General features: G+C 44.1%; 1 protein-coding gene and 1 long non-coding RNA gene across 3 annotated transcripts; one reads left to right on the plus strand and one right to left on the minus strand.

Annotated features, from left to right (window-relative positions):
• Positions 1-41,293: 41,293 nt before the first annotated feature.
• On the minus strand, positions 41,294-205,896 carry LOC146857591 (uncharacterized). 2 transcript variants are annotated; one of them, XM_085648140.1, is made up of 10 exons: positions 205,757-205,896; positions 155,899-156,037; positions 155,560-155,790; positions 144,538-144,644; positions 132,092-132,265; positions 72,283-72,399; positions 63,666-63,731; positions 62,487-62,526; positions 56,553-56,692; positions 41,294-42,392 (listed from the first exon to the last, which is right to left on the minus strand). In XM_085648140.1, exons 3-10 carry the CDS (start codon positions 155,738-155,740, stop codon positions 41,667-41,669), a joined length of 1,551 nt encoding a protein of 516 aa, XP_085504266.1. In that variant the 5' UTR covers positions 155,741-155,790; positions 155,899-156,037; positions 205,757-205,896; the 3' UTR covers positions 41,294-41,666. The 2 variants fall into 2 exon arrangements, with proteins under 2 accessions (XP_085504266.1, XP_085504267.1); XM_085648141.1 differs by lacking the exon at positions 205,757-205,896 and adding an exon at positions 177,162-177,255.
• Positions 205,897-215,870: 9,974 nt separating this feature from the next.
• Positions 215,871-262,617, plus strand: LOC146857592 (uncharacterized). The gene is made up of 3 exons (XR_014979593.1): positions 215,871-215,919; positions 259,444-259,815; positions 261,687-262,617. It is a non-coding gene; the product is annotated as an uncharacterized LOC146857592 (long non-coding RNA).
• The last annotated feature ends 25,741 nt before the right edge of the window (positions 262,618-288,358 follow it).

The following is a 288,358-nucleotide window of genomic DNA, read 5'->3' on the forward strand; positions in this document are numbered from 1 at the left end:
GCCTCTATCTTAGTCTAGAGGGTCTGCACCTTAACCACGCCCACAAGGTATCCCAAGTACAGCAAAGACCCCTGCTCTATCTCGCAAATGACTGGCCTTCATAGTGCATTGTGCAGAGCCTGAAGCACTTCTCACAGGTGAAAGAGGTGGTCCTTCCAGTTGCTACTGAAGATAGCTACGTTATCCAAGTAAGCAGCACTGAAGGCCTCCTTACAAGCCAAAACCTGGTTCACCAGCCTCTAGAAGGTGGCAGGAGCATTTTTCAGTCCACAAGGCATCACTTTAAACTGAAAGTGGCCCTCTGAGGTAGAAAAGGCTGACGTCTCCTTAGCCCTTTCAGTTAGGGTAATCTGCTAGTATCCTGACATTAAGTCAAAGGTATTCAGGAACTTGCCAACCCTTAACCTATCAATGAGCTCATCAGATTTGGGAGATGGGGTGAGCATCAGTCTTGGTGACTGTAGTACATATAGAACTGGAGTTCTGGGGGGCAGGGGGCGCCCAGTGGGACAGCTTTTGGTACCAGCACCACTGGGCTGGACCAGGGGCTAGTGGAGTGCTCAATCACCCCCAAGTCCAAAATCTTAGAGACTTCCTCCTTGATGCTAGCCCTCACTTTGTTAGACAGCCTGTACATTTTGTTTTTGACAGAGAGGCTGTCTCGTGTATGAATGTCATGGGTGCACAAATGTGTAATCCCAGGAGTGAGGGAAAACAGAGAGGCAAACTGTCCCAACAATTGGCAACAGTCCCAATGCTCTTCTGGGGTCTGGGTAGGAGAGAGTGTAAGACCCTCCAGTGACCCATCTTTCTCTTTTGACGATAGGAGGTCAGGGAGATGTTCATTTTCCTATTCCGCCCCATCATCTATCACCAGTGGCATGGTGACCTCAGACCTCTTGAAGTGTGGCTTGAGACTGTTGATATGAAGGACGCTTAGAGGGTGTCTGGGGGTCTTGAGGTCCACAAAGTAGGTGGCTTCCCCCTTCCTTTCAACTGTCTCATAAGGTCCAGTCCAATGGTCCTGAAGGGCCCTGGGCTTCATTGGCTCCATCATATACACTTTCTGCCAAGGATGGAATTCCAGAGGGGTAGCCGTCTGGTCATACCACTGCTTCATCACCTCCTGGCTAGCCTCCAAGTTCTCAGAAGCCTTTCTCTAGAACTTGAACTTGGCTATCTGGTTCTGGAGAGCTAGCATGTAGCTCCCACCTGATGGGGATGTTTTTTGGGAGTTTGCTCCCATCCCTCCTTAACCAGACTGAGAGGTCCCCCAAAGAGGGTGCCCACACAGAATCTCATAGGGGCTAAATACAACCCCCTTGTGTGGTACCTCCCTGTAGGCATAGAGCAGACATGGTAAGAGGACATCCCACTTCCACCCCATGGCCTCAGGTAGGCCCATAATCATGCCCTTCAGGGTCTTGTTGAATCTTTCAACAAGCCAATTGGTTTGTGGATGGTAGGGTGTGGAAAACTTGCAAGTAACTACACACTCCTTCAACATTGACTGCATATATGCAGACATACAGTTGGTGCCCCTTTCAGACACCACTTCCTGGGGGAAACTCACTTTGGTGCCCTGCCTTCATGCTGGCTTCAGTGACAATGCAGGATTGTTAGGTCTGGCCTATTGTGAGGAGGCAGGACACAGCCTATTCAGGTGCACGTGGGACTGTGCTCAGCTTGGCCCCCCATCCTCTTAGTGATGGCCCATTGAGGCACACCTAATCCCTCTATTGTGTGGCTGTCTGGGAGGAATTCCCAAAATCTGTCAACTACACCCATTCATGTGAAAACAGGCTGCAGGCACAATGGAGTAAGGACAGGAAAATGCTACCTTTCTAAAAGGGGCATTTTCAAAATTTAAATAAAGAATCCGACTTTACCATTAAAGAGGGTTTATCATTACAATTCCCAAGGTACCAAACTTGACATATCTACCGCCTCTCAATTAGTACTTATAGCTTCTTAAATGTAATAAGAATCCCATATGTTATCCTATGGGAGGAGTGGGTTTCACCATCGTGAAAAACAAATGTTGGAGTTTTTCACTACCAGGACATGTAAAACTTAAAAGTACATCTCCATCCTTTTAATTACACAGCACCGTGCCCTATTGGCTACCAAGGGCCTACCTTAGGTGTGACTTATATGCAATAAAAGGGGAGTTTATGGCTTGGCAAGGGGGTTTAAGCGCTAATGTGACATGGCAATGTGACACTGCATTCCGGCTGCAGTGGCAGGCCTGCTACAAGTTTAAGGGTGCTACTTAGGTGGATGGCACAATAACTGCTGCAGGCCCACTGGTAGCATTTAATTTATAGGCCCTGGGAGTATAGTTCACCACTCTACAAGGGACTTACAAGTAAATTAAATATGCCTATCAATCCATTTTAGGGGAGTGAGCCGAAGCACATTAGCACTGTTTAGAAGTAGTAAAGTGCAGAGAGTTCTAAGGCCAACAAACAGAAATCCAGCAAAAATTGGAGGCAAAATGTTTGGGGGAAGTCCACCCTAAGGTTGACAGGTATAACACCTGCAAAGTTTGATGCTTCCATGTTGATGGCGCCTCTGTTGCAGTCTTCCCAGATTACACCATTACAGTCTACCAGCAATGGACCTTGTTCGTGGCTGTGAAGAGGGGACTTTGGGAGGTCGGCCTAAGGGGCATGTTTTTGTTCCCCACCCAGCTCAATGTAATAGAGGATGACTGTACCTTTTTCAATGACACAACCAGCAATGGGGACTGGCTGGAGAAGCACAAAGCGGGAGCCGATGCTGGAGATTGGAGCAGGCTGCCGAATCTGAAATGGCGCAAAAAGAGGAGGAAAGCAGGGGGAAGTATGAGGTGGCCCTACCGGACCCAGGCAGAAGCACTAGAAATGGCTAACTCATTGGCAGCTCTGGAACGCTCCTCCTTCAGCCATTGCGTGACACACTTCACTTCTGATGGGGTGGATGTGGAAGCGTTCTGGCACCTGTATGGAGCCAGACCACTGATTACACCCAGGAGAGATGTTGTGCCTAGACAAGCGAGGTGCTCTGCTGCAGCTGAACAGCACTAGGGGTCACTAAGAGGCAGTAGGCAAGGAATGGAGGGACACTGTGCCTTGTCTTGACTCTCTGCTATGTTGTGCTATGATAGACCCAGAAGATTGGACTGACATATCCTACTCTTACACTTCAGAGCGGGCCTGGAGGTGGGGCCGCTCCCCCACACTGCCCATCGGTTACTACCCCCCTAGACCAAACCCTTCTGCCGAAATGGCACAGGGGACTGTTTTGTGTTTTTTTTTTTTTATAAATCTTTTTATTAAAGCAACAACAAGCCACATCTTTACAGGATACATATCAAATAGTCTCAAGTCTCAAACCAATTGATAAGTTGGTAATGATCTTCGTATAATCGTTGACAACCTCTAAATTCTCCCTCCTGCCATATTCTCCCCTTTTGCGCTATATCGTCTCCTGCTCCTGGTCCTGTCGGGTGATTGGACTACACAGCATTCCTTGATACTCATTCCATTTCCCCCAAATCTTTGTCCATATTTGTGGGCATCCCCTACTCTCAGACAGCCCTTTCAGTCTGCATACACCAGTCAAAATCCATTTTCCAGTGATTCAAAGTCGGGACACCTATTGCTCTCCACTTCCTAGCAATATTATGTTTTGCAATCATGAATCCTAGTGTAACCCACAGGCGCTCAGCATTTGTAAGGTCCAGGTCTTTCCAGATATTCAACAGACACCACCTCAAAGATTTGTTCTCCTCTAGTTTATAAACTTCCTCCATGGTTTTTAGTATTGCTGTCCAGTACTGTTGGAGTGGTGGGCACTCCCACAGCAGGTGGAAGAAGGTGCCCTCCTGTGAACACCCCTTAGGGCTTAGCGGTGAGGTAAGCGTTCCCATTTTCACCTGGATGGTAAATGCATAGTAGGTTCTATGTAGGATCTTGAGCTGTATTAGTCTGAAGCACAAGCGTATGGCCACCTCCCTGGGAGAGGCCATAGCCTCCACCCATTCCTCATCCTCCAGAGCACCTAAGTCTTCCTCCAATCGGCTCAGAAGAGCCTTGAGGGGGTCTGGAAAATTGTTAATGAGTTTGCAGTATACCAGTGAAGTCGTTTTTAGGTCTCGCCTGAGACAGCGCTTTAGCGCTGCTCTGGCGAGACTTATAGTAAGCGACTTTTGGAAGTGGAAACGAGTGCATTTCAGGCCGCCAACTACAGTGCATGTGCTCCGGGCGCGCGCACCATTTGGCAGCCTGAAAGCATTCGTTTTCTTTCAGTTTCGCGGCCGCTCGTCCGCTTTGATGTTTGATCGCGATTGCGATCACTTTCAGTTTCGCGCCGCTTGTTCTTGTTTTCACACTTACCGTCTGTATGGTGGAGCCAACAACATAATGATTAAAATGCGCACCCCGTGTTCGCACATTGTCAAAGCTGGCGGTTTTTGCCTTTAAAGGGGCACTGCTGTGTTTTGACTTCTGAAAAGGTTTACAAATCTCCTTTAAAAGCATACGTCGTTTGTTTGTTGTGCGTCTTCCACTTTATAAAACAAACCTATTCTAGTTAGTATCCTTCCCATTCTAATTCTTCTCGCTAGTGCTAATATCTCAACATATACTTCACGCTTTGTCTTCTTATGGTCACACAAAAACAGTTCCATAATTCTGACATCTTACTCTGTTGTCAGGGCTACTGTGCAAGAGCGCCATCTACTGGACACAGACATATTTTAGGAGCTCTTCATTTGTGCAAAACCGAACTTGAGTTGGGACTAGTTTACTTAAAAATTTCACCGGGCATATGTGAATTCGTTTTGGTAACTCTTATAATGAAAACATTTTAGCATGTTTGAGGCTACATCGACTTTCTCTGTTTCTTAATAATACAACATACGTGGAATTACTTTGCTTCGTGATTTTGAAAGCAAGGTATTCGTAAACCATTGCTTTTTCCGTTCACTCTGGTGCAAGAATCTATATGTAGGGCAGACTTTACTAACATTTAGCATATGCAATTGGCACTTAAACATAGCCACCATACTTCTGTAGATTATATTTTAAATGACCAAAACATTCATGGATGCAGCTTTTTTCTTTGTAAATAGTGACAAAAATGATTACAATCGCGCCAGGCGGGTACTCGCAAGCATCCGTGCTATTTCTCAATACACTGTCCCTTCAACTCAGGCTGTGGAAATTGTCAACTTAGAAAGATATGGAAATGAAAACATTTTATGCTTTCACTCTGCTGCTCGGCTCTTTCTTTGTGCATCTCCTGTCTTCCCCGTCATAAAGTTGGTACTAAACATAAATTTGTAGACCAGCCGGCAGGCTTTTAGTCACAGCCTTTGGTTTATGGTGCAATAAGACTGGAAATTGTCGTTTTCGTGTTTTGGACATTATTTGCCACGAAACAGCAATACTAAGGGGGTAAGGCTGGTGACAGGGTTAGAGTTGAACATATTTGGCTCAAAACGGCAGAAGCTTTGGTTTTCCAGTTACTAGTATTGTATTTTACCATCTACCGTGCAGTTAATGGTGCATTTATTTCTACTAGTCACTCTCAATTATTTGTCGGCTCTAGTCACCTGACCTGGGTGAAAGGGCTGCACGTGCTCTTCTCCTGGGAAAAGAGGCTGGACTCACTCTGAGAGCCCTGGTAATAGTAAACGAACGATCTGTGTTGTTGCTGAGGACTCCCTGCTCTGTTCTGCTTGTCTTGAGGAATGTGCTTCCTTGAGATAAGCACAAGTTTTATGGGGTCCCTTTGCTCGACGGAAGAATTCCTTGTCTTTGCTTTTGAAGTGTAGTGGGGGCGGGGGGGTTTATGACCCCTCTATCCCTTTGCTTAGCAAACTTTTTGCAGGCATGAGCTGCATCTGATGTCGCGTTAGAAGTTCTAGAGCCCAGATATTTACTCTTTGCGATAAACAAACAAGCATTTGCAATGCAATAGGTCTCGCATTTATACGAGTTTGAGCTATTGGCATTGTAAATGACAATGCTTTTTATTTAAGTTTGGTTTTTTTAAAACATAAATAAAAGGCACTGTCATTTACAATGCCAATAGCTCAAACTCGTATAAATGCGAGACCTATTGCATTGCAAATGCTTGTTGTATTTAAGTAATCGTCCAGCAGTCTATCCTCAAGTGGGGATGCCTCTGGCAGCACTGTCCCCCTGGGTATCGTCGCCCTCAGTGCATGGGTAATTTGGAGATACCTTAAGGTTTCAGATTGTGGCATCTGGGATTCTTTCTGTAGGCCTGAGAAGTTCTTGATGTCCCCTCCAAAGATGACCCACCCTAGAGACGGCGATCGTGTCCCATCTATCAAAACCTGCTTGGTGTGTCAACAGATCCAGCCTCTTCGATTCCCACAGAGGAGTCATCAAAGTGATTCTGTTGCGCCAGCCTAGCGCCCTATTTCCCTCCTGCCAAACTAGGATTGTAGGGGAATGCGGGGCGCGGAGCGAACCTATAGCGCATCCCCCATATATTGCTCTAACATATCCACCTGGTAGCCTATTGTATCGGTCCATCCGATATGCGGGCTCATTTAGGGGCTTGTGTACCCAGTGGTTGATTACTGTGAGTTGGGTTGCCAAGTAGTAGCTTCGGAGGGAAGGGAGTGCTATTCCTCCATCGTAACAACCCCTGGTCAGCTTAGCTAGTGAGAGCCTCGCCCCCGTCCCACAAATACTGTTGTACTGCTGCATCTATTTGCTGAAAATAACGTGGGGGTACAGGATAGGGCGTGTTATGAAGCACATAGAGAAACCTGGGCAGTGCCATCATTTTAAAGAGTGCCGCTCTACCCAGGAGGAAGGGGATACCAATGGGGATGATGGACGGAGCGTTTGTGCAAATCAAACACTCACCCCCAGCCAACTGATCTGGGTTTAATCCATCATCATTCTTTAGCTCACTCCACCACCCCAGTTCAGAAATGGCCATATGCAAATCAGTCTGACCCTGTGCCTCATGGGAAGAGTCCAGCCCGAACTGCCAAGCCATGTCTTCCCTGGACCGGAAACAAGCATCCTGGGACCGGTTTCGGGTTCATAACCCTCATCAGCCAGGCTATCTTGAATCCAGTGGCAAAGTGAGCAAGGGACCCACGTCTGGGCTTAACCTGCCAACTTAGGGCGAACAAAGCGATATCAAAAGGGATGATGGACGGAGCGTTTGAGCAAATCAAACACTCACCCCCAGTCAACTGACCTGGGTTTAATCCATCATTATTCTTTAGCTCACTCCACCACCCCAGTTCAGACATGGCCATATGCAAATCAGTCTGACCCTGTGCCTCATGGGAACAGTCCAGCCCGAACTGCCAAGCCATGTCTTCCCTGGACCGGAAACAAGCATCCTGGGACCGGTTTCGGGTTCATAACCCTCATCAGCCAGGCTATCTTGAATCCAGTGGCAAAGTGAGCAAGGGACCCACATCTGGGCATACCCTGCCAATTTAGGGTGAACAAAGCGATACCAAAGGGGATGATGGACGGAGCGTTTGAGCGAGTGGGACGGGTATGCTCAGACATGAGTCCTGTGCTCTGCATGCCACTGGAATCAAGCTATCCTGGCTGAAGAGGGGTGAAACTCCGAAACTGGTCCTAGGATGCTTGGTTCCAGTCCAGGGAGGACCTGGCTTGGCAGTTCGGGCTAGACTGTTCCCATGAGGCACAGGGTCAAGACTGATTTGCATATGGCTGAGTTCACACTGGAATGGCATGGTGAGCAAAAAAACGATGGATTTAGGCCCAGATCTCTGTACTGGGGTGAATGTATGACATTGTTCTGCATTCTGTCCATCAACTGTTGTTTTTGCATTTGTCACCCCGAGTGGGATGGGTATGCTCAGACATGAGTCCCGTGATCTCCATGCCACTGGAATCAAGCTATTCTGGCTGAAGAGGGGTGAAACCCCGAAACCGGTCCTAGGATGCTTGGTTCCAGTCCAGGGAGGACCTGGCTTGGCAGTTCGGGCTGGACTGTTCCCATGAGGCACAGGGTCAAGGCTGATTTGCATATGGCTGGGTTCAAACTGGAATGGCATGGTGAGCAAAAAACGATGGATTTAGGCCCAGATCTCTGTACTGGGGAGAATGTATGACATTGTTCTGCATTCTGTCCATCAACTGTTGTTTTTGCTCTACCCAGGAGGGACAGCGGCAACGAGCGTCAGTGTTAATATCACCCTTCAGTAGGTTTCATGGAGGAGTCGAGATTTGTTCATGAAAACTCGTAGGGTCTCTAGTAATGTATATTCCCAAGTACCGGAACCCATTTGTTTCTATCCAGTGTTGGCACCCCCTAGGGAGTGTGGGGTGGCTCTCTGCTAGGACGTATATCACGGATTTCACTCAGTTGATTGTGCATCCCGAGTACTTGCGGAACAGGTTAAATATATGTAGGCTTTCCTGTTTTCAGTTTCTATTTTTGGTGAATTCTGGTGGTGTTTTTTCAGTGTTTTCCAGTGATTTCAAAACCTCAAAAAAACAGTGCTTTTCAGTGGTTACTCATTTTCGCCCCATAAAAAACAACTGAAACGGTGTTTTACCGTTGTTTATGGAATGCTTTGCTTTTATTATTGTACTGGTAGGCCAGACATGGACCAGTACAGTTGGCTAGAGTTCTCCGTTCCCCATCGCCATTTGAAAACATCTAGCCTGGACAAGAAGTGCAAAGAAGTTATAGGAGCCCATTATACTCCAGGGGGAAACATCCTTTACCATGCAACCATTACAACGCGGTATGGTTACATCGTGGTTTTAACAACGCAAGTCGTTACACCGACTTGCACTGGAGGGCGCTGTAGGCTAAGGAATAGTGTGAATTACTATTCCAACACCTTCCCTACTGTACGTAGACTGGAGTTGGAATAGTAATTCACACTATTCCTATGTCCAGCGCCCTCCAACGCAAGTCGATGTAACGACTTGCGTTGTTAAAACCGCGATGTAACATACCGCGTTGTAATGGTACGCGTTGTTACATCATACATCCTACTCCAGGGCAGTTTGCAAATGAGGATGCAAAGTGGGTACCGACTGCTTTGCAATCTGCTCTTCAATTTGAAATGTTTATGACATATAAATGAATCACATCACAACATATATATTTGTAGAGAGTGAAAAACCTCCAGCCTCATGAATATTAATGATGCATGTCACATTTTGTACATCTTATTGAATTTTCTTCGAATGTACGACAGAGGCCTAAGATAGACAGCAGGCCTCCGTGCCTGTATTGGCAGTCCCAGCATGTCATCATGTTTAAAGCATCCCTTGTCCTTAAAGGAACAGGCGCTGTTTTTATTTTATTTTTAGGTCTCGCCTGACCCAGCGCATGCGCTGGTCTGGCGAGACTTATTGAGAGGGCTCCAAAAAGTGCTACCAGGCCGGCCTAGAGGTACAGTGCATGTGCGCGGGAGCGCGCGCCCCGCTTTACCGCTATTACTTTCACTTTCGCGGCCGCACGGCCGCTTTGATGTTTGATCGTGATCCCGATCGCGATCACTTTTCCTAACATGACGCCTTCCCTCCCCCTGGTGAACCATTGAATTCTGTCCTCCTCCTAGGCTGCCCGCTACAGTCCTCCTCTAATCACTTTTATAGTATTGACGTTCATGAACCCAACTTTATTAAACGTACTTCATTCCAGCTGAGTTACCGTTTCTGATGCCAACGAATACGAAGTGCGAGTTTTTTTAATATTTACTTGTGGAATGTCAAGCCTGCGATTAGGAATTCTCTTTAGATCCAACTTTAAAGGCAAGTGCTGTTCGGTTTCAGTCAATTATTTAATTTACTACACGCTATATTAATAATGCAGGTTTATAAACTTATGTGGCACTCGTTAATTGGAAGACTTCATTTTTCACACTCCTACACTCTACCATTGTTTCAAAATCTTTCTTCATTTCCCCATTGTAGACTCCTTTCAGCAGTTTCCCTACACTTTTTCACTGATGATGCTCTCTTCAGCCGTGTTTAAGTGCCTTACTACGTTCCTTTCCTTTTTGTTCACTTTTTACTTGTTGGTCAGATTTATATCAACTCCAAGAGTCAAATCTCTTTTCTAGGTGTCTTACTTAAAACTATGCAGCTGGGATTCCTAAAATATACCAAAAGGAAGGGTATCAAGCATAAACCAACAAACAGATTCACCCACGTGAAGGCCAGCCTACTAGACGTCCTGCTGAAAGGAAAGACTATATAGAACCAAAGCCAAGTCAACACAACTCGCTGGAAGCAATCAGGCAGGAACCATCATGAAGTCCCAACCCAAATCCCAGAACAGCATCCCTACCATCTCGCACCCATCCAAGCAACACACATGCCCTCCCTCATATCTCTGCTTCAGCAAATGGATTGGCTACACAGGTTCATAAAGGCATGTACAAAGCTTTCTGTAGAACTCAATATTATCTCTTGGAAGGTTCCATGTAGATTGCCACCATGTCGTTTGTAGTTTGAACCCAGCCATATGCAAATCAGTCTCCAAACTAGAATGGCGTGATGAGCAAAAGAACAATGGATTAAATCCATATTTTTTCAACTGGTGGTGAATGTCTGCATTGTTCAGCACTCCGTCCATCATTTGTTCCTTTTGACATTGTACGGCTGATGCAGTTTTTGGAACGGGCGGGTCATTTCAACATTAATACACTGGTATCAATCCGGATTCATGCCAGACTGGAGTACTCTTCTTAATCATAGACAGCTTTTCGATTGTATGGAATATACCAAAGACACTTTGGTGCCAATCGCAGTTCTATCATTGGATACTGCTCAGGTGTTTGGCCCAGATTTTGACAAGTGTGCGCTCCGGCCCTAATTTAATGAACTGGGTGTGTTTGCTTTAAGATGAACCTTACTTGTTGGCCAGTTCGGGCCACGTCGTAGTGTATTTTTCGCTACACCCTCCATTGTCTGTCACCCTTGTTTTTTTCTCCCACCTACAGCCCTCCAACCAACCCAAACGCTCCCCTCAGTCTTGCCTCCCGTTCTGGCTGCAATAAAAAAAAAAAACATCATGACGTGGCCAGAGCTGCTGTGCAACATGGCTAAAAGACATTGACAAAACCAATTACTCTCTTGTAGGCAAGACCTTTTAGCTTTGCCAGTATTTGTTATTGAGTTGGCAATGATGGGTTAGACTGTTTGTAAGGCCAGTAAATTTAGTGGAATGTTACACGGAGCTTTAGATAGCATCCTGTTGTAATCTCAACACTGTTATTGCGCCCACCCCTTCTCTATCTCTGTGTTCTTCCATTCTCCCCTCTCTAGCGCAGGGTTTGGTCCCCAACAGACGCTCACCCCTTTAACTGCTATTTCTCAAGAGTACGCTCCTTTTTTTTACTTTACCAATGCTCCAGCCAGGGCCAAAGCTGTCACTGGTGCAGCAGGTGCAGTGGCACCTGGCCCGTGGAATGAGAGAGATCTACTGCTCCCCAGTTATGGCTGCTAACCCCCAACCAAGGAACAGGGGCAATTTTCCTTAGTTGCACTGGCCATTCGTTTTTAGGTCTCGCGTCTAGCGATGCTGTGCGTAGCCCTGCTCGCGCAGCAAGAGTCTTTTTGTCCGGGGTTCCAAAACGGTGCCTGGAATTACACACGCTTGTGCGTGTGCTTTTCCTTTTGGCTTCCGTGATTGGCCTTTGCGTGCGTGTGTTTCTGAAAGATGGCACGCCCATGGCCTATTGATGTCTATTACGTGCACCAAAGGCCATTTGGTTTCAATTATCGTGCTCAGACACGGACGCAATAATCGAAAACACGTTTCGCAGTGGCGCGCGCGCACACCACTCGCGGGCGTTTTTTTTGGGTGTTTTTTTTTTACAATAGCGATCGCTTTCGTGATTGCTTTCAGTGTCGCTTGTCCTGTAAAGTAAGGGAGCAACATTTTTTCCCCACAGGACTACTTATGCGTATTTGGGATAGAGATTTTATTCCCTCCAGATCCAGTTAGCTTTGTTTAAAAAGTATGAAGACGTGTCAAGTCTTATAGCATTACAAGTGATGCATGCAGCATGTGTACAGTTTACTTAAGAGAAATCCTTTTGCCTGGGGACCTACTAATTGCCTAGGAAGGCTGAAGTCAGGCGTTCGAGTAGGCCTTCTCATTGAATGCAAGAGTCAACAGGCATTGGGCGTGTGATGCAGGTTTGCTGGAAGCAGGACATCCTTTACATTTTATGTTGGTGTTAAGAGTTTAAAGCTGAATTCACTGAAGGCCAGGATGAGCTAAGCTAAAGAAGTAGTCTATACTATTGAGTGACGTAGCGGCTGCCTCTAAGAGACTGGGCTCCCCCTGCTGGTGGTGTGGTTGTGCCACCCACTAGGAACTTGACTTACCTTCCAAACTGCGTCGGACTGAAGCCCTCTGTCTTTGACCGGAATTGTAAGTGAACTTTAATCCCTCAGCCTACTTCCAAAAAAGTCCTCCGAAATGTCACTACTTCCTTGGATATCAGTGTCTGGTGAGGTCCTTCATTAGAAACAAAAACTTAACATTTGATAAAAACAAAATGAGAAAGGTCGCTGTAGATTATGAAGAATGTTCCAGATAATTCCCCAGCTATGCTTTTTTTAATGGCGTTCGAACAAATGTATCGGTTTTAAAATCATTTAAACTCCATTTTATGCCTGGTAAGGGATAAATTTTATCCGCCTGCTTCCGGTTTGGCCGCACACGAGACTCGAGAGGCGAATGCAGTTAGTTAAATGTTGTTTCCTGTATCTAATTAATGCAATCTTTAAAGTCATTCCTTCAAGTGTGTGTGTGTGTGTGTGTGTGTGTGTATGTGTGTGTGTGTGTGTGTATCTGTGTATCTGTCTGTCTCGTTCGTTCTCCATTCTCCCCCATTCTTTCATAACCTTTCCTGATGGCCCCTATTAGGTTAGTGGAATGTGATGTCCTACCATAGGCAGTTGCGCTTCCTGTACGTCGTTCATGACATATAGCACACACAAGTGCCCCAATGCGCACTCTTGCACGCTCCAGTTATTTTAATGGCGCGTGGAACACACGTTTCAATATCTGTTCAGTGAACATGCTTTCCTTAGTGTAATATGGCTGTATAATAATAAGTTCAATTCAAAAACTTTATTCGATCATAAATTAATGATCATAAAAGTACATACATACATAGATATAAAAACATGAGGTTTCAGCAAATTTTAAATTAATCACATGTCATAAAACGGTGCTTTTCCTCATACATATCGATTTTAAAATATATACAGCAGTAAAATAGCAAATGTCCTGTGAGTTAAGCCCAAATAAAAGCCCCATGGCTGAAACAATATTAAATACTTTATATTTTTTAAAAAGTGGTTTCAGGTATATTTTTCGAAGATGGAGATAAAGAGGGCATAGCAGTAAAAAATGCTCCGTACTTTGTTTAGTAGTCCCATCACACGGACAGGGGGCAGTAGTATATATCTTCATTTCAGGATATGCAACAAGCAAATGAACAGTCCCCATCCGAAGTCTTGTTAACACAAATTGGTGGGAACGAATATTAACCATATTGAGGTATCCTGGGGGCCCCATTTCTTCCTTGTTATATTTGTCATAAAAAACATGTGTGGAGAACTGGACAGTAGCTGCGATACGCTTCATCCTGCTAACCCTCAGAAATTCATGTTTAATCTCAGTCTTCGTGATGTCTAAAACACAGGAAGGGTTATCACAAACCCTAAAATTAAAAAGGTCATCTAACGTTCGAATGATATAGTTAAGCCACGGGATACGGGAACATTTATCCAGGTTTAGACAATCAGAGATTATCTTTCTAGTAAAACCAGTCTGTTCCTTCGACCAGATAGATCTCCATACTAACAGGGGTCTTAATCTAATCAGGTCTGATAGATGTTCTAAGCCAGACTCTTGATGGATCAACTTTGTTGAAGAAGAAGATGGCAGACAAAGAAGTTTTTTAATAAATTTGTTCTCCTCTACCTGGAGCATGTTATTGTTACAGTGGCCCCACACTCCTGATCCGTATAGAGCCAGAGCAACACATTTATGTCGGTATAGGTATAACATGTCGAATATCCGTCTTGAGCCTAGCTTGGATGCAAACCTAAATAGGCCAAAAGAGCACTTAGCCATCTTGGCTCTAACATTTGTCATTTCAGAGGTCCACATCCCCCCACTATTAAAAGTGATACCCAAATAACAAAATTTATCCACCACTGTTATGGTTTGATCTATAACTGTGAAGGGCCTTAAGTTCTTAATTTTCTTCCCACAGGGCATTATAAAAGTTTTTGAATTATTAATTTTTAATTTCCTCCCCTTGATAAAATCTGCAAATTTATTCATTAGTTTTTGCAGCCCTAAAGGGGTTTGAGAGAGCAGAACCGCGTCATCCGCGTAGAGCAGAATTGGGATGGGCAAGCCGCCTGCAGTCGGTACATCTGCACTTATGGAGCGAAGTTCCGTCTCAATCGCATTAATAAAAAGGGAGAAAAGAAGAGGTGCAAGAACACATCCCTGCCTGATACCTGATCCTATTTTAACACTAGGGGTACACTCCCCCGATTGCCCATATCGTATTTTTGCTGTCAGATTCCTGTACAATTGGGCCAGGAAATAAATAATATCTTGAGGTGCCCCCATATCCAACAAGGTTGACCACAGAAGACCATGGTCAACCAAGTCGAAGGCACTGGATAAATCGGCAAAACAAAGAAACAACGAGCCTTGTTTGGCTCGTGTATATTTACATATAATGAGATCTAGATTAATGCACTGTTCTATAGTGCCCAACCCCTTGCGAAATCCATACTGTGAATCCGCAAGGATCCCGTTGTCTTCTACCCATTCTTCCAGACGACTTAATAATACTCTACTCATTATTTTTAGGGAAGCAGTAAGAAGGGAGATCGGGCGATAATTTTTTGCCTCGCCCCTATCCCCTTTTTTATATACCGGAATAATGATTGATTCCCCCCAGGTCTGTGGAGCCGCAATCGTCGCAGCTGCATTGAAAACCTTTGTTAACAATGGGCTCCAAATGGAGATCTCAGCTTTATAAAGGTCAACGGGTACCCCATCCGGGCCCGGTGCCTTTCCCCCCTTGCTAGCCCGAATGGCTGCATCTACCTCTAAGATTGTAATATTAAGAGGTATGGGGGTTAATGCCATACTTTCATTATCCCCCCCTTCAGCTAATCCTTCGGGGTTGAAAATACTAGTGAAGTGAGACACCCATTGTTCCTCAGATACCTGGGCTGACATTACCGGGACATCTTCGTTTTGAAGGAAGGGGCTATTTACCGTGGACCAAAAAAGCTTGGTATCCTTAAGGTCCACTGCTTTAGTCAGGTTGTTCCAAGCCTCTTCCCTTAATTCCTGTTTCCTATCCCTCAGATGAATTGTATATTCCCTTCTGAGGGTATTAACTGCTTCCTTATCTCTCGGTTTTCCCTTGAGAGCAGCTTTAAGTCTTTGTAAAGATTTGGTACATTCTCTGTTAAACCATCCCCCATTACTCCTAGGGCCCTTTTTTATTCTTCCAGTTAAAATTTCAGCAACATTTTTATTAATAGTGTCGAAACTAACTAGAATGTCAACATTATTCTTTCCAGGTTCAAGACAGCATTCCACCTCTTCTATACAGGCTGACACGATAGTACAAAGTAGATGTTCCTCGTTTTGCCTACCCCATTTAATTCTAGGGCCATTGGGTCTGTGTGGGACTATATCTGTCACTACACCATGTACCATCATTTCTTTGACCCCCCACAAAGAAAGAAACATTGTTAAACAATTATGATCACTAAGTGACGGATCTACTATTACAGGTAAGGAACACTTGGCTACAATACTGGTAGAGACAATGAGGTAATCGATAATCGTGGCACAGTTCCTACCAATAAAGGTTGGTACCGAATTACCCTCACTGTCACCCCTAGGTGTCATAATACATAAATCCATTTTTAACAAAAACGAATTAAGAGAATCCCCATAAACCGAGTGCATAAAGTGGGTCTGTTCATCCCCCCCATCATCCTCATACCCACACACCCTATCGCCAGCAAGTGGACACATGTAGATGTTAAGATCACCACCCCACAAAATGTCAAAGTGCACGTCATTACACCCATATAGGCTTTCCACCTCAGCTTCAAGTTCATCAACCGTGTCAGTATTTAAGTGGTTAAAGGCATTGTTGTAGTGATTTATAACTAAAACATTTCGCCCATTCCTATTTTGTAACCACAGCAACTGAGAGTGTTGACCGACTATCCGGTGTATTTTTACTCGAACCGGTAGACTCACAGAAAGCAGTATTACCATTCCTCCTTTGGCTCTCCCCATGTTGGATGGTTGGGCATGGCAATTATAGGCAACATACCCATCAAGATAGACATCTTCGGCCGCCCAAGTCTCCTGGAGACACAGAATATCAAACTGGGTTATAAATTCTAACCATCCAAGACGTTCTACCTTGTTATTCCATCCCGCTATATTCCAGCTCGCCATCTTATAACCCCGTTCCATTAAACTATCAGCCTCGGTGGATAAAGGGGGCAAGATGTGAACATGGGTTAAATCCCCTGGCACGTGATCTACAATTGGTAAGATTTGACTACTGCTTCCGTTAGCCGGGGAAAGAGCCTTGAGGTTGCAGTCAAACTGGGCAAAATTACTTGTGCAACCCCCAGTACTACATATAACGTTGTATCCAATGGGTGTATCAATATCTATTAGACCTTTTTCCCCCGTTCGTCTGCCCATATCTCCCCCGCTATCCCCACCAAAATCCCTCTCCCCCTTCCCTATGACTCGATGGCATCAATCGCAATCTTCCAGTCCACTAAACACCTCAAACCTGTTGGTGGTATCTAGGGGTGTAAAAGGTTTGAGCTGTTCCATTCTCCTATGTATTAGAGGGTTATATCTTGGGCCTATAATATTCCACCCATACAGATCTACTGCTGGTGGAGGTTGCCTCTCACTAAACATAGGTCCATTATTGTAGATGGGTGGGCAATATGGGTTTGGTTGCAATTGCCTCGATAAAAATGGGGGGGGAGCTCGCTGTGAATGATGATTTGGTGGAAACACCACTGAGCGAGGGTAAAAATAGGTTAGAGGGCGGGGGGTAATAGGTTTGCTATCGTGGTCTGTCGGCCAATTAAGTATAAAGTGGACGGCATTCCGATCTCTAAAATTAATGACCACTATATCTCCCTCAATATCCTTGGGTCTTCCTCCCAACCAGGGAAGGCGGCGGACATGAATAATTTCTCCATTTATATTATTTGTAATAGGTCTATGTAGACTTAGCCAGTGTGATATTTTATTTCTCAACTGGGTAAAGCTCTCCCGTTTATCTTTCTCCAGCTCCGGCACCCCAGTAAGAACTACCACTAGGGGTACTGCTTCTGGCGGAAGTTCTGGAAGAGGACCCTTGTTAAGTTTATCTCGGGCCAGTTGCTCGTTACCTCTCTCTCTATTTATATTCCCTACGGCTTGGCCAGAGTTATTCCGCTGTCCGTTGGACATTTCAGCCTGTTCTGATATAGATTTACTATTAGGTCCAACAGGGATATTCCCTGATACACTTCCACTCATACAAGTTGAGGGTTGAGGCTGAGTAATAATCTGTTCAGGGGTAGTTAATGTTATTGTAGCGGATGTCCCTGATGAAGAAGGTACCGTTGGGGCTTGTATAGGGAGAATAAACGGTACTTTGTTGGGTACGAGCTTTTTCTCCAGTTCTTGTTCTATATTCCCAAGTCTGTCTTCTAGTTTATCAAGTCTTTCTATGATAGCCAGGGAATAGGTCCTCATTATGGACTCTATGCTCCCAATCAGGACCCTGTCTGGAGATGCCTGTATCTTTCCCATCGCAGGGGGGCTATCGATAATAGGAATAACAGGGTCGGTAAACGTAGTTACACATGTATGCGTTGGAGAAATTCCTTTCCTTCCTTCGTCTAGTACTTTAACCAATCCTCCTTTGGTACTAACACCCTTTTTCGTACCAAAGTCTGCATGATTAAATTTCCTCTTGGAAAGGTTACTTTTACGCCGTTTAGCCGGAGGGGGGCCATGAATTTTAACTTGCGTAACTTTTTTGACCCTACTGTTGACTACTTTTATATGTGTAGGAATTGGGGTAATTTGCGCTTTAGTTATCACAGCTGGATTAATGATACCGGGAGTAGTAACTGTGTCTACCTGATTGCTATTTGTGCCCAAGAGTTCAGGTTCCCTCGTAGATGTACCTTCTCTAAATATTAGAGGGATACTATCCTGTGAGGTAGTGCAAATATCGCCCTTGGAGCTCATTAGCACCGGTGACAGCGGCAATGGTCTGTTCTTTAAGCTTTCAATCGACCGCCGTCGTTCAGTTCGTAGTTCTTCAAGGGTAGGGGTAATAGAAGGATCGAGTAGGGATTTCTTAAAATACCTGTCTAATGTTCCGTCTACCAAGCCCACCGACTTCACATGGCCAGGTAACTCCAATGTTGGGATTTCAATGGACATGATGTACGTACGATGAGCCCCACAAACAAACACTTACACGATTAGTCTATGTTGAACGATGGTCGGGCAGAGGTTCTTGCCCAGTCCAGTCTCCTCGTGTCTATGAGGGTCTTAGAGGGTCCGCCCTTAGTCCGGGCTTTGTCCCGGGCGATGTCCCGCACACGCGTCCCGCTAACGCGTGAAGTCCTCCGGTCTTAAATTAGTCGGGAATAGAGGGGGCGGGGTCACGGGAAGAGGCTGCAGGTGTGCTCAATACAACCCGCACAGCCTGCTGGACCTCGCAGTCCCGTCCTCCTCCCCCACACTCCCTCTGGCGATTCACTAGGTCCACAGGGGCTCCCCGCTTCCAGGTTCAATAAAATCAATGCCCGGCAGGGCTCCGCACAGCTTCTGGCAAGGGCTTGGATCAGGCAAGTACTCCTTCGGCGAGTGGCACCCGCGTAGCGGGGGCCGCGAGCTGTTTTCTCCGGTCAGCAAGGGGCGGGGTCACGGGAAGAGGCTGCAGGTGTGCTCAATACAACCCGCACAGCCTGCTGGACCTCGCAGTCCCGTCCTCCTCCCCCACACTCCCTCTGGCGATTCACTAGGTCCACAGGGGCTCCCCGCTTCCAGGTTCAATAAAATCAATGCCCGGCAGGGCTCCGCACAGCTTCTGGCAAGGGCTTGGATCAGGCAAGTACTCCTTCGGCGAGTGGCACCCGCGTAGCGGGGGCCGCGAGCTGTTTTCTCCGGTCAGCAAGGGGCGGGGTCACGGGAAGAGGCTGCAGGTGTGCTCAATACAACCCGCACAGCCTGCTGGACCTCGCAGTCCCGTCCTCCTCCCCCACACTCCCTCTGGCGATTCACTAGGTCCACAGGGGCTCCCCGCTTCCAGGTTCAATAAAATCAATGCCCGGCAGGGCTCCGCACAGCTTCTGGCAAGGGCTTGGATCAGGCAAGTACTCCTTCGGCGAGTGGCACCCGCGTAGCGGGGGCCGCGAGCTGTTTTCTCCGGTCAGCAAGGGGCGGGGTCACGGGAAGAGGCTGCAGGTGTGCTCAATACAACCCGCACAGCCTGCTGGACCTCGCAGTCCCGTCCTCCTCCCCCACACTCCCTCTGGCGATTCACTAGGTCCACAGGGGCTCCCCGCTTCCAGGTTCAATAAAATCAATGCCCGGCAGGGCTCCGCACAGCTTCTGGCAAGGGCTTGGATCAGGCAAGTACTCCTTCGGCGAGTGGCACCCGCGTAGCGGGGGCCGCGAGCTGTTTTCTCCGGTCAGCAAGGGGCGGGGTCACGGGAAGAGGCTGCAGGTGTGCTCAATACAACCCGCACAGCCTGCTGGACCTCGCAGTCCCGTCCTCCTCCCCCACACTCCCTCTGGCGATTCACTAGGTCCACAGGGGCTCCCCGCTTCCAGGTTCAATAAAATCAATGCCCGGCAGGGCTCCGCACAGCTTCTGGCAAGGGCTTGGATCAGGCAAGTACTCCTTCGGCGAGTGGCACCCGCGTAGCGGGGGCCGCGAGCTGTTTTCTCCGGTCAGCAAGGGGCGGGGTCACGGGAAGAGGCTGCAGGTGTGCTCAATACAACCCGCACAGCCTGCTGGACCTCGCAGTCCCGTCCTCCTCCCCCACACTCCCTCTGGCGATTCACTAGGTCCACAGGGGCTCCCCGCTTCCAGGTTCAATAAAATCAATGCCCGGCAGGGCTCCGCACAGCTTCTGGCAAGGGCTTGGATCAGGCAAGTACTCCTTCGGCGAGTGGCACCCGCGTAGCGGGGGCCGCGAGCTGTTTTCTCCGGTCAGCAAGGGGCGGGGTCACGGGAAGAGGCTGCAGGTGTGCTCAATACAACCCGCACAGCCTGCTGGACCTCGCAGTCCCGTCCTCCTCCCCCACACTCCCTCTGGCGATTCACTAGGTCCACAGGGGCTCCCCGCTTCCAGGTTCAATAAAATCAATGCCCGGCAGGGCTCCGCACAGCTTCTGGCAAGGGCTTGGATCAGGCAAGTACTCCTTCGGCGAGTGGCACCCGCGTAGCGGGGGCCGCGAGCTGTTTTCTCCGGTCAGCAAGGGGCGGGGTCACGGGAAGAGGCTGCAGGTGTGCTCAATACAACCCGCACAGCCTGCTGGACCTCGCAGTCCCGTCCTCCTCCCCCACACTCCCTCTGGCGATTCACTAGGTCCACAGGGGCTCCCCGCTTCCAGGTTCAATAAAATCAATGCCCGGCAGGGCTCCGCACAGCTTCTGGCAAGGGCTTGGATCAGGCAAGTACTCCTTCGGCGAGTGGCACCCCCCCCCCGGCAATAATAAGTTATTCTATGTAAAAAAGAAAACCTTGAAAAAAATCCAGTTTAAGGCGGATCCATACGTGCCTGAACCGCAAGAAAAGATTACATTCCCCAGATATGATGAGCAGCTCAATCATAATGTGCTTACAGTGCACTGCTTAGACCCCCATAGACAATATCCAGAGCGACCTGGTGACTAGAACCAGAAAGCTCTTCTGTTTGCTAGTGATAATCACTTATGACCAGTGCAGGGCAGTGCCATTACAGATGCTACAGCTGGTTCAATAACAAAACAAGCATTGGCATAGCCAATAGGTCTCGCTTTTAGGACCTTATAAGTGTTTGGTCATGCAGCACATTATTCTGAGTGGTTCAATCATAGCATAATTCCAGAATATGTTTTAGGTTATATCAAGCCCAAATTGCATTTATTAAAAAATCGAGCATTTGCAACGCAATAGGTCTCGCATTTGTGAGAGTTTGAGCTTTTGGCATTGAAAATGACGATGCCTTTTATGTATGTTTAAAAACTTGCAAGCGGTCGTAAACACGCACTTTTCTAATTATAGTCGTTGCTTAGGAGAACCAAGGCTGGCAGTAACTGCGCCTCGTTTACTGACAGACTTGCTTGTCATAAGCAAGGACTACAAGTACAAAGTGCTTATTTACGCACCACTTTCAGGATTTCAAAACACATAAATAAAAGGTATTGCCATCTACAATGCCAATAGCTCAAACTCTCGCAAATGCGAGACCTATTGCATTGCAAATGCTTTTTTGTAATTGACATGCTGGCAAGACACTGGAGAGTGGTCCCCTGGACCACTGTAAACTCACCCTGAAACTACGCGATTCCTAAAGGAGAAACTGTCACGTTTGGGTCAGTAACAGTCAAAGGTTTTGCAGCACAGTTGCGTCACAGACCTCTGATACCCCCCACTGTGACCATCAAACAGGAGGGGGTGGAGTATTCTATTTGTGCTTCGCCCTGAATCACGGAAGATGTTCTGTGAGTCAGAACTAGTTTTCCGATGTATAAACTATGTTTCCACAAATCACAAAGCCTGTATTTCTGCAATCTGCAGACTTTTTGACATGTTTTTATGTGACTCATATGTATTAAAATCACGAGCAACATCTGCAGATAATATAGGACATGTCAGGATCCCGCCTCAACCACTTCTCCCAACGTTATCAATGTGTCCCTCACTATTCCAGTTCCATGACCTATGCTATCAAAGTGCATAGAAACATGACACAAAACAAAACACAAACAATGTTTAACGTTACTCCTCCTTTTATCTGCAACCTGTTGTGTTCTTACCAGCTAAAAATCCAGGAAATGTGTGGGCTCTTGGAGTTCATTAAAAGTGGAGGGATTTCTCAACAAATGTGTTGTCAATTAAGTCGCTAAAATGTAGCACTCAAAACAGGTCTTAAGCATCCGAAATGCTCTATGCTCACGTCGTAAAGAAGAATACGCACCCCTATATAGAGAGCAAAAACAATGCCACAAAGTCGGGATGCAGCAGCGGTGTAAATTTGATCAGCGCGCGACGCTCCGTTCTCCACAATTCCAGTGCCAGGTATATTTGTAATAGAGGAGCGCGCGAGCAGACAGGCGCATCACCTGTTGGGGCCCTTCCTGCTCACGGGCTGTCCAGCAGAAGCAGCGGCAGCCGGCTTGTCCGGTCAGTAACCACTCAGTAGTGGGGCGGCATTTCACGGAGCATGGACCTGCGCTTCTGTGAGGCGCTGTACTTCAGGGAGCTGCACGGGCTAGAGTAATAGCGCGTCACCGCTGCTTATACTCTGCATGACGCAGATCTGGGGGGCTTTAAGCTTCTGTCGGGACTGCAGGGGCAACCGCCAGAAGACATGGAGGAAAATGAACGCCAGACGCCCGATCATCTCGACAGCAGGCGGATGACGGGTGAGTAACCGAGCCGAGTGACTACGGGGGTCACACGGACACGGCAGCTCCTGTAACCCAAGGCAGTGAACGACATTTGTATTCGTATATTTTGCGTGTAAAACGTGTCAACTAACACGTATGTACTGCACCAAGCAATGTACAGTATATTTGGAAAGTTGTTTGCTTCTTGGCAGCTCATTACGTGCATGGTTTGTTGATGCTACTTTTAGTGACACCAGGAACATGATACCAGAGGCACAACTAGAGCCAAATTTCGGGGGGGGGGGGGGGGCTGAGCAAAAATTTCGGGGGGGGGGGGGCTGAGCAAAAATTTCGGGGGGGACTGAACTAAGCAATAGGCAGAGTGGAGCTGCAGGGGCTCTTAGAAGGGGTGAAACAACAGCAAGGCCTCATTAACATGCAAATGGTCTTTTAAAGACCTGTGAAGTGCTCGGGTGCGGCTGCTTTTTTGCCCGGGAAGGTGTCTCATCCCGGGCTGCCACACACGACGGGGGGGGGGGGGGCTGAAGCCCTGTGAGTCCAATGGGTGTTGCGCGCCTGCATGATACCCTGGGAGTCACGCACTGAGGCGCCATCATATCCAATGGCATCTGCAGCTATAATGTCTGGCCGCAGTGCACTGACGGCAAACTACGCTTTTACGACGGTAAATGACGTTACCTTGTTTACTTTGAGCACGCGCTGTAATAAGAAAATGACTAGTGCTGTGAGGATGCCAGACTTTGTTTACTGTGGCGAAAACTACAGAAGGCATGCAACAAGTGGATGAACTATCAGTGTGTGCGTGTTCCATTCACGAGTATTCCCTCTTAGGCTGCCCTCGACGAGTTAGCTGTCTACTGGGCCCTCTAAGTGGGCTACTATTTCATCTTAACAACCTACCCGGTTTCTGCGCTCAGCCCCGCCCACAGGGGCTCTGAGAAGAGGCGAAAGAACAACAAAGCCTCGTTATCTAAATGGTCTTTTTAAAGACCTGTGAAGTACTTGGGTGCGGCCGCAGTCAGAGAGACGGCAGTCCACAACAGCTCCTCTCCCCCGTCAACTATGAAAATCAGTGACACTCGGTTTAAACCGGGTCAGCTGATTTTCATCCGGTAGTGTACTGTCGGTGAGATTCGGTTTAAACCGAATTCCGGACAGCCTAAATATATGCAACATCCTATGGATCGTGACACTCGGGTTCGCTACGTACATAAGGATGTCATCTGCGTAGAGGGAAATGTTATCTTCCCACTCTGACGTCCACAGTAGTCCACGAATCATAGAGTCTCCCCGAATCCACGTCACCAAGGTCTCTAGGACCAGAGCAAACAACAGGGGGGGCAGCGGGCATCCTTGCCTCGTTCCCCTCCGGAGCTCAAACACTCTGGATACGTTCCCCTTTCACCGAGACCTGTGGCAAGGGCTTTGCATATAGGAGTTTAACCCATTTTAGATATTTCGGCCCAATGCGCAGCCTCTCCAGTACTGCATAAAAAAATTGCCACTCCGCTGTGTCGAATGCCATGCGGGCGTCTAGCGACACCACTAACGCGTCTTTATTTGAGACTATTAGACGGATTGCAGTTGCCACTCCGACCTGGGGAGAGAGAGTTGAGACTAGTTGTTGTTGCTATGTTTTCACTAGTACAGCCTGATTTTCACAGTGCCATAAGAGTCTTTGCCCAGACACGCATTTAGCTGGCGGAAGGAGGACAATGGGGGACACAAACTCCGGCTCACAGGGGTATTGTCCATTGAACCCCCACATTAAGACACAAAGGAGACAAGGGGGGGGGGGGATCAGATACACTTTCCTGACATGGAATGTGTGGGGAATGGGCTTGCCCAGTAAAGGCACAAGATACAAGGCTTTTATTTTTTATGCGGGACGTAGATGTGGTCCTCTTGCAGGAAAAGCATCTTCTGGACATGGAGATGTCCAAGTTGCGGAGACGGTGGCGGGGCTTGGCCTTTGCTACTGGATAGTCCTTATTTACCAGGGAAGCCCTGATATGGGGGCGACGGGGATACCATTTCAGCCACTAGGAGTCAACATAGATACAATGGGCAGGTATGTGCTGGTGCATGAGAGACTTGACAGCCTGCAACTGACCATAGGGAGTATATATGCCCCGAACGTGGGCCAACTCAGTTCTTTGAAACCAAGGCCCAGTGCTGACCCTCAATGTACACAGCCCAATGATACTGGGAGGAAACTATAATTGTGTGCTGGACATAGATCTGGACAGGTCTACACCGCCGCTGGCAGACTCACCTAGTGTGCAGATAGCCAAAGATCTCTGGGACTGGCTGCACCACTGGGGCTTAGTGGACAGCTGGTGGCAACAAAGCCCACATAGGAGAGAGTACTCCTAAATACTCAGCAGTGCATGCATTGTATGTCCGCATACACCGACTGGCATGCTCTTCAGGCACAGATGAACACAGTGTGCACGTGGAATACTTAAGTCGCATGATTTCTGATCACAACCCACTACTCATGGGTGCTTTATCGGGTATACAGTTGCCTCCCTACTTTTGTTTAGACACTAGTAAGTAGCCCACCCAAAAGCCGACCTAGCCCCAGAAGCCCAGCATCTTTAATAAGCATTACAAATTCAACTAATGGTTCGGGTGCTTTGCAGAGCCAAGTCTGCAGGCACATAATCTCGCAGTTTCTCAACATTTCTTTAAATACATTTTGGATTAAAAGCTTCCTATAAACCCCTATATTCCAAGACAGGGCTGCCAGGCTGCACGAAGTCCCTAATCCCTAATCCATATCACTCATGTACCCCCTTCCACTATCATCAAGTCTTAATACTGAGTCAGATAGGCACTCAAAGCGATTTCTTAGCTATTAACCCTTGTTTCCACTTGCTAGGTCACTCGTAGGCCACCTTCCCTTAAGTTAATAAGTGTTCTGCTACGTTGTAACCTCTGAGAGCAAAGTCTTAATTGGGTTGAATTTAAACCAGCATGTTTTGTCAGGGCACTATGGCCTCTCCCATCATCCATCCCTATCTCGCCCATATGTACCAATGTTATACCTTCTTTCCGTAGCTCTTCCTCCGCCCTCACTAAGATCAGTTTTACACATTTTGAGCAGAAGAGAACCTTAATTGCTTTTCTTCCCTCCCAGTTTATTATAAACCCTATTTGCTTTATGTCCCTTGAAGCAATATCACGCAAGTTTGGATATTTAGCCAATCCTTGCAGAAGGTGAGAATAATTCAAGGGCTTAAGTTTCCTCCATGGTTTTCTGCCTGCAACTCTTTGCTGAGGTTCTAGGTAAACCCATAATCTGTCCCCTCTGTTGTGCGCTTCACATTCTGGTCTGTCTTCCTTTGACAACCCCTCGCTTTTGTTGACCCTGACCAATGATGAGCACCCACTCTTCCCAGGTTGTTCTTGACTGGCTTCCCTCCAACAACTTGCTCCGGAAGCCTCACTCTTTCGCCTGCATTTCCCCTTTACTGGTTGGGGGATCCCTTACCCTATCTTTAGAGGGACTTTGGGGTGGCACAGTGTTTGGCCTTAACCGGCTATCCCCCTTCCCTAAAACCTTTGTTCCACTTAAGGTACCTTAAGCCCTCTTCCTTCCACCACTTTCACACTTACTTCAGGAGTGAACCCTTAGGGCCAAGGGCAATTCTTTCCTCCCTTTACTATTTTTAACACCTTTATTTCCGACAGCCTTCTTTACCTTGCAAATTATTCTTACTTGAGGTAAACTGCCCCTGATACGCCCCGTTTTATTACCAACATGGGTCATTTCGATATGTATGCTGTTGGAAGGCTGGCTGCTTTGGCGGAAGCTGCCTCTCCAACTTCAGACGTTCATACCTCCTGACCCTTATTCTCCATCATAGGTCTAAGGTAGGCATGCAATTATTGATTTATTTTAACTCTCCAGCAGTGACAAGTAGCGGGCTCCTTTAAGCTTTACCCATCCCGTTGTTTACCATCAATGATTCTAACATTGCATGTAGTATTTTCTGCATTAAGATTAAGAACATCACCTCTCACATAGATGAGGAGGGAGTTGCTGGGATATTGGAACCCAAAGAGGTCTGTGAGGAAGGGGGGAGGGTGGGCTCTGCCGAGAGTTGACCCTCCTATCTACATCATCCAAAGGCCTATTCACCCCTCTCCCACTATCACCCTCCCTCAAACCTGCTTCTTCCTGGGATAGGCCCTCACTGTCCACAGTGACACATTTAAGCACAAAAGCAGATAGGCGAGGTGATGAAGATAACCTCGGATGAGGTAAAATCCGCCCCCCAGTCTCTTTGTCCAGCTCCCGCCCCATAGCGTGGTCCATGTCCGGTACTGATTCCAACAAATTTGCATACCTTATTAAATTCCCCCCACTCACAACCATATCTTAAGTGAGTAAAGTTGGAAACAATGGGTACTTGTCCGCCTTTCAAGGTACTTCCCTACAAACTCCTTTATTGACTGTCCCAAGGGCGTTGCACGTGCTGCCTCCGTGGGTCTCGCAGGGCTACCAGTGGGTCTTCCTCCCCTGGTATAGTAATAATCGGGTTTCCATCTGAGGGACCGTTGGCAGTACTCCCTGCAGAGTCACTATGTCGGGGCTCCTGGGGCGGGAGTTTTTTGTTGTATCACCTCCCTGACCTCTCTTATGGGCACTGTCACTTCAGGCTTTCACTTTACTCTACGGCATTTCCCCTCGAGCAGTGTCCGTAGCAGCATAAAACAATACCAATGCAGGTCCTTAAGGTCCTTCCCCTTCTCGCTCAGGTCCTGCCTCCGCTGCTGCCATCTCTACCAAGCAGTTATCAAGTCTTGCTTTACTGAGTTCCAGAAAGTTCTGAGAACGTCTTCTGTCCTAAACAGGGACTTGATTTCATACCTTAGACGGTAGACCCCGGCCTCCGCAGGGTAGGCACAAAGTGCAAACACGCCAGATATCAGCTGCGGGCCCCTAGAGCTCCCGGCGGAGCACCTAGTACGAACCACCGGGGTGCCCCCCCGGCCCGGGCCTGCCCTTCAGCTATTGAATGGGGAATGGCTAGGAGTCCAGTGGGGGTTGTGGTTGTCGTAATACCTAGGGGCGTAACACAGGCCCCTGCAGACCCACAGTGTGGGGGCCCCCCAAGCTCCAGGGGGCCCCCTCCACACAGTACTCTGGCTGGAGAGCTCCTGATAGAGCCCGGAAGGGGCCCCTCCATGTACCTTGCAGGGGGACCCCCTCAAGTTTCATTACCCCACTGGTAATACCTCTAAGTGGCTAGCAGGTAGAGTGGTAAACCCACTGTGGCTTTGGATCCTAGACTGCTATACCGCTATAAGGGCTTCGACTGTGGGAATTTTTCAGAAATACCCCAGCTTTTCTCCGTCGTTCTTGTTTCCTCGTACAACGTGTGCTCCGGGGTTTACTGTGTCTGCTGAGCCCAGCGAGCACGCGAGCAGGCGGGCACGAGCACGGCAGCGGGACATCGCAGGAGGGTCTCTGCTGCGTTCCTGTTATGGAAGGGAGCGGGAGAGAACAAGCATTTACAATGCAATAGGTCTCACAATTGCGGGATTTTGAGCTATTGGCATTGTAAATGGCAAGGCCTTCTATAATAATAAAAGGCATTGTCATTTACGATACCAGTAGGTCAAACTTTGGCAAAAGCGAGACCTATTGTATTGCAAAGCGTGGTGTCCGTGAAGCAGGTGCCATGCTCACCAATAAAGTTTTGTAAAAATTATTTGAAACTGAGGTCAGTGTCCCTAAAGTGGGTGCGGCACTCAGCATGCACGTTTATTTTTAAACAAATAAAAGATAAAAGAAAGCGCCTCTCAAAATGAATAACTGTCACCAGGAAGCCTGAGGTGATCATATGAATTAAAGCCTTGACTGGCTCCTAAGGAACCTTTAGATCTGCCAATTAACTAACTGCACACATTTACATTTCTTTCTGGTAACAGGACACCCTAGAGAGAAGGCTCGTTTCTTCTTTAGTTGTCTGTTTTCTCTCTCTTCGCAGTGCAGAGGACCGCTGTTACCCTTTCAGCCAGAGGTAAACAAACGTTGTCTTGTTTTCCAACAAAAAGTATGGGAACTGTTTTGGCAGCATTTTAAAAGCTTAGGAATGTTGTTGCCAATAGACCCTTTCCACTTCAACCTTTGTGAGTGGCTACAGCTCGTCGTCAACTTCTATTTGCACCCATTTGCCATCATTTTGCATACTTAACAGCATCACTACCTCGAGCATGTTGCCATATGGATTACTGGGCCTTCTCCAATTACTCCCAGCCCCTTTTTATGCACAAGCACAATGCATCCCACTGCCCCTCTGGATACCTCCAAGAATCAAAAGGGCCTGTGTTACGTGCTGGTGGAAATGCAGGGTTGAAGTGTATCAGAGTGCACGGAGAGGGAAACGTTGTCCATCCTCGTCACTAAATCCCATACTCGAAGGGTTGTAACAACTTATCCAATGACCTCTGGTACGGTAGATTTACTGAACATTATTGCGGTTAAATGTTCCTATATAAACCTGGACGTCACTGCTGATTAGGAAAATCTGCAATAGAGGGAGTATGCCTATCTTCAAATTACCTCAGATTAATCGGTTTCTGTCATTCTCTTTATCCAAACCCATTGTCCTCCGTGCCCATGCCTATTAAATCTCATCATCAGTTGGCAGTATCATGACTTAAACGCCATTTCAGTGCTTCTGTTGCTTCAAAGTTATGTTTCCTTCCCTCTTTCTGTCTCCTATGTCTATACTTAGAATCTGTAACTGAAGTAATCATGTAATCTGTAACTTGTTGATCATCATGTAAAGCGCTCTGATACCTCCGGGTCTAGCCAGCGCTATATAAAACTTTGCAAATAAATAAATAAATACCTGCCTACATATTTTAGTCCCCACACCAATGGGAGTACCTATAACATAAACCATTCAGGTAAATCTAAACCTCTAGTATAACAAAAACTTAGAAACATAACACTGTACTTCTAAAGTAAATTATAATCATCAGCTAATAACAAATATATTTCCACGCCTATGCATCGCACCTCCTAGTACATCACACTGCTAGGCAAGACAGGAAAAAAGCACACATCTGATCACTCTTTGGTGGCAACATAGGCATACAATAAAACACTGTTAACAACGCGCTCTTCCCAATGTAGCCTGTTACCTGTCAGAGAAGGCGTTCCACAACTGAGTCTGAAGCGCTATTTAAATGCTACAATAAAATCAGTGCTTGAAATGGAAAACCAGAAGCACCGGTACTCACTGTCCCAGGGTACCTGTTTGCTACTGAGAAGTACTGCTTCTCTCCAATTAAAAGTACAGCAGCCTTGCTATGAAGTGCAGGTACTTAGCAACTGTTCATTCAAAGCACTGACTATCAATACATCTACTGAAAACAACAGCACACACAAATTCCCATGTCTGGACCACGTTCCTTACCCTCTTCGTCCTCTGGTTCCGAAACCCCCCAGTCCCGACCTGATGGAGAGCCGCCCACTTCGTCCTCGCCTCCGGACCCCGTGCTGAAGTAGATGCGCTGTGCCAGGCGAGTTAGGTTCTGGGACATGTTCAGTGGCTGCACGTAGGTCTTGGATCCATCCAGACCCACCTCCTGCACCTGCTTTTCGCAGGCAGACTCAATGCTGATCCGCACAGCGGGCATGGACCCTGGGCCCGACATGATCCCAAAAGTGGTGTGTACTAACGGGGTCAAGAAGAAAACTGCACGAGGACCACGAAACACGGAGCTGTGCAGATGAAGCCCAGTACGGATGCCCCGCCAGGACAAAACTCTCACGCTGGTTTTAATTCCGAGTAGTTCACTGTTAACTTGCACAGTATTTCAGAAGGCGAGGCTGAAGCGAGGAGAGGCTCCCCGAGCGGCCATTACGAGCATGCAAGACAAAAAAAAAATATTAAAAAAGAAGGGTGAATCCGCAGCGTGCGAGGAAGCCCTTCCCCCCAGCCTCAGTAAAAAAATAAAATAAACAGAGCGCAGTGCCCCTGAAGTGGACGCCGCGAAAATATAAATACATAAAGTGAGCGCGATGTCCCTCGCGGGCACCGCGCTCATTAAAGTAATTTTAAAAAAACATACAAATCCTTATCAGACAAACGTAACACAATGCTAAACGCACAACCCACATGCCAGTAATGGTAAACAAAAAAGTGCAGAGCCAGTAATTATAAAACAGACTGTCTCACGCCGCCAGTAAAAGATCCAGTCTGGGTGGGCGGGGCTAAAAGAGGACAGGGCGGTAACCAGGAGGGACTAAAAAGCCTCAGTTACAATCAAAAGACACCATTTACCATAACGAATGACGCAAAAGAATCAAAATAACAGGCAAAGTCAAAACACCACTTCTGAAAGTGTATTGATTACAAGAAGCCCTCGCAGAGTAAGCAACGCATGCGCTGCAATGCTAGGCGAGACTTAAAAATGAGCAAATGCGAGGCATGTTTAACCATGCATGTCTGCAAAAATAGAAGAAAGAAAGGAAGTCACCCTGCGACAGAGCCCTATGAGTGGAGCATGTCTCACGTTCAAATTGCCTATTTTCTTAGTACACCACCAATGTCAAAATGAAAAGCATGTAAACTGCCATTGAGACACTGCGCAGGCTTCAAAATAAGAAAAGAGGAGGAGGCATTGTACATTGTCTCTAGGGTACTTTATTGCTAAATGCCTAGTTATTGACCCACGTTCTTCCACATGTTAAGGTCAGCTTAAAGTCACGTCTACTCTGCATAACCAAAAACGAGGAAAGCTTTACACAAAACCCCATTTCACAGCTGAAAACTTGGCACATCTACTTCACTGATCAGACACCTACAACTATGTTAATACTACTGTAAACTATTTCCAAGGAGCATTAAAGAAGGACTCTGTAAAGATGGGGGAACATAGTGCAGCAATGAAAAGGCGCTGCCACCTGCTCTGACCAATTAAACAGGTGAGATGAACATTGGTTTGCAAACCTCAAGGCCTGGCTTAGATTTGAGTGCCTATAATCTATGAGTTTTTTCACTCTTGGCAGTCGTTGAACATTTTTCTTAAGTGGAAGCCAATGCACGGCTTTCATGTTACATGAATTACAATCAAATTTACACTTCGCATTTTAAGCTAGGGGCTAACAAACATTACATGTTGCCATAATCAAAGATGCTTGGGTTAAGCATTTATCAATGTGTTACGGAAAGCAGTTCCACTAAAGGTAGAACATCTCTCAACAACTTTAAGTGCTAAAACAGGTGTTAAAACAATATAGGCACTTGTGTTTCTAACACAGTTCCAAGTTTGTTACTCCTCTTCAGAAGGCAACGGGCACTGTCCCATCAATGAAGGCTCGAGACAAGCATCCCAATCACATAGAGGTGAGGAGTCATTGTTGAACAACCACAGTTTTACTGGAATTTACTTTTAGAGAGTTGTCAGGCATTCAATATCCGATCACTTATTAACAGGAACTAAGCAAAGGAAACTCACTGATGCTGTATGCACCCATCATATTTCCAGTAAAACTAAATACTATTTAGATATCATCAACATCGATGTAAAACATGCTTTATGAAGTCAATGTAAAAAGGTCTACTATCATAAAAAAACAAAGGGAGATAGGACTGGCCCCTGGTGGACAGACACCTAAAAAATTAAGGATTCATTTTCAATAGTGGGAAAGCAACTTTTTGAGCTCTATCAAATAGGAATGCATTTAGCCAATCCTGGATGGTATCTCTAATTATGGCTTGAGTATGCCTCGTAGACCAGGAAGCTGTGGTTGATGGTGTTGAATGTTGCAGACAGGTGTAACAAAGTTTGCACCCTCAGCCATCATATTCATGCCTTTATGACATCCATCATTGAGAAAACCACCAAGGCATTACTTATGCCAGGGTGGAATCTCATTAGATAAGTGTCTAACAAATTGTTGTCTTCAAAAAAACCTTGTATTTGCAAGGCTACTACATTCCCCATGTGCTGAGCAGTAAATAGAAGTAAAGCGATTAGTCAGAACTTGCTCAGATCCTTGCCTCACCTGCTTATCTTGGCAAATGATGCATCCCACAGAGTCTTCACCCTCACAATGCTTTTCCATCTTAATTAGATCAAAGCGGTATCACAGTAGGACCTTTCTCTTGCCTCTACTGCCATTTCACCAACACCCCATCGAACCATGCCACGCTAACCCCAGATGCTGATACTCCACCAGACCAACACAACTGCCTCCTGATGAATGCCAGATCACTTTGCAAACACACCACCGAATTCTGAGACACCATCACCACCATCGCCCCCAATGTGACATTCATCACAGAAACCTGGCTCACCCCCACCTCTGCCCCAGACATCGCCACGGCAACCCCCAGTGGCTACAAGGTAAACACAGAGACTGCACTAACAGACATGATGGAGGCATCACCATAGTACACAAGGAATCAATCACCTGCACAATCACCAATGATAACACCATGCTGACTATGGAACACATGAATTTTCAGCTCCATATCAAAAACAAAACCACCAAATGCACACTCGAATGCAGACTGCCAGAACCACGAACAGGCATCAGCGACGCCATTGCCGAATTCATCACCCGCTCGCCTTCAAATCCGAACACAATGTCTTTCTGGGAGACCTCAACTTCCACCTGGACAACACCAACACCACCGACGTCCTGGAAAGACTAGACAACAACCAGCTCACATAGATTGTCACTGACCCTACACACAGAGCAGGACATGCTGGACCCCATTTTCACGTCCAGCCGCAGAATCAGATATAGCCATAACCTTAGAACTCACCTGAACGGACCACTCCATCATGCACTTCACCCTCACAGGTCTGCCACACACCATCCCCAATCAATAACACACCCTACCGCAGCTGGATCAATGTAACTCAGCAGCAATTGACTGATGTCCAACGTCACAACCAACCTGGACCAGACAGTAGAGAATTTCAACGCCTGTGTCACAAGGGCTGGCAACATAGTCGCCCCCATCAAACCAGCCACAACACACAGACCCATCAAGCAAGTCAACTGGTACAAGTGAGAAGTTAGCACATCTAGTCACAGGTGTAAACAACAGGAAAGAATATGGTGAACCAGCAAGAACACCACTAACCGAGCTTCCTACAAATCAGCCCACAACCATTACCACCACCAGCTCAAAGCTGGTGCCAGATTGAAGCCAGGGACTCTCCACCATCGTCAGAGTTCACCTGCTCTTCAGCCACTGAAAACTCAATCCCTCCCTCACAACTCTGCAACTCACTCGCCAACCACTTCCACAACAAGATAGCAACCATCTACAAAAACTTGGATCCCCAACCCTCTGACCTCTTCTGCAACCCAACAACCACAACGACCAACCACCCACTCACTGCTTGAAAAAAGCTTAGAACACCAACAACTATCACCCTGATGAACTCCATCCACTCAGGATCACCCACCAACCCGTGCCACTACCGACTCTTCAACCTTAGAAGCAACCAGATCAGCCACCAGCTCACCACCTTCCTCAATGAGTCCATATCGACAGCCACCTTTCCCAACGCATGTAAACAGGTCGATGTCAGACCCCTCCTCAAGAAACCTTCGGCAGACACCAAAGAACTCCAGAACTACTGTCTCATCTCCCTCCTACCATTTCCCACCAAAGTCCTGGAGAAGTGCATCAACTTCCAACTCACAGAACATCTGGAAACAAACGAACTGCGGGACCCTTCCCAATTGTGTTTCAGAGCCAACCACAGCACAGAGACAGCGCTGTTCGCAGCAACCTACAACATCCGAGCCCTACTTGACAGAGGAGAATCAGCCACCCTCATCCTCCATCTCTCTGAACCTTTCGACCCAGTCTCCCACCATACACTCATGGATCAACAATGCTAGATTGGAATCACATGATGCGCTTAGATGGATGGGGTCTTTCCTCACGGGACGCACCCAGAACGTCTGCATCCCTCCCTTCACCCTTATAACCCAAGTACACCATCTGCGGAGTACCCCAAGGCTCATCCCTCAGCCCTACCTTTTTCAACATCTAATTGACATCATTTGCAGACATCGTCAGATCTCACATCAACATTATCTCCTACGCAGACGATTCCCAACTCGCCCTCTCACTCTTAGCGAACCACACCCTGACGAAGACTAACTTCCACAACTGCATGAAGAACGTCGCGACATGGATGAAAGACAACTATCTTAAACTCAAAATAGACAAAACAGAATTTCTGATCTTCGGCAGACACATCGCACTGTGGAACGACTTCTAGTGGCCAGTGGAGCTTGGACCTACCCACACACCACAAGACCATGTCCGCAACCTCGGCATCATACTGGACAGCGAACTCTCCATGAAATGTCAGGTCAACGCCGTCACCTCAGCCTGCTTCCACATGATTTGCATGCTCCGCAAAATATTCATATGACTCCCCACCAGCATAAGGAAAACTGGCGCAGGTCCTCCTCTTCAGCCATCTCGACTACGGCAACGCATGCTATGCCAGCACCACCACCGAACTCATGTAAAGACCCAGATAATCCAGAATGCAGCAGCCAGACTGATCCTCAACCTGCCCAAGAGGACACACATTACCCAGCACCTGAATGACCTCCACTGGCTCCCCATTCAGAAGAGATGCCAGTTCAATCTCATCACTCACGCCTACAAAGCCCTCCACAACCAAGGACCGAACTAAATGAACCACTGTCTGATCTTCCACCAGCCGACCAGAAACCTCCACTTTGCACACCTTGCACTCGCTAAGGCACCATGTATCCACCGCAGCCGCTCTAGAGGACGCCCCATTTCTCCCACCACGTCGCCAAAGCCTGGAACACCCTCCCCCACCCCCTTCACCTCCACACTCAACCTCGCTGAACCACTTCAGGAAGTGACTCGAGACCTGGCTCTATAACTGATACCTATGGCACAGCGCCGGGATAACCCTGGGGTGATTAGCCACACCATACAAATACTACTTGATTGATGGATAGCACAATAGATACACATGTTAAGCAAAACAGTACCTGAAGTCTGTTAAGAGACTAGTCCAAGAATTCCAGGGCAGACTCAGACATTTAATGTGTACCTATTTCATAAAAGAATCCGTGTTGGCTTAAGTATAGCATGCTGCAGTTTACAAATACAAAATCAATGACTATTGCATGGTTTCCGTGCCACAAAATATACATAACAAGAGCGAGTACTTTGTTTACCTTACATATGATCCTTTGGAGTCTCTCACTTACAGAAATGCAGAGGTGAACCTTCAGGGTTTTTAAAAGAACGCTCACTCACCAACCTAGCTAGTGACATGCTTCCTCAGTGAGTTCCCACCCTGGAAGACGAATGCCTTCAAAGTTTGCTTCGGCACCTGATTAGAGCAGAGTTGGTTGTTTTCTTTGAGTGAAGTGAAGAGGTGTATATGTCTTAAAATTGACTCAAGTTCACCTACCAAAAAGGTATTTTAATCTTGGTAATCTTGGGCAAGTTTAAAATCAGTGTTTCGGTACCACTGAGATAGCAATGGTCTCATGCACCCCTTAATATGGTCAACATTTTTCACCCATTTATGCTAAGTGCCCAAATGGATCAATATGGCTTTCATCAGGACCATGTAGTTAAACGCATGTGCACTAAGACAGGCGTAAGGGAGCTTAGTTTCAAACTCACTGATTTTTTCAAATCACCTTTTCTGCAAATTATCTGTAACACAATATTAAAAAGGAGAGACATTGTGGTTAGACAAACATATTTTATGGAGCACAGGCAGTACCAAAGCGAGGCGCAAATTAGGTCATGTACTTTGTTCCATACATGCTGGAACCTCCAGCAACAATTAGCATTTATTCACTGAATTCCAATCATGCCAAGGTTCAGTGTAAGCACCTTCCCACAGTGTACATAATGGCTATGTGACCTATTTAAACATTGTACAAAAATGGCGAAGAATCTGAAACAAAACCTACTTGTTGAGTAGCACTACTCAAATGGATCGCTTCGAGGGGGTGGGCCCCGCAGTCACACTCCAAAAAAACAATATATACATACAGTGTTGGTTATTTATCAGATCCAGTCTTGTAATCAGACAATGATTACCAGTGAGCCCTCATCCCCCCTCACATACTTCGTCAAGGTGTCTCACCCTCTCATACACCTAATGATCCTCCTAAAAAGGTCTGAATGTTAATCTGGACCTGAGAGTTGAGGCTTTTAAATACCATGCATCTCTGACCTGCTCTGTATCCGGGGAGTGTCCGTGATAGGATAATTGCCTATCTTGTTTATACGTGCCTCTATTGTGATTGGGTTTGTTCGCGAATGGGTGGATGGTTCCAGGATTCACTCTAAAGTAGAGAAGACCCAATGTTGTGATTGGCACATGCCTCAAGAATGGCTACATCCAAGAGCCATTAATTAGAGAAGCTTGTTGAAATCGGAAGAGAAGTCTGTGCCTGTTAATCAATTGTAGTGAAGAGGATAATAATTTGCAAGATTCAAAGTTAAAGTGTGCTTCAAGCAACATGTGTTGTTTTAATTGTTCATTCCAACAATACAATCAAGCAAAGAACAGCCGACACGTGTTTCGCCCAGTTGGCCAGCTGGCTGAGGGCTTTTTGAAGGCTGATATTAACAAAACAAAGTGTTTTTGTGTGTGACAGAGGTAGTACCAGGGTGCAAGTCATATACAAATAATTATAGATTATGTTCAAAGTGAACAGAAACAGAGATTATAAACCATAAAACATCAGAAAAGAAAATCAGTTGGGTGAGAATAGAAGTCAACAAGACAAAGTTGCAAAAGAAAGAGAAGGAAGAGAAAAAGAAGGAAAAGAAAATGGAAGAAATAGAGAAAATAAAGCAACATATTAGCAATATGAGACCTCAAACACAAATGTCAGCAGGTTTAGTAAGAAATAGAAATTATTCTACAACATGAATGTTAGATTGACTGTTGAAGACATACATAGGTATTTTACCAAACCTATAGGCCACAAGTTCATGATTAGGAAGACAGCCCTAAATATTTAATATCATCAATATTTTAGCCCAGTCTAATACTGGAAACATATTTCTCATGCAGTGATGTCACGGCAACAAAGGGGGGGAAGAGCCCCAGGTAGAAGCAACCAACTGGATTATTCTGTTTCAAGGTTAAGGGAAGGTTCTCATGTGATGTAACTGTGTAAGGAGAGATAGTACTTACCAAGGGAATCTAGTTGTGGTCCTATAATCTGAATAGGGATAGAAATAAGTAAACCTGGGTGGATAACTACCCTCCGCCAGCGTAGTTTTATCTACTCCGCGTTCCGTTGCGAACGCGGAGTTTAGGCAAAAATATGACTACGTGGCAGAGCGCAGTTAGCTGGCCCCTCCCAAATTAATTAAAAGTAATAAAAAAAGGCACTTACCTGCTGTGGCTGCCTCCTCCTCGCCATGGCCGCTCTCCTTCCTCCTCCTCCTCGCCGTCCTTCTTCTCTGATAACCTCTGCATTGAAAATCTTGCGAGTTCGCATGTACAAGCGCTAGTAGTCTATGGCAGCTAAAAGAGATATACATGAATGTTTCAATATCTTCTGTAGACAGCCCTGTTAAATCGAATTATGGCCAGTGGCCTAACTCTGCCAAAACGGTCGAGCTCCGATAGCTACGAGAGTGAAGCCCACAGTGATGGGGTTAATGCAACCAAGGTAAGAGAATCTAAGGGTCTAAAATGTACTTACTGGGAAAATGCGGAAACTAGGTGGTCTCTGCCGTCCCAAGAACGTTATGGTTTCAACACGCGTACCACGTCTGGTTAAGTATTTTCTAACCGGACATGACTCGGCGTCTGGGGTCATCGGTGTATTGTTATCGGAAAGGATATAAAAATGTTACTGGGTAGGGAACCTTTAGGAGACGGGCCTCGGCAGAACCGAACTGTGGAATTGGTAAAGTAAATGAATCAGCAATAGATATAAATTAATGTAGAATAAGTCTGGTTGGAAAACGTAAAACGGGGGGAGAAACAGAATCGAGCGATGTTGTCAAATCGACATCAGACAAAGTAAGATAAATAGAAGAGCTACTATGATAGATAATATGGTCCCATGTCAAACAAGGATTATGTTATAGATGAAAAGCTAAAAATAACTGAGAATAAGAACCAACACGAAAGGAATGATATTCTTCATGGCAGCAGTTTTTTTTAGCCCAAAGCAAAATAGGTTAGCATGGCGGTGGGGAACCTCGCAGTTCACTTGTAAGTGACAAAAGGAAAATAATAAGATGGGAAAGTTAATCATTTGACTCATTCACCTTAGGGGTTCAATTTAGCTTGGGAAAGGTCTGTTGATACTTAGCTTGTCTCCATGGTATCTTGAGTTCTTGTTGGACAAATAGGGCAACTTATAAAGTTGTTGGGCTATTGGCCATAAGTAGATTTAACGGGGCTGTCCGCGGATATTTAAACATTCATGTATATCCCTTTTAGCTGCCATAGACTACTAGCGCTCTAGTTTCTGAGACTTTTTTGCAATTGTACTAGTTTACTGCAGTCTAACCGTGTACACTATTGCACCATGGCACTGGCTATTTATTTAGTTTATTTGATTTATTTGTTCGTCAATGGTCACTCCTCTTCCCCGGACTCTGCTTGTTGCCATTAGATGTTTACAGTCCTGTGTCAGCGACCATACCAAAACGTATGTATGCTGTATCTTACTAGCTGTTGATTTTAAGACACACTATACTATTGATAGGCCCTGGGTACTGTCCAATTTATACGTTAGCAAGTTTATACGTTCAGGCCCTAACTGACTGGAGATTTCTTATACTGTGCTTTATTTCTATCTCTATTTAGATTATAGGACCACAACTAGATTCCCTTGGTAAGAACTACTTTTTCCATACACATTTACATCACATGAGAGCCTTCCTTCAACCTTGAAACAGAATAATCAAGTTGGTTGCGTCTACCTGGGGCTCTCCCCACCCCTTTTGTTGCCGTAACATCACTGCATGAAAAATATGTTTCCAATATCAGACTGGGCTAAAGTATTGATGATATTAAGGACTTAAGCTGTCTTCCTCATCATGAACTTGTGGCCTATAGGTTCGGTAAGATGCCTATGTATGTCTCCAACAGTCAATCTAACATTCATGTTGTAGAATAATTGCCATTTCTTACAAAATCTGTTGACATTTGTGTTTGAGATGGCATATTGCTAATATCTTGATTTATTTTCTCTATTTCTTTCATTTTCTTTTCCTTCTTTTTCTCTTCCTTCTCTTTCTTTTACAACTTTTGTCTTGTCGACTTCTGTTCTCACCCAACTAATCTTCTTTTCTGATGTCTTATGGTTTATAATCCCCGTTCCAATTCACTTTGAACATAATCTATAATTATTTTTATATGGGTCACTTGCACCCTGGTTCTACCTCTGTCACACATAAAAACACTTTGTTTTGTTAATATCAGCCTTGATAAAGCCCTCGGTCGGCTGGTCAAGTGGGCGAAACACGTGTCGGCTGTTCTTTGCTTAAGTGTATTGTTGGAATGAACAATTGAAACAACACATATTGCTTGAAGCACAGTTGAACTTTGAATCTTGGAAATTATTATCCCATTCACTACAATTAACAGGCACAGACGTCTCTTATGATTTCAACAAGCTCTATTGTGATTGGGCCTCTGGCGGAGGTCTTGCTTTTAGCTGCACATATCGCAGCTGTGCTGAGTTTAATGGCCCTCATGAGGGGTGTGCAGATTCCGACTGGGCACCAAGGCCTTGTCATCACTTATGGCCCGTTTCATTGGAGGCCCCAATGTGCAGTTCCTTCTTAGCCTCAAGAACTGGCCGTATAGAAATTGAGTGAGGATTCTTTTAAAAACCCTGACGGTCCCCCCTGCATTTCTGTAAGTGAGAGACTCCAAAGGGTCATATATTAGGTAAACAAAGTACTTGCTCTTGTTGTTTGATAGATTAAGTCAAGGGAAGACGAGTTAGTATTTTTTCCCTCTCGCTTTTTCCTGTTTATGACAAAATGTACATAGCCACAACTTAAAGCTATCAGGAATGATATAGGGGAAATCATATGTGAAGAACACTTTGCTACCGGAATCATCGCAGCTCTCACCAGCTTTCAATGCCTTGGATAACTTGGAACAAGCTCACTGCCTTTACACTGTAGCCAGTTTCAGACCTTTGCCAAAAAAGTATCATCTCAAATTTAGACAATTGCTGTTAGCAGATAAGAGTGCCATCAATTAAGAGATTTTTCTATTACTCCGCTACCTCACTGTCGATTCTCGAGGTGCACGGAAAGCACCTCCCTACCAAAGAAGCCTGGTACTGATTGTAGAAAGCACTGCTTCTGTCTGCAAGACTGTTCATATTCTCCTTCTGTTTGGAAAGTCCTTGAAAACGGTTTTATTCTAACCCTTTATTCAGGCCATGCTTCACGTATCTCCTAACACAGTGCTTTGAGAACAGCTGTGCACTGTGCACCCTTCCAAATCCTTAAATAAATGTTAATGTCAGACTGTATAAGTTTGTTCTAAAGGTTCGAGAATTTGAAACATAAACAAAGGTAGTATCATGTTTAATATTTCTTTTAGTTAATACATTATTACTTTGTGCTTAATTACTGCATAAGATGTCATTTGTAGCTGGTCACTAAAGCTATGACAAAATGATAATTTCAAATATACATAAAAAACAACAGATGTTAATGTGATTTGTACTGGCTTCATTACTGAAACATTCTTCATAAATCCGGGCATGACTAGATTCTTCCAAATGTGAATATCATAGCATCCTTTCATATTCTTACAACAGTGCTTTTTCTCACAGTTTATTAAGTGCTTTAGAAGAATAATTAAAACATTCCAGTGATCTTTGTACAAATAACAACAAAGGGCAGAAGCATCAATAATGTACTGTTACACAGCTGCCTGTTTAATTTCTGTGGAAAATATATGACCAACTTAAGTTGGCCATGTCTATTCCTTCACCTAAGTTGGGCGTGCTGTAATCTGAAAAAAACTTTGAAAAACTATCATTGTGTTGGTCAGCACCAAGAATTTCAGAGAAGGAATCATTTTCAATAGGAGTAAATCCTTGGAATCCACCAATATCATGCTCAGTGTCTTCTGGTTCAGATGTTATAGGAATAGTGTCAGGAAAGCCAACACTAATATATCCTAGACTCTCATCATTTGGAGACTTAAGCAAACTAAAATCTAACACACCATCTTCCAGTTTTGGAGGAGTTAAGCCAGGCAGCAAAGAAAGCAGCATAGAAGTTGGTGAAAGTACTGTTGCTGCATCTTTGCATGGTGTGGATGTTGACACACCCTCCGGGATGGCCATCTTGGTGGGCGTTTTAGAAGGAGAGATGAAAACATTTACATGACTTGATTGATTATTTTGGCTTGAATTCATAAGATTCATTAAATCCAAATTGGTTTCTGAATCTGGGCAGCCAGTGTGGAGCTGGTGGCACGATTGGGGTTTCCTAATACTTCTGTATCCATGTCTTCGGCCCCTGTATCCCTTCCAACGTTTTGCAACAATCCTTTGTGGCTCAGTGACTTTCCAAGTAGTGGCTTTCAAAACAGAAGTTTCTTTGACTGGGCGACCAAACCCTTCTGGGTAAATATGATTTTGGAGCAGGAACGGAAGCTACAAGAAAAACAATAGCAATTCAATATTAAATATCAAATATAATTCTTACATAGAATACTTGCATGCCCTCATTCCCATATCTTGAACTATTTCTATATTTTGTAGATGTGTTCTTGAAATATTTCAAGAGGATTATAAATACACATTCTATAATCAATATAAGAGACTCTTAAATTAAGTTATAATACCCACTGTTTTGACAACAAGGATGTGAGTGGCTCAACTATGTGTGTTGTTCATCTCAGAATAGAGATTACTGAAATATAAAGCATGCACACTCATTACAACAATAGTGTCAAATAAAATAAAACAGAACAAATTTCCATATAATAAAAATAATACTGTGACCAATCAATATTTGAAAAAATTGAGTACCCTAATTACAGTTTAGACAGGAAGACCACGTCACTCCAACTGAGTACCAGAGTGAGGAAGAACAGCAAGAAATGTACAGAGATTTACAGAGAGTTCAATGAGACAGAAAGATCTAGTGGTAAAAGTTACATCCTGGGAGTGAAAGGTGGAAGTGGAGGAAAGTGAAGAAGTCCGAAAAATTCAAAAGGCTCCTCAGGAAAAGAGCAAACCTTCACTGGAAAAAGCTTGTACTGAATGACAGCGTGAAGGTAATGTGATCGATGGACCTTAAGTGCATCGTTTGAATTAGATATGGAAATGGATAGTAAGAGGATCTGAATTGGATTTCCTGACCTTCTAAATACATTTAGGTCCCCAAGAGCACAGCAAACTATGACAGTGAGGCCTGAGTGTTAGCCACCAACTTCAAAAGAAGAAGTTTGTAAATTTTAGAAATGTTCCCTGAAGTTGATGAGTGTTGAAAACTGGTTTTCACCCAGTGTCTAATTTGGGCGTGATGTAAGTGTTTAGCTAGCTCACTAAATGGATATCTTGTTTACATTGTGTAAAGGAGTAAACAGTAGCCCTCTGTAACTTATTGATGATGAACCTACAGCCCATCATTTGTCAAAGGGGCTTCTATAGGAAGCTGAACTAAAATCAGAATTAGAATAGATTGGCAAATAACGACGGAAAGATAGAGAGACCTAGCCTCACTGCAACATTGTCCCAAACCATTAGCCCAGTCTTCACTGGTGTGCCAAGGTGTATATATAGGGTGAGGCATAGCCCCTTTCTCAACCAGATGACATGCCACAGTTGCCTCCCCATAATTGCCTTTTCTAGGTGCACTTACAGTTGCATGGCTCTGTTTTGGACTAGTCAATACCTACTCACAATTGAGCTGCACAATAGTATTTTTTTTTTTTTTTTTTTAAACAAACTTTATTGTGATTTTCATATGCAGGTATTACAAATTACACCTCACAGTGCACAGGAGCTGCACAATAGTAAGCAGAGAAATCGGACAATGCTGCCCCTACCCTCAGTTTGGTGCGCTGTAGCAGTTTCATTGTGATACTTGCCTTTGCACCCTTCACCGCGAAGTGGGAAATACTATGCTACAGTGCATTAATGAAATATGTTTCCACTCTCACCAGAAGTCCCTGAAATAGATACAACACCCTTGGAGGAACATTCATCTTGACATGAATTCTTCCTAAACAGGAGAAAAGCGAGAGGCCACCTCACTAAATCTTCATGGATTTTTAGAATGGCCGGAGGGGTAATTAGCCTCAACCAAATGCTGTACATTCAGTTCACGTTTTTTGTGCTGGAAGGCTGTCACAGTTACCCATCACTATCTTAAGAACATTGAGGCCTACACACGTCTTTCAGTCACCAAGTCAAAGGTTTTTTGGCCATCAAGGGATACCAATAATGCAAGAACCTTCTTCCTGTGGGCCTTTTTGACCAGGTGGACAATATTCTGACTGTTATTGTTGTCCTGCCTCTCCTTGACAAATCCTGATTGATTAGGATGGATCAAATCAAAAAACAATCTTCTAACACTGGTCACTTGAACTTTCTTAAAAATCTAGATGTCCACGTTCAGACTTTAGGAAGCACAGCTCCCTAGGGCATCTCAGAAATGGAGTGACCTTTTCAGTTGTTGCAGAGTGATTAGACAAACAGGTCGATTTGGTGGTCACATAAGGACCCAAGACCTTATCAAATTTACTCATAAAGGTATTTGGTGTTTGCTATACTTTATGTCATAGATGGCTGGGCGCACTTTGTCTCCAGTAATGGGAGTATCTAAAGCATCGTCTTGTTCTCAGGGATTTTGGCCCAGGGTGCCCATCTACTATATTTCCTTTGAGCATCCCGTGAATAGTATTCATCGAAATAGAGTACCTTATAAAATTTCCTAAATATCTTGTTTTGGTGAATAAGTGAGCACCCGAGTATGAGCAGAATCCTGGATAGTGGCCCTCTCAACCTTCCCTCTCAGCTGACTGGCCTGGTGTGTCCCACTTATGACTCATTTCATAAGACTTTTGTTTGATGTATAGTAAGTTGAGTTCCATTCTTCTAGTGGATATTGCTCTTAATTTGCCCATAAGTGTTGTAATTTCCCTCAACAGCTGGAGAGATGGCTTCTGGCGATATTTTGTGTGTCTCTTTAATGTCCATTTTTTGTCTACGTGTCTCCAGTGCACATAGCCTTTGCAGCTTTGCCATTATTGAAATGAATTTGCCCATAAGAACTGGCTTAGAGGTGTCCCAGAAAAAGTGGAGAAGACACCCTTTGATAATTGAGGTCAAAGTATTCAGAAATATGTGATGCTATTTCCAGTCATGAAATTGGATTCCTCATGAGTGAAAGTTAAAGTGCCATCTGCTCCTGCAACTTGGAGTAGCTCCTATGTCCATTTCAAATGTGACTGGGGTGTTATCAGATAGATATATCATGCCAATTTTGTATTTGTGTACTAGAGGTAGTGGGGATACATGAAAGATCAATGCGAAGAAGTCTAAATTCTCGCCTTCCCATAGAATTCTCAGCAGCTATCCGTCAAGCCAGGTGCTGCAAGCACACTTTTCAGTTTCTTAGTTAGCACACTGGTGACACCTCCACTCTACCCTAGATCTATCCAATTTCCTATCCCATGCCCTTTAAAAGCGCCCTGTGTGGATAATGTCCTCCTCTGCAAAACTGGTGGGTTGGTCCATAAATTACAAACGAAAGGCGTCCTGGACGACATTAGGGGAGTAGATCATCACCAGTGTCACCTGGTGGCCCCCAGGAAACCTTTAATAACATGAAGTTTCCTTCCTGATCTTTGGAGTCTCCGATATCATAAAGGAGAGAGGAATATAGCTACCCCAATGTGCTTCGAGTTTCTTTAGGAGTATTCTCTCTCTAGGCATATTCAATGCCTCATTCTCAACTGGTCCCTACAGTTCTGGCCAGTCTCCTATAAGCAAAGGGAGTCAGGATGTTGCTGAAGTAGGTACGTCCACACAGACAACCTTTTTAACTGACTTTAGCCATGGATTAAAGGCAAACAGACGAAACAGTTTTTTAGCCCAGAGTTAGGCAATGGTCCACTTCCCACCACAGTACACAGGAATGGCAAAACAGACCAGACAGAGTCCTGCCAGCTGCCCTTAATAGCAATTCTGACGTGGGCACCCCCTCTATTTCTATTCCCTCCTCAAAAAGCCAACCCCAACTTGTAGAACTTGAAAAACAATCAACATCAATATGTGTCAAAACCGAATAACCTATAACCAACCAAAGACGTAATCGACCTCTCAAAAATGAGTCACTAAATACTTAGATTTGGCTGCTTTACAGTGGGGCAGACTTAGACATGGATAAAGAAATGATATAACATCTCCCCCACTCAATAATTAGTTCCAGATGGATGGGTGGAATAAAAACACAGGTACCACTTGTCTGTCCCAGGCCCTCTTTACTTTAAACCCTCCCTCCTCACCCCCCAACCATGTGCAGGGTAGTCAGAAAGAGCATGATAGAGCCTCCTGGAACATTCTGATTAGGTGTAAAGAAAACAAAACCTCAAGCAAGGATATTGACAATTCCCTCCCAGAACTCCATCTCCACAGAGTTATCATCTAGGTTATTCATGTGGCTCTAAAAGCTGCTTATCCTTTGCCTTGTCAGAGCTCTTATCTCTTTGTTTGGCTTCATGCTGCCTTTGAGATCTAGTTATATACCAGGGAGCCTTATCGTGCAGTGCCTCCTGTAGAAAGGAAGCAGCTACCTCTTGATCAGTGAAGTGGTAAGTTTTGTAGATTTCGCAAAGGTCATCCCATAGGGAAAAGCCCACTTACAGCAAATTCCTTGCTTTTTTTAGATGGTCTAAAAGAGTTTCACTTCTGTAATATGGCCATGGAAACATCCTGAAATAGCTGGGATGAGGTCCCTTCAAATGAAATATGTTTGGCCTGCGTAGTCCTTAAAACAGTTTCCTTTTTGAAAAAAGTAACAGAATTGTAAAAAGTTTTCTCGGAAACAGTGGTCATGAGCTATCTTCCTCAGGCCACCCGTGTGGACTTTGTCCAACCAAACCGCTTCATGACCATACTGTGAGAAAGTGCCATCTTTCTTGCATGGTATGCCCCCACTTTTTGCTAAATTGCTGAATGTACTTAGATTGAGTGTACCCTGGGTTCCTGCCAATCAGGTGCCCAGGGCCTATGTTCCTTCCTTAAACCACACAAACTCCAAATTGGCAAACCCTAGCCACATGTCAGCCCCTAGTAAATGGTACCCTAGGTACCCAGGGCCTTGTGACCAGGGAAGGCCTCTAAGGGCTGCAGCACTCATTGTGCCACCCTCAGAGGCCCTGTACCCTTACACACACACTGCCCTTGCAGGCTGAGTGTCTGGGTGCAGGACAAAACAAAGAGTCGACATGGCACACATCACTGTGTACCAGGCCCATCACCTACACTGCCAAGGCATATGTCAGCCACCCCTCTAGCTGGGTGCATTACGCCTATGGTGTGGGCACAGGAGCAGGAGCCCTGTGCCCCTACAGTACCCGGGTCCATTCCTGGGCACTGTAAGTGCAGTGCTGTCATTTAAGAATACATGGTGCTGAGAGCTTGTCAAACACGAGCTCCACAGCACCATATTGGCAACACTGAAGCCTGGGAAGTTTGGTATCAAACTTCTCAGCACATTGAACCCACACTGATACCAGTGTAGGATTTAATGTACTAAGCACCCCAGAGGGCATCTTAGAAGATGCCCCCTTACAGCTAACTTACAATCCACGTCTGCTCTGAGGCTGCCCAGGCTGCCACACAGCAGACACGTTGCTGGACCCCTGGGTGGGAGAGCCCCTGCTCTCCCGGGTCTGCAACAATGCACATCCTGGGTGAGGTGAGAAATCTCCTCCCCCAGGATGAGCAAAGGGAAGCTTCAAAGGCATGCCGCCATTTGGAGTTTCCCCAGGCCACTGCAACCCCCCACTCTGGCGGGAAGCTTGGCCGGAAACCCCATACAAGGACAGGGGATGTGCCAGCCTGCCCACCCCACCCCTCAGGTGGGGGAGGCGAGGTGAAGCACATCTCCGGGCTCTCGCCATCTTGAAGATGGGAGGCCCTACCCTATCAGGATTAGGCTACTGCCCCCCTCCCACAGGAGAGAGGCAGGATAGGGGGTGTACCCACCCCAGGACAAGGACCCATTGGTCCCTGGCCTTCACCTACCTGTAACGCCCCTAAATCTAGTATTTAGGGGCACCCTGAACCTTCCTTCCTGAGATTCCAGATAGAAAACGACAAGAAGAGCAAGAAGAACAAAGACCTGCCCTGCAGCTGCTAAAAAGAGAAGAAGACACCAACTGCTTTGGCCCCAGCCCTACCGGCCTGTCGACTCTCGAACCTGCACCAGCGCGGCATCCCACGTGGTCAGCAACCTCACCAACCCCGGAGGACCTGGCTACCTTTTAGCTCTAAGCCCCTGGGACTCCCACGAGTAGAGGCTCTACTCAAGAAACCTATTTGCTATCCCTGGCACCAGCCCGGGACCGCGGACCCAACACACTCTGCACCAGCCAAGCCTGGCCAGTGCCGGAGTGGACAAAGACCCAGAGGACGACCCCACGGCGACTGTGACCCAGAGTCCGGCACCCAAGGACCCCCCTCGACATCCCGGAAGAAGCCTGCAGCCTCAGAACCAAGTGCCACCCCAGCCGCGATCAACCAGAGGGTAAGATTCCCGACGTCAAAAGGCACCCCTGCACCCGGCGCCCTGCGACCCCCTGTGCCCAATCCCGGGGTACCCACCTAACCTACAACTACCCAACTTACCTCTCGAAGTGGTGGTGGCACCTGAAACATCCTCGTCCCCGAGCCTGCAGCCTCTTTCCAAACCGGAACATTCCCATTGATTTCCATTGAGCGCCCTAAGGCTCAAAAGCACCCTGCACCCAGCCGCCCGAGTGGCCCTGGCAGTGCCCTCTCTACACTAACCTACTTCCCCACTTGCCCTGAGTAAGTGACCAGGAGCCCAGCTCCCACAGCCGCGTGGCTTGCCAGACAGCAGCCACCAACCAAGGCCCCCCTATCCCTCATAGGATAACATTGGGCCCAACTCTCTCTGCACCCGGCCGTCCTGAAACCGCTGAGGGTGAACCAACTGTACCTACCTGACACTGGGGGACCCCTGAGTCCATGCCCGGAATTTCAACACTACCAGTCGAGTACTTACCCTTAAACCGCTAACTTCGTTTTCCTCATAGGGTAACATTGACTGACTTTTTCTTCAAAAATCTTCTAAGTGTGAACTTTTCAAAACTGCAAAAATTCACCAAAAATCAGCCAAGTGACAAAAACTAATTTACTCACCTGCTCCTAGGTGAGCTCCCAGTGCTGGATCTTGGTGCCCAGCCCTGACTCTGAAAAGTGTTCACAACTATACTTACCTCTAACTCATTTTTCTCCCATAGGAAATCATTGTCTGCTTTTCTGTGAAATTTCTTCTAAGTGTCTACTTTTGCAAACTTGAAATATTCTTTTAAAATCGTACCATTTCTGCAAACGAAATTACTTACCTGCTTTTGATAAGGACCCCAGTCCTGGGTCTAGGCACCCAGTCCTGGATTACTAAAGTAACGATAAAGTACTCTACCTGCAATTTGAATTTCTTGCCATAGAGATCCATTGAATGTTTTCTGTGAAATATTTTCTAAGTGCTAACTTTTGAAATAGCTAAATATTATTTAAAAATCATTACAGTTATTAAGTCGACTTTCATCACTTGATTCTGAATACTGACCCCAGGCTGGTTCTAGGAGCCAGACCTGGAATTCCAAAAGTAATCTGAAAAGTAATTTATTACAAATAACCTGAATTTACCATTGAGCTCAATGCATTGTTATGTTTAGGAAATAGGATTGTTTATTGCAACCAACTGTGACTGTTTACACAAATTTATTGCCTAAGACAAAAGTATTTATATTCAACCTCTCATTCTGAAAAAGTATATTTTTACCCCCTTTGTGGTTCTAAAAATAAAACAAGCATATATTTTATATATATAAACCATTGGCCTAGAGTTCAGTTATTGAGTGTGTGAAACGATTTGCTGACTGAGTGTGTACAATAAATGCTTTACACTGTCCTCTGGTACTGCCTTACTGCTCGACCAAGCTACCACTTTTGAGAGTAAGGTCATACCTAACTTTGACCTCTATCAGCCTCTGGGGGACTGTGGACTCTGTACACCCTGTACCTATTAGGGAACAGTATATTCACACAAAGGCCTCAAGGTCCGGCAACTCCATACATTCCACCAGACACTTACTCTGATATTTACTTTTCATAAGAAGTTTCTAAATTCCTTACATCTTCCTCAGGGCGCCCTGGTCTGGTTCTTGCGAACTCACTGACCTATATACCTGCTCCAACTTGGCTTCTATTTCCAGCACCATCTGCCCCAGGGAGCCAACATCTTTTTGTACGTTTTACAGCTTGGGGGCCAAGTTACCATGGAGTGCTTGTTGGCCATTATTCAGGTCTCGGTTTATTTCGGTTTTAAGCTCCTTTTTAAAGTTCACCAATCCCTTCATCAGGTTTATTTTGGTGAGGAACATGGGTAACATTTGCGAGACAGCTCACACTAAGACCCTTTTTCGACATACTGTGCTTTGTGGGACTCATTATGAGCCTAGCAGATCTGTCTGTATATATTTGTTAGGTGGGATTATTGGCAAAAGCACCATCCTGTATGAACCAGACCCATGCGTGGGACCAGGTCAAAGCACCAGTGGCAGCTAGTACTAATCCCAGGCCAGCACCATCACTCTCGTCTAGGAACAGCCTCCGCTTTCCCATGGGGTGTCAGTGTCCATATGTTTGAGTGTTCTATACTTAAATCATGTGGGCCGTACATATGCTGTAGAAGTTTTTCTTTAGAGCAGTCCCCCTCAGTGAATGGTCTCCTGACCCACAACAAGGAAGAGTCACTCTTCTAGTGTGAAACCCAAAGACACCCACTTCCCTGGTGTCAAGATGCTACAAAAATGCCTCTGGATATGGCCGCTGCCTTCAATTTACATATATGGAAAGCTTATGGGCCTTGCTCCAGACTCCTCAATTATCATGGACTCACATCCATGTGCCTCACCTTTCCTCCTGCACTCCACGTGACATACCACAGTACAGCTGGCCGGGTGCATGGGGGCCAGAGAACAATTCTCCTCTCCAGGTCGACAACACCCCGGATGGACAACATGGCCACAACTCTACAGTGTGTCAGCAGGGGCCATCTTGGAGTTAGAATTTCTGTCCCTGGGTTCACTACTCACTCAGGTCTCCAGGGTTGTTGGATCAGAGTATGTTCTCATTTCCCCAGATCTCTCCTCTATACTAGTCACTTTCTTGCCATCAGTATTCCATTGTTGGCAGGATGCCTAATAGCTGTCGACAGGCTGCCATATCACAGGAGTGCAAGCGGAGCAGGCTACCAGCGCAACTCAGTAGCAACGTAGCATCTTGTATCTCCCGCGTGTCTACTTTGGATTCTTGCCATTGTAGTGAATGTGTGTCTGTCCCCAATACATGTAATTCAAGACAAAAGGTTTTGCCTGATTTTAAGATGGCACTTTGGGAAGCCAATTTATAATTTCAAAAAGTAATTACAAGACAAAAACCCAAATCCCAGTTCCTCAGTTACAATAGTGAACCAGTGGATCCAAAGGGAGTACCAGCACTGACTTAAGACTGGCCCTACAACAAGCAGTGGGTGCTAGCACACTTTAAGAACCAGTTTCCCCAGTTTAAACTTTGACCTTAGAAGATCAAGTGAAGAAGTGAATGGTCTCCTATAGGAAAGTGTTCAATACCCACGGCATGCCACAAACATACCCAATCTTAGGACTATCATTAACTGGGAAACGGAACTGTGACTTCTGACCATTTATTTGGCACCCTACTTTCATCCATTTTATATGGATGAAAGTTCCATTTTAATTTTTAGGTAGTGGGTTTTAGGGTGTACAAAACTTATTGAGTGTGCACCTCAGCTGGAACCCACTGATTTGTCCCATCCCACTGAGGTGTTCCACCCCCTTAAATAAAGGCTCACTAAGAAATGTAGACCAAGGCTGCTCTTTGATAGGTTACATTTCAACATTTTGCCTACCACATTTGTTCAAGGGATTGTGGACTAGGAACAAAGCTGTGGTAAAAAAACACTATGATTTGATTTTTTTTATTAAAGCAAAAATCTCAAGAACCTCATAAATAGGAGCTCATGCTCTTTTAATTGCAGAATGTAAGAAACTGGGTGATTGGTTGAGACGAGTGGAAGCTCCATTCAAGCAACAGCCAAAATCCTAGTCAGGGTGAACCACAAAATTCACAAAATTAACCTGTGCTTAACCCAGGCTTAATGCCAGGCTTAACGTAGAGGCAATGTTTAAAGTATTTATGCAGAACCCAAACAGTAATAAAGTGCAAACACACAACAAGAAAAATCCCAAACCAATTTCGAAAAAGAAAGTAAGTTTTAATAAATAAAATGATACCAGAATGACCAAAATTCAATTAGTAGTACCAGAGACATTAATTTTTAACGGTTTTAGTAAAAATAGCACCAAGTACCAGAAAGCACCACTCGTGGTGATCTGGTCGCACTAGACTGAGAGAAAATCCCAAGTTTAGCTCTACTGCAATAGAGCGCTAGTCGCATTCAGGGACCAATAGGTCCAGCTGAAGAGTTACCTTCTGAAGTCTGGTGCGAAGAGCTCCATTCGCATTAAAGGCAGCTGTGAGGAGAAGGCTTTCTGCAGAAGGAGCAGGTCAAGCCTCGCAGACGCTCGTTACAGTAGTGTGAAGAGCTGGCGCTTCGCCGTTGTTACTGAAGCTTCACGTTGGTTGATTACTGTGGACACTCTGAGCGAAGTGCAGGTCTTGCGTTGCCCATCATCATCGATGGTCGCCGTTGGCACGAAGAGCAGGTCTACTGGAGCTTCGCATTTGTGGACATCACTGGCGGTCAATTCTCAGCAAAAAAAGGTAACTATGTGGTCATGAGGATCCCAAACTTCATGATTTTTACTTTTTCACTGATGCCAGCCAAGGGTCCAGGACCCTGGGGGACAACTCTTTAGGATCAGGACTCACTCCAGCAGTGGCCAGCAGCAGGGCTCAGTCAGGTTCAGTTGGTGCTGGTCAACTGGGCAGTTGCAGGGAGCCCTCTGGAAGCCTGCTGTGTCCCTGTACCTCACAAAGGAGGTCATTCAACTGACCCTTGGAGTCACTATGGGTAGCCTAGGAATCAAGGCATTGAGTTCCAATATTCCTTCTTCAGACAGCAAGCCAGTCCTTTCAACAGCAGGGCAGTCCTTCTTCTGAATCTTCCACAGGTCCAGGTGTGTTCTGAAGAGTTGTTCTGAAGTTCCTGTTTTTATACCTGTGGTTTTGGTCAGATCTCCCCCTTCCTTTGGGTTTTGCTTCAAACTGCCTATGATTACACAAATAAGGGTTGTGGGGTCCCTTTGTGTGTGCTGCAGGCAGAGCCCTTTGAAGTATAATCAAGGTAGTGGACAGCTCCTCCATCCTGCCAGGAAGACCCACTCCCCTCACAGCTTTCATTGCTCCCATGTCTGGAAGCAATACACAACCCTTCAACAGCAGAGACATTCACTGCCATGTGACGTAGAACATGGGCAGAAAAGCACAGTTGGTTAGGAAAAGAAAATGCCAACTTACTAAAACTGCAAAAATAACAATTGATGGACAGAATGCAGAACAATGTCATACATTCACCCCAGTACAGAGATCTGGGCCTAAATCTGTTGCTTTTATGCTCACCATGCCATTCCAGTTTGTACCCAGCCATACGCAAATCAGTCTTGACCCTGCGCCCAATGGGAACAGTCCAGCCCAAACTGCCAGGCCAGGTCCTCCATAGAATGGAAACAAGCATCCTAGGACCGGTTTCGGGCTTTCAGCCCTCATCAGCCAGGATAGCTTGACTCCAGTGGCATGGAGAGCACACGACCCACGTCTGGGCATACCCGTCCCACTCGAGGTGACAAATGCAAAAATAACAATTGATGGACAGAATGCAGAACAATGTCATACATTCACCCCAGTACAGAGATCTGGGCCTAAATCCATCGTTTTTCTGCTCACCATGCCATTCCAGTTTGGACCCAGCCATATGCAAATCAGTCTTGATCCTGCGCCCAATAGGAACAGTCTAACCCGAACTGCCAGGCCAGGTCCTCCCTAGCCTGGCTGATGAAGGGTAATACCCAGAAACCGGTCTCAGGATGCTTGTTTCGGTCCAGGGAGGACTTGGCTTGGCAGTTCGGTCTGGACTGTTCCCATGAGGCACAGGGTCAAGACTGGTCTGCATATGGCTGGGTCTAAACTAGGGTGGCATTGTGAGAAAAAGAAGGATGGATTTAACCCAGATCTCTTGACTGGGGGTCAATGTATGATTTATTCAGCATTCCGTCCATCATTTGTTTGCGTTGCACTTTTCACCCTAAGTGGGATGGGTATGCCCAGACATGGGTCCCTTGCTCACTGTGCCACTGGATTCAAGCTAGCCTGGCTGATGAAGGGTAACACCCAGAAACCGGTCCCAGGATGCTTGTTTTCGGTCCAGGGAGGATCTGGCTTGGCAGTTCGGTCTGGACTTTTCCCATGAGGCACAGGGTCAAGACTGATTTGCAAATGGCTGGGTCTAAACTGGGGTGGCATGGTGAGCAAAAGAAGGATGGATTTAACCCAGATCTCTTGACTGGGGATGAATGTAATATTTATTCAGCATTCCGTCCATCATTTGTTTGCGTAACTTACTAAAACTGGCATTTTCAAACTTGTAACTTAAAATTAGACTTCATTGTTAAAAAGGATTTTAAATTACAAATAATTTGAGGGCATATCTCTATCTGCTCCCAATCTGAGGTTATGTAAAAGGTGGTTCCCACGGGGGAAGTGTGGCCCTTGAATTCCACTGCAATAAAGGCAGAACCAAAATAGAAAAACACCTCCAGGAGTGGGTATACAATTATGCGTTTAGTGCATGTATTTCCGTATAACCTCAGTCATGGATGGATATATACATTGATGCATAACAATTATTATGCATTACTCATATCTTAAAGATAAGGTGCTCCTAAAAAGTGAAGGCGCAGTGAGAGTGATTATTGGTGAAAAAAGTGCATATATGCTATGTACAGAGATATATACATGTGGCTGATAGGGATAGTAGAGTGTTTAGGGTCAATATTCGGCAAGAAAGTATTGATATCCACCATCAAATTAAAAGTCCACATATGTTGTTTCATCGACAATTCGACCTATGAGTTTAAATGTTTAGGGTCATCATCAAGATGTAAAATATACTGAAAGCACAAAAATCGGGTGTAGTGCTGGATGTCTGTGGCATCAGCAAATGAGCTCCTTCTTAGAATATGTGCGGGGCCCTTCGATAGTTAACTTGTAGATTTCAAATGCAAAACTTGGATGGCTGAGTCATCCAAAATTATGTGTCTTTAGGCCTGGGTGGTAAATTCCGTTCCGCTCACGGAAATTGGGTAATTGCACGTTCTGCGGAAAACGCGGAAATGACCAAAATTCTGCGTTACGCGGCTTTGCAGAATTTTTTGCTTGTTCGCGTTCCCAAAGTGCGTGTTCGCGAGATATTTCCCCCCGAAAACGCAAACGCGATCGCGAACAGGAAAAAAAGTATCACGAGCAAGCAATTCCACGTGTTTCGCGGAATTTCTGCGTGTTCGCGGAGATTTTTTACCGTTTCGCGGAGCTTTGCGGAGCACGACTACACAAATTCCGCCCACCTCAATTCATCACACTTCCATGGCAGCTATTATTGTTTGATAAAGCTGGTCCGGCCCAGTTCCAATTCCAAGAACTGGACCCATACGGGTTCAGCAAAGGAAGGCAGAGGAAAGTTAAAATATGGGGTGACCCTTCAGAAAGACCCAGTTTCAACCCAGAGCCTTGTGGCATAAGTGCTATAAAACAATTTGAGGTTCTACCTGGACACAAGAGAGTTACAGAATAGTATGTTATTGTGTAGCATTTGTTATTTTATCATCTGTTAGTTTCTAAATTAAATTACAAAACAAATTAACATTCTTTTTTAAATATAGTCTATATGGATACGGAGTATATTATGTTGTTACTGTGCAACATCGTATCAGTTTCAAACTGCAGCAAACTGTCTTTTCTGTGCATCTCCCTAGAATGTTCACCTTTTTATGGGTTTATTTTGCTGGTATTGGTTTTCTGTGCACTATACACAGCCATTCGTTGTCACATACAAATGTTTTTGCACCCAATTTATTTAATTATTTAACTCTGCAGTAAAGTCATGGCAAATTGGAGCAAGAAATGCGCTAATGGCATGCAAGTTAAACTGAAGCAATGCTAGTTTTAGCCCAGGGTAATGTGTACAAATAAATAATTATCTGGATACTTCAAATACAGGAGCACGTAAGGTTGTAGCAGATTACGGTCCAACCCATGCAAAGGAAAACACATGTGGGGCTTAAACTTACACATGGAAGTGCAGCAGTGTGCCCTATGCATGCAAGAATTCCCATATGCATTTCTTACTGCGTAGCTCTTAGGTATGCTACTGTTTGCGATAACAGTTTCTGATTGGTCTACGAAGTGGTTCCTGGGCTGACGTAAACTGCAGATAAGCTGCAATACATCTATGTAACCAGAAGGTGCAGAAGTAATCTGCGTCAGGGACCATAAGTGCATATGTATTACCTTTGGGGCAATCAGAGCGGGTTTGGCCTTTTTCAATTGTGAGGATGGCTGAGCATTAGCTGGTGCAAGGGGCGGACCAACGAGCACTGGAATCAGGAGAGCTGCAGACCCCCTGGGAAGGATTGGTTTTATTCTTTTCTCTGAAAATAAAGAGAAAAATATTACACTGTGAATAGGTATCAGCTGATATTATGAATGTTTTTACGCAAACGAAACATTGTCTACGTTTTTAAAGCACCAAAATAATGTTGAGGTATGTCAATTTGTGGAATGCCACACGAACCTCAAGGTTGCTTCAGTAAATTCGCGAACCAACCAAAGTGCCACGCTAAATAAACCTCACCTGACATGTTTGGAGTGTGAAACACAAAGAGATAAAAAATAAACGAGAACGTTGTTTTCCAAAGTCAAACTATGCAGAATCTAAACTGACTCACAACCTCAAACATATCAGGGAAAAGCGTTTTATAACTGAATTCACGCACTTTTGTAGAAAAAATGCAAGATAGGAATACGTGCTAGGTACCTACGCTTCGAGATTATACTAAAAAAGTAGCCCCAATTCACCAGTGGCGGCTGATACAAGTAATAAGTGGCGAGGCAGAGGGTACGGGTGAGCAGGGAGGGTGTGTGCGGTGGAGAGGGCATGGGGGTTAATACTAGATAGAAAATCGACGTACCTTACGCTGCCAGCTGCCTAGGTGCTCCTCTGCTCCCAGCACAGGCTCCCAGAGTCACCACCCAATCCCAACGGTGTTCTCAAGCTAAGTATACCAAGCATGAGAGCAGTGTGGGGATTGGTCTGAGTAGCTGCGTTGATGCTCGGTCAGGGACAGGAAGCCTGGGCAGCACAGCTATGTGGAAGGGCCTCCCACCCCGTGAAGGAAGATGCAGGAGACGGGCGGAAGGCTTAAGTTACTTTATTTGTGGAGGGAGAGTGCAGGGCCGGATGCTTGCACCCGTGCTGTAATCGGGGCTAATGGCCGCCGCACTTCCCGTCATGCCCTGGCTGCGTGACGTGGTGGTAGCAACTAGACTGCTACACCACATATCTCCCCCCTTCAACAACACCAACAAAGATACCAACAATATATGTTCACTTTTCAAACACTGACTGTGCCCCGTGGGGCCTAAGATAACGTGCCATGTTACATCATGTATATGGGTAAGGGGGTAGGAAGGAAGGGCGGGGGGGGAACAAGGAGGGTTAAAACATTGCAAATAGAACCAGATTTACATATCGAAATCTCTGTATCTCGTAGGTAACACAATCGCTCTGCGTGTGCGTGTGAGAGGTGCTTGTGTCATCTGTGCCTCACTTGTGTGTGTTCTGGGTTCCTCAGTACTTTCCTCCCGGGCCCTGTTGTGCATGCTGGGAGTGCCTTGTGTGGTATCTGAGTCACCGGTGTCGTGGCTCTCGTGGAACGCGCTGCCTCGTGTGACTTCTGAGTTACTCTGCCCATTTGTGTGGTCCGCCGCACTGTTGCTGTTCCTTGTCGTGTCGTTGCTAGGCGTGCTTGTACTTGGTCCGTCCTCATCATCGCTCAGGTGCCACTCTGCTTGTCTGGTGCGCGCCAATGGTTTTGCTTTGCTCCAGCTGATCACTTTGTTGCATTTTGCCATCCTACTGTGTGACCATATCTTGCCATCACTTAGCAGGGCGGAGCACCCGTATGTTTCTCTGACCTGTAAAGGCTCACTGAACTTGCTGTCTCCTTTCCTGTGTAATTGGCTAAGCTTCACCCTGACCCATTCCCCTTTTTCCAAGAAGACAGGGTGTACTCCATGTTTCCTGTTGTAATTTTCTGTGTAGATCGCCTGAGCCTTCTCCAAGTTGCTTCTGACCATTGCTGGGGACCATTTGCTTTGCAACGTGAGGTTCATCCACACAGAGTTATCCCGCATGAATGGTTCCCGGCCTCGGAGGATCTTGAAGGGGCTGTAGCCAGTCATGGTGGGTGTAATGCGGTAGGCCCAAACGTTGTGCTTGATTTCTGTCTCCCAATTTTTTCCCGCACTGATGGCTGCTTGCACGGATCCCATGATTACACAGTTAAATCGTTCCGCTAGGCCGTTTCCTGCGGGGTTGTAGACTGGGGTGTGTCTGGTTGTGATTCTGTTTCGTTTTGTGAAAGCCTTCCACTTGTCGGACGTGAATTGCGGCCCATTGTCGCATGTGACGTTTTTCGGGATCCCTTCTCGTAAGAATGTGGTGGTGAGGAATGCGATGACTTTATCTGTATCCACTTTTTCCGCATATCTCTAATTCTGGCCACTTGGAGTATCGGTCAATGAGAACAATGGCGTACTTGGGCACTCCCCAAGAATCCAGGATGGGGCCCAGAATGTCGACGGACAGCTCCTCCCAGGGGTTGTGGGGAGTGGAGAACTTTCCCAGAGGTGGTCCGAGTAAGGTCTGTGATTTGTCTGCATTCCTGCACTGCTCACATGCCCTCACATACCTCTCCACTTGGTTGTCGATTGCGGGCCACCAGTAGGATTGTTTGACTCGTCTCTTCGATTTTACGATTCCTAAGTGGCCTTCATGCAGAATATTGAGGAGGCGATCTAGCAACTGTTGGGGAGGGATTACTTTGGTCCCTCGTAGTAAGAAGGTGGCATCATCACTAAGGGAGAGCTCATCTCTCACTTCCCAGTATTTCCTGAGATCGCTGCTGATGTGTCTATTCTCTGGCCACCCCTGTGTGACATATGTCTTTACTCTCACCAGTTGGGGATTTGCTTCATATGCCGCCTTCCATTCATGTGCGCTGATGACCTCCTCCTGGTCCGTCGTGAACGCTATGGCATAGTCATCCCATTCTGTGTGGGTAAGCACTTCCGCTTTTGCAGCTGAGCGGCTGAGGTAATCCGGCACTTTGTTTAGCGTCCCTGGTAAGTAGGTGACATCGTATACAAAGTCCAACAATCTGAGAGTTATCTTGGCGATGCGTGGCATGGCACTGGCATGCCCCCTCGATGTGAGGACTTTGACTAACGGTTTGTGGTCCGTTCTAAGGGTGAACCGGGAGCCCCATAGATACTGGCGAAACTTTTCCATGGCCCAAACGGCAGCCAGCATTTCCTTCTCAATGACGCTGAATTTTTCCTCGTTGGGGGTGAGGGAACGTGAGGCAAAGCTAATGGTGGTTTCCGTGCCATCCGTAGACAACTGCGACAAGACCGCCCCAAAGCCTTTGTCGCTGGCATCCATGGTCAAGATGGAGGTGGCGGAGCCGTCGAATGCGGTAGTGGAATGGCATCGCAGATGTCTGTCTTGATTCTTTCAAATTCAGCATTGGCTTCGTCCGACCAGCTGAAGGCATTCTTCTCTTTCAAGAGTTGACGTAGGTGGTGCGTTTTGGTGGCAAAGTTTTGTACAAACTTGCTATAGAATTCGGCCAGCCCTAGAAATGAGCAAACTTCCTCTTTGTTTCGTGGAGTGGGTGCGGACATAATTGCGTCGACATTTGCCTTCTTTGGGGTAATGCCGCTGTCGCTTATTTCGTGCCCCAAATATGTGACGGAGCGTAGGCCAAACTTTCATTTCTACCACTCCGCGTTGAGGACATTGGTGGACAGGGTCCGTAGCACAGCCTTCAGTTTGGTGTCATGATCCTGTTTGGTTGTCCCCAAGAGCAGTATGGCGTCCTGAAAGTACAGGACACGGCTGATGTCTTTGAGTAGTTTGTGCATAAGTTTCTGAAAAAACGCCATCGTGGATGCCAGGCCAAAGGGCATGCGCCGAAATCTGTAACATCCGAAAGGCGTGATAAAGGACGTCAATTTCCTGCAGGAGGGGTGGAGTGCTATTTGGTGAAACGACGCCGTAAGGTCGATGGTGGAGAACCACTTGATCCCTTTAGTCTGGGCTAACATTTAGCTGATTTTTGGGAGTGAAAAACTTATCAACTATGATGTTCTTGTTTAGCTCCCTGAGATTAATGCAAAGGTGCACCTTCCCATTAGGTTTGCGTGCCACCACCAAGGGCGCCAACAATTCAGCGCTTTCAATTGGTTCAATCACGCCGTTGTATTCCAGGCGCTGTAATTCCCTCTGCACTGTATCTCTGCAATTGAACAGGATATTCCTGACTTTGTGGCAGACCGGTGTGGCTCCTTCCTTTAGGCAAATTCTGTGTGTCAATTTTGAGAGTTTGCCTATGGTGCCGCAGAAGACTAAGGGAAAGTCGTCTTTGAGTTTCATATTTCCTGGTGCCGGTGGATTGTCTGTCATGTGCACTTGTGTTCCCCCACCGGGGTTGAGTTGGATCCCCAAGGCCCCTTGGTCTGCCCACCCTAACACGGAGGGCCCTTTTTCTGCCACGTACAGTTTACCCATGGAAGTCCTTCCTTTGAATTCAAAGTGAAGTGGGCGAAACCCTACCATGGGAATTTTTTCACCAGTAAAGGTGACTGGGTGGATGTCAGTGGGGTGAAGGTGCGTACCTAACGTGTGAACAAAGTCCCTTTCCCAAATGTCATTTGGAATGATGGTGTATGGGGACCCTGAGTCAGCTACCATGGAAACCTAGACTCCCCCAATGGGTAACAAACATGATGGCTTCCTGCTGCTGTTACAATCAGTACCTAGGATTTGGTCATTAATGCATAAGACACTGTCATCATCGGCAGCTCCCTCCGCCCCCTCTGCATCGGAATCATACATGACACATTTAACAGCTGCGTGGCTGGGCTTCCTTCTACATACTTTGCCAAAATGACCCATAACCCCACAAAAGGACCTTTTAACTCGGAAGGCTGGACAGCGTCTATCATTAGCCATGTGCGAATGGCTCCCGCACCGGTAGCAACTTCCTTTGTGGTCGGTAGGTGACTTGTTGGGAACCGTAGATTTCGGTGCTGGTTTCCTGTTGGTTCGTGTCCCTGCTGTGGATGGAGGTCGGTCGATAGGTGCTTTAGGATCACTCACTCTGCATATGGTGGGTTTCGTCTCACTGTCTCTTTTGGCTGCGGCCATGCACCTTTTGGACAGTTCCGCCTTTTTCACAATGGCAATTATCCCCTTGAGGGGAGCATCCCCACTAACCCACAATTTCTCTTGGATGCTAGTATGTACTGTGTGCATTATAATCTGATCCCAAACTAACTCATCGTGAAGGGTGCCGAATTTGCAAGTCACTGCTAGTCTCTTCAGCTCAGCTACATAGTCCTCCACTGACTCAGTGCCAGTTTGTTTCCTTTGGAAGAAATTATACCGGTCTATGGTGGTAAACACAACCGGTAGGTAGTGGCTGTCTAAGTCTTCCAACGCATGCTGAAAGACATTGTCGTCATTGGGAGCCCTAGTCTTTTTGACCATGTTGTCGTACACTCTCAATCCCTCTGTCCCCAGGTTGTGCAACGGGAATGATGGGACTGGGAAATAACACAAAAAAGAAATAACAGACATGCAACAGCAAGCTGGGCTGGAAGGGAGAGGGCACCACGTAGAGTATTAGGGAGTGTTGGAGGTAGATATGAAGGGAAAGCTGCACACAGAGAAGAGAGCAAGAAAACACATGCACTCCCCTGGCGTGCTGAGAATAAAAAGAAAAACCTTTTCCCTGGTGTAGAGTACTGGAAGGATACCAGCCATCCAATCACAGGATGATAGAGAGGAACGAAACTCTTCTAATGCGATGTAAGTGAATGAGACTTACAAGAAAGCCAACCAATAGAAAGCAATGAGTTGAGCTAAAGCCCACTGGAAGTATTGGTACTGTCCGCAATAGATCCAGGAACAAAAAACAGTTACATGCTGTCTATTGGCAAGCCCTAAAAATGGCAGCAGTGTCAAAGGGCATAACACAATGGATATTGGCAGCATAAACACTGCAGCACAGATGAGATGTTAGTTAAATAAGTAATATAGACCATGGAATGCATGCTCTACTAATTGCTTGCCTAAAAAAATGAAACTCATGCACATACCTTTTTTTTCTTGTTTATGCAGCTTTTTAGTGGTCTTCTTCTGTAGAAATATATGACATAATATTTTGTTATAGACTGTTAACACTTCTTTCACTTTTTACCTAAACGGCTTAACATTGCCATTTACTCGCTTTAGGTTGTTACTAACCAGCAACGTTTCCAAAACTTGTATTTCAAGTGGTGTTTACCACAATCAGAATACGCAAGACATTTTTGGCTATGCACCACGCCTGCCTCACATGTTGAAATCACTAACTAAAGCACCACAAGAAAAAAAAACACAACCTCCAAAGTGGAATACTCTAAGGTTGTATGCATGTCTTGGGAAATGTGCAATGAGCAGGTACCAGATTGTGGTGCATGCTGCAGGCACGTAGGACTCCACCCGACCCACTTGATCCCGTGCCAGGGCATCTATTCCACTTTAGGCAATCGAAAGGCAGTTTCAGGGTGCCTGGTGCACAGGAAGGGGATAGGCTGGCAGAAGACAAGAAGGAACAGATGCTAGGAATCGGGTGCACACGTAGACCACAAGGCAGTGCCATCAAGCGCGCCCTTCCTCGAGGGCAGGGTAGTGGGGACTCCCCATACGGATGTGCAGGTACATCACATGACACCCGTTTTATTTGAAATGGAATGTGTATGATTGTATTCACCTGTCCACATGCTTGGAACTGGATTTCAACAGTAAAACTATACCGGTGCCAAGGTATTCATAAAGGAAGAGGGCACCGACATTGCTACCGATATCAGTAAGGATTTAACTAAAAAAATGCAGCGACTTGCAGTAATTCAAACTAACCGACGTGAGCTTTTTCTTTTTAACAGAAAATTCTATTTATTTTGTATGAAGGGATTTTACAAAGGCATGCATAGAACCTTTCGGTTCTAAGCATGGGCATACCACGGAAGAAACTAGAGCCCAGCTGGTGAAGGGGATGCAACAAGCTGACATTGTCAATCACTAGTCCCAGTGATGGAAAGTTCAGCTACAGGGAACACGGAGCAGCTCTGTTTTCAGGTCAAGTCAACACACAGTACACACTGCACAGCAGAAATCATTAAGGATGCAACTGGCAGCGTCAAGGCAGAGTCCTCAACGAGGTTCGTGTCCAACTGACTCACCAACGCCTCCTGACAAACTAGTCTGAAAACTGGAAACACGTGCCGAGAACTTACCGAATTATTATGGAATTTTCCAGAAGGAAGGCTGCTTAGCTGGTCGCCTTGCAAGGGAACGGTTTCCTGTAAAAGAGTTTATGAGTTTTATCAAAATTCCTAATTGACAGATTGCATTTCACTCAGACACTACAACGCAAATCTCAACATGCATCAGTAAGGTCAGGATAGGCTACGAGCTACATTTGGTGCCAGCGGCCTCCTTCGTCTGGTGCTGGACCTGGCACACCAGAGAGATGCTGAGAAGCACGCGGACACCTACCGAGGCGGCAGTCTCCCAGAGTATGACAAGCTTAACTAATGCAAGACCATGTGGAGAGAGGATTCCCTGTCAGTGCTCATCCCCAATGGTTGTAGGACATAGTAACACATCACTTAACAACGCATGCCTAAACAATGCGGTCTTAATCATGACGACACCTTTACCACACATGTAATCACCACGAATTTGGTTGCAAAGGCATGATTGGTTAAGGCATATGGTAGTAAATATCGCACCCCAGTCAGCCCGCCCTGAGCCCTAAAACCCAGCCCTTAGCCCTGCAATTCACCCCACCTCAGCCCTAAAAACTATCCCAAATGCCACCCTGAGCCCTAAAACCCGCCCCCCAGGCCTAAAAACGACCCCGACCACAGCCCCCTGTCATGAGTCATAAAACCGAGCCCCAGCCCTACTTACCACGTCCCGGTCCTTCCTGTTCCTCTCCCCCCTCCCCCCCCCCTCATCCGCTCTGCAACTACAACGCATATGCGAGGCTAAGGCACATGCAAGGTTAAGGCAAGCGTTGTTCCGCCTGCGTTTTAACGGAACGCAGTGGTTTAGCCCCCGTTGTTAATGCGGTTTCCCATCCCCAATGCATCACTTTCACCAACATACGTTTCGCACAAAAGCGCTCCCTAAACTCTCCATTCTCGGGGTCTACAAAATTCACAATAATTACTAAAGAAACCGCAATATTCATTAATTCATTGAAACAATGTAAACATAATAGGGAGGCACTGTGGGCCATATTGAATCCACAACCTGTTAAAGCAGCTCATTTTCGGTATTTGTACAGAATACAAGCTCCCATCACGCAGAACTTCAAAGATAAAAACAGTCCCAGAGCAGAAACAACCGGAGAGGATTTTCCCATCCCAAGAGAAGTCATTGAACGTGTGCATACAATAAAGATATTTTAATAGTGGTTTATTTCAGCTTCATCCTGCTTTGGAGCTGCTCCTAACAGTCGCACTATATAAAAAAAAAAAACTACCAGGCGTAGTGAGTGCAACATAAATACAATTAGGTCCGCACATAAATATAAACATTCTGAGCAACTAGTTATTCCTGATCTGGATAAAAAACACACTTCAAATAAATAGGATGTTTTAGGGCCCTTTGAAAGGTACAGTGCATAGCTCACACCTCTTTTGTGATCAGCTATCGACAGCCGCTGCCCGTGCAGGTAAGAACCGTGGGGCCGAAGAATTTCGACAGACAACCACGAGGTAAATTAATTATTTATTTCATTTTCCCTCATGGTCGTCTCTTGAAAACCCCCACCCCTCCCCCCGATCCAGCCCCATAGCTGTTACCTGCACGGGCCGTGGCTGGCTATCGATGAACTCACAGATGCGGATGTGGTGGTTTCCTTTGATCACAAGTTCTGAAAACCCAGGGCCACAGTTTTCATAAATGTGTCTCCAAAAGTTAGGGAACACCATCACAAAATCTAAAATCTTGACAGGAGGAAAAGGTGATGAAGTACAAACATGAGAGACAGAGGGTAATTAGAGGAATGCTGATGGTAGAAAAGACGAGGGTGAGGAAAATGAAAAGGAAGCATAAGAAAAGAGCGCTAAGGAACGAGGTGGATGATACACGAGATAAACAAGTGAGTAGAAGGGAAGAGAAGACAGATCATGACAAAGGGCTGATGGAAAAACAGTATAAGGATTATGAGTGTCAAAGTAGAGAAGGCAATGAAGGTGGTCTGCGAGGTGGATTACAGAGAAAGGATGATGAGTATGAGGAAGCCGGATGATGGAGCAAAAGAAAGAGGAGTAAAAGTAAGTGATGGTAGGATAGTGATGGGTAAGCATGTCCTGAGAGGGGGTGATGAGAGATGAGAAGAGGAAGAGTAGCAAGGAATGGTGAAGTCGGAGTATGAGGCTTGTGAAGAATGAGATGATTAGAAACGAAGGTGGTCAGAGAGGGGGCGATGAGCAAATGAGAACTGGTGGAAGAGGGGTGGTGAAGAGGAGGAGCGTCGAGACACTGGAGGAGAGTGGTAAAAAAGAAAGGAGAGGAGCGTAATAGGCAGGAAGGCAACAGGGACAAGGCTTGGGAGGGAGGGAAAAGGCAACAGGGACAAGGCTTGGGTGGGAGGGAGGGAAAAGGCGACAAGGCTTGGGTGGGAGGGAGGGAGGGAAAAAGCAACAGGGACAAGGCTTGGGTGGGAGGGAGGGAAAAAGCAACAGGGACAAGGCTTGGGTGGGAGGGAGGGAAAAAGCAACAGGGACAAGGCTTGGGTGGGAGGGAGGGAAAAAGCAACAGGGACAAGGCTTGGGTGGGAGGGAGGGAAAAAGCAACAGGGGCAAGGCTTGGGTGGGAGGGAGGGAAAAAGTAACAGGGACAAGGCTTGGGTGGGAGGGAGGGAAAAAGCAACAGGGACAAGGCTTGGGTGGGAGGGAGGAAAAAAGCAACAGGGACAAGGCTTGGGTGGGAGGGAGGGAAAAAGCAACAGGGACAAGGCTTGGGAGGGAGGGAGGGAAAAAGCAACATGGACAAGATTGGGTGGGAGGGAGGGAAAAAGCAACAGGGGCAAGGCTTGGGTGGGAGGGAGGGAAAAAGCAACAGGGACAAGGCTTGGGTGGGAGGGAGGGAAAAAGCAACAGGGACAAGGCTTGGGTGGGAGGGAGGAAAAAAGCAACAGGGACAAGGCTTGGGTGGGAGGGAGGAAAAAAGCAACAGGGACAAGGCTTGGGTGGGAGGGAGGGAAAAAGCAACAGGGACAAGGCTTGGGTGGGAGGGAGGGAAAAAGCAACAGGGACAAGGCTTGGGTGGGAGGGAGGGAAAAAGCAACAGGGACAAGGCTTGGGAGGGAGGGAGGGAAAAAGCAACATGGACAAGATTGGGTGGGAGGGAGGGAAAAAGCAACAGGGACAAGGCTTGGGTGGGAGGGAGGGAAAAAGCAACAGGGACAAGGGTTGGGTGGGAGGGAGGGAAAAAGCAACAGGGACAAGGGTTGGGTGGGAGGGAGGGAAAAAGCAACAGGGACAAGGGTTGGGTGGGAGGGAGGGGAAAAAGCAACAGGGACAAGGGTTGGGTGGGAGGGAGGGAAAAAGCAACAGGGACAAGGGTTGCGTGGGAGGGAGGGAAAAAGCAACAGGGACAAGGGTTGGGTGGGAGGGAGGGAAAAAGCTACAGAAAAGGGTTGGGTGGGAGGGAGGGAAAAAGCTACAGAGACAAGGATTGGGTGGGAGGGAGGGAAAAAGCAACAGGGACAAGGGTTGGGTGGGAGGGAGGGAAAAAGCAACAGGGACAAGGGTTGGGTGGGAGGGAGGGAAAAAGCAACAGGGACAAGGGTTGGGTGGGAGGGAGGGAAAAAGCAACAGGGACAAGGGTTGGGTGGGAGGGAGGGAAAAAGCAACAGGGACAAGGGTTGGGTGGGAGGGAGGGAAAAAGCAACAGGGACAAGGGTTGGGTGGGAGGGAGGGAAAAAGCAACAGGGACAAGGGTTGGGTGGGAGGGAGGGAAAAAGCAACAGGGACAAGGGTTGGGTGGAAGGGAAAAAGCAACAGGGACAAGGGTTGGGTGGGAGGGAAAAAGCAACAGGGACAAGGGGCGGGAGGGAGGGAAAAAGCAACAGGGACAAGGGTCGGGAGGGACGGAAAAAGCAACAGGGTCAAGGGGCAGGTGGGAGGGAGGGAAAAAGCAACATAAACAATGGGCAGGTGGGAGGGAGTGAAAAAGCAACAGGGACGGGGCGGGTGGAGGGGAAAAAGCAAAGGGACAAGGAGGCGATGAAAGGGAAAAAACAACAGGGACAAGGGGGCGGATGGAAGGGAAAAAACAACCGGGACAAGGGGGTGGGTGGGAGGGAGAAAGTAACAGGGACCTAGGGGTGGGTGGGTGGTACAGAAATGTCAACAAGGACAAATCAGAAAAGTCAACAGGGACAAAGGGTGGGTGAAAGGTAGGGGAAAGTCAAAAGGCACAAAGGGCGGGTGGGAGGGAGGGAGGGAGGGAAAAGTCAACAGGGACAAAGGGCGGGTGCGAGGGAGGGAAAAGTCAACAGGGACAAAGGGCGGGTGCGAGGGAGGGAAAAGTCAACAGGGACAAAGGGCGGGTGGGAGGAAGGGAAAAGTCACCAGAAAGAGGGTGGTGGAAGGGAGGGAAAAGTCAACAGAAACAAAGGGTGGTGGAAGGGAGGGAAAAGTCAACAGAAACAAAGGGTGGTGGAAGGGAGGGAAAAGTCACCAGAAAGAGGGTGGTGGAAGGGAGGGAAAAGTCAACAGAAACAAAGGGTGGTGGAAGGGAGGGAAAAAGAAACAGGGACAAGGGTTGGGTGGGAGGGAGGGAAAAAGCAACAGGGACAAGGGTTGGGTGGGAGGGAGGGAAAAAGAAACAGGGACAAGGGTTGGGTGGGAGGGAGGGAAAAAGCAACAGGGACAAGGGTTGGGTGGGAGGGAGGGAAAAAGCAACAGGGACAAGGGTTGGGTGGGAGGGAGGGAAAAAGCAACAGGGACAAGGGTTGGGTGGGAGGGAGGGAAAAAGCAACAGGGACAAGGGTTGGGTGGGAGAGAGGGGAAAAGCAACAGGGACAAGGGTTGGGTGGGAGGGAGGGAAAAAGCAACAGGGACAAGGGTTGGGTGGGAGGGAGGGAAAAAGCAACAGGGACAAGGGTTGGGTGGGAGGGAGGGAAAAAGCAACAGGGACAAGGGTTGGGTGGGAGGGAGGGAAAAAGCAACAGGGACAAGGGTTGGGTGGGAGGGAGGGAAAAAGCAACAGGGACAAGGGTTGGGTGGGAGGGAGGGAAAAAGCAACAGGGACAAGGGTTGGGTGGGAGGGAGGGAAAAAGCAACAAGGACAAGGGTTGGGTGGGAGGGAGGGAAAAAGCAACAGGGACAAGGGTTGGGTGGAAGGGAAAAAGCAACAGGGACAAGGGTTGGGTGGGAGGGAAAAAGCAACAGGGACAAGGGGCGGGAGGGAGGGAAAAAGCAACAGGGACAAGGGGCGGGAGGGAAAAAGCAACAGGGACAAGGGGCGGGTGGGAGGAAGGGAAAAAGCAACATGGACACCTGGCGGTGGGAGTGAAAAAGCAACAGGGACAAGGGTCGGGAGGGACGGAAAAAGCAACAGGGTCAAGGGGCAGGTGGGAGGGAGGGAAAAAGCAACATAAACAATGGGCAGGTGGGAGGGAGTGAAAAAGCAACAGGGACGGGGCGGGTGGAGGGGAAAAAGCAAAGGGACAAGGAGGCGATGAAAGGGAAAAAACAACAGGGACAAGGGGGCGGATGGAAGGGAAAAAACAACCGGGACAAGGGGGTGGGTGGGAGGGAGAAAGTAACAGGGACCTAGGGGTGGGTGGGTGGTACAGAAATGTCAACAAGGACAAATCAGAAAAGTCAACAGGGACAAAGGGTGGGTGAAAGGTAGGGGAAAGTCAAAAGGCACAAAGGGCGGGTGGGAGGGAGGGAGGGAGGGAAAAGTCAACAGGGACAAAGGGCGGGTGCGAGGGAGGGAAAAGTCAACAGGGACAAAGGGCGGGTGCGAGGGAGGGAAAAGTCAACAGGGACAAAGGGCGGGTGGGAGGAAGGGAAAAGTCACCAGAAAGAGGGTGGTGGAAGGGAGGGAAAAGTCAACAGAAACAAAGGGTGGTGGAAGGGAGGGAAAAGTCACCAGAAAGAGGGTGGTGGAAGGGAGGGAAAAGTCAACAGAAACAAAGGGTGGTGGAAGGGAGGGAAAAGTCAACAGAAACAAAGGACGGGTGGGAGTGAGGGAAAAGTCAACAGGGAAAAAGGGCAGCTGGGAGTGAGGGAAAAGTCAACAGGGACAAAGAACGGGTGGGAGTGAGGGAAAAGTCAACAAGGAAAAAGGGTGGGAGGGAGGGAAAAGTCAACTGGGACTAGGGAAAAGTCAACAGGGACAAAGGGCTTAAAAGTCAACAGGGACAAAGGATGGGTGGGAGCGAGGGAAAAGTCAACAGGGACAAGGGGCAGGTGGGAGGGAGGGAAATGTCAACAGGGACAAGGGGCGGGTGGGACTGTAAAAGCAACAGGGACAAGGGTTGGGTGGGAGGGCAAAAGCAATCCGGACAGGGGTGGGTGAGAGGTCAAAAGCAACATGGTCAAGGGGTCGGTGGGAGAGAAAAAGCAACCCTGAAAACGGTTACCAACTATGGGAGAAGAAGAAACAAAAGTAATACCTCAATCAGAGCACGAGCAGCAGAAGGACACTAATTAAATTGAAGCAATCAGTACTTGGTCCATCCTCCACAGGAAAGAAGAGGAAGTGATCTGGCATGTGCTGTGACAATGAATCCAATGATTGGTAAGCAATGGACAGGCTCCAAACCCCTTGTAGTAAACAAAGTCTTTCACAAGCAACAGCGTTTTGCACTTTTAGGGGAGACCTAAAAAGTTTTTTTTAAGCAAAGCACTGGGCTCACGTTGCAAACAATTCCTGCCAGAACAAACATGCAAAAATACTAATACATAGCAGGTACGGTGCACCACTATAAACATTGAAAACAACTCTAACAATTTATGAATGAGGGATTTTCCCTGCCAGGCACATTACAGGAAAACATGCACCACTTGTATTTTTTTCCAAAGAAAAATGCAACAGTTAAAATCTACAAGCGTATAGATTGACGGTTTTAGATATTCTGCATTAACCCAGGATAAACTCATGTAGCTTTCAGAGAGAAAAAGATATAGCAAACAGCGTATGTTTCTCTGTGCATGCAAGCACTACAGTTTGTGTGTCACAACAAATAATCAACCAAGGTTGCTAGGCTTCTGCAATGCCTGGAAATAGCTTGCCCCTCAGGTGACTAAAGGGTCGCTGTTCAATGAGAAACGAAAGGGCTACATAGAGCAATCACTATTGGAGCTCCGGCTACAGTCACAGAAGAGACCGTTTGGGATTATTTTACTCATGAGAGCCAAGCACAGCTGGATCGTTAATTTGCTTAGAAGTCAGCAAAATATTGGATTTCCACAACTGTGGCGTGTAGCACTGAAAGCAGAGAGGTTTTTGCAAGATGGAATTTCATGCACAGCTTAAAGTTATCAGGGCATGTTGCTGGTACACGGGGGAGTGGAGTCATAGGGTAAAGCAATATTAAATGTTCTCTATATTACATATAAATTGTATATGTTAAATATTAAACTACAATTAAATGTTAGCAGTCAGAAACGTTGTTAAATGCCAAAAGGTCTCCTAGGAAATATGACCATTTGAATTTAAAATTGCAAATCATAACTATGAGAAAGCATTCATATAATAAATCTTATTGAGATAACCAATCCAAAATGTGTTTCTGTTAACACATGTCTTGAAGTTCTATGTATTGCATGTTGTTAACAATGAGGACCATCTTACAGAATAACCAATAATAACAGCATACTAGTGAACACATTCTTTATTATGTATATTTACAGCCTTCCTTGTTTTACCTTTGTTCTATTTATTATAATGATGAAACTGTGTTACAATGTATTTATTAATAATTGCATTGGTGTTTACTTGAATCATTGATTCAACAAACAACTCAGCAATTGAGATCTACGAACCCCCAGCTTCAAATGTATCCAAACAACTGAATGTCCCTAATATGCTAGGAAAGAATTATTACTAACAAAAAATAAAACAATACGGTATTGGGCAGTTTCACACCATATGGTTAGATTCCATGATGTCCATCAACTAACTCTTGAGAAGTTTATAATTTTCCTAAGTAAAAACATTTAAAATGAGGTTAGACATCAGTTCTATATCTGAATTTAACTTACTCTCAGAGTAGGACTGTTGATAGCATTATGTTAAACAAGTTATTTATCCGCTCTAGACCTTTTTTTTTTTTTTTTTAAAGTAAGGTTTGATTGTTTCTTCCATATGTATCATTAGGCCTGTAGCCTACCTTGACAAGACTAAATCATCATATAGTATAACACGAAGGACACTATGAGAGCAAATGAAGATTTTGAACTTATCTAAAGGATGGTGCCCAAAATGATTTCTGGTCTACTTGCATCTTGGTTATTGAACAATCGAGTCCAATAGTAATAGCTTGAAGGTTCTATGGTCTGAAAAATCGCACTGGATGAGAGGTTACAAAAAGCGGTTGGCCCCTCGCATGATCCCGCCCCCGCCTCCCCCATATAGCTCAAAATCAGAAAGAAATCTACTGATATTTGACTCTAAATGTTATTGAGTACAGACCAAAATCTCATTACAGACCCATATTGGTTCCATAACCAAAAACCTTTTTCGTTGTTTAAAGAGACACCCAGACATGGATCTAGAACTTGCATCCGCAACCTTCAGATAAAATATAGAATTGCTTGTAATAAGTTTATAACGCCCAGCATTGTAACAGAGGGCAGATTTTGTTTCTAGACTTACATTTTGTGGAAGATTTGAATCCAAATGTGTTTTTAGTGTCCAAAAGGTAACCTTTTCATTCCCTCCTGTTTCTCGAACAAAGATATCACGCGTAGATAGGGTGTGTCGAATAGAGTTCTGCACAATATTAATAAAGAAATGTAAGCAAATTCCAAAAAAAACACAGTGGATTTACAAAGGAATTACAACAATATGATATAAAATACTTTGTAAATAAAATTGCAAAAGCTTGGGTTATAATCATATCTACTGGATGTCTCCACTTGCATTGGCCAGCTTATTCACTGCATAATTTATGTCTGCCTCTAATTTGAAATGAGGTCTCTCCGACAGCTCTGCAAAGTTCAGTACAATTTCAATAGCATTACAAATTACATTACTTTGAGATTTTGATTTAAATAAACTACACATTTTAGCTATTGTTACATTCAGTAATTTCAGCCAGAACACAGATGAAGAAATTAAATTGTTTATAATTGAAATGATAAATTAATGCATTTTATAGATCAATTTCTTGAGATGGATACAGGCTTTTCAAAAAACAGCAGCTGTGGGCAGCACACCTCTCATCCATCAATCAAGGCACATATCGCAGTGGTGATGACCTCGGCTATGGGATGGACAGATGGGTTCTCCCGGGTGGGATTTTCTATGCGGTGCTTTATTCCAGACCGAATAAATATCCCCTTACGGGGCCCAAAAAACACTCGGTCCAACTCTGGCATATGGTAAGCCGCAACCTGGGATGTGCTACTAAAGTTACGCTAGCTACCCCACTCTGGGTTTCTGAACGGCTGGGCACACTGGGTCGGACTAAAGGGTTTGACAAGTGGGACCTGATAGGGATCTCCCGTATAAAAGATCTCTGGGGACCTAACGGAATAATATCGTTTGCGTCACTACAGCAGATGTATGAACTAGCAAACTCTGAGTACTTCAGGTATGCACAGGTCAAACACTCACTTCAGGCCAATATCCCAAGAGGAACGTCCCTCACGGAGTCCTCCCCCCTAGAGGATAGGCTGCTTGACGGTTACCTGCCGGAAAAGGCTAACTCTCTCACATATAAAAAAACTCATACATCACACCCTCGAACCCCCTAGTCGGTTTAAGGGAGAAGTGGGAGAGGAACGGCCAAGAGATAGATGACGAGGAGTGGCGGGAGGCGCTCTCTTCCCCAAAGGAAGTGGCCATTTCAGGGAAACTAAGGCTGATCCAATTGAAGATATCACACTGAGTGTATCTTTCTGGTCACCGACTGGTGTTGATGGGCAGGAGTGAAGAGGGGACGTGTAGGAGGCAATGTGGTCTAGAGGGGACATTTATGCATATACTCTGGGAGTGCCCCCTGGTCAAAACCTACTCGGCAAAGGGGCACGAATGCATGAGCACAGTATGGGGGTGGAAATGCGGCTTGAAGCCAAAAGCTGCCTGCTAAATATTTGGGAGGCCACGGATCTGACTGCAAAGGGTAGAATATGGGCGACGCGTGGGCAGATGATAGCGAAACGTAACATTGCACGCCTCTGGGGAGCGGTAACACTGGCAACACTCAACGCATGGAAAAAAGACATGGATTGGTGCATGCTGCGGGAGAAAACAGTATATGTGGCCCTGGGCTGCCCCCGGAAGTGGATAGCGATATGGACTAAATGGAATGAATATCGTGGAAACCTATGTGAACCCCCGATAATCCCCTCCCTTGACGAACCACTAATGCCCTAATTGATGTAGAAAGTGACCATCTTGTACTGTACCACATCAGAATTCATGATATCTCTGTACGAGTCCGAAATGTAACACTCCAATAAGCACTAACTGTTTGTACGCAATGACCAAATCGAAAGGAATAGAGGCGCACTCTGTGATTCTATGTTACTCGACCATGCCGATAAATAAAACAAGGGTGCTACACTACGTATGCGTGCTGGCAACACACACTGCTAATACCAAAATGTTGACAGGGAGGACCCTGATTGTAGTGAGCACTGTTCCTATTGAACCATCGTTCTGTAATACTAACCAACTATTTTAACAAATATACAAAGCTTGCTTGCTAATTCAAGAACAAAAGAGCAACATTTATTCCGAAGGCTGATTATTTTGTGAAAAATCATTGATGGTAATACAATTCATACATAAATCAGTGTGCTGATACATATCCATCTAATAGCACAAGAGAGTATTTACGCATAACAAAAAGAATCTTGGGTTCCTTGAGCTCCTTGAATGTAGACAAAACATAAATTTGTACAGTACAGTTTTCTAGTACAATGGGATTTTTCTAGTACACTGTATCCCTGTATAACAATTCACATATTTGTTGCATGGCCCATAGGTGTCACAAGACCGAAGCCCAATGCATTTCGGGACTCTCTGGTCCCTTCCTCAGGGGCAGTATTCTATAATCAAAAAATAATTGACATTGTATGTAATACATAAGTTGAGTTCCGGGAGACTACCTAATTAGACTAGAGAGAAATAAAAAGTAGAGTTTAGAAAGGTTAGAATGTACGGAGAGTCCAATGTCTTGTGAGGAAGAGAGGCAAAAAGAGAGAAAAAATAAACAGAAGAAAAATTGAGAATAGACAGAGCCAGAAAAAACCAAAACCAAAGGGAAACCACTATAGTCTGTAGAGGTGAATGTACCTAGAGAGCGCTTGTGGTCAAAAGGTGGTATGAAATAGTCCTATCTAATCCCAGTGCTAGATAGTTAGTCACTGTGTTGTAGGTGGTAATATACTAAGAGCTAGGTGGAAACCAATGCGCGCGTAAAAACGAAAACACAAGGTGAGTGATGTTAGCCCAGAGGCGGATACTAATCGTACCTGTAAAGTTATCAGTGAATACTTCTGCAATATACTAGGCCAATGCTCACAGGCGATGAAAACCTGCAATATAACTGGTGATAGTGAGCAACCATGCTGCTAACAAAGTCTAGTCAGTAATGAGCTCTTGCGTAACACAGAAAACTATTGAGGAACTCCTCAGGATCAGATAATTTGTGATACCAGTAAATGTGCAAGACTTATTCAAAAAAACGTATCTACGTAGCGTGCACTCACCCCAAAAATGGGTATGTCGCTAGTTGCTTAGAGCAGGGTAGGAGGACGCCAAATTTAATTTGTAGTCGAGAAGCCCGATGTAGACACTAAACAAATAAGTGACTTGTTATACAGGGATACAGTGTACTAGAAAAATCCCATTGTACTAGAAAACTGTACTGTACAAATTTAGGTTTTGTCTACATTCAAGGAACTCAAGGAACCCAAGATTCTTTTTGTTATGCTTAAATAGTGTCTTGTGCTATTAGATGGATATGTATCAGCACACTGATTTATGTATGAATTGTATTACCATCAATGATTGTTCGCAAAATAATCAGCCTTCGGAATAAATTTTGCTCTTTTGTTCTTGAATTAGCAAGCAAGCTTTGTATATTTGTTAAAATAGTTGGTTAGTATTACAGAACGATGGTTCAATAGGAACAGTGCTCACTACAATCAGGGTCCTCCCTGTCAACATTTTTGCACGCAATGACCATCATGTTTTGATTGTGTTAATAAAAAGAGTTTTTATAAAACAAAAAAACAGCAGCTGGTGTCAAAATAAAGATTTTTCACTCTACACGAAACCCTAAATACATTTTCTTCAAATAGAATTCGGTAAACATTTGGGGCCGATTACTAGTTAGGCGGTGTGGGAGTGGGCCGCCACAAAAGAGGGCCGCCACGAAAGCACCCTGCTCCCACACCGCAAATCTCAACTGCCGCCCGCCCGGCCGCCAGATAAGGATCTTTCTCTTGGTCTGGCAGGCGGTCCTTTAGAGGTCCCATGGCGATGCCTATTAGAAAGGCTTTGAATGGGAGTGCCAAAGTGCGTTCCTGCACAGCATGGGCTGGGAAGTGCATGCCGTGCAAGAACAGGGGGTGCCTGAGCACAGGGGGGACACACCATGTGCCCACCTTCATGCAATCCCAGGTCCGGAGGCAACAGGAGGGCCTGTAGGGCCCCCTTTGTTTGCTCACAGCCACCCCTTTCATGGTGTGGCTGTGAGACGCATGAGAGATGCATTTAATATCATACTGTTGACTGGCAAGCATAATCTACTTTAGCGTCCAGTCACCACTCTACTCGAGCTGGATACCTCACCTAACAACTGATTTTGTCCCTCTAGCCTTTGACAAAACTCCCCTCAATAACCTAGCTCCTTTTATAGCGGAGCATTCAAGGTCTTTTGAGATGCTGCCCTAAAACGTTAATGCAAACTTTCGCACAGTGGAATGTCTCACTTTTATGCAATGCACTTAAAGAGCAGGCTGAGCTGATAGATTTAAATGTAACACGAAAAACTATTTATTGAAATAGACAAACTCGGTAGAGGGATGTATTGATCTTAATTCCTTTTAAAAGGGGACCGTACCTCATCCCATTCCGAGACAACTCATATATATGCATGTGCATGCATCACGAAAGAGGAGAATAGAGACTCCTCGATATCTATCCTCATCACTCTGGTGAGAAATCCGCATTTGGCTGGAACTCTCCACACCAATGCCCCTTAGCCCATAGTCAGGGGACCACGAGGGCTAGCCATCACGGGGAAACTCCTGTCAAACTAAAGCCCCCATCCAGGCAAAGCCCACACCATCTAGATAGCCTCACAAAAACAACTTGGGTCATTTGAAAAACTTAAAGTAACTTAAAAACAAAAGACCTAATGGACTGCATCGCACAACTTGCTTACAGCAATTGCTCCCAGCCTTCGGGCTTTGCTCTCCAAGTACTAACACCTATTTTCTTCTAACCTGAAACAATTTGGTAGAAATACCAAAAATATGGTCCTCCTTTACTTGGAGACTCTTCTGCACATATTGCTTTAAAATGAATTTTACAAGTGTAGACTCACAGCAAAATCTGTGAAGTAAATTGGCACTCGTGCAACACAGCACTTAGCCCTTGCATACGGTCACATTGGAAAAGTCTCCATTTTCCATTCATTCTCTTTAACCAAGAAGTGTTTCTAGCTTTTGACAGTACTGACTGCGGATAGCAAGAACCAGTGTCTCCTCAATGACTTACTGTTCTCTCAAAGATTCAAAAGACAAAGCTTTGCAGACCCTTTTTTAAGGAGTAATTTTTCAGGAGTTTTCCTTATTGAGTCAATGACTAAGCATATAAAAAAACAACAGCACCAGGGGCAAACAAAACCAGCAGTGGATTTAAAAAGCTGCGCAGTGGATTTGAAAAGCTGTGCTTGGAAGATTAAAATAAGTCCAACTGCCCTAGCGAGAACTGGAAAAAAAGACAAATAGTGCCAGCGCACATGCCTAAGTGCACCAGAGAACACCAAACGGCAACAAGGATCAAGCATTTACAATGCAATAGGACTCGCGATGACATGGTTTTGAGCTATTGGCATTGAAAATGTTATTGTTTTTTTTTTCCCTTTGTGAAGCATTAATCAAGTAATGGCGTTGTAAATGACAATGGGCCAGATGTAGGTAAAGTCAATTTTGCGAGTCCCTAATAGCGATTGTTACTGAATCGCTATTAAGGACTCGCAAAATGGAATGAATGTAGGAATTGCAAAAATAATTCTGATTCCTTAATATTCCTTCATTGCGAATCACAAATTGAGATTCGCAATCAAGGATTACCTTCTCATTCATTCCTATGGGCTAAGGCCCATAGGAATGAACGGGATTTGCGCACGCAATTTTAAAGGTGCAAGGGTTCCGAAAGGACACCCTCTTGCACCCCTGAAATGTGCATGTGTGCACATTTCGCACACATACATGCCCTAAGGGCATGTATGTGTGCCACATGGCACTTTGAAAAAAGCAAAAAAGCAAAAAACTTGAGGTTGGTGGTAATTTGCGATTCCTTAAGGCAATATAGCAATTTGCGATGCCTACTAGCATACCATTTAGGGAATCGCAAATTGCGATTCTCTAAACGCTTGCACAAAATAAGGAATCACAATTTTTGTGGTTCCTTATGTTGCGAGTGGGTATTTGCCTACCTACATTGCACACAGCCAAATTGCGATCGTAAACGTTGAAATCCTGCGAATTTCATAGTTTGCGATCGCAATTTGGCTTCCTACATCTGGCCCAATGTCTTTTACCCCTGTTGACCCCCACAAAGCTCATCAGCATGTGCCCGTCATAAAAAGGAATATCTGACAATCGCATCTTAAATATTTTGCAACAATTCTATAGTTTCACCACGGTTCTAAATCAAATTGTAAAATAAAATGTATATTCTCATAATATTAGCACATTGAATGCATTCAAATAAGATGTTATTCTTATATTTCTCAGATCGCTTTGAATATTTTTGTCCAGTCCACTATTTTGCTCCGAGATATAACCTTGAAAATATCTGCACTAAACACCTCAGCGCCTCATCAGTGGCTCGGTTCCAGTGTATTTTAACTGTCCGTTTAACACTTCAGTACTAAACTCTCTGTCATGTTAGTAAAATTAATCCCAGAGCAAAAGCAGATAACATCATAAACAGAGAGAAAAAATGCCAAACGTGATAAGGAGAGGGAAAAGAAAGCATGCACCAAAAAGACAGTGGGTGTACAGACTGAGAATGGGTGGGATGGAATATGAAGAGAAGGGCTTCAGGAAAAAAAGAGAAAAATGTAGTGCCCTGCATACCGAGGGTTAGTGTCATTAGTAGCTGATGCACTTGTTTTACATCTGTTTTAACACAGAAAAACGAATAATGGGAAAACCGTCCGTGAGAAGCTTCCGCACAGCAGCCCGCATGCCTCCTTCTCTGCCATTCTCTCTGCTCTTCATTCATGAGCTCGAACCGAAAGGGGGTGTCAAAAACACAAACACAGTCCTTTCCGCTTGGGGGAGCTTGAGAGGCGGGGGCGGCGGTCTGCATACGCCAAAGCACAAGAAACAATGTATGCCATCACGGATACACAAATTCATTCAACCAAGCCAAGGCTTCTAAATCAGCTGCACACAGAAGAGCTTCTTGCAGGTAGCCGGAGAGGCCCGTTTGAAAACCTCTAGGCTCATGACCCTGCTATGAATTGACCTCTCTTCTGCAAGGAGGAGGAGGCACGAGAGGGCAACATTCCCAAAGCCCAAGTGCCAGACTGCGGAATACTTATGGGGGTGGGTAGCAGAGAACGCCAACAGGCCTTCGACTCAAAGGGCTCTAAGCGGTTTGAAAATAAGTGGAGAATTCAGCAGAACAGGCGAAGCTATGGGTTTTTGCCACCTCTTTTTACTAGTCTATACAAACTACATCGCATGCGAGTCCCCTGTCACGCGGGGGCGCATTCTGGGACCAGCTGGCCTGTTTTTTCACAGTACACTAAAAGCTTGTGTAAGGTATTCATGCAGCGCAAACTTAGGAAAAAAAAGACAACAGAGTGGATCCGTACACGGTCAAAGGCAGCAAAATAGTAAATTAATGGATGTTGTGTGGCCTTTGGGTGCAGTTATCTGTTCCATGAATCCTGAAAACAATCAGGTGTGATTTGCTGAGTCCGAAACAACACAGTACACCAGACAAACTCTATAGATGTAGGGGTGGAAGTAAAGAAATAGTCACAGCGAGTCGAGCCAGAGCCGAGCCAGGGGTCTTTCTGTGCTCTAACAGCGTGTGCACAAGCCCAGCCCCAAAAATGTTTGGCATGTATATCATGTAAAAATGTGACAAACTCTCTTCTAAATTCAAACAACTACATTTCTTTAAAATGCAGAAGATGTTCACCCTAGTACACACCAACAATTATAAATCTTTGCAGTGTTTTGGGCATTTTTTTAAAGTGATTGTTTTTTTTACATGAACGTGAACACATTCATGTCTCCAGCCCTGATGACTTTGCCACGAGTGCACAAAAAGTAGATGTGGGTAAGACAAAGAATGCCAGCTCAGCTTTTCACGTCTTTCAACTGCCAACAAACTGAGCAGTGGTAAATTAGGACACAGAAAATCAAGTTACTTACTGGTTAGCGCTCAGAACAAGCGCTCACTATTGCGGGAAGGCAGGGGCCATCAATTTTCACTCAGCCGCTTGTTTATATTTCGAGCTTTCACTTTCACTTAAGGTGAAAACGCGATGCAAAAAAAATAAACATGCGGCTGAGTGAAAACAGCTGGCCCCCTAAAGATAAGAAAATGCTTTGCAACAGCCACAAGGCAGACAAGCCAGTCCGGATGGGCCAGACAAAAAGGCGAAAGGGCAGCAACCCAAAAAGCTCATTTCCAATGGCAGGCCACCGTTTAGCATAAACTGTGACGCCAGCCAATGGAAATGAGGGGCGGGGTTTCAAGCCCCCGTCTGAAAGTCCTCATCCACAATATATCTCGCCGAGTGTGCAACGCATGCGTGCTGCAACGCTAGGCAAAACCTAAAAAGGCCACTTCAGTACAGATCATGTGCCAAACCTTGACAAAAATACCTCACTATTCCACAGAATGTTGCCTTTAATACAGCATGAAATGTCACATAAGTTATATTTGTTTCAGAAAATGGTGGGATGCTTACATTTATTTAGCAGTAAAACTGAAAGGTCATTGCCAGTGGTCGTAAGGACTATGATTATTATTATTAGTGAATTCATGTATAGAGCATAGATTCCCATAGGGTTTCCCAGTACTTAGGCGCATGTTCCACAGCCTCAAAGGGGAGCTAGAATAACTAGCTCCTTGTGGATGGTAGGTAAGGAGGAGCAGCCTCTAAGTGATTCTGGTAGAGCATTCCACAACATAGGAAAAGAAAACGAGCGGCCACCCATCCGGGACGTCTGACTCTGGGCACTGTAAAGAGGGCACTTTGCTGGAGCACAGGGAGTGTGGAGGACGGTACGGTTGACTAGTTTTTGCAGGAACCTCGGTTCCGTGTTAGAGTTGATTTTGTACATGAAGCAAAGAGCCATGAAATTAATACACTTGTCCACTGTGAGCCAGTGGAGATCATGGAGAAGATCAGAGAAGTGTTTGGGATGCGAAATAAGAGCCTGGCAGCAGAGTTTTGGACCACCTGCAGACGTTTGACTGTGGACTTAGCAGCCCGCAGGTATAGAATATTACCATAGTCCAGCCTCGATAAAATCATGGCCTGGACAATGATTGTTTGGGCAGAAAAGGGAAGTATCCATAGGACTTTTTTGAGCCATTTCAAGGTGGCAAAGCAGAAGGAGGCAACCTTAATAGCCTGAAACTTCATGGTCAAGGTGGAATCAAGCCAGAAGCCAAGATTCTTCACTTTGGGGACGGGTCAGAAAGGGCTCCCAAAGTAGCTGGCCTGTGCTGGGGACCCCAGATCTGGGGCCCCTGCCTAGCACCATAACCTTCGTCTTGTCGCCATTTAATGTCAAGGGAGTTGGAATTCAACAAGGAGGAGACACGGCTTAGGCAGGAATAGAGATCTTCTGTGCTAGCTTCCTCATCAGACGACAAAGAGAAAATAATTTGTGTGTCGTCAGCAGAAGAGAACAGGGTCAGGCCACAGCTTTCTGCCAGGGAGCCATGGGGCTAAGGGCAGTACCCTAAGGGACTCCTGACGTCAGTGAGTGAGGACTAGACATTGTATTCAAGGAAAAAAACCTGGAAAGTTCAATGTGCTAGAAAGGATTTAAGCCATTTAAGCGCCAAACCTTGGAAGCCTAGTTGGGACAGTCTGATAATCAGGATATCATGGGTAGTGGAGGAAGGGTTTATGCAGTAAACATGCCTTGGTGTGTGCGCCCTAAGATCAAACGTCTTCTGACCAGGAGCAATGTAAGTAGCCAAAATCCATCAAATTGCAGAGTAAATATGCATCCAGGATGTAGAAGAGGATAGATTAGGCTGCAAAAGATTTGATGCCATGCTTTCCCCTGTTTTTCACAGAACACTACTTAAGGAATGCTGCTCAACTGGAAGAACAAAAGAGACGGAAATTAAAAGTCCTATTACTACCACTGCACATGCTGCCTCGCATAGCATCTCGTCTTCTCTGCCCACATTAGAAATTCCATAGAGGAAGCATCTCTTGGCCTGTTACAAATATGAATTGTGGAAGAGGTGTTGCGCAGCAGCCAGGGTGCCTGACTCCGGACCAAGGGGTTCGATGGTTCGATCCCCGGCATCGGTGTCAGGTTAGCCCAGCACCATGTGACTCTGGGCAATAGCTTACTTAATCTTCCCGAGGGCCCCCAGCGCTGGGACTCCTCTCCGGAGGTAGCTGTGCGCCTTACAAATGCTGGTATTTCATTTCAATTATGGCGAGGTTAGAAACACATTAATATTCTGCCGTCCACTTTTTATTTCTACAACCGTGTTTTTCTATAAGGAAATGCCGGTTGAAACCAATTCTAAGAAACCATGACTAAGAGACTTCAAGCAAGCAATATTTATTACAGGCTTCATTTTGACCTTCAGTGACATATTAAGTTGCAAAACGTACTAAAAACTAATTTCACAATGAAGCATGACATCTGAGATATATTTAATGGGTCGCAAATGAAACATTGGTTTCATGACAGCCCCAAACTACTCTGCAGAGCTTCACCATTGTCACGGCCACTAGGAATATGTGGCAACAACGTGGCCAATATACGTGAAAGAGTTATCTGAACAATGCTGCCCTCTTTTAATACATTTGAGCTACAAGCAATGTTTGTTTGCTGAAATCTGCAGATTAAGCAGCAAACTGGATGACGAATTTGGTACATTCAAAACTATGCAGTAAACAGCTAGTCACAGAATTGCATATTTCCACTGACACTCACCATTTTCTATTCACGAAAGGGAAACAAAAACTAAACATTCAAATTCCAATCAATGTCCACTTGTAGCTACATCCTTGATGAGAACAGCTTCAACAATCCTTCCCATCTACAGACAGAATATGCTTAACAATGCAAAGGGTGGTTTTCCTAAAATTCTACATTTTAAACCGAGTTCAAACAATTGAGTAATGTTTGCTACTTTGTACTTCGGACAAAGAACCTGGTAGGCCAGTATTCCACTTAAGTTTTCAATAAAAATGTTGCAGTTAAAAAAAACACAGTTATCAGGCTAAATAATCCCCCCCCAGTCCTTCCCCCCACCTGAAAAATAAAAGTTTGTATTATAATGGTAAGTAACATTTATGGATCTTTGGATCTGAAGAATATTATAATTTATCACGCCAGTTAAGTCTTGCAGAGTGCTCACGTTTTTTTAAAGGCTGGTGATGAAGTGCCTAAAATTTGAAAGCTGTTCCTCATTTTACCAGCAGGTGTCTAGCTGGAGGATTTTAGTCCAACATATCTTGAGGTTTCAATAGTGAAGGGCTGAATTTGTGTTTTAGGTCTAACTTCCTTAGATGGAAATGGATAGCCTTTGTAGTATCTTATTTGAGAAAACAAAGTAAGATCATTATCTAGAAAAAACCCTTAAGCACTTCCCAGGTTTTGCAAATATCACTAGTACAAGAACAGAGGTGATGTAGATTTGTGATGTGACTGATCAGGTGGCAGAGGTCGAGGCATGCAACCGCCGAAGAAACCTAATTGAGATTTATGCACCTTTCTTTCTCCAGTCAGCTGTGATGCACAATCAAATCCCCAATGTGATTACTCAGCAGGTATATTTGTGGAGTTTCAATAAAGACAGAAACATATGCAATAGAGTCTATAAAATAGAAGGAAGGTTTAATTAACTAAGTATGCTAAATGTGCCATAAAAAGTGTAAAACTTAACGTTAAACTGGCACACATGTAAAATGTGCTAAGTTATAGTAGGCAATCATTGTTATTCACGTACGCCATGGAAAGGCCATGGAACAATCTTTTTGAGCTAGAAGGGAACTCAATATTTCTGAAATGTGAGCGCGATTTAGAAGCTTGACTCTAGAATGACATGCTTAGAAATGCTGTCATACAAAGCTTGAAAAGAATAATGTGTGCATTTAAACAATAATGATTGATTCATGGAGTACAAGAATACCTTAGCCAACAGTGATTTTGCCTTTTAATTAGTAGTTCATTGTTCTTTCAGCGAAACAAATTTATATGTGGAAGGTCAAACTGTGTTCAAAACCTATGGGAACTATGCCTGATATTTCCAGAATCTCATTGCGCAAGACTCTCTATAACTAACCCCACGATAAAAATTTAAATCTGTATATGTTTCCGTGGGAACAGATGATCGGAACCTGCTTACCGTAGAACTTGGTCCCATGATTAGCCCGAGGAGGAGGAAATCTGCTACAATGTTTGAGATGCTTTTCTTGACTTTTGTATTAGAGCATGTTCCTAGGTATTCTCACTGGCATTTCCCCTTTCTCTGGCCAAACTCTTGACAATTGTGGCTGCTGCTGCTATTGTTACCATAGACTCCCTTTGCTATTTGATTTGAAGCCTGTTACCGCAACTGTATGCTGACTTAATTCAGGCCTCAAAACAGCAATAAAATGTTACTAGACCTGCAGGACTAGTGACCTAAATAATTTACTCGACATAATTATAGTGCTCTTGACCCATAAACTGGCTTCAAATTATGTGATCCTGGGCAAATATTTTGATTCACAAGCCCCCATTTCCTTCTTAATTACATATGAGAGCAACTTCAAATGCACAAGTTCAGCATGTCTGCTGTACACAAAACACTTTTGTTTGATTTAATAGACTAAACCTTTGCTCCATAAATAATACAAATCTAGCCACATATAGGATACACATGACCGCTTGCTTGCCTCTCAGGGCCAGATGTATCAAAGGGTTTTGCCCATTCTGTGTCTATGGGCAAATGTGTTGATACATATGGCCCTTAGTTCATTAACAGAATTATCATCAGGGCAGTGGCAGTAAGGTTTTTCAAATCATGTTTAAAAACTATCCCCTTAAATAAATACATTCCAAAAGCATGAAGTGGTAGCACACTCATTTGCAATCAGCATATTTTCCATCTAAAGGGGCACACAATTTCAAACTGGCATGCAGTTTTACAGATAAAACTATATAGAATAGATTGTTTAGAAATCACATTTGGCTGAGTCTTATGAAGTACTCTTTATGGGGAGCTCTGCTACTTTAATTCAACTTTGTAGCATTATGTTCCCTTCATTTGACTCTTTTCCATTGAATTTGAACTCTTTATGGGTTCTTGGAATCTAAAGCTCTGAACTTGATTTATAGAATAGGGTACTTATTCCTTTATAGAACACGCTCAATGTAATCTTATTATTTGATACTTTGTTCTAACCATTTCTTTTGATGAGATTTCTACAAACATATTTGATTGATGGACTAAAAGAAAGAACTTTAATTTTTAATTATCTCTTAATGAGAAATAAAGTTTTGAAACAACAATACAACTCTCATCATTGACTGAACATAAACGGTAAATGGAATTTAAATTTGAGATGTCTAACTTGCTCCTTGACCTCTAATACCCATTCCAAGGTCCATCATTGAGAAGGATTTAGCACAGAAAAGAGGGCTTAACTCTAATTGATGACAACATTTTGGGCCCAGTACGCACTATCATCTGGTAGCAGAGGATGGTTAAAATGTTTGGCGCTAGGAGCTATAAATAATTCCCAAGTTAGAATAAAATATCTGAATCCTGGAATCCAATGCCCCCAGCTTGAGGAACTGATTAGGTGCAGTTTTCGAAGGCAGTTGCTGTTTTGGAGGTGTGAGCATTAACAGGGTGATGCAACGTCTATTGTAATTGTGCTTTAACCTTGTGTTATTTGAAAGAGTAGATGGTTTGATGAAAATAGACGATTATTGATTTATGTTTTATGTGAAGACATTGAAGAATTCAGACTCGGCGTAGACTGAGATCCTAGCATAATAAAAGATTGAGACAAGTGTAGAAAACACTTGCATAATTTCTTGTTTACACAGATTTTGTGGTGTACCCACCTACACAATTGAGATAGAAATATTAAAAAAAATTGGTTGTGGTGGTCTAATATTGATTGATGTTGGCAGAACCCGATTGTGCAAACAGGAGAAGCTGCATTAATTAGAGTGATTTCCCTTGTTCGAGATCTCACTTGCTAATGAGGATTTTCTGTTTGAATTAATAAAAGGTGAAAGATGTAAAAACCCTTAATATTCCGGTTGTTGAGTTGCTATTATTCTTCTTTTAGGAAAGCAAACAAGAATTGATATATCGGTTTTGTAAAAAGATGTTTGTAGTTTGTGCAAGTATGAGAGAAATTGTAAAGGAGGGTGAACTGCTGCAGGGTGCAAGATCACACAGCATGGTGGTCCACACTGGGATTGGTCGATTGGTGTGCTTTCATGCTGGGATTGGTTGGTGACATCAAGATGCCACACTGTGATAGGTCAGTGATTTGTGAATGCTGCATTGGGATTTGAGAACAGGATTTTGATAAACACCAACTGAAACAGGATTGGAAGAAGAAAATTGATGTTTACGGAAGAGAATCGTAACATTGAACTGTGAATTGTTTATTTTACTAATCTTGTGGAAACATTAGATTCATAAAAGGACTTATGAGTTTTGTGAAAGTGGATGTTGCAGTTCTGATACAAAAAGGTGGAGAGTCACAACGGAGGGTACGCATGCACATTTTATGTTTACTGAAGTGAGATTGGATACCTACTTATTAGCTTTGTCAATGGTGTAAGATTACTGAGAAAGAGGGTCCATTGAGGATTCCAAAATATAAGAGTTTTGAAATAAGAATCATTGACAAATTAAGGGACAAATTATGTGAGATTAAACCACCACCAAGACCTGCACAATTTGAAGCTTTAAGAATGTGTGGAAAAGCAGCTAGAGAAAAAGAGAGAGAAAGATATCAGAAAGGGACAAAGAGAGCAAAGTGTAAATATGCAGATGCTCAATGGAATGAGGAGCAGCGTTGATGGAGGAAAGCTATAATCGAGGGCACTAGATTATGGCCAGCAATTTCTACTGAAATGCCGGAGAAAGGAAAGAAGAAAAATACTAAAGAAAAAGATAAAGAGGGAAAAGGAGAGGAAAATGAGACAGGTAGCGATTCAGAAGATGATCTGTTAGATGAAATGTGAGCTGCCCGACCCTTGCCTTATGCAACCACAGTTGATAATTCTGGAAATAGTGCCACAATAAGCAATACGGTAGCGACTGCTCCTATGGAAACGAAAGTAGTACAAATTGAGAGACAACTTCAAGTGCTGCAGATTGCCTCACCACAAGTTGCTCAGAGACAGATTGTTCCATCACCTGTGATAAATCCACCTGTTATTCCTGTACCGAAGGAAGCACCACAAATAGCGACTGTACAGATAGCACCTAGACCAGTTGCAAATGCTCTAGTGAATATTAATTTGAATCCAGAGACACAAGGAGAAGAGGAGGGTTACCTGTGAAAAGATTTGTACCGACTTCTCAAAATTCACAGATTGTTGTGTGGAGACCACCTCAGAAAGTTCACGCACTAAGAGATGGGACAAGAAATGTCTTTACGACACCAATAACCCAAGAGGAACCTAAACTGTTCGAAGATGGGATTTTTCCACATTTGCTTGAGGAACCTGTGGGTATTAAAAACACAGAAGGCTCAATGTAAATGACTAGCCCAGATCCTAAAAAAGAGAGGGCATTAAATATTCAAAGATTAAAAACGGAACTAGAGGAAATTATTAAGGGTTGTTTTGAATTAGAATATTTGAGTACGCATCAAGAAAAATAACGATTTACCTATATAAAGAAATTATAAGACGAGCAGCAATTACACAAGAGAAACGGACTAAATTGTGTCAAAAATATGATGTGGAAATTCCCAAAAAGCTCTCCTTACCAGAAGAGTTATATACATTTGGATGATGTTGTGATTGAAAACATGTGTCCTGCATGAGTGCAAATGTACATTATCGAATTAATAAAAAGCATTAATTAATGGAGTGATTTTGAAAAGTTAGAAAACAAATCGGCAAAGAAATATGAAAAGAAAAAAAATAGCCAGAATTAGAAAAGGGCCATAAAGAGTCTCAGCTTATGCACTCAGGGAAGTAGGAGGAGAAGTGTATGTGCATGTGCCTTAGAGCAGAGGTGATCTTACAGCATTCACGAACAATTTTTCAAAATTGAGAGACAAACCTGTGCAGTGGTACACACAAGTAGTACGATTTGTGAAAATCTCAAAGGTGATGTGGACTAATTTGACGTGGTGCTAAGTGATTTCTGGGCTGAATGTAAGACTGAAGTACAATGGCAATGAGATGAGCCACCAAGAGATAAACCCACAAATGCACCAGCTCCCAAAGTTATGGAGAAATATGAAGCAGTGGTTAATTTCCTGAAGGCGGAGTGCCTCCAAAAGACTTAGGGCCTAATTATGAGTTTGGCAGTCCATTGGACGGCCGAACCCCTGGTGACGGCCAGACTGGCAGTCCATCTGCCATATTACAACTACGGCAGAAGGATTGTCAAAGGCCCACCGCAACCGCCTAGGATCCCTGATCTCACAGCGGCTGCGCGGAGGTGTGAGGTTGTAATATGCTGGCGGTGCTGTTGCGGCACCATCATCCATATAACGAGTTTCCTCATTGCAACCCGTGGTGGGGAGCTGGCCATGCAAAGGGTGGTAGTGAGGAAATTAAAAGGGTCCTACAGGGCCCCCTGTTGCCTCCATGCATGGGGGTGCATGCAGGAGGGCACACAGTGTGCCCCCTGTATTTATGCACCTCCTGTTCCTGCATCGACAGAAATGCACAACCTACAGCAGTGTCTTTCTAAGTCTTTCCTATGAGCCTTAGAAAGGCACCGCCATAGGACCGCCCCAGTTGGACCGCTGCCGCACGACGACCAGCCAAGATTACAACTCGTAATCTGGCAGTCGGACTGACTGCCGACTTTGCCAGTCTTGGATCGGGGCGCTGGCGTAATCAGGCCCTTAGATTGGTTGAAAATTGACAGAACCACACAGGAAGCAGAGGAAACAGTTCATGAGTATTATGAATGTTTGTTGCAGGTGTTTCAGCCACACAGTTGAAGAGAATTCCCTGAACAGAAGGACATGGGAATTTTTGTGTCACAGTTTGTGTTAGGATTGAGACTAGAGATGAATTCCCATATAACTCAAAGTGCAGTCTGTTAGCGGAATAAGTCACTTGATGAGATCCTGCAATATGGAAAATACTGCGGTGACAAATTAGAAATTAAGCAGAAATAGATGAAAGAGAAATTTATGTTGGCACAGACTAAATTGGCTGAGAAAGGTTTCCAATAATCAATTTTTTGCAGGAAATCCAGGAGGTATGGAAGGTGGTGTTGTTACACAAACTGGTTTTCAGGGAAATTCCGGAGGGCATGGTGTTATACAGGGTAGAGGTAGAGGAGTACCTATTGATCCAAGTTCAGGAATGGAGGTTTTCTGCATTAAAGAAAATGACTCCCCGTCTTAGGTTGGGAACTGGAAGCGGGAATGTAGATTTATTCCTGATAGCGTAAATGGAAATGTGACACTGCAGAGAGGAGTTCAGATGCACAAAAAAGCCAGTGCAACAAATGCAGGTGCCAATGCAGAAACACGTTCCAATGATACAGGTTCTGCAGGCTCAGATAATCCCACAAAATAATGGAAACCCAAAATTTAATTTAAATCAGATGCTTATGGCAGACCTAAACTATTTTCAGAATATGAATCAAAATGCATTTCAACAATCTCCAAATGAAGGTCAGAATGCTTTCCAGAAATTTCCTGTTTTCAAGAGTGATAGTTAAGTCTCAAACCCCTCTATGAAGGGACCCGAGAGGGAAGAAAGATGGTATGCTTGGAGCAGTCTTAGAGGTAGACCAGAGGGGACCATTTGTAGATGGCAAGGTAAATGACCACCGGTATCTTTTCTTCTAGATACAAGTCCTACCAGATACACTGTTAGAACTGTGAAGTCCTAGACCTACCCCTATCGGAAAAGAAGATCCAGGTTGTAGGAGTTTCATATAGACAGATTACGAATCCAATTTCAGGAGAGGTCCATGTAAAAATAGGTACATTTGAAGATAATCATTAATTTATCGTTTGCAAAACGAGCCCTATTAATCCGTTAGGAAGAGATTTGTTGTGCAAGCTAAATTGTACAATCAATTGCACACCGTATGGTGTGGAATTCCAAACAAATGATGAAGATGCAGTATTCAAAATGATTCAACAATAGTCAGCTGTAGGGTTGTTCCCTCTAATGACATTTAATGAATTACCTGATGATTTGAGAGAAACTGTGAATCCGGAAGTGTGGATTCTCACATGAAAAGACATTGGGTTAATTAAAAGAGTAGAAATGGTTCAGGTTACAATAATGCCTAATGCTGTGCTTCCAAGAACTCCACCATACCATTTGTCCCCAGAAACAGTTGCAGGAATTACGCATGTAATAGAAGTTATGATACAGAAAGGACTTTTGAGGGAACTTATTGACAGGCCATGTAACTCTCTGATCATGGGTTTACAGAAACCAAATGACAAATATTGGATTGTGCGGGACCTGAAGAAAATAAATGAGATGGTTGTCATGTGGTAATGAATCCAGCCACAATACTGTTTCAAATTCTTTGTAGTGCAGAATGGGTTACAGTAATTGATCTCTGCCAGGCTTTTTTCTCGGTGCAATTGAATGAACATAGTCAATTCCTCTTTTAAGTCGTGTTTCAGCAGAGAGTTTTGGCATGTTGCCAAGTCCCACAAGGCTATATAAAAAAGCCATTGATTTTCAACCAGATATTGAATAAGAATCTGGAGTCATTACAGATGTCCTATAAATCAGCACTAGTTCAATACATCAATGACTTGGTTGTGGCGTCGGAGACTCAGAAGATGCCATTGCTTTGTTAAACCATGTGGCTGAGAATGAAAATAAAGTGTCCCCAGGATAGCTACAGTAGTGTCAGAAAGAAGTTCAATATCTGGGACACATAACTAAAAAAGGAGCTAGGAAGGCGTCACCAGAGAGTTGAAGCAGTTCTTCAAATGAATCCACCTCGAACCCAGAAAGAAGTCAAAATGTTTCTAGGAATGGTTGGCCACTGTAGACAGTGGATACCCAACTTTTCCTTAGTGGCTATGCCTGTACTGAGGCTGACACACAGGGATGTGTCTCATCCATTTCCATGTGACAACAAATGTTTGAAAGCCTGCCTAGAGCTGAAAGAAAGTATTTGCTGTGCCCCAGCACTAGGAATGCCAGATTACACTAAAGAGTTTTTTAAAAAATATTTTGCAGTGAAAGGGAGGACTTCACTCTCTCAGTATTGACACAGATGCATGGAGATGCTCAGAAACTTGTGGAATATTTTCCACAACCCTTGACCCGGTCACCACAGGTCTCCCCGGCTGTCTGTAAGCTATTGCTGCAGTGAGCACTAGTCTGGAAAAGAGTGACAGAATAGTGATGGGATATCCAGTAACAGTAATGGTTCCTGACTCTGTGGAGCTACTATTGACAAAAAACGAAAACACAGCACGACACATTACGGGTTGACAAAGAATTAGCAGAGGATTTTATCCTCTGTAAATATTGTCATAAAGAGATATCAGATTTTGAACCCTGCAACATTGATACCTGTAAATTATGTTTGTGATGAAATCAAACATGATTGCTTAGATGTCACAGATATATGCACAAAGCCTGATATAAAGGATGAACCCCTGATTGAGCCAGATCATGCACTTTTTGTAGATGGCTCATGCTTAAGAAACAACAAAGATACCCTTCGAGCAGCTTATGCCGTATGTCCAATAAATTATGTTGTTTAGGCATCATGGCTTCCGGGGGGTTACCTCAGCACATATTACAGAACTGATGATTGGCCTTACAAGAGCATGCAGTTTAACTGCTCAAATTTCAATATTCACAGACAGTCAGTATGGCTTTGGCTTTATCCATGATTTTGGGCAATTATGGTCACTGAAAGGTGTTATGACCTCATCAGGGACGCTCATACAAATCAATGTAGTTGGGTCGTATGCACCACAATTAGCAAGGTCAAAGTTGTTACTATTCTAGATCAAGCACTGCGTGCCAATATTAATACCTCAGTAGTAGAATTGTGACAAAAATGGGAGGATGGTATTGCGCAACCGATCACAGATGCCAACTGGGCCATAATACTAGCAAACTCACACACAATCTTACGCAATGCCAGGTTCAAGTTGATAAACGTCTATTACTTACATAGAGCATTCTCCACACCAGGAAAATTAAGCAGATGTTTGGAGCACAGTTGGCAACTTGTCCCAGATGCTGAGAAGACTGGGATGAGATGCTCTACATGGTGTGGGTCTGTCCTGCTCTGCTTGAATTTTGGAACAGGGTGATAGACTGCTTAAAAGAGGTTACAGGGCAGCCGATCCCCTGCACCTCTCTACGTGCGAATTGGGGGGGGGATACCCACGGGCAGCATAACATGTGATCACAATGCAATAGAAAGCAGCTGAAGGCCCCCAAGTGGTCAGATGGAGAGAGACCCTACTGTTGTGTGCAAGGTATGAGAGCGCAGTCCTGTTTAGGGAGGTAAAAAGAGGTTGCTGCATGATAAATAAAGCCTGGGACAAATTAGTGGCGCATCTGAAGAAGCCTGAAATGGAACCCCCTGACAGCTCCCTGTTATCGAAGCATGACCCAGGGATGGCTGAGGACTAAGTAAATGCATATAAAAGCTGTCCTGGACTGCACTTTACTGTGAACTGCAATATGTAGTGACCTACCATTGTGCAGTCATCATACACAGTAACCCATTTTGGATTTTGACTTGAGGCAGGGTTGGGAGGGAGAAATAGGGGTGTTCATTTTAAAGGTTTTAAGGACAGGTTGAGATCCAGTTATTGCCATATCTAAATCCTTACTTCAAACAACTATTAACTGTGACCAAAATGACACAAATGTATAACAAACGCTATGTAAGAACATGTTTCATGGTTATTGACCCAAATTGTTTAGAACTACACTGGTAATAAATGCAATAAAATGTTGTTTAAAATATAAAATCAGGGACGCTTATAAGTAATGGGGTGCAGGTGAGGTATTTATCGGACGCTCTCCAATTACCAGCTGAAATTACAATTGTTAAATGTGCAGCCCCATCAGAGTGGAAATGGCTACACAGCCATGGGGAATAGGTATGCTGATTCAGTAGCACAGCATTGTGCTTTGTTGGCCTGCACATTTAATGGAATTTTCACATGTGAGCCTGAGGAAAACTATCTCCTCGATGTTGATGAAAGCTACAGATAGCTGGGACAAGTTGAAAAGAGTACAAGGAAAGGTTTTAGAAGCAGAACAGCGGAGTTGGATATGAGCAGGTTGTGCGAAAAATGCAAATGAAATTTGGATGTCTACTGATGAAAGACCAGTGTTACATGATAGTTTGTGGTTTGGATACACCCATTTAGGTAGGGATGGAAGGAACAAACTGTTCCGCCAGAATTGGTTTAACCCAGATTTAGGATTTTAGCAGAAGAAGTGTGTCACAGATGTGTGACATGTCAACAAATGAATGCAAGCAAAAGAACACACGTTATACTGAGTCTCTTAGGGAGATGAGGCAGTCCTTTAAACAGGATGTAGACTTTATCGAAATGCCGGTTTGTAATAGGCTGAGATATGTCCTAGTCATACTATGCATCTTTTCGAGATGGGTGGAAGCCTACCCAACCAGAAGAAAGGACAGTCTCACAGTGGCAAAACTATTATTACGAGAATTGATACCCAGGTATGGCATGCTGGTCTTTTTGGAATCAGATAGGGGGAACCACTTCAATAATGAAATCCAGAAGTATTTACACAGCATTACTAATTGAGCAAAGTCTACATTGCAATTATCGACCTGAAGCCTCTGGTATAGTTAAACAGATAAATGGGATTATCAGGTCTCGTTTAGCAAACATTTGTGCTTAAACTTCACTGAAATGGCCAGATGCATTACCATTGGTGCTGATGAGCAATCGAAGTATTCCTGATAGAAAGACTCGTTTCTCGCCCCATGAAGTGTTGATGGGACATGCAATGAGATTACCTGCTATAACTGTAAATGCACTGCTGAACATCACAGATGAAATGATACTCAACTACTGCAAAGGATTGGCTGATGTGGTGCATTCTGTTTCCTACCAGGTTGCAGCTGCGTCTAAAGATCCTCAAGAACAGTGCCACTACCTCAATTCTGGTGATTGGGTCCTGATCAAGAAGCACGTTTGGAAGAGCTGTTTGGAGCCAAGGTAGAAAGGCCCCTTCCAGGTCATTCTAGTAACCAAGACTGTTGTGAGCTGTGGAGGAATTCCAAACTGGGTGCATGCATCACAAACCAAGAAGGTGGGAAATTCCAAAGAAGAAATTGTACTCTTTCGCCCAGAACCAAGAGCACTGGTGACTGCACCTCCACAAGCTGTAAGATCATGTGGAGCAGTGGTACTGAGATCCCAACAGCAGCAAGGAGAAGAAATGGGTGAAGAACTGCAACAAATCACACCAATTCAAGTAGTTGTTATACCATAGAGAGGCACTGAAGTCTCCACCGAAGTAGAAGCCAAGACTGATCCTCAATTTAGAAATTGACTGAAGCAACAAAAGCATAGCAAGAAGATCCAGGTGAAGGCATAAGCACTGGGCGGAGAAGAGTCACAAGTGAAGTTGAATGGCCACAGACTTGTAATCAAGGAAGACAAACAGATTTTGTCAGTTGATCGAAGTTCAGTAACAGAGGAAACAGAGACAAGTAACGAAAGTGATTCAGAAGAACAGCACACAGAAACTGAGAAGATCAAAAACAGTAAGAGTACCTTTTAGGAGGCATTCAGCACCTGAGTGGACTTACTATCTAAATGAAGTACTAAATGTCTAAATTGATTATCCGTGTGATGTGAGATCTGAACTATTTGAACCAACACAATATCACCCAAATAAGCATTGCTGGAAAAGATAGTTTACAAAAACGAACTGTGCATTTACAAAGAGACTGTAAAAGTTTAAAAGAAGAGAATACGAAAAACAGAAAGACTGACACTGATTGATTTCCCTAATTTGGTTTAATCTTTTTATTTTACAGATGTTGAACCTAGGCTCGAGAGTGCAGTAGAAGAGTAGTTACAACATTATTAGAAGAACACAGAGTAGGGTTAATGGTTGTCTAATATTGCTTTGCTAAAAACAAATCATTTAAAGAAGCTATTCAAAGAAGAAATTGCATCTTGAATTTAACTGCATACCTTTAAACTGCTTCCAACGAAAACATGTGGTGCCAAGGAAATAAGTGTAAATATATTATGTGTTCAATCTTCGTAATAACAGTAATTATGATTACTATAGTGTTAGTAGGATTTTATTTAACACCTTAAAAAATGTCCCGCCGATAACAAAAGCTCAGCTGATTTTGTTATCGGCGGGACATCCTTTCCCCGCACACCGCTGGATGGCTGTGGCTGCCGCGGACTCACCGATGTATCGGATGATCTTTAAAACTTGCTGAATTCACGCAGTCAAGCGCTGGCCCTCTGGAACTTGGGTTTTCCCCTACTCCTCTCCATCTCATGCTACAAACATTTGGAGTTACGTGACATGTGTACCTGATTCCACCACAGCTGTGTCTATTCTGCTACCCTGGACCCCTTGGGTGAGCTCTCCATCTTTTGTGCCTTGATTCCATAACCGTCTGTATTCTTCCTAGAGATTTCAACTCCAGGCGCATCTGTTTTTGTGTCCCACTCATGATCTGACCGCCCTGACCGCCTTGACGAAGGTGTGGCCCATACTTGGGTTAGACACCGAAACGCACGTTGGCGCTGGAGAACCATGTGCCTCCGCTGTTTCCACCTTCCCTAATGAGAAGATACGTGACTATGGACTATATCAACCCATTAGACTACTGACAGCTTGATGTTCACTATGTATTTCCGTTTCAATTTATTTACGAATTAGAACTACCATTTATCCTGTCTTGTAATGTTTAATATTTCAATTCATTATGAATTTTTAGAGCATATGAGTATGTTTGGGTCTGTGGTTGTTTGTGTGTATCGAGAGAGTGTATGTGTGGGACCATATACACGTATACTCATGCTGGAATTCCATTTTGTTTTATGTCTTTTTCTATCAATTTTGATAAAATGGTATAAATAAACACTATGGGCCTCATGTAGGTAAATAAATTTTACCGGTTCTTAAATACCGAGCCGTACCGAATCGGTAAATTAGAATCGGTAAGTTATATGTAGGTAAAAATTCGGTAACAGTTACCGATTCGGTAACATTCGGTAAATACGAATCGGAATTCACCGAATCGGTAAATACCGAGGTGATAATTACCGAATCGGAAAATACCGAGGTGGTATCTACCGATTCGGAAAATACCGAGGTGGTATCCACCGAATCGGAAAATACCGAATCGGTATGTACGGATTCGGTAAATAACATCACATGACTTGACGAAACAGCTAATCCTGTGCAACGACAGCCCACCCAACCAGGAACTGCCCACACCCAGGCAGGTGTACACAATTAGCCGACGTGGCCACACCCAGGCAGGTGTACATAATTAGCCGACCCTGGAGAGGCTTGGAGTGCAGAGGAGAGGCAGGGAGCAGTTGCATGTGCGAGCGGGAAACGAACAGCATGTCCAGCCAGAGAACACAGAAAGACGGAGGGGAAAGGAGGAGGAAGCTCAAATTCAGCCCCAAGGAACTCCAGGTGCTGGTGGAGGAGGTGGTGAAGCAGCACCAGAAGCTGTTTGGGAGGCAATCCCTGCAAGTGCCTGAGGCCGAAAAGCGCAACATATGGCTGGCCATCCAGGCGCAGGTCAATGCTGTGGGAGTGACCCACAGGGACATTGAGGTCCTCAAAAGGCGCTGGTATGACCTGAGGATTGTGACCAAGAGGAAGATGGGCGACATCCAGAAGGAGGCCAGCCAGACCGGAGGTGGAACCAACAGGGCACCTGCCCTCACCGAACTGGAGGAGCTGGTGGCGGCCACAATCGAGCAAGAGAGCGTCGTGGGTCTTGGGGACGCCGACAGCTCTGCCAGAGCCGCAACACACCAAGGTAAGACGAAAGCACAGCAATGTAGCCCCCCCTACCCCTATCCCACATCCCCCATTGTGAAACGAGAATCACACTGCAGTCCACACGTGTCAGTGCAGACAGGCAATGCATTCCGGGAGATGTAGTCAGGGCAACACTAACCATGACGTAAATGTCACAGGGCAACAGGGCATGTCACGCACTCGAGGCACAAGGAGACAGAGGACAGATTGGAATGTGAAATGATTTATTGTGACGCTTGCAATGCAGCCCTTCGGGGACACTGAGCCAATGTTGTTTTTCTGTCCACAGATGTGACATCATGCAGTACAGGGCATGCTGCAGGGGAGACGGCACACCTGCCACAAAAATCACCTCTAGCCAGCACGAGTTCAGACCAGGGAGCAGGCCCACTGGCAGCCGCACCACCAACACAGCCAGCCTCGCCGCACACAGAGCCAGCATCACCTCACCGAGAGCCAGCATCACCACAACCACAGCCAGCATCGCCACTCATGTTCGAATCACCGGCCACATCTCCGCTTGCAGGTGTGAGAATGAGGAGGCGTCCAGCAGCCAGGCTACGAGCCTTCGACACCTCGTCAGACGACAGCATGGGCCCAGAAGACCGCACCGGGCACCAGGAAGGGAGCCATCCCACTGTGCCCCACACCTCACAGGCAGCACAGACGGGAGCAAGAGGGCGCCGCAGGTCGCGTGTCCAGAGTCCACCAGCACCCACTGACGGCCATGGTGTCTTCTTGGGGCTCGAGGGCCAAATGTTGAAGCAACAGCGCCTGCAATCAAAGGCAGTTATGTCAGTCCAGAGGCACATGCGGGTGATGAAGACAAGCTTAGTCAACATGGACACAAACATTGGCGGCATGGCTGCGGGCATTCGGGACATGTCCCAGTCAATCCAGCAGTTGTGCAGCAAATTAGATGCTGACATCGAAGCACGGCGCCGGGAACGCCAGAGAAGGGACACTACCAGCAGGGCACTCAACCGTCTGGCAACTGCGACTTCCCTACTTTGCCGGCGCTCTGTGACGATGCAGGAGGGCCTAACACAGTGCTGCAGCGACCTGTCTCGGGGGATGGTGCAGGTGACAAGTGCACTAGGGGTGCTATTGACTAGTCAGGCGTCGACAACTGCTGCAGGGGATGCTGCGGAGCGCATCGACACCAGCAGCAGCATCACACCCCCCGTCCCAGAAGCACGCAGGAGCAGCAGGCGGCTTGGGGTTGGCTCTAGTGAGGATGCACAGGCCGTGCAATCCACCACTGCAGCGCGTATGCGCAAACATTGATGTGGCCCTGCTTAGCCACTTCCCATTGGGTGACGTAACCCTGGACATACTCCTTGTATAGATGGTATATTGCCAGATTGGCCTGTTCATGTGTTCATGGCGTGGTGCCACATTAAACTACGTCATGACTTCTCACAACTCGCTGTGTCCCCTCACTTACTCAGAAATAGTTGCATGTGATCTCTGCCCGTCTCTCTCTCCCATCGATTGCAGTTGGCACTCTAGCTGCGCTGCCCTCTGGCTGGCCTGACTCATCCTCGTTGTCCTCAACATATGTTAGTTCCACATCTGTACCTTTTTTCGTGGCAAGGTTGTGCAGCATTGCACAAGTGGCAATAATCTTGCAGCAGGTGATGGGTTTGTACTGGCGTGCGCCTCCGCTCTTGTGGAGGCAGCGGAACCTGCTCTTCAGTAGTCCAAACGTGCGCTCCACCACATTGCGTGTTGTTTTGTGGGCCACGTTGTATCGTCTCTCACTCTGGGTTGCTGGGTGTAGGTAGGGAGTGAGGATGAATGAACGGCATGCATATGCACTGTCGCCTGGATGAGTAAGAGGGAACCATCAGTTACATGCCTCTATACACTCTGATTTGCAGGTTTCAAGGGGCGTCACTGTTACTTACCCAGCAGGTATCCCTCTCCGAATTCGCCGGCACTCAGTCGTGTGTAGATCCCACTATTCTGGAAGATGTATGAGTCGTGGGTGCTCCCAGGAAACTTTGCAACAATATCTGTGATGATGTTCCCTGCATCACAGATCACCTGCACATTGATGGAGTGGGTGGACTTCCTGTTCCTGTAGATGTGCTCTGTATCAGCTGGTGGACAGATTGGGATGTGTGTACCATCAATACAGCCGATGACATGGGGGAACTGTGCCATGTGATAAAAGTCTGTTTTTGTTTTCTGCAGTGCAGCCTGTGTGTTTGGGAAGCTTATGTAGTGGTGCATTCTCTGCATCATGGCATCCAGGAACTTCCTGAAGAAACGGGACAGGCAACTCTGGGATACCCCACCCACCGCAGCTATCACCACCTGATAACTGCCGGATGCCAGTAGATGTAGGCTGCAGAGCACCTGCACATGTGGTGGTATGGCGTGCGCCCTTCTTGTTGGCTGGTCCAGGAGTGGGTGCAGGTCCCTTATCAGGTCCATGATGGTTTCGGGGTGTAGCCTGTACCTCTCATGTATCTCTGCATCAGTCAGCTGTAATAGTGTGATGCGCTGTCTGTAGATTTGTTCCTCCCGTCGCCACACCCTCAGTCCTGCTGCCTGTAGACGTAGGCGCCTTGCAATGACGTACATGGCGGCCATGTTGTCCACGCTGTTGCATTTTGGGATTGCTTATGTGCATTGTTGATGGTTACCACCTGCTTTCAATCCGTGTTAATTACCGACTCTTATTTACCGATTTTCCTGGATTTCTTAATTACCGCCTGCTCCTACATGTCATTTTAAATTTTTACCACTTCATATTTACCACTTCATATTTACCGATTCGTTAATTATGTATTCGGTAAACATGAATCGGTATTTTGGAATTCGGTAACTATGAATCGGTATTTACCGCCTCATATTTACCGAAAAGTGGTTTTTGGACTCCTACATCTCACTTGTCTGAATACCGGTCGGTAACGGCATATTTACCGAAAATCGGCCGTTACCGACCGGTATTTCGCTACCTACATGAGGCCCTATATTTTCTATATAACCGTTTCCCTACTCCTTTGGGGGAATCTCTTTGTTTTTTATGGCTATGTTTTAACATATTAGTGACTTTTTAGCGCTTCATAAGCTTTTTCAGGCAGAATGTGTTTTCTCAGATTGTACTTGGATATTTTTGAATCACTCATTCCACCTGTAGGAGTCATTTTAATTTACGAAAAGATTAGAAAACTGCCAAACTTTGCCAACAATCTGGCAATAAGCACTTCTGGATCTATGTTAGTAGTAAACACTGAGGTGTTCAATGGTTTTGAAAGATCATATAGCATTAGACATTCTACTTGCAGAAAAATGAGGAGTTAGCAAGATGTTTATATTAACTCATTGCTGCTCCTATATACCAGATGAAAGTAAGAAAAAAGAGGAATTTACAGAGAACCATTCTGACTTAAAACCTGAATTAGAAGAATTGGAAACCCCTGGTGTCTTAGAAACGTTTAGGAAAAGAGTTCATACAATAGGAAATTGGATTGTTATTGCAAGAGGAGGTATCTTAAAGGCTATACTTATACCAGTGCTAGCAGACGGGTTTTGCTTGGTATACCACTTTGCTTTAGTCAAAGACTGTAAATATTACTTATACAAGCAGAGGGAAAGAGAAATGAATAGAAGATTCAAAAAGAGTTTGACATTGAATCACATCATAAAGGATGACTATAGAAAGTCGTAGAAATTTCAAAGTTTAAAAAGAAAGAGAAAGGATTCAATAGATGATGAGAGTGCCTTCTGAACAGAACTCACATGTGAAACCAAGATAGCGAGATGGTTGATAAACCATCAGGTGGGGGACTAATAGAGTCTATAAATGAGAATGAAAATACATTAAAATAGTGTGCCATAAAAGTGTAAAACGTAATGTTAAATTGACACACATTTAAAATGTGTTAATTCGTAATAGGCAGTCAATGTTATTCGTGTAGGCCATAGAAGACATGAAACAAGCTTTTCCAGCTAGAAGGGAACTCAGTATTGCTGGAATGTGTACAATGTGATTTAGAAGCTTGACCCTAGAATGACATGTTTAGAGATGTTGTTATAACTACAGAATCTGTCGGTTTAATAAAATTTATTACTTTATTAAGCAACATATTTATTTTCGAATATCATGAACTTTCTACTTTCTTTAGTTACATACATAGCTTGAATAGAATAATTTGTACATTTAAACAATAATGATTAATTCATAGAGTAAAAGAATGCATTACTTAACAGTGATTTTGCCTTTTAATTAGTAGCTCATTATTCTTGCAGTGAAACAAATTTATATGTGGAAGGTTGATCTGTGTTTAAAGCCTATGGAAATAATGCCTGTTTCCAGAATCTCATCGCGCAAGATTGTCTGTAGCTAACCATACAATAAAAAGTTTAATCCACAAGTATTTCCATGGGAACGGAGAAGCTGAACCTGATTGCCGAAGAACTCTGTCTCATGATTGGCTCATGGGGAGGAAGCCTGCTAAAATGTTTTCAGTATGCTTTTCTCAACTTTATATTAGTGTGTGTTCCTAGCTAGTCTCACCGGCTTTTCCCGTTCCCTATGCCGAACTCTAGATGGCTATGGCTACTGCTGCTGTTCTTCCCTTAGACTGCCTTTGCTATTTGATTTGACAGCTTGCTACCACAACTTTATGCTGACTTAATTGCATTTATTAAAGACTCCGTTGAGTCTTATGACTTACTTTTTATGGGTAGTTCTGCTACTCTAATTCGACTTTGAAGCTTTATGCTCCCTTGATTTCACGCTTTTCCACTGAATTCACACTCTTTAAGGGTTCTTAGAATATAAAGCTGCCCTGAACCCGATTTACAGAATAGGAAACCTATTCATTTATAGAACATGCACAATACAATCTTATTATTTTATGTTTTGTTCTACCATTTATTTTGATGAGATTACTGTAAACAAATTTGATGGATGAACTAACTAAATAAAAAAAACAAGGCCAAAAAAATAAAAATAGAGAAAGAACCTTACTAATCTCCAAATGAAAAAATACAGTTTGGAAACAACATTACAACTCTCATCATTGACTGAACCTAAACAGTTAATGGAATTTAAATTTGAGATGTCTAACCTGCTCCTTGACTCCTAAAACACATTCTGAGGTCCATCACTGAAAAATATTTAGCATGAAAAAGAGTGCTTAACACTAACTGATGACAACCTTTTGACCTCAGTCTGTGCTATCATATGGTAAATTTGTGGACTTGCCACAGGGGTGAAATAAATGTAAATATTAAAGCATATTAAAGGATGATTAGAAATGGAGTCATGAGGTTCTCTTCAGGTGGCTACAGTCTGATAAGATTTGAAGGTGTCCATTCTGATTTACTGATGAGTCATGAAATAATGATGTAAACCATTTTGGTGAGATTCCAGAGCCCATAACAGTGGAAACCAAATGCCAAGGATAATGAGGTGGCTCAACTATCGCGTAGAAGGCGCCCCAGATTGATGTTCACTTGCTGGAAAGAATTGCTAGTGTGCATGACTCCTACTGTGTTGACACTTCCTCCACCCAGAGCACTAGCTTCCTCCATCTCCTTCTAACACTGTAAGAGGGACATCCACCAATGAAGATGAGAAAGTTCTTTGTACAACCCCTTTAAGTGACTGGTCTTAGGAGACCATCTGATCTAAGGTACAGACACCTAGAACTTGACAGTTGTTGCCCACTTGCTGTAAAGGTAAGGGCATCCAAATCTGTGTAATCTATGGGTTTGGCCCCATACAGCATGAGCTTTGTAAATGGAGCCCAATTTCTAAACGTTTTGATCCATTCTGGGCAGAAAAACGACAGGCACGACTTGTACACAAGTTTCTCTTCAAAGACACTAGGGCACCTCATAATTGGATTGACAAACCGGCTCATTTCAGAGGCATAGCTAATAGCTGCAAGCTACTAGAATTTTAGGCATCCCAGGAGGAATTCAATTTTGGAGTTTAAGGTGCTCAAGACAGGCAGCATGACCAGTGCTTTCTATTTTGGACATTTTAACTACATGATTTGATATACATTTAAGCATCAGCCAATTAATGCTAAGTGAATGTTTGAATCACTGACTCAATTATTTGCAAAATGTTAACGTCTGAATAGGTAATATAACTTGATCTGGTTACTTATTTAAAAAAAAAACATTTTATTCAACAAACATCGGCATATCATCATTTAAATCAGTACAATACAGATATATGCATGACAGACAAGGCAATACAATAATGAAGTACAAGCAGTGAAAACTTTCAAGGGGGAAGCAGGTCATCAAGCTCAATACTTTGTGGGGGAGTGCAGATATCTCCACGATAGGAGTTCCACCGGGTTACTTGTTTATTCATTTCCTCAGAGGGTAATGGTTCCGTAGATATATGGAATGAGCTAAATGCTCACTCCCCCTTTCTTTTGGCATTTGTTTGTACAAAGTGAGAGTCTGAGGGAGGGCCAGGCCAATCTGAAACATATACGCTAGATGTGGAAGTCAATGTGAGTTGATGTAGCCTTAATCTGTCTGTTCATGTTTTAAATAATACATTACATTTTGAAATAAGGACATTATTTCTTTACTGAACCTGGTGGGATGTTGTACTCCTTTCAAGTACCGTAAGCCAAGAGAATTGTTGTCTGTTTTGATTTAGTGACCAGAAAGTATTTGCAAACAGATTTTGCTGCTTAAGAGTCTATTGGACCATTACCCCATGGCTGCTCATTCCACTAAATTAAGTTCTCCTCTAGTGCATATACAGTGTTAGGTGAGATGTGGTCTTCTAGCTATGGAAGAGCAGACCGGGCACACATTCATCAACTTTGGATACTCCAGGAGGGAGGCGTGGCTTAGCCGGCTGCAAAACGGCCTCACTCCAAGTGGGCTCTGCCAGCCAAGCCTGAACATCCGACAAAATCCTACGGACCGGAGTGTGTTTTATTCCACACCCACAGAGATCCTGACTCCCTGCAACTTGGAGCATGTTTTGAGCGGTTTCCCAGCTTGTGGCCGTGCCGCGGTGAGGACTACGATCACCGGGAGCGCTCTGGGCTGGTACGCGCATGACAGGCCTGCCTTGCTGAGTTGCGAAGGGGGCGGTGCTTTGCACTGCGGAGCGTGCCTGCTGCCTCCCGCGGCCTGTCAGAGCCCAGAGCCGCTGCTGAGAGCCTTCGCCAACAAGTGAGTGCAGCGCTGCATTGGGAGGGAATTCCACGGCTGGGTGGGGGCGCGATTGCCGGACCGTGGGGCTTGGGCTGCGTGGCCTGCACTGGGTGACCCACCTCTCTGCCAGCACGGGTCGAGGCCCCGCGCCGCGACTCCTGTGCCTCACAAAGTGGGTGGCATAACCCCTTGTCTCCCCACTGCAAATTGCCCCTGCCTGGCGTGCTCTACCTGCAGCTTTCTCCGCCCTCCCTCCTGGTTCAGGAGTGAAGATCTGCCTGCCCCGGCACCCCGGTGAGGGAGGTTCATCCATCTGCCCTGGTTGTGCCGGCTCGCCACGTCCCTGCCCGCGACTGGCATTCAGAGCCTCGCCAGCCTTGTGACACCCCCGCCTGTGGGGATTTTGTGCAGACTCGTCCGGCAGGGGCCCGTCGCAAGCCTGATGGCCAACAAGATTCCTGCGGCCCGCCCTGCCATACTTGAGGTGCTCGTTGTCATACCTGCAGCTTCACCCTGCCCCTCGATTGCTGCAGGCTGGCGCAGCGACCCGAGGCCTAGCATTCCCACGGGCGATCCCCTTGTGCTTCTGCTCGATTTGCGGCGGCTGCCGCTTTGGTATCCTGCAGCTCCCCAGCGTCCGCCGATCCTGGTTCACCTCGGGTGCCCCGCGGTCTGCTGTCCCCCGCTGCACTACGCCCTTGTGCCCCGAGCACCGTCCATCCCCTCGGTTAGGGTGTCCGGGCGCTGGCACTGGCGCACCATGCTGAGGCAGTTCCATCATGGGCAAAGTGGAAGCCAAACACCCCAAACTAGTCTTTGATCAGCGCAGGCAGACAAGACTTGAGGGGCAGCTGCCGGGGACGGAAGACCTCGCCACACAGACTGACCCAGGCGCCTCTCAGGACGGCGATTTGAAGGCCATCATGTTGGATGTAAAGGCTAGTGTCGATGGCATCGCTACCCAGCTTGAGCAACTGTCCGCCAGTCTTGCTGTTGTAAAAACCAGGGTGGATTCCCACGAGGCGCAGATCACGCAACTGGAGTCCAGAGTCTCAGATGTCGAGGACACCGTGACCGGGAAGAGACAAAGGCTGCTCCAAATGGACAAAATCTTGGAACTCAAAGAAGAATGAGGATTTGGAGGCTCGCTCCCGCAGAAGCAACCTCCACATTACGGTGTGCCCGAATCCTCCAACATTACGAAAATGGAGGACTTCGTCGAGCAGCTTCTGCGTGACTTATTTGGTGAGACCCTCTCTCCGGTCTTCATAGTGGAAAGGGCGCACCGTTTCCTGGGTCCAAAGCCTCCACCGGGCGCTCCCACCCGCCCGATCATTGCCAAACTGTTGAATTTGCGGGATCGCGATGCGATTTTGCGGGCTGCCAGGGAGAGGGGTGAAGTGCGACACCAAAGGAACACTCTCACCTTCTACCCGGACTTCACACTGACGGTGCAGGCGGCCTGGCGAGAATTTCTCCCGGCAAAGAGGTTACTGCAAAAACAGGACGTCTCCTATTCGCTAGCCTACCTGGCAAAACTAAGAATAAAGGCTGGGACACAAACACATCTCTTTACTGACCCAAAAGCTGCCCTGGCCTTCGCGAAAGAACTCGACAAGCAGCAAAGCTTAACATCGCCCGCCTCACAGCAGGGAGATAGAAATGGTGCAAGCGACAACGACTGATAAAGATCTTTGTTCTTTGGCCTTAGCCTTCCAACTTGAGGACCTTGCCGCTGACTCAGTCTCCCACCCCATTGCATCGTCTTGTTGCTCCCTTACCTGAGTCTAAGGCTGGTCACTGCCCTGTCCACTGCCCGGCAGCTATTGGCTGTCTTGCATCTGGGTCTGTCCCCGTAATCTAGCGCCTGCTCCTGGTCGATTTTGGACATCACCTTGTGCTGTATTGTTAACGTATTGCTGATGTGACCCCCGGTTCCTATTTACTCATCTCAGTTATACTTCCGCTGTGACTTCTCCCTGGGCGCTTGGGAGGGGTCGCAAGACTTGGGTTTGTCTTGACATACAACTGACCGCTCACCATAGTGCGGTTACTTTACGCTCCTGCCGACCCCGCGACTCAAAGGGGGTGGGCTATACGCCTGGCGCCAGGCCGCCCATGTAGAAAGGTGCGATGTCCAGCTTCATCTTAGGACCTCCAGGACTTGCTGCTCGGACCTTCCTCGGCCTGGTAGCGGTGCCCACCCAACCAGGACCATACCTTGGTGTTACTCCTTGTACTGTGCAACTGATGTCCGAACTATATCCCGGCTTGGCCACCCGTCCTTGTGATGGGGGTGTATGCCAGGCAGAGCCATGCCTCCTCGGGATAACTCCCTTCTTCATTCTCTCAGGTTCCCTTCCAAGTTTGGGTCCCCGGGGCAGGGTGGGGAGGCGTACTCAACCTAATTGGGGGGGTTGGAGTGGGTGGGGGGCTGAGGGGGATTGCACTGTTGGGTTTGCTGCCTTTTTCCAGAGGCTTGTTATGTTCTTTATTTCATATTGTTCTTGGTTTCATGTTGCCTGATTCGCTATCACACACCACTTTACTGACATCCACCGCTCACCCCGCACATCGGTCTCTATCCGTCACCCAGCGTCACTGCACCCCAGTATGACAGATACCACGCTTTGGACCTGGAACACCAGGGGCCTTAATGATCACCACAAGGTCCGCCTTATGCCGCCCACCTCATAAGGCACAAAGTGGATATATGTTTCGTTCAGGAGACACACCTCCTGCCTGCCAACTCCTCAAGACTCCTCTCAAAACGTTGGGGTGAAATCCACTCTTCCTTTCATTCTAACTATTCGCAGGGATGTCCATCCTCCTGCGTAGGGGGCTGCCCCAGTGCACATCCCAGACTATCACTGACCTTGAGGGTCGATTCGTTCTCTTACATGGCACTCTCCTAGCTCAGCCCTTTATCCTAGCTGCAATAAATGGCCCCAACTCAGACAGTCAGATTTTTTTCACACAAGTCTGGCAGCACATTTCCACTCCCCACCACCCTTTTTTGGGGAGGAGACTTTGATGCAGTGTGGAATGTCAAATCCTCCCTTCGTCACAGACCAAATATCATACTAACACATTCACTCAATGCATTCATTGGTGGGGCCCATAACACCAACACTCACACTTCATGGATCTGCTCTTACGGGAGCGATGAGTGTTCCAAACGCTGACATGAAAGGAATACCTTTTCACCTAAAGAACCTAATTTACATGAATATACATTAATTACCTTTATTAAACTTAGAACCTCAAGATATTCCCCTCATTTTGTCGATGGATCAGTTAGTTGTTTAGGTAATTGGTAACTCAACTCTTTTATTCTATATTCAATCTTAATCTAATCTCTTCAAATAACAACCCAACACATTTGTCAAGTCGTGAAAAAGTCTTTAATTCATCAAAAGTCAAGCAGCAATTCAGTCTGTCAAAGATTCAGGGAAAACAGCTGTCCAGCAGTGTCACCGCCCTCTCCGTCAGCATGTCAGGGAATTCGCAGCGAGACCGTGTCAACTCACTATTCTACCATCTTTTATATTGATTTTAATGTCAAAATCTAACAAAAATGAGTTTTAGGCAGTCCTGATTGGTGGGTTTGGGGTCGTTCGGTGAAGTTCTCACATAGTCTATTTGGTTAGGTCATCACACTTGCTGGTTCCGGTTTTAAAGACAATCCTTTGTTTAATAGTCTTGGCAGCTCTCCCAGTACGACCTTGCTGGGTACATCTTGCATGGGGTCAGGACGAGGCCACCGTTGCTTGCTGTGGCGCAGGCACACTTCACCCAAAACCTCGTGGAACGGTGACTAGGGCCGTCAAGTCAAAAGTCAGCCATCTTTACGAAGGCCCAATCGGTCAACTTAAGCAAAACAAACACAAATCGTAATTAAAACATGGAAATAGCTAATAAAATGTTAAACCCTCACTAATTTGCTTATGTGTATGTAATTATCTAGCATAATAGCAACATTCAAAGCGTTTATATTCACCCAACGATGTCATCTGGTACGACTTACATTTACATCACAAAAGCAACATATATCATGCAATATTCTAATTTTCTAGCATTAATATGCGTACATATATTAGTATACAAATTAGTTTAGCCATGCAAATACAAATCCTACATGTATTTCTTTCATTAATACGGTTGATTAGATATCACTGCAAACAGATTAATAGTATAACAATTAATAGATTATTCGGATTAATATGAACATGCAGAAATGGGGGGTATACAAAATGTTGTACTACCCGCTCCATCAATCCCCCCTTTGGTGATTATATCACCACACCATCAAAATTATGTATATCTTTTACGGAATTTCAAAGTGATTTCTTGCTTTTATTCATAATTCAGTTTCCCCTGTCTCTTTTCTTTTTGCTGATTTGTACATGTTCTCCTTAACCTCCTCTAATTCTATCTCTTTGAATCCTCTCTCTTGTTTCTTATCTTTTCTTCTTAAATTTTCTCTATTTAACTTTTTCTGATTTTTATTCTTTTTACGACAGATACACCCTAATCTAATTATTAATACTATGAAAATCACACATGTTAATGGAAATATTATTTTACCTAAAAACGTACTACCTAAATTTACTAAGAAATCTTTAATAGCTGATATTTTCTTTCCAAACTTTTACCCAAACACCTTCAACCTCCAGTGGTGCAATTTCGTCATGCAATTCTGTAATATTTTTAATATAAATTTTCATATCTTTACTTTCATCAGGAATGTAAGTACAACAGTGTTGAACTTTCAGCATTCCACAGACTCCACCCTATTTTGCCAATAATATATCAAGGGCAAGTCGATTTTGCATTACCATAGCACGCGTGGCAACCATTTCAGTGTTTACTAATAAAAGTCCTCCAGCGGTGCTTGTTGACAAGCGATCCACTACTATTGAAAGGTCCTAATTTTGTTTGCATTCAAAGATATTCCCACTGCTGGTACCAATGCTCCAAAAATGTCACCCACAAATTCTGACCAAGATTCTCTTTTACTACGTGCTAAATAACTACCTAAACTATGTACACCATCTTCTCCTCTATCCATATGAAAAATCTTTGGAAAAACCAGGCCTACATAACATGTGCCATACCAATGTTCTGGCAAACGATAATATGCCCTGTTCCCACAAAGGAAATATAACCCAGGAAAAACTGGATCTTTTCCACCTTTAAATTCCCATCCACCCATGATTCGGTATGTATCATGGCACTCACTATTACCTACAAAATAATTATCATATGCAGTTTGATTTCTTCTAATACACAATTTCCCATTCTGAGGCCAATCTAAAGCCATTGTTGGACTAGCTTCTCCTTTCAAATGTTTTTCCATTTCTACATCCCAAACTGTTTTTTCCACTTTTCCTTCAGATGCCTTTCTTTGCATTTTCAGTCTCCTTTCTTCAACCATATCTAAAAATGTATTTTCCTCTTTCTTTAAACTGCATGTCAAATTGTTCTTAAACATATATTCTTATGTTAGTTCTTTAGTATCTAAGAAAAATTCACCTAATACCTTTGCAGGTTTTACCTTGTTTAGCTTGTTAATTGACGGTACTTGTGAAAATATAGTATCTACATCTGAAAAGTAATATTCTAATTTCCCTGTTTGATAAAATAGACTAGCTATTACACTACATGTTATTCCATATGTTACTGGAAGGTGGTGATAAGTCACTCCCTCCGATACAGAGGCAGGTAACTGCATACAAACGTAGCAGTCCCTTACGTCCATTGTCTTTACATATTCATACAACAATTTTGAAAACACATTATTAGAAAAATCAGTTATAGACCTGTCTTTATGTAAATAGTTTTTATCTATTCTAGTCGGAACTACCTTTTGAATCTTTTCGATATTAGTTTTGTTTTCACTATGTCCTTCTATTTTATCTATTGTAACCTTAAATGAGATCAGAAGAGCAAGTATGCTCCACAGAAGCATTAGTAATCCTGTACAACAACAACACATTTTACACCATCTCTTCAAAAATGTACATCTACCTTTTCTACTATCTATGTTTGCCATCTTTGCTAAAATGGACTGTGTCTTTTGACTTAGCCTCTTCTACTTCACAACTAGTTTTCTAACCCAAGTCTCTAAGCACCTACTTGGTTCTAACAGTTTTTGTCCTTTCTCCCGTATTTTATTGTCTTTCCATCAATAGTTTCCTTATCTCATTCAGTTTGGCATTTTGTCATCTTTCACCTTTCCTTCGTGATCTGAATACAGAATGTCCTGAACATCTGCTTCTTCTCCAATATCGGACAAGATAACTCTCAGGATTTCCGATTCTTCGTCCTCCTCAACCACTTCTGGTATAACCACCTGTGGATTTCCTTGGCTATCCGCCTCTTCTTTTACTTCAGGCAGAGCCACATACGTCCATTCTGGTGATTTATACTTCTGGTTAGGTTTTCTTGTTCTTTTGCTCTCCTTAATTACAATGGTTTCTTCGTCTTTTGATTTCTCCTGACTCGTCACTTCATTCACCTGTTCAGCCCTTGGTGAATTTACTTGTGTCAGTCGATATCTAAATTTCTTTATTTTATTTGGCCAAACGTCATCCTTTGCAGCTCTTTTCAATTTACTTCCTTTATCGTTCTTTTCAGTTCTCCAAGCTCTCTTTCTTAGAACTCGACCTTCAGGTATTTCATCTTCGCTTTCCTCGGACTCTGTTTCAACTTGCTTTTTACTCTCAACAGTCTCTTTATCCACCACTTCTTTTGTTTTCCCTACTTCTGTCCCTCCTCGAATCTCCGACATGCAATCTTCCTGCTGACTACTTGTCCCTGCTTCTAACTGGATGTTGGAGTTTCCTACACCTCCTCGGGGGACTTCCGCAATAATCTTTCCCTCTCTCTGTATCTAGCACCTGTCCATCTAAATGTGTTGTTTCAGGTGGAATTTTTCTCAATCTTTCATCTGGCACTTCCCTTTCATTAATTTCTTTTATTCTCTCTTCACTGTCTTTTTCTTTGTTCTTTCCTTGTTTTTTCCTGGAACATTGCGCTCCTTGTTCGGTCTCTGAGTCTGAACTGGTATCAGAAATCTGTAACCTCCTTCTCAGGGAAATACTTCTGGGGACAAATGTTAGACTTGGTTCTGCTTCCCCCCTTTCAGGGTTTTCTTTTGTTTTTGGCTCTCCCTCATCTGACTCAGTACTGGATTCTGATTCATAAAAATACTCTTTTTCTGTGCTGTCCACTGGATTTGGAATTCTCAATGTATGGCTTGCATGGATCCAGTTTTTCAATCCAGCACACTTTACAGCTGTTGTTGTGGTCAAGATGACTGGTCTTGGTTTTCCCCACCTTGGAACCAAACAGTTTCTTCCTCTGTGGACTTTTATCCTCACCCAGTCCCCTGGGCTCAGATAATGGGCTGGCTTATTTTCAAGGGTGGTGGCATCCGCTCCAACCTGATGAAACACAGAATGAACTGCGTCAGCCAGGCTTTTACAGTACTCCAACACCATGTCATCAGTTATAGTCATCAGCTTGTTGACTGGTATAAACACGTGGCGCATGGCTCGTCCCATGATGATTTCATGGGGGCTTAACCCTGTAGTTCTGAATTGATCTAATAGTCATGAGTACCAGAGGCAAGACATCAGGCCATTTCATACCTGTGGCTAAACACATTTTCCCTATCCTGTTTTTGATAGTACCATTCATCTGTTCCACCACACCAGAAGCCTCTGGTCGATAGGCACAATGTAGTTTTTGTCATACATTCAATGCTTCACAAATCAGTTTTATGATCTCATTATGGAAATGTCCTCCTCGGTCTGATTCAATTGTCACTGGGAACCCAAATCTAGGGATAAATTCCCTCAAAGGTAATTTTGCTACTGTCATCCCATCATTTCTTCTTGTTGGAAATGCCTCTACCCATCTAGAAAACAGACAGACCATAACCAAAACATACCTCAACCTGTTACAGGGAGGCATCGAAAATGAAATCCACTTGCATTCTGGTAAAAGGCCCTCCTTCTCGACCTATTGTTCCTAGACTCACTACTGTCTTTCTTCTGGGATTGTATTGCTGACATATTAGGCATCTCTGACAAAGACTTTCTGCTACAAGTCTGAATTTTGCATTATACCAGGTTTGTTTAAATGACCTGATCATGGCATCTCTCCCTATGTGTCCCTGACCATGATACATCCGTGCCATGGCAGACATCATGCTATCAGGCATAACTGGTCTTCCATCACATGATCCTTCTCTCTGGGTGCACATCCTGCTTTTACCCACTGCTTCATTTCCTCATCTCCTGCCTCTTCCTGCAAATGTCTTACTTCTTCCCATGTTCCCACAGTGTTAGTAAACATCAAGGAGCAAGAAATCACTTCTCTTTCCTTAGCCCGATTGATGGAATTCTGATTTCGTGCACAGTATTGGGCCATGTCATTCGCGTATTTATTGCCAGTAGCGATGTAATCACCACTTTGGCTATGGGCCGCACACTTCACAACAGCCAATTGTCTAGGCAGCTGTATCGCCTCAAGCAATTTTCCAACCACTTCAGCATTCTTAATGGGAGTTCCACTTGATGTTAAAAATCCTCTCTGCAGCCATATCTGGCCGAAGTCGTGTACGACTCCGAAACCATACTGGCTGTCATTGATCACAGTCACTCTCACACTTTTCCCAATCTTGCATGCTCTAGTCAGAGCAACAATTTCTGCTACTTGGGCCGATTTTACTCCTTTCAGATAAGATGCTTCCATCACTGCTGCAACCGTGCATACTGCATATGCTGCACTTAACACTCCATCATCTGTTTTCAAACAAGACCCATCAACAAACATAACGAAATCACTTTCTGGTAAAGGTACATCTTTTATGTCAGGTCGTGGTTTGGTACAGAAATCAAGTACATCCAGGCAGTCATGATCTGCTTCATCACTGACCTCCACATTCTCAGCATCAGGCAGCAATGTTGAAGGATTCACATTCAAGCATCTCACAAGACTTACATTTGTTGCACCTAGTATGACCTTTTCATACTTAGTCAGCCGACTATGTGTCATATACTGAGTACGACTCTTTGTTAAAAGGATCGCCACATCATGAGGTACAAACACTTTCACAGGACATCCCATCACAATTCCTTCACTCTGTTCCAAACTCCGGCATGTAGCAGCTACTGCTTTCAAACACCCAGGTAGGGCTACAGCTACTGGGTCCAGCATTGATGAAAAATATGCAATTGGTCTCCTCAGTTTTCCATGCTTCTGTATCAGCACAGAAAGTACACATCCATTTCTCTCACTGCAATACAACTCAAACTCCTTCTCGTAATCAGGCATACCTAATGCAGGTGCTTCACACAGCCCATCTCTCAATCGTTTAAAAGCCGCCAATTCTTCCTTGTTCAAATCAATGGGATCTTTCACATCACTTCTCGTCAGTCGTACCAGAGGTTTTGCGATCAACGAAAAGTTGCTGATCCATTGACAACAGTATCCAACCATTCCCAGAAACATTCTCACCTCTCTTTGGGTCATGGGTGCTCTCATTCCTTTTATGATCCTGATTCTGTCTATCGTTATTTTTCTCAGTCCTTTTTCAATGTTATGTCCTAAATATTGTACTTCTTTCTTACAAAATTGTAATTTTGATGGTGACACTTTAAGTTCTCCATCTGCCAAATGATTCAGCAAGGCTATAGTGTCTACCTCACAAGCTTCACGGGTTTTTGACGCCACAAGAAGGTCGGCGATGTATTGAACTAACACTGAATTTTCAGGCATTTCTAGACTTTCCAAAGACTTCTTCAATAGCTGATTAAATATTGAGGGGCTTTCTGTATACCTCTGTGGAATTCGGCACCAAGCCAAAATACGCTCGCCGAAACGAAACCCAAAAATATGCTGGCTGTCATGGTGCAATGGGATGGAAAAGAAAGCATGGCATAGATCAATTACTGTATACCATTCTGCGTCATGGGGAATCTGATATAAAATCACAGATGGATTTGGTACAATGGGACAGCATGACACAACAATTTTATTTATCTTTCTCAGATCTTGTACTATCCTGAACTTCCCATTAGGCTTTTTCAGTCCCATTATTGGTGAATTACATGGACTACTCATTAATTCTCTCAAAATTCCTTGTTTTATCATTTTCTCAATCACAGGAGTTACTCCTTCAATTATTTAAGGTGTCAATTTATATTGAGGGACATTTGGATAACTTACTCCTTTTACTGTTATATTTACTGGATCTACATTTCTCATTAATCCCACACCTTCTCCTGTCAAATCCCAAACTTCTGCTTTTACAGACTGTTTCAATTCTTTAGGTAATTCATCAGGATTAAATACTGCATAGGTTTCAGTAACCTCCTTCTTCCTGTTTGCCATTGTCATTTTATACAACACATCTTCATCCGGGGTCTCAAATGCTATCCCATCCGGGGTACAAAATATAGTGCAGTTCATTTTGCACAACAAATCCCTACCTAATAAATTCACAGGACTGGTATCACACATGACAAAGCGGTGCATTTCAGAAAATTTCGCTAAGCTCACTTTCACCGGCTCTGTAAAATAAATTTTAATCTGTCTGTTGGATACACCAACTACTTGGATTGTTTCGTTCGAGAGAGGAAGATTCTTAACATCAGCTGACCTAACAGTTGATCGAGTAGCACCAGTATCGACTAAGAAAGTAATACTTTCATTATTTATTTTCCCATCTACAAATGGGCCTGTCTGGTCTACTTCTAGAGTTGCGCCAAGTACGCACTCTTCTTCCTCCCTTCGGCACCGTCAATAACCCTCTTCTGAATCACTCATCGCGTTGTAGCCAATACTGCGAAACAGCGCTAGCGCGTGGCAGCTTATTTACCTGTGCCCACATAGCCTTTTCTTTAAATTTTTGCTGCTGTGCTTCAATCTCATCACTGAAATATTTAGCATGTCTCAATACTTCGTCTATTTTCTTATTTTGCCAATCTACAGTATGTTGTTTTATCATCTCACTAATTTCTGGACGTAGACCATATACAAATCTGTATACAAAATGACTTAAATCCGTTTCACTGAGATTCTCATCTCCACTAAACTGTTTAAAGGCCAATATCAGTCTTTCATAATATGCATGTACCGACTCTTTACTTTCCTGATGTGTTCTGTCAATTTTCACCCAATCTGTCTCTTTAGGAGGAACCTTGTTTTTCAGAAAGACAATAACCTGTTCGTATTTCTTCATTACCTCAGGGTCTGGAGCCCCTGTTTTTGGATCCCTAGGGTATTCTTGTGTTGGCCAATTTATCATGAGTTTGCACTCTGTCCGTAAATCTGCTGGTACTATTATGTCAAATAGGCTATTCAGGTCAATCCATAATACTTTAGACAACTTCACAAATCTGTCTACCTGCCTATACCACTCGACAGGCTTTTCACGTAGTCGAGGGCAATCATTTGTAAATGACAAAATATCCTGTCTTGTCCATTGGACATGCACATATCCTCCTCCTGGAATCTCTCTCATAGGGCATTCTGTTACTACCTTTTCTTTTTCTCTTACAGGGAATGCTGAAATTGTTTTATCTGAGGAATCATCTCGTTTCGATACCACCTGCTTCTCCATTTATCCACATCTCCCCATTTTCTCAACAAAATAATTATTTCCTTAATCTGACTTATCCGTCCTGTGGTGTTCAAGTTTTCAATATTTTTTTCAGTGAAATCTATTCGATATGGTTTTTGCAAAGCCTTCACTTTTTCAATATCCATGCCCATTCCATTTGCTACTTCTTCGAGTCGTTCATGCAGATTCTTCGCTCTCCATGTAACACTTTTGCACCAAAATAGTAATTCCTCATCTTGGTAAGTTTGTAATTTCTCTCTAGGGATAGTTCCTACTATTAACTCTTCTAATACCATTCGTAATTTGGCCACATCTATTGATTGGGATTCTTTTTTTTTTTTTTTTTGAAACCGTTTATTCCAATCTCAAATATATACAGGTATGGGCCTACAACCTTCCGGCCGGCCGCTAAAGTGACAGCAATTAGTGACATATATACAATAAGGCACTTGGCGTTACAGAGACGCTAGTAGGAGGTATTAACAACGTGGGCCACATGACACTGAGCCCACAATACGGTTTCGTTTTTTACAACACTAACAACATAAAACCACACCCGCAAGGCAACCCGAGAACCAGAGTGACAACATATGCTCCTCAAATGGGGGGACCCCAACCCTACACTAAAATCGAAGGAGGGGAAGGGAAATAGGTCCAGGACTGGGAAACCACTGTGCCCGGGAGTGGGGGAGGGGGTCATCTAGGGGGACGGAACTGGTGAAGCGGGAGGCAACAATGGCGGCTCGCAAATACCCCCGCGGTAGGCGTTCCAGGGGCCCCACACCTTCAGCCACGCCCCCGGCTTACCCCGCGCCACATACACCACTTTCTCTCGGAACATGCACCAATCCATGTGTTCTTTCCAGGCCGACACTGCCGGGGGCCTCTGGGATCCCCACAGTTGAGCGATGTCACGTTTAGCGATCATATAACCCAGCGTCACCCATCGCGTCTGTGGAACCGAATAGTCGGTCGGTTCCCACACATTCAGCAGGCATCTCCTTGCTTCAGGCACCAGCACGACATGCGTAACCGCTCGCAGGACCTCATGCACACCACGCCAGAATCGCTCCACCCTCGGACATTTGATTGGGATTATTGGTCTTTTCTCTGCAAGCTTCTCAACCATTCACTTAATTCTTCTGTAGATGGTCCTACTGGCTTCTCTACATTACCTCGTTCTGAATCCTTTTGTGTTTCTAATATTGACTCCACAGTCGTTATACGTTTTTCAGTAAACTTTTGGCCTATAAACGGGTTATTTGAAACATTTGGTTTGATCATACTTATTTTCTGTCTCCATGGATTTTTATTTTGACTCAGTTTTGGCTGCTCAGCCTGTTTTTTGCTTTTATAAGGAACTGTTAAACAATGTTCGCTATCTTTTTGTTTATCAAAAATAGGCATTACTGGACCTATCGTCACTGGAACTGTTACAGCTTCCAGATGTTTATTCAATTCTCTTATCTTCTCCGTTAATTCTAAGGTTGTCTTTGCTAATTCTGCTGAATTTTCACCATTTATCTTACTTTCTGACTTCCTCTCTACCTCTCTAATGGAATTATTTTTCTCTAAATCTTGGGACACTGGTTCTGACTTTATGATTCGTAAAGTTTCTTTCATTGGGGCACTTGTTGTTAATATTTCTGGTTCTGGTCGATACGGAGGTGGATTTTTATAAAACATGTCATCAAGAACATCATCCTCTGATTCATTCACTCCATACCCTCTCAACTCCACATTATGTCTTATTTCTGTACATTTTCTTCCTCCATTATCCTCTGCAGTTCTTACGGGAAACAACCCTTCAGTCCTACTTGCATTCCGCCACCTTCTCATCCGGTCATCATGATTCTCATGTCCATATGGTCTACCAAACATGTACCTATACATTCCACCACTCCTCTGTCTCTCTCGGTCATGCATCTCATCTTCCCATTTTGTCAATGCTTCAAATTTTGTCGGTCTAGGTCTCGGTTCTAGATTCATCATTTTCTCTCTCAAATTTCTCAGAACTGCCAAATTAAATGAACCATGTTCTGGGAAAGCCAAGACTCCGTCGTCTCTAGTGTACCTTACCCAATTGTCTACCCAAATACAAGTGTGATATCCATATTTCGCAACCATAAAGGATGCAGGGGTTTTCGGTGGAGGAAGTAATTTTCCTTCCCTAGTCACAATCGGTTTTTCCTTTTTAAACCACTTCTTAATTCTTCCAAACCAGGACTTTTCTCCTTTTCTGGTGGATCGTAATACATTTTCCCTGTCTTTCGTGTATCGCTAGTCTCTCCTTACAACTGTACCGCTATTCTGGCCAATCATAGCGCGACTCACACTAACGCACCAATCCAGAGCATCTATGTCACTTGTGCAATTCTCCAATCCCTGCGCGACTCACACTAACGCACCAATCAGGAGCGTCTACGTCACCTTGTGACTCTCCACTCCTAGCGCGACTCACACTAACGCACCAATCAGGAGTGTTTTACATTTCCAACCAACTGGCCAATCCCAGCGCAGTCGTTCTGACGTCAACAGCCGCTGCTGCAGCTCCTGCTCCCGTCTACCCCTCCTTTACAAAATTCACTCGGTAAGTTTTGTTTCAACTTTACAAATCAGTTAGTAACAACACAAAATACCACCATTGTCCGCTTCGCTAACCAAAGAATACCAAAAGACCTTTCTCACAAGAATTCAGTCTTTCCCGAGAGCAGCGCTTACCTCTGCCCTACTACAGAATCGTTACTTCCGTTGATAAAGTAGCACATCCCTCTACTTCACCCTTCTAACAAGCATCAGCTAACCGCTTCTCTGGAGTTAAAACACCTAGTTGGAGACCCAATGCTCCTGAGAAATAAAACCAGAGTTTTGCAATTAACCGGAATGCCTTTTCCATTCATGCACTTTCATACAGGAAAATTGTGTGCATTCACACAGAATTCTGTCTTTTCCGAGAACAGCGAACAGTCTGTCCTACTACAGAATTAGGACACTCGTTAACAATGTAGCATTTCCCCCTACTCTGTCCTTCTAACAAGCTTAGAGAACACCTGCTACCTTTCCAGTGATAAGCGTAATCAGAGTACCTTCTGGCCTCCTGGTACCGAAGACCAAGATTTCACAGGTAACCTTCGCTATCATACACACTTCTTTTATACAGAAAATATCCCTAATGGCAACACACGACGATGCTACCAAACCGAACCCAGACAATGCGCCCAGCAACTCCAATCGTCGCACGTTTCACCGTGTGCCCACAGGGCAACAACAATTCCGTCTTTCCCGAGAGCAGCGCTTACCTCTGCTCTACTACGGAACCGTTAAACAAACTTCCGACTTCCTACATCCCAGAAGCCGTGCAAACAACATAGAACCTACCGCGACTCAACATAGAGTGTTAATACTAATCAATAATCAATAAGCTATTTATAAGCAATAATCACCAAACCAAAACAATAACAACTATCATTCTGCTACCAGAAAAACTGATCCTCCCTTCGTCACAGACCAAATATCATACTAACACATTCACTCAATGCATTCATTGGTGGGGCCCATAACACCAACACTCACACTTCATTGATCTGCTCTTACGGGAGAGATGAGTGTTCCAAACGCTGACATGAAAGGAATACCTTTTCACCTAAAGAACCTAATTTACATGAATATACATTGAATACCTTTATTAAACTCAGAACCTCAAGATATTCCCCTCATTTTGTCGATGGATCAGTTAGTTGTTTAGGTAATTGGTAACTCAACTCTTTTATTCTATATTCAATCTTAATCTAATCTCTTCAAATAACAACCCAACACATTTGTTTATTAATCAAAACTTTGTTTATCTAATTAATTGCTAAATTTAATAGATCATTAACCATACCACAGAACATCATATTTACCTAATCTGGCTATTAGTCATCATCTTAGTCAATCAAGTCGTGAAAAAGTCTTTAATTCATCAAAAGTCAAGCAGCAATTCAGTCTGTCAAAGATTCAGGGAAAACAGCTGTCCAGCAGTGTCACCGTCCTCTCCGTCAGCATAACGTCTGGGAATTCGCAGCGAGACTGTGTCAACTCACTATTCTACCATCTTTTATAATGATTTTAATGTCAAAATGTAACAAAAATGAGTTTTAGGCAGTCCTGATTGGTGGGTTTGGGGTCGTTCGGTGAAGTTCTCACAGAGTCTATTTGGTTAGGTCATCACACTTGCTGGTTCCGGTTTTAAAGACAGTCCTTTGTTTAATAGTCTTGGCAACTCTCCCAGTACGACCTTGCTGGGTACATCTTGCATGGGGTCAGGACGAGGCCACCGTTGCTTGCTGTGGCGCAGGCACACTTCACCCAAAACCTTGTGGAACGGTGACTAGGGCCGTCAAGTCAAAAGTCAGGCATCTTTACGAAGGCCCAATCGGTCAACTTAAGCAAAACAAACACAAATATTAATTAAAACATGGAAATAGCTAATAAAATGTTGAACCCTCACTAATTCCCCTATGTGTATGTAATTATCTAGCATAATAGCAACATTCAAAGCGTTTATATTCACCCAACGATGTCATCTTGTGCGACTTACAATTACATCACAAAAGTAACATATATCATGCAATATTATAATTTTCTAGCATTAATATGCGTACATATATTAGTATACAAATTAGTTTAGCCATACAAATGCAAATCCCACATGTATTTCTTTCATTAATACGGTTGATAAGATATCACTGCAAACAGATTAATAGTATAACAATTAATAGATTATTCAGGTTAATATGAACATACAGAAATGGGGGGTATACAAAATGTTGTACTACCCGCTCCATCAACTTCAACATCACACCCTCACCTTCGCTGGGCCGTTCTGGGTCACACGCTCTGCACACCCACGCTACCGCAATTTTACATTCCATTTTATCCGACAACTCCCTGTTAGATACAGGGCGGCACGCTCACCCAGATGTCCGCGAGGCAACCTGTATGTCGGGCTCGTAGGGCTGTTGGTCCCGGCTGGACCTTTGGGTCACTACCTGCGATGCCTTCGGATTGGTCACCTCAGTGGAACACATGGCCCGAACCCTTTCAGACCATGCTCCCGTGCGTTTATGCATGCAGGTTCCACATACCCCACGTTGCATGTTCGCCTGGTGGCTACCTCCCAAAGTGCTCCGCGGCTCGGTTTTCCGCGAGGAGATACAAACGACCATTGTCAATTACTTTGAGCTCAACTTCTGCTCGGTCGACTCAAGGCGGTGATCCGGGGCGAGTGCATTTCCAAGCAGTCTGGAGTGCTACGCTCCATCCGGAGTGTCCTGGAGCGTCTTGTGGGGGAAATCAGGACCCGGACTCCCAACAGTCCCAGAACCCTAGTCCCAACACCTTAGCCTAGATCAGGGGTAAAATGACTGAATTCCAGGACGAAGCCAACAGAGAGATTTCATTCCTGGGCAGGGAGGCTAGAGCCCGTCACTATGGCGAGGGCGATCGCCCTGGTAAAAACCCTTGCAACCTATTGCGCCAACCGCACGCCGCCTCATATGTCAGAGCTCTCCAAGAGGGGGGCCCGGATAGGACGACCTCCCCTGTTGGTGGTTGCCAGCCTCTCCGCCTTTTATTCGCAGTTATATGCTGCTGGAAAGGTGCCCTCTCGCAAAGTCCTCGATCAATATTTTGAGACAATTGAACACCCTTTTCTGGGCAATAGGCACCGGGAATATCTTGATGAACTAAAGAAGAGATTACGCCTGTCATCAGTGGTCTCCCTGGGCACAAAGCTCCTGGCTCCGATGGCCTACCTGCGTCCTTGTACAAGCAATTTGCACCCCTCCATGTCCCGCATCCGGCTGCCATGTATAATGAATCTTTTGAACACGGCCGCTTCCCCCCCGACCCTTCGCGAGGACTTACTCACACTTCTCTTAAAGCCCGACAAATCCCCTGAACTTTGTGACTTCTATCGCCCCCTATCCCTCATTAATACTGATAACAACATTTTCACCAAATTGCTGGCCTCGCGCCTGCTTCCTCTCATGCCATTGATAGCTCGCCCAGACCAGTCCGGCTTCATTCCCGAGCACGCCACATTGCATAACCTGCGGACCATATTTGCCGTCCTGCATCAGATCAGATCGACCTCTCCTTACCGGCTGTGGCGGCTCTTTTAGAAGCCACCAAGGCCTTCGACACTCTTGAATGGCCTTTCCTTTTCTACCTCCTCCTAAGTCTGGGCTTCAGTCCAGTTTTCGTGCGCAAGGTCCAGGTTCTATACACCCTGCCTATCGCCCGCATACGGATTAACGGTCAGATTACGGAGCCAATCCCTATCGCGACAGGCACCAGGCAGGGGTGCCCTCTCTCCCCCATGCTATTCGCAATCGCCATGGAGCTTCTCGCGGCCAGGCTCAGACAGCATCACACCCAAAGGGGCATTGGCTTCGTTGCCCGGGCCCTGGTCGTCTCCATGTACGTGGACGATGTCACACTATATATCCGCAATCCACAGGAAAACCACGCTCCCATGATCAGGGAGGTTGTGCGATTTGGGGGCCTGTCCGGTATACAGGTAAACTGGAGCAAATCCATTCTCTTTCCTCTCACGGACGCCACCACCCCCTTCACCTCGGACTATCCCTTTGTCATCGGGTCCCACCAGATATCTGGGCATTTGGCTCAGCAGGGATCTGGACCAGCTGTGGAGGGTAAATTTCGGCCGTGCGATAGATTGGTTGGACACCAAGGTTCAGTTGTGGCAGAAACTTCCCCTATCGCCGGCAGGGCGCATCGCCATCGCCAAAATGGTGGTACTTCCGAAATTTCTATATTTCTTCCTAAACGTCCCTGTCCCCCTCACAGCGCATTTCTTTCGCAAATTGCGATCTCTCATCATCACCCTTATTTGGGTGGGACGGCAGTCCAGAATAGGATACAACATTCTCACGCTCCCCCTATCCCGGGGTGGCAAGGGCGCCCCAGACTTCAAGTTATACGCACTGCATGCCCAGGCCAGTTTTCTTCACTTCTGGATGCACCCTACGCCTTTCCAACCACACGTTGCGGTGGAAGCCAATCTCGCTGCTCCTTGGCCGCTACAGACCGCTCTTTTTGCTCCTCCTAAACCCCCGCACTGCGAGATTGACACAGTGGAAAACCTGCGCTGGCCTGGGATGGCCTCCGGAAACACACTGGCGCTGGCACACTCTCCACCCACGCCATGCTCCTTGCTAACAACCCAGCATTTACTCCCTTACAGTCTGCCGACATGGCCAAGCGCGCTGCGCATATGGGGTTCACCACATTGGCGGGCCATTACCCCGACAATACCTTTTTCACCCTCGACGGCGAGGCTGGCCCAATGGATACGCTACTATATTATCAAATTAGAGCATCCTGCTGAGAGAATCACCCCACATTCCCTCAGCCCCCCCAGCGCTGGCTGCCCTCGACTTAGTTTACTCTTCTAGCTCTCCGCGCAAAATGGTTGCCAGGATATATGGCCTCACGCTCGCTGAATCCCCTGTCAATACTGAACGAGCCCGCACTGCATGGAGCGAGGACCTGGGCACGGACATCTCTCAGGATGTTTGGTTGCACTGCTGTAACCAGATCAAACGCCTGTCCCTAGACTCATTCACTTCAAATACTTGCATAGATTATACCACACACCTGCTACACTACACAGAATGGGTCTCATCCCTAGCTACATGTTTGCAGTGCTCCTCCCCTGTGGCTGATTTCTCCCACCTTGCCTGGCAGTGCCCTCGTATTTCTGACTATTGGCAGGCCATTTGTGCTGTTATCACTGAGATCACCTCCACGCATATCGCTCCTGACCCCCTGGTGTGCTTCTTGGGCTATGTAAAACACTTCCCCAGCACAAGTCGCAAACTTATTGCCATGCTACTAGTTCATGCCAGGCGCAGGGTGTCCATGCACTGGGGTCGGAGACTAGCACCCAAGGTTTGGGCTTGGCTGGAGGACTCCGCACATTGTCAGAGGCTACTAGGAGAATATTGGGAACTGAAGCCAGCTGCTTGCCAGCCGCCTGATATTTGGGGCCCTCTCATCATCTATTTACACCGCCGAGACACTCCCTCCACTCCCCTGACCAACGAGCCCAACGGAAGTGCTGTGCTTATCGACGTGGACCACGCGGCTAATTAGCTTCACACGACACTGGCACCCCCGCGTCCCTACGAAACTACGCACTGATCCTCGTGCATATTTCGACCCCACAGGGTCTTCCATTTCTGCTCTGTGCTATATCTCTCCCTGCTATTTGGTTCTCTGGTGGTTTCATGATGCTCACCCCCCATGTGTATGTAATGGGTACGAAATGTGACTTTGCCTGTGTCTCACTGATGGCTTGTAATGCAACATGTGGTTTATATCTTCAATAAAGGTTTTCAAAAAGCAAAAAAAAAAAACGTTGGATACTCCAGTCTTAGAAACTAGCTGGTGACATGTTATCCAACAAGAGAGTGACCACTAACACTCTGAGGTGGTTGAAAAACACCCATTATCCAATGGCCCGCTACTTTAGCAACTTTGAACAGAGTTACTGGGGAAGCATCGTCAGTGGATGTTGTTGTGCCATGTTGATAGTTCACAGTGCTCTCCTATGAGACATGTGAGAAGTTTAAGTGGTTGCCAGAAAAAAACGCTGGTGTCTAGAAGCACAGGAATATTTTCGATGGAGACAGTTACAATGTAAGTGCTTTGTTGAATATGACAGGCAAAAACAAAAAATGCTGGAATAGTTAAGATAGCTTGCAAACTTAGATCGGGGACACTTGAATATTGGAGTCTAGGAAGCTGTTGCTCGAATATGAATTTACCTTGAAAAACAAAAGACAAGAGGCATTTGGCAAAACAGGAACAGTTGGTTTAACTAAACACTTAGGCTGGGAGCACAGTTACATAAGCGAGTATGAGAATTGTTTCAAAGTACAATCAATCTCAACAGGGTTGCTTTAGGTATCATAAAGTACTTTCGGCGAACCTTTTTTGGCAAACAAATTGTGGTCCTTGTCTGAGGAGTCATAAATAAGGCACCTGATAGCAAATGCAGGTGAGCATGGACACAATGTGGGCCAGTTGGTAACTTGTTCAGATGTCCGGGATGAAAGGCGCGTGATCACTGTGTGTACTGTGTGTGATGTGTCCTGATTGGCTGTATGTTCCTAACTTCATGTGGTATCTGACTTTATGGTGTGCAATGAGTGCAATTCCTCTGGCCATGAGTGCTTTATAGGGGCCAATCTCCTTGGACCATTGTGGAGGTGCTACGCTTATCTGGGGAATGGACCGGAGATTCCTGTGCATGCGTTTGTCTGCTGGCTACGTGCCACCCCCACCAGTGAACTGTTATTCAGTAACCTCAGGCCTAGGTCACAGAACCTGCCTTACCACGTATTACTGAGTCGGGGTTGATGGAGAGTTCTTGACGGTTGAATTTTATAACAGTGATGCGATTTCGTTCTTCTGTACGAGTGTATCATTATAAACATTGGCATTGATTCTATCAATATTAACAAAGCTATTTTTGTTACTACGAACTGCTTTTTTTGAAAAAGGTGAAGAATACATTAAGGACAGATAGAATAGTAACAGATATTATTATTTCCCAATAGTATTACAGGAAACAAAATTAATTTTAATATGAAGGGCATGTTATGAGTGGGAACATAGGATGGAGAAAGAGTGACCATGAAGATCTGCAGGGCAACTGGATTTACGAGTTACTGTTTTTGAGATAAATGAGGCCCAGCCTGTATCTAACCACATTTCTGTAGCATATTATTCCTTGGAGAAAAATCTCTGCAAATCGCAGATAGTCAATTTGATTTTATCATGGGTAGGGTATAGCTTGTATCCAGTGACTCACGATCATCAGACGAGCCATAACAAAGCAAATAAAAACTCAATCATGATACGTTAGGCAAGTTCTAAACATTAATGGGTCATCTCAGCATCAAAGCTAGATAGCGTGCAAGAGGCGATTCTCTTACCTCACCTGATGAACAATAACTTGCAATATATGTTCGAGTACAGCACCAAACCACACATGCACAATCAAGTAATGGCCTCTTTGCATGGGACAGAGAGCTCAATGATCTATGGCAATACTTAATGCAAAGTCTTGCGGTGGACTATAACCTATACATCGAAAAGAACAGCATTTCATGGAGATTACCCCTGCCATGAAACTCTGAATGCAAAAAAACTCACCTAATCTACAACATCAACATCCCTGTGTGAAATTATTATACCAGATTTATTTACTTACTTAATTTAAAGGGCAACATAGATATCACCTTTTTTGTGCATTACACTCCACAGATTTGAAATATTGTGGAAGTATCAGAATTAGAACTGTATGCCAGGCTTGGTCAGAAAAAGACACACCAGTAGGACACTATCCCAACAGCTCTAGGAATGTCAAGAACCAGCCCCCAACAACACCCTCCTGACCCCGGCATCCCCCCTCCACTGTGACATTCGGAGTTCTTTCTTTATTTGAGCAACACTTCTAACCACTTAAAAATGAACAAACGTGTCCATTTTGAGCCTGGAATTTGGTGGCTATGAATTTCAGACCAATATTTAAGATGATAATCAGATTTGATGTAAAGGCACTGAGGCTAATATTATGCAATAGCCTTTATTGCTTCTACTCACAGCAGCAACAGATGAAATGTTGAACTTTAACCAACATTTTAAAACATTCTAAAAACCCAGAACATGCAGTCCTTATCCTTCTTTTGTTGCTGCTGCTCACAAGATAAATACTTATGATGGTTTGCTATGCAAGAAAGATGAATGTGTCAGTTTTTGGATTTGCAAATCAGTTTAGACTCTGCTCCCCATGGGAACGGTCCATCCTGAACTGCCAGGGAAGGTCCTCCCAGGACCGGAAACAAGCATCCTAGGACCAATTTCCGGGTATCACCCCTCATCAGCCAGGATAGTTTGACTCCAGTGGCATGGTGAGCACAGGACCCACATCTGGGCGTACCTGTCCCATTTAGGATGACAAATACAAAAAGAACAAATGAGGGATGGAATGCTGAACATATAAAATGAAAAATGTTGTAGAATGCACCATGTTTGCAATCATTTCCCAAATTTTCTTGGGGGGACAACCCTTCCAAGCCCCCTTGTAATGGTCAGGCTAAGCACCATATTCACAGTATGGGGTCTAGTCTGACAAAACATGCCAGGGCTGCTTTGGGTTCCTAATCCAGCCCCGATTCCCTTGCTTGCGGGAGGTTGGCACGAGCAAAGTGTGTGTTGATGCATTGTTGATCACATACTTTCCTTAAACGAAAAGGATGTTCGACAACTTTGCAGGAAACACAAGGACAGGAGGACATTATGGGAAAGCCTGCACTATTTCCTAGTGCATCTATTGGAGGAAAGATTGTAAAGAAGGGTGGCGTGTGACATCACACACGTTTCAACCATTTTTAGATGATTGGGAACAAAGACAGCTATACAGAGCTTTTCCATGATGGTTGGGAATTTTTTTGGTAACTAACGTGTGCATAGTATTTGCGATTTTTGGTCTTTCAGTCGGATTAGGAGATGTTGGATACTAATGAGAAGCAGACCATGGAGCGAAAAATAGATTCTTATTTGAATAAGGCCATAGGGAAATTTATGAGCACCATAATAGATACAATAGATTGAACGTTTGAAAGCTTGTGGCTTGATATAAGACAAATAGTAGTGGAGTTATCATTTACAAATGTTTTGGATGGTGATGAAGGGTCAGGTTGTTGTAGATGGGTAGGAAAGATTTAGAGGAAACTGAGTTCCGTCAATTCAAAATCGAATTTACAGCGAATGGTGAGAACTGTGACAGACATAATGTCGAGGAACTCAGTGGACAGTGCTTCTGGTGCTGCTGATTGGCAGATTGAAGGCCCCCAAAAAAGTTCAGAAGAGTACGGAGTCTCATAGAGCCTCAGAGAAAGTACAGATTGAGTTATCTTGTTCATCCACTTTTGATTCAGATAGTGATGTAGTGGAAATAAAAGAAAAGGGAACTGTGGGTGAGGCAGAGAAGGCCTCTAAGGATCCTTTTGGTGTGAGAGGTTTGAGCCACTCCTAATTAAACACCCTTTATCACCTGAATGGGCTCCATGCCCACATGTGGCTCAGTATGTTGCGCATTGGTTGCTGAGAGAGATACCTAAACAGGTAAGGAGCGGATTGAGATCGGAAGGTTCAAAGCCCGCTTTGCGACGTAAAATTGCCCTAACCACAGAACTGGATGCTAAGGTCTTGGAGTTTATAAGTAAGAATTGAAGAGATCCAGGAAAAGGTTTTGACAGGGGTCTAAGGTCCTGCCAAGACGTCTTCTTGATATTATAGGACTCCTATCAAAGATATTTGAGATGGCGGAGAAGCCTATGTTACTAAGGACACGGTAGATCCAAAGGAGTTGTGCCAATAGGTGCAACAAGTGTTTTGTCTTCAGGGAAAGTTAATGTGGAGTTGTCCAATGAGAGAAGAAAGAGTATTTGGTGATAATAGATCGGAAATTAGCTGAGTTAGCTAATAAAGAAGGAGGCATATCATCTCAGGGCTGTTTGTTTGGTGACAACTTCATTAAGGATATAGCAAAGCATGTAGGTGCATTCAGCTCCATTCAAAAGTCGCAAAAAAAAAAATCAAAAAGGTTTTTGGAGACATGGTTTTTGGTAAAGCCGGGAGAATGCAGGGTTGATTCCTGGCTGAGGACAGTCTATTTCTAGAGCCTTTACGGGAAGAGGGTTGAGACCCTATGGATTTGGCACTTTCTGATTGGGAACCCACCAAGGATTTTTTCCACAAAGACAAAGAGCATGGGGAAACTTTACCCGGGGAGTTAGAGGTCAATGAGGAAGTTCAGCAGGCGAGTGTAACTCGAGTCTTTTTAGGTATCACTTAAAGGTTTGGTGGCAGACTAGCCCACTTTTATGGGATTTGGAATTTGGAATAATATAGCTCAAGATCCTTGGATATTCACTACAGTCAGAGGTTTCAAGATAGAGTTTACAGTTTTACCGGTTTAGAAGAGAATACCATGCAAAATACATATTACGAAAAAAGAGATGCTAAGCAACAAAGTGGAACAATTGTTTGCAAAAGGAGCAATAGTGTAGGTGAAAAAGAGATCCCTCGAAATTGTAAGCAATATTTTCTTAGTGGAAAATAAGGAAAAGGGAATGTGCCCAGTAATAAACCTAAAAGAGTTGAACAATTGGGTGGTATGTCATCATTTCAAGATGGAGGTTATCCCTCTTTTAAGGGATGTATTGACGAAAGGCAATTGGTTGATGAGATTAAATTTAAAGGAAGCATATCTGACTGTTTCTAGCTAGCAACAACAACAACAGGATTACCTTCAGTTCAGATGGATAGGAAAGTTGCCTCCCCTTCGGTCTCTCCTTTACCCCGTGAGGTTTTAAGAAGGTACTTCAGCCAGTGGTCTGTTGGTTACGGTTAAGGGAGAGAGCGGTTGGCCACCTATTTGGATGTCATTTTGCTAATGGGTCACAAGAAAGCGGTTGTCTTACAACACACAGATCTGACAGTGGAAATGCGACAGTCCTCAACGTTTTATGTTAAAGAGGAAAACGTCTTGTTTAATAACTAATAAGGAGACTCAGGGCTAGATGTGCGACCATTTTTTGGAGTTGCAAAAGGGTATTCAACCCTTTTGCGACCGCATAAAACTGTGGTGGTATTTACCAACGCTATTTTGTGAATCACAGACTCGCAAAATAGCGTTTGTGACTCGCTATTAGGAAAGGGCGTGCCAAGGGCACCCCTTCCTATTAATAAGTCCAAATGGTATGTACCATTGTTTTGCGACCTCATTTGTAGTTGCAAAACACTCGCTGTTTACCACCTACTTCGAGTAGGTGGTAAACCATTCACAAACGGGAAGGGGTCCAAATTGTGAATGGGTGCTAAAATATTTTTTAAGGGCCGGCAGTTGTCCCAGCGGCAGTGGTTCCAGGGACGACTGCCTGGCCGGCCTTAAAAAACTGAAACTGAAAAGTTTCATTTTTCTTTTTTAAATGCATCCAGTTTTCCTTTAAGGAAAAAGGGCTGCATTAAAAAATAAACCTGCTTTATGTAAAAAGCAGTATCAGACATGGTGGTCTGCTGGCCCCAGCAGGCCACCATCCCTGGGAGTGCTAGCCTTTGCCAATGGGGTCGCAAATTGCGCTTGCCTCATGAATATTGATGAGGCATGAAATTTGCAACCCCATTGGGAATTGCTAACAGTGTCTGTGACACTGTTGTCCATTGCATTTTGCGACTCGCAAATTGCAAGTCGCAAAGAGACGCAATTTGTGAGTTGCAAAATGCAAGCCTCATATATCTGGCCCTCAGTTTCTTGGTTTTGTTGTTCTGTGCACACAGAGTTAAGGTTACCAGGGAAAAATTGAGGAAATTGAGCAAGGAGTTAAGGAGGGTTCTAAGAAAGAAAGAGCTGGGGAGAACATTGGTAAAAGTTTTGGGTCTACTTTCATCAACCATTCAGGAAATTTACCCAGGATCCCTTTGTTATCGGCTATTACAGAGTTTGAAGAGAAGGTATTTAAGGAAGAATTGGTTGTATTCAGAGAAAATAAGGTTGGATCAGGAGTCGAAGGAGGAACTGAAAAGGTGGTTGATGAAAGTGAATGCATGGAATTAGAAGGCAATTTTTTTTAGAGGAACCAGAGTTAGTTATAGATCAGAATGCGAGTTTAGAAGGATGGGAAGCGTGATGTGGGAGATTATCTACAGGCAGCTAATAGAGAGATCAAGAGAGGAGCTTACATATCAATTGTTTAGAATTGTTAGCAGGCTCATTTGCAGTGCTTTGTTTCACTCTGAACAGGGTAAAGTGTTCAGAGGTGCTTCATATGGACAATGTGTCAGTGGTGAGTTATGTGAACAAAAAGGGGGTGTTTGCGGTCGAAAGGCTTTGACCCACTCTTAATTAAACACCCTTTATCGCCTGAATGGGCTCCATGCCCACATGTGGCTCAGTATGTGGCGCATTGGTTGCTGAGAGAGATACCTAAAGAGGTAAGGACCAGATTGAGATCCGGAAGGTTTTTTGGACTTCATGTTTGAGCAAAGGTATTACAGTTATGGCAGAATATATAGCCGGGTCAAGTAATGGTGTTGTGTATTGGTTTTCGAGAAATTTCAGGGATTCAAGCGATTGGAGGTTGAACACAGAAGTGTTTCTGTGATTGAAGGAAGTTTGGGGTTCTTTCGGGATAGATCTATTTGTGAACAGGCTGAACTTTCAGTTGGAGAAGTTCTTCAGTTGGAGCCCGGACCTAGAAGAATCCGGAGTGGATGTGTTCTTGCAAGAATGGAGGGGGTTAGAGCAGTACGCTTTACCTTCCTTTGTCATGCCAAGATTGTTAATTCAGTTTTGCAGGTGCAGTGAGGTAGTGGTAGAGATATCTTCAGTTTGGAGATCACAGGATTGGTTTCCTCTTATGATGGAGATACTGGTGGCTTGCCAAAATCAAAGATTTGATTATAGACCTTCAGGGGGAGTTTCACAACCTGATAGAGATGGGGCAAACAGCTTTGATAGCATGGAGGATTTCAGGAGACAGTGAAAGATGTGAGTGCAGTTTCAAACCAGACAATAAACCATCCTACAGCAGCAAAGTGCAATCATAGCAATTTTTCCTTTTCTTGCAGGATTATGAGTCACCACCAACAATGAAAATGATTATGGAAGCACGATCAGAAAGCACATCTAGTTCAGTTTTTTTTTGCTTTTTTAAATAAAATAAATTGAATGAGCAGGAGAGGGCTGCTTGGTATGTAGAAAGCAAACCTCATACCATTCATCTCCACATACCCAGAAAGCATTATTTAAATATTCAGGTTGGAAAATCAAAATTACTACTACAAACTGAGTATGTCTACTGAAAACGCAAACAGCAACAAACCAAATTTTCTTTTTTCCATGTGAACAAAACAAACCATGATATTTTGGCCTCACCTTCCACCCTGGCTTGGCACTGTATCTATAATAGGGGAAATGGTTTTCCACCCAAGTGTAGATCTGTTTCAAGGTCATTCTCTTGGCCTGTGAGCTGCTGATAGCAAGATGTATTATTTCAGAATATGATTTGGGTGGTCGTTCTTTTGATCGAGACCTGCAAGTTTTATCAGACTAAAAGAAAACAAGAAATTATATTAAAAACTGTCAGCAGTATAATATAAAGCACATTCAACATACTTACTTAGTACAACAAATACAATATGTTTCTTCTATCAGCATGGCGTTATCAGTAACAATTACATCACCGGTATACCCCACACAAACATCCGTCCTTTCTCAAACAGCTCAATGAGTTCCATTTTATTAAACCTGTGGAAATTAAATGCTAGTTCAGTCTGGAACTTTTAGAAGTTGTGACTACTTGTCCAACCAGGGCAATGAACCATGTCCCCACTATTGGTTTGTAGATGTCTAACGTGTCCAAAGTAAATGCTATTGAAAGGGTTCAATCTTTTCTATAAATGATCCAAAAGGCACCACACTAGGTTCTTTCAGAAAAGGTTTCTAAAATGTTCTCGGAACTTCACTGGGATGCTGTGTTACTTAATCAATTTAAAATTCTCCTTTCAAACATTTTCTATTTTAGTCAAAAATGCTCTAATTATTGCCAAACATGTTCCATTTTCACCGTGTAATTATGGGGAATCAGATGCAACAGGTAAAGGGGGCAACTAATAACTGCTTCACTCAAAGCCATAATCAAGGTTGTCCTCACATGAATTGCAAACTAGGCATATTTGTATTTATTTTGTCTACCAAGAGTTACCATCATTGGTTTGATCACTACATTTACCAATGGAATAAGCAACCAATGTTGTTGTTTTTTCATTGGTGGCACCTTTTCCTTAATTCAGAGACATGTTCGATTGAGTTACTCAATTCCATTATTGTATGGCCATCCCATTATTTTTACATGCTCGATTGTGTAAATGAATGAGTTTAAGTTTCTGGTTCAATTAAATGTCAGAATAACAAATTTATCTGAGGTTAAGGAAAGAGAAATGTATATTTGGAGCTGGTACCTCGGGCACGTTATAATCCAAAGAGTCAGACCTAAGGACAGTTTGTAGAAGGAAGCAGAACACGCTACAGAACCAGAAAGCAGACAGAGTTATTACACTACTTTCTTACACTGACGACACTCAACGTTATCTAAAGGTATCTTCTCTAAAACCGAAAAAAAAATACATATAATGTGGCAGTTACATCATCATTTCTTTGTGTAGCACACATATCATGATATCAGAGTGCAATTTGCTTCAAATAACCATCAAATCATAATCTATCAACATGTGGGCCACGGTGTGGGTTTTTTTTGCTTCCGTTACTACTATGGCGGCCGTGTCCAGACCCATGTTGCTATTTTCTTCAAAGTGGTAGGGTCCCCTTAATAGACTTACATTCTAAAAGAATACTTATAGATAGCAGCTCATGCTTCAATGCGCCTAAATAACAGATCTTCATTAATGGTGCCTTATTTAATAAACTGTTACGCAATCCAAAGTGTGTAGCAAATTGCCTGGCTGACAAGATGGTGCAATGTAGTGAGGCTCTAAATGTAATTTTAAAGTATTTGAATAAATCTGTGTCAAACTTCTCCATTCTATAGTAAGCCTGAAAGGTCCGCATGAGCTCTCACAGCATATGAAGTTAATAATTATTTTCTTCTAAATCTTTTTATTTGATTTTAACTACCATGCAATGCAATACACATCATTAACCTCATGCACCGTTGGTTCAACCACGGACCATTAACCTTTACCTCAACTTAAACAGTTTCTAACTATATTATTAAAACCTTTTTTTCCCTCATTCCCCGATACTCATCCCAACCTCCTGTACTGGCAGCAAAGAGATTATTCCACGAGCTTCAGATTTGTTTTTCGCATTTTCTAGTTTTTTGACACACTTTCTGCATCCATGCACCAGTCTGAAGGCCTGATTTAAGGTTTGGCGGACAGGGTATTTGGTCGCAAATGTGATGGAGTATCTTGCCTGCCAAACTGACTGTCCACCTGCCGTATTTAGTGGTGGGAGGACTGCCACCTTTTCGTCAACTGAGCCCGCATTGACTCTTTCAACAGATAGCTTTCTCAGTTAGCCCATCAGAGGAAAGGCATTACACGCCCACTCATTTTAGGGTGGACGGTGTAATTTTCCTTTTCTGTTCATCACTTCCAGGTAAAACCTGTGAGGGACAGAACAAATACAAATACTGACACCCAGATCAAGGGACAAAAACTCACTGGGTGTTGGATCATTAGAGTTTTTCTTATTTTTGAAGTAACATACTCCCGGTTGAGGACTTTGTTTTTGGAAAACAAAAACTTTGTAAAAGATTGGTGGATGGCCAATAAAAGGGACAATTTGCAGCTTGACAGGCCCCGCAGGTACAGATTTCACTATTGTGCCTATGGTGATGTCTGAATTTGGTGGAAATTAGTCTGTCAGGGTGGCAGATGATAGTCAGGCTGGCAGAGAAAATGTCCTTCACCACACGCATGGATGGAATACCATTAGCCAAAGTTCAAATCTGGCTCTAAGTCTTAATAGTTGGCGCCCATATACTGCACCATGGCAGCTCAATATTTTGCTTCACAATATTAATACCAGATTGACTGACTTTTTTGCATGCATTAATTACTAGACCATCCTAGATCCCAAATTGCATCTGTTGGGGGGAGGGATAATACCGCAGGCTTGTCCCTGAACTTATGAAGCAGGTCTACTGCACTATTCCAACAGGCCTGTATTCCGGGGCAAATCCAAATAATGTAATACAATGAGCAGAATGTATCCTCTCAGTCAGGATCACAAAGTAACTGTTTGTAAATATTCATTGGCCAGTCTAGGTTACTACCTGGTAGGCTTTCAAATCTGTAGCACTAAAAATGTTGCCACCAGAGAAGGCTCTTACCTCAGGAGCCTTTTGAAGAAGCTTTGTTATGTCAGTCATAGAGTGCTTGGGGATGCTGTTCTACGTTCTCTACCCCGCTTTCAGATAAGCTGTTCCTGCATATTGAGATCATCACTAAGTGTTGGCCAAAATGTAATATGTACATTCCAATCTTGCGCAGGAGTACCAACAGGGCTTGGTTCCATTATAGTAGAGGCATAGCTTTCACTACATGTATCAGCAGTGCTTAATTTGTGCCGGTGCTAAGCACAGGTACAAGCATCTTGCTGCACGTCATTCATTGATATATTAAATTTACTTCACTACTGGACTTGGCGCAGTGTTGTGTTCAACTTCTCGTCCAACCCTGGTAAAGTGAGTTGTGGGTGCAGCTGTGAGACTGAGCCTGCCCTGCCCAAGACAAGAGGTTCAATCTGATATGTTGATGGCGCCTGCGCGGCCCTCATTTCAGTGTTCCCGGCCCGGTGGGCGTGAGACTGATTAGGGCTGGATTTTGGTTCTGTGGGAGTTGGGGCTGTGTGGCAGCAGCAGCGTGCGCAGATTTTTTAAGATTACACTGCCACGCCCCAGCATACCTGCACCCCACCACTCGAGTCATCGTTCAACGGTTCAACTGAGTGCTGCCAGCCCGACCCGACGACGACTTTGAGGACTGGCAGGCAGCAGCCAGTACTAGCAACAGCACCAGGTGAGGCAGGCCTAATCAGTTAATTAAGCTAAAGCAGAGCAGTGTGTGTCCCGGCCGCCCGGCCCACTACAACGGTAAATTAAGTACTAATTAATAGCCATGGTGTGTGGGGATGGAGGGGGGGAGGGGGGGGGGGGGGGTAATAGTAGTCTGTATTTCAATGGTCTGATTACGAAAGACCTCGACGTGTATTTGTATTTCAGGGCTGTAGGGCACGTTGTACAGACTGGCTCCCTTTTGAATCTGCTCTCTCCAGCTTGGCTAGGCTTTTGCTAACGCACGGCTGGGCGGTTTCATATTTATGCTGGATCCTTCGGTAATTGTGCCTCACTGCTCGTTCCGCCGTCTTGGAGCCAAAAGAGAAAACATCAGGTCACCACCAATTAAGGAGGCTTGAAATGTGCATCGCATTACCTGAGTAAATCTGTAAATTTTGGAGTCCAACGTCAGCATTTTTCTAATTAATTTTGGCGGTAGTTAGCGTGTATCCACCACATGTAACTGTTTTAAAAACCACAATGAAACTATTTAATGGTGTTTGTAGTCTTATTAGGAGACAATGAAGGTCTGTCAGCACCGAGACATTTGTTTAAATGTTCACTTTGCACCCATCTTTCTGGCAGTCTCACGCTTTGTATCTGTTGCAATTTCTGTGAGAGTTGAGATGAGAAGTTATTTGTAATAATTTAGGCCTGTGCCTCTGAATGGAGGTCGTTTCCCTGAGAATGCCTTATTTATGTGCATGTTTGTATAGCATTCACTGTACAACGTAGTTCCTTCTAGGCGCCACAGCATCGACTTATACGGCGAGGTTGTCATCTTTAAAATAACTGGTCCAGGGCTTGGGGTTGCAAGAGACCTCCACAGTTGTAATTATATCGGTGAGCGGAGTTTTCAAATACAGCAGTTACATTCATTTTCCGAGGGGGGAGACAGATTGCGAGAGTGGCAACATAACAGAACAATAGTTGAATTAAATTGCATTATTTACAGTGAGTTACAGTACACAGAAATTTTCTATGTTTAAAGTTAGTGCAGAGGTTGGCATGAGGCGTGGAGTGGTGCGGATGTCTGAGGGAAGGCTGTCCCAAAAGTGGTGTGCTATGACGTCAGATCTCTTGTCACTAATGTTCGTGTTTCTTGGTGTTACTAAGATGGGTTTTTTTCTGCAGTTTTATTTAGCGCGAACTCGACCCGAAGTTATTGGAGAGCTTTACATGAGCACCAGTTACATTTCACAAGGACACATTCATTTTTTTGTTTGTTTTTGGTAGGCACGGGGAGACAAAATTATTTATTTGTCCAGAATTACCGCATGTTAAGCCGATGCCGAGACTCCAACCTGGTTCCCCATCTCCAACGTCAGCACCTCTGACTGTTATGCTTCCTTGGAGCAGAGCGGGCCTGTGGAGGTCTTCATTGATTTATTTGTCAACTGACATATAAGTTGTAAACAATACTATAAGATTTTCAGTATAGGGTTTTGACATCTGCTTATTAATGGTGGTTGGATATTTTCAATCTGCTTATTAATGGTGGTTGGATATTTTCAAGATGGCAACTTATATTTAGAAATAAACATTAGTTGTTTATTGCTTGGTTTTATAAGAGGACATTTATTATCCATCAGTCACTTTCAGGTATTTCAGAGTTTTACCAGCATTACTGTGCCATGACGTGTTTCCTTGTCTGTTTCCAGGTGCAGGTGTATTTGGACAGTGTGACAAAGGTTGTGTGAACAACATGTAACAGACGCTTTCCCACATGTAGCACTGTGGTTGGGGCTACGTTGGAAAGCTTGATATTGGGGGCGGGAGTCTTCAAATGGAAATCCTCGTCCGTGGCAGCTGACTCTGTGAAGAGTATCTGACCTTAGTTTAACTTGAAAAGGCTTGTACTCAGTGCTTAATTTGAACCGGTGGTCTACGGTGCTCGGTACGGGCACCTAATTGCCATCACCGGGGTTTATGATAGTCTGCCACATGGCCAGAAAAAGCTAATTTGGGTATGAGCACAACAGCTGCTTATTAGTTCAGTTTACACTTACATTGTTAGTTTAGTTTACATTAAATACCTGCTTCCCAAGCCATACTTATAGCTTTGGGGGCCTGGAATAGTATGAATTGTCACAGTTGTAAGAGTGTGATGATTTGTTGCTGTGTTTGTACTGTCACTGGCAATGTGTGGTGCAAGCTGCAGTGGTGTCCAAAGGGAGCCCCGGCACTTATTCTTTTACAAATTAAGCACTGTGTATCAGTAGGAACAGAAGATATACAAGAGTGGTCAGCGTAAGCTGCATGAAAAAGGCAGGAGTTTAATGCTGAAGAATATAAGGATAATCCCACTGCTTCCAAGAACATATAACTAGATCAGGCTTCTCCACTGATTAGCTCATGAGCTCTCCAGCGACCTGTAAATAGCTCTCCTGTGTGTAGCCCAACATGCGAAAAAGAAATGTTTTTGCTTGGTTGAATTAATATATGTACACTACAATTGAAAAGTGTGCTTGCAAGACATGAATGTGTGTATTTTCAGAACTCATATGTTGATGTTTGTAGAAAAATGGCTAGATTTCCAAAATATACTTAAAGCCTTTGGGTGATAAATCGTGTGGCATTAGGAGGAAGCTAGTAATGTTGCATGGGATGGCAACTAATGTGATCAAGTCTCATGCAGTCACCATTACAATACTAATACTGTGAGTAGCTCATCCTGATTTGCACTGAGCATAAGTAACTCTTATTGCAGAAATGGTTGGAGACCCCTGCACTAGACCTTCAGCATGTGAAATACAAAATTACTGGACTATAATTTCTGTATCAATAAGGTGACAAACCAATGTAAAAAGTGGATTCTAAAGCTGCACTAAGACAAAAGATCTATCAAAGAACCCCTTTGCATTGCATGAGGTCAACCTACCAATAATAAAATCAGGGTGATCAACAAGCTTGGAGTAAGAAAACAGGCCTTTTTGCAGTGGTGCCCCACTTTTAGCCCCAATTTCAACTATTAGATGTTGCATTTCGACTCTGAGAGTGCACTGAAGCCTGCTACCCAGACTCCAGTGCTGGTGCTCTCTACCGAAAACTGATACATGTGAATTCGCAATCCAAATGGCAAGGACTTTAACCCCCTTATAAGTCCCTAGTATATGGTACCAGTGGTAACCAGGGCATGGGTGTTAAAGGGGTCACCAGGGCCTGAAGCACTGTTTGTGCCACCCTGAGTGACCCAAGTAAACTGATGACTGCAGACTGCAGGAACTTGACTTTGCTTCACCATGTGAGGCAAAGTCAATGCACTTTTTTTAATCAATCACCCCAAAGGAAGGCCTCCTGAGCGCAGGAGGCAGGGTGCATTACAATAAAGGTAAGGACATATCAGTGAAGCTTGGGGAGAGGGTGTGGCATAACAACCAGAGCTGCCGACTTTGGAACTGGGTTTGAATCTTTACATCGGCTCAACATCCTGTGATTCTGGAAAAATCATGTAATCTCCCCATGCTTAGAAAAATGTTTGTGTCCTTTGGTAATGTAACTGGTGCTCATATAAAGCTCTCCAATACCATCGGGTCGTGTTTGTGCTATTTAAAACTGCAAAGCAAAATATGTCCTTATAGTGACCTTTACCATTAAAGGCTACTATAAGTGATAAGCGGTTGATAAGATAACATGGGCTGACACCCAGGCAAACTCTAGGTCACCAGGTCCATTACGGTACGGCCAAAATATGTCATGTTTGATATCAAACAACGTGCCGCATCACCGCCTGACACGCATCTATGTCGAGGACGATGTGGCATGTACCCAGGTGGCTACCTTAGAGGTTACCCACCTGCTTTCCCTAGCTTTTCCTGTGCTCTGGTTGCCCTCCAGCAGCTGTTGCTGCCAAGACAGGAATCTTCCAGGAGGTGTGAACTCTTCTAGGAGTGAGAAAAAATGGCCTGGTTGGGAAAGAGGTCACACCTCCCTCCTGGACAGGTTGACTAGTGAAATAGCACATCAAGGCAGTGAGTTTCATAGCCTTCACCGCTTTTTATATGCAACCAGGCTGCCTCCCAAAGGAGGAAACCACCTTCCCTCTGGTCCCAGGCAAATTTGCACTTGGGCAGGTGGTAAATTAGGTTTCAGGAGGTTTACACCCCAAGAAGGCTAGCCACATCTCTAAGGTGTACTACCGGGTCTGTACAGCTAAGAAAGGTTTTTGCCATTTTTAACAGTGGTAGAATAGAGGGTTCTGGGTAGAAAAGATGAGATACACCCCCTGATGTGGTTTTCTGAGGGGCTGATTAGCCAGCTGGGGCTAGTAGCCCATTGACTACTTTCACCCACATGCTTGATGTCCCCAAATCTAGGATTTAAGTGCTACCCATGACACAAGAACCTCAGTTTTGATCCGACCTGCAATAAAGGACACAAGAAGAGTTAGTGGCAACAGGAGCTGCACAAACCAAAGGTGTGATACTCTACACTTGTAGCAGCCTTCCCGAGACTGCATGACTGTGACTCATCCCGAAACAAAAACTGGTTCACTTAGACAGAGGGACCCCTTTGAGAGCCAAAGGCAACTCCAGACTTCCCTGAACTAGTGGCTCTAGGCCCCTGCACCCTGCAGGTAAAAACAATAAACCAGAACCAAAGAATCGCTGACCATCCGGCCCTCCAAGGGATCGCCAAAAAGTAGAAGGTCCAGTGCATTGTGGGAAACATAATCCTGACCTCCAGCAAGTTTTCAGGCAGTTACTGTTTTCCCAGTACATCGAAATAACTTACTGCTGAGTTTACTGCTGCCAAGGCTTGTTGATTGCCGGTCCAGCAGTCACCACCTTTACTCAATGCTGCACTTCAAGGGAACAACACAAAACCTTCATCTAACGTCAGAAGTGGCTTTGTTGTCAGCTTTTTGCACCTGTTTCTTTACCACCACCATGTAAGTGGTAAAACGAGCTCCCCCCTGCAGCTCCTGCAATAGCACCAAGGACAGCCAGGACAACTCTGCACCCGGGCTTCTCGAGCCAGGTAAACTCGTACTGACTGACTGTGATGCGGGTCCTGGGACCCGCATCATCTTTGACCTCCTTGGGTTCGACACAACTTGACCTGCAAGTGACCAATTGTCACTAGGACTTTTTTCCATTGGCTGCAATGATAACGTTTTGCAGCGCTGTTTTGCCCTGATTTAATTTTGCTTCTAAAATTCATAACCCCAGTTATAATCATCCGACTGACTTCGTTTTGGTGTCTGTGTTTATATAAATTGGTGTTGGATTTCTTTCGAGTTGTGTCAATTACTTATCATCCATGTTGGTACTCTGAAATGCTTAACACATGTTCCTCTAGTAAAGCATGCCTGCTTTTTGCCACACTACCAGGACTTAGCTAAGGATTTATTATTGTAACTCAAAGGACCATCTTTGAGGTATAAGGGTATTGCATGATATAGCCTAACCGGCATCACCACATAATACTTCACCTTCCTCCACTTAGCAATACCAAGGTGAAGATTAGTTTGATTCTGCGTGCCACTCGCTATATATCAAGCTTATTCAGGCTTGCACTGGGAGCCAGTGCACAGCACAATTCGCCTCAGAAACAATCAAATTTTCACAGGCCATTAATCAGGGGGATAGCCATATTTTGTATACACTGTAGACTGGAGATACAAGAGGCTGGAAGACATAGGTAATAAGCATTGCAGTGGTCTAAACAAGATAGTATTAATGCACCCATCACCTGAGCATGGAATTAGAAAGGAAGGAACGGAAGAATGTTCCTCAGCATATGTTGAATGAAAGGGCATGGTGACCATTTTTTATGGATCTGGTAATTAAAAGAAGTGTTATAGAGCCAAACACAAACATTATTCACTTGGGGGGCAGAGAGAGGGTGAGTCCCTAAAAAGGGTGGCCAAGTCAGTGATTCTCGTCCAGCAAAAAGGAATTCATTTTTACCACCATTCATTTTGAGATAGTTATTGGCCATCCAGCTGTCAACTGTCACTAAGCAGATCCTATGAGCACTGCCCGAATTTACGACTGAAGAGGAGAGAAAGACTGGAGTGTTGTCTGCATATGAAGTGCCTAAAAGCTGAAACTCCTAAAAATCTCTCCTAAGTGCTACATATAGATATTGAATAGGATGGGCAAGAGGGAAGACCTCTTGGAGCAGAATGGCATAGCACCACAACTTGAGAAAGACCTTGCAACAATGACTAAAATCATCACAGGGTGCATCCCGCAAGGCCACTATTGGCTAAATGGTGCATGGGAATGTCATAGCTGACCGAATCAAAGTCTGCAGACGTATATAATAGCAAAACACCTACCCTTCTTATATCCTCTCATTACTGCTACAGTCAATCTAGGGCTGTTTCCGTGCTATGCCCTGCTTGTCAGCATGCCTGTAAACAATCAAGTGCCGCTGAGGGATTCAGACGTTGCACCAGCCATTTTATTAGATGTTGTTTCATCACCTTCGCGGAGGCATGGGGATGGGTGATGGGACAATATTTCTGCATCACAGGAACGCAGTCTGTTTTCTTTAGCAGGGATGCTACCTTACTCGCTTACCAAAATCTTGTACAACACCTGGGCTAAGAGAGTCACTGATAACCTCACATAAGAAGGTACAATGACAAACATTAATTTTTTCATAATGGAAACAAGACCAGGTCAAAAAAGGATTCTGAAGTCACCATGCTGAGAGCCAGCTACACCTCATCATATGTCATATGAGGGAATAAAGTAATCTTAGGTACTTGCTCAGCCAAAGCTGGAGTTGCACCAAAAGTACTAGAGTACGGATTCGCCTTGGTGTGGGTGTAGATGGCCTCTATTTTTTTCACAAAAAATGCAGTTAGCTCTTCACATAGGGAGGCAAAGGGGCTTTTAGTAGAGAACTTGAATAATGTCTTGGTAGGGCTATCTGAAGATGCCAATTCTGCGGATTTGGCCCCCTGAAAACAGGTTTGGTAGAGTCTGAGCTACATTGAGTAATCATGATGCCAACTCCTCTTGGCATGTCTTGAGGCTAAACATATTGCTACTAGTTCCAGTATAAGCTAGTAACTACGGTCCTGCCACTCCAAGAAGTCGTGAAGTGCCTGGGGGCGAGATGGAGGGTTTGAGAGGGGATAAATATGTCTCATTCAATCAGTTCAATTTATGACTGAGCTGAGCCAAAGCCTGCACCTACTTTCTATCACTCTTGGTAAAGATTTGCAGATCTTTTAGGGTTCCTTCAGAATTGAAGGCCCTTCATATATTCTATTCACTCTACATCTGTGAATGCAATTTACCTGGAGCCATATGCCATAGCCTTAAAAGTAATTACATGATGGTGTGTCCATCCTAGAGGAAGGGTTACAATAGCCTTCCTGTGAATTAGCAAAGAAAAAAAAGAAAAAAGAAAAATCGAGCAAATGCCCAAAAACATGGGTGCTTCCCTAGACTACTTGCCCCAAACCTAGAGATTGAAGACATGAGATAAACTTGTTAAATTAGGGAATGTGTTATTTCAGCATGTAAACTGAATTAACAAATTGGAAGCACGAGTCAAGACTTTTACTTGATAGGTCAAAACAATAGTCCAAGTTTTGGTGAGGAAGGTAGTAAATTTGCACAACAAAATGTCTGTGAGTGAAACTATAATATTCCCATACAGTAAAGGGTTTAGGGTATGCAATAGAAAGAATGAAAAAACAGGCAACTTTCTCATCGTTAGCCTACTCTGTCTTTCCTCATCATCCCCAGAACCACGAGGATGGCGAATGTGAACTCTGGGTTGGTTCACTCATTCAACCAGGTCCCTGTCACAGAGAACAGATGAAGCTTCTGATTCTCAAGCAACTAGGCCACTTCCTAATGATGTTTCAGGATGGAACAGGAATTTAGGAGACCACATCGTACTATACTTGGGCTGTGTTGGCCATCAGTTGGGTAGAGGCTGGGTAGTTATGTCTTGGTCTTGTGGACCTAGGTTAACCTTAGTGGTGCACCCAGTACAGCTTGAATATATCTCTGGTGTGTTGCTTGAGTGAATTCTTACCCTAGTACCTACTAAGTCAATCCCAAATTCTATAATCCACTGCACCATGTAACATCAAGGATGTTATCAGGTCTTGTGACTTGATGCATTAGCTGGATTACACACCAGGATCTTTGATGGCATGTAGTATCAGAAGAGTTTTGATCCAAACATGCGTTGGGCATGCCAGCACACCACCAATAAATTAAAAACAGATTCAAGGAGCTAAATTACATAATTCCTTGTAACTTTCGCTTAGTGTTCATTGTTGTAGGGCAAGTTGAAAGCATCAAATTTCTATCTGGGTTTGAACATTTTTAACAACCAAACACGCTGCTTCAGGGACTGAAAAGTTGCTGTTTACTGGACTTCTCTTTGTGAACCCTGCAGCAGAGAGCCTTGATGTGAGTCAGTGGCAGTATGTGGGGAAGAATCAGGAAGTGACATAGTGAGGAGAATGGAATCACCTGGTAAAGTAGAAATCATGCAGGTTGGATGGTGGTAACAAATTACAGGTTGAAATTCACAAGTGTGGGAGGCAGTATATTCATTATAGACACCTCTCTGCATTACCCAATGATATTTACACTACAAATGTTCAACTACTAGACCTGAAAGCAATCATCACCTTTTAGGAAAGACTTCTTGGTGAGCCAACTGAAATTTAGGACAATCTGCAGCCCTCATTTTCCAAAATACCTCATAAACAAAAAAGTGGATTGTCAAATGCATATGTAAGAAACTTCATTATTACCTTTGTCTCTGTACAATTAATCTCCAACTCAGGAATCAATCCCTTACAAGAAAGTTGTCCTAGCCATTTGATATTTGTCAAGTATTCATCAAGCTCAGGTTTTCCATCTGAAACAAAAAGAAAAGAGATTATAAGAGAGAATACTTGCTTCAGTTAGATTTATCCGGTCCATTAGTAACCATTTTCATAAGAAATATGCAGTAAGGCAATAATAGTTAAGAAAATAAGCCCAAATCAAATACCTTCCTGGGTGCAAATTTCTATGCACACTGGAACACATTGCAATGTGTGCACATCAGACTTTTGAAATGTTTCACCTACTGGTAACTTTCTAGGGGGAAAGTGCAGGGCACATGGTTGGCAGAGGTGCAAACAGCGCATGATCATTCAGCCACTAGGCAAATATCACCCAAGTTCAATTCCTATTCACATCATAAGCTGGAGTGTGCACCTTAAAATTTCCCCCCTAGTTATAACCATGACCTTAACAATTAATTACCACAATGTAGATTCAAGAAATAAACAGCATGCTTTTCAGAAGTATTGCTTGAGGAATATCGGGAAACAACCTTTACAACGCAGTCATTACATTGCACTACCTTTACATAGCAGTCATTACATCGCAACATCCTTTACATCGCATGTCATTACAACGCAGCCATTACATCACATGTCACTGCAACGCATGTCATTACAACGCATGTCACTACAACGCAGGCATTACATCGCAAGTCATTACAATGCATATCATTACAACGCATAGTACCCTTACACTATCCAACACTTACCCTACTGTTGCACTCACTGGAGTTAGAATAGTCATTTTTACCCCTACACTATCCAACACTTACCCTACTGTTGCACTCACTGGAGTTAGAATAGTCATTTTTACCCCTACACTATCCAACACTTACCCTACTGTTGCACTCACTGGAGTTAGAATAGTAATTTTTAACCCTACACTATTCAACACTTACCCTACTGTTGCACTCACTGGAGTTAGAATAGTAATTACTACCCCTATACTATCCAACACTTACCTTAAACGCGATGTAATGGTATGCATTGTAATGGTATGTGTTGTAAGGGTATAATGCGATGTAATAGAATGCGTTGGAAAGGTAGTTTCTGAAAATGCGATGTAATGGCATGCGATGTAAAAGAATGCGTTGTAAAGGATGTTGCGATGTAAAAACTGTGTTGTAAAGGCATGCATTGTAAATGTATGTGTTGTAACGTCATACATTTGCGAATATCACATCATGCTCATTTTCTGATCTTTTTGATGTATAAAGGTTCAATGACATACTTGGGTCTTACTATTTATTTTTCTCATTCTCAATTTTAGTCTCGTAAGGGCTTGCACATGACATCTGCACCTATTGGCTGGGGCCACGATTCGGAATTTTAATTGTATGTTAAGAAAAACAAAGAAATTATAGAAAATGGTCTCACGGTTGAAATATTAATCTTGTTGGAATGCAGAAACATACAAAGTAAACATCTCTCTTTCTAACAATACCAATTATTCAAACTCTATTAAATCATTTAAGGATTTAAATAATTTGACAAATTTCACTTCTTTCCTTCTTTGGGAAACTATTTAAGAAGCTTGTGTCTCGCAAATATATTTTTGCTGAGAGCAACTGGCTATTCAACTAATTCCATGGAGGATTCTGACCTCACAGGAACAATACATTGGCTGTCCTTTCAGAGCTCAATGATCTAAGGAAAAATTTAGATGGTGGTACTGCAGCCTTCAACATCATTGTCCGTGCCATCTTGACTGCTGGACTAACTGAAGTAGGTTATTCAGGCTAGAGGCTTAAAGCAGCTGAAATATTTTTTAGTCTAGAGAAAGCAGCCTCTTCCATCAGCTCTGGCCCTCGAGGCCTTAATTGTTGTTGCCCACATGGATGGTTCTTTTTCCCTTCATATTTATTATACACTTGCAGCCCCTGTAAAAGTTACTACATCTAGCAGGGGCTCACCTTTAAATATAGCCAATGGCATCCAGTTGATCTTTAATCTTCATCAACAATTTAACACAGAAATCCAGATCTCAATCATCTTCTTTGATAAAGTATCTCTCCTTTAGCTTTAGGCGAATGTTGACTAATTGTCTAAACTCCAACCCTACCAAGATGGAAGTGCTTATAGCATCTCTCAGACAGTCAGTAGCCTCTTGTCAAGGGTCAACTTCCAATTCAAATAAAGGTGGTCTAAATCTAGGAATCCAAAAATCTATTCTTAGAAATTCAAGCTGCCATTGTGTCCAATAAATGCTACTAAATTTGTGTGGTAATGCTGTTGTCCAATTACACTTGGGCTACGGGTTTCCTATATACTTGGCAGCCACACAGAGGCTGCTAAACCATAAATGAGTTTATTCGTACTCCTAGTTGGTAAAGGATAAAAGGGGGGTTAATAAAAGGGAGGAATTAGGTAATAATGTGCTAATAGTCCCTAATATTGAAAGCCAACATGTTTCGAGGTTATGCCCTAAACCTCTTCTTCAGGACCGCATGGGGACCAGCCCCATGTGTACCACTCCGTGCAAAGACCTAGAATAAGGTGATAAAGTAAAAAGGAAAAATAAACGCGCACATTAGTGTCAGCGTAAATCAATTACATACGGTTAGATTGAACGCGTAGTATTTAGTAGTTAATCAAAATTTGCCTCATGGTCTGCCGGGGTGGAGGAGCCTAAATAACCTTGACTCGGCTTGCCTCCATCTATTTGGATACAAAATCACAGGTCTGCTCATCGTCCCTTGATCTGGCGTCCATGAGATTCCTGCTCACATTTCATCAGAAAAGAATGCACATACTTTAAAAAAAAAAAAAAAAATATATATATATATATATATATATATATATATATATATATAAAGACGATAAGATCACATTGCCACTGTCCCATGTACACTATTTTATTATTCATCAGGACATGTGACCTACTAATTTAAAAGACCCCCTTTTGCAATTGTTCTGTGTAGCAACAAGCGAACAGTCAATATATATGATCGCCCCTTCGTCAGCCCATACATTACCTGTGAGAGGTCAAGCTACACTACTATTCCCTGCAGGTATCAATCTTGCTTTTCAGGGTGTTGAGCGTTATGTTACTGTTACTAACATGCAATAAAATGCAGAGTAATTGAGCTGCTCCTACCAACGAATGTGTCTACTTTATTCCTCATGAACTATTTTCCACCAGGTTTTTCCTTGCATCCAAACTGATTTCAGAGTATAGTTAGCTAATTCTACACACATAATTAGCTATGCAAATTACGTGAAAACATTTGCAGGCTCGTCGCCATATCTTTAGTGCCATAACGTCTTTGCATAGGCTCCCTGTGAAAGACTGCATCGCTTTTTAATCTCTCTGGTGCACAAAGCTCTTCCACACAACGTTTTCTTGGACATCGTTTTACACACTCTGAGAACCTCTGACTCTTCACTGCTCCTGGCCCCTCGGTTTCGGCATTCCTCAATTCAGATGCCATGCATTTTCAGTAGCCACAGAGATAAAAAGTAACTCTCCATCAATGTATTTGAGGAAAGAACTTAATCTCCTTAAATGTAGGAAAACCTAGTTATTTCCTTAGCCAGTGTAGGTCGAGATTACCTGTGCATTATTGTTTTTCATCACCAAGATACTCCTGCCTGGGTGATAGTCTGTGCTTTACAAGCACCATAAGCAAACATTCCATGTGTAACATTAATGACAAGAAAATGAATACCGCGGCTGCTGCCGAACACCCCCATCATCTCACTCTATGCAGATGATGTCCTAGTCTATGTCAAGGATCTTACTGTAGGCCTCTCCAGTCTTGCCGAGCTTCTGCTTACTTTTGGAAACCTCTGGGGCTACGAGTGAGCTGGATGAAGTCATTTGTCTATCTTCAGAAGCCCTCGACACCCTATATCCTGGTAGTCATAGGTGGAACGCCTCCACAATGGGAGGACCGACCTTTCTGGTACCCTAGTGTCAATGTTTTCCATACGAACCTAGACCTTAAGGAGGGTAATCTGACCAGGATGGTGTCCTCTTTTAGGGCCCAGGTCGTTTTCTGGAAAAAGGCGTATAGCTCTGGCGAAAATGGTAAAGCGACATAACTTTCAGAGTGTGCCATGTCCCAGGTGTGGACAATGACATTGCAGATGCCTTGTCTTGTTCACGGTGTGGGAGATTCCGTGAGTTAGCCAAGGACTCGGACAGTGACCCGGCACCCATGCCAGAGACATTGTGGTCCGTAGGCAACGCCGGATGGTACAACTGGTGATACGGTCATTAGCGGATTCAACGCACAGGGCATACGCACAGACTTGGAAGGAATTCTTGGCATTAGGGCGCAGCGCACGGAAATGGGACGGGCACACAGTTAAGAAGTGGAACAATATATCTTGGGGCTGGTCGAAAAAGGCTTGTCGTGGGTGAATGTTGCTGGGAAGTTGGCAGGTTTAGCTTTCATGGGTAAACGGTTATGGGGATATCCCTCATCTGAGGGGGAACTGGGGTGTAGGATACTGGAGAGTTGAGCAAGGGAGCAGGGCCTGCTGGGGTGGATTAGGAAACCTCTGACCTGGAATATGTTGCTACGAGTGTTAGAACAATTACCTGCAGCTTGCTGTGGCTCAAACCTGTGTGTTCGCAAGGATAATGGTCTGGATGTTTTACGGTGCTCTGAGAGTATCAGAGCTACTGGGGGGCAGAAGTAGGAGAGGTCTCTTTTGGGGGAAAGGGATTCAAGCACCAAGGAGATGGGAGGTGTGGATTCAGCAATACAAAATGGATCAGAGGGCCCAAGGGAAGTGGGTCAGTTTCAATGCGATGGGTACTCCTGGTTTTTGCCCGGTGGCATGGGGTAGGCACTAGGCGGAGTGTTGCGGGAGAGATATTGGGGCAATTTTCCTCCAAATGCAGGGAGGTAAGGTGACAGCATACCAGTTACTGTTGATGCTCTGGACCGCACTGGCTCAGCGTTCAGGCTGTGGATTATGGCACACACTCTTTCCGTATCAGGGTGGCGTCGGAGACAGCATCCCGGGGTTGGGCACATGAAGATAGCATGGTCTTCAGGATGCTATAGGTGCTAAGGGTGGGGGGGGATGCTAGCACATTGGAGGCGACTGTGAAATGCTTATTGCTTCTTTGTTTCTTTCCAGGTGCTGTAGTGTGCCCCGCGTCTGAAGAGGTGGCGATTTGGATAGTGGGCCAGTCATGCGCAAAATGGGCAGCGATTTAAGCAGGACAGAGGTGTGTGGTGACGAATTCAGGTTTTAACGAACGCCTGTTTCAAATTACCTGGTAAGGAAAAGGGAGTATGCTATGGAGGGATTTATTGCACACATTAAATGGGAAGATGGTCGTATCTCGGTGCCCGGATGTACTGTTCATTCATTTGGGGGAGAATAATTTGATCAGGGAAAAAGGAACTGTATTGATGAGAACCATGAAGAGAGATTTCTTGGAAATTAAGGCCCAGTAATCCAGTGTGTTTGTTTTATGGAATGAATTTGTTCCACGGCATTCTTGGAGAGGGGCTTGTAAACCGGCGGCAACAGACAGGGCGAGAAGGAAAATCAACAAGGAGATGGAGCGCTTTTGCAGAGAGATTGGATTCGGCATCGGATTCGCAGAGGCATTGATTTGTATTTATTGGAGATCCAGGAGTTGATAGGAAATGTTTTGAACATAAAACTTTAGAAATTTTGCCAGACAGGGGAGTTGACACCTGGGGAGGAAGGGCAAAAAAGGGTGTAGTTTCACAACCCGCCATGTCTGGGTGGCGGGGGCATGAAAAGTTTGACAGGAGTTTGCAGACGTTGCTTGACGGTGCCAGTTGGGGATCCATGTGCAGGGGGAGGGTAGGCAGGTAGTTGGAGGTTTAATTTAGGACATTTGGTTACTTACAGGTTCATATAGATACTCACAGTATGTAGGGGGAATTAAATGGGTGCCATTTTGTGTTGGGCTCTATATCAGCCCGAAAGCAATCCAAAGTTTATTTAGGGGTATAGCTTGGGCTACCAGCCCCCATTTTAGGTCCAGGTGACCTAGTGGTTATTAGTTTTTGTCAGTGGTAATCCTTGTCCCTCCCTCCCACCTCTCTAAGTAGGGCTGGGGGGGATTATTTTGTTGGTTTTTGTGGGCCGCGGTTTTAAACAGGTGTGCAGGGGCTGGGTTTCTGTACGTTGTCGCTTGGAATAGGTGCTACGGGGGGCATGAAAAGTTTGACAAGAGTTTGCAGACGTTGCTTGCCATTGCCAGTTGGGGATCCATGTACAAGGGGAGGGTAGGCAGGTAGTTTAAGGTTCAATTTAGGACATTTGGGTAATTACAGGTTCATATAGATACTCATAGGATGTAGGGGGAATGGAATGTTGGAAATGTTGAACTGCAATACAGTTAATGAGTCAGCTGCAGGGTGGGCATGTTTGGGGGTTCATAGGGGTGGGGGTACGATTAGGGGTTATTCTCTGAATGTACAGCGCGGTTTTAATTTTGTAAGGTGGTTGGCCAAGAAATGTTGTGATGTGCACCGGTTTCAATAAAGCGGCCTTTTTCACACACAAAAGTGGTCAGTGTTTGCCTGCACCACTCCCTCCCAAGAAGTATAAAATGGCGGCCTGCTTCACTGATTTAGCCCTTGTCTTGGCGAAATACACTGTGACAATGTGCTGTAAGAGCGATACTTTTCCTAGCACCATGGCCTGGAGGACTGCGTTGGTGCATTTGGTTGAGGCCGAGGCGACAGCACTACATAGGGAGGATGCTTCTATGGCACCAGCAACTGTCATAGTTCCAGGGCACTGACTCATGTGGCTCCCGCCTTTCCATCCCCTCCCTTCCCAAGATCTCCACACCTCCTCCTGCTTCTAAGGTCTCTTATTATAGGAGAGACTAGCCAGACCTCTCTCTGATCCCCCACTGAGTCGGACAATGTACATCTGCAAGTATTGACCCCCCCCCTTTGCACTACATCAACTGATCTGGACCCATACGCCCCCATCCCCAACCACCCCAATCCCTAGTCCAACCTTTTCATCCTCACTATTATCCCAGTTACTCAACTTCCATTATTTAGTTATGCCACAGCATGCTTCAGGAGTTGTTACTGGACTATGATACTCAGTTTCCATTCCCCCACTTTCTGTGTTGGACTAGTCCCCTTTGATAAGTTATTGACCCTGAAGCCTAATTATCTGTGCAATGTAACCTTCTGCATCCTGGACATGTAACCTATGTTTGTTTACAAGTTGATAAAATCAGAGTAAAGCTCATATATGAAATAACTGTCAAAAATTGCATTTGTGAACAGAATGACGTGTGTTAGAGAGTAATTTGAAAAGATGTGTTCCGCTAATTGGATCCAGGCAAGGGCACTATGCAGAACTACACATATTCCCATATTTCACAGAAAACCAAGTCACTGGACCCAAAGCATTTCTTTACTGTAAATGCTGAAGCGATTCTGTAAGCTTACTTGCTATGTAACCAAAGGAATGTGTTCTTGAAACAAGTGTAAATCTGATGAATGTAGGTGTACATCTGCATAACAGTAAGACTGTTCTAGCATGCCAGTGTGTAAATATCAACTACAGGACGAGCAAGAGCAAATGAGTAAAAGGGTAGGTCTGAGAATAATTTACAAATAGGAAAGGCTACTGAAGGAAAAGGGCAAATTGGCTCATGGAAGAAAGAAGCAGGTTAAAGATACTGAGCTGGGGAGGTGGAAGTTTATATGTTCTATTAAGTGAGGAAGTAGCTGAAGACGAGAGTTTTCAATACAGCAAGGGAATACACAGCTCAAAGACCAATATGCTCAAAAGGTATAGATTTCAAGGGTCTGCTTGAGAAGACGACTAATAATGGACACCATTTGTGATAGTGGGGGTCAAAGCCGCATGTAGACATGGACAATAATTCACAGTAAAGACCAGAGAAATGGTTAGACTAAGGGGAAAAAAATCACGAATCCCACAAAAGTAATTGAAGATTTGGAGTGTAGAGTTTTTTCATTTGATGGAGAATTAGCTCAAGTGGCAGCACTATATTTGGACTGCACTTGGAAGAATATTAAAATGAAGTTTCAACATAAAACATTGAAAATTCGTTCGAGAGTTCAACCTTGATTTAAACAAACCTGAGATGAGGTGCACATCTGTATACACCAAATATAAGTTACATTTGGAGTTTATGAGGCACTGGCTGAATGCATAGAAGAGTTGTCATATGATCAAAGTAATAGGTGGCACTGGTCATCCAAGCTGTAGCATGTTGACTGCTTTTAGTATTTTGGGAGGCATAGTGATAGAATTGATAGAACATGTTATTTTTCAACAGCTAGAGTTGGCATTGTTGGTTTTCGCTGCATTTCTGATCTGCAGCTTAGTAGCATTTGATATGGGAGTAGGTGCGATCCCAACTGATGCAGGCGGTGTCTTCCAATTCTGTACTAAATGCAGAGGAAGATGAGGTGAGAAAAAAAAATGTAATCTCATGGCTGAGCTTCGGGTTGTATTGCACCATACAAGCCTGCATGTTTGCAACTTGAAAGATGCTGATGTGATTTTATCCTCCTACGTTGGTATAAGTCCAATTTTGATCATCACAATTATGGCTAGCGAGACCCATGTTGCTCACAACCTCACTCAGTGACTCCATGTAGGCTATAAAATGTATGGGGAAAAGGAATAAGGAAATATCAATATGCTGCTAAAACAGGGTAGAATCTCCGTTCTTCACCAACTGGGTGCAGCTTTGGTTACGAAGAAATGTGCCATAAAAACTAAGGAAGACCCAAAGACTCTTGCCTGAGGTTTAGCTAAAGCAGTGAGAGAATTCCAGGTAGGATAAAGGCTAATAATGGTGTCTGGAAGGCTTAACAATCTGTCAAAAAAGTCAGGTGTTTTGTCTAATAAACTTCTATGTGGAGACCACAAAGAACGTAGAACTTTTTGGGTAAGAATTACCGGATTCTCCAACAAAAATTTAAGAGCAGTTTGCACTTGCCTAGTGGTTTGATGTGGACTCATGAAAGTATATCAGAGGTAGAAAAGCAGGATCCCAAACTTATCCTAGGCATAGCAGTGTACCTTTCCTATGGTTGGTGCCTTGTCATGCAAATTATACCCATCTTACTTTACGAGTTGATAAACCTGAACGGGATATTCAAGTGGATCTAACAGGGTGCCTTTCAGAAACACTACATTGGATGACGTTTCTGAGAGTAAATGGATCCCAGACTGAAGACTCATTACTAGGCAGAAATAATCCCTAGTCCACATATATATGGCCAACCAACCTTGGTTCGGTACCAGTGGCCGTGGATTAAGTAAAGGTTTTTTTCTTGAAAAAGAGCTTACGTTGGCTATGAAAATAAATTATGGATTTTCCTTATGTTTCTTCCAACTTAAAATTTTAGAAGAAATCTCTTCACAGCCCTTCTCATCTTAGTGCTGTGGTGGTTAATTCAGCCATCAATTCACGCCTAGATCCCATAAACACCTGAAACCTGGGCCTTCCAGCCAAATGCTTGCACTGGCTAGAGATGGAACAGAACTTTGCTGTAAGTTTCATTTTTAACCTCCGCAAATTTGACCAGGTCTCTGAAACTCATCATTCTTTACAAAGGGTTTCAGTTGAAAAATATATTTAATGTAAAGCTTAAGGCTACAGTTTCAAAGCATATTATACACACCGCCCTCGTTTTTTCACAAGTTGCTCTCTAGTTACATTTTCAAATCGTTCGATTTGATCCAGCAAGCATTGACGGGTCGATGCTTTGCTAAGGCAAGAGTTGGCACTCAAGCCTTCATAGTTCTCTCCCACTCGGTGCAATGCAGTCCCACTCGTTTCTTCACTTACAGAAAAATCCTCAATCTTTTAGAAAGACCTTGAAAACTCATTTATACTTCTCAGTATATCTAGAGTTTTTTGGTTTCTTCTCAGGCATGTCTAGCGTTATGAAGCCTCTGGGTGCCCGTTGGGCCTTACAAATACCTCCATTCATTCAAGCTCATTAAAATTTTCACACTAGCCCCCAAAATCATTTAGAAACTTAATACGTAATGACTCTACTAATAACACACAACCAAACAACATCCACTATCCTATGTGATATACTGAAAAAAGGTCAATGCGAGGAATGGAATGAAATATAATAAATAATTTCATTTTATGGAAGGGAATAGTTTAGAAAAGGCATTGCGAAAAATGTATGGAACATGGGTGTTTCTGTGCAAATCAATAAAGGGGCGAATAGTTTTTTGGTTTTTTTTTAATGTGGGGATAAATGTACCATAGAACATGAAATAGAGAATTGATGAAAACCTATATTGGTGATGTTTATAATTGTGCCTTTTCTGTTGGGTTCAGATCGGTTTTTCTATGCTGCATTTTGTGGTCTATATGTTTTATGTATTCTTTATGAAAGATTCAATGAACTAAGGTTCTGAAGAAGGTGAAGTGATAAAACCTAAGCCACAGAAATGCATTGACAATTTTATGTCCACAATTTGCCTGCACTTAATATTTGTATATGACATTCATTCATAATTGTACAGTGACACTATTAGCAAAGTAGAATGATTCTTAAAAACTGATTTTCATATTTAATGTTTCCGATGTTTATGCAATGTAAAAGATAAATACCTATGATTTCCTGACTGAGATGCATGTTTTTGTTATTGAAAAGACCGTTTTTCTTTTTTATAACACTTTTTGCTAAGTTTTCTTTTTTTTTTTTTAAATAAAGATTTATAAATTTCAGATTGTAGACATGTCAAATAATGATATGTTTTTGCATAGGTTACACACAGTAGGTGTTAGTGGACTGGCGAGCATGTTGATCTTGCTTGATTTACGCTTCTTGTATTATAGCAATACCATGAGGATTATTTTCTGGTTACGTAACCCTGTCCCCTTAGCTTAGAGAGATTGCTTTCTTTTTTTTAAAAGTTTCGTATGTGGCATCCACACAAAACATAAAAATGCATGCCTTTAGACTGTACCTGTACAGGGCTCACTTTCTTCAAAGGTTGTGGGGTACGTATCTTGTGGCCGATGCAAATGCGAAGATCCATTTTCCACAGAATGCGTATAGTCCTCTTTTGAAAAGTATCTTTTACCATCAGTGGTACTGGTGGTTGGTTGATCCACTTGCCAATTTGAGAACTTGGTGTCCTCGTCCATGAATAGAGGGGTTTTCGCAGTTCATTCAAGTAAAATGTGCAATACAATAGCTGCAAGTCAAAAACATCACAGTTTCATTTGGTAAGATGAGATTCTAAAAATATTTTCAGGGGGAGGAAAAGGCAAGAGACAACAAAGTCTACATAGCACAAACTCACAAGTCACCCTGACTGGGACAGAGAAGAAAGTCAGGCTGTTTGAAGATTTCTTAGGGTTGGGATTTTCTTCTGTGTTTCATCACACATAAGCCCTCCGTCAGGATAATCACATCTTAAAATTTGAGGGAATTTGACGGCCCTGCCAAACAGAAAAAAAGACATAAGGCACTAAAACAAGTTTAAAGCTGTTGCTTTCAAGTTTGTATTTACTTGCCCTTGCTAATCTATTGAACATTTTCACATTCATCCGTTTTTCCTTTTAGACCTCCAAACAAAGGGCTAGAAAAGGGCAAACCCCTCACGCCCCGGCGCGAAGAGAGGCGTATCACTATTTGCACCCTCTGGAAAAGTAGGCTGTTATTGCTTTACATGTTGACATCTACCAGATGTAAGGTCAACAAATTAACTTACAAACTGGAAGTAGACAAGTTATGCTTAAAGCTATGTGAAAAGGTGTGAAATGATGAAATCAGGCAACGTAGTTTAAGCAGGTAGGTTAATTACTCCTCATAAGGTGTTCCCAATATGCCTCTGCATAGCTGACAGGAGCTGTCAAGTCTCAACTGACAGGAACCGCCGACATTCTAAATGCACTCTCAGAATCCTCAGTGGGTAATACCAGAACAATAGGTGTGGGGGGGAATAGTGGAGGAATGTACCAACAGTAGTGTTGGTTGAATTACATCCCAAGTGATAACATGACAAGGGGGATGTCTTACATATAGATATAAGAAATGTATTAAGTGGGATTACAACATTATGCTTACGTCCTGCTTGAAGGATCATCTCACTCAGAACTCTAGAAAAGGAAACTGTGACCTAAGTAGCCTGAGCTCAAGAGCCTGTGAGAACTAGGAGGACTGAGGAAAGGGATTGTTCTAGAAGTTTTGTGAGGAGGAGAAGGAGTTAAGAAACGTGTCTATATCAATCATGTGCAAAGTACACCATAACATTTCTTGCTGTCAGATTTTCATGGTAATTGATCCCAATGGAAGCCTGTAAGGCTTTGCAGAGGTGCACAACACGTGTTATATATGGAAATTATGACATAATGGTGCCTGAATATACCAACGTGTTATTGGTCCACCTGTTACCATATGGAAGTGGCCATTCTTATTCGGGTTGTACTGCAGACATTCCATTTTATGCGGAGTAATTAATGCTTTTGGTGTGTCCGATTCCAAATCCGATTTACTTCTATGCCCTTGGGCTTGAAGAACACAAAATATAGCTAGGGGGAAGCACAGAGTAATGAAAGCTAAATGGGCATTTAGTGGGATACTTGCATTGTTTACAGCTTTAGTCTTGGGCATGAACAATGCAAAGATTTTCAGAGGAAAAATGCTCTTATGCCTTTTGAGTGCCTCCAAACATAGAAGAAAAAGAATATTTGCTAGGTGAGGGCCCAAGGTTTCATCACTGCATGAGATTGTTCATGGCAAGGAGGTTTTCCATCTCCTACAAACTTGCCCGGGGCCTGATACACACAGCTATTTATAGGAATGTTCTGTTTACATACTTAAAAGGCCCTGTTTTATTATTTTTTTAACAAGCGCATAAGTACTTTGCAATTTTACAACAGTTACCTGTGTAGTCATAAATGCATTTATTTGCAAAGGTTTTCGTGTGAATAAATCTAGTCACTAAGTGACAAGTGGTTAGGGAATGGGTGTTCCAGGCCTGGGATGTCGTATGAGATTTGAGCATATCTGCAAACACATGTTTGTTTTTATTCACACATCTCTTATCTGACTTCTTCTCAATTTGGAAGAGGTTGGAAATTTACATTGAAAAACAAGAGCCCAAATATATTTATCTACATATGTCCATTAGAAAATAGAATTCACATTTTTCTTCTAGTTGTATGCCCTGAAACCACAAACTATTGTAAGTTTTGAGCCACCCTTTAAGGCACACTTCCGGAAACCTTTGCAAATCTCCATCCAAGTGCAGTTACAGAACATTGGATGCAGAAGTAGGACTTTAACGAAATGGGCCTTTTTCACAGGAAGTATCTGTGCGCCCAGACACCTTTTTTTATTAACTAAAGCTAGAACCTCATGGGGGAGTTTTGTCTCCTGCCTCTAAACCATGAGTTTACACATGTAATTGGGGTCACAGATTAACCTGGTCCGATTCCTTACATTTTCCAAATTAATTTATTTATGAAAGAAAGGCTATTACTGCTCGTTGCTATGGAAACTTGAGACACAGCCCCATGTCCTGGAGAGGAAATGTTAAGAACATTAATGGCCAATCTCTGCGTGGGGTAAAATCACGATTGGTAAATAGAGTGACCGTCGGTCCAGAAGATGGAAAGAGATTGGGTGTTCTTTGGAGTGGCCGGAGAAATAGGTGACTTGCTTTTGCACCGGAGATCAACTGGGGAATAGCTGGTTGTTCAGGGTATTAGAATGGATGTAAAAGGGAATGAGGAAGATGGCTTGATGGTCCTTATGTGCCTTTGAACGAGGCGATATTGTGGACCAAAGTCTGCTTTTTTGTGTATAGTTCAGAGGCTGTAGACATGATAACGAATAGGTGAGGCCCAATGTTGTGTTCCAGTGGATGTCTGGCGCCTAGAGTAGAATAAGTATTGCATGAAGAGGAACAAACAATTTTACACACTCACACTGGAAAAGTAGATTGAATGGTTGCTTGACACTGGTGAAGGTTCATTCTAAATTGCCTTGAGCTTGACAGGCAATTGTCTCCAGATATGTCATCAGTTCCTTAGAGAGCCACAGTGAGCATTCGTCCCTCAAAGTTTGAAGGTGCCCCAACTGAACAATTAACAGTTTAGGCGCCCTAATTCGTCAGTGCACCAAGTACCAATATCAATCCTGAAGAAACAGTCCTTGCTGCACCAGAAATACCTCCAAATGCTCGGCTTCCGCTCGCTAGTAACCATTGCCTATTAAATAGGGACTCCAACCTGGGCATGCTCAAACTCATAAGGAACACTGATCTGTCTAGATCCTATTATACAGAATATAGCATGTGGTATTGCATGCTATAACATCGCGTTCTATTACAACGCGGTCATTACAACTACCGCGTTGTAAGAACGCGATACCTTTACATTGCAAGTCATTAGATAGACTTGCTGTAGGGGGCACGCTGGATTTAGGAATTGTATAATTTACTATTCCAACTCCAACCCGCCCAACAGTAGGGAAGGTTTTGGAATAGTAGATTATACTATTCCTTAGGTTAGAGCGCCCCCTACAGCAAGTCAATCTAATGACTTGCAATGTAAAGTCATCGCGTTCTAACAATGAGGTCGTTGTAACGACCGAGTTGTAATAGTTACGCGATGTGATGACAGCGTTGTAAATGCTGTTTTCCATTATACAGCAGTAAAATACACTTCTGCCACTTTTTTCTGCTGGCCTATATTCACTGCCATTGATAACAATCTTACATGGCCTGCAGAAATCATGCAATGGCCGTCCCCAAGGCTTCCGCTGCTTTACCCTGTAAACTAGTGGTTCCCAAACTGTGCGCCGTAGCTCCCTGGGAAGCCTCCAAACCTATCCAGTGGAGCCGCGCACAAAGCACTTTAATGCATTTAATGTTGAAGGGTCTGTTGGCTTCAGTTAAACTAATTAGACATAACTGCATGATGTCGATGTTGATGATAAGTGACATGCCTTAAGCTGTAAACGTAGTGCTTAATTGATGGCATGTCGATGGAGATGACCTCCATATTTGACTGGATACCCACATTTCAACATTCCCAAAGTAAGCGGAAGATGCTGATAAATTTTGTTAGACTTCTTAATAGTTTTGTTTTTTTCCAAATGCATTTTACACCAATGCAAGTTATCAGGAAAGTACAGTTGTCCTACCTATTAAACACATTAAGTATTATTAAGTATTGACACTTGTACTTGAACCATAGGTACTTCCAGTACATATTCCTTGAGTACACACACATTTCTAGACAGGTCTGCTCTCTCCTTCAGCACATGGAAGTAAAACACCATATACAGCATAAAGTCAATATTTGGAAGCAAGAAAGAGGGACGTTAAAAATCTGAGAAATTTATTTGGCTTGCATTGATTTGGAGGCAATTTTAGGGAGAAGACAGCAAAAATAAAGCTGTATGTCCTTTAAAAAATCATGAGTCACCCTGCTGAGACAGGTGTGTTGGCACGTATGACATGGGGAGAAATGGAAGTGCATGCAAATATTCTTCCAGCACAGAAACACTTCGGCAATGGGGCCTACATGCATACGGGTGCTATCTAGCACTGTAAGTGGGATACAAAAGTTTGAGAGGCTACTTTAAAAAAGGCATGGTCAAAGAAGTGTAACCAGGAATATTTTATTAGAGGCGCCGCCTTAGTATTATGAAACACCCTGCATAAAATGATTATAATAACTTCATCAGCTTCATCCCAATTATTTTCAGGGAGAAAAATGTAAGTACTCCTGAGGCTGGACTTACATCCCCCCCACCCTCCAAATAAAGTAAAAGTGGGGAGCCACGGAAAATGGTCAATTGGTCAAGAGAGCCGTGGGTTGAAAAAGTTTGGGAACCAGTGTTTGAAAACTCTGCATTTTTTCTGACCTTATTTAAAAAGAAAGTAATACCTCCACTAAGCCCTGCTGTCTCCAATGGACATACTTTGTCGCCGATGTTTTACCAAGTGATAGGCTTCCCATGGTATGGTTGACCTACTCTTTCAGCATTACATCCAGCTCTTGGGTTTGCTCGTCTCTTACCTCTGTTAAGGAACACAATGTACTTACATCCTGTCTTTTGGCAGCTGAACACTAGATGAATGAGAACTATGTAATGGCTACTGTAGTAGATGCATCTCCATCGATATGGATCATCATCTGGCCCTAAGCTCTTGGCTCATCAGGAGTTGCTAAAAACTGGTTTCCATCACCATGAAATCTTGATACAAATAATCCCATTTCTTCGTTTTCCAGATCAAGTGCAAGTGGATTTTTACATTCCAGTTTCTGATCTACCTCCTTGGCATAGGTCTCCTGCCTTGACCTCTTATCCCAAAGTCCACAAAGATGCACAGAATGGGATTGGACGTTCTCCGCCCAAGTCTTTGAGCTGCTCTTCCACACATATCTGGCTCTCACAGCACTCAAATAATACTCCTTTTTCTATTATGAGCTTCATTTTCCAAGGTCACGTTCAGCTGCCCTTATGTTCCATCTAGCATGAAGAGTCCACACTGTGTGCACTATACTGAGATTGAAAAGATCACGTACCTTCAATAGAGGGGTGAAGATTGTTGAAACGGCTTCAAACAGCTTATGTGCGCGACGTGACTTTATTTTCCTGGCCTTCACTGAAACCTTGACCACCTATTATCTCTTTGTCATTTGTCACAATAGAGCATCTCATTGTAATTTTCTGTTACTTTTTCAATGATTTACATTAATATGACATTAGCCATTCTAACATTACAATGAATAAAGTGTGTACATTCAACAGTAAAGCATGAAAAAAGCACATTCACCTGAAGAGTGCAGATGCAACTCCATGGGCTTGTTACTTCATCATGTTAGGTTGGAAAGGATTCCGGCTGGCACATTCTGATGCGGTCGGAAGGGCTCCGAACGTCGTTCGGAGCCCTTCCAACCAGAATCAGAATCGGCCCCTTAGTCTGGAGTGGGAGAAGTAGATGCTCCTTATACTCTCCACCCTGGGAAGACAGAGTCAGATGCAACATCTCAAGGGATAGAACTGTTTAGTGATATCCAGACACACACTAGGTCTGAACACAGAATGATTTTAAGGTTGTGTCAAGCCACTTCAGCAGAAGCAATCCAGTGCAGTTGTCTCGAAGAAGATTTCTGGAACCAATCTGAACGTGGCAGAGCAGGTTGTGAAATCTGAAATAGATTGCAAGTACCAACTGAACACAAACATACTGCCTTTTAGGTATGGATCGATTGATACTGTTATATCCTCATAGTGTCATTGTATGTTACCTAGCCTAGCTGTTTCGTAGCTGCTAAGCCAGAGTGAGAGATGGTATCGGAATGTTGGTGTGACTGTGATGAATGGAATGCTTGGGTGCCTGTGTAGATGAGTGGTGACTGTTGGAGATGGGCTGAGCAGCAGGCAGGCTGCTCCTGGTGGGGCTGGCGCAATGGATTCACTTGACTTACCTGTAACTTGGAATTAATAAAGAAACCTACAAAACTCTACCTGTCATAAGATACAACAGATACATAGGTTATTTTCTATACTGTTCATTGGTTAGTGACTTTCTCCACTCCCTAAGAAATTTCAGTGAAAAACTTTTTGGTTTCCCCTAGGATGCATTTCTTTGAGTAACTATCTTACAGTGTGGCTTTCTGAAAGTGCCAAACCGGCCGTCCACCTCAAGCACCTTAGAACTAAGGCCATCACTGTCATCCACTCACTGTAGCGCCTTAGTAACTGTCTACAAAGCCCAACTGCAGAACCCATGTTGACCATCTTGAAATCAAAACTCATCCCGGCCCTCAACTACAGTCACTTGGCATTCCACGCCACCTTTGACACATTTTTTATATATTCCCAGATCAAGGTGTACCAAAAAACCTTATTTCGATCCGACAAGCCAGAAGAACAAGGAAGAGGCTGGAACTGGGCCTCGGGTGCCCTGACATCGTCGGCCTGGGTGGATCTAATAAAGTTCTATCTCAGGGTCTTGCAGGCCCCAGAGTCCTCGCCCAATTACCATTTGAAACCCATTTTCTTTTTATATATATTTTTATTAAACATATTCATCGACAATTAGCATACGGTACAGAGGAATTAAGACTACATTCAGTGGTCAGATAGATTATTAAACAGGATTATGCAATAGCACACCGTGAGGACATTTTCATGGAGAAGGTGAGTCATCTGTGGTGGCGCTACGAGGTGGGTTACAAATGTTCCCTCTGTAGGTGTTCCTTGAAACCCATTTTCGACGCAGCAGGGTCTCCCTGGCAATTACAGCTAGCAACTACAACCAGCACTCTGAAATCCGAGACAGATAGCCTGCATCTTCAATAAATTCCTTACTCTGCCTGAAAAGAAGTTGTGAACAGGCAAGTGCTATTAACGTCCTTTGGACGGGACATTGGTAGTCTTCGATCCAGTACCCTGACTGAGGCGTTGGATGCATCTTATACTGCTGGGAAGGCACAGAGATACTTTAAACAAGCGCTCTCAACCCTGGCCTGCAAGAAAATTCTCTATATGTGGCTAATTGCACTGCCAATTTTAGACTTCAATCCTGGTTGGACTCACCAAGATGAGGTAATTTCATGCAGATTATGCAACTACCGCAGAGATTCCTGGTTCCATCTGTTATGCTGCTGCCCCAAATTGATCGACGAACGACAACGCCTGCTCCTCCCGCTCAGTAATTCAAAAGGGGTTAAGCGCTGTAAGGAAGCGTTGGATATGTGCTTTACTGAAAACACACCAAGCACACTAGCTAGACTGGGGAAATTTATGAGCATTATTCGCCTTTCACTCATTGAAGCGATAACAACAGCTTCTGGCTACAGAACCCAGGATCAGCACTTAGCAGCTAGCTCTTAGGAGAGCCACCAACTGGAAATGATAATCTCAAGGGACATGTGCAGCATCCCAGACGATCATGCAGCTTCGTGACATGGGGACATGTGCAGCATCCCAGACGATCATGCAGCTTCGTGACATGGGGACATGTGCAGCTTCCCAGACGATCATGCAGCTTCGTGACATAGGGTAGTGCTAACTTAGAATACACAACAACCTTCTGCTGTCCATCATTTACTGAGGGTAGGGACTCCCCATCAGCCATGACATAAACACCTTGGGGTACAGAGTCATCAGAAATCCAAGCCCTAACAGCAGGAGGACTTATTAGTTTGCACACAGCATATTGCACTTAAACTCTTTATCTGTAAAACCTCGGACACTGTTATTTTCTCAATTATGCACTGCAGGGCTTGGCGCCGGCGACTATGGCCGCCTAGAAGAGAGCTCCGCCGTAACGGAGCCCTAATTCCCCTGAAATTCTTCAGTAATCCGGCAGACGGCACACTAGGAAGGGGGTGCGAAGCCCTGCAGTGAAGGCAACGCCGAAGTCCGGGGCGCAGAGGTGCGGGGGCGCCTCGGATCCGTCACGGTGCCCAGTGCTGGGGGAGGCGGCGGTGAGAGCCGGGAAAGCTAGAGGCGGGACTCCCGCCGGGCACATACGCGACGCCCCGGCGCTTGGGCCTGCTGTGGTGTCTCCCTCGCGGGAGCGGCGGAGCTTCTGCGGGCCCCTGGCCTCCCCCCGCTGGCTTCAGCTGCAGTGCCGCGGGGGGGCCCGGCAGCGGGAGGCGGGGCCGGATTTGGAGGTGGCTGAGGCGAGGGCTTGGAGATCGCCCTGTTTGTGCTGCTGCCGGGACCCAGGGCCTGTAACCTCCTGGACGTCTGCGGGGCAGCCCTACGGGCCACGCACAAGGAACGGCGGAGCGTTGGCCCAGGTGGAGGTGCCTGCGCATGGGGGGCCTGGACGTGGTGCCCCCCCCTCATTCGCTTCACCGCAGGAACAGAAGACAGGGGTCGCTGGTAGCGCTGCGGCCCAGACTGCAGCTCAACAGAGGAGCACAGCCAGCAGTGAATGACGTGGGAGGCCTGAGAGACAGTGAGTTCTGGCTGCGATTGTCGTGTGGTGGGCCGGCTGACCTCCGATACTTTACTTGGGGGGGGGGGGAAGAGAGTCCCTGGGCGTCTTGGCCAGCGGTGTGGTGCAACCGGGAGCGAGGTCCGAATGTCCCAAACGCTGCTGGATTCGGGGGCAGAGGAGAGATAAAGCGTGGGACTCTTTGGACTGCAGAAGGAGCCCAGGTGGAGACCGGAGGGACTGTCGCTGGATTCGAGGTGCCCTGGGTGCATAAAACCCCCCCCTTGCAGAGGGAAGGGGCCCCTACGCGACCACGTCTACTGTTCCCTTTGGCTGGCCACGCTGCGGTCTGGGAGCTGGTGGCGCAGAACTATAGTCCTAGCTAGCCGGTGACGACCATTCGCGGCTGGAGGTTTGAAGTTTGCGGCTTAGGTGGACGGCGACCCTTCCGAGTGGTGGACGGGGACGTGGAGGAGGGTGCTGCGGTGACACCAAGGGCCGACAGAACGACTGGGGATCACAACCAACGCCGATCTGCGACACTACGTGAAGCCCTGCGGACGGCACAATATACTGCTGGGACAGCAAAATGGGGCCAAAGGGTGCGGTGGCTGCACAGACAAACAAGCTTGACAAATATGCGGTCCCGAGGTTAGCCCCGCAGAGCGGGGGGGTGGTGGGGGGCCAGCAGGCGCAGGTTGAGCCTTCATTCGCCTCCATAATGGTGGCCATACAAACTCTAGGAACCACCCTTGAGACGAAGATGGACAAGATGTCCATTGAAATTAATCTCATCCGTACGGATCTCAATAGAACGTCGGAGAAGGTCAAGTCCAATGAAACTGACATTAAAGAGCTCCAGGCTTCCTCCAAGAAGCTTGAACTAAGAGTTAATGACCTTGTACACCAGCACCGTCAGGTGGCCCTGAAGCTCGAGGATCAGGAAGGGAGGGCCCGACGGAACAACATTTGCATGGTGGGAGTTCCGGAGGGCTCGGAAGGGCCCAGTATGGATCTATTCATTGAAGATCTGATCCTCAAATGCCTAGCACCGAAACGACTCTCCAAGATCTTCACGGTTGAGAGGGCGCATCGTGCGCCGGTCCCTAGGCCCAAGCCTGGAGCCCCACCAAGGACCATCATAGCGAGAATCGTCAATTGTAGGGATCGGGACGCTATCCTACAGGCTGCCAGACAGAAGGGAGACCTACAGTACGAGAACGCAAGTCAGGTTTTTCCCTGATTTTACACTCAAGGTGCAGCGGGAGCGGAGATCCTTCGACGGGGTGAAAGCGGTTCTCCGGAAAAAAAAGGCACCCAATACATGATCTTCTTCCCTGCAAAGCTCAAAATAATTGCTGGTGGTAAGTCCCTTTTTTCGGCACGCCTTCAGAGGCGCAGGACTGGCTGGATGGAGGAACATCGCGGACGCCGGCGCCAGCCGCGGATGGCGAGTGGAGAGGCGCCCGGGCCAAATCACCTGGCTCACTGGATGGCAGGTCAGACACTGAAAGACTGAGTCAGTGTTCATGGCGATCGAGGTCTCGCAGTCCAGACATGGGCGCGGACTAAGGACGTTAACAGACTCACGTAGATTGGAGGAACTATGTCCGGACCTCTGCAAGTAGTGCTGAAAAGTATACAATTTCATTATGCTAATGGGTGCTGGACCTCTTAAAGGGCTGTCATCGGGGGGAGCGAGGGATTCATACTGCTTGGTGCCGGTCTGTTTTGGGGGGTGGGGGGGTGGCCGTGGGCACTCCCTGACTTCTTTCAGCGGCAGGCCGCGGACATGCTGCCTAGACATTGATACTTGCAGATATTAGGGGACCGGATGTAACTTAGGGTATGGTTGGAATCGATGCGCAATATATGTGCCTCTGCATCACAAGTTCTTGACGTTATGGGGAGGGGCGATGTGCGGAGGGAGTTGGCGCCGGCGCATCTCCCAACCCAACAGTTTCTCCGGGGGGGTGGAGAGGGAGGGGGAAAGGTTTTCACTCCTTCCTTTTAGGGCGAAAGGCGCTCTGCTAGTTGGGGATGTGGGTAGTTGTAAACCTACATGGCAGGGTTGCAGGGTGGGGGGGGTCAGGGGTTTTTGTGCTTGTTATTGATGATTGGTTCTATTTTAGGGGGTAGTTGGGGCTTCCGTTGGTCTGGGAAGATGTGCACTTATGGAGCATTGTGGCGTTGCAGGGGTTTGGGGTTACACACTCAGAGGATCTCCAGGGATGGCTACAAGGTGGGATAAAAGTCTCAAGATCCTTAGCTGGAACGTCAATGGGTTGGGGGACAAGCTTAAGAGGAGTATAGTGCTTCAATTTGTTAAGCGACGCCTCCCAGATGTTGTCCTCTTGCAAGAGACACACCTCATCGGTAACACTTGTCACGCACTCAATAGATGGGGTTATACGTTGGCGATACACGCTGGCTTCACATCGGGGTCCCGTGGGGTGGGTATACTGTTACGCCGGAATCTCCCGTTTGTCACCGAACGTTCAGAGACTGACCCACTGGGACGCTACGCTGTGCTCTCGGGGAGGTGGGAAGGGCGCACACTTAACTTAGTGATGGTCTATATCCCACCAGGTCTCCAAACTCAGTCATATCATGATCTTGGTAAACTCCTCCTCTCTCTCCCTGAGGGTCAGCTTGTACTTGGCGGGGACTTCAATGCAGTAGTGTCGGGAAGACTTGACAGACATCCACCCCGAGACATGACTATTGGGAAAATGTGGCTGTCCAACCTCCTGGAGGCGTTCGGACTGGTTGACCTTTGGCGTGTGCGCCACCCTCACCTACAGCAATGCACATTTTTCTCGGGGCCGCACCACACCTTCTCTAGGATAGACTATATCCTCACACCGATGCAGCACGACACTACTGTTCGAGAGATCCACCATTTGGCGCGGGGTATAAGTGACCACTCCCCCATATGGGCGCACCTTACTATGGGAGAACAGAAAGCAGGCTGTGTGGCGCCCATCAACCCCTGGCACTTCCGTAATCCTGAGACCAAAAAGAAGATTGGCCGCTCGATTGACCAATACTTCAAGGAGAACGTGGGGACGGTGGACTCCCCTGCTGTCCTTTGGGAAGCATTTAAGGCAGTTTTGAGGGGTGAAGCCCTCTCAATAATAGCCGGCCAGCGCAAAGAAAAGGAGAGCCAAATGCTTAACATCGAACAGGATCGCCTCGTGCTGGAGGGGGAGGCGCAAATTGACAGGAATACGGAAGTTTTGCACAAGATTCAAGGCGGCCGAATATAAGGAACTTGCCAACGACGCAGCCAAAACCATAGCAAGAGATAGGGATGGCCGGATGTATGACCAGGGGGACAAAGCGGGCAAATTGATAGCCTGGTTGGATAAAAAGCAGAAAGCGCAGAGGGTTGTATCGGAGCTTCAGACTGAGGGGGGCGCTGTCCTTACTGAGCCACAGGAGATAATTAGGGAGTTCGCATCACATTTTAAAAACGTATACAGCAAGGGATCTATGCTGCCGGAGGAGGCTTCCTTTGCGCTTCTTAAAGATATTGAACTACCCATTCCGTCGGACAAAGATCGGGAGACTCTGGACAGTGTACTTACCTTGGAAGAACTGTCCAAGGCAATCAAGGACCTCCGACCCGGGAAAGCTCTAGGACCCAATGGCCTCCCTATCGAGCTGTACAAGCTCAAACCAGACTGTCTGGGCACGCATCTCAAGAATATGTTTGAGGACAGTAAGGCGCGGGGGAGGCTTCCAAGCGACCAGTGTATTGCCACACTGGTGGCCATCCCTAAAGAAAGGAAACCTAGAGAACTGTGCACCTCCTATAGGCCTATATCGTTACCGAACGCTGAACCCAAAATCCTGGCGAAGCTCCTGGCAAACAGGATCAAGCCGATCATTACCAAACTGATCCACCCAGATCAGTCGGGCTTTATGCCACACCGTAATACAGCGCTCAACTTGCGACGCCTCCATGGAGTAATGGGACGCAGCCATACGATCCAGGAAGATGCGGTGGTCGTATCCTTAGATGCCGCTATGGCATTCGACACTCTCGAGTGGCCCTATATGATGGCGGTCCTCAAGAGGATGGGCTTCGGTCCTAATTTCATCGGGTGGGTGCGCCTCCTCTACACTGAGCCACTAGCCCAGGTGGTAGTAAATAACAAGATCTCAGAAGTCTTTACTCTGGAGAGGGGGGCGCGCCAGGGTTGTCCCCTCTCGCCCTTGCTCTTTGCCCTCTCCCTGGAGCCTCTTGCGGCCTGGGTACGACAAGACCTTTCACTCCGGGGGCTTAGATGGACGGATGGGTGGGAGGACCGGATCTCGCTCTATGCGGATGACATTCTTCTATACCTCGCCTCCACCACAAAATCCCTACGAGTCGCACTGGACATATTCGCCAGTTTCGGGAGGCATTCGGGCTATAGTATTACCTGGGGAAAATCACTCTTCTATGTCCTGCATGGGGCCCCCCCCCTCAATACCGCGCGACTGCCCGATAAAGATGGCCACGGAGGGGTTTAAGTACCTTGGAATCTTTATCTCCTCGGACGTGATGACTCGCTACGAGAAGAATCTCCTGCCACCGCTACAGAGATTCAAGAGGGATGCCGCTATTTGGAAGGGGCTCCCACTGTCCCTGCTGGGCCGGGCTGCCCTGTTCAAAATGATGGCACTGCCGCGTTTCCTATATGCCTTGCAAAATTACCCAGATCTAGTTCCACAAAAGTACTTTGCAGATATCGAGGCCACTCTGAGAGAGCTACTATGGGCTGGAACACCGCGCATATCCCTTACAAAACTCCCACTGGGGTGGTATGATGGGGGGATAGCACTTCCAGATATTCGGAAATATTATTGGGCGGCACATCTCTCAGCCATAAACCAGGGAACATACAGTGGCGGGAATGACTCCGGCTATAGTATGGACAGATGGCTCCTCCCGGGGGGAAATTTTGAGGCTGCGCTCTACTCTAAACCTAATAAATACCAACTCACGGGCCCTACACACAGAATTTGCAGAACTGTGCAACTTTTGAGACTTTACACCAATGAAAACAGAACCACAATCACCAGTCACACTTCAATGCCATTAGCGCAGGGGAATTCCAGTCAGTCCAAGAATGCTCAATGACGCCTGACTGAAGATTAATTTGCATTTCATGTGTGATCCCTTTTCGATAAACTGAAGCAATACAACAGGCTTCTGTTAACATGTGGTGTTTTACCAACCAAGTCCTTCTGGGTAGCAGATTTAGGGACTGCATGTATTTCTAGCACAAGGGTTTCGCTTGAGAGAACATGATCCTCTTTGTTGGAGATAATTCCTGGGGTTTCAATGTGAGACCTGGACCATCATCAGAGACAAAACTAATTGCTATAATCATACACGGTACCGCCTCTCCGTTCCATTAATTTTTTTTTGCTTAAATCTTTTTATTAACATTTTACACATTTTAAGCATACAACCAGAACAATGCATATATACCATGGATAGTTGCTTGCAAATGTTACATTATCCAGTACCAATATTATAAAAAAGGGACAGATAAGTTGTTCAACAGATACGAAGAGGAGTCTCATGACAGCGCCTGTATAGAGGGCGTAGCAGTGCTTAAGAATGTGACCACTGGACAGCTTATGAACGTTTCAGACATGGTGCATTTTAAGCCAAACTGTGGACATAGGGTACAACAAAAGGAGGACAACTTAATCCAAGGAGGGGTAAGGGAGTCGCAGGAGACCTGCTCATTTTTAACAAGTGTATATAGTGGATTCCAGTGTTCCTAGTGTGCCATCAAATATGCTCTCTAGAAGCTTCCCAGGGGCATGCTAACTTGTCAAGAGTTTAGTTTTGAAAGAGGAAATAATTTCTCCCTCTGGAAAATCCACCGATGTATTTGAAGTCTGTAACGAGTATACAAGTTCTTTCTATACTTTCAGTGATGATATTGTGGAGCGGATCTAGTTGGTCCAGTAGTTGGAGGGCAGATTCCACCAACAGCTTCTCAGTTGGTAGTTTATGTCTGAATCCTTTTTTTATGCGGATTCAGATTTGACCCATGAGATTTTTTTTAAGTGATTTTGCTAATCAGAAGTTATTGTCCACTGCAATTACCACTTTGGAACTAATAATATCTTTACCACTGTAATCCTCCAGGATTTCGTGATTTTGCAATTCACAACAAAAAAAATGCAAATCCGATTCTTTTGTAAAACGGTCACTGGCAAAATGTCCTTAAAGAGCCACACACCCTCAAATTACAGGTCACAGCACTGCTGTTTGTCCTGATAATAGGGTGCCTGCACCAGACAAAAGGGAAGTTAATTTCTCTCTAGCCTGCTGCCTGTGAAATCATAAAAATACACGCCTGACATTTGCCTGCGGCCTCGCCCAACATATGTCGCTGGCTAACATGTTGCACACCTGTGACACAAATTCTTTGAAATTGCTGATGTCAGGAAGAGCAACTCCGTGCAGACAAAGTGTCTGACAATAGACCACCTGAAGCATCCCAAGTACACACAGTGTATTTTAAATATGCAGAGATAGGCCCCATCTCTTCTGACCCAAGCAGAGTATCTGTGCCGCCTGTGTGTCTTGGAGGTAAAAAAGAGCTGTACACTTCTGCTACTGCCTCTACTCAGTCTCCTGCTCTGTCTGAGAGCCTTGCCTGTCAGACAAGATCCCAGAGAGGCATACCAGAAGGGCTGATGATAGCACCCAGTGTTTCTGCTGAGATCACTGCAAAAAGTATATTTTGCTTCAGAAGACTACAGCTCTGCCTCCTATGGAACAAAATATCAAACCTGCTGTGATATCAGTCACTCTGTTTCAAAAGATGATTTATGCTAAAAAACGGAGTCAATTGCCCAAAATTATTTTTACACATACTGTACTGTTGGGGAGGAGGGGGACACAGCATTTGTACATCTTTAGCTGCCTGGAAAAACGTGTTACTATCTTTTTGGAACAGTGAGGAAAGTTGTAAGTATAGAAAATGTGAAGACTGTTGTAAAATACGTTCTACTGATTGGCATCCAACTGAACATCAAATGTGGTTCGATTAGAAGTCTTCTGTAGCAGGCATGAATGCTCATCTCCCAGCCTCCACTCCAGCAGCCTCCTTGACCATCTCTACCTGGCATTCACTGGCATGTGTCCTTATCCCAGAAACAAACATAACGGATGGCTCACTCTAAACGGAGGGATGATGGAAGGCAGTGGCGGCTCCTCCGCAGTGGCGGAGGAGCGTCTCACCACTGCCTGGCTCAGAGCCAGAAAATGTAAATTAAAACGATGTTCTTGCGTTGTTTTAATTTACATTTGCCGACTCTTAGCCAGCGCTGTTGGGAGGGGAGGGCCAAGGTACGGGAGGGGGAAGGAGGAGTGCTAGTACACTCCAATCCCTTGGTGGCATATGTGTTTTAGCCGGCTGTCTCAGGCGGACCAAAACACACATGCGTACTTCGGTATTGAGCAGCCGGGCTGGAGAAACCCCACAGACTTCCTGGTCTGAGCAGGAAGTCCTTTCTGCCTGCTCAGACCACACAGGGGTCTGTCCCAGGGTCTGCTGGGACCAGCAGGCAGAAAGAGGAGAGGAGAGGTGGCACGAGGAGACGCAACAGCGGCAAAAGGTACGTTTTCTTTTTCTTTTTTTATATTCAATCCCCCTCACACGCAATGCCTCCCGCGCAACGCCTCCCACACCACCGCCCTTCATTTATGGCGGCTGATGGAAGGAGCTGTCAAAACAATGCATCTTCAGCCCTCATTAGATTGCATCCTTCATCATGTCTGCCAGACGCTGTGACAGATATGTTCGAGGACTGCTGCATGGACGATATCCTCACTCAAATGAATCCCAAATAGGGCCTGTTATGGTTAATTGGTGTGTATGGGATATTTTTTTGGGGTGGGAGGGAGTAGAAAAAAACAGGTATTGTTCGATTATGAAGAGTGGGGACAGGACAAAGTTAAGTGCTCCAAAAAAAGTCAAATTTCAATTTTTGGTGCCGCAAAATGTGCTAACCTATGCTACAATATCCTCGGGGTCTTAATAGAGGCTATTGTGAGGGGCCTGGCCTTCCAGTATCTTGTGGTATATTCAATCAAAATTAGGACAGATTTATAGCTTTCAGCAGACTCTTCCCAAGGCTCTACCAAATCCATTCCAGCAATTTTTAATTGTAAACCAGTGGGAGGCAGTGGTTGCAACAGGGCTTACCTTAAACGTTTTATATGTGGGAAAATGACCATCTATACAGTAAGCAAAAACGCCTGGTAAAAAACCCCAATCCAAAACAGTTTGTTCTGCCTTCATTTTTTAAACTGACTCACTATCAAGTGGCCATTTGCTTCAAGAAAGGGGTTTGGGGTCCCTGCAACAGGAAGAGTTGGGTAATCGCCTACTGAATGGTTTTCCTTAAATGCCCCCTTCCCCGCCCTGAGAAACCCATTGTTCGTCCTGGGGATCATTCTATAGCACTTAAAGCACTGCAGGTACCTCTTTTTAACCACAGAATAGTAAAAAGATTCTTTGAAATCTTTATCTTTTAAAGTTTTCCTTTTGGTGGCCATTACCAAAGTACACAGATTAGGTAAATTACGATCTCTTTGCTTCATAAAGACCAGGAGGTTATTCTTCCTTCTTTTTCCCTGTTCTTTCCTCGGCTGAGGAAGAAGCATGGCATCCCTAGATTGAAATACAGCAGTCAAGATTCATCTCTTTTGTCCTGTTGACTAAAGAGTATGTGAGAATCTCTATCAATTCTGGTCCTTTTAAGAAAGGTTACAAACCACCTACTTCTCTGAGCAGTTGGACGAAGTTAAAAATCTCCCTTCCCTAGGATTTTCACGGTGTATATTTTCGAAATTGATTCAAGGATGCACTTACTCCTGGGATGGCAGCCTCTTTATGCCTCAATTCAAGGCATCTGTCAAGCAGCAAGTTTGACCATCTCTTCAACATTTGTAAAACACTACAGTTTGGATTTGATGGATCAGAAGTCCATAGGGTTGCCACCTGACTTGCTATCTATCTGCCACGCCAGAATTTTCTATGTCCCAGCCGGTACAAAAATAACCAAAATCACCTAAAGACGGGGGCGTGGCTTCGGAGCCTTTGAAGATGGCCGCTACTCCCGGGAGCTCCGGCGAGCCGTGAGGGAACGCGACCTCTGCGGGCAGCCTTTCTTCGTTGAAATCGCCGAAACTGTTCATTCTGACAATCGGAACTGCAACTCTCCAGAATGATACTTTTATTTTTTCATAGGGTGAGGCTGGAAAGTTTATTTTAATGTTTTTTCTGTTACCTCACCGTCACTGCCGCCATTTTGTTTTTTCAACGATTCTTTGCTCCTTGCTCGCGGTTGTGCGACGGCGCTGATCCATTTTTGGCTGCCTTTTTCGCTAGCAATATGTTCTTTCGTCCTTTTTAAAGCAGCATCTATATTACTTGATTGATGGTGTGCCTGCAGTTACTGTTCAACAATATTTCTTCGTTTTTGCTGGGCTATTTTCCTCCAATTTTGACTCCGCTTTCTTTTGAAGGACTCTCAGTATATTTTTTCTCAGAGCATCATGCCTCGCGGCAGTTGTAATGCCGCCCGTTCCTCCACTGAGGGCAGTTTAGAGGTTTTTAACCCTTTTGATGTTTTACAAGAACATACTGATGATAATACCAAAGACTATGTTGGCGCCAAATCTATTACTCCGTCTACTCCTCGCTCAAGTGCTAAGCAAAATACCAAGATACCCTCTGCGTCACCGTCTACTTCTGGCAAAAGGGTGAAGGCGAACCCACCTTCTCCCACTAGTTCATCGTCCCCGATCTCTATGGAACTCCTTCTTGATGAAATTCGTGCCCTTAAACCACATATGGAGGAAACGAACGCCAGGCTTCAGAATCTGGAAGCTAACTGGTCTCTCACTGAGAAGAGAGTTGGAGACCTGGAATTACGTATTGATTCCGTTCAAAATATCGCGGCTCAGGTTCCTCTCATATCTCAGGAGGTGGCTCAGCTTAAACAACAAGTTGAAATGTTAGAAAATCGTAATAGGCGTAATAATCTGCGCATTTATGGCTTATCTGAAGGTCTTGAAGGGGCCAATCCAATCTCATTTTTCAAAACTTTTTTACCAACTCTTTTGGGTCTTCCAGAAAGTCCCTCATTAAATATTCAAAGGGCACATCGTTTAGGTCCCTTAGCTCGTTCTCCTTCATCATCATCTACTAAACCGAGAGGAGTCATCTTATACTTTCTGGAGTACACAGATCTACTCAGAGTCCTGCAGGCTGCCAAACAACGCGGAAAAATTACTTGGAATGGTTCTGCTCTTTTCTTCGCCCAGGATTATGCAAAGCCAACTGCTGATCGCCGGAAGAAATTCCTAGACATGAGACCTGCACTACGCAGTTTAAATGCACGCTATGGTTTATTTCATCCATGCCTTTTTAAAGTAACTTATAACAACAAAACTACCAGTTATGAAGACCCTGCGCTGCTCCAGCAATTCCTGAACAGCTGCAGAACGGAATCCATGGAAGTACCTCAGTCATGATGGACCTTTTCATTTTAGCGGTGTCTGTTTGCCTCACCATTAATGTTATTTAATTCTCCCCTCTTGTATTTTGTATCGTAATGTTGTGCTAACGTGTCCCCCCTTTTCTTCTCCTTCTCAGGTAGCGATTTTGTGGTTCCTCATCGTTCCTTGTTCTCCTCAGCTTGCCTAGCCGATGTCCTTTCCTTCATCGTCGCTGTAGAGTCCCCCGTTGTAGTGTCCCATCTTCCTCATGTGGCTTCACCAACCCCGTTCTTCACTATTTTTGGTGGTATGTCTATTTGTTCTTCTTTGTTTTTATTACTCTTGTCTGTCGTTTTATGCCTTTGTTTTTTGCAATAATTGTTTTTTCTCCTCTTTCTCCTTTTCTTTTTACTTTCTTCACTTTTATCTCTGGTCATATCTCTCCTCCAGTTGTTTTTCCTCTTGTTTATATTTGATCCTCAATCCTTTCGCTTCATGCCTTTCTGCTTTTAATCTATCTTCTCCAAGTCTTTCTCTTATTTCATATTTTTTCTCTTTATTTCTTAGCTGCTCCTCTAGACGCAATAACATTTTTTCTCCAATTTTTACAAGATGCTTTGTATTTTATCATTATGTATATATTTGACTTCCACATAATTTCTTTGGTATAATTTGTATTTTTAAATGTCGTTAAATATACTTACATGGAATGTTAAAGGATTGGGTTCTCCCATTAAACGGCAACGTGTGTTATCCCATTTAGCAAGCTTGAAGGGGGATATTGTGTTATTACAGGAGATTCATATAAAAGAGGTTGAAGTTGCCAAGCTACGTCGTAATTGGGTGGGTCATGTTTTTGCATCGCCTGGTTCAGGGAAGCGTAATGGTGTTGCTATTCTTTGTCATAAACGCATAAATATCAAAGTTATACACCAAGCCAATGACTCTGATGGTAGATGGGTGAGTGCATCTTTGTTAATTGATAACATCCCTATAACTATTTTTAATGTGTATGCTCCTACCACTCAGGACAAACTATTTTGGCCACAGATGCTCACCTCATTGATGCAATCCTCTGATGACTATCTCATTTTGGGAGGGGACTGTAACACAATTGTAGACCCCCTTATTGATCGTCACTCCAATTGTCATTTCTCTCCTTCTCTGATGCACACTCAATTTACCTCTACTATTTCCCAACGGTCTCTTGTTGATTCCTGGAGACTCTGCCATCCTACACTTAGGGAATACACATACTACTCACCAGCCCATTCCTCCCAATCCCGGATTGACTACATTTTTATTTCTAAAGCCTTGATTCAACATATTACCCATTCTGAAATAGGTTCTATTTTAATCTCTGATCACGCTCCAGTTTCCTTGCACCTAGACTTACTTCCACCTGTAAAAGGCACTAGGAGATGGCGGTTTAACAACTCTCTTTTATTAGATCCCAAATTTACCCCGGCTTTTCTTGAGTTCTCTTCCTTGTTTTTTACCGAAAATGAATCTCCTATGATTTCTCCTCAAGTGTTATGGGACACTTTTAAAGCTGTCTCTAGGGATTTCATTATTTCTTTTGTCTCTCATAAAAGGCGTGTTGCTTCCCAGTCTTTACAATCGATTAACCTACAAATCAAACAATTGGAGCATTCCTATTACTTGACTAAATCCCCCTCTGATTTGGACAAGCTTCTCAAGGCTAAATTTTCATTTAATAAAGCTTCTACTGAAACTGCGAATTTATGTTTACTTAAATCCAGCGCCAAATATTATACTGCTCAGAATAAAGCTGGCAATCTTCTTGCCAAATACCTTAAAGTTAAGAGAGAGCGCACAAGAATTGAATCTATTGTCTCCTCATCTAACGTCACACTCCATAAAGATGAGGATATTCTGAAGGAATTTACAAATTTTTATCAAAAACTTTATACTCCGGAATCCCCTCCCTTGTCAACTGATATAGATCAATACTTATCTTCTATTCCCTCACCTTCTTTTCCAGACGTTGACTTTGCTCCCTTAGAAGCTGATATAAGTCTTAAAGACATTCAGGATTCCATTCAAGTGCTTAAAAAAGGCAAGGCTCCTGGGCCAGATGGTTTTACAATCGAATTCTACTTACATTTTTCCAAGATGCTTGTTCCTAAGCTTCATCAACTGTTCTCCTTCTTTATATCTTCCAAAAAATCTGAAGGCTCCTTTCAGGAAGCCTTAATTTGCCTCCTTCCTAAAGAGAATAAAGATCATACCCTATGTAAGAATTACAGACCCATCTCTCTAATTAATCTGGATTACAAAATCTTTGCAAAAATTCTGGCGCTCCGTCTTGATAAAATTTTACCTCATTTGATTGGTAGGGAACAATGTGGTTTCGTCAAGGGTCGTCACCTTTCGGACAATACTCGACTCTTTTTTAACGTATTAAGTAAATCTCATTCCTACCCGCACTCTTTAGCTGCTATTGCGCTGGACGCCGAAATGGCTTTCGATAGGGTTAATTGGCAGTTTATGTTTGCAGTTCTTGCTTGGTTTGGTTTTGGTCCGAAATTCCTTGCGTACATCTCTTTATTATACTCCTTTCCTAGATCCTTTATATTAGCTAATGGCCTTGTCTCTTCTTCATTTCCCCTATTTAGAGGTGTCCGACAAGGTTGTCCCCTTTCTCCTCTTCTTTTTATTTTAGCATTAGAACCTTTTCTGACAAAGCTCCGAGAAAATAACAGTATCACCGGCTTTCCATATGGGGATAAGTATTTGAAACTTTCGGCCTATGCGGATGACATACTTTTATTCATTTCTAATCCTAAATCCTCTATTCCATCCTTTTTATCTGAAGTTGCTGAGTTTGCAAAGGTGTCAGGTTATAAGCTAAATGTGGACAAGTGTGAAATCCTTCCGCTAAATAAATTCTATTTCCACGCAGATTTTTTGACCTCATCTTTTCACTGGAGCCCGACTCAGATTAAATACTTGGGTTTGTGGTTTAAACCCTCTATTAAAGAAACTGTCGCACTTAATCTTAAAAATTTATTAGCAACTCTAAAGGACTCTACAGCTCGGTGGCATCCCTTGTTTTTATCCTGGTGGGGTAGATTAGATTCTATTAAAATGATGTTAGTTCCGATAATTTTGTTCTATTTGTCTAATCTTCCAATTAATATACCTAAATCCTCCTATAAAAATATTTACTCCATCTTATCCAAATTCCTATGGCATCATAAAAAACCTAGGATGTCTTTTGCCAGACTCAAATGCCCTAAGCAGTTAGGTGGAGTTAATTTTCCGGATTTTGCGACGTATCATACCTCATTTTTTCTCCAGCATTCTGTTTCCCTTTTATCCGATCATAAATCTGATACCCTTTCTCAGCCTTTGTGGGTAGATATTGAGTCCTCTTTCTTTCACCCTTTCACCTTTGAAGAATTTATATCATTGTCCCACATTCCTAAGGGCTTTTCCCTTCCCATTCTTAAAAATTCTCGGAAAATGTTTTCCCCTCTTTTTGTGGACGGTTCTGATGATCGCTCACGTTTCTTACGTTCCCCCCTATGGTATAATCCTCTTATTAAATTAAAAAATAGGACGCTTTTTTGGAAGGACTGGAGAGATCTTGGTCTTAATTGGACTCACCAACTTTTTCATGAAGGTACTTGTGTCTCCTTCAGTACTCTTCAATCTCGTTTTTCTTTACCAGTTTCCTTTGAACCGAAATATAATCTTGTGCGTGTGGCTGCACAAAGTAGCTATGATTCCCTTTCCTCATCTATCACTCACACTCACCCTTCTCCTCTTCCTCTCCCTTGTTTACTTGCTTCTTCTTCTGCTTCCCAAATCTATAGAAAATTGAGAGAAGTTCCTGCTACTCAGGGTAAATCCAAAGTAGAATCTGATTGGGAGTCAGACTTAGAGGACTCTTTCTCTCCTACCGTGTGGCAGAAAATTTGGATCAAAATAAGGAAGTCGTCTCGAGCAGCTAATACAACCCAGACGTTATTCTTTATCTATAATAGGCTTTTAATCACTCCTGCTAAATTGAGCGTGATTGACCCTTCTGTGCCTTCCACCTGTTGGACGTGTTCAGCCCCACTAGCAGACCTTAAACATATGTTATTTACATGCCCAGTGACTTACAAATTCTGGAATGACGTGTGGTGGCAGATCAATAAAATCTTTTCAACACACTTCCCCTTTACTCTTTCACATATTTTCTTAGGTAGTCTCTCTGACATATGGTCTTTCTCCACTACAGACACTTCCATTATTGACTTGCTTATAGCTGTGGCGTTTCAACAAATCACTAAGTCTTGGAAGGATGCCTCAAATGTTTCTTTTCAGGCTTGGTGGTATGGGGTTTGTTACCACCATAGATTAGACAGGGCCTATGTATATCCCATTACCCTTGCTATTAAACGCGATATATTATGGGTACCAATCACAAACTTTTTAAATGAAGCTGCAAGTTCTCTACCATTACACAATCCTCGTACGGAAGAAGTTCCCAATCCTCCTTGAACATATTTTTGTTGCATTTAAGCATCTATACATATAAAATGTTTGTATTTCTAAATATTTCATACGTTATGACTAGAGAAGTCTTTCTATACCCGATTGTACTTTTATACCTCCTATGCATGCGTTTTATACAGTAATAATAATTATGCTTTTTGCATTTCTATTTTGTTTTAATATTTGACAGTCACTTTTTCCTTTTTGTTCCCTTCCCTTATTTCTTCCTTTTCTCCCCTCCTGTAGGACAATATCCTTTTTGTAATTGAATGTAGCCATGATGTTTTATTACAATTCTGTTATATTTGAATCTCAATAAAATTTTCTTTAAAACTAAAAAAAAATCACCTAAAGACGATATTTATACTTTTATCTGTACATATTTCAAACAGCAAGTATAAATAGAAAGAACTTTTAAATTTACTATAGCAGCGTTAATGATTCATGACAAATAATTATAGTAAACAAAGAAAGAAAAGTCATGTTACAAATTAATACATATAATTTTGTTTACAGTTCTACTCAGTGTCACATCCAGGTATTTGCATACTCTTTGAAACAACTACAAATGCTCGGTATTTTTCTCTTGGAAAGGTGTCATCCCTTGAAATCTAGGGGCGTTGATCTAAAATTTTAAAACCTGTTCATTCCACATTAATTTCTCCTGTTTAGCTATAAATGTTTTATTGATGTTTTGTTTATTATTGTTAGAATATTAGGTCACGATTCTCAGATGCTTCAATCAGACTGGGATGAGGTAATCCTAATTTATGGGTAGTCACGTTGTGCCTGGGGACTAACCGTAAAAACCTCAAATAGTATGTACTGGTGCAAGGAGAATAACTGCAGCAATGAAAATTACTGGTAAGAAACTCAGCACGTTACACTGCTTTCCAAATTCCAAACTCAGTGGGTTAACATTCCTACAGGTAAAGTGCGAGGACGCCTTGAAGACTGCAAGTTCAAAGTGCATTGTACCCTGTGTGGCTTTTTATCCGTCTAAAGTGTGAAAATATCCAATGTTGAATTTAAAGACAATATCATCTTTTCATGAAAAGTCTATTTAACTGCAAGAGAGTGGTAAAAACTAAACTGAACACACTAAATCAACTATATAACACCATAAATTCTGCACTTATAAATGTCCTTCATCTTGCATCGTCGTCACAAAATATCATATGTTGACTATTGCTGTTCTTCTTGTCCTAAATTTAAAAAAATTGAGACACACTAATAAACAGAGAATGTTACCAGAAATTTTACCTCACTGTACCTAACCAAGGACATTTCAACTGTCCCAGGCTATCATTATACAATGTATCAACTTGGATGCTCGAGTACACTGCGAGAATGCCAGCAAACTCAATTAATTACTATCATGGGAGAAACTTTAAATGCATTTAATAGTAAAATGTTACCTTCTACTCGTTCCCTATTGGAGCATGTCCTGAGAACCATGTACTCATGAAAGAATGTCTTTGCCTAAAGTCCTATGAAAGGATGGGTAGATTTCTATGTACAGGAGACTATTTTCCTCCACCATTGACCTCCACCTTAAGAAGGCCGGATTTCACTTAGAACTGTACTGAGTTCTCTGTACTTATGATTTATATGCTTCACTGCTGGATTTACCTATGGCATGATCCATGTAAAATGCCTATTAAATCTTTATATAAAGCTTTGAAACGACAACCCTTTGTCTGTCATTCTTACAAGAATGTTTTTCGCCTACTACTGAGCTTAATCAATTCAATTACATTTTTATTTATTATGATTTAGAACTCCAAAGAGTTCCACATAAAAACATATATCCAATTTATCAATTTAACCATCAATTAAAAAGGGAAAATTCTATTTTCATATAAAGGACAGTTCGTCAGTACATGATAATTACGCAAAATGGACCAATATGAACAAAAAATCCATTTAGAAATCCGTTCAAATACAAAGATTTCAGGGCTAGACAAATCAAATTATGCACTTAGGTTTTTAGACAACTTCAACTGTGCATTTGCTAAAATACATATATAAAAAGATTGCTATAAAATTCTTTAAAAAAACGTAGTATATATGCAATAAATAGCAACAACAAAAAAAGAGGAATAAAGTGCAAATGCTCAAGTATCAAAATCTTAGGATAGTAAATGATTGGTTGTGCAAACGGCATTCGTAGCAGCATGTGGGGGGGGTCGAAAGTTCAGATACAAAGTTATTATAAAATTCAAAAAAATCCATAATATATATACAAAATAACTAGCAGCAGACCCTGCTTAATACAGAAAAAGAATAAAGTGCAAATGCTCAAGTAACAACATCTTAGGATAGTAAATGATTGGTTGTGCAAACGGCATTTGTAGCAGCATGTGGGGGGGTCGAAAGCTCAGATACAAGGTTATTATAAAATTTAAAAAATCCATAATATATATACAATAACTAGCAGCAGACCCTGCTTAACACAGAGAAAAAGAATAAAGTGCAAATGCTCAAGTATCAAAATCTTAAGATAATAAATAGTTGTGAAAAACTGCAATCGTAGCAGCATGTGAGGGCACAAAAGTTCAAATACAGAGCTATAGTATCAGCATCAAAAGACCTTGTTAGAATGCGACCATAACGTAGATAGCAACAAACAAACAGTACAATCAAATGTTTGTGCTTACAGCCTGCCAATAATAAACTACCCAAGAATATTCATTAAAAATCCATTAAATACATTGCTAATGGTGCCTATCCAGCCTATTGAAAATAAGCAGGGCAACCGAACATTTCTTTAAAATATATTCAAGAATGGTTTTAAAAAACTAAAAGTTTTAAAACAAACAATTTCGGGGGGGGGGGGGGGGGATAGGCCAGAAGACACTTACGGGGCTCTTCAGCTGTGACAATATTGTACTTTAGAAACAAGGGTCTCATATATCTACGTCATAATGGTTGTAATAAAGGACAGACAAATAAGACATGATTTAAGTCCTGTACACATGTGCCACATAAGTGACAAAGTCTTTCCTGCCTTGGAAGACTCTCCCAAGCGCCTGTTACAATTTTTAAAGGGTGTAAATATAAATCGGAGTAACAAAATTACTCTACGTACTCCATGTTGAAGATTCCATAAGACACATGGTTGTGGCTTTTTATAAATACTGCTCCCCACTATAAGATCATAATTTGGATGCTGTGCACACAATACTGAATCTCTTTTTCGGGGTACACCATAAATTGTTTTCCTAATTCTGATTTTCAAGACTTGTTTGGGAAGAGCACCTGAACAGACGCTTTCGAGATCAAATAACTTTACCGCTTTCTGGTAATTCCTAAAAAGGACGCTCTTTCCCTTCAAAGTATCAAAAATGTCTTCACACATTGCTACCCGTAGAGGGTTCTCAAGACTGTTCAATAATGTATTACCCCATCTTAGGCACGCAGCCATTGAGAACACATAAGTGGAGAATAACCCAAAATCAAGCCGAATCGCTGCTATAGGTGCTGCACGATTTAAATTACATATTTGACGCCAAATACGCCACTTAACTTTCTCAAAATGTTCCCAGTACTGTTCGTGTATTGTTTCACAGGCATAACTCAATGCTGGAGGTATTTTGATTTTGTAAACAGATAAAGCATGCGCAAAGTGTCTTTTCCCGCAATGCTTATAAAGTCTGCTGATTGCGGAGACCTGTGAGATTGCCTTGCTTCTGCATTCATTCAACATGATCACTCCTTGAACACGTGCTTGTGAAAATTCTTCCTAAGTATGGATACAACTTAGCCACAGCAAGTTTATCCTTCCCCAAAAACCACTGCATTTTATTCCTGACTCTGCATGCCCGGTATCTAAAAACCATAATTTTACTTTTTAAAATATTTATTTAAAAAAAATGTTCGTCTGAATAATGTGCTAGCTCAGTGAGTCATCTTTGGAGTCCAATTGGGGTTAGGTCTAATAAAATGGCGTCATCCGCATATAGCAGGCAACTCAGCTTCATGGTTCCTAATTTTGGGGGATCCCCTTTACAAGACACTACCCTGTTCGGCAAATCATTGATGTACAGGAAAAATAGAAGAGGGGCCAATAAGCATCCTTGCTTTAGCCCATTCTGGGTCTCTATATTTATTGACAAACCCCGGGTTCCACCCATTAGGACCTGGCTCCAAGTAGAGGAATGTAATGCGATAATTAATCTAAGGAGATTCACTGGTATTTCCATAATAGTCAATTTTCTCCACAGCGTCCCCAGGTCAACCCGGTCAAAAGCTGTGGAGAAATCTATGAATGCAGCAAATAAGGACATACTCTTATTCATTGGATATTTTTCTATTAACGTTTGCAGAGCTGTGATATTGTCAAGGGTACCACTGTGTTTGCGGAACCCGGCTTGCTCTACTGGGACAAAACCGTTTCCAAAAGCCCAATCTTGAAGATGGACAAGTATGCTCTTAGCGAACAATTTTCCGGTCGCATCCAGCAGTGCAATTTGCCCAAAACTTGCTGGGCAAGTTTTGGTCCCTTTTTATATAATGGGACCACTATGCCACCCTTCCAAGACAACGGAATGGTCCCATAAGTATAACAATAGGAAAAAAACAGACACAAGAATTGTGCCCATGCGGCACTGTCCTGTTTAACTATGGCTACTGGTACATCGTCAGGACCCATCACATCAGAGTACCTTGCCCCTTTAATGTAACCCTCAAGTTCTTTGCATAAGGGGTGCCATATTCGCTACCCCACCAAGGAGTCAATGACCAAGTCTAAACTCCATCCAACCAATGTTTTTTTTGCATATAACTGGGAGATGTATATAGTCCATTCTTCATCTGATATCGAAATTGGGTTTGCCTTAGTTCTGCCATCACAGAACTTGGCTACTAATGCCCAATACGTGCGTGTATCTCCTGTCTGTGCAACCTCTCTTAATTTTATCCAGTTAGCATCTTCAACCCCTCTACGCACGAATATCAGTTTTCTTTTTCTTACCTGCTTTAATCTAGAGATTTCCCTTTGTTTAGCCATTAACAACTGCTTAAATTGTTCCCTTATCAGGGCATTAATCTCATGGTTCAGTTTTTTTTATCTCCCGGGGTATCTGCACTAAAGGTTTAATGCTGCAGGATTGCTTTTTACTTCCAAACAATCTAATTAGGCCCAATAACCTCTCGATTTTGGAAATGGGGTCTTCCTGGCCGAAGCCCAGGTGCGTACTTTCAGAAATTCTCTTAAAACATGGGAGGTTTTATTAGACCAAAAGGTACGCCAATTAGATCAATTATATAGTATGCTATCACCCCTTTGATTCCAGGGTTCCAGTAGCTCAAGGTCCATGTTAACATTTACTAATAGAACTCCATGATCACTCAGATTTGTAGGCAGTACATTGAATTGCGTACATGCCCCAAACATTTGGTAGGAGGCCGCCATATAATCGATCAATGAGTGTCCACGTGCAACTCGAAAGGTAAAAAAGGCAGGGGAATCATCTGGAAATCTGCCATTCAACAGCACAAGATCACACATTCTCAGATTATGCAGGAGAGACAGACGCCGCCTGTCTGACCTAATATGGTTAGGTAATAAGGATTCTGGGATAGACCATACATCCTCCTGCTCAGAGTTGGAGAAAGCCATAGCGGAAAAGTTCAAGATTTTAACATTAAAATCACCCACCATCAGTATAAAGGTGCACTATTCAGAAATACTTGTCTTGTGCACTAAGGAAACGGTTGATTCAACCAGTGAGTCTGAAGCTCTCCCAGGAGGAATGTATACGTTAGCCAAAAATAATGTTACGGTCTGACCTCTTATACCTTTACCTAACCTGAGTTTTACACCTATACAAAGCTTAGAGGGATGGAAACAAGACACAGGGTTCCAGTTTACAGTGCAATTAAGTAAGATGGCTAAGCCACCAAGCATGACCTTTAACTGAAGGCTTTGCTGCGCTACAGTGTATGAAGAAGTTTTCAAAGTGGAAGTCCACGCAGCTCTATGTTTCCTGGAGACAAATTATTTTAGGGTCATATGGTAATAGAGAATTTAGCTTAAGACTAGAATTTCCTACACCCGCTATGTTCCAGGACAGGATTTTACCGAGTGGGTTACCTACGCAGCAGGGGCAAATTTGCCTTTTCTGTTGAGCCATTCAGTGAGCCAGCAACCCAACTCCACTGCACCGTATCATCGTCCCCTATGGGTTTAATGGAACTTATAACCTCTAGGCCTTTAATATTAATCTCCCTTTTTCCTAAGGTACTATTCACTAATATTTTGATGTCTTTCGGATTTATGGCACCCTTTGTGTTGTGAAACCTACTACCTTGTTCCTTATGTTTAATCCTATTAGATTCAAGTTGGGACACCAAAGGGTCTACAAAAGGAAACACATTTATCCCTCTTTTCCTGAAGTGGTCAGCATTAGCCAATACTAACATTGCAATTATCCCTGAACTGAATGTGACTAGTATTTGCGGTACTACTGTTAAGATCTAAATAGACCAACTCGATGTCTTTACTTGTAACTAATCTTAAGACATCTATTTCTGCGAATAGCTGCAGCAAAGAGCTTCTGTTTACTGGTGCTAAATCGGTATCAAACAGGGAGGCAAAAGTCAAAATTTCAGTTACTTGCGCGATCCTATGTCTGACATCTGTCTTGGCACTTGCTATGGAAACCAGCCCAATGCAAGGAGAAAGTTGGAACCCCCCCCGCCCCCCCGAAAATATCCCTTGGCCGGGATCAAACCGTACCGGGAGAGTACCCCGGTCCGGTAGAAAGGAAGGGACATAATCTTTGGGCTGTTCTATGTCTGGTACCACAGCATGGGTTTGTACTATTAAATTACTTAAGTTATAATCCTTTCTAGTACCTTGGTACACCGCGTCCGAATCAGTATAAATTTTAAAATTCTCCCATAAATTTTCTACTCCCCCCCCACTTTAAATTTAAGAGTCCCTCTATCTTCCTGTCCATCTTGTACCCCCAATTCCTTCCAGTGGGGGTCAACTACTGTGGGGCGAGGGGTGGGAGGATTTATATCTATACACCCCAGGTTTTGGCCATCATTAAAAGCTAGAAACTTGGTATCCTTGACGCTTTGAGGCATGTTTGAGATACTTGGCTCCTCAAGTGCTGAGGGAAATCGCAATCTTTTTAGCTCCCGTTCTGTAATACGCCGAATCATATTCTTCTTCCCCCTCCGACCTTTTGGTCTGTTAGCTTCTTTTGGAGGGGCGACCTCCCCGGGACGAACAGCAACTGAACTAGCAGTGGGCAGGTTAATGAGGGGACAATTGGACAACGGTTCAGAAGTACATGGTACGTTAGTTTTCCCTTTTATGAAAATGGGGTACACCTGTAATTGGTTCAAAGGTGCAGTTACATTTGTATCATCTCTAAGACTAGTAAACGACGGGACCCCTATGCATTGTTTTTCAGGAACCTAGCATACCTGGGGACATATCGGGGAACATACTGGGGGACTACCTCTAATCGGAGGATCATTAAGAACCCCCCAATCTCTCTGAACCTCGGTCTGAGTTCCCATGCTAGATACCCCTAAGTGCGTCTGGCATACCTGAGATTATGCTTCCATGCCCTTTCCAAGCTTACTTATGCTAAAATCAACAGAATTAAGCTTCTGGACACCTATTAAAATTGGTGAGAGGACATCCAGTATATAATCAGAATTCATAGTGGATTTCTCCATCAAAGATAATATCGACAAAAGAATCCTCTCTAGCCCATAACATATCTCGAGATAGCCCCTCCCCACCAGTACATTATCTGCTACATTTAATGCTTGTATAGCTTCATGAACCCCCTTATCTTGCGGCGCATCTGGCGCCTCCAGATTAGACAAATCTAGAGAATGCAAACAAGACACGCTAGAGAGGGTGCTTCTGTACAAGATTGGCATATGGGGACAACTGGTATGGATGACTGATGGGAGTCTCGAATCCTGCTCCCTTGAATCTGGTGTTTTCAAATTGGTTGCCAAAACTTTGTTTTTTCTAACGCGATGGCAATATCTGGCAAGGTATAGTCCTTCAAGTTCCCATATTCAAGGCTACAGTCTGTGGCATTTGCGGAGTCATTTTCATTTTGGGGGAGAGGTGACCAGGGCAACACTCAGTGTTACTCAAAAGGTAAAATTTACCATCCGAGGGCACCAACTCTGCCGGCAAGGACAAACCAGTCCCAGGGGATTGTACCTCACCGTTTTCCACAGGCATGTCCATCTCCATCTCAATATCTTCCACCACTACCGAGAGAGCACTTCCATCGTCGTCCTGAGTTAACGGGGAAATTATGGTTGCACCAGTGTTTCGATGAGAAAATTTCGGGGGTATTGGAGCACCCACCTTGTCTTCACTAACTATACCAAGAGACGGAGGGTCTCCCAGGGTCTTGTCATTTGCCGCTGTCCTCCTTAGTGAACTCCTCACAACCTGTGTGAACATTGACATCACAGAAGGATAAGATTTCAGATGTGAGAGATGACCGCGCGTATTCCTTCACCTGATGGTCTCAAGTAACTTTAGGGGACTACTGTAACCAGAGGGGCGACTGGCTGGCCCTTGGTGAGACCCTAAAGATCCTACAGGAGATCCAGAGGAAGGAGTAAGATGCCCTGAACGCAAGCTCCTGGAGGGCATCTGCTTTCCTCTTAACAACCAGACTCCGGGTGTAATACGGGTTTAATACGGGGGTGTAATACGGGGGACCCCTGCTGGGCTACCCTGGACTACCTGGGAATGCTCGTCCGGAAAAAGGAGACAACTCGTCTCCAAACCTCCACCTTCTACTTTCCAACCTCACTCAGCTGTGAAGCTCAGGGGACATCAGGAATGTCAAGGACCAGCCCTCTAATCTGCAACCCGCAGTGCTGTAGTGTCCGTTGTGTCTGTTAGTCTTGTGCCCTGTGCCACGGCAAGAGACGGTCCTCTTGCCGCATGGGCTCCGAATTCTGCCCAACAGCGCACAGGCAGCGCACAGGCAGCGCAGCGCACCACACCGCAACTGCTCCCTGCAAGCCGCACCCGGTCTCGGGACCACCGTTCAGCTTCCGCGAGGGAAGGGGTGGGGGGGTGAGGGGGAGGGGCAGGTTTTGAGGCCTGCGACACTGTCAGCAGCAATGGGTGCTGTTGGTGCAGCAATCGGTGAATAGCGGCAAACCACTATGAGTGCGAACACCGACCTGCAGCGTCCTGCGTCACCGCGGCTCCCAGTAGATACGGAAGCGGATCCAAATCGATTAGACAGAAGTAGCGGCTCTAGTTGGAGAGCATCGAAGTCTGTATCGGGACTACACCGCTCCCGGTCCTAGCCGTCGGTGCGCCCCACGAGTTGAATTTTAGGATACGTTTGCGCGCTGAGATCTGGTAGCAGAGGTGATGGTTCAATTGGAGTCGACCAATAATTGACAAACGAATTGGCTATAGAACCAAGTACTGCACCTTCATGATCAGTTTTCCAGAGACCTAAATTGACCTAGTCCCAACCCAATCCTAGTGCCGGAGACTAGGCTGGAGAGGAAACAACAATGTCAGTAGAAATAGGCTTTGCATGTAAAATGCTGGAAAAGCAGTTGTGGAACAGTGTATGTTGGAAGTTATAGTACGCGTATTGTGGTGGAATGCAGGGAACAGGGTTCGAGAGTAGCTATTACATGGCTTTGATTTCTGGACTTGTAGGAAGAATTATTATTGTAATTTTGATGATATTCTTGAAAGGGACGAATGCTGGAGTGCTTACACAAATGGTATAGAATTGAAAGAGAGGTACCTCAAGTTAGAACATTGAATTGTTGAACTTGTCTTCTAGGTGAGGTGTGCTGTGAGGCACAATTAGTTACACCGAGATAGAGGTATAACTTTCTTGTACGAGTGTACTAATGGAGCTCGGAGTCTGTTCGTTCTTTAGTGCACGGGAGTGGACGCACGGATTATAGTGACTTTTGCAGTTCGAGAATTCACTGTTGTATGAAACCTTTGTGTAGTCGGAGTAGATACATGGTGAAAGGTTGTAAAGTGGTTCAGAAATGGCCCGGCGGCATCGGAGCAATGCGTTACTAAGGCGCTGCCTAGGGATTGTCTGGCAGACGCTGTAGATGCGTAGTGATAGGGTGACCTGTGACAGAGACAAAATGGTATTGGGGGACAGATTCCAAGCTTGTCAGTGTTCAAAGGGTTGAACAGGGAGGGAGTGAAACATTCCTAGAATGGGGACTCCCTTGTCAAAGAAATAGAAGGATGTAAATAAGTAGGAAAAATGTTCCCCTGAAGGTACTCCAGCTTGGGAAATGGCAGCAAAGAAACGGTTAAACACATGCATGTGGCTTAGCCAATGTCACGAATATATATGTCCAAATAAGGGGAACTCAGACTCCTACTGAGTAGTACTTTTTACATCCTGCAAATCAAGAATTTGAGAACAATGTACGATTTAAAACCACAGCTGAGGCAAGTACACTTTGCAAACTTACACCTTTGGGAGCAAATAGTGAGTGAAAAGATAAGAAGGAAACTTGAATTAAAAATCTGCAGTAGAGCTCATTCAAGGAGAAGCGTGCAGGACGATGAGAGGCAAAGAAAGTTAAGGGAGGAAGTCATTGAGACCGTTGGAGCCTATCCCTTGATAGAGAGTGACGAAAAGGAAATGGAGAAATCAAAGAAGGAAACGGACACTGATAGTGAGGAGGAGGATGCCTTTATAGACAAACTTCTCACCCCGTACAATGTGACAGCCATTGATCCGAGCATCACAGCTCTGGGAGTAATTGAGGTTGGAACAGTCGAATTGTCCACAGCATTCAGCACACCCCTGAATTATATGGAAGCTGCTGTCCCCTTCAACACTCAGATCACGAGCCCGTACTCTTAGGCACTTTACCTTCATCAAGTGCCACAATCACATCCCTGGCTAAGGCACTTGTTACTACAATTCTGAGCCAACCTATCCCAAGTATACATCAGGACTCAGTACCAAGGCTTGGAAGGATGCCATCAGTACCCCCTACAAGCAAGGAACTCAATCAGTGGCAAGATAGGGGGTCAAACTACTTGTGCAGGCTTATCAGGTAACTTGACAAGTGCAGGGCAAGAGTCACAACATATCAACCTCACCCAGCTGAAAACAGAATTTGAGGAAACTGCTAAGGGAAATGTGGGGATGGATTATTAAGAGCATTACAGGGAGAATGAATTGCTTTATATGAGGGAGAGTGGCAAAAGAGGCGCATGCAAGGATAGAAAAGGTGGTGGATGAATGTGGATTTGATATAACTCCGCGAAAAAAGTTGCAGAACAATTCTAGGATGGAAATGGGTGAGAAGGAGCTAAGAATGTTAAAATTGAGGGGGTTGAGACCACGTGAGGGAATTGATTGAAAACATTAGGGAATGGAGTGATACCGAGAAGTTTAGAGAGCTGTGGTCCAAGAAGGAAAAGGTTAAGGCAAAAGAGAGAGGGATCAAGGGAAGACAAGAAAGGAGCCATAGGAAGCGTGGCAAAGATGTATCCCTAGCAAAAAGTGCAAGGAGAAGCCTAAGTACATGTCCCATGGTCGCAATTAGACTTCTTCATTTCACAAATACCCTTCGGAAACTTAGATAAAATCTCAACAATTGGTATACCCAGATGGAGCATTTTGTGACCATCTACAAAGTTTTGTGGGAATAGTTGGATGTATTATTTGAGGTTGCAGTCCCAAAGAGCCTGTGGGCTGAGTGCGAAAGAGCAGTTGATTGGCCAACCCAGGAACCACCTCAGGTGGCAGGGACGAACGCCCCTTCACTAATTGTTAAAACCAAATACGACGAGGTCATAAAACACCTAAAGACAAAGGTTCCCCAAAGGAAGATGAATAGGCCCAAGATTTTCAGAACCTCTTAAGAGCCAAAGGAGTCAGTACACACTTAATTGAGAGATTGGTGCAAGTGTATGGGGATCACAACGGGATGAATGACCCACTATGAAATAATATGCCTTGCGCCCTTTGTATATGGACTGAGGCCAGAGATTAGCAATAAAATCACCCACCGTGTCCTTTGTTGGCAGAGCAAACCAGTCCACAAGATCTTGCAATACACTAGCTTCCAGCATGGCACTGCGATATTTAAACGAAAAGGGCTTAAGGACTAGTACACGATAGCCCAGTTGGCACAGAATGGAGAGGCTAAGGGACTTTAAATTTTGCTCCAAGGACCCGAATTAGACCCCAGTTTTGAAATGGTAATATAGAGAGTCCACCTGAACTACAGTGGGACCACCACAGGAGTACGGAAGCGGGCGAAGCAATGTGTAAGGGACCAGTATGAGTGCCCTCAAGAAGGTTACCCAGTGTCACATTTGTTACAGCATGGCACAATGGAAGCAGGCGTGCCGTTACAATCCAGATCGAATTGTTATGGAGATTCAAGGGGTTAGTCCGGCAGGCCGGTGAGAGCTTCCCCCTGTACCTAGCCCCATATGAATACCCTAACAGTGACTAAATCTGGGATATTGCCAAACTCCTTCAACACAACGCATATGCAAGGAGGTGTTCCCCATCTCCACCCAAGTCGCAGAGTACCCCAAAATCTGATGATCTCACAAGGCGGTCCAGTCCCCATGATGTTCGAGGCCTCAATAGGACCAATGATGATGCAGGAGGAGTGCTACTTGGCACAGCCCTGGAAGTGGATCAGAGTGGACCATATGTGGATGGAGAGGTTAAAGGATATTCTGTATCTTTCCTAATAAACACTGGAGCCACTTGTTCAGCGGTTAGAACAGTTGAGGACCCTAACCTCAAATGTGGTTGGAATTGAAACACAGGCAGCTGATGCAGAGTTAAGATTCAGTCCCTGGAACCTGCTGTCAGGTTATATGCTGTCATTACAACGGCGGACTTGCTAGTGGATCTAAGAGAGACAGCTAAGGAGGAGGTCTGGGATTTTACAGGTTGAGAGATTGGGTTGATAAAAAGTGCCAAGCCTATAAAGATCGCCCTCTGACCCAAAGTTCTCTTTCCACAGAATCATCCATATAAAATTATCCCAGAATCTATTGCAAGAATCATCCGTTATTGAGAGCATGATCGAACAAGGCATTTTAAAGCAATTTATCGGGAGCTCATGTAACTCCCCAATCATGGCCTTCCAGAAAACAAACAAAATGTGAATGATTGTACAAGACCGCCGAAAGATTAACCAAATTCTCATGCCATGCTATCCTGAGGTACCGAATCCTGCTGTGATCCTGTTTCAAATTCTCCCAGAGGCTGAGTGGTTCACCATCATTGACCTCTGTCAAGCCATCCTCATCCCATTAGATAAAGAGAACCAGATCTTGTTTGCGGTCCTATTCCAAGAGACGACCCTCATGTGGTGCTGTGCGCCACAAGACTATACACAAAGTCCATCCTATTTCAATCAGATACTCAAAAAGAAACTAAACTCACCGACCAGAGGATGTAGGTGAGATGTCTTTGTATTCTTCTTCTCCAGTATTAAAATCAATAAAAAAGATTTAAAGCTAAAATAAACATAGAAACTCTGCAGCTACCATGTAGTTTGACATTAATACAATACAACAACGATCTTTTAATCGCCTTGGTGGTTAAGGAAGCTTGCAGACAAGACATGATTGCTTTGCTCAACCACTTGCTTGTGAATGGGCATAAAGTCTCCCGCAACAAATTACGTTACTGTCAGAAGGAAGTTATGTACTTGGAACTTCAGATAGACAAAGGAGTAAGGCGAGTGTCCAATGAGCGCATAGAGATGGTTCTTAAGATGAAGTTTCCAACCACTCAGAGAGAAGTGAGAATATTTTTGGGCTGGTTGGCTACTGGTACTTTGATAAGGCTGAAACATACTGATGTCAATGAACTGGTACTGAGGGATGCTGAAAAGATGCAAGCCTTCCAGGAGCTCAAAAATCTGCTTTGTAGCAATCCTGATCTTAGAATGCCAAGTTATACAAAATAATTTGTGCTCCTCGGTCACGAAAGAAATGGGTGTGCTATGTCTGTATTAACACAAAAACAAAAGAATGGGTGTCAAGGGAAAGAACGCGCAACCTGCAAAATTTCACACAATTAGTAATTTCGATCCACAATTATCCTAGTGCGGTGCTTGAAACGTTCGGAGATGTCAAAATGGTGGGATGGCACCACACTCAAACAGTACTTGAAATTGAATAGGATCCCAAGGGGTCTCCGTTCCCAAATCATCCCAACCTATGATGATTTGGACGAGGATCTTTTGGGAATATGGGAGAAAGAGCTAACATCTAGCTCTGTTAAATTAATGGAAATCCTGATTGAAAATGCTGAAAGGAAAGTGAAAAGTCTACAGCTAGAAATTGCTCAATTAGAGGAGGAGATCGCATCTCTTAATAAGCCGGAAGTAGCAGCAAAAAACTATGAAATTCTAAAGGAAGTTCTAGTAAATCATCAAAATGATGTGAAACAAAGGAAAGCACGTAAGCTTAAAAGGGACGAAGTAGATTACAATAATGGGAGGGTTTTTACATTCTCCAAAAAATATGATCATTTGATTGTAATAGACAAGAATAAAAAAATCAGTAGAGATGCCTTCCACTAGTTCAAGCAACACATCACTAAGCACAATACCAACAAGTGGTAGTGATGTGGAGGGTGGACCAAGTGGTATAGAGAGACAACAAGGCCCTTTGGGAAACTCCTCCTTTCTACAGGAGGTGAATCGTATCAAAAGAGGGAACAGGGAGCAAGTCAAAAGAGTAGACAATACAAGAAAACAAGGAGGGGTAAAGGAAGGAGGAAGGGAAGGGGACAAAGTAGGAATGAAGACACGCTCTTGGAACAAGAAGGATTGAGCAGTTCAGGAACTGGAGAGGTAGAGGTCATTAATCTTTCGGATCGAATACTGACAAGTGAGATGATTACTTTATTGAAAAAAGGTTTGAGTTATTGTCCTTTTTATAAAGGAGACATTTGTGACACAAAGATAGACTTATTTCGGTTTATTAGGAAACTAAAATTGAAAAAACACTTTGCTTTGAACCCTATGCCTAATAAAGATTGTATTTCGCAGATTTGTGATTCAGTGTCTAATACATTAACGATAAGAGATATACAAGACACAGTGACTCTACTCTCTATAACTGAATTGGAAGATGATCCGGTTACTATTGGGAAAGTTTTAGAGGATTTGGATGTAAGACCAGATTTATCATTGACGAGTGGTTTGAAAGAGAAGTCTAGGTGGTCCCCAAACCTTACCAGTGGGAACAATGTGGAAATTTTTGATACCTTGGTTTCTAATGATCTTGAGAACGGTGTACGTAAATTGGGTCATTCTCTTAGACATCGGGGTGAGAACTTGACGACAAGTGAACGTCAAGCACTTAAGATACTAGTAGAAGACCCTATGTTAATTATCAGAAAGGCGGATAAAGGGGGTAACATTGTTATAATGAACAAAACAGATTATGATCATGAAGTTTACTCCCAATTGGATAAAGTGGATAACTACCAAAAAGTTTCATACAATCCCATGTTCTCTCTGATCACTAGAATTAATGGATTGTTACAGGATTGGCATTATCAAGGCCTTTTGGATGAAGATGAATTGTTGTATTTAAAAGTGAATCGTCCACGTTATCCTTGTCTATATACTTTGCCAAAGATTCATAAGGACCTCCCTTTTCCACCAGGGAGGCCCATTGTGGCAGGGATAGGTGGTCCAACAGAACGAATTTCACAGTATGTCGACATGTTCCTACAGCCGATGGTAGTGAATCTGCCATCATATATTAGGGACACGAAGCATATTTTAAATATATTGAGTGATATCACTTGGGAATCAGGAATGAAACTAGTGTCGTTGGATGTTGTATCACTGTATACTAGTATACCCAACGATCTAGGTCTGAAAGCTATTGAATATTTCCTGATGAAAAAACCAGCTAGCCAATGGGGACATACTCAAATGTTATTAACAATGACGGATCTTATATTGTCAAATAATTATTTTCTATTCAATGGGGAATGGTTTAGGCAAACCCAGGGAGTGGCTATGGGTTCAAGATTTTCGCCTGCTTTTGCGAATCTATTCATGGGCTGGATGGAAGAATCAGTGATATGGGGCCCAGCAGGTATACATTGGAACGATGACATCTTATATTGGGGACGATATATAGATGACTGTCTTTTAATATGGACAGGAACAGAAGAAGAACTAAGAGGATTTATTGACTACCTGAATAGCAATACTATGAATATCAAATTTACTTCTTGTGTTAGTTCTACTAATTTGGTATTTTTAGATGTGGAATTGTTTATAGACAATGATAAAATCTGTAGTAGGATGTATCGTAAGCCTACGTCCTGCAACGCTATTTTACATGCGGGCAGTGCGCATCCCAAACATCAGATTAGGGCAATTCCCTATGGAGAAATGTTACGGGCGCGGCGTAACTGTAGTGAGGACAACCAATTCAGGGAATGTATAAAGGATATGGAAAGGAGGTTCACCCAAAGGGGCTATGACAAAAGAGACCTAGAGGTGGCTACACAGAGGGCTCTCAAGATAAAACGCGCATCCACCTTAAACCCTAAAAAAACTAAAGACAAGTCTAATTGGATTAGGATGATTACGGATTTTAATCCTATAAATTCAATTCTCTATAGGAGTATGCACAAGCACTGGCATATCCTGAAGGCGGATAGGACCCTACGGGAATTTCTGTCAGACAAACCACAAATCACATATAGAAGAGGGAGAACGTTGGGTACAATTCTGAGTCCAAGCTACCCGAGAGAGGCTGAGAAGGAACAATGGCTTACCCAAATGAGTAAGGGTTTTTTTAAATGTGGCCATTGTGGGATGTGTAAACATGCGAAAGATAAAACTAAACAATTTCAGTACAATGGTAAACAAGTATATGATATTGTGACTAACATAAATTACAGTACTAAATTTGTTGTATATGTAATTAATTGTATGTGTAAGAAAATATATGTGGGAAGCACAATAAGGGCTCTTAAAGACAGGATTGCTGAACATTGGAGAGCTGTAAAGAACAATGATCAAAGATATCCAATTGCTGAACATATACAAAACTGTACTTCGCAAGGTTTACATAAATCATTCCAATTTTGTGGTATTGAGCATGTTAAGAGGGAAGCGCGTGGAGGGAATAGAGAACTCGCACTGCGGAGGCATGAGGCAAGATGGATCATGCGCTTGAGGGCCGTGGAAGATGGTCTTAATTATGACCGTGAGTTACAGTATTTCCTAGGCGAATGAGAGATTAATGGATGGGTCAGCATGTGAATAAGAAAAAAGTGATAAGCAGATGTAGTGTTGGTTTGTTGGAGTTGCGATGTTTCCTCGAGTTTGTAGTTATTTTCTAGCTGTATGTGTCATGCAGTTCCTAGTAAGTTCTGCATGGGTACATATGTTCATGTTATACTGTATGAGTAATCAGTAAAATGGAAATAAAGAAGAAAGATGCATATGTTTCATTTAACTAGTTGAGGAATGGGGAGTTGTCACATAATGTGTGATTTTGGCAGGAGTAATTTGGGTCGTTTTCCTTGGTGTTAAGAAACACCACATTTTAATTTACCTGTTGCTATAACGACAAAAATGATTTACTCCTGAAATGAATTAAGGTTGCCATGTTAAAAACAGGCATTACTGTTTAGACCATATTATGGTATGCGATTATGGTGAATTTAGGTATTTAAATTGTAGGTATGGCGGGGTTAAACTAAAAATAGTAATGGCCACGACTATATACGTGGATTACTATATATATCCGGTTTTAAAATGATAAGCCTGATTAGATAGAGATAGTAGCTCTTTTGGTTTCATTTATATGATTGAAACCTATTCAAAATGGCGCCCGAATAATGCGTGTCTGGTTTCACTCGGTACTATTGAAACCTATCCAAAATGGCGCTTTTTAAACTACGGAGGAGTCACCTCGTTTATGTTGCTGGCGTGGATAAACAGGGAGTAGGATCGCGACGCGAGTAGACGCGAAGAGTGTTCCTGTATCCGGGGACGTTGCTAGTGCGAATAGTAAGTAAGATGAGAGCTGTATAAAATATCATTGGGGGGTGGCATGTAGTAGTGTTAATAATTAGGATTCTAACTAAGAATCTGGTGATTATCATTATTTATAGGTCTCCGTACTTCAGAGACTTGGATGAACAATTCTGACTAATACTTCAAAAATAATTTCGCTAATGGTCACGAACAGAGTTCAATGATAGCAGGTGAGACTATACTTCAGTCGTTTTTGTAGACTTGTGGCCTGACTGACATAATATCTTTTAGTGCAGTGTTATTTAGAGCATAATTTGCATTTTAGGTAATTGTGGATAACAGAAAGAGATCATTAGGAAGGAGTAAAGGACAATATTGCTGTCAAAGTGCATTAAGGTATGTGTATATTATTAAGAATTTCTGTTTATCCTCGCCATTCTTGCCTCTTGTGCTCCGCAGTGTGTTTTACTAGGTGTTTTGTACTTTTTGGAACTTAGGAGACAGTTACACAAGATTAAGGTACCGATTGGTTTTATTTAGAGGCATGAACATTTGGTGTGGTTCACTGTTGGGAGAATGGTGCCATCACGAAAGTGCTTAGTGTTCACTGTTATAATGGTGGATGATTTTCTGGAGTGGATATCCAATCGATGGGTCAAAGTGTTTAATATATTAATTATATGCAAATATGTGATTATAATAACAGTGTGAAGTCACACAGCATGTTTTTCCTTTGCACATGGAAGTAATGTGGGCTATTGGACATGAAACAATTGAGTTTCTATACTCCAATGTATATTATTTATTGCTTCCAGCCCTGAGGAAGTTGCATGGGTTAATCCCTATCGACGAAACGCGTTGGGAGTGGAAGAATGTTATGAATAAAGAAGTTTGGAGATTCAAATGAAAATAAAAGAAGAAGAGAAGCCCACATCAATGTGTATCTAGTTTTGTGACAGTAACAGGAGACGTTGTTGATTAATTTGCGAGTGCTTCGACAAGAGAAAATCTGTATTAACACAAGCCCATGAGGAGAATCTTGATCTGGTGGCTGCCACGTTTCCCGGTTTTCTCAAAGAGGTTGCAGCGGTAGGTCTTATCATTCAGCAAACTGTGGGGATAGTGATTGGTAACCCCTTAATTGTAATGGGTTCCCACTCTATTGAGATCCTCATGATCCGTACCAGAACTCAACATCTGACAAACAGCTGCCTAACTCGCAGTGAGAGAATAATTTTGGCAGCAGAAAATGTGTCAATTCGGAGATGCAACAAACTAAATCCTGCCTCTCTGTTGTCCACTCCAGAGGAAGACTACAAGGGTGAATTCAACAACGATTAGTTTTGCACAAACCTGAGACCAGACATACTAGATGCATCCCTTCCCGAGTCTGATCATAACCTTTTTGTTGATCAGTCTTGTCTGAGAAACCAATGTGGCATTTTAAGAGCTACTTATCAGGGGTGTGGAATTTAATAAAATATTTACTTGTCCATGGGACAGGTTGCTTTATAAATCCACTTGTCCAGTAAATAAAAAAATCCACCTGTCCCTTTGATGGCACTTAGTTTGGCGACATATTCTGGCAGCAACCTCATGATATAAGAGCTCTGATTAAAGCTTCTCTGATTATGCCAGTGCTCATACTACAGTAGGGTTTGAATACTAGCAATTCCCTTAATTTGCCACCTTTCTGCAGGTCTACATACTGGAGCTGGAAGCAGTAGTAAGCAATAGTTCCAGGGTTGGAATGCCCTTTTGAGTCTGTGCATACCTACTAACTAGCATATTTTAGGGGTTTCATAGATCTTCTCTAATCTTTTCCCATACTGAGAAAGGTTAGAAATGTACTCCTGACAAGGGCAGAAGAAAAATTTCTTCCAGGGTTGGGAAAAAGTGGTTGGAGGGAAAGTGAAATTGTAAACGCTCAACAGATTTTCACATGATCAAATCTACACATCCATATTAGCTCATTCTAAAATGTAGCCCACAATTTTTTTCTAGGAGTACGATTGCCTATCCTACTTGTGTAAATTCCTTTGAATGCGTGAAAGCCATAAAGCTGTACTAATGCAAGGACATTATTGTAGGTGCCCTTTTGTGACTTGCTTTAACAATTGGGTCTCTAAATAGGTCTGGCATTAGCCAAGACCTTTGGTTTTTATTAAATATTCTCTCTCTCTCTATATCCATCATCTGGCTTCATTGTGAGTGACCGCATTCTGCTCTTTCACAAGTTGCATATCATCACACAAAGTAGTATTGTTCAGTGCTAGAAAGTACTGTGGCTGTTCGAGGTGGACAAAATATACTGCTCCACCTGTGGAATTGACAGAATTTTGTCCACTCCATGTTACTCTTTAATGCGGAGTTCTGGACAAATTCCATCAATCATCGTGTGGCAGACCTTTTCTCCCGCAAGGATCCAGAAAAAGTGAGCTGGCGAGCGAGATTTGTAATCCCCTAGCGTGATTTTCTAACACCAGCTGATGCGGTCAGAGGGCTGCCATTCAAGTAGATTTGCTGGTGCTCAAATAGATTTTCTAATCAAGCAGCAGCAAAATCAACTTTAATAGCCGCACATTTTTGCGTAATGCATGGTGCCGTTTGTGCTGATTTTCAATACTGCTCGTGCTACTGGGGCTAAATTGCAACACGAGCTGCATAGTTTCTTCCCGTTGGCAGAATTCCATGTAACCTCGCAGAGTTTTTCTGTAGCTACGCAGAATTCCATAGAGTAAAATTCTGAGCTTCACCCACCTCTAATGGAATTGTGTGCTTTGAGACCAAAAAATATTTTTGCTTTTTGCCAAAGTGTGTTATAATGGTGAGGGCCCAGCAGCTCCCACAACAATAAAGTTTTACATAAACCGTGTCAAAAGAAGAAACGCATACACGAAACCAAAAGGCTGACCACCAATGTCTGACCTTCTGGCTGTGTTAATGCTTTTTTATTTTTAATTGTCCCATAATCTTGTTGAAACTGGTTACATTTATTTTTACATTATGTATATTTTTGGGAAAATACTAGCATCCATCAACACATTTGACTAGAAATGGTATTTTTTGTGAACATTTTATTTTGAAAGCAAAGAATCATCAATCTTGCATTCAACCTTCTGCAAATATTTGCATCTAATCCAAGAGCATTCTGGTAGCATTATATGTAGCCTCATATTGGTAAACTTTGGAAATGCAGTCCAAGCTTACAAGTGCTCACCCTAATAATAAAGGCATTGTATTAATGAACCATAAACACAAGTTTAAACAGCATTAACACATGTACACAAATATTACCGTAACTGCAAACAATGCCATTCCATGATCCTTAATCTGTTACTGTAAACTGGCAGCCAAAGGATTTCTGCTGCAGGGGCTGGGTCTACTTGTTCCAAGGACAAAATAAACATGAAAAGGTGATGTCCTTGCCCCAAACAATATTTATAGGAACCTTATGCTGTATATCATACTTGTGCTATGTAATGTCTGCCCAATTGACTATAATGATTGCCCTTACCAGAGCCTGCTGAACCTCAGAAGGGCCGCGAGTCACTATTTGCACTGACAGCCAGTATGGGTTTGGAGTTGTGCAGAATTTCGGCCAGTTGTGGTTGCAGCAAGGAATTTTATGTTTTAATGTATGAGGGATGCTAGTGACATTTGGGTGTGCAGCAAGGAAAAACTGGTTCTTCCTGATTCCCCCCTGCCTGAAATGGTGCAACACATGCATGGTCCAACCCATGTGGGCAGAGACGGAATGGCGTCTATCTTCTTATTGTATTGGTATAACCCTTATTTCAGAGCAGTGACAGAAAATGTTTGACAAAGCTGTGTTACCTGCCAAAACCAGTATGTGGGGAAGAGGGGTGCAGTGACCATGAGCCACATTGGAAAGTCTGATGGTCCCTTCAACCATCTCCAGATCGACTTTGAGGAGATGCCCTGATGTAACCAATTGAGGTATATTCTTGTGATCGCGTGTCTGCTCTTATGATGGGTTGAGGCATATCCCACCAGAAAATTTGACAGCCTAACAGTCGCCATACTACTGTTGCTGGAGTTGATACCGCAATTCGGGATGCCAGTTCATCTTGAATTGGATAAAGAAACTCACTTCAAAAGCGAGATAATGCAATTACTGTGTACAGCTTTAGGGATTGACCAGAGATTCCACTGTAGCTACAGACCTAAGGCATCAGGAGTTGTTGAGAGACTGAACAGGACAAACAAAGTTAAACTGGCTAAAGCCTGTGCCTCCACGTCGCCGAAATGGGCCAATGCCCTTTCTTTGGTACTAATGAGTATTTGAACTACCCCTTGTAAGACAACTGGATTGTCTCCTCGTGAGGTGCTGATGGGGAGAGCTATTTGAATTCCTTCTGTTCCTGCAGCTGCTCTTGTGAATATCACAGATGACTTGGTCCTTGAACACTGCAAGTGATTCTCTGATGTGGTGTGTTCTACCTCTCATCTGGTCGACACCACTATTCCAGCTGTCCGAGGGTCGCAAGGGCATGATCTGAACCCTGGTGATTGGATCTACATCAACATACATGTCTGCAAGTTCTGTTTTGAGGAGCACTGGAGAGGGCCTTACTAGGTGATCCAAGTCACCAATACAGCTGTCAAGTGTGCTGGTTTGCCGAACTGGATACCCATACCGAGAGGGCTAGGTACAAAGAGGAAAAAGCAGAGCCAACATCCACTAATTACTTGAGTCACCTCAGGTTTGAGGTGTCTGAGGCTGTGGAAGAAGAGGAAGACCACGCTGCGGGTCCATAGTCTCCATCGGACGAGCATCACTCAGAGCAAGAGGATGATAAGAGTGCTGTTGTCCAGAGACCACTTAATTAACCGACCACTGGATTGAGAATTCGCATCCACCGAGACAGTGGAAATTCATGCAAGGTTGAAACTAATCTGCTGCTGCTAATTATGCAAGGAACAGAAGCAGAGGTGGGACACGGAAGCTCCACCTTGGAGAGTGAGTAAGCCTCATCAGAGCTAGAGATCGCAACAACTTCCAAAGGTACAGGTTCAGCTCTAGACGGTTGGCCGAAAACTACAGCAACCCGAAAAAGACTGTTGACATCCAAGAAGAGACCAGAGATGATTTGGGGAGACAGTGAGTTACAACAAGTTGATCAGATTGACATTGTGGATGAAAGCCTGAACGTGATCATACCAAGCAACCAAAAAGGAAGAGAAAGATCAATCAGACGCATTCAGAGCCAGACCGGACATACCTAGCCAAAATCAAGTTTGACTCTGATTACTGTCTGCTTAACATCGATGAGCTTCCCTGAAACATAGATATGCAAGAACGGGAGACTATTCACATTGACTACTGATAATTGTTGAAAGGATGGTCAGAGAGTTAGGTTAACTGTCAGAGATGATAGCTCCTTTAGGCCTCCAGTTGACACAATATAAAAATCCCGGTAGCTTTGGAGATAGGGTAGAGGCAATAGGATAATACCTAGAGGAGTAACCTTTGTATCTGAGATTTCCTTGATCTGATTCAAGTTAATATGGTGCAGCAATGCTGCAAAATGTTGCTTACAAGCCTGACAGTCGCCATTTCCATTTCCGTGTTTACATGGTTGTTGGATGTCTATTTGTTGTGTGGAGATATCTCTCATATTCTGATCAACTCCAATCTTGAACCTGTAGTGTGACCTGCCCCACCTAACGTATTCCCCAGCATGAGTGTTTGCATAGTTGCAATGTATATTATCAAATGTTAGCTGAATATGAGAAAGTCATGGAAGAGGAAGATTGCTTTGCTTGCTCCTATCTTCCAGCTTCTGCAGCCTACGGAGCAGCATATTTTCACTTACCTTTGTCTTACTCCTTCTCCTGTTCCGTTTTCCTAAATCTTTTCTATCATCAGGATTCTATCGAACGGTTTTATTCTAACTTTGATGATCCATTAGAAGATATGCCAATTGTCAGTGATAAAAATCTTTACTTATGGGTTACTAAACATGTTTCTCGCTCTTACAAAAGGTTTTGATCGAGGGATCAGCTTGAATATATGATGAAATTATTTACTCCCGTGGCTAACGCGAGTATCACTCACCTCAGCATGCCTGATGTAAAAGGGAAAATGAACCAAGATGAGCGGGTATTTATAGACTCGTGAAATGAGAGGGTAAGGATCGAAGAAAGAGAAGAAGGGAAGACCAGTGCAGAACACATAATTGGGGAAGGTGAAGAGACTCTAAGGAACCACTCCCTAGATTAAACACTGATGTCACTAGCAGGGGACCTTTATGCATCATACGGCACCCGGAGGTAAATAAGACTGTTGAGAAGTTAGGATGGAGCGAATGTGAACACAATTATTTAGTTAAGGGAAAAAGATTTTCAAACCTAGATGCAAGCATTAAAGGGATCTATTATGTATGTGGTAAGTAACCTTATTTCCAGCTACCACACGACTGGACAAGTAGTTGTAATACAGCATTCGTTTTCTCCAGGCTTTACCATACTAATAAGTTATGCTTTCCTTTTGAGCAATACATGAGGAGGGGTACACAGATCGATAGTGATATCTTTGAGGCGCTCATACCATATATATGAGTGGCACTGAGCAATGTAAAGATTACAAAGGTGTCCACCCTAGTTGATCGGCTTGCCACTAACACAGCAGGTGCTCTAACTGTGATAAATAAAGACTTGCTTGCATTGAGAGCTATGATTATGCAAAATCACCTTGCACTGGATTTATTCCTCATGAAGAAAGGTGGAGTTTGCAAGGTTATTACCGCTCAGGAGTTCTGTGCCTATATACCGTGCGCAGGTAAGCAGCTTGACAGCAATATTATTAACATTACGAATATCATGCATGAATTAAACGAGTTGGAAGAGTCAGGTGCTTGGGGTGGCAAATCTGTGTCAGTTTTCACTTAGAACTGTACTGAGTTATCTGTACTTATGATTTGTTTGCTTCACTGCTGAATTTACCTATATCATGTTCGATGTAAACTGCCTATTAATTCTTTGTATAACACTTTGAAATGACAACGCTCTGTCGGTCATCCTTACAAGAATGTTTATCACCTGCTACTGAGCTTAATCGATTAGACAGAAGTGACGGCTCCAGTTGGGGAGGACCAAAGTCCATGTCAGGACTACACCACTCCCAGTCCCAGCCGTTAGCACGTCCCAGGAGTTCGATTTTAGGACAAGTTTGCACGCTGACACAAGTCTACATTTGATAATGTACAGCTTACATAAAGAACAAAGCACTCTTAACACCCATAGCAACTTGAATTACAATTGTACCTTATCACACTTTATCTCTATTCGCGAAAAGGGTCTTACTCTAGCCTGTTTGATGCTGCATTGCGATATTTTAATTGTACGCTGAGTATATAATGCGAAAAGCAAAACGAAATGTACCATAACTGAGATAAGTAACCATGATGGACTCAACTACTCATACGAGTTATCAGGTTACACGGGAATTTCAATTCGGCCACCCTGGGTATCAATCCTAGAAAGGCGTGCGCGCCCAAATAAATTGGGGAACTGATTCGAGTACCGAGAAACAGTAATAACTGCGGTATCTTTGTTCCTAGCACAATAAAAATAAGTTTGTACATAGACTGCATACTGATATATGCTATATAGTCCACGGAAAACAGGAAACAACATATTCAATATACAAGGCACAACATTTGTTATTTTCTGACAACCCCACATCCAGCAGAGGCCCAGGCCAACTTTACTTGTTGAATACAATCAAACGCACCTGAGAGGTATGAATATGAATCATTCAGGGGAGGCTAGTTCACCACTGGTTTCTTTCATTACAATTTGGTGCTTGTAGGGTGTTTTTCTCATTATAAATACAGAACTTCATTAGAAAGAAAGAAACCGATTCACTAGATGAGTTTTTGGATAACCTGAAATCTTTCCATATCCCAGTACAGTCCGATTCATTGCGGTGCTGCAAATAGCTCTGAAGCAAGCCGAAAAAGGTGCGGGTTATTTCACTTTGTCCTGCGAGATGAGTTTGGAAAGACCCCTAAAATATTATTTATAAAGATGTTTTACAGCTAAAGTTTACTGTGAAATATTAATGCATTCACTCTGAATTATGAGTGCATAAATACAATACCTCAGCTAAAAACAATCGCGATACATTATGATCCGACCCTTTATCTAAGACTGACATGCACGTACCTGGAAGTGGGACAACGAACTCCTGTCACTCTACAATAAACAAACAAAAACATTTACAGATTTCCAGCAGAGCTTCCCGGGACAATAATCGAATGCGGTCCTTTAACTGACTGGCCAATCACTGAACGCGCTGCGCATGGTCTACGTGCAAAGCTAGATCGAGAACAAGGTGTTTGCGAGGATAGCGACGGAGAGTGGAGCCCGAGCTTAAACGATGGTACATGACAAGGTATTATGCACAAAGAAAGCGTAAAGGTAACGCACCTTGTTTATGTTTCTAGAAGGTCTATAATAACCGTATGATGATGTGTGATTTTTGTTTTTATATAAATCGTCAAATCTGTTAACACAGTAAACATGTAGACTGTTTTCTGCAAATAGAATTTTATTCCGAAGATCTTTTGTAGTGTTTTGGATGCTCGCAGATATCAGTTCTAACGCGAAATAACCCATTTTATGATGGCAGGTATGTCGCCTTCCTGCATCCTGTGCCAAGCAAACACATTTGCCCTTTTTCTATTTCTACATTACCTTTGAGTTGAGTGCGGCGGGTAAGTAAGCGGCAACATCGTTTCTATGCATTATCTCCTCGACAAACTAGGGGGCATATTATCAAGGAGGGCCTTAAAAATTATCGCCGGTTTAGCAGCAGAAAACTGCCGCTAAAACGGCGATAATGGGCTTGATAATATGCCCCTGAGTACCCTGTATTATTATACAAAGTCAACGTTGTTAATTAGCCTGGGCGTCCTCCTCTGGTACTGGAGTAGATGGAGTTAGTACTTTCCTCCTTTCAGACTCGAGTGACTGTGTAGAAAGTACGTTAAGCATATTACCGAAATATAAAAATATAACAAGTTATCCAGTCTTCGAGAAGTGTTTTAATGTACAGCCTCGCTTTATATTTACATATTGTGTAGATTTGTATTGTATTGTAATTGCCTTTATATAGCGATTATTACCCCGCCAAGGCACGGAAGTATTTTTCGCTGGGTAGCAAGCTGCTCCAGACCCCAAGTGCTGGGGTTAGTCCAATGTTCTTGGCAAAGCCCCTGGAATTGTGAGGTGGAGAAAGACCAAATTCTATAGCAGAATACAGCGGCGGCTCCTCCGCTAAGGCAGAGGAGCGTTGCCCCACTACTTTAAAGCATTACTAAGGAAAAATGAAATGATAATAACGGAACGTTATTAGCATTTTATTATTAGTGTTGCAGTTGCACTGCAGCCAGGTTAAGTTAGGGCGGGGCGGGGCGGGGCTTCTGTGATGTCGAGGGAGGAGAAGTGGTGGCTGCACCTTAAGCACGCATGACGGTTTACCGGCCAAACCGTCATGCACATAGTGCCTATATAGGCAACACTCCCCACCCCATGCCAAGAACATGCATGATGCAATAAATAAAACACAACTCCATTTTGGTTGGGTAAAGGTTGCTGCAGGTTTATTCCATATAAAGTATGCAACATGGTGGGTTATCTTGCGGGCAATCCAAGGGCATGCAGCGGTGACTGACCTACGCTGGCCTGCCCCGCCTGATGAGCCAAATTGCACTGTGGCCAATCCAATCAGTGCTAACAATGATGATGGGATCCCTCTCCCTTGGATCCCGTAGACCACTGGTCCATCATCTTATTCACGCCCCTTTTGGGCGGAGCGTTGCAAGGCCAGCCCTCGGTTGTTCAGGCTTTCAACCGCCCTCAGGACTAGCGGGGCGCCGACAAATTTCTACCTGGGACGTGCCATAAGGACTCCTGGGATTTGGCACTGGCACCCCTATTGTACTCCTGAAGAGGTACCCTTCTGTCTCCGGATCGCCCTGTAACTCGGCCAAAGCTCTGGAGGGGGCCCGTTGCCTCCAGAGCTCCCCACCAAGATGCCAATTATCTCCCCTGCAACCTGCTATTTCCAGGGCCTCGCTAATGTCCAGTAAGAACAAATCCATGCCCACCTGTGACAAGTGCACCCCGTCCTCATCAAAATAACCTTTGGTGTTTGCCTGAATAAGCCCATGCCTGATGAAGCCAAAGTCCCTTTGGTCTGTGAACTTGCGCATGGCGCTTTTTATCCTTCTCGGGATTGTTCAACTGCCTCACATGACCTAGCGCCCTGCCAAACCCTACGAGGGACTGTTTCTGACCACAATAACTCGCATTTCCCAATATATTTGCTGATTTCGCCCATCTGCCCATAACTGTGAGGTTGTTGCCTCCAAGATGGATGACCAGGATGTTAGGGGGTCTCCCCCCTTTGCGAGTCTCTGCTGCAGTTTGTTGAGTAGGCTGTCCCATCTCATGCCAGGGTACCCCAGCCAGACAAACTGTGTCTGGGAGAACCCGTGCTTCTAGGTCCTGTATTCCGCCCATTGTGCCAACCTGGCGACGCACGAGTGGCTGATCACCCACACCTTGAACCCTGGCAAAATAAATGGATGCGTATTTTCACACACTATTTTAATGATGCTACATATTACACACTACAAGTATCGTAACTACAAGTATAGTAACAAACCATATCACACTGCACACAAAACTGTACAATATACATCAACAGCATAATGGTACCACACAGCCTATCCTTCCATAGGTGCCAAGCCAACGCCCAGAGCCTGTTGAACCCCTCATGGTCGGATGTAGCGCTCATAACAACGAGACTCCCAGTGCCCCACCTTTTTTATGCGCTCTGGTGACAAGCCAACTTTGAAGGCCACGGTGGCCTCCCCAATTCTAAAAGAATGACTGGAATTCTTTTGTCTGGGTGCGCCTGGCCGGACAACGCCAAGCAAACCATTATGACCCGGTCCACCTGGAATTTTGTGAGTGGCAGCAGATCAGCATGAATTAAAAAATAGCCTGCTGCGTTCGGGTGGACAGCTAAATAATTGCTGACCCGAGCGACTGGGCAGTACCGTCTGTCCCTCAGCGGCAGTAAAACGTCTGTCCCTCTCCCTGCCTGGTCAGTTTTGGACTTTCTAATGCGAATTACTAGAGAGTGACTCGTCAGCTGGACATCTTGGCTGCATAAGGCGTCACCTGACGTATCTGTTTTGGATCTAGCCACTAGTTCGCTCATCTGGAATTCCCCCAAAAATGCCAGACAAAATGCCGCTGCAAAGAGACCGGCCTCGAAGTGACAATTGGTGGCCTTGCCAACAGCCTCTAAAATGCCCTGCAGTGTGTTGAAATCGATGGGTGCCCTGTTGTCTGGTACCGTGATCTCTTTTCTGGCCCACTCCTTAAGAGCAGCCCGAGTGAGAAAGGCCTTGGCTGGATCCTGCAACCACATGAGTTTTGCATTGTGACTTACAGCTGCCAAGTGACCAGCGACCCAGGAGTGGCTTTTCCCCTGTTCCTTATCCCATAGTACAAGCGATTGAACCCTGTTCCCAGGGGGGGGTCGAATCCTGCCATAGCGCCCCCATTATGTTTAGAAAAGTGGCGACATGGGCCTGGTACCGCTTCCTGATCCCAGGTGCGACAGAAAGTTCACCCATCTTTCTTAGGTGCTGTTCCACCGTAGAATATGCCAGAGGTGAGCCGGGGCGGAGTCATCTCCGCTCTCGCTCGTGGCCAGGCCTCCCGGAAACAGAGCCACTGAAAACGAGAGAGAACATCAGCTGCCACGTTCTTGACCCCCTCAATGTGTCGCACCCTGAACTTCACAATGCAGCGCAGCCAAGCCCTGACTAGCTCCCTTAGCAAGCAAAGAACCAGGGGGCACTTATCTATCTGCCCGTTGATGGACTGCACCACTACCATGTTGTCTGACCAGAATAGGACTCTTCTGGATGCTAAAGCCTCCAGCCATAAGTGCAGGGCAGCCACTATCGGAAACAACTCAAGTACAGTGACATTCGCTGTGATCTTCTTCTTGCGCTAAGCATTCGGCCACTTTTCGGCACACCATTCACTGCCCATTATTGCACCAAAGCCCTCCCTGCCTGACGCATCAGTAAATAGGCAAAATTCTGGACTACCCGCCCAAGGAGATCTCCAAATCACAGTACCATTGAACTTCAACAAACACTCGTACCACATTAGTAAGTCCTCCTTCAAACCATTATTCAGTCTGACCATGTGATGCTTCTTTTTCACATTTGCTTTGGCTCTGGCTAGTCTTCTTGCAAAAACTCTGCCTGCTGGGATCACCCTAGCTGCGAAATGTAGTTTTCCTTAGAGGCTCTGGATGACACCAAGGGTAGCCCATCCTTACCCAAGACAGCCTGGATATCCTGGCACAAGGCCCGCACCTTTTCTGCTGGAAGCCTGGACACGCCCTCAATCGTGTCCAGCTCAATGCCCAGAAAAGTGAGAACCTGCGCCGGACCCTCAGTCTTCCCAGGCGCCAAGGGAATCCCCTGGATGCCCAGTTAGCTCCTGTAAGCACCGCAATGCCTTGCTGCAGTCCTGTGTCCCTCCTCCCCCAATGAATAGGAAGTTGTCCAAGTAGTGGGTTACTCCTTCCATGCTGTGTGACCAAGTGAGTGCTCATTGTAGAAAACAGCTAAAGGCCTCAAAGTACTCGCAGGACACTGCGCAACCCATAGGCATACATCTGTTGAATAAAAAACGTCCCTGCCACTTGAAACCCAGCAGGTGGTAACTCTCTGGGTGGACCGGAAGCATGCAGAAGGCCGACTCAATGTCCGCCTTAGCCAACCAGGCCCCTTTACCTGCTCTCCTCACCATGTCAAACACTACATCAAACGAACAGTAAGAAACGGAACATGTTCCGTCCTCAAGCCAGTGGTTCACCGAATTGCCCTCAGGGTAAGACAGGTGGATCAAACGGAAAGACCCTGGATCTTTTTTGGGGACCACCCCCAAGGGAGAAACCAAAATATTGTCCAGCGGGGGCTGGGCGAATGGCCCTGCCACCCTACCCAAGGCCGCTTCCTTCATAACCTTCTCTTGTACCACTTCTGGGAGTTCATTTGCTGACCTGAGGTTATCTGCGCCTCTGCAACCCAGTGGACCTAGATATGGGATCCTGAAACCCTTAATGAATCCATCAACCAGGAGCATGCTGTCTTTCGTATTGGGGTAGGCCCTGAGCAGGGGGAGGAGGTTGTCAATCAATATAGGCGAGGGGCCTTTTGCAGCGAGGTCCCTGGCTGCGGAGGTTGGCCCAGTCCTACGGATGATGTTGTGCGGGGGGAGGGGACAGGGTGGGCAGGGATGGCCTCGCTGAGTGATGCTGGCTAGCTGTCCTGTCAACTGGAAGGTGTGGGGGGACCCTCTCGTTTGACACTGAAAAACACTGCTGGGTGATGGGCCCCGCACTTGCTGCAGCTGTGGGCAAACTTGCATGCCCTCCCCCAAGAGTAAGACTCTGCATTGAACAACCTGCATATGCCAGCATTAAATCGTTTATCACCCCGTTTTTGGCCATTACCTCCCTGTGCCTATCAGGATCCATCAGACTGCCCACCGCCTTCCGCACTCCAGCAGTAGTGGGGGAACCATTCATGGTGAACCTCAGGGTCCTAGGTGATTTTCATCACTTACATCCTACCTAGGAAGACTGCCTGTTGGGTGGGGGCTCCTAGTAGGTTCTCAACACATGCCTCTTGCCCATGGCTCGTCCCCTCTTTTACTGCCCGTGTTCCCTCGGGAAGGAAAGCTGACTTATATTTCTTTAATTTTCTGCTCCGGTATGTGGTGTTTTTTTCCTTATCTTTGTTTCCAGGCCACCCAGAGCTCGACTCAGCACCCTACATGACTCAGCAGCCTCCGTGACTCAGCAGCCTCCGTGACTCAGCAGCCTCCGTGATTCAGCAGCCTCCATGACTCAGCAGCCTCCATGACTCAGCAACCTCCATGACTCAGCAGCCTCCGTGACTCAGCAGCCTCCGTGACTCAACCAGCCTCCATAAGTAACAATGACAGTTCCAGTACTGATGGGCTTTTTTACTCCACTTTCTTATGTGGGAACATTTTGAAGGAAAACAAAATGAACGGGGGACCTTTTGTTTAGTCGATTTAATCAATCAGTTTATGCGTTTTGTTTTCAATTTAACAAAAACCTTTTTTGTGTATTTCCACAATTAACATTAAACTGATAACACAAAATGTTTACTGTACATAAATAGACACATTCAACCGCAGTCATATCAACATTCACTCCCATACCACACTGGACAGTCCAGAATCAAACATACTGTAAAAAAGCAATCTAAATTCCCTTTAAAGACACAAATTACAGCTTGGCCATAGAAAAGTGGTATACTCTGTAGGGAACAATGTTGAGAGTTCCAAGTAATTCTTTAAGTTCATTAGGCCAAAAGATAAAGGTCGACGCGTTTCAAGCCCCTTCTAGTACTGGGGCTCTCATCAGGACCAGGGAGCTGAAAGGAGAACACAAGAGGAGTCTTACTAAACTGTCACCTCCTTTTACATGCAACAGTGTATTTCTTGCAAGTAGTACCTGTGATTGATGTGTCCACCAGACCTCTTGCCGTGTAAAATCTAAGTGATAAATTAGACCAAAATTCAATCCAACTGTACCGTATTCAAACCTACATAAATTAGAAGACCACCAAACATCCAAGTGACATTTATGCTGTTCAGCTTACGTGTAGAGGTGTTAGGACAGAATTAATCTAAAAGGAAAAATGAGGAAACGATGTCAGGTCGTTGTTATATCAGGAGCGGGTTGCTAGATTCAAGTATCTGCAGTGTGTCAAATGCGCCTTGCGCGCTGCTCAGGGGCAGTTAGCCTACCTTGAATCTCCGGGCTGTAGACGAACAAAATCTCTTCCGTTGCGTATGTCATTAATTGTTTTCCGTCGTGATCGAATCACTGAAAAAACCAATAAAAGGGAGTTTGTCAACGGGGTTGGAGACCGCCAAAGGAACGGATGCGCTTTGACGAATTTGGATCGTCTTCATACCTGTGTTCGTTGCTTCTCACTCTTCAAACTCGGAGGGAATGAGCTTCCGTGTTTGTTCTCCAAGTCTCGTGTGAATATAATCTTGTCAAACGCACTAAGTGTGTTCTGGGTAATGTAGTTTATACCATGGTTGTCGTTCAATCTATGACGTGACATGTAGATACACTTTTCTTCACTCAGACGATGTCCCTTCATGTGAGGGACAGTTTAGAAAGTGCAGCTTTTTAACTGGCTTATTCAGAAAAAGTAAACTTTAATCATAGATGAGCATTTGAGTGCGCTGTTTTGTTTACTCAAATGGATCAATATGGACAGACTAGTGAGCTGACTTGTGATTGCGTGTCAGGATGAAAAGTCTTGAACAATGAGTGGCAGACTCTTACAGGGATCCCACGAAGGGAAAACAGGGGGGGTTCCACTATCCTCCACTCTGTTTTATGAAAATTCAATCCTGGTGGTATTTGGTCAAAGATTATAGATTTCGGATAATTCATTAAGACCGTTCATGGCTGAGTTGAACTTCACAATGAGCATTGCTTCGCGCCGCGAGAGTTGTCGTTCCAGGTCACCACCTCTAGAATCAGGATCCACCTTGGAAATGACAGTCCATTTTAAATCGGTTATTAGATGGTTGTACGTTTTCCAATGTTGGACAAGCGGGGCATTTTGGACATTTTTATTGATCCGTGATTTGTGTTGTGATATTCTCACTCTGATTTCCTGGCTCGTTTTACCTATATACAGTAGTCCACACGGGCAACGGATCGCATAGATCACATTTTTACTTTTGCAATTCGTAAAACAGTCATGTTTCCAGTATATTGAATTGTGTGCAAATAAATCCCCTTCTTCTGTTGACGGACAACAGGCACATGTACCGCATTTATGATGGCCAGTTATTGGAGGGAGGCCTACATATTCTCTTAGGGATTTTTTGGTTGTTGTTGGCATAGACGCTCGCACTATTTGATTGGAAATGCTGCGATCTTTTTTGAATGCAAAAAGAGGATAGTCACTTAAAGAGGGGTCAAGATTCTTGACTAAGTGCCAATTTTGTCGAATGATCCTTTTTAATGGGTTAGAGTTTGGACAGAATGTTGAGACACATACGATCTTCTGGAGAGGAGATTTTTCTTTCTGTGTTAGGAGCTCTTCACGTGGTGTCCACCACGCTCTTTTCATGGCTCTTTTCAATAATCTCTTCGGATAACCTCGCATTTTTAAGTTATCAAGCAGATTACTTGCATGAAGAAAATATTCATCCTTAAAGGAACAATTTCTTCTGATCCTGAGAAACTGCCCGTAGGGCAAGTTCTCTCTTAAATTCCTCGGATGACTGCTGGTGAAGTGTAGTGCTTTATTCCGATCTGTTGGTTTTTTATACAGAGTTGTCACTAGTCCATTGTTTGCTGGATATACCTCTACATCCAAAAAAGGTATCTTGGTCTTAGAATGGTTCAGACTGAATTTGATGTCCTCCGTGCGATTGTTGAGCCAGTCGTGGAAAAGGACCAGGTCCTGTTCATTACTTGTCCAGATCATAAAAACATCATCTATATAGCGTACCCATTTTCCGATGTGGTGGGAGAATGGGTTGCCATTATAGATGAATTTCTCTTCGTACTTGGCCATGAAGAGGACTGCCAGTTCAGGAGCAAATGGACAACCCATTGCTACTCCTCTTATTTGATAATAAAAGTCTCCTTTGAACTTGAAATAGTTCTTCTTCAGGGCGAAGCTAGCTAGGTCCATAATGAATTCTGTGGGAACTCTCGTTGGTTTTGGTCTACTCTCCAAGTACAATTTAATCACTGCCAAGCCTTCATCTTGGGGTATTTGGGTATACAGTGAAACGACATCTAGTGTGACTAGATGGTGTTCGTTTTGGTCGAAGAATGATTCTTCCAGATGATTAATGAAATCGGTCGTGTCACGTATGTATGATGGTACTTCTTGAATAAATGGTTTGAGGAAAAAGTCAACAAATTTGGATATCGGTTCCAAAAGAGATTCGCAGCCGGAGACTATCGGTCTTCCAGGTGGTTTTAAGGCATTTTTATGTACTTTAGGAAGTACATAGAAAAGAGGAATCCTTGGATTCTTATTCTTTAAGAACTCGAATTCTTTTTTGTTAAGGAATCCTTGTTGGAAGCCTTCTTCAATTATCGGAAAAAGTAGATTTTGGAGCTCAGTTGTCGGATCGTTCTTAATTTTCCTGTAACAATTAATATCTTGAAGTTGTCTAAGCACTTCGTCTGTGTAGTCTAAGATGTCCCAAACTACGATTGACCCGCCTTTGTCAGCCTGCTTTATTATAATGGACGAATCTTTCTGAAGATTTAAAAGTGCTTGTGTCTGAGGTTTCGAAGTGTTGAATTTCACCCATCTTTTTTTCTTTTCCATTTCAGTGATTGCTGATAAGATTGTTTTCTCGAACGTCACCACTTCTTTTGGAATCTTACTTGTGGGAGGACAAAAGGAGGATTTTCTTTTTAGACCCGTGTTCTCCGTCAGTTCGATACATGGGTTCAGGGCAAAGAAGGTTTTCAACCTGATTTTGCGACAAAATTCAATGACTTCCATTTTTAGTCGTACAAAATTTGTGTTCTTGGCGGGTACGAATGTTAGCCCTTTTTCCAAAATGCTTTGTTCTTCTTTGGTCAAAGTTTTTTGGGATAAATTGTACACTAGTGATGGTTCTAGTTTTTGTAGTTTTGCCTTCGGGTGGACATTTCCCATGGTTGGGAGTTGAATCTGACCCTTCCTCGCGACTTCTGTTGGCCCCTGCCTAAAAAAGGCGTTTGTTGTTGTTGTTGTTGTGGTACAAAGTTTCCTCGTCTGTTGTTATTTCTGTACTCTTCACTATTCTCTCCTTCACTGCCACTAGAGGAGGACGAAGTATTCGAAAAAGTGATGAAGTTCTTCGATGACCTGCCTTGGTATTCAAATAAATATCTGCGTGAGTCAACTCGAGAATAGAAGTCCGGCTGCAAATAGGGGTATACTTTTTCAAGTGAAAAATTCCTTTTATCTTTTTCGAATTTGTTACCTTTTTGATTGACTGTATAGTCTCTAAACTCTCCAATTTCCTTTTCTACTTTGTCCAGTAATGCTTTAGAATCCGTAATGATTTGGTTTGTTTTGATCTCTGATTCTAATGTCTCAATTTCCTCAAGTTGTTGTTTTGACAGACGTTGTGCTGTTTCTACTGTTAGAACCATCAGGTCCCAGCCTCCATGACTCAGCAACCTCCATGACTCATCAGCCTGACAAAAGGTATTTAACTCTCACCCAGCCTCACCTTCAGTGCTTTGCAATGGAGTTTCCTGATGAAGATCCTGCGGCGTGACGGCTCTTCTCTGCAGGTGCTGGTCGGGCGAGTTCTGTTCCATCCTTGCTGCTGCTACTCACAGATAACTCTAAATCCTTTTTGTGGTACATTTAATCTTGTGCTCAGTGAAATTCCAATGTTTTGACTTCCGGCTCATTTCTGGTTATCGGGGAGATCTTGTGTAACTGCGCACGAAACTCTTCGCAGTCAGAGACTTCCTGACTTTGTTTCCTATATCACAGTTCCCTCTTGTTCCCAGTCTGCTTACTTTAAGCTACTTGCCTAGATTTTGGTCATTTCCTCCTCAAATTATTTATGTAATTTGTGCATAGTCCTTGTTGATAGAAGTGTATATTAATATTGCAGTGTTTATTGTTATCCTGTTACGTCTCTGTTTTTTCTCGCTGAAAGAAGGTCCTGGTAATGCTCTCAAGCCTTGGACATACTTCAGCTGAAGAATACAGATTATGTCTTATCTCATTGAAATAAGAATGTATGGTGTGGTTATGTGTAATCTTCGTTGGCACAATATTGTGTGAGTGTGTATTTATGTTTGGCGCAATATTGTGTGAGGGTGTATTTATCTTTGGCGCCATACGGTGTGAGTGCAGTTCTGATTTATTCTAATCATTCTAAAAGACATCTTTTATCGTGACCCAATGCAGAAGTTTATGCATGATATAGGTAATTGATTATTTGTGTTTTTATTGATGTCTTTTACTACTGCTGCAGGAGTTGGTCTCTATACTCATTCCTAGCTTTAGGACAGATGTCCCAGATTATTCTGTGACCCAGAGTTTGCTTCTCCACCGGCATGAACGTGCACCAGTTGTTTCTTTCTTAATTTTAGCTTTTTGTTTTAACTAATTATTTTAGTTTAATGTTTGTTCCCAAACCCCTTTCCCTTGAGATTATCGGATGAGCACTGGTGTCTCTGGTTCAGTGTTCGTCAGATGATTTCTGGGGATTGTTAGGTTCCAGCTGCCTCTGCGTGTCCAGCAGAGAGAAGAACATGTACCAACGTTCATCTTCCCAGATTGGTTCCTGACAGTGCCCCCCGAAAGGGCTGTATGAAGAAGTGCTTCCTGACTGGCCCTGTCCTTTGGAAGTGGCCTGCTCTTTCTGACTCTTGTTCGGGTTGTCCTTATGGTACAGAGTAAACCTGCCCATGTGTTCCATCCAGAGCTGGACCTCTTTCATGTCCCATCCCAGCTCTGGGCTCATGGCCATTTTCTTCCTGAATTCTTGGTCATAATTGTACCACCCGATCCCACCCGACTTTATGGCCTCACTTTGTATGGAACGGGAGTATTGAACCAACGCGGGACCCTGCTCTGGATATTTTTCCATAACCACCGCTGACAGTATGGAGAAAGCCTCCAACCAGTTCTCGATGGTTTTCTCAGGCCAGGCCTGGTATTTCACTTTTTCCTCCTCATCTTTCCCCCCATCTTCCTAGTATCCAGCCCATCCAACCCGTGCATCAGTAGAGTGAAAATGACCACGAATTCCCGCCTCCAGATCCCCTCTTTAGCCGCTAGTAGCACCTGCCATGCAAGGGAGCAGCGTCCTGATACTAAGGGCACGACTGTGACCAGTGGTGGCAGCGCTGCTGCCAAAGGGGGTGCTTTGGCTGCCTCAATCAGCACGGTGGGGTTGTGAACCTCCTGGGGATTGACCGGCGGGGCCGCTAACTCTCCTAGCGCACTGGGACCTGGACTGCCTGCTGGGGGCACCTGGAAGTATAGAGGCAAGGTTTGCCCACTCGGCAGGGGGATGCTGCTGGCTGCGGCACTACCGTAGACCTGCGCTTGTGTTGCCTGTAACTGGTTTTCTGGCTGCGTTGCTGGGGCTACTTCGGTGGTGGCTGAGCCTGCTAGTCTCTGTGTGCCTGCACCGCTGACCTGGTCACCCCATATCCGTGAAATTAATTGTGCCCCTCCCCCCCACAGGAGCAGGGGCCACTGGAAGGAGTGGAGGCCCAGGGTTAGCAAAACGTGTTTGGAAGTCCGCCATAATGCTCAACATAGAGTCCATTATCTTACCCATTTTGTCCACGTTATTACCGCTGGCTGCGGTTGGGTTCACAGAGCATGCCGGTACCACCACGGGCACTGCTTCATGGTGTGGGGAAGTGACTCCGACTCGGTGCGGGGGCTCAGCAGGGAACTCCTTGTTCGTGGGCCGGCGAGCCAGTTTAGGCCTCACAGGTCCAGACTCCACTGGTCCTGCCTGGGCTGCCCCTGGTAGGTCGGATACTACCCCAGAATCTCCTGGATCATGCGAGTGAAGGATGCCTTTTGCCCACTCTTCTCCTTTGGCCCTCGCCGTTTCCATGAAGTTCGCTCAGACTGCCTCCTGCGACATGCCAGGTTGGGAATCATCGGCCGTGGTGATTTGGGAAAACAGAGGGGGTGATCCTTGGCCATCCATGCCCTTGGCTAGTTGTGCAGAAACCTCTTAGCAAGTCCTGCAGGTATAGAGGAAACGTGAAAGGATGGTCCCCAATGTCACTACGCCGCTGATCCGAAGGGATCCGGTAACTGGTGCAGCTCCAGCGAGTGTCCCTTCACCCCAACATTCACCAATACTTACTTTCTCCCTTGATTCAAGACCAACGCTGCCTGCTTACGCTTATTCCGAAGATTCTGAGGTGTGAGAGATAAGCACCGGTTAACATGTATGACAGGTTTTGCACTTGCGCCTGGTTCCCCCAGCCTACTCCCCCTCCCCACCTGCGTACGACCTGGCTTACCCTGTGTGGCCTTGTCACTGTGGGTGGTTGTTGAACCGGGGACCCGTGCTTGAAGCCGAGGGGACTCAGTACCTTGCTATAATAAAAACGGAGGGGGGTTAGGAGACTGTTGGTTTTGAGTCTGCCTGCCCAAGCGTGGGCGGTGCCAGAGGCACCCTCCCAGTAGGGTGGGGGGTGTGGGCAAAGGCAAAAGAGGCCCCTCCATAATAATGCGGGAGGAAGTGGGGTTACCTATGTCCAAATTGCAACCAGAAGCTGCCTGAGCCTGATGCGATCGTCTTCCTGGCGTCCGAGTAGCTTTCTGGAAAAAGACAATGGTTAGCAAGACCAGACAGCGGTAACAACTTGTTAGTGTATCTGGGGATGAAAACAACCATCAACTGAATTGAGAGTATGATATTGTATACAAGTATCCCACAAGAGCCAGCACTAGAGGTAATGAGAGATGTCCTGAACCAACAGCCTACTCCGATGAGAGTCCCCACGGAATTCATCATAGCCCTATTGACCATTGCAATGAAGAAAAACGTATTTTTCCAAGGACACTACTACATACAAACAAAGGGCGTGGCTATGGGGGCAGCCTATGCCCCTGACCTAGCCATTATCTACATGGACAACTTTGAGAGATTGTATGTATTCAACAATAACCCCTTCTACCACCGGGTGGATCTTTGGAAACGATATATAGACGACATATTGATTGTCTGGAATTGTGACGCAATCGAACTGGGCCGCTTCCACCAATGACTGAACCAATGTGATCAAGATATAAAATTCACCATCCAATCAGATGCCCACGAAATAGCCTTCCTAGACATCAAAATTTGCTGTGAAGACAACAAGCTATTTACTACACTATACCGGAAACCGGCCGAACGCAACTCCCTCCTTAGATACAATAGCCACCACCCACGCGGCCTGAGGGACAATCTTCCAGTGGGACAATTTCCACGAATTCGCAGAAACTGCACAAAGAGGGCGGATTACATGGCAGAATCTGAAGATTTGAGTATCCGCCTGATGACTAGAGGATACCCAAAAAGACTTGTGAAGAGAGCTCAGAAAAGGGCCTGGTTCAACACACAGGAAACCTTGTTGACCCCAAAGGAGAAGGATGACTCATTGTCACAAAGAATAATTTGTGTCACAACATTTTCCACTAGAGGTAACGCTGTATAAAAGATAATAAACAAACATTGGAATCTAGTATCAGCTGACATTGACCAACCCAACCCACACATGCACTCTTTTAAAAAAGCAATGAGTGTTAAAGATCATGTGGTACATTCATTCTTGGAGAACCCTATTGAACCCACGATCCAATCACTCTGGAACTTGCCACCTGTCAAAGGACACTACAAATGCAGACATTGCAAAGCGTGCCTTACCACAATACCAACCAATCATGCTGCATTTTTTCACCAATTGTAATTCCACTAATGTGATCTACGGAATAATCTGCCCATGTGGGTCTCTCTATGTGGGTCAGACACAACAGAAGATCAAGGCTAGGATTCTGCAGCATCAAAGTAGGATCCGGTGCTCCGTGGTAGGGGCGCCACTAGTTGATCACTTCACACAGATGGGACATAATCTTGATCAAATGCAATGGCTGGTGATTGAGAAAGCTGAACTGGGACCAAGAGGAGGCAATATTGCCTCAATCCTAACGATCAGAGAATCTAAATGGATGGTATGTCTGGACACCATTGCCAATGGCTTGAACGAATTGGACCCCAGCAACGCCCAACTGGCATGCCTTAATACATAATTAGGCCCATTTTAACCATGACAACACCACTCTGAGTACTGCATAATTCCAACTTCATCACTATTGGACTATTGGTTAAGATGCATCTTATTTTCTCTTCAGAGAATGGTTTCCCTTGCACTATACCAATTTAGGAGTGTTTAACTAGATATGGTATCCGCCAAACTGACCAATGTCTGAGTATGAATTGACTGTAGATGTTTCACTTGCCCAATGCCACCTTTGCCATTGTCTCTACCATTCTGTACGAAACTGTTCCATGGACAATCAACTCTCCAACACCGAACCTCTATTCCGTTTGAAATAGTATATGGTTTTCCATAAATGACATGTAATCCATGGCTCTCATAATTATACGATTGCCTTTGCCAGTCCAACTTGTACTATGCGAACATTATGTATTATGCTCTGTGAGCAATTGCTTATATACTTGAGGAATTGTGTTTAGTAATCATTCTATATTTATGTAATGGCCCGAGCAGGTGCACAATTCGATTGTATTAAGCCTGAAAATATTTCCAATGCCAACCGTATTTATCATGTGTTACGATATAACAATGTTAACAAGATTTATTTTGCGGATAACATGTTGTTGATGTTCCACACACTCACAATCTCGTTACAAGGGGAACCGAGTCTTTCTTCTTTCAATGCGAGGTCAGACTCGCACGTTAACCGGCATTTAGCGGCTGCTACATGCGGGATGTCACGCGGCTGCTGGTGTCTCCCGTGAAATATTTAAATAGGGTACACACACCAGCGGCTTGCTCTCTCTCCATACCATGAGGGATGCTGAACTAATGAGGGTGAGTGCTGTATATTCCGTTTTCTTTTCCAGCAAACCATTGGTTTCTCAGGCACCTTGTTCACTGCGAAGTGTAACCTCGGTAGTCCGCTGCGGGCACGAATTTTCACTTTGTAGCCCGTATTTTTGAGATGATTACCGCGTATGCCTGACTTCACGAATCATTACGGGTTAGCTGTTGTTAGTCACTTTGATTCAACTTTAGCTATTCGGGATTATGAGCCGCGGGCCTTTTTAATTTATAGCCCCTAGCGAGCAGGCCTCAATTCACTGTCGCACCGCTCAATTTTACATTCTGCACGTTCCCCCCGTCTGGCAGAGGCGGAGTGAATAATCCAGCATGCCGTTTCACTCGAAGCAGAGTCACCGCTCGATGCTGCCACCCTTTTAGTATTTTGCACACGTAAACGGTTTTCTTAGAGAATGAGTTGGTTTTAATTAGGCGCGTGTTCCGTGTAATTGGTCAGCTTCATCATGCACTGTACCATGAGCACCCCCAGTAGCCACCGCTCGATGCGGCCACCCGTTTTCAGTATTTTGAATATGTAAACGATTTTCCTCTGAGAATGAGTTGGTTTGAAATAGGCGTATGTTCCGTATAATTTGTCAGCTTCACCAGGCACTGTACCACACCATTGAATTCGGATGCTCAGAGAATGAGTTGGTTCTTTTTGAACAGGCGTTAATCTAGTTGATTAACCTGAGAACCTAGCACTGATTGTACCTTTCCCCCCGTTCCCTTTAGACTAATTGAACCCATTTATTGGGAGTTACTCATGATTTCTTTCACTTTGGGACCGATGGCTTGATCACAGCTTGTCTAGCAGCATTTACACTGTGTATGAAGGATTAATACAGATTTCTTTCCCTCGCTCTGATTAAGTTTTCCTTTGTTCTATCATGGCCTCTCCAACGCAGTAACGTTTGATTCATTTAAGGCCATTTTTTGCCAGACACCTTATCTCTACAGGTGTTCATCACTCTCTGCCACCACGTTCGGAGCCTTTTGAAGCTCCACTGTCCCTTGACGAAACGTTGTACCTACTAGGTTTTCCCCTATCAGATACGGTAACTATAGTGACTTACCCATGCTTTTTTGTTCTCGTCCTTAATTTAAGTGTTGGACCTGACGAACACCTCATTTTATCCCTAGGTGCCCCTCTGCACTTCACTTTCACTTTTGTCCTGAGTAACACCCCGTCAGTAAGGATTAGAACGAACCTACACGGTTTCAGGGGTCGAAACGTCGACACATCATCAATGCCAGTATCATCAACAGTGCAGGTCGCACTGTGATTTTGTACTGTACATGGCTATGTATATAATTGATTTCTTTCTGATATGGACTATACTATGAATGTGTGGCATTAAATAACATGCCTGACAATTTGATTGTGATACATTTGAATATTATATGTCACTTGCTTCACTACCTCTCTCAAGTCACTTTTCCTCCCCTACCCCCCACCCAGTTGGGCAAACCAATGATACATTTGAATGTTTTCTTGAATTTGTTTTATTTTTTTTTAAATTGCGTAGTGTCATTAAAGAACACTTTAGCACTATTTACCAATTCAATTGTATTCTTTTTCTTTGATATACCATTACACTATTTTGATGTAATAGTACTGGGACCACCACGTTCTATACTGAGTATGAGAACAAGGACCTGCTCAAGGAAAGCACCCACCTTTACGGCGCACACCAGCTGCACCGTACCTATTGCCCCTGGAAGAGATGGGCCCCGCCCAATAGAGAGGGGAACCTTTCAGACGGATGCCACTGAGCAGTGCACCGCGGCCTCCCAACTATGCAACCCACAGTCCTGGAAGGGTAGCCCATAAAGGCACTAGCTGGTGTGCAGAGACAGGCAAGCTTGAACCTTGCAACACAAACACCTGAAAAACAATAGAACAAGTGCACATCTGCATCCCACTCAAATGGCCCGCTTATAATTAGCGGTAGATCCCCCGCGCGGCCTCACCCCCAACGGACCCACCCAGGCTCCAGGGGGCGGGCGTCAACATCTGGACCCATAGGCGCAACCCAGCAAGGACACCCTATCCCCCCCCCCCCCCCCCCGTTGTAAGGTTCCCAATTGCTCATCATAATGTGAGCAACCCGGCAGGAACACCCCTTGGTGGGTGCAGCTGCCCCAAATGTATTATGTCCAAGAGCCCAGCCTGAGCTTTGTTTTCTGCAAACATTTGGAGCACAAAGAGAAAGTGTTGCGTCATCTGTTTCCTCACTTATCAAAGGTCACATTTTGGCCTTAATGTTTAACAGAACTAATGCTGGTGGTTGTTGTGATTTTTCCATGTAATTCAAAGTTAAAGGTATTCAATTTCTTGGTCATGTCTGTTAAAAATACCAGATTGAGCAACCACTCCATGCTAGATATTTCAGTGGTATTTTCATTTCTAGACTGCATAAGTTTTGACTTTTGGCACAAGTGAAAGGAATCTACATAGAATGCTCTCCCACTATGCTGCCAGATTTTAACGTAAAGTAAAATATCAGAATATGTGACTGAAATTTTTTTGAGGAATAACTTGAAGCTTCTGTGCTGTTTGGCCTTTGCGCAAATTAAATTAATAATGTTAACAACAAGAGTCATAACATGATGAAGCCCCATTACTTTGGCGAAATCTGCCTGCTGAAGGATAATGCCGGTACTTCAAGAGGAGGGAAGTCGGGGTCTAATTTAAAAAAAAAACAGAATGACGTCCTGTCATAGTGGTTGCACCATCAGTTGTTAATGCCACTTAATTTTCTAGTGGGACATTTGCTTTTGCAAAATAATTCTACTCATTGTTGAAGTCAGCTCACTTGGTTGTGGGTTTCAGAGGCAATAAAGATTGAAATTCCTATTTATGGATGAAATATTCAAAAACCATTTGAGCGAACATTGCCAGCAGGCCCTATCATTCTCGTCAACGGAGTGATCACATTAAATAGAAAAATATTTGCATGTCTTTAAATCCCACTAACTGCTCCGTCATGTTGGCAGATAATGCAGATACCCTTCTTGCTATTGTGTAGGCTCCTAATTGCATTTCTTAAATGGTAAACATAAATTCAGGGCTGTTTTTGAAATCTTTAAATAAGGACTATTCCATTAGATTTGTGCAGAATAACCCACTGGAAAGTGTTGCTTCGTTTTTAATCAAGTGATGAATACGTTTGATAGATGCTTCAGTTGCGGCATTAGCTTTCTTAGTTGTTTTAGTAAAAAGATTGCTGTGTCTGCAGTGCAGCTTTTAGTTCACTTATGTTTTTTGGCTTTTTGTTTTTATTAAGAGAACTTTCTCTCAGAATGTATGTGCACTGTTGAAAAAAAACAGCCAGCAGTGCTCTTTATCCCACTGCTATGCACGCCTCACAGATTAAACATATACAGCTGTCTTTAATTTTACTAAGATAAACATTTGTTCTCCCATCTAGGATGGAAATAGTATGTCTTACTCTTTCGCCTTTGGGATGGACCTGGCTTTTCATCCATGATTCAATTGTTAGTTGTTCAATGCACATCAGGCATGAATACCATGTGATATTGTATTCAGGAAATTATTGATTAGCAGCCAATCTGAATAATTAAACACAACTGTTGGAAAAGTGAGTTAATTCACACTTGTCATGCTCTTGATTTTCACAAAAGTTCCCAGATGATTTGAGTCAGCATGACCTAGAAGAGCCAATGACTATGGGTTATGCAGACCGCCACAAACAGAACTGGATGAATCTGCGCACACACAAAAATAAAGGATTGTGCTCACTCAGAAGTGTGCCAGCTTGCAGTGCAAGGATCTCTGGTGAGAAGCCTTGTCATGTGCTGGTGCACTGCACTGAGATAGACTGGCCTCTGTATTCTTTTGTACTGCTGTTGGTGGCAACCTCTTTGAAGATAAGCTAGGCAACACATTGCATGAGTATCTAGTTTGTGAACCGGACCCAGGATACACTTCCTGCAGCTCAACATGGTGTTGCAATGCAAACACCAAAGTCAAGGATCAATGGAGAAAATGTATGTGAATTGCAAGCTTGGAGATGGTCAAAATGAAAACCCCAAGCAGAGCTTCTGATTTACAGTCACTTCAGTAGGGAACTTCTCAGACAGAGCAAGGACCACGCGGGTAGAAAAGTAGCCCCGCACAAATCAGAAGCTTTCGACAATCCAGAACAAAATGATTCATACCTCATTTGGAATACAGAGATACACATGAGAAGCACACATACGCTGTAATCCTATTTTTACATAAGCAGTTAATGCTTAAATTGCAGGTGATTACACATGCAGTGTGCTTTTCTAAAATACACATTGCCCCCAATATCAAAGCTCCTTATGGTAACGTTTGACATTTCTAGCTAGCACTGGCTGTATATTTTGCAATTTAAAGGGAAAGTAGGCATTTTAAAAACGCCCGCGCATCACTCTGAGCTCTGCAATTAGTGCCCATGAGATCATCAGTCCTAATAGCACATTGCTGACCAATACTTGCAGAAAGAGGCTAAAAATACCTTTGCTAACTCAAATGAATAAATCAATGCTACTGCTTACTTTTTATGACCTATTAAGATGATTGCTCACAGCATTGTGCATTTCACCTTATTTGTGTGCCTTGAATACAAGGCAAGCATGTAGAGTTGCCAAATCTCAATCATTGTACAAGCCTAACCAATATTTTCATGCCAAGACATGGTAAAGAAATCCAGACAATCGTTGAGATATACACAATTTTTCCCATTTTAAATATAAACTAAATGTAACAAATAGTGGCAATAGGGGATCTGCCATGTTCATGGAGGGAGTGCTACATCCGTATGATAGTCCCCTTGCGGTATTTCCTGCACTGTAGGACTAGTATGAGAAGGAAATACCCCCAGTAGATTCTCAGCAGCAGGCTGTTAGGATTCTGATTGTCACTGTTGAGCCCTGCAACTCTTGCTGCGTTGTGCTGGGTTTGTGTCTACTAACTCTTAACTCACTGAGATGCGGCTGGAAAAGCTCCCAGTTTCATTCTTGAGCTTATGCTGTTTGAGGCACACAGTAAGGGCTGAATCCTGTATATCTCTGATAATGCCAATGTATTCATCCACAAGCTCAAACAGGCCATGAATGCTTACCTGGAGCTGCACTGAAGTCACCTGTGCCCCATTTGAGCAATGTTAATTTTATACCTTACACCAGCACGTGAGTAATGTTGCTGCGGCTTCCGGGCCCCATCCAGAGTAGACCTTTACCTTTCCGAAAATACTGTCTTTTCCAAAAATAACTTAATTCCATGAACAACACTCCTTGTTCTTTTGACACTATCACTCAACTGTCCTGAAATGTCACACATAAGCTGAATGCTATTAAGAAAATATTACAAATAGGGTTGCCACCTGGCTGGCATTTTACTCGCCTGGTCTGAATTTTTAAGTGCATGCCAGAAAAATAAATTTGGGAAAGCAGTGTAAGTTGCTATTTTTCCCGATTTTGAAATATAATCCTAAAACAGGAAGCACAGGGAGAAATCACGTAAGACGCGAGAACTGACATTTTCAAACTGAGTAGAGTGACAATTTCCATATACAAAAGAATATGGACCAGTGGCAGCTCCCCCATTGGGGCGTGGGGGCGTCGCCCAACTGCTTTCTCACAGTGCGAGAAGGCAGAAACATAAATGGTAATAACTACCATTTATGTTTCTGCTTCTTGCACTGCGAGAAAGCAGAAGCGCCTGGTTTGGGGTGGGCGGTCCTGCTCGAGGGCAGGGGGGGAGTGGCTTGCCCACTGTTGTGGGTACCAACTGTCTGGTGGGCCCTGGTGCATCTGCCATCTTGGAAAAGTAAATTAAAAGTAAAAAAAAAGATAGCAAAAATAGCCGAAGCATCATAACGCAGTGTGCACATGGATGGTGAAGCATGTATAGCTTATATAAGCTTTTTTTGTTTCTGGTGATGCTGTTCCATATTAGCAAACATGCATTTTTGCTAAATGCGGAACAGCAAAGGGGCAGGTAATGGCATTGAAAGGGGAGAACATTGCTTTGCCAATGCTCACTGTGCCATGTGAGCCTCTATGCATGGAAGTATTTTGACTTGGACAAAAAGTGGAATGCCATCCAAAATTGTAGGAATGTAATAGATAAGAACGTGCAACTAAGGCGATGTTCACATGGATAAACGCAATCCCGCCATTCGGTTCTTGCATCAGTATATGTAGAATAAACTTATTAAAAGTGTCCCCATAAACAACCAATTGGGTTCTAGGTTTTTAGAGTATGCATGACGGTCAGTTTGAGTCAACGCGTGCTTTGAAAGGAGAGTTATCCGGCATTATGATGTCATAGGATTGTGTGGATATGTGAGTGGAGTTATGGAGAAAGTAAATAGAACATTGTGATGTGAGAGAAAACCAGACAGGTCATTGCGATGTCAGAGGGTCATGGAACAGAACATTGGGATGTCAGGGTTAGAGCAAATGGCAAGGGGCATTGTGATGTCAGAGAGTGTCATGTGATGTGATGAGAACATTGTGCTGTCCAAGCGTGATGGGTCATGGAACAGAACATTGTGGTGTCAGGGTTATAGGAAACAAGACAGATATTGTGATGTCAGAGGGTTATGGGTCATGTGAACATAACATTGTGTTTTTTGGGTTATGGGAAATGAGACAATGCCTTGTGATGTCAGAGGGTTATGGCACTCTGGTTTAGATAGTGTACTGTGGCTCACTTTCTCAATCTTGTTTAGGAATGAGCATTGTTTTTATTCTGCAATTAAGATTGTGCTAAATCTTTAATTTTCAAAGTGCAGTGTGTGTGTGGTGTTTGTGTGTTTGCATATGTGTGTGTGTGAGAGAGAGAGAGTGTGGAGAGAGAAAAATTATATTTTTTCAGCGATATGTATGCTCCATCATGGTAGGGATTCTGGTGACAAAGTACACAAAGACGGCTTTTTGTATTTGTTATACTGCATGTTTATTTCAGGTGCTATTAGCTTTAATAACGTACGTGTCTTCCGCAGAATAATGTTTATTGAAAACAGTATGTGAAACACTGGACAGTGCGGTTTGGTTGCAATTAGTAACAATACCAACATGTTCAGTTATGTTAGTCACAAGGTGGAGTTTTTAGAATACATTGAGACACCAATCTGTAGAAGATGGAGCATTTGTGGCAGGCCTTTGTCACTGAGCACTTGAAGTGTTGTTCTTATGGGGGCAGTAAAACCACAGAAGACAGGATGCCTGGTCTGACGGTGTCATTGTGAAGGTCAGGCGCAGCACTTTGTTCAGCCACTCATTGCTATTAACATTGGCGAGGTGAAAGTGGACATTTGCAAATTAGTCGAGGGGTTTCTGTGACCTCAAATTTACTTGTAAATGCACCATTTGTCCACTCTTTTTTTTAAATTTGCTCAGGGGAAGAATCCCCCCGGATCCCTCTTAGGTTGTTCGGGCTTGCTCGCTGCGCTCGCTATGGTGCAGTATGACAATCATTTTACGCCTCACCAGTTTCAAATGTCACCAGCTGCCACTGATATGGACCATTTTACACATTCTTTTTCACCTACTAGCTCTTGTCTACTGCCATCAGTGCATCCCCACACCGAACAGCAAAATGTAAGCACATTTTTCTGAGAAAGGTGGCAATCCTAGCTACAGCACATTAGCAGTCTTAAAACTTGGCAGCTATTCGCCCCCATTGGTGAGGTGTTGGCTATGCATACTGCAACATACCATAACACTATGTTGTAATATGGCATAACCCACACCTCTTCCTATGAAATACCATCTCATTTAAAATATGAAAAATATGGTCTTTGTTTTTAAATGGGAGATATTTAAAGTGAAGTGTTACCTTTATGTCTTTGATGCAACAAAGTTAAAACTTCATTAAAAAATTTCCATTTGAACTTCTTGTATTAAAAAAAGAATCTCCTTCCAAGTCGCTGGTAGAGTAATAAGGTACTGCAGTCTTATGTTATTTTTGTTTTTAAAAGTATTTCAGTAAAGTCAGGTGCAAGAATGGTCCTAATTCTATCGAAAGACTGCTCCTGCTTCCAGATAGCAGTGCCGCGCCCTGGGGCACAAAATGCAGTCTGCACCTCTGTGGCATAAAGTGGAGCCAGGAACCTTCCATAGCCACGGTCATGGGCCTGTTCAGAGACTTTGGTGCCAGATTCTAACCTGGGAGCTTCTTTGGATCAAGGACAGGGCTCTGGTTCAAGTGCCGCCTCTTAGACAAGACTGCTGCTTGGTGCCACATTCTGCAAGCTGGTGCCTAAAAAGTGCTGCAGGAACTGTTGGGCAGGATGGCCCTGAGCGTAATTTCATGCAGGGGAAAGCAGGTGATGTGGTCCTCCCTCGTGCCAGGTGTATGGAAGTGCATTACCAGCCGCTCCTTACCCCAGCTAAGCTCAAACCATTCAATCATGTGAGCAGCTGGTATGGGTGACGGTGTGCAAATCCACACATCTCTAGACATAGATAGGACCTAATCACTGCTGGCTCTGGGCTGTGCAGGGATAAAGTAGAGGAACATTTTTAGTTTCCTCATCTGAAGGCAACAAGATGATACAATTAATCTGATCAGAGGGATTAGATTAAGATACCTGTCTTCCCAAAGACCTAGGATTGTTACCTTATCAGAAGTAGAGGGAGTGTCTCCCACACAGGCTCGCTTCAAGTCACGACACCATGAGGAATTCAGTATGAGCATTAGTGACTCAGTCATAACAGAGTGAAGCTTGAAGAAGTGTTATTCATCTAGAAATAGTCTGAAGAGATGCAGGAGTAGATGGCATCACCACTTTCCGCACTGGTTTATCACATCTCAGAAATTGAGAGCGTCATCAGTGTAAGATATTGCTTTGAAACAAAAGGGCTGACAAATTGCAGTCAAGGGGTAGCAATAGATGTGAACAAGCATCTGCAATGCAATAGGTCTCGCATTTGCTAGAGTTTGAGCTACTGCCATTGGAAACAACAATGCCTTTTATTTATGTGTTTCGAAAGCTGTATGCCGTGCATAAACACACCCTTTGTACTTATAGTCCTTGCTTACGAAAAGGAGGGCTGGCAGTAAAAGAGGCATAGTTACTTCCAGCGTTGCTTCTCGTAAGCAACGACTGCAAGTACAAAGTACCTGTTTACGCACCGCTTGCAGGTTTTTAAAATACAGAAATAAAAGACATTGGTATTTACAATGCCAATAGCTCAAGCTCTCGCAAATGCGACACCTATTGCATAGCAAATGCTCATTATTGCATAGTAGAACCACTCTTTGTGGAAAACAACAATCATGCCATGCCAGCTAGTCTTACAGGCATTCACAGATATACAAACCTACAATATGTTTCCTATATTGAGGTTTTGGAATGTTCCGTTTTTTTAAAGCACAATAAAGATGGGGGGCTGTTGGTGGGGGTTGGTAGTTATACACTGGTAAAGGAAGCCCGCCAGTCATCTATACCTAAATGTTCCCTCCACCGCCTCATATCTCAAAACGTTAGCTTATGCAGCCAACCTCCACCTACCTGACTGAAGGACTCTGGCAGAGCCTTGTCCTGACCAGACTAAGCATGGAATGGCTTTCTGAAACCGGCAAAGCCAGCAAAAGATGATGACCCAAAAAGGCGATCCAACAGACAACCATAATCACATTTCAGACAAAAAAACGTATTGGCAAACTTGTATTAAAATGTGAGGATGAAGGAGGAGGGAACGGCCAGACGTTGCGTGAATACAAAGACAAAGGAGGTCCACAATAGTATTAAAAAAAAGGCCAAAGAGAAGTAACTCCCACCTTTAACTTGTGAGGGCCTGAGCCTGGTGAGGTAGCCTGTCTGCTTTGTTTCACTGTTCTACTAAGGTTTTAGGAACTGTAAGACTCTTATCAACAACAGCAAGTGATGGATGATCTGTGGCTCAAAACGTAATCCCAAGCAGTAAATGTAATAATTCATTAATATTATTTAGACCAGACTAAATATTGATAATGAATTATTACAATTACTACTTGGGATTACTCTTTGGTTTGCCCACAGATGAGTGCAAACATCCTTTTGTGTGAATATTAATCCAAAATGAGGGATGAATGCTAGCCACTAAAAAACAAAAATGTCTGTACATCCCCTATTTCTCCTTGCTATTTTTCCAGATGTGGTCTGGATGAGATGCCCATAGATTCGCCCGAGCAGCCAGGAGTGCACATCTGTTTGGTGGGAAGGGATAGCAAAATATGGTGAGGGGGAGGAAGGAAGTAGGGGGAAAAGCAAGAGTAAAAAGGATAGAGAAAGTTGGGAAGGGATAGCAAAAGATGTTGAGGGGGAGGAAGGAAGTAGGGAGCAAGGCAAGAGTAAAAAGGATAGAGAAAGTTGGGAAGGGATAGCAAATGATGGTGAGAGGGAGGAAGGAAGTAGGGGGCAAGGCAAGAGTAACAAGCATTGGCATAGCCAATAGGTCTCGCTTTTGGTACCCTATAAGTATTTAGTAATGCAGCACAATATCCTTGGTGCAACAACATCAACCGTTGCATGGCTAAACACTTATAAGATCCCAAAGGCGAGACCTATTGGCTATGCCAATGCTTGTTGTAAAAGAGCACTCCATTTGCCAAACTAGGTTTCGGTTTTATAATCAGTCTGTAAAATGGAGTCATATAGCTCCTCTACAAGGATGCAAAACATTGAAGGAATAAGAACAACGTCTTAGAAAAGACTTGATGAAAAAGAAGACGCCAAAAATAAGTTTTGGCCAGCAAGTTGCACAGATGAGTGGGTCACAAAATAACTTTGTCCAGTTAGGTAGAAGATATTACAGAAACTGTGATCTATATGCGAACGCAAGCATTTCTATACATACATTGCTAAACTCTCTAAGAACAGCCTCGCCACTAGGAACAGGATTACAGTAAATGTTCATATATGTAAAGAATATATGCCAATAGCTTTACATTTTTAAACCGAAATGCTAGAACAATCTCGAGCTGCCATGAGTTACAAAAGAAACACAATACTGGTCACAACCAAACTATAGAACCATCGCCATTAAAATAAACCTAGATTAGGGCCATGTCAAGGCAGCATCTGCAAACCAGGAAAACAGGGGATGGGTTCTTGGGAAATCTTACTTCAGGGGGAGTCTATATTGAAATCAATATAAGCAATAATAAAAAGGACATGGTGACCAGCGTTCACAATAACACGAGTATTCCTGTGCAACTGTGATAGCAGCACAGGTCTTAAAAGATGAAAGTTCTCCTTCCACATCTGGGTGAGCTCAAGATGCCATCAAGGGCACTGCTCAGGAACATGGGCTGTTTGCCAATGGCAGACATTATACAACACTTTGCAGAAACACACCTCATGGTGACCAAAAGTGTTAAAAGAACACCACAACACACAGCCATAAACATATCCCTTGTGTGACAAAAGACGACAGGCCTGTCGATAGCAGCCCAAAAAGATGAAACTAGTAGTAGATATCACGTGCTCCTTAGCAGGCACTGGTGTGCCCCCACCCCTGAATCCAATGACATCTGTGAACTCTGTGTCCTATTAAGTGAAGCACTGTCTCTGTGTCTGCAAATCAACCAAATGGCAAAACAAGTCAATCCTGCCTGATGCTGTTCAAGACTGGCCCAGATTACTTAAAATGGACCAGCGTCCTTCACTCTCTGACAGGAACATGTCTGAAGACGGTAAGAGTGAAGCATGATAACTCAGGCCTACCATACAGAGACCTAATCAGTCTGCAGAGAACATAAAACTGCAACATCAACAAATATGTAGAGTTTACACTGACTGGCTTGCACCCTGAAGATCCACGTCAAGGCCCTTTCTTCAGTCCATGGAGCATAGGGTGGACAAAATGCTCTCAGACTAGATTTCGCCAACAGCTACGCTCAATGAGATCTCAAAACACCATGCGCTTCTCAATCACCATTTCAACAAGCATGTAGAAACAAGCATTGGCCGTGCGGCCGTGAAAGTGACGCGGCCGAGAAAGTGATTGCGATCGCGCGCTGCGAGCGATGCGCTTAATGAGCATGACGAGGAAAGCCAGATGGCGCCTCTGCGCGCGGTCGCGCGCGTAACCGCAAGCTCTAGGCCACAATGGTAGCATTTTTTGAAGCCCACTTACTAAAGGTCTCTCCAGGGCAGCGCATGCGCTGGCTCAGGCGAGACCTAAAAAGGTAAAGAAAGTTAGGAACGAATAGCAAAAGATGGTGAGGAAGGAAGTAGGGGGCAAGGCAAGAGTAAAAAGAATAGAGAAAGTTGGAAAGGATAGAGAAAGATGGTGAAGGGGTGAATACAGAAAGAGGGGGAGCATGTTCGCGAAAGAAGGAAGGAAGGGCGACTTGGATGCTACCAAGTACAAAAGGACGTCTGTCTAATTCTGGCCTAATGTCCTTGGTGATGAAGTAGCCCCACCTTCCTGGCCCCCCTATGGACACTGTCTGCAGCCTTTTGTGGCTCTGGGGCGCCAAGAATAGCCGCCTGTGCTACTGGGAGAGATTAGAAACGTCCATCACCAGGGAGGTGAGAAGGGGCGATTACGGCATTGTGGGGAGAGCGAACACCGCAGGCATCTCGGACCCGTACGTGCAGCATACCTCACAGCAGCCGGGGCGTGCAGAGGGGGAGACAGGTGCTGAAGGGAAACAAAGCAACAGCGACAAAGAAAGGGAAATGGGGGAGACAAACAAAGAGAGAAAGCGAAAGAAAGAGAGGGGAAAATAGGTTAAAGGAGAGATAACAAAGAAACAGAGTAGGCAAAGGGCAGGAGGCAGACAAAGAAAGGTGGCAAAAAAAAGAAACAATGGGCGAGATCTGTTTGGCGCCACCATCATTCTTACCTTGGGGTTCTGGAAATCCATTCTCTGGCCAACCATTTAAAAAAGGAAAATTAAAAAATACAATTGGAACCAGGGAAAGGGTGCGGCAGCAACGGATGACGCGAGTAAAAGGGAGAAGCATGTAGTTATAGTGTGCGAAAAGTGGGCACGAGAGACAATGAAACCCCCATTTCCATGAACTGGTAAAAATCAAATTAAATAAAACCGGGAGGGGTGGAGCGGGAGGTGCAATGAACGAGCGGCGGAGAGAAGGGGGGCAGGATGTGAGGAGGAATGAGCAGGCTCCCATTTCCTCCGCCAACTTCACCGCAGTTTGTGAAAGGGGCAGTAAACAAAGTGCTGCACGGCATGTCTGTGCCTCGTGTGAAGTCGCAGTGCCACACTTTGTGAAAGTGGAATTGAAATAAAGATGTCAAAAAACGCCACTGGCGAGAAGCAACACGAGGCCCTTAATCGCTGAAAAGAGACGCCGTGTGCGTGCACAGTCTCCTGTCTGGGCAGGCACTGCAAACAGGAGACAGGGAGGGAACAAACATGCCTCCCTTGCAATCAAAGGCGAGAATTTTTGACGTGCGCCAATGGAAAGCATGGGTGGAGCTTCCACCCCGCTTCCGAAGCAAAACCGACTTCAATAGATCTCGCATGCGCTGCGTCGCTAGGCGAGACATAAAAATGGTTGGGGAGAGAGAGGAGCCTTATGGTATCCACACTTGACCTAGACACACATTGACGGAAACAGAGCAGTAAAGATTGAGTTTTATCAGAAAGGAAAGAGGCCACCCATAATTTGACATACCGACGTGTACCTGCCTCCTCAATGTGATGGCTCAAGATGGAATGATCAACATTATCAAATGCTGATGGAAGATGCAGCAACATGAGATAGTTGGGAAAGTGTTCACCCAAACTCCATTTCTGCTCATTATGAGCAGCAAATTAGGTCTGATTCCACACCTAAGACAAGGTTGGACCCCATCTGGCTAGTATTTAGCAACTGGTGGTTTAAAAATCCAGAGATGCTGCATCCAATAAATTTCTCACCGATCTAAGGGGCAGATTAGGATGGCGTAAACGGGACCACCCGAACGGCTGCGGGCGGTCCCTACAGAGGCATTACAATGTGACTGCCACCACGGCGGTTGCATTGTCTATCTTTTGGGAGGGGGGACCGCTACTAGCCCCCAAAGTCCCTTACCGCCCACCTTTTCATGTCACCATGAAAAGGCGGGTGGAAAGGGACATCATAATCCTTACGGCAGTGCCTTGCAGGCACCACCACCATTGTAGGGATTGGATGTCCCTCCCATGCACCAGCGGGCTCAAGGAGCCCGTCGGATGCGTGGTGGTCAATCTTTCGGACCGCCAACCATCCGCCTGCCATGGAAATATCATGGTGGGGGGATTACAGTGTTCCGATGGCAGTGGGACCTCCACTGATTGGCTGTCGGTGGCGGTCCCACCGTCATTGTAATCGGCCCCTTAGTGGCAGCAAGGGGAAGCAAGATTGGCTTTTAACTTGCGTTAGTGGATAGATAAAAAAAATGTCAATAGGGTTTTCTCCACTGGTGCTTCTCATTAATTGGCACACATTTCAAAGAAAAGCAGTTTTTAAAGGTAGATGTAAGTGCCGGTACTACAGCGTCAAAGATTTGAAGACTTTCAGGGGTCAGACATTATCAGGAGGATCTGCTTTAGAGGTAGAGAGAAGGATAGAGACGTCATTGTGAGAAATTAAAGGCAAAGCCTTCGGAAAAACATAGGTAAGCAACGTTATGCCGGAAGTGATCTAAGGCACACTAATTGCTGTTATGGATACCTTTAATTTCCTGGAAAAAAAATAGTAAGATTATCACATAAAACTGCGGAGTAGTCACTCAAAATTTGCAACTGGGAATAATGAGTTTAGAGACCACCTGAAAAAGGCCTTAGAGTTGACAGCTGAACGGGTTTGTTGAAGAACGTGGTTTTTGCCATAATGAAGCAGTGCTTTTAAATTCTTAGCTAAGGTCTGAAGTCCAAACGAACTTTGTCACAACAAGTACGGTGATGCCGACATTTAGCTTGCTTCACCTTAGGCCTGTTACTAGTTCAGGAGTATGACAGGGGGGGGGTTATACGGGCATAGCGGAAGACGAAACTTCCGCGCCCTTCAAGATGGCGGCGTCCCGATCCGGAGTGGAGGAGGATAGCGGATTAGTCACGCCGGCCGACACTGGACTAACGTTGCGCGCCGGAACAAGAGAAAAGCAAGCAACGAGTGGGGGAGAGGAGACGACGAGGAGAAAGGAGGATCGAGGAGAGGCGGAGAGAGCGAAGGACAACGAAGCGGCGAAAGATCGAGACCCGGGACCTTCGGGAGAGCCGGGCGGTGAAAAGAACCGGCGGAGCGGCCGAGAAGAAGAGTCGAAGGGCCAGGGGCCCCCAACCTGTTTCGCCTCTGTGTCCAGACGTCCCTTGGAGAAACAAGACGCCGAGACACCCCACGCTACGGTCCTGGAGCACCGTAGCTTCAGGTCAGTGCCTTTCCTTCACTATTTAAAACAGTTGACTGGGAGGGAAGACCAGGGAGGACGACCTAAGTCGGGCACTAGTTAGGACCGCTCTTTGCATCACGTCCTCAGTCCCTCACAAACCGTGGTGATAGTTCGTTCAGGTGGAGGGTCAGCACCACAAATAGCGAAACATAAGTCATATTATTGACCGGTGGTTGTTTTGTGTTTTTCTTTGTTTCCCCGGGGACGCCAAGCCAATCAGGGAACCAACAAAGGGATGAAGGGAAGCTGTTTGAAGAAGAGGGACCTGTGGAAGCGCATACCGGACCCGTTCTACTTTGTTGAACATTCATTGCTGGACACCCTTGTATCCCCGACTGTGGTTCTGCGTTACCATTGTCCTTTTCTTTTATTTATCCTCAATAAACGGACAAAGTGTTACCACCTCTTTGGTCCTAAGAAAGCTCAGTTTGTACTGATTACCTTCAAAGGGGATCAGGTGTAGGTCCTGGGAGGTCAACGTAGCACAGGGGGGTTGGGTTCCTCCTAATACTTGACGTAGAGACTGAAGGAAGAAAGTGAACACAAACGTCTGTGACGCAGGTATTAAACCTGTCCAAAATGTAATTCATGTCCCTTTCTTCTATATGTAGGGACCATCTGTTATTAAAAAACTTACCACTCCGAGTAGACTCTAATGCATTCCAAGGTTGAGAGAGTTTCCTCTGGAAAAAGATAGAGAACTCTGTGGCTGATTTCCTGAATCAAAAGTGAAATGGATGATTGAATGATCCAGTAGGGGTAAATAAGGGAAAGAAACTGCTGAAGCTTTAGTATACATTTGAAATAAAATGTAAGGTCAAAGTTTAGCGTGCCTTTATGGGTGAGGCCTGTGCGCCCATGGGAATGTGTATTGAAGGATGTGCTAAGTATAGACATGAGTTTTTAAATGTACCCCCGCCACCCGACCTCTAACTCCGATACTTGTGGCCACTTTCCTGCTGTTTTTAATGCCTTACATGTAGCTGAAGAATTATTGGAACGCCCATTGGGATTAACCCCTTGCTGTGGGGCCCTCACTCCAAATGCATCCTAAGCTTTTAGCATTGTGGCACCATTGATTTCTCAGACCTGATTTTGACTACTGGGCTGCCGATCGCTACATATGTTTATGGTGAAGTATTTTGTCTGGATTCCTGCAACTTCTTGTGTGGTGGACGTTTTTCCAAGGGGGCTGCCTTGCTGGTATTCACCTAGTGGCTCTTTTCTGCATGTGTTTGGTCCAATCACTGGGTAGGAGGCTCCCTGTTTTTTCATTGAGGTTTGTTCATTCAAAGTGCTGAACTCCCTTTATTTATTTTGGTCTTGGGGCCCTCTGCTCTGTCTTCAGGGCCTGGATGGCCTTTGACAATAGAAATCTTTGTTCAACCCCAGTGTATGGGCTCACAACTCTTCCTTGAAGCCTGTTCAGTGCTCTTAGGAAAAACTGTTCTCCTTTGGTAGTTCTGTGTGGTAATGGGGCATCTGCCAGTTCTACTGTTATTAATTTACTGGGCAGCCCTTCCTCTTGGTTGGTGGTCAGTCCCTGGCTTGCTTTGGTCTAGTCTTCTGTAGTAGTGGACTTCGCTCTGGTCCAGGGGTTCTCTTTCTCCTGCATGTATCTCATCACTCAGGATCCCAGGTGATTCTTTGGGAAGATCCTGTACTTAACTATGGTTCTTCAGGCCACTTGCAGCTTTAGCTTTGTGGTCCATACTGGCTTTTAGCTGCTTTCATGTTGAGGCTTCATTATTGGTTCTTTCTTCTGGCCTCCTCCTGTGGTTTCTCACATAGGTTGTCCACATTGGGAGTTTGGGATTTCATGTTGCTACTTTTCAGATGCCCTTGGTCCGTCTTTTCCCTAGGTTGTGTGGGTACTTATAATATTGCTTTCAGGTCCCTTTGGAACTCATGATGCAGTGATCTGCATTTCTGCATTATTATTGTCTGATTGCCAGATGGCTCTTCCACTTGCTCATTGGGTGTAGGTCCTTGGCCTCATTCTGGTGTGATCCACCTATGCACTGAGGCTGAATAGTGTTTCAGTGTCTGCCTCACCTTGGTTTGTGGTTTATATAGTTCTTCGATACTCCTGCACTGTTAGATGTTGCCGAGGATTATATCGCCTTTTCGTTGTGATTTCTGCTACAATTGGGTCAATTGACTTGCTTTTTATGTCTTTTCACTCCCTAATTATTGTAGTGATTGAGGTTCTGTTTTGAACAGTGACTCTCTGACTTTGTTGATCTCTGTGCAGCCTCACTTGGTGGTATACCTGGCCTGGGTGTGAGGCTGTTTAGTCCTACAAGGATCTGCCTGCAGTTCTCCAGTGTTCCTCTGATTGCATTGTTTCTGCATCTGTTTATTCTGGGTGCATCTTGGACATTTCCCTGTCTGATTTTTGTATGAGTCTGTATTCTGTGATTGACTATTTTGGTCTGTCTCCTCCTGCTACTCCAGTTCCTCTTCTAGAGTCCTTTGTCTCTAGTCTTCTTGCTGACCTTTTCTTTGTTGGTGGAGGTGGGTGCTGGTTTGGACAATGCTGTTGTGTTCTGATAGTTGGCCCATCATTAATCTCCCCCATGGTGTTGCAAGCTGGGCTGCCTCTGCCTGTTTATTTTTACTGCTCACATACTACTCTGCAGGCTGGAGGGGCAAAAGCTCTTGGGGTACAAGTCAGTCCAAGACAAGCATGTAGCTTCCTTCTCTAGTATGTGCAGTGTGTCTGACTTGGCTGGGTTGCATCTGACATATTTATCCCTAGGCCTGTATGTGCCTAATGATTCTTTTTTCAATCTAGGTGGTTTCTAGGTTACCTTACCCATTTTTGATCCCCTGGAGTGGGGATGATTCCTTCAATACTCTTGCAAGCTGTGCCCTGGTATGATCTGCATCCTCTTAGCAAAGTGACTTGGGGCCCTAAGGAGTGATTTGATTGATTGTCTTTCTGGAGCTAGGGTTTCCAATGCTGGTGTTTTCAGTCTTCCATCAGAATGTGCTGGTACAGCTGCATGGCTGCTCTGAGTATCCTGGTGTTCTGTTCTCGAGGTATTGCTCAGATATTCTGGGTTTGTGCTGGCTGGTGACCCACTATTTGTCTAGTTATATGTCGCTCTTCACTTTTCTCCTGGCCCTTCAATACAGGTGTTAAGGAATTTTTATTTTTGCTTTTGAGCCAGCATGCAGCCTGAGCTTTTGTTTATTCTTCTTCTTCTCGTGGGTTACCAGCTCTCGCTGGGTCGATGTTGAGTGGTTTCTGGGGCTCTGGTGTGGCTTATCTACCCTTGCGACCATTGTGGCTTTTTTTGTATGCCTCATGAGTAAGGACTGGGATGAGGTAGAGGAACATAGAGGTAATGCCCTGATTGCTTACCGGGAACATTTCTTTAGCCCTACTCTTTCTCTGCACAGTCCTTAAGACCGCTCTACCTGCCATCAGCTCTCCATCCTTCGTAGGAGACTTTGATAGGTTCACGTGGGTGCTTAGAATGCCTGTCCCCTTTAAGGCACTCAGCTAGCTTGGGCTGGGTGTGCATTGTCAGGTTTCAACTGTTTCCCTGTCTGGGGGGTGGATTTACCTCATGAGTGAAAACTGTGACAAAGAAGAGTAGGTCTAAGAGTAATGAAAATTACCGTTAAGTAATTGGCTTACATATATCTTTTGCTCCCCATTCCCCACCATCAAATATTCGGCTCCATGTGCCACCTATAACCTGTCAAATGCTACCTATGTAGATAGAAGAGAACAATACCTAAAGTAAATATTACTTTAAAACTGGTTGTCAGTTTCGGTTAAGAACGTTACCTTTGTGACACCTTTTATTTATTTTTTTATTTTTAGAGTTTTCTATAGCGCTAACAAGACCCAGATTAGGGTATCAGAGCGCTTTTACAAAACAAATCAGAGTAAGAATAATTTTTTTTGTTGCAAAAACAGAGCAGAGGAAGTATCAAACTTTTTTTAACAAGTTTCGGCAGGTAGCTGAAATGGTAATAGAGATGATTTGTTCGGAGCAATAGGAACAAGTTTGAGAACGAGTAAGTCACAGAGGCGAAGTGTCATTAAGGGAGTGGAGACAAGTTTGAGGTAGTATACTGGTACAGTGCCTTGCCAATCAGTGAAATAGCTGGTGTGATAGTAGGGCCCCATACGGTGAGGCAAGTGCAGCATTAAAGGAGGAATTTGCTCACCAGGAATGATTTTGCTTCCCTTTTGAATAGTGGTGTACAAGAGATTTTTCTGATGCATGGAGGTAGTGAGTTCCATATTCTTGGTGCCGCTCCGGAGAAAGCTCTGTCTGATGTTTTTTTTTACTGAAGCGAGAGGATTTCAGGAGTAGATTGTCGAAGCTCCTAGAGTGTCTGTTTTCTCCAGATAAAGTAAGTTTTTGAGATAGGTACTGGGGGGTATTGTGGTAAAAAGCCTTATGAGTGATGCAGGCCATCATTAGGTGGATTCTAGCTTCGTGGCGTAGCAAGTTGAGTGCCTTCAGGTGTGGCGATATGTTATGTAATGTTATGTCATGAGGTATTTGTAGAGCGCCCGGCTACTCCAGGGAGTGTCCCGGCGCTGTCTCAAGCCCTTGACAAAGCAGTGTACACAGAAACAGCAGGCGCCTCCTTACTGTTAGAAGAGCCAGGTTTTCAGAAGGCGCCTAAAACCAAGAAGGTCCTACACCTGTCTCATAGAGAGAGGGAGGCAAGCTGTTCCATAGCTTCGCGGCTACTACCTGAAAAGAGCGTCCCCACTTTAGAGACCGAAAGAACTTTGGCACGATCGTCAGGTGCTGTGTCGAAGACCGCAAAGTTCTAGATGGAGTGTAGGGCTGAATTTTATTCCTGATGCAGGGGGTTCCAATATTGTGGAAAGCCTTAAAGGCTAGTACCAGGGCTTTAAAGTTTACCCTTTTTTTCACTGAGAGCCAGTGCAGGGACTTTAGGCAGGGAGTCATGTGTGTCCTAGATCCGACCCTAAGTACGGCCCTGGCCGCCGCGTTCTGTACAACCTGTAGGCGGCCTAGTAGGTATTCGGGGAGGCCCAGGTACAGCACTTTGACATAGTCCAGCCTTGACGTGATCAAGGCTTGGACTACTGTTTTCCTATGCGAGATGGAAAGCATGGGGAGAAAGTTCCTCATCATTTTTAGCAGCCCAAAACAGGTGCCGGCCACGGATTGAACCTGGGACTTCATGGACATATCCGTGTCCAGTTTCACCCCAAGGTTTTTTACGGTGGTAACTGGGCTTACAGGGGGGGACAGATTCTGGGGCCACCATTGTCACCATTCGTCGCCAGGAGTGTGACCAAAGAATATAGTTTCAGACTTATCTGAGTTGCATAGCAGTTGATTTTGTTTGAACCAGGCAAACACCTTAGCCAAGCACGTGCTGATTTCGTTTCCTCTTAACACCTCATCTTTCTCGCAGGTAAACAACAACTGGGTGTCATCGGCGTAAGATATAACTTTTGCTCCGTGCTGCTCTGCTATGAGTGCAAGGGGGGCCATATAAATATTAAACAGGGTTGGGCTTAACACAGAGCCCTGTGGCACTCCTACATTCAACGGAGGAATGAGGGCCGAGAAGGGGGGGACCAAACTGTTTGCTGGCGGCTTTCCAAAAAGGAGGAGAACCACCTAAGAACCGTGCCCCCAATGCCACAGTCCTGAAGTCTGCGCAGAAGTAGCTCCTGGGGCACGGTATCGAAAGCCGCCGATAGGTCCAATAGTATCAATACAGCTTTACCTCCTTTATCAAGAGTCGCTTTGATCGTCTCCGAGACTTCCAGTAGGGCTGTCTCCGTGCTAAAGTTGGCTCTAAATCCTGACTGACTTGGATGTACGACATGGGTAGCTTCTACGAAGTTAGTGGTGACGACATTGACATACTTCTCCAAAGCCTTGGAGAGGTAAGGCAGCAGTGATATTGGTCTGTAGTTGCTGGCTACAGAGGGGTCCGCTGAGGGGTTATTTTTAGAAGCGGGAGGATCCTTCTGTGTTTCCAACTGTCTGGCATCAGACCCTCAGACAGGGAATGGTTCTGGACTCTGTTGACGGCTGGGTTTAATACCTCGGCGATGGATGCCAGAGTTTTGTCCAGACTAGGGTCCGCTGGAGAGCAGAATTTCAATGCCTTCATAATTGTAAGTGAAGTGGCCATAGGAACAGGGGGAAGCTCCAAGACGGTTTCCTCCAAAACAGGGCCGGTGGGGGAGGACATACCAGAAATGCCCTTGCTGACAGGGAGGGAATCACCAAACGAATCCTGGATGGTTTTTATTTTGTTATAAAAGTATTGGGTGATTTGATTTGTCCATTCATAATTGGGGGAGAAGGGGCTTTTTAAGGCATTAGGGGAAGAAAAGTCCTTTACAATCTTGAACAGTTCCCTGCTGCTGTTTCCGGCTAGTTAGATTTTAGAGGCCAGAAAGGATTTTTTTTCCCTCACGGACTTGGACATAGTGGGCTTACAGTGCCGATTTGTAAGGGGTTTTGCTCAGAGGATCGTAGTTTTTCCTCCAAGAACGTTCAAGACGTTTACATGCGCTTTTACTTTTTCGTAGTGCCTCCGTAAACCACGTAGCCGAGGCTCTGCCTTGTTTGGCTACTCTGGTTTTGAGCAGCCGTCAAATTTCCTAGATCATGTTGGGAGTCTTGCTGCTGTGTTGAGACAGGCTTTTAAAGGGGCTGTTGAGATTTTGGCAAGCCCCGACAGGGTAGTACATCCGTACTCCAACCTTGAGATGACTAAAGCCTGAACTGCAGTTTTGAGGTCAGAGTTCTCGATTAATGGTTTCATTTTTCTGAGATAGCTGAGGTGAAAGCGGGCATTTTTTGCCAACAGGTTGATGTGTATTTGCATGTTAAGGTTTTTTTCCAGTGTAATTCCAAGCGATTTGGTCGAGTCCACCAGAGTCGGCGTGCAATTTAAAGCAGTGATCATCTTGGTCCATTCCATTAGCTCCAGCGAGTTTTTAGGGGGCGAGATTAAGAGAAATTCTGTTTTTTGCGAGTTTAGCTTGAGGAACTTAGTCATTAGCCAGTGAACGGTCTTTTCGAGAGCTTGATTCATCATCTTTATCTCTTCAATGGAAGTGATCTTGATGTAAAGTTGAGTGTCGTCAGCATACATGTGGTAGGAGATATTGGCCTGCTGTAGTAATCTGGTTAGCGGTTCGACATAAAGGTTGAATAGCGCTGGGGATAGGATTGAGCCTTGTGGTACACCTAGTAGGTTGGGTGAAGCGGCAGAAAGATTTTTATTCACCATGATTGATTGCGTTCTGTTTTCCAGAAAGGATTTGAACCATTGAAGGACTGTGCCAGATAAACCCATCCTACTTTCCAGTCTTGTTAGAATTTTGTCATGATTGACCGTGCCGTAGGCTGAGGAGAGGTCGAGCAGGACTAGTAGACAGGTTTCATTACGGTCAAGAGCGTGGAGGGCGTTGTCTACTATATGCAGAATCGCTGTTTCTGTGCTATGCCCGGGTCTGAAACCCGATTGGCAATCGTTCAGTACTTTGAAATCCGTGATGTGTTGGTTCAGTTGTTGCTGAACACATTTTTCCAGGACCTAGGCTAGCATGGGAATGTTGGTTATAGGTCAGAAGTTATTAGGGTCCTAGGGGTTTTCTGTCGTTTTTTTTAGGATAGGGGTGACTTGACCAATTTTTAGGCAATCCGGGATGTGACCTTGCCCTAACGAGGCATTGATGATTTTGGTTCAAAGAGGGGAGATGATATGGTAGATGTGGGGTAGGCAGTTTGAGGGGACAGGGTTGGTGAAGTGGTTATTCGGTTTGATAGTAGCTAAGGTTTTAGTGATGTCACTGAGATTGTAAAGTTTGAAGGTAGACCAATGAGAGTTATTTTTATGCAAAGGTAGATCAGGTTGTTTAGGATTTGCAACTTGTGTGTTCTTTAGGGTAGCTGAGTTAATTGCTGCCGCCCTTAGCTCGAGTTGGAGGGAGTTGGATTTTGCTGTGAAGAATGAAGAAAATTCTTCACTACTAAGCTGTAAATTCAAAGTCAAGAGAGAATTTCGGCCAATTTGTTAGATTGTTGTTTTAGCAATTCGAAGAGTTTCTTCTGTCTATTTTTGGCATTGTCTAGTTCTGATCTGAAGAAGTCTTTTTTTGATTGTAGAATACTTTTGTTGTTAGAGTTTCTAGATTTCCAAAGTAGTTTAAGTTGGAGAGGGGAGAGATGTTGTCTCCATTTCCGTTAAGTTAATCTTAGTTTCCGTCTCTCTTCATTCAGGGCTCCATTGAACCAAGGGTTTTTGTCTTTGTCCTATATTCTTTTGAGTTTTGGTGGCGCTACTTGGTCAAAGACTTTGGTCATCGTGGAGTTGTAGTGGGCGGTGATGTCATTGACGTCTGACATGTTATTGGGAGGAGTGAGAACTTTCTCACAGTGGGATGCTAGGTTGTTCCAGTGAGGTTTTTCGTGTCTCTTGGCCAGTGGTAAGGCTTGAATTGCTGCAAGTACGTTTTCTTTCTAGCGGAGGGAATTTGGAAGGTAATAATGTGATGGTCTGACCAGTCACAAGGGGTGATCGAGATAGATTCAATCATTTTTTCTTTAGAAATGATCCAGTCAAGTGTAGCACCTTTGGAGTGAGTGGGCTTTGAGATGACTTGGATCAGGGAATGGTCTGCTAGGAATGTCTTGATAGCATTGACCTGCTTGTCTAGGGGGTCTTCCCAATGGAGATTGAAGTCGCCAAGGAATATGCCATTGGAATGAGGGGGCAAGTTAGTTGTAGTGATTTCCATAATATGATCTGTTAATACAGAATTCTTACCTGGGGGATGGTAGAGTATATATAGTTTGTGGGAGTTGTTATCTGAGGATTTTAAGGAAATCCCGAGGTATTCACAAGACTCTAGGGGTTCGGAATGAAACTTCGAGATAGTGATGTCTGATCGATGTATGCAGGTAATGCCTCCGCCCTTTTTGTGATGTCTGTTTAGTCTTATGATGTTGTAGTTTGGGGGGACTAGAAGGTTTAGGCATAGCGGGGATGATTCTGTGAGCCAAGTTTCCGTGAGGATGGTTAGATCCATTTTCAGATTCAGAATGAGGTCAGCGATGTCAGAGGTGTGTTTTAGGGCTGAGCGGCAGTTTAGTAGGAGGCAGGAGATCTAGTTTGAGGTAATCTCTAATGACGGTTTGTGGATTTTGGAGGTCGGGGTTATTGTATGAAGGTTTTTCGGGTTTATCGTTCTGTGATTCAGTTGGGATGTTCTGTTTGGGTTGATGGGGACTGGAAGAATAGAGAATTCTTCCTTATTTGTGATGTGGCAAGTAGACATTTCGTAGAGAAGTAATAAGGTTTGGATTTCCGAGTCCGTTAAGTAGTTGGGGTGTTTGCGAGTCCGTAAAAGTCGCTTAGTCAGAGGCAATGGGATAGTGTTTATCACGTTGTTGGCTGCAGCTAGTGAGTTTTGAAGATTGATTGAATTTAGAGAGAGAGTTTTCTGCAAGTTGTAAGATGTTTCTGATTTCTAGGATAACGTTTTGTAGGTTCGTGATGGGAGGTTAGTATGGGTTTTGAGTGAGTCTAGTTCAGATTGATAAGAGGGGGAGGCATGATCGGTGTGCAGAGATGGCTGGGGATAGTATTGCTGGGGGGTTCGATGACTGAGATGGCAGTGTGGTAGGTTTGAGTGGCTGGGAGCGAGGTAGTCGAAAATGAGTGGGGTATGCGCGTGTTGGGGGCTTTTTTATGATTCACTAAAATTGCCTTGTAGTGGTGAATTTCTCCGGCGGTCGGGAAAGGGAAAAGAGGGTTATGGGGATAGGGGTGGTGGTGGAATGTGGAAATGAGTTTCGGAGATTGGATATAAAGGGAGGAGTGCTTCTAGTGATGGTTCTATGTAAGGGTGTCAGTGAAAAGAGTTCTAAGGGAGGTGAGTTGTTATTGCTTCTTTCTAAGGTTCTAGGTGAGAGTGTAGGTGGCTGAGATTCTGGAGAGATAGAGATATAGGGAATAGTTGGGTCCTGAAGGAAACTGGGTGGAGTGTTGGTGTGTGATTTTAGTGTCGGAAAGTATTTGTCGAATAGTTCTAGGACCTTGTTTGCTGCTTGAATAAGAACAGTGCCATTTTTGTAGGAAGTTATATTCAGGGTGGCTCTAAGGTTTTGTGCAGGTGTTGTTGTAATCCATGTTCCATAGGGAATATTTTTCTTGCCATGGATGGTTAGTAACTTGGAGAAGGTAGTTCGCCATTTGGCCATTTTTCTTGTGAAAAAAAATAAGGTCATTGATTATTACACTTTTCTTAGCGTTGAAGGAGGGGTCCAGGAACAGTGTATCAGGGTTTTTTCTGCGAAGGTTGTGTTTGTCTGCATGGTGAACAGGTGTGTACCCACTCCTTGAGTGCATGACTGTATGCAAAAAAGGTATCCTGTGTTTATTTTGACTATAGTGTCGAGATAGTCTGGCATGTGCACACTGACCTAAGCCTGTCCATGATCATGTGAAGTCCAGGATCTGTCCGGTGAACCGAAGGGGTGCACCAAGCGTGCCCTCAGAGAAACAGTGGACTAATGTCCGTGTCCTTGGTGTATCACGTAATTCAGTGGTGTCAGCATGCTGTGTTTTTTGTGATTTATAGTTTGACCAGACCTTTTTCTTTGAGATAGTGAGACAATGGTCTACTGACCCCTCTCATGTAAATTTCCGCTGTTATGTGAAACCGAACGTTCTTGCACATCTCATGAGCATGTTGAGTGCATGTGTACAGTAAGCATGTGATACCTGTATAATAGTTGAGCTCTGTGTGTGAGTCTGAGTACTGAATCCCATGCCACCCACTTTGGACACCCCTGATTTGGCATGGCACATGATGGTGGATGACATTTCGCCCAGACAGTGGAAGTATATTGCCTGCACTCCTGTGGCTGGAGAGTAAAATTCCAGAAATTGAAGTGAGGTAGAGGATTGAGACAGGGCTACCTTTAGAAATTTTGTGAAGGCGTTGTAGCAAGGGGCAACTGATTAGTCCTTCATTAGAAATGCATTTTGGTTGATGGAGAGGGTGAGGTATGGGACTTCAATTCCTGTTGTTTCAGGTGGGGAAGGCTCTATGTCATGCCTGCCTTTTTGTCTGCCCCTGATTTCAGCTTCAAGAAAGCTGGTGACAGCCAGGTGCAGAGATCTCTCTCTTGATTGTGTCCATTGGGTACTCCTTGCTTGTATCCTGACCCTTTGCTATTTGCAATGAGAAGCATCACTTTTCCCAAAGGCTGTGCCTGGAGAGCAGGCTGGAAATTACATTAGAAAATGAACCAATCCATATTGGCTCTGAAGTATAAGACATCCCACGACAAGTATTCCACATCCCCCGACAGGGAAACTTGTATAAATGTGGGATCCAACCCACACCACTTTGTTCCAGTATCAAGTTCTTCAGAAGCAAATACGGAGTGCTCGGATAGTACTTTAAGGACTGCAGTATGAATAGGGATTGTGTCTACCTGATAGCCAGTCTCCCAGAGGTGGGGGACATTACCTGAAGTAAGCTTTTTTCTGCTGGATGAACTGAGTGTCTGCCTGGTGCCTAGAAGTCTGCTTGGCACTGCAGGAGGAGATCCTGTCAAGATGACGTTCAGCATGTAACTAGCGCAAGGAACACCCTGAGAAAGTGGACTATTTGAGAGAGTCAAGCCAGGAGTGACTCATGCTGTAAGTGCATTTCCTGGTCTCTCTCCGCAGTCCCCATTGAGAACTGTCGCCAAAAGACTGTACATCATGAACAATTTAGAATTAGCTCACACCCATGCATGAAAATTAGATGAGTGGTCTATATTTTCATAGTAGCTCTCATCCATGCATTAAAATGAGACGAGTGATCTATATTTTTGAAGTAGCTCACACCCATGCATTAGAATGAAACGAGTGGTCTATATTTTAATAGTAGCTCACACCCATGCATTAGAATGAGACATGTGGTCTATATTTTCATAGTAGCTCACACCCATGCATTAAAATGAGACGAGGGGTCTATATCTAGAAGTAGCTCACACCCATGCATTAGAATGAGATGAGTGGTCTATATTTAGAAGTAGCTCACACGCATGCATTAGAATGAAACGAGTGGTCTATATTTTAATAGTAGCTCACACCCATGCATTAGAATGAGACATGTGGTCTATATTTTCATAGTAGCTCACACCCATGCATTAAAATGAGACGAGGGGTCTATATCTAGAAGTAGCTCACACCCATGCATTAGAATGAGATGAGTGGTCTATATTTAGAAGTAGCTCACACGCATGCATTAGAATGAAACGAGTGGTCTATATTTAGAAGTAGCTCACACCCATGCATTAACATGAGATGAGTGATCTATAGTTAGAAGTAGCTCACACCCTTGCATTAGAATGAGACGAGTGGTCTATATTTTAATTGGTGCCCACACCCATGTATTAAACTGCGACGAGTGGTCTATATTTAAAAGTAGCTCACACCCATGCATTAGAATGAAATGAGTGGTCTATATTTTGGGGAGAGGAGATGGCCTAACGGCTAGGGCGGTCGACCTCGAATCTGGGGAACTGGGTTCGAGTCTCAGCAATGATGCTGAACATCCTGTGATTCTGGGCAAATCACTTAATTTCCCTGTGCCTAACAAAAATGAATGTGTCCTCATGTAATGCAACTGGTGCTATGTAAAGCGCTCTGGTACCCGATTCGGGTCAAGTTCGCGCTATATAAAACTCTGTAAAATAAATAAATAAACCATCATGTCAGCCTGGTTGATGCTTTGGACTGAAATCTGGTGCCGCTGGAGAGAGAAGTAAAGGTGCACCATCGCCAATGTATCGTTAGTCAACCTGGGAAGGTTGCTGCTGCTAGGGGCACTTTCTTCTCAGCCAATCCACCTGGTGGGAACACATCTTCCTTGCCATAAGACCCGTTTGCTTTCAGCCAGTCGATGCCCACAACTGCAGAAGATGACATAACCGCTACAACAGGACCCACCCTGCTATATTCGTCTGGTAAATCTAATTGGAAAGAAAGGCCACTGTACATGCTAAAGACATTGGGCTGTGCCCCATCTTCCCCACAAGAGCCCTGCAGGACTAACAAGTGTCTACCTGCGATCGGCACAGAGAGGCTGTAATGCGCACTGAAGACTCGGTTGCAAGGACCTGAGATCTGTCCGCCTACATCACTAATGGGAGCAAGAACGATTGCGCATCTGAACCTAAGGCGCCCGTATAAAGCAATATGAATCTGTGCCTAATTTATGCTTCTGCCACAGAATACTGGGGACTATAATTGATAGGGTCACCCAGGCAGAAAAGAGTACAGGACAGAGGATGTTAGGGCCCACTGGAGATCGTAACTATGGGTATACCACATTATATTCCCAACTTGAATCACACAGTTCTGCTGTGTGATTAAAAGTACTTTCTTTTGTATAAAACTAAGCACTGGCTGGACATTAAGTTATTGTGCCTGTTGGTTGGCTTTTGAGTTCTGAGCTCTTGCCTCCCACACTACCTGCTTGAGAAGCCTGTGACTGCTCACCCTCACTACTCTGAGTGTCAAATACAGAAAGGGTTGTACTTGGCAGCTTGTGGAGCCATAGTAAAGTGGCCCCAAGACACCAGTGGCAAACGACCTCAACCCCCTATGGTTTGAGCCCAGCAGCCCCTGTCTGCCCGTGGCCCCTAGAAGAAGGGGCTCACGCCAGGTGTAGTAAGTACAGTGCCTGGGGTACCTCGTTGCAAGTCATAGGTACCATCGGCTTTGCCTAATTAACATCCATGATGATTGTGGCTCCCAGTGCCCACAAGTATAGATACAGACTCCTGGGCCTCCATTGCTTGTGGTCAGGAAGCCTCCCCTCCAGCTGTCCTCTTGGGGAAGGGGGAATGCCTTTTCTCAGTCCTTGAATTGGAGACACAGGTCAGGATGAGATTAAAAAAATATCACGACCCAAGTGAATGGAGCTCACTTATTCAGTTTCCTTAACTGCCAAGTCATCCATTGTCTTGTGTGACATTTTCTGTCAGTCCAGGTTTGTTAGCCACCAGCTAATTGCATTTGGGAGTTATTGTTTCACTTTTCACAATTTTTGGATGGACTTAAAAATTAAGCCCTGCAGAAAATTTTGGCGGAAATGCGAGCACTGGAAGAATTTGTTACACATGAAACTGGGGACCACTTGGCAACATGACATTATCTGCAATTAACCAGTAGCCGGAGGCGGGGGGGGGTGGGTTCAAAGGCCCTCCTGAGGAATTGTGGCCTGCAAAGGCCCATCCCACTCCCCCGCCGCTATCTGATGGCCCAAGCAATCCGTGAAGCCTAAGGGCATCTTTATGTAGATGGAATTTAATCTTTAAGTTTTTGCATACACTATACTGATTTCAAATAGTAGACATGCAGGGGTGATAGTTAACAGTTTCCAGCCCTTTGCAATGTATATACATGCCTCAAGTAAAGGTCCACCAGCACTCCATTTATTCATCCAGGCTGGGAACTAGCTAGAGCCTAATTCCTTGATCACAATGCTATGAAGGTAAACAAAGCCACTCAGCTTGCTATTACTTCCCAAGTGCTTAGGAGACATACTATGGGAAGCATGTTTTTGACCTTTCCAGCCTAAGTATGTAAGAGATACCTATACACTGTCACACAGATATACTTGTGCAATGGGTCATACAAGTGTGTCAATATTCAGAAAATATTACATAAGACAAAGAGGGTCACAAGTTGTAGGCATCACGCCACGTGCTAGTTAAGCAAAAACACAGGAATTAATATGTGAGTGGAGTCTACAGAACACAGCAATTGTGGCTGTCTACTAATACATTGGAAATCACTAACCAAAGAAACTCTTTTAGCAACTTTACATTGGCGAAAAATTGAGAAAACAAGGATTAGCAAAGCCAATAGGCCGTGCTGATGAGAGCGATTGGCTTTGGAAATGTTTTGCAACCATGTTGTACAGCAGCACGGATGCTTTCAAGTGTGGTTGAAACTCATTTTAAAAAGTGCTATGATGCAGGCCTAATGTACTTTAAAAAAACATTTTAATTGCTTTAGCGCTGGATGCATCATAGTTCTTTTTTTATCATTATTTGTAGCCATGCTGCTATAGAGCATGGCTACAAATCATTCCCAAAGTTAGCAATACTTATGCTGTACAGCATGACCAAAAAGCAATGACAGAGCCAATAGTGTCAAAAAAGAAAAGCACTGGCCTTGCCAATGCCTTTTAGATCTCTGCACAACACCCATGTGTTTCTGAGCATATCAGTTAATCTCCCTATGCATAAAAAAAGAAAAAAATGACATTTCGCAAAAACTCCTATCACATAAGGGGAGAGGAGTTGGCTTAACAGCTAGGGCAGGCGACCTCGAATCTGGGGAACTGGGTTCGAGCCTCGGCAATGACGCTGAACATCCTGTGATTCTAGGCAAATCACTTAATCTCCCCGTGCCTAAGAAAAAAATGAATGTGTCCTCATGTAATGCAACTAGTGCTATGTAAAGCACTCTGATACCCGATTTGGGTCAAGTTCACGCTATATAAAACTCTGTGAAAAAAGAAAGAAAGAAAAAAAATTGTCTCACGTCCATGCCTTAGCAAAAATACATTTAGAAGCAGAAAACATCTATTGTCCCAATAAACATCCATTTCATAGGAGAAAGGGCTTCTTTCGAGTGTGTGTAGCATAGTATAACATAATTACAAATGGCAAGAGTTTCAAGAAGAACAACATGGAAGAATAAAAACTAAAAGAAGTGCCTCCATCAGCGCTTTCAGTGGAAGAACAGCATTCAAGCTGAAGTAATCAGTACTTGGTCCATGCTCCAGCCAAAAGAAGAGTAAGTGAAGCCAACACACAGAGGCCAATTAGAAAGCAGCAAATAAGAGTGACAGTTAAGCCAACAAATGTTAATCACTGGGAAGGGTCAAGCCCCTTGTATACAATAAATTGTATTGTATTGGCATTTATATAGCTCTTACTACCCCTGACTGGGTGTCGAAGCGCTTTTTCCGTGAGTAGCATGTTACTCCGGAACCCATAAAAGAATAGTGGTGAATTAGTATAGTGAAATAAGTAATTTTAGTGGTGGGTATGTTAGTCAGTTATTTGGATTGAGAAGGATAGTGGAGGGATAGAAGAGGGAAAACGGTTTGCATATTTTGCTTGCTGCCGCCTGCATGCTACTCCGGAACCCATAAAGGATTAGTGGTGAATTAGTATATGAAATTAATTTGAGTAAAAGGGAGGTGATGGGGGAAGAGTCAGAGGGAAGGGTTTAGACAGGCTTGTTTGGGAGATCTGAATAGTAAAGAGGTATGAGTTAATGCAAGGAGGGGTAGAGTAGGGAAGAGTCTAGAAGAACAAGTTACTTACCTTCAGTGATGCTTTTTCTGTACAGTATCTGCCTGTGGATTCCTCACCCCCTGAACCAGCCCATATATAGCTTGCAAGCGAGAGTGCAAGCAGTGCATGCACTGTCGCAGGATAGAGCTCTTCCAGTTTTCATGCAACTACTTCATGCCAGTTCATAACTAACTGTGCTATAGAGTATCCTTCCACGTACCCAAGAGGAACCTCTGCTCCGACGACCTCGCCCTGGCAGAGGTCTCCCGCATCCGCAGAAACAAAACAGCCAGGAGAACCTTCTCCTACATCGCAGCCAAGACCTGGAACAAGCTCCCTGTGAACATCAGACGCTCCCCGACCCTGCACGCGTTCAGGAAGGACCTCAAGACCTGGCTCTTCGACTTATCCGGAGCTACCCCTCCACCCCCATAGCGTCTTGAGACCCTCACAGGTGAGTAGCGCGCTTTATAAACCCCTGATTGATTGATTGATTGATATTAAAAAGCATTGAAATGTATTTCCTGCATGCAACAAAAGGAGTTTTGCAACAAAAGTGGTAATCCACTGACCTGTCAACGTAAAATACAAATCAGTGACGTACATCTTACACACTGGACCTTGCAGCGGGCACATTAACCTTTAACATTGTTTTTTGATGAGTCAAACCTGTGACTGGAGGACACACAGATCCCTCCAGAAAGTGCATTAACCACCAGAGTGTTCTTCCTATTATTATACCTTGGGAATTGCTGCACGCACAAAGACCTCTTCAGTAAGTGCCTTAACCGCATAGGATATTTAAAAGCAGCCTGTTTGTGACCAATTAATTAGGCCAGAACAGATTTGCTTTCAAATTAGTCCTTGTTGCCAATTTCTTTGGAGCAGAGTTTAAAAAAATAAATCTACATGGTGACAGTCACATTCTGTTTCCCAGGACTTTGCCCCTCGTGACTCCACACCCTTTCTGCTCTACACATTGACCCACCATTTAAGGGATCTCGGAGTATTTTCTTTTTATTTGCTGCATAGGTTGCAATCATACGTCATACGTCTGGGAAGGTGGTCTTCAAACCGTTTAATGCTGCCCCTTCCACCCCCCCATTGAAAAACATATATATCACTGGGGCCATCCCCACCAAAAAATTCTTCACACATTTTCTATTAACTAGCAATGTTTAAATATGTCTAGATTTATTTCAACTCTGCAGTTCAGTTCTGTTACCGTTTTAAAAATGCAATCAAATACATGATTGCCAAACATACTATTCTGGCCAGGCAGACATTACTAAAAGTGTAAAATTATCCACAGTGTGATTATTAGAAATGGGGGTGGGATAGTTTGAAGAATATTTGGAGTCCCTTTCCCTTTTAACACCTTCTCCCAGTCGTGATGTGAAGACAAAACATGTTAGTGATGGGCCATTACAGAGCAGCTTAGTGCCACTTATTTTTTTCTGCTGCATACAAAGCACTGTTATCAGCATAATGCTTCTTTTTGGCCAGAGCCTACCCCCCACCCCCTCCCCTACTGACCCCCACCCCATCCCCTTCCCCCTCCTGTGATTACTTGAGGCCCCCCAGTTTGAAGATCCCTGGTCTGGGAGGTTATTGAGTTCCTATATTACTCCACATTAAACTGCAAGTCTGCTCTAAAACCACTAGATGGCGCCATCTGTTCGTATTGTGGAGCATTGATTTTTAAAGGTGTCTACTGCCAGCTTTAAATCAGAAATACGGCGAAAAGCACTGCACCAGTGTTACAGGATACATAATTGTACAATGTACCTAAAACAAAAAAATACATTAAAATCAGATATTAGATAGACATGAATGACACCTTTATAAATTAGAGTTTAAGGCAAAGACAGCAATAAAACATGAACACAAGTATTCAGCAACTATTAAAATCCTCACTTTGCTTGAACGAAAAGCATGGTAAATGATGTCTCGCTATAGAGCTGTAGATCGCTGGTGACCTTCCAAGGCGTGGAGCATAAACACCTGCCCAGGACTGCAGCGAGCGAGCCCACCTCCCGCCGGGGGGGGGGGGGGGGGGGGGGGGAATAGCTTGGGCACACAGTTCATTTTATAGCACGATAGTCTGTAAATGTGCTTTAAAAGTAGGTTCCGAAGAGGCATGCATGAAATATTTCCATGGTGTGTCAGCCAAGACTGACCTCTCCAGAGGTGCTGAGCGCTCACGCCATACCAAGAGCTGCACAGTTTCTTTAAAAATGTTTAATGAGCTAGAAACGAAGCAATTCAGAAAACTATTTATTGCCTAGCATATCATTTTCCGTAGCATGTTTCTTCATTACAGATAGGATGTGCAACTATTTTCTCAGCATAAATGTACCAGTTTAGTAATTTGAAGGGAGGAAGTTGAATTACTAATACTGAAGTTGTCTTTCCTATAGCATTTCATTGTTTCAAAGTCTTAACCTACAAAACAACTGTTGTCATCCTGCTTACTAGAAACCTTAATGAAAAGAATCAGGCACTCGGGAAAGCTCATAGAAGTCTAACACGTTTAATGCATAAATATCCAGCAAATATCAAAAAACATTTAAGTTCTCATTTCAACAGAGCAACATTACGTCATACGATCAGTTGGAGCTCGTGATACTAAGTCCTAGACTTTTTGGTGCTACATTTATTTAAAACAAAAAAAAAAAACAATGCAATAAATAGAGGAAAGGACACGTGAACAAACAAAAACTCCATGTAGACACTAAAGATCAGGTGCCAGGCTTTTCTCGTGAGAAGACTTTGAGGAAGCGATACAACAAACTATGGTAAAAAAAACAAGGCTGACCACTAAATCTGCAGTTCTCACTTTATTGTGCCAACTTCAGAACGAGACTACGTTTATTGAATTTGAATAGGCTAAATGTGAGTTGTACAACATGGGATAACACAATGGCAGTACATTTAAAATACATGTAAATGTGCAATATTGCTGAGGCTCTAGTGTGTTTTCAGCAGGTATTAAAACAGTTTTACAATTGGTAATGCAAACACCTTGGTAAACAAAAAATTACCAGGTTCTTCTTTTTCACTATGAGGTGAAAATTCACAGTCATTCAATAGCTTATGGTCCAGAGAGTTCTGTTTGTATTCTTCACTGTTACATTTTACCTCATCATCTGCAATATTGAGCGGATAAGCATGTGTCGCCTTTATTTTTGCATGCTCGTTGAATGCTGCATAAACTCAGAATGTAAAACAGCAACATAACAAGAATCACAGCTGTTGCTATTCCAAATATCTTCATGCCCCATTTCCCAAATAGTTCAGTTATCGAATACCAGACCATTCCTGTACGTGTAAGCCACTCTCTCTTACACTGTTCCGAACCTGATCTATCTGTTCTTGTTTACTGAATGAGTTGTTAGGCATATGAGTGCAACTTTCTGATTCTACGGTGGCACAAACCCCCCCACTTCGGACGCAAGGACACAATCCAGGGCCATTCTATTCTGAAAGACGATGGTTCCCTGGGTCCAATCGGCAATCAGACCTAAAATTTTGGCAGTAGCAATTGCTACTTCTTCCAGTATTTTGGCATTGGGTCTGATTACGAGATGCTCATAATATTCCAACCCATGCAGAAACTCCTGTTTACACAAGGGTTGGAATTACGTGTTTGAAGGTATTTAACACATCCAATAATTATTGGATGGATTAAATAGCTCAAAATTAATAAAATGTTGGCAGGTGAAACCTGATAAAATTTAACAGAGGAAAAACAAACAGTAGTTAACGTATCATGCAGATTTTGTTGCATTAAACACCCAAATCTGGATGTTATTCCCCATGAACTCATATTAGGTGTTATATAACATGCCCCGTGGGATCATTATCATGGGTGATGAATAACACCTTAACTCGTACTCAGGCACTTTGTGTTTTCTTTCTCTGATGGCCTGCCCCACACCATAGTTGAGAAACAAAAAGGAAAAAATCTGTTGATTTCAGAAGCCTCACTGCACTTCTACTCTGCTGATGGGGATGGATGGCATGGACCACATCACAGTATAACAGATACCAGCCTAATATCAGGGCAGCCAGGAATACATTTACTTGCCACAGATGAAATGCAGATATTCCCTTCGATAACGACGTTTGTGAAACAACATGTCGGTGGGAAAACAGTGTTCAGAGGGGACTGCATCATGATATATGCTCTCTAAAACAGTGTTACATTCACCGTGGTAGATAAATATACTCTAGTTAGTAGTTTCCTAGTGTTAACAAAACCAGCCCCATACTGAGTAAGCAAGGTGAGCAATGCCAAACAAATAGTGACTGGTGGGATTGGTATAATATTCCAGACCTTCCTAAGATCCAAGGGAGGTGCCTGCACAAGCAGGCATTCGGTACCCATGGTAGAGCAGATTGATGCGAGTTTCAGTTTTGCTGAGGAGCACTCTGATTAAAGGTGCATCCCTCAAGACATCACGTGACAAATTAGTGTAAATCCAGCATGAAGAAACATTGATCATTTGGCAACAGCAAAAGGTAGTTATTCTCTGACAGAACAGCAGCTCCTCTCAAAGACAGTTGCAGTACACTTTGCTTTTCCTCCAACTCCCCAATCTGCAGCCATGAAATATCCCACTAGGCAGGGCAGCAGCAAAAAGAGCTCATACCGTTTTGTGACTTCAGAGGCTTGCTCCTGCAACAGAGCTAAATCCTTTATGGAAGATACAAGAAATCATTTGGTTTGTACAACATACATAGCAAGAGCATTGGTTTGAGCGAAGCAGCCTTTGTAGCCAAGGAGTCAGCATGGGCATTCCCGCGAGACTCTTCGTCCTGAGAACTATAGTGAGCAGCCCAAAGTTGTACATGACTCCAAAAGCATACTTTGATTCTGTGAACACAGTAACAACATATTTCTAAACAAGGATACAGGCTCTAGTTAGAGCAACAGGTTCAGCAACTTGGGCAGCTCTGACATTAGTCAAATGGCTGCTGTTGATAATTTGATACTAAGATACATTTACAAACTACACTAATTCACAGTTCGCTATTGTTTTGCCGGCGAGGTCAATGTGGGGCTTTGTTACATGCTTGGATACCAGAAGACCGCCATGGGATTCTCCCCCTTCGCTGGTGAGCATCAGAGATGCAGACGTCTGTGTGGGGAAATGGATTAGGGTGACCGTAGAATTTCGTATTGGGTCACTCTGTCATCGGAAAGGTGCTGGGTCTTGGTGGTAGGGAGAAGAGCAACAACAGAGTGAGGAACAGCAACAAACAGGTTGGAACTCAAAATAATATTTTCAGATGCTTAACCCCTTGTGTGCCCATGACGAGCTGGACTCGTCATGGGCCGCGGTTGCACTGTGCCCATGACGAGTCCAGCTCGTCATAAACCCCGCCCGCTAATGTAACGGCCGGCACAGGGCGGGGAAAGGGCGTGGCACACAAGGGGTTAAACAACGTGGGCAGCAGCGGCTACAGAGTGAAGGCATGGAGGAAGCCCCGTCGCTAAAGGTCTAAAACGGAAGGATAGCATGCTGTGGACTTTTTCTGATCATCATGATCCTGTACTAGTATTCCAAGGGCAAATCCATCACATTCATGACAATACAGTGTAAACGGCTTTGCATAATCAGGGAGCCCTATAGATGGCACAGAGGCAAGTATTACTTTGTTTGTACAAAGGCATTTTTAATATAATTCTGCTGGGGCTTTGACATAGCAGGGTACCAAATGATTCATTGTCTGCCATACAAGCTTGTGGAGAGACAGTCGGAAATAAGGCTTAGGTGGGTTTTCTAGTTTACATATGGTGACTTTTAATGGATATACTAGATTCACATTTAAACAGGTTGTGCAGTGACTATGGTAATCAGCTGCTTCAACCAATGTCGTCTTCTTTCCGGGTAACGTGCGCTCTCTCTTTCTTGGTTTGTGGGGTGGGATGGTAAGGTCTTCTTTTAACCTTTTTTTGTCTTCCTCCTTAGTTCTGGTTAAGAGGTCACCACCAACTCCCCCCAGTAGCCACAACTCTCCTGAGTTGTGGCAGGCATGACCACAGATTTCTGCGGCAACCACCAATCCTCTGACTATCTTTCTTTGTCCTCTGTTTACTCATTTGGGACGTCCACCCGACTCTCTACCCACTCCTTCCAGATTTGGAGTCCCAAGGGCTCCTTTTCTCTGCCTTCTCGACTTTTTGTTGTTCTTTTCTGTTCCTCCGCATCTCCCTCGTGGCTCCTGCTCTCCGTTTTCCCCTTCTGGGTTTCTGAAGATCCTTGTCTCCTTGAAGCTCCTCCCCTTCTCTCCTGTGTGTGGTAGTCCTTCGTCAGTGTTGATGGTTTGTTTTGTTTACGTGTTATCCATACCCCTTTTCCTAACTGTGGTTTTTCCTCTCTTTCTAGGTACCTGTGGTGGCAGGCAGCTGGAGGTGATCCTCCAGTGGTTCCACCTCTGCCAACTGCTCTCTGTTCTCTATAAGGTTCTTGCGAACATGGCCCACCTGTATATACCTAAACAGCTCGGTTGCTGCAAGTCCGTACTTCTGTCAAAGTACCTCAAATGCCACCAGTGAGTACCCCCACCACAAGTCACCCAGATGCTCTATTCCAATCAAGTCCCATTTTGAAAAGTCCCCTAAGTCCCCTTTAAACAGGTCTCCAGCAGTGTCGTGATTGGCTGGCAGAGTCGGAAGCCTGAGTGCTTTCAATACACGCCGCAGGCAGAAGCCCGGAAGAAGACAAGAAGATGAAGAGAGGTGTGCGGCAGCAAAGCAGGTATGTTTACTTAAATTTAGTTTCATACCCCCACCCCCCCATCCCGGCCACACCAACCTCATTCAGAGGCAGACGCCACGGTCAATAACAATCCCTGCACAAGAGAACCACTTACAGCTTCCTGTGCCATTGTTGTTGAATGGGCAATAACCAAATATCTTATAAACACATCCTAAAATCTGCTAGTGATTCTTCTTTATTTTGCCTACTGTTCAAAAAGTTTTTCTTCCATCTCTGTTACTGAGTCCCACCGAGTAATTTGCTTGGAACTTCACCATGCTGGTGGTTCATAGCATGGCAGGAGTCCCTTTAGGCAGGATTTGTTATGCTTGGATTTGTATGCCACCATTACTGCGCCTTCATTCATACATGGGAAACAAGTAGGGGTCTGCTAGCCAGCTCAACATTCTCAGTTTATCACAAAACACTTTACAAGCCTTAACCAGGCACACATAGAGTTGTGGTTTCCCACAGTAGATTGTAGGCAGTGGTTAATTTGTGAAGAAATAAGTGCCGGGGCTCTCATCAGAAGGCAGCTTGCACTAGACCATTGGTCCTATTAGCGCTGCCTAAAACAGAACCAACTGCTTACCATGAAACCCCTACAAGTTAGGAGAGGATATGGCATAACGGCCACCTACTTTGAAGCTGGGGAACCAGGTAGAATCTTGGCCTAAGGTCAACATCCTGTGATTCTGGGCAAATCACATTCTCCTGTGCCTCAAAAATTAATGTGTCCTAAACTGGTGCTATGAAAACTCTCCAATACCTTTGGGTCGAGTTTATGTTATAAGCACTGGTGTTGATGATTAAGTGCCGGTGCTGAACCCCGGAAACCACCAGCTCAAATTAAGCACTGATCGTAGGTATGAATCATTGCATTTTACACATATACCTAATACAATTAATATTTAATAAAGCATTTTTTCATTCGAAAATGGGGTTTGATTGAAACAAATTGTAAATGCAAAAATTTAATGTATATGAACAAAGAAAAAAAATGTGGACCCTATATGTTGGCATGCACAACCATGCTTAATACCTCTTTTTTGTTGTGTAAGTCTAAACAGGATTACATATGTCTGTTTTGGGTCACTGAACAACTGTTCATTTTCTCAGTGTATGTAAGAGTTATTTCTCTATCCACTCTTACAGCCATGGCCACTGCAGGCAACAGCGGCGCGGCGGTGGAGCCAGGTGAGGGGGGATTTTGAGAGAGGACCGAGAGGGAAAATTAATTATTTATTTAATTGTTCCTCGAAGTCGTCTCTCGAAATCCCCCCTCACCTGGCCCCACCACTCCTACCTGCAGCGGCTGCACTCTTATTGTCTTCAGAATTATGTAAACTCAAAGAGAACCGACCCATTGTGGAACTAAAGTTTATCAGAGACTTCTTCAGAGCTGAGTCTGCGTCCCTTGTCACTCCCTGGCCTGATTTCCTGCTTGACTGGTCTGTGCTGTCAAAACTATTTGTTGTTTGTGATGGAGCGGGATTTCGCAAAATAAAACCTGCTCGAATGAATACCCCCATAATACGTACTACCAGTAAGTAGTAATAGAAAACTGATGTGCACCTTACATAAACACGAGGGATTTTGCTTTGTGCATGTGTGCACTAATGTGAAATAACATATGAAGGAACTAAAACGGTATTTACATTGAGTTTAGAAAGAAATGAGAAAATAATGCATGACTAGGCCGCATTTCGTAGTCTGCATGGTGCGTTTTGCTTTGAAATAATAAATAATGCTGCTTTCACTTAAAGCTATGCTATGCAAAACGAAACAGGGAATAATGCAAGGGTAGGTGGTAAACAGTGAAAACTACATTATCACATAATTAATGAATGTTCATTTTCCATTTGCTATAGTGACTTGGATGAGACGACACTTAGCCGGATAAAGGAGTGGCAGGACAAATGAGTGAAAATGGTCTGTCAAAGAAACACTGAAGCGCTGAGCACAGCAGAAGAAGAGCAGGGGTTGAACGCCAATGTGATGATCGCTTGCCAAGGCATGTGACTGACCGTGGGACAAAAAGACTGCTTCCGTGGACATTGCTTAAAATTATGTGCAATTGTAACATGAATAAAAACGTGTGAACGGAACAATGATGAAATCATGGGAATGGATGTAGAACAATGAATAAGCCCAAACTTTGAATGAGATCACAGTGGTGTGACCCACCACCTCCTAAATCCAGCAATCAGCTGTCGAGTTTATTCAAATGTTTCAACTGATGTGGGACGGACATGTAGGTTTAGGGTATAACTGGAGTGACTTTAGGGGTGTGGTTAGAGTGCATTTTTCCAGATAGCTGTTCGAGAGGGGTGATGCGCCACTCTTTGTCGCATCACCTAGCTGATCCTGTCCTGCCCCGTCCCTGTCCCTGTAATCTTTGTCCTCTGTCTCAGGAGACCCCCACCATCACTTTGGCCAGAGGGGTGGTTTTCTGCAGATCCATTGGGCTTGTATTATTCTGACTCGTTCTTGCAAAATTACCTGCAAATGTATTTTGTCTCTGAAACTTTTTTTCCTTCACCTGTCCACTCCGTCATAGGTGCATTGAAACGTATTATTTAGATGAACCTATTGTCTCTTCACCTATCCCCTCCGTTAGATGTATTTTGTTTCGCATTTGATTTGCTGAAACTGATGTCCCTTAATCTATCCACTCCTTCATGCATAATGTTATTATTTGATTGATGAGTTTGTCTCTATTCTGAAATTGCTGATGTTTTTCTCTCCCTTTGTGAATTCATTGTTTGCACTTGTGACCGTATGCATTGAGCATTTTTAACACTTAAGTCGAAATAAAGCTTTATTAACTTCACCAAGTGTCTGTGATTATTTAGCTGACTGAATAGTTAGTTAGATAGTTTTATCATTACCATCAACTATTCAACTAATTGGTTCATCAACCAAGTAGAAGAAAAGTTGATGTATAAGCTAGATGAGTATTTTGGGATATCACACATGAATATTAGAAGTAAAAGAATTGAATGTACATAAATTGACCCCAGTGCATCAGGGATTTGGGTGAATGTGTATGGGTCATTGTACTCTGAAATTAGGGGTATTGATCCCTGATCAGGTATTGGCCTTGCACTGGATCAGTTTCTTGGTAGCAGAGGATGGTTTAATCATTGATTAGTTTGGTAATGATTATTGATTATATGTTCTTAATACGAAAAATTTAGTGTCCTGTTCTATGTTGTTTGGAAGTTCAGGTATGGAGATACCTGAGGAAATCCCGGGAATGGAATTAGCCTGAAATAGGCAGAAGAAGAGTGTGGATATAGAAGTCCCACTGCAGAAGTAGTTTGTTGTAATAATACCAAAGCTACAGAGGCTGTAGGTGTTATATTTAAGGAATTTTGTATGTAAGTAGAGTGTCTGAAATAGCAAAGGGCCCACTTCCGAAACCCTAGCCTTATCCCCAAGGGAGTACCAAGACCTCTTTTCATACCAAAAAGTCCTCTTGCGAAAATTTGGCCTATCCCTAGAGGAGTAATAGGTCCTCTTGGAGATTGTTTGAAGAGTAAAATAGTGCTAGTCGTTATTAGAACTCGAAGTGAAGAAAATCTCTCTGAAAAAGTGAAAACTATCTCTTTATTTAGTGGAACAGACACAGACACAGGCATTATTTGTGTTGTTACTAATCAAAATGTTGGTTAAGAAAACTCAGAAAAATATTGCCGTAGTATTTTGTGAAGGGAGGGTCAGTAGCAGCAGTAATACTGACATCAGAAAAGCTGCACTGGCATTGGTCAGGCAGCGGGCGTCTACTCAGCTGTGATTGGTTGGTTGGTGTGATTCGCGCTAGCATTGGTTGAGACATTGTTTACGTAGCAGTGCTCTGATTGGTTGGTGTGAGTCGCGTTGGTATAGGATGAGAGCTGACAAATAGAGAAAATGTTCTTGTTGTTTGGTAAGGTACGGTAGCGTAAAGAATAAGAAAAATGAAGTTGCTTAAGAAAATAAAGAATTTCTGTATAAAAGACAAACCAATTGTGGCTAGAGAGGGAATTCCGATTCCACCCCCAGAAATGCCAGCATCTTATATGATGTTGGAGCGAGGATACCATACGTGTATGTGGTTAGAGAATTGGGTGGAATACACAAAGGATGATTGTGTCATAGCTTTTCCACATCATGGTACGTTTAATGTAAGGATATTGCTGAATTTGAGAAATCGAATGAATTCGCTAGAACTGAATCCAAGATTGACACAGTATAAAGCCCTAGAAGAACGGGAGGTTGAGGCATTTGAAAGAGAGAGAAATATAAGTAACAGAAGTTATAGGAGTATGATGTTTACATATCCTTTTGAGAGGATGGAGGATAAATTGAAAATATGGAGGAGAGCTGTGATAACCGAGGGTTTGCACCCAGTTTCAGTTGCTGATGATCATACAGGAGGTAAGTGTAAAGAGAAAAAGAAAAATATAGAGACTTCAAGTTTTAGAGATGACCCGAATAACTCTAAAGATGATGAGTTGTTAGAGGATATGATGAATAAAAGACCTCCGCCATATGAAGAACATTCAGGGGAGGTAACCCCGAGTGCTCCACAGATGGGAACCCCACTGACTCCCCAAGTCACCGAAATAGCTAGGGTAGTGCGAGAAAATTAAGCAAACTTATTCAATAAGGCAAGACTACAGCAGGTTCAGAAAGTTAAGTCTGAATGCAGAAGCATTGACGGTACTAGTGACAATTGGTCCAGTAGTTCCATTGTATGGGGAAAGAAAGAATTTGTCGAAAGTGCATTTGTTGGCAGTTCTGAGAAGTGATAGCAGGAGTGGAGTTGTGACGGTAATGAATGAGAATGGTCAGGATTATCAGAATACCACATTGTTAGATCTTCCGGTTTGTGAGTTAATAACGGAAACCCCTCAAAAAGGTATACAATTAGACCCAAGGAGAATAGGGCCAAATGTTACTCCAATAGCAGGGAGTTCAGCAGGTCCTTCACCAGAAGAATTCAATAATTGGATAAAGGAAATGACGAAGCCGAAACCACAACCACAGAGTATTAATGTAAGTCAATTGAAAGTAGATTTGGAAGAAATTATTATTGGCACAATAAGTCCAGATAGATTAGGGACTTATCAAGATGATGGACTGTTGTTTATGTGTAAAAGCATTACTTGGAGAGTGAAAAATCTACATGAGAAAATATCAGAAGCTGCTAGTGAGTATGGAATAGGCATAGAGAAGTCGAAAGTGTTGCAGAAATCATACAGATTGGCTTTTACTGATAGGGATTTAGAGAGTTTGAATGCGTCTGGGAAAAGACTGCAGATAAAAGAATTGATGAACATCTTGAAGAAAAGGGGAGATGTAGACCGATGGAAAAATAGATGGACGAGAAAGAAGGAAGAAGCAGCTAGTAAAGGAGTATCCATGTTTCCGTTAAAAGAGACAGAACAGGTTGAAAGGGTGTGTACGATGAGAGAAGTACCAGGTGGTGGATATGTTCATGTTCCATGGTCAAGACAGGATATATTGTCTTTCACAAATGATTTCCCCAGGTTAAGAGAGAAACTGGTTGAATGGTACAAACAGGTAGAGAGGTTAGTGAAGGTCTCAAATGTTTTGCTAAAGAATTTAGAAGGGTTGTTTGAGATTGTCGTTCCAGCAGATTTATGGACAGAGTGTAAAATCACTGTTGATTGGCAAAAAAAGAATATCATAGGGACCTTAAAACAGGTGCATCGTCTGATGAGGTGATGAAAAAGTATAATCAGGTAATCACGTTTTTGAAGGGAAAAGTTTCCCCTAAGGAAACAGATTGGGTTAAAATTGACAGAACGACCCAAGAACCAAAAGAGTCAGTGCATGCCTAATATGAAAGGTTGTTGCAGGTATTTAAACAGTATAGTGGGTTTGAGAATATTGGAGATAAGGATATGGGACATTTTGTGTATCGTTTTGTGTTTGGATTGAAACCGGAAATTAGTAATATGATTCAACAGCATTTGATCTGTTGGCAGAACAAAACAATAGATGAAATTCTGAGGTATGCAAAGTACTGTAGTGACGACATTGAATCAAGACATAAAAAGTTAAAAGAGAAAATGATGTGGGCACAAGTGAAAGCAGCAGAACAGCAAGAAACAAACAATAATTCCCAAACAGGTACTCAGATGAATGGGCAGAATCAAAATGGGCAGAATTACAGTGGAGGTAGAGGAAGAGGTCAAATGAGTAGAGAGGAAGCAATGAAGAAATTTCCTTGTCATGTGTGCGGAAAGCATGGACAGTGGAAGAACGAGTGTAGATCTGCTAAAAAGAATAACAGGGCAAATCAAAATTTAATTCCACAGATGCAGAATGAGGTGGGTGTAAATCAACAGCAGCAGCAGCAGATAGTTACTGTTAGAAATGGGATCTCTGGTTGGCTAAGGCTTGCCTCAAAGCTAGGCAGAGACCACCACTCTGGTCAGGGCAAGGAAGTTACACGCCAAAGATAACCCCTGCTCACCCCCTTGGTAGCTTGGCACGAGCAGTCAGGCTTATCTCAGAGGCAATGTGTAAAGCGTTTGCGCACGCACACAGCAGCAACACCCTAGGTACACCCCAAAAGGAACTCCACACAAGGTTATATATAAAAATAGCCTTTGTGTTGTCATAAATACATTAGAAACATAATCACATAGTATACACTGTGCCAACCGGCACAGGGCAATTTTTACAGGGGACTATTTACACACGACAGGGCCAATGGGGCCACTGTCAAAACAATCACAAATCACCACCTGGAAATGTAGCACAAATAGTAAATGTAGAGCACCACCAGTAACTACTGGTAAAAGTTAGGAACACACTATGCAGTGATAATCACATTAGGCATAAAACATATTATGCAATCAGCATCACATCAGGCGCAAACCACCTTATGCGCCAACTTAGAACTCTGCACCCTATGTCCAGTAAAGTCAGGGCTGGCTGCCAAAGCAGCGAAAGCAAAGTGCGCAGGGGCACAACCTAAACGTTGCAGCTGCCCACTAAGTGCTGGGCAGCTGTGACAATGAGCCTCGGCACCAGCGTGCCCCCTGAGCCCCTGTGAAAAAGAATGGGGCTGGCACCACTGTGCCTACTGAACCCTACTGAGGCTCTTAGAACAATGGGGCCAAACGTTCCAGCTGCCCACTGCTGCGCAGCTGTGGCGACCCAAACTGCCCTGGCACTCTCTCTGCCTCTGGCGCCCAAAACAATGCGCCACAAGCAATGAGGGTGTGCACTCCGCGTGCCCCGGGAGTCCTACTCTGAGACTCCAACAGAGAAGATGAATGCCCCAAAGCGTTGCAGCTGCCTGCGCTCTCGCAGGACAGTTGGGGAAGCCACAAAACAGGCACTGGCACTACTAGTGCCTCGTGAGCCCCACCTTGGGATTCCGAAACAATATAGCCCCCCCAACGTTGGAGTCCCTCTCTGGGACTCGGACACACCAGATTGCCAGCCGTCGCAGCTGCCCTCTGTTCCAGCGAGAGCAGCTGGGGAGAATTGCACTTAGGGACTCTACTGAAGAAATGCCCCCAGAACGTTGCAGCGGCCCGCCACAGCGGTGCCGCTGTGAAGATTCAAACAACACTGGCACCACTTAGGAAAGTCACAGGCCCCACTCACCGGCTAGACTGCGGAAGCCCTCCGAACTTCACTGACGCTGACCCTTTCAGACAGGGCTCCGGTCACACGCAAGGTCCCCGGTGTGGCGGCAGTCCTCTCAGCTCTGTCCCGTGAGCCCGTGGGGCTTTTCCCTCACCTTGTCATCTCTCGGGACTTCCTCCTCGATGGAGGCGGGGTAGGCTCCCGCCCTCCGTCCGGACTCCTGGCTTCCTCTTCTTTCCCTTCCACAGGAGCGCGGGGTAGGCTCCCGTCCGCTTCCTGCCTCGTGAAGAGCGCCCCGCCCACAGTCAGGCAGCTTTGGGCCGCGGCGTGATTCACTGACGATTCCTCTGTGTGGGGGCAATACGGGGTAGGCTCCCGTTTCAAACAAATACAAAAGCGGGGTGGGCACCCGCATCAAGCATGCACAAACATGCAGGGTGGGCATCCGCTACATCGGACAGAAACAAACCGCGATGCGGGGTGGGCACCCGCCTCCAAGGCACCGATGCGGGGTGGGCTCCCGCTCGGTTTCCTGCATAAATTAGCAGGGTGGGCTCCCGCTCGGATTCCAAAGTGCACAGATGCAGGGTGGGCACCTGCTGGATGAATGGCAATTGCGGGGGAATCCCTATTCAAAATGCTTGCAGCTCCGTGCTGCAATCAAAAATAGTCCAGGTCTGCACAAAAGCGCTCCCAGGCGCTAGGTGCCACAAAGTCTCCACACATGCAAAAAGGAAGAGTCCTTGGTGTTGGGGAGACCCCAGCAAAGCGCAGCCAGGCATGCCAGCACGCAGGGATCCTCAGGAAGCAGCAGCTGGGTCCCGCGGCGGTTCCTCTTGGCAGCGTGTCCCCTCAAGAACACAAGCACAACAGAACATTTTCATGGGTTCACAGCCCCTTCTTTTATACACATTTTTCCTTTGTCAGCTCAGGGCGGGAGGAAAACCAGATGCAACTGGTTTGGGGGAGCTTTGGAGCACTTTGTTGTGCTCAGCTCCTCTCCCCTTTGTCAGGTGGGGGCTAGGTGCTCAGACGCACCACAGGGGGCGGAGCCAGCATTGTGGAGGGAAGGCCCAGCCCTATTCAGGTCCCAGGTGCAACTCCTCCCTTCCATCTACATGCAGATCTCTCCATTCACCACCGGGCAGACTCACCCTGGCTCCTGGAATTCCCCAGCCCTCTCAGCTCCGGTCAATCACAAGCCAGACATGCACTCCACATCAGGCAGGCAGACACACCGCACACAGAAATGCCAACTTCTAGAAGTGGCACTTCTCCACTAGTCACCATAAATCTGCGCACACAATTGCACAGCATTTATTCTCACGGGTTCGCACATACTAGGCTTGACCCTGCACTCCTCGCACAACAGGAATTACCATGGACACACATATCCCGTATGCATTCCTATGGGAGGGCAGGCCAATCTCACCTCACGCACTCCGAGTGCGCCCGCACTTTGCACTGGGCCATAGTGCTAAAGTGCGCGGAGGCCAAAAACAACTAATATTAGGTCACATTAAAAGGCAAAAAGTTTAGGGGTGAACGTGCCAAAAGGGCCAAGTCCAACTGTTACTCCACAGTTACAGGTGCCACAAGCTCCCAGGCCAAATAATGTGAATGCTCAAGTGCAGAGGTACAGTGCGAATACTGGGTTTCACAGAGGTGACCAAAGTGGTAAGAATCAACTGTGCAAATGGTTCCACAATATTGGTTGCAGTGCAATGAGAATGATTCAGACTCATCTCAATGATGGTGCCTGAGGGGGAGGCGGAGTGCGTACTTGGCGCATCCTTGGCGCTAGATCAGTCAGGTTCATTTGTTGACGGAAAGGTGGAAGGGAATGACATTACATTCTTAGTGGACACCGGTGCTACACGTTCTACTGTGAGAGCAGCAGAAATTCCGAACCTACCCCTCTCGGGAGAAACTATCCAAGCTGTAGAAGTCTCAAATAAACATATTAGAACACCATTCACAAATCCAATAGAAGTTCATATTGGAAACTTCAGAGACATGCATCGTTTTGTGGTATGTGACTCGAGTCCAGTAAATCTCTTAGGTAGAGATTTACTATGCAAGATGAAATACACCATCTATTGTACACTGGATGGCATTGCATTTCAGACACCTGATAAATTTAAGATGATGTTAGCGAAGCAAGGAACAGAAGTGGATGAGTTGTTTTCACTTCTCACAGAAGAGAACTTGCCTAAAGAGTTAAAAAGTGCAGTGAGATCGGATGTGTGGGATTTTTCAGGAAAGGAAATTGGCCTAATGACAAACGTAGATCCAATTCAGATTACCGTGAAAGATGGTGCTGTATATCCAAACACACCTCAGTATAAAATGAGTCCAGAAGTAATTGCAGGACTTGCTCCTGTAATCAACCAGATGATTGAACAGGGAATTCTGAAAGAAATACTGAGCAGTCCTTGTAATTCGCCTATTATAGGGATTAAAAAGCCTAGTGGAAAATACAGAATAGTGCAGGATTTAAGAAAGATTAACAAAATTGTAGTACCCTGTTGTCCAGTAGTGCCAAATCCAGCAGTGATACTGTATCAGATTCCCTGCAATGCTGAATGGTACACAGTGATTGACTTGTGCCAAGCCTTTTTCTCGATTCCCTTGCATCCGGAAAGCCAATATTTGTTTGCATTCCGGTTTGAGACCGTGTTTTGGCATGGTGCCGAGTTCTTCAAGGGTTTACAGAGAGTCCCTCAATCTTTAACCAGATCTTGAAAAAATGTCTGGAGACTTTAGTCATGCCAGGAAATTATGTCTTGGTTCAGTACATTGATGACCTATTGGTGGCATCAAAGACACGAGAGGCATGCGTAACAGATGCAATTGCCCTACTAAACCATTTGGCAGAAGGAGGAGGTGTCCCCAGCAAAACTGCAATTTTGTAAACAGGAAGTCCAGTACCTAGGACACAACATAGAGAAGGGGGTCAGAAAAGTGACACCAGAGAGAATTAATGCGATCAAGCAGATGAGTCCACCCAAAACTCAGAAAGAAGTACGAATGTTTTTGGGAATGGTTGGATACTGTAGACAGTAGATCAGTGGTTTCTCACTGATTGCAAAACCTCTACAGAGGTTGACACGGAAAGATGTAAAAAATCAGATTGTTCTGGATGACGAAAGTATAGAAGCTTTTACTAAATTGAGAAGCAGTCTTTGTCAAGCACCTGCATTGAGAATGACAGATTATACAAAGGAGTTTGTGTTGTACTGCTGTGAAAGAGATGGTTGTGCACTTTCAGTCCTGACTCAGAAACATGGAATGGCACGACGTCCAGTGGCATATTTTTCTGCTACTTTGGATTCAGTGGCTGCGGCATTACCACTTGTGTGAGTCTGGAACCAAGTGAAGTGATTATGATGGGATATCCAGTCAAGGTGTATGTACCACATTCTGTTGAGATTTTATTAACTCGAACAAGGACACAGTACCTAAAACCTCCAGTCGGCTGGCTAAGTATGATAGAGTGATTCTGGGTGCTGAAAATGTGACTGTGTTGAGGTGTACAACTGTAAACCCGGTGACCTTGTTGCCAAATTCTCGGGGTGAGGAAGTGAGAGAAGAAGCAGATCATGATTGTTTGGATATGACAGAGCTATGCACCAAACCAGGCCTGATATAGAGGAGGTTCCCCTGGAAGAACCAGACTTTGAGTTATTTGTGGATGGGTCATGTCTAAGAAATGAGAAAGGTGAACTATGTACTGCCTATGCTGTTTGCACCATAGCAGGAATTCTAGAAGCATCCTGTCTAAAAGGGGTAAACTCTGCTCCAATTTCTGAATTAATAGCTCTGATCAGAGCATGCACAATTTCTAAAAGCCTGAGGGTAACCATATTCACTGATAGCCAATATGGGTTCGGGGTTGTCCATGATTTTGGACAGCTATGGATGCAAAGGGGATTTCTGACCTCTTCAGGTTCCCCTATCCAAAACAGCAAAACTGTAAAATAATTATTGGATGCTTTACAATTGCCCAAAAGAATTGCAGTGGTCAAATGTGCCGCACATAAATCAGGAGATGATTATGTGACAAAGGGCAACAGATACGCCAACCAAATAGTGCATTTCTGTGCACGAAATGTAATGGCATTAAACAGATCAATTGAAAGAGGAAATACTGAATGCATCTTATGGTTACAACCACATTTGAAACTTGGGATGAATTGAGGTAGATGCAGGAAGAGGCAAGTGATGAGGAAAAGCAAATTTGGAGTAATACAGGTACTAGAAAGAGAGCAGATGAGGTATGCGTCTATTTTGACAAAAGACCAGTTTTGCCAGATTCTTTATTTTCCCATATGGCCAGGGTGTACCATGGAATTGCACCCATTGGAAGAGATGCAATGATCAGACTTTTCAAGCAGACATGGTACAACCCAAAGTTCAGGGTCATTGCAGAGAGGCTTTGCCAGAGATGCCTCATCTGTCAGAAGCAAAATCCAGGCAGGAGGACCGTTGTTAGTTGGGGACAAATTGGAAGAGCAGGAGGACCATTTACCCGACTACAATTGGATTTTATTGAACTTCCCCCATGTAATGGGCTGAAGTATGTGTTAGTTGTCGTCTGCTTGTTCTCTCTCTGGGTGGAAGCCTATCCCACGAGAAGAAATGACAGCCTAACAGTAGCTAAGCTTCTTTTGAGAGAAATGATTTCTAGGTTTGTATTTCCAGTCACTTTAGAGACAGATAGGGGAACGCACTTCAACAAAGAGATGATTCGGATGATTTGTGCAGCATTACAAATTGAGCAAAAACTGCATTGTGCCTATCGACCTGAAGCATCTGGAGTGGTCAAGCAGATCAATGGCACTATAAAATCTAGGTTAGGGAAAGTGTGTGCATCCACAACACTTAAATGGCCTGATGCTTTACCCCTTGTATTGATGAGTCTTAGAAGTACTCCTGACAGAAAGACGGGATTGAGTCCACACGAAATCCTAATGGGAAGAGCAATGAGAGAAGCATACATACCAGCAAACAAACTGATGAGTATATCTGATGATCTGGTGCTTGATTATTGCAGAGGATTGGCTAATCTGGTGCGTTCTGTGTCTCATCAGGTTGTAGAGAATGCCCCTACAACACAGCCTAATCAAGCTCATGATCTGAGTCCTGGCGAGTGGGTTCTCATCAAGAAACATGTGAGGAAATCGTGTTTAGAACCCAGGTGGAGCAGTCCTTACCAGGTGATACTGGTGACGACGACAGCAGTGAAGTGTAGTGGTTTGCCAAACTGGATTCATGCAAGCCATACCAGACGAGTCCTAAGTCCACTTGAAAGACAAGAAGAGCAGCGACTGGTTAAAGACTAGTGGTTGAAGTGCGTGAAGCTGAAGAATCTAGAGTGACAGATTCTGAAGAACAAACAGATGATGAACAGCCAAGCACAAGTCAAATAGAGTGGGAACCAGATACTAGGTCTCGAAAGACGGCTGTTAAGCCAGAAGAAAGTGAGTTCACTGTTGATCCAGAAGAAAGTGAGTTCATGGCTAAACCAGAAATAAGTAAGACTACTGTTGAGCCAGAAGGAAGCGAATTCAACAGTTGAAAGTGAAACAACTACCGAAACAGCAGAAACAGAAGTTGTTGAAAATCAGGAGGAAGAACAGATGAAAGAAAGGCCAAATAAAAGAACCCGTGGACCAGACACAGAAGGTGAAAAAGTAGTTCAAACCAAGAAACCAAGAAAGGGTGACAATTGGCCAGGTGGAATAAAAAGACTGAAATACACTCTTGTGAGGAGAAGGTCAAAGAAAAGGCCAGAACAAAGTAACGAGGTCTCAAGTCAAACAGAACAAGAAGAATCAGGAGAAGAATTAATACAAAAGACAAAGAGAGTAAGAATACCAAGAAGGAAATACAAAGCACCAGAATAGACCTACATCATTTTGGAAGAAACTGAAAGTTCTGATTCAAGTGAAGAAAAAGACAGTTCTTCACGAGCAAGTTGATGAAAGCAAATTAAGACCGCCTTAAGAGAACTTCAAAAAAAATAAAGGTGCAAAATGTTGGTATCTGAAAGAAAGCCTGTATGACTTAAAAAATAGAAATAAAAAGAACATAAAAGAAGGGGGTAAAGAAGAAAGCCTTGAAGTGTAGGAGTACACTATTATTTGTAGAAATTTAAATTTTTAGTCATAGATCTAGATGGATTTTTGCTACGAAAATAAAAATGGTAGAAGCAGAAGTGACTGAACATCCAAATTCTAGTCTAAAACATAAATGTATTAAAGCTTGCTTATGTAGTGTCTTGTTATTGACATTTATGTGGATATTGCTAACTGTCCTTGTACCTATTCTAATGGTAACTCATGATGGAAACAAAACTAATGATGTAACAAGAGAAAGGATGAGTGACGTCACTAATTGAACCCCTAATACTAATATTGAACCAATGGATGGAAGTATTCTCCATCATGATAAATTGATTGGTGATTTCTCGTTAAATGTCTTTACTAAATTGTTATATGAATATTTTAATACTATGAATGTGAGTGATTATTACGTGTGCATGCAATTACCTTCGTCTGTCTCAGAGGGGGTGACTTATCACCACCTACCTTTAACATATGGTGTGTCTTAACAAGCTTGTTTTATGTGACGGGGAAGCTCGAATATCATTACTCTAATATAGATTTAGTGTTTTCAGAAATACCTGTTATAAAGGAACTAAATAGGGTTTTAAGTGGTAGAAATGCATTTTATGTGGGAGAGTTTTTCCATATTACTAAAACCTTAGATATAGAATATGCTTATAAAAATAACTTAACGTGTAGTTTGCGAGTTGAAGAAAAGGTTTTTATAAAAATGGTAGAAGGTAGAAGAGAAAGTTTCCAAAGAAAAGCTGCTGAACAGAAGTCACAGGTACCTCCATGGGCTTTTAGAGAAGGAAATTATGAGAAAGGCGAGACATACGCTGCAATGTCTCTGGACTGGTCTCAAAAGGAAAAAATCTGTCTGCTTAGAATGAAAACTAACTATAACAATAATTTTATTGGGACTAGTGAATGCAAGCATACTTTTGAGATTACTGGAGGTTGGGGATTGAAGGGTGGAACAGATTCTGTTTTCCCAGGAGTCTGTTATGTGTGTGAAAACAAAGCCTACTATAGGTTGCCTGCAAATTGGTATAGTAGTTGTTATTTTGCTATTGTCTTTCCAAAGGTCTATCACATGGACCGAAACAATAATAGACTAAAGGAGATAAATCACGGACTAACACATAACAAGAGAGCAAGATTTTCACAGATAGTGGGTGATATTTTTGGTGCACTGATACCCTCAGTTGGAGTCTTTCTGAATTTGCACAAAATTCAAAAGTTGTCCACAGTGGTTGACCATTTATCAACAGATACTGCTGGTGGGTTCTTGATGATTGACACAGAAATGGTTGCAATCAGATCAATGGTTTTGCAAAATCGACTTGCCCTTGATATCCTATTGGCAAAAGAGGGTGGAGTCTGTGGCATGTTGAAAATCCAACACTGCTTTACTTATATCCCTGACAAGAGTAAAGGAATTGAGGGATATATAAAGAATATTACGAAATTACACGAGGACTTGATCCAGGTGGAGGTTGACGGTGTATGCGAGAAACTAGGTAAGAGTTTCTCTTCTGTAGGTAAATGGTTTTCCACCTTTTGGAGTAGTTTATTAGCAAAAATAATAATGCCTGTTATTTCAGTAGCAATAGTAGCCCTAGTGATAATAACAACATATAAATGTGTAGGAGTTGAAGAAAAGAAACTTCAGAACAAAAGGATAAACAAAGAAAAAGAGAGGAAATAGAGCTAGAAGAAATGAAAGGAGATTACTATAATATGATGAAAGATTTAGATGAAAGTTCCATAAAAAGAGAGAAGAGTACTCAGTTTTAGATACAATGAAGATGGCATGGCAGGTATTTTATGATGGCTCCAGGAAGCCATCAGAGGGGGGATTGATGGAGCAGGATTTAGCAAAAAGAAACCTGTGCAAATGAATACGCCCCATAATACGTACTAACAGTAAGTAATAATAGAAAACTAACGTGCACCTTACATAAACACGAGGAAATTTGTTTTGTGCATGTGTGCACTAATTGGAAATAATATATGAAGGAACTAAAACGTTATTTACATTGAGTTTACAAAGAAACGAGAAAATATTGCATGACTAGGCCACATGTTCATTTTGTAGTCTGCATGGTGCATTTTGCTTTGAAATAATAAATAATGCTGCTCACGCTTAAAGCTATGCTATGCAAAACGCTACCAGGGAAAAATGCAAGGGTGGGTGGTAGACAGTGAAAACTACATTATCACATAATTAATTAATGTTCATTTTCCATTTGCTATAGTGAGCTGGATGAGACGCCATTTTCCCTTAACTTAGCCTGATAAAGGAGGGGCAGGACAAATGAGTGAAAATGGTCTGTCAAAGTGAGGAAATATGAATTTTGTGATCAGTTATGTCCCCTATCGTAGACCCCAACGGCTCCATGTACATGCTATAAGTACATGTATGTTCCCTCCTGCTCCAGTTTTGAAGACGCAAATATATGTGCGTCCACCGTCAACATGTCCTCTTTCAGATCCACCATGAATGGGTCAGATATTCCTTTCCTAAGTATGAAAGGCCACCGACTTTATGTGGTTCACTTTCCACATTTTACAGATTCAGGCGAGTAGGCCCGAATTCTGTCATCAAGCCTTTTCCTGCCTTCTGCCTCTGAAAGCTCCAGTCTGAGCCTGCATCTGTGACCATGAACTTTGTCTCACTCCCTGCGCGGCTAACGGTGCCTGATCCAGCCCGTTGCCTGCCAAAAACTGTATTTCACCTTCAAGATTATCTCCTCCGCCCCTCATCCGATGCATTCCTGTCTAGCAGTTTAGGTAAACATCCTTCCAGCTACCGAGCAAAGGGCCCGGCCTCGCTGTCCTCATGTAAGTAATTCATAGCCCTGTTACCATGGAATACTCCTACCCCCTCGCATCTAGTGTAGATACTTAGACGCTTGTACACGCACTAACAGTCAGTATAGTCAGTATAGAATAAGATTCTATCCTAAAGAGACCTCGCTTTTTGGATAACACAGTTCTTTAAACATAGGATATTAGATATGATTTGGGATTAGGTTGACATAACCCCAGACTTCTGTCTCCACATGTAGAGCTAAATGTCAAGTCCCCTTCTCCCTCTAGTTGCACGTCAATCACACGTCATGCGGCTGCGCACGCATCTCTGCCAAATATTTCTGCTGACATTGCAGGATTCTCTTATGGATCCACCCACTTGTGACATCATGTATAATGACGTTTTCTAGTTACGCCTATTCTAGTTACGCATGCATATTTTATTTTGTCTTATCAGTTGATACGCCTACTGCATTTGTTTTACTGTAATGCCTTTTCTATAAAAATGATTACCTGTCAATAATATATGCCCTTCCTTCCTGAACTTTCGTGGTGATGGAATAGAACGCCTACAATTCGAATTGTATTCCTTTGTATAGGAATAAAGCCTTTTAAAACCTCTAATACCACGGATTCTGCCTCTCATTTTACTGAGTTATTCTTAATAGACTTTACCGCATAAAAAATAGTACCGGTAACGAAATATTTACCACATAAATTGGCGCCCGAACAGGGACACTTTCTCATCTCACGCGCCGGCGGTGCGTTGCAGGCCCGGTCTCCTGCCACAGCTGAACGGACAAAAACGCGTACCCACAGGATTTCCTGTATCTCCCTCCGGCCAAGCGGGGACGACTGAGGCTGCGATCAACACCCAGACGAGGCGGTGAGAAGTGCGAAGTATCCCGACCAGAGCCTAGCTGAGAGAGCAAGATCCGAGGTATACAGAGACCCGCCAGGTTCCGAAGTTCCGAGTCCAGTCCAGTCCGGTCCAGTTTCAGTTCCGTTCCGAGGCCTTCCGTTCCGAGCTACCCGGTGAGTACCATTACCGGGGAGGCATATAACGTGCACATAGTCTGTGCCGGTCAAGACGGGTTTGGGTACACAAATCCGGTCTGCACTGTTTTAGCAGTGTATCTGTACTGTTTAGCAGTATATATAGTATGTTTTGCATATAAATTAATATAAATAAGTATTATCTAGTGTCAGTATTATGTCAGTAACTAGTTTTCTATTAGTTATCATTGTTCGTAAAACTGTTAAGTGTTAAATGTTTTGAAATACGTTCTATATACTGTGGTGTGAATGACTGTTCATTATTGTGTTTTTATAAAGTGTGTTCTAGTAATAAGGTCAAAAAAATGCCGCTCTTTTCGAAATTAAGACAGATCAAAACTAGAAAAGGTGTACTCGAAGAAGCTGTTCTCATCCCACCTAGGGACACTCCAGGGTACTTTATGTATCATAAGCATGGCCTAGATGCCGTATTATTTCTTGATTTATGGGTGGACTACACCAAAGAATTACCAGAGAGTCAGAGATGGCCCGCAGCGGGGACCTGGGATGCAGATTGCATCATGAGAGTAGAAGAAGAATTATGGAAAAAGAAAGCCAGACAGTCACAGAAAGATGCCATTGAATTATGGCGTAAAGAATCATATAGACGTACGGAAAAAGCACTCAGACAGGAAGAGAAAGGTAGAGAGAATTCAAATAAAACCCGAGAAAATATATTACATGAGGAAGGTACCCGAGTAAAATCAGAACAAATAGACAGACAAAGAAACGCCCTTATGAATGGTATGTATCCACTTCTGGCCGAAGGGTTACCTAAGGCTACTCCAGAAATACCAAAAGACTTGCCAACTCCATTGTTTCCGATAAAAGCACATCCCAAGGGGCATCCTAGAACCGCAGAAGATGTTTTCCTTTCCTCTTATTTAGATGACGCAGCTCCCGAGTATGCTAATACCGCACCACATAGACCGCTTACCGATGATGCTCATCGCCAAGATTCTCCGTCTGTACCTCCACAACAACCAGCTCCGACACACATTCCGACAAGCACATCTGTTTCTACTGTTTTTCCCACAACGACGGTTGCTGTCTCACCTTCAACAAATCCTTTCACGTCCAGCACCCCAGACGGTGCTACAGGAGGTACGACAGACATTTTTTCTACGCCACCCAGAGGAAATACATTTTCCCTTAGAGAATTAGCACACCAACGTACGCCCAAACTAGCAACCCCCGACATGCTCAAGGAACTTCTAGTAGATTGTAGATATGATCCTGTACCCGGTAAACGGGACGAAATGCTGCTGTCATCATTACGTATTCGACGAGCTGCAATATATTTAACGAAGCTACCAGGAATGGCTACACATTTAGAAAATATATATCACTTTGTCCAGTCAGGACGAGGTCCTGAAAGTATTAGCAGAGCCATGGAGTACCAGAAAGCGGAGGTACAGGGACAACTGTTACGTTTCCTCATAAACTGTGTAATCAGAAATCAAGACCGGCCTGGGGTAAATCCGGAAGAAATGCAAAAACTTGTCACTTGGGGCCAGAATATATCAGAAGGGAGACATGATAAACAGTTATGTATAGTAGCTATGTACCGAAAGATCCGCAAAGAAGTAGAACGAATACACGAAGAAAGATTAGAGGTAGACGCCACTGACCTAAACAGAGAGGAGGGGGAGCAAGAATCAGAGCAATTAGATACAATAGCTTATGTAGGTAGAGGAAGACCCCATAATAATACCAGAGGTTTTAACGACCCAATACGTTCAATACGTCCAGAATGTAATAGACATCTTCCAAACCCTATGCTAAATACAAAATCCCCTGAACACTTATTCCAAGCCGCTGATAAATTACTCCGAGATCGAAGGGGATACCACGTGCTTGATTCCATGGACGAACAAGAATTAGCCAGGTCCGCAGTACAATGGGCTGACAGTCCCGGCGAATACAATGATGATGTACTTGCACACACGTTTCTGAATCTAGACCCATATGAACAGCGTTTAGCTAGTATATACATGATTCAACACCTCCTTATATTATATAAAAGCCAACACTCCGATCCAGGACCCTTACCTGACATATTGACAGAACTACTCACGAATATATGGAGAGGGTCAGGTACTGATTTGATTAAGGAAATTCTAGAATCCCGAAACCAATATTTAAATTTCGTATACCCAGAACACGCTCCCGTTCCCATTATGGGAAGAAAAATGTATCACATAGATAGACAGAATCCGTTACGCGAAGTGCACCCAATTAGAGGTGCCGGTGATAATTTTACACGCGTGTTTGTGTACACGCCTATAACTAAACTGGAATTATTAGAAATGAAGAAAATAGTACCCAGCCATGACAAGGACCCAGCAGGATTCCACCGTGAGATAAAAGACATGTTACTCATGGGAGAGTATACCTACCCCGACATTATGAAAATATTGAAAGTCCTATTACCCGCCGGTGTTTATGAGAAACTCAAAGAAAAAGAATGGGAGGTGGGTGACCAAAAGATAGATTGGATAGCATTAGAAAACGAAGAAAAGGCCCGAGCTGCAGGAGCAGGGCTTGGGGAAAAGACTACAGCACTAGCAGGATTACTAATACAGGTACTGCCACGTTTATTAACTACGAAAAAGGAAGACTGGGGTGCAATCTCAGCCTGTAAACAAAAACCAGATGAAGACACTAGTGATTTCTATTCCCGATTTGAAAAATGTTTTAGTATAAATAGTGGCATAAAAGCCAGTAGTGAGTCATATCCACATCTGTTTGTGACAACATTAGTTGAAAATTCTCTGCTACAAGTCAAGAATAGAGTATTGAAATTCGAAAGTACCTGGCAAGGTAATACCCCATCACAGATGCTACAGATGTTACAATATCACCACAATAGAATTAGAGAAGAACAAGAACACGAACAAAGACGTATGAAAGATACGAAAATGAAAATGCTTGTTGCACAATCAGTTCCAGCCGATAGTCATCAAAAGGGTGATCCCGCAGGTCCTGCGAAAGGGACATGCAACTATTGTAAACAACTAGGTCATTATATACACGATTGTCCAGTCCTGAAACATAATATTGCCACAGGTAGAACGCATGAGAGACCACGTCCACCTAGACAGGATCAGAATCAACAACAAATCCCTCAGAATGCACAACCTAGGTTAGCTCCGCAACAATTAGCTCCGCAACAGGCAGCTCCACAACAGATCGTAGCACCACCACAAGTGCAGCCTATTGCTGCAACTCAAGCAACAACACAACAAATGTATCAGTATGCACAAACAGATTATCCCGATTATCAGCGATACTCATGAGATAGCCTAGAGAGGGAAGTTGGCTTACCCCTTATAGAGGTTCCTGTAGACCAAGAGGGACCTTATGTACATAGTGAACTATTAGGGGAAGACAGAAAGTTTTTACTTGATACAGGGGCAAGCAGAACAACTATAAGACGCAGTGAAGTTCCAGGGGCACCCCTCTCAGGCTCACAAAATATTTCCCTTGGATTCTCAGGAAAACAGATAATAAATGACGTAACACAACCTCTTCCACTTACAGTCGGTCCATTAACACGTACTACAGATTTATTGCTTACTAAATCATGTCCAGAAAACTTGTTAGGTATAAAAACATTGAAAGCTCTAGGAGCCATAATATGTTGTTCTCCGGAAGGAGTACGACTATTTTTACGTGACTTTAAAGGTCACTACGTATCCAGAGACATGGATCACCGACTGCAGAATTTACCTACACATTTATGGGCACAAAGCCCCACTGATGTTGGTTGCATGAACATTACACCATATCGAGTCACACTAAAGACAGGAGTGGTACTACCACGAATGCGACAATACAAGTTACCACCAGATGCTGTAGTGGCTTTACTGCAAATCATTGACGAGCTCATTGCACAAGGAGTGGTTGTCGAAACCGACTCCAATGTATGTAATTCCCCGATAATTCCGATTCTTAAAAGAACGGATCCAAAAGCTCCGCCAGTATACAGATTAGTTATTGATCTGCGCGAATTAAATAAATGCATTGTACCACAATACCCTGTGGTCCCAGATATCTCCTCATTACTCACAGCTATTGACTCAGAAGCAACGTTTTTCACTGTAATTGATCTCAAGAATGCTTTCTTTAGTGTCCCAATCGATCTGGAAAGTCAATATCTTTTCGGTTTTAGTTTAAATGGACGAAGTTTTAAATTCACACGCGCACCTCAAGGATTTACGGAAAGCCCCAGCATCTATAGCCAAGCACTGAAACGAGAACTTGACAGTATCCACATGCCAGTTAACACTGCCTTGCTTCAATATGTCGATGATCTGCTGATCACCGCCCGAAGCGAACCTGAATGTGAAACAGCGTCACTGACGGTTTTGAAATTTCTAGCTGACAAGGGGCACAAGGTGTCCCCTTCTAAGCTGCAATTCTGTGTCCAGCGAGTTGTTTATCTTGGGCACTCGCTGTCCAAGGAGGGAAGGCAGCTTACACCCGATCGCATCCAGTTAATTGCTAACATGCCACCACCCAAGACACAAAAGGAGGTGCGGGCTTTTATAGGCCTCACTTCATACTGTAGGCAGTGGATCCCTCAATATGCATTTCTAGCAAAACCACTCATCCAGTTGACAACACAGGAGGCAGCCACATCGACTGTCCTCCCTTGGACTCCAGAACATACACATGCCTTTGAAAGCTTAAAGAAAGCTTTATGCCAAGCACCTGTCCTAGCAACACCATGTTACAGTAAACAGTTTACACTCTTTGTTACAGAACGCGAAGGTACTGCTTTGTCAGTACTCACTCAGGAACAAGCAGGATCACACAAACCATGTGCTTATTTCTCTAGTACATTAGATCCAGTAGCTCAGGCACTTCCAGCGTGCCTGAAATCAGTGGCAGCAACAGCTTTAGCAATCAGACAAAGCGATGCCATAGTGTTAGGACATCAATTGACAGTACAAGTACCACACGCAGTAGAGGTTCTCTTGAACCGCACACAAACACAACACTTGACTATAGCGAGACTCACCGGTTACGAATTGACATTGTTTCAGCCACACATAGAAATCAGACGTTGTAATACGTTAAATCCTGCCACACTGTTACCAGTAGGCGGAACAGACCCATTGGCACATGATTGTGTCGAAGTCATTACTATCACAACAAAACCCAGACAAGACTTGACAGATATCCCTTTGACAGATCCAGACTTGACATTATATGTAGATGGGTCATGTATGAGAACAAGTACAGGAGAGTTAGTGGCCGCTTACGCAGTCACAACAGACACTGAAGTCATTGAAACAAATTGTATTAACACTTTGTCAGCTCAAGCAGCAGAGCTCATCGCTCTGACACAAGCCTGTATTCAAGCCACAAATAAAAAAGTCAACATATACACAGATTCACGTTATGCATTCGGAGTCGTCCATGACTTCGGCGTACTGTGGCGAGAGAGAGGTTATTTAACGTCTCACGGTGCCCACATCCAATACGGACCCCTCATTCAAGCCCTATTAGACGCCATTCATCTACCTACTGCAATATCGATTATGAAATGTAAAGCCCATACAAAAGTTACCGATATCATTTCTCAGGGTAATGACCTAGCTGACAGAACAGCTAAACAGACTGCTCAGAATCAGACTCACACAACTGACATGACAAAGACAATAGTCCTGACACCAACACATTGCATGACAGTTAAGGATCCCGCCCTTGATGTAATTGACATACAGACACATGCTACACCAGACGAAATAAAGAAATGGACTGAATTAGGAGGGATCCAAACAGATCAAGGATGGATGACGAAGGAAAAATCTATATGGTTTCTTCCCGACTCAATGGTCCAAGTCATCATTAACACTATACATAGTCCAGCGCACCTAGGTGAAAAAGCAATGCTAGACAGCATTCAACACATTTGGTTCAACAAACACTTGCGAGCCGCAGCGAAACAAAAAGTTCGTACCTGTATGATATGTTGTCAGTTTAATCCAGGTAAAAGCATCCCCGTAGAACAGGGTGGATTCCAAACTCCCGATCATGCTTTTGAAGTCCTCCAGATGGATTATATCCAGATGGAACGATGTCGAGGATTCAAATATGTTCTCGTAGTTGTCTGTGCTCTTTCCCGTTGGACAGAAGCATACCCGGTTTCAGATTACACTGCCCCGACTACTGCCAAACAGTTAGTTCGAGAATTCTTCCCACGGTACGGTTTACCACGTGTTGTCTACTCAGATAACGGCCAGCCGTTCTCATCCGAACTAATGAAACACGTTTCCCTCCTATTAGGATACCAATGGAAATTCCACTGTGTCCGACATCCCGAGGCGGCAGGTCTCGTGGAACGCCATAATCAAACTCTGAAAATTAGATTGTCCAAAATATGTAGAGAAAAAGGAGTCGATTGGATAGTAGCCTTACCAGTTGCGCTCTTTTACATGAGAATGGTAGCACATTCTCGAACAGGGCTATCCCCGTATGAGGTGATCTTCGGTAGACCACCAAATATGTGGGGGACGCCTATACCTCGTAAAATCACTGATGTTGACTGTAATATGCTGACAGATTACCTGGCTTCCTTGATGTCTGCACTACAATCTTGTCGTTCACAGGTATCCGCAGCTTTTCCCGATAATACTGAGGTGAAGCCCCATGACGTGGTTCCTGGTGACCTGGTTCTGGTCAGGAATTTTGACCGAAAGACCCAACTGGATCCTAGGTGGAAGTCACCGAAGTTGGTTCTACTCACCACAAGGACAGCTGTGAAGATCGAGGGAAGGAAAGGGTGGTTGCACTCGAGTCATATCAAGAAATTTTATGGACTACCATCCAGCATAGAGACTCAACCCTGTATTCCCTCACAAACAGACTCAAAGCTCCCCTTGGCTGAATTAACAAAACCAGAACTGTATAAACTAAAATTGAGGTCTAGTAAGTCAGACAATTTGATTGTTTAAGTCCTCTCCAAGGTGAATCGGTTGAATTTGTCTCTGACATGTATCCTCTAGACCGGAATAGAGAAAAAAATCATCAAATACAGCTCAAGAAGCATGCGTATTGTAAATCATTTCGTAGTCACTGCACAGTAACATTATTAATTTTATTTTTTCTAAGTCTTCTGATCATCATTGTCAGCATCCTATTGCACATGTATTATCCTATTCCTAAGCGTGCTTATAATATAACTGCAGAACATTCTTTTAGCGAATTACCTCCGCATGAATTGTCCTATAGATTTGCGCTGCGCAACAACACATTCATTAGTATGCTACATCATTCCCATCAAACCAGCAATGCCACAAATTGTTGGATATGTGGCCGACTCCCTCCCTATCAGAACTATAAGGGAGTTTTGCCCCTCTTTCCCTATCCGTTCACACACAATGGCTCCTGTGGAGCATGGTTTAGTTTGATTAATTCCCTAGATTCAAATTCCGCAGTTTATCAAGACAACTGGGTATGGGGAAACCTGAACTTAGTTTTGCTTAAAGTCTGCTACCCTAACAAGGAGGGACTTCCCAAAAGAACAGGAACTGATCTAGAAAATGAAGTATATGGATTAGGTAATTTTACACTTAACCTCATGATCCTGAACGTTGAATCTGAAGCTACACCAATCTTGCCCGCCATGTCCGTATTCCCAGTAAAAGGGGAACTATGTATAAGAAAGAATGGCTCCATACACATGGGCCATAGTAAATGCACCACTGTAATAAAATTCAGTGATCACGGCAAGTCTACATTTAGAGCTTCTCGTCATTCCTACTTTATATGTGGCCAGACCGCATATATACGCCTACCTTTAGATTGGGATGGTACCTGTTATATAGCATTCCTTCTACCGCCTGTTTTCCTAGCTCCTCCTGATTATTATAGAAATACTAATTTAGTACACAATAGACAGCAGAGAGATCTCCCAATTGTCGATTACACTGAAACAGCATGGGAAAAATACACAGATTTCAATAAAGGTTTCTTTCCCTATATAGGTACAGTCACTAATAGTAAGCTGATACGCAGATTAACCAGAACCCTTGAAGCAGTAGTGAACGAAACTATTTCCGCCTTAGGCAATTTAACAGAAGAGCAGTCTGCTATGCGGATTGTTGTGCTTCAAAATCGTCTTGTCCTTGACGTCATCCTGGCCGATAGGGGCGGAGCTTGTAGGGTCATCGGATCAAGTTGCTGCATTTTCATACCAGAAAATTCGCCGTCAGTATATAAAGCCATAACTCGCCTTCATAAGATTGTAAGCCAGATACACCAGAGTCCAGGCACCTGGACTTGGTCCGGTTGGTTCTGGGGCGTGTTGTCAGCCTGGGGATGGAGAATGCTCTCCTTCCTAGGTATTGGCTTTCTCATACTATTCAGTTGCTGCTTATGTCTACAATGTGGGCCAGCGATTTGTGGTCTGTGTGCCACCTCGTGTATCCCACATCCAAGTTTTCGTTCGAGATCCCGGAAGAAGAAAGAAGAACAAATGATGCTCTATGAACAGATCGATGGATTGATGAAGATCGATATCTCCTAAGGGTCCGAAGGGGACAAGGAGGGAATGAGGAAATATGAATTTTGTGATCAGTTATGTCCCCTATCGTAGACCCCAACGGCTCCATGTACATGCTATAAGTACATGTATGTTCCCTCCTGCTCCAGTTTTGAAGACGCAAATATATGTGCGTCCACCGTCAACATGTCCTCTTTCAGATCCACCATGAATGGGTCAGATATTCCTTTCCTAAGTATGAAAGGCCACCGACTTTATGTGGTTCACTTTCCACATTTTACAGATTCAGGCGAGTAGGCCCGAATTCTGTCATCAAGCCTTTTCCTGCCTTCTGCCTCTGAAAGCTCCAGTCTGAGCCTGCATCTGTGACCATGAACTTTGTCTCACTCCCTGCGCGGCTAACGGTGCCTGATCCAGCCCGTTGCCTGCCAAAAACTGTATTTCACCTTCAAGATTATCTCCTCCGCCCCTCATCCGATGCATTCCTGTCTAGCAGTTTAGGTAAACATCCTTCCAGCTACCGAGCAAAGGGCCCGGCCTCGCTGTCCTCATGTAAGTAATTCATAGCCCTGTTACCATGGAATACTCCTACCCCCTCGCATCTAGTGTAGACACTTAGACGCTTGTACACGCACTAACAGTCAGTATAGTCAGTATAGAATAAGATTCTATCCTAAAGAGACCTCGCTTTTTGGATAACACAGTTCTTTAAACATAGGATATTAGATATGATTTGGGATTAGGTTGACATAACCCCAGACTTCTGTCTCCACATGTAGAGCTAAATGTCAAGTCCCCTTCTCCCTCTAGTTGCACGTCAATCACACGTCATGCGGCTGCGCACGCATCTCTGCCAAATATTTCCGTGACATTGCAGGATTCTCTTATGGATCCACCCACTTGTGACATCATGTATAATGACGTTTTCTAGTTACGCCTATTCTAGTTACGCATGCATATTTTATTTTGTCTTATCAGTTGATACGCCTACTGCATTTGTTTTACTGTAATGCCTTTTCTATAAAAATGATTACCTGTCAATAATATATGCCCTTCCTTCCTGAACTTTCGTGGTGATGGAATAGAACGCCTACAATTCGAATTGTATTCCTTTGTATAGGAATAAAGCCTTTTAAAACCTCTAATACCACGGATTCTGCCTCTCATTTTACTGAGTTATTCTTAATAGACTTTACCGCATAAAAAATAGTACCGGTAACGAAATATTTACCACAAAAGACACACTGAAGCGCTGAGCACAGCAGAAGAAGCGCAGAGGTTGAAGGCCAATGTGATGATCACTTACCAAGGGATGTGACTGACTGTGGGACAAAAAGACTCCTACCGCGGACATTGCTTGAAATTATGTGCAATTGTAACCTGAATAAAAACGTGTGAACGGAACAATGATGAAATCATGGGAATGGATGTAGAACAATGAATAAGCCCAAACTTTGAATGAGATCACAGTGGTGTGACCCACCACCTCCCAAATCCACCAATCAGCTGTCGAATTTAGTAAAATCTTTCAACTGATGTGGGACGGACATGTAGGTTTTAGGGTATAACTAGGGTGCCTTTAGGGGTGTGGTTAGAGCGCGTTTTTCCAGATAGCTGTTCGAGAGGGGTGATGCGTTGCTGTTCGTCGGTTTGCTGAGAGGCCTAGCTGATCCTGTCCTGTCCCGTTCCTGTCCCTGTAATCTTTGTCCTCTGACTCTGTCTTAGGGGACCCCCATCATCACTTTGGCCAGAGGGGTGGTTTTCTGCAGATCCATTGGGCTTGTATTATTCTGACTCGTTCTTGCAAAATTACCTGCAAATGTATTTTGACTCTGAAACTTTTGTTCCTTCACCTGTCCACTCTGTCATAGGTGCATTGAAACGTATTATTTAGATGAACCTATTGTCTCTTCATCTATTCCCTCCGCTAGATGTATTTTGTTTCGCATTTGATTTTCTAAAACTGATGTCTCTTTATCTATCCACTCCTTCATGCATAATGTCATTATTTGATTAATGAGTTTATCTCTAATCTGAAATTGCTGATGTTTTTCTCTCCCTTTGTGAATTCATTGTTTGCACTTGTGACTGTGTGACTTAAGCATTTTTATCACTTAAGTCGAAATAAAGCTTTATTAACTTCACCAAGTGTCTGTGATTATTTAGCTGAGTGAATAGTTAGTTAGATAGTTTTCTCCTTACCCTCAACTATTCAACTAATTGGTTCATCGACCAAGTAGAAGAAAAGTTGATGTATAAGCTAGATGAGTTTTTCAGGATATCACACATGAATATTAGAAGTAAAAAAATTGAATGTATATAAATTGCCCCCAGCGCATCAGGGATTTGGGTGAATGTTTATGGGCCATTGTTCTGTGAAATTATTGAGTATTGATCCCTGATCAGGTATTGGCCTTGCACTGGATCA

Source organism: Triturus cristatus, chromosome 3_2 (genome assembly GCF_964204655.1).
Source record: "Triturus cristatus chromosome 3_2, aTriCri1.1, whole genome shotgun sequence".
In the NCBI taxonomy this organism is placed as follows: domain Eukaryota; kingdom Metazoa; phylum Chordata; class Amphibia; order Caudata; family Salamandridae; genus Triturus; species Triturus cristatus.

What these genes read in the sequence shown, in the direction of transcription:
- LOC146857591 (XM_085648140.1), bottom strand. Translation starts at nt 155,740, where the DNA reads ATGGACGAGGACACCAAGTTCTCAAATTGGCAAGTGGATCAACCAACC. An exon ending in ATTCAAATCTTCCACAAAAT is followed by an intron (nt 63,732 to 72,282) that starts GTAAGTCTAGAA and finishes ACTCTTTTACAG; the next exon opens with GAAACCGTTCCCTTGCAAGG. An exon ending in GAAAATTCCATAATAATTCG is followed by an intron (nt 62,527 to 63,665) that starts GTAAGTTCTCGG and finishes ATATTTCTACAG; the next exon opens with AAGAAGACCACTAAAAAGCT.